At 36.1% G+C, this 250530-nt stretch overlaps 2 protein-coding genes across 2 annotated transcripts; one reads left to right on the top strand and one right to left on the bottom strand.

Annotated features, from left to right (window-relative positions):
• Positions 1 to 25642: 25642 nt before the first annotated feature.
• On the bottom strand, positions 25643 to 140004 carry LOC145680335 (fatty acid synthase-like). The gene is made up of 33 exons (XM_081750722.1): positions 139718 to 140004; positions 130075 to 130227; positions 127568 to 127744; positions 124125 to 124325; positions 121886 to 122124; positions 114498 to 114728; positions 113531 to 113722; positions 111038 to 111166; positions 107805 to 108038; positions 107215 to 107404; positions 103589 to 103818; positions 100689 to 100993; positions 95387 to 95531; positions 92735 to 92851; positions 88926 to 89034; positions 86466 to 86723; positions 82861 to 83037; positions 75813 to 76153; positions 72369 to 72674; positions 69433 to 69632; positions 63156 to 63404; positions 61340 to 61454; positions 57946 to 58122; positions 55565 to 55744; positions 52672 to 52870; positions 49555 to 49735; positions 46423 to 46568; positions 45487 to 45731; positions 44204 to 44687; positions 37546 to 38018; positions 34611 to 34877; positions 29716 to 29955; positions 25643 to 26034 (listed from the first exon to the last, which is right to left on the bottom strand). Exons 1-33 carry the CDS (start codon positions 139944 to 139946, stop codon positions 25921 to 25923), a joined length of 7233 nt encoding a protein of 2410 aa, XP_081606848.1. The 5' UTR covers positions 139947 to 140004; the 3' UTR covers positions 25643 to 25920.
• A 98398-nt stretch (positions 140005 to 238402) lies between these two features.
• On the top strand, positions 238403 to 239257 carry LOC145681759 (uncharacterized). Its single transcript, XM_081753372.1, has one exon. The coding sequence runs from the start codon at positions 238403 to 238405 to the stop codon at positions 239255 to 239257; it is 855 nt and encodes a 284-aa protein (XP_081609498.1).
• The last annotated feature ends 11273 nt before the right edge of the window (positions 239258 to 250530 follow it).

Raw genomic sequence — 250530 nt, 5'->3', positions numbered from 1 at the left:
GTAGTACCATTAATGATCTCAGCGACTTTGAAATATATTGATTTGACTCTAATCTCGGTCATTTTGGATCATTTTTACATTTCTCTCCCTCCCACTCCCGCCGTTAGAGACGCTAGTGGCGTTAAATAAAAACAAGACTCCGTTCAAGACTTACAGATGAACATCTGTAATCATTGTTCTTGAAAAACGCAAGGAGATGCGAAGGCTCCTTCAAGCATAATTCAGTGATTTTACTTTCATTTTCCAGTTTTGTTTTTGAATTTCTTTTTTCGCTAGGTAGGTATATAATTCTCAATTTACTTTTGTTAATTTGTAGTAAATGTTTCAGGTATACTTTTTATTAACGGTTTTAAAAATAGATGAAAAATAAGTTAATGTTATGATGAACATAGCTTTAAAAGGACAGAAGTATGAAAAATAACATAAGCCCCAAACTTAACTCAAATCTTCAGTTATAATTAGGCTGTTAACAAATGTAGCCGAAGAATTTAAACAACTGGTGTGATTTTTGTAATCTCAGTTAAAGTGTGCAGATTTATATAGGCCTAATATACGAGGCGTGTTTTTTAAGTAAGGCCGTTTGAACATAAGTACACAACGAAAGGTTATTTCAAAAAAGTAAATGTATTTTCAGAAAGTATCTACTTTACTCTATTTTTCGACATAGTTGCCAAGTTTGTTCAAACACTTATTATAACTCTCAACCAATTTCAAAATACCCTCTTAATAAAAACTTGCCGCCTGCTCCGATAACCAAGAGTTCAGTGCCGTTTTCACATCGTCGTCATCATTGCAACGGTTGCCACTGAGGTGTTGTTTGAGGTGGAGGAACAAATGGTAATCGCTCGGCGCAAGATCAGGACTGTAGGGTGGGTGGTCTAAAACTTCCCAGCCAAAACTGTCCAACAAATCGCGGGTCTGACCTGTAGTGTGAGGTCTTGCATTGTCATGGAAAAGAACAATACCTTTTGTCAACATGCCGCGTCGTTTGTTTTGAATCGCTCTGCGTAGCTTTCACAGGGTTTGGCAGTATGCTTCTGCATTGGTAGTGGTTCCTCGTTGCATGTAGTCGACCAACAAAACATAGCCTATCCCAAAACACCGACGCCAAGATTTTGCGCTGGGACAGAGTCTGTTTGGCCTTCACCTTTACAGGCGAGTGTATGTGTCTCCATTCCATGCTCTGTTGCTTCGATTCGGGCGTGATATGCGAAACCCATGTTTCGTCTCCAGTTACGGTCTGACTCAAGAAGCTGTCACCTTCTTCGTGATAACGAGTCAAGAACTTCATGGCACACGCAAATCTTTGGTTTTGTGGTCCTCTTTAGGAGTTTCGGGACCCAACGGGAGCACAGTTTCCTAAACTTTAGGTGTTTAGTAAAAATTTTGTAAAGCACTGATCTCGACAAGTCAGGAAATTCGTTTGAGAGACCTGTTATTGTCCAGCGCTTGTTCTCACGAACCCTCGCTTCAACTGAAGCCACCAAATCGTCTGTAATCGAAGAAGGGCGATCGGAGCGGTCCTCATCATGGACGTTGTCACGGCCATTTTTGAATTCTCGTACCTACTTACGCACTTTGCTTGCACTCATAACAGTATCACCGTACACTTCGCAAATCTGTCGATGAATTTCCGCAGCAAACAGGTTACTTACTGACAAAAACCGTATCACTGAGCGAACCTCACACACGTCGGGAGACTTGATAGTCTTAAACATTATGAAAGCACAGAACACAACCGTATAGGTCAGCTACAGAGTTGAAACTGAGCACAGTTGTTCCCGAGGCATGCCGGTACACGACGCACACGCTAGTTACGGTATGCGCGCGAACTACTAGGGTCTACAACAAAACGGGCTTTACTTAAAAAACACGCCTCGTATTTAGCACTCAAAGTCTCTTTGTTTATTTATGAAAATATTGAATTTGTATAATTCTATCGTGATTAACTGCAATAGCTACTTAATCTTTTGTTGTTTTTTGTGTACTAATTTTCCGGGGAAGCCCCCCGGCACTTTCTTTTATTAGGAGGGGTATTCCATACAAGCGAAAGCCTCAGATGGACGGCGCCCTCCCAGAGTATGTGACCGCGCTCTTTTTACATAGCCAGTCCACCCCTGACTATACGGGTACTGTACGTGCATTGTGCTGTCTGGGAATGAATAGTTGTGGACTTAAAATTTAATTTTTAGCGCCGAGGCTATATGACATGTCGACTATAGTTTAACTGACATCCGAACAGTGACGTCGATTTCTATATAACGTTTGGGGGAGGCATTCAGGGTTGTCAGATATCATGCAACAAGACATCAATAAGGATTTTAATACAAATATCTAGGCCAAAGCAAATTTAAATGGGGTTCAGACTCTCAAAGATGGGTGCCCATCGCCCATGTCTCCAAACCCCATGAGCTCCAACCGGGGCCGGTGCATGTTCTAACCATATAGCCAGAAGGAAACTTATTGAATATCATACACATAAAAAGCGAACAGTAACAACTGATACTAAGAATTTGCCGGCAAAAATAATGCACCAGTGTATAAGGCTCACTCCATTTGGTGTATTCAATTTTGAGGGAAAATATTTTTACTGTATATTTTTTAGAATTTCTACACGGTTATGGTTCACTTACACGCATTTGATGTGACAGATACGGGTTCGATTCCCGGTGGGAGCTCATGTGGTTTGGATGCCACTTTAAGCTGTAGGTTCACGTCTCATATGAGCCGTTGGATGGCTAAGTGGCCTAACTCTTTTTTTTTTTTTTTGAAACAATAAGATTAAGTCATTTCCGTGAACCTGAAACCATAACCTGTTAGTTGGCAAAGTTGCGTATCTCAAGGTTAAAGAACCAGACCATAGGCCAAAAAATGACAGCACAAAGAACCGATTTTGTCCGATTTTTCTATATCTATTCTAATTAAAGTTTCAATATTTCAAAATGTCTCAAAATTGACTTACCCCACTTTGCCATCTAACGTCTTATACAAGCACGCTGATGAACGGGATGTAGAATCCCAAAATAAGAGATTAGTTTTGTGAAATCCCTTTTAATCTTTTTTTTTGTTTGTTTGTTTATTGCATCATATTTGGTTTCGTATCAAAATAATCTAACCCCAGTCATTAGAGGGTTACGCCTTCTCTTTGGCAAAAGTTTCAAAAAAATATTTTTTTTAAAAAAAATACATAAAGTTATATTTTCAGTTTTTGTGTCACGCTAATCCTAATAATAAATAATATAGATAATAGATGACTCTACCTGCACTATCACTTCCATGCCTGACGCTATGAGGTGTTGCCAAGGGCGCCCATGTTGTGGTTTCCAAGAGGGAGGGCAAGTATAAGCGACGTTTCAAATATAATTTCAAATTTTCCTGTAACTAATGTAAAAATATCTATTGTGTTTTCGATATTCCCAAGTACAATTTCCTCTAGGAGGGGGCGAGCGCCCCACCTTACCCCCCCTGATGGGTACCCTTGGGTGTTGCTACCTGCGCTGTCGGATGTTAAACTGTGCAGACAAGCAATTTTCCAATTTAAAATAACTATAGCTTCTATAGCGAATACGTGTCCAAAAACTAATTAAAATTAAAACAATTCAATTCTCTGGATCGGCGTATTCATTTTTGAACTTAATTTCAAACAAAAAAAAAAAAAAAAACTTCGTTTTATACAACGACAAATAAGGTAGTTCGGATCATCATCAAAGCATAGCAAAGAAATAGAAAAAGTAAGTACGCCTTAAACTGTTCTCATTTGGGTTTTCATTATTCTAAACATACATTATTTGCAAGATGACTTCCTTTGGGAGTATGTTGAAAACATTGTTTGCATTTCTCTTTTGCCAAGTACATTCTACGGGCTAAGAGACCTGATTATTGTAGCGTTAACAGATCGAGAGGGAAAACGTGCTAGAATAAGGTAAAAGCAGGGAAAAACTAAAAATGTGTCCTTCAACTACTTTTGACTACTGCTCTTTTATAAACATAGTCCATATATACACCACACACATAGGGTAAAGTGGGATAATTTCGTGATACAGGAAATTTCGTGATATACTTTCGTTGCTATAGCATGACATTACCTACTGCACTCACATCTTCATTTTTCTCACATTGTCACCAAGAAGTTCTTCAATATGAGTCCAGTATATTCTGCATAGTCTGAGGTCGTCGACAGAAGAAAGAAAAGCTAGGTTGGCGGCATTTTGTTACTAATAGTTTCGTTTAAACAATAAATATTATCGCATTATCTCATCACTAACCAGAGATAGGCTTGCTTGCACTTTTTTGTGGTAAGAAGGTATGTAGCACAAGGCATACTACTTAATTATACAGAAGGTCGATCCGCGTATATGTGTCCAATTTTACACCCGTACCCCTGACCACAGAAGCGACCGAACCAAGTGGTTAAACGCGTGTGTTATACCTGGAGGTCCATTCTATCGTCTGCCAAGCAAAACTGTGTATCGTGTGCATCATGGCTCCAAAGGCAGGGGCGCCGGAACCGGGGGGGCAAGGGGGGCAGTTGCCCCTCCTGAAATTTTCAAAGGGGGCAAGATACTAGTTTTGCCCCCTCACTTTCAGACTGTAAAAACATCACACAACACTGATTATATGAACTAAGTTTTGCTTTTTATAGTAATGTGAAAAAAAATCTCTATTCCAGATTTATCTTTCTCTTTGAAACAAGGGACCGGACGCTTTCTCTGCCCCCATGTTAGACAAAAAGAATTAGGAAAAAGAATTGAAAATTTTCATTATTTCCATTGGTGTACATTCTCAAAACACTGTAAATTCTTTTAAAATTGTTGTTTAAGTAACCGTAAGTCTGCAATATGAAAGGAGTCATCGAGCGGGATTTCAAAGTTTGAAAAATATAACAGTTTAAATGACTAACAGGACATTTAGGGCCTAAATACATTTTCCATAAAGTTAAATTAATGTTCTTACAAACAATATACAGAGTGCAGTAAGTTTTATAGTGAGGAGGAAAAATGTATAAGGTAGGATTAATAATTCAGAGCATGTGAAAATGCGAACTCTATTGTCGTTCCGTTCGTTTAATCCTTTCACTACCATTTTTTTTCGGAGTGAGAAACATTAATATATGGCTATTTTAAATTGTTTTTAAACGTATGAATATATACAAAAAACATTTTCCACCGTTTCGTTCTTTGATGTGGGAAGGGTGGGACAATATGTATCCCTCTGATATTTTTACGTTGGACCTATATGTTCCAGTGGTATTGACATGAATGATCATCTTGTATTTTCAATTATGAAACGTATATTGTCAGAAAAACAATTGGGTCGTATTTATGATTACAAATATTTTACATTTCGGCATCATTTTCCAAATTACAGTACATACAACCACTGCTTTATCACTAGTACATTGTTCCTCACTTTCATCTGTTCCATTATCACTTTCATTGTTCACGTTCACTTCCACTACTGTCTATTGGATAATATTAGTAATAAGAATTCTGTGAACCATTAGCGGGCTTCTCTTTACCAGTGGAACATCGATTCATAGCAATAACATGTGGTAAATTACAGGGGTTCTCTGAGAATGTATCGTGGGACACATATATCCCAGTGGTAGTGAAAGGGTTAAGATATGAGTGCAGAAACAGAACCTATATTTCAGCTCTCCTTTCAGACCAAGTTCTTAAACAAGAATAAGAAAGACAGTCACTGCTTATAATAACTAGTAGTGTTAGATATTTAGCTCGCAGTGGTCAAGCAATCAGTGGACATTTGCATAGTACGGGTAATTTGATGTCGCTCCTGGATGAAAGAAAAATGGATATGCCTGTTTTCAACCAATGGATTAATCGACAGGATAACTGGCTTAGTGCTGATTGAAAGAATGAAATTTTAAAGATTATGGGACATACATTATAGAGAGACTTGGTAGCAGAAGTTAAAGAGTCTCCATTTTATGCAATCATAGCCGACTCCACGACCGATATTTCAAAGAAAGAACAGTTGTCTCTGTGTGCGCTGCATTGACTCTGATTCATCAAACCCAACAAAATATTTATGGGTGTATGGAAATGATCACCCCAGTGGTACAAAATCGGAAACAGAATTCACGATATAAGACATTCTAACGAAACCTAACCTGAATGCAGAAAATATACAGTGTCATGATGGTGCAGCTATCATGTCAGGACGGGTGAATGGTGTGCAGAAGATAACTTCGACTCAACATCCGAAAGCTGTATACATTCATTGCAATAATCATGCATTAGATCTTCCATTGCAGGAAGTAGCACGAAAATGCGAATCTTTGTGTGACGTGCGGGCCATAGTGAAAGACGTTTGAAATATAAACTTGGATTCTGCAACGCACGCCGACATTGTTCTTGAACCCTGTAAAACTATCAACGAAAGTAATCCTAAACATTTGCTGCCTGTTTGTCCTACTCGCTGGTGTGTTAGGCGAAAATCTAAACAAATTTCAATCTACTGCGAACGAATTCAAATCACGTTGGAAAAGAATCATCAGTACTACAAGTGGTCCAAATGATGATCAAAAAGTAATTCTAAAAGGGTATTTGAAAAGAATAAACAAATTCGGAATGTTATTTCTTCTGATAGTCAGTATACGTGCTTTTGTACCTTGCGGACAACTAACGAAAGTGCTTCAAAATTCTGAAGCTTTTGCTTCTGGAGCTAAAAGAGCAGCAGCAATTCTATCTAGAAGACACTCTGAGAAACCTACGAACGGACAGTGCATTTGAAAACATTTATAAGGAAACAAAGGAAAATGCAGACAGACTACACTTAAAATTGTCCACTTCATCAAGATCAAAGACAACACCAATTAGGTTGGAGAAGACTGATAATCCTTTATAGCAGCTACTCTAGAACCTGTATCATATCTTCCAAAAATGAACTTTGAAATCATTGACTATTTGTTGAATGAAGTGCAGCGTCGTTTCAATCAGCCAGACCTCAAACAACTCATAAAACTCTAGAAGATACTTTCTGAGGAGCTATATGGGCTGGTGGTCCTCTCTCAAGAGAATATTTGAAGCAGGAATTGGGAGTTCACTCGTCGGATTTTAACCTGGATAGATTATGAGCTCAGCCCAGGCTGTTTCCACCTACTCTGATGACGACTGAGTCGCTGACGACCATCAGAATATTAAAAACTATTAGTGCTGAAACCCCAACTATTCGCAGCCTTCTCGACCAAGTTGTTCGTCTAAGGACTTTCGTTCTCACTATGCCAGCTTCTTGAGCATTTGCGAAAGATCATGCGTATTATAACCAACTAGCAGCGTTCACCCCGCTTCGCTGCGGTCACCCCGGAACGCAATAAACTTTGTTACTTAGATAATTTTTACTTTTTCGCTTTCAAGTGATATGATAAAAACCATAGAAGATTGCAGTAAATCTTAACATTATATCGCCTGTCATTTATGTTAACCCGCCCCGCTTCGCTGCGGTCATCCCGGTGCTGGCATATTGTAAAAGTGTCTGTAAAAATAAGCAAATCAATTAAAAAATTTTAAACAGAAGATTCAAGCTATTTTCCGCTGTATATCGCCTGTCATTTATGTTAACCCGCCGAGTGACACGGTCATGCGGGTTGCATATAAATACGTTTATTTTTACCTATGATGAACTAATAACAAAGGATTTGTACGTTATGGACACTTGAATGGTCAATTATCTCAAGACACTGGTAATTAAAAATTAAAGTGATATGATAAAAACCATCTAGGGTCCAAATCCTAATAACCCCCCAAAAATGAAAGAAATTGGTTCAGCCGTATTAGCGTGATGAGCGGACAAAGGATTTTGTACGTTCTCTTTTATATATATAGATTATTTAAATCACAAAATAGCACTTAAAATTCAATATAAACTTGAATTATTTCTTACTAATTGTGTCGTACTTTATTAGTGTGAAGTGAAGTGAATATAATGAGATTAGGAAGAGAGGTGAATGTAATAACAAACAGGATATACTGAAGTAAGTGTAGTAAAAAATACAAATAACTCTGGATAATTAGTGTAATTGAATTTTCTATATAAATTTTATGAAGTCTTTAGTGAAAATTCCATTTTTTTATTTCTGGTACGAAGACAAGTAGGTAGAAAAAAAAATATATTCTTATTTTTTAATTGATTATGTAGCCTATTTTATAATGTCCAAGTTACTTTCTACTACAAGGTGCTACAAAGTTTGTAGTTCTAAATAGCAATTTCTAATATTACAGTGGACTGCAACATCAGAATTGGATTTTTAAAAATATAATTTTAATTTCTACATTTCCAAGTGATTTAAGTAGCTTTAAGATTCTTTAATAGTGTCCGTGTGACCACGTCCAATACAGTTAAAAATATGTACTAGTATATAAAATGGTAAAATTTGTACTTACAAACAGTCGTTATGAGCAGCACCAATTTTACAATTTTATATGTTTTTAATTCTGATTTCAGTGGTTGAAAATTTCTGCACCAGACCAAAATCCGGCACAAAACTGACACGGGATTAATTAATCCAAAAATGTAAACTAAGATGCCTCTAATAGATGGAAATTTCACTCTCATGAAACTGTTTACAACTTCATTATATTATTATTATTATTATTATTATTATTATTATTATTATTATTATTATTATTATTATTATTATCATTATTATTATTATTATTATTATTAACCAATCAAGTCAAATTATTGTTACATTACAAAGATATATTCGTATTATCTTACCTATGTTACATTCCCGTGTCTATTTTCAAGACAGCAGTTTGCCCCCCCCCCCAGCTGAAAAATACTTCCGACGCCACTGTCCAAAGGTGAACCGTTTTTGGAAGGGCTACGTAATTGGACTTTTCCACGCCAAATATTCGGTTTCTAAAATTCAAAAGCAGTGCAAAGAAAATGGTTGTGCATTGGGTTCGACGACTACCAAGAACATAATCAAGCAGTATAAAAACGAAGACATACCAGGTAAGCATTCACCTACTAATGGGTCGAGGAAGCGAGCGTGTACCACAGTGACTCCACAAGTAGCTCAGAAGTTGCGGCGAATGGCCTTACAAGAAAATCCCCCTCCGCAACGTGTGATGGCAGCTCGACTCCACATACCACAGTCAACTGTTAACCGCGCCCTGAGTGCGAAATTAAACCTCCGGAGTGTCTTTAAAAGTCATGGACATTACCTAAGTGCGGCTCATCGCCGTGAGAGAAAGACCAACAGCAGGCGCCTCTATGAACGCCATCTATCTGGGGAAAAGTGGAAGTTTGTGGCCACACTAGATGAAACATGGGTGTATCTATCAGATTGTGGCAAAGTTCGCTCGATAACTTACACTTCGCGAGATGCAAAAAGGCGTTGTGCGTTCATCCGTCATTGCAAAGCAACTTTCTCGAAAGATTTATGGTTGTCGCCGGTTACTCTTATCAGGGCAAGTTAACAATTCGTCAGGTCCCTAAAAAGTGTAAAATCAACTCTGCATTCTTTCAGCAACATATACTGACCCCAATTTGAACAGAAGATCTGCCTCGTTTGTATGGGCATGCCATAAAGCAAGTGTCTGTGCATATGGATAAGGCCTCCTCACATACATCTCGTTCTACCCAAAACTCTCTGAAGCAGATGGAGACAGACACCAGTATTCGTGCTATTCCACTTCATGATATACCAGTGAAATCACCAGACGCCAGTCCCATGGATTTCTGCAGGTTTGGTCTACTGAAAAGGGCACTTTCCTCTCGTCGTGTCACTACTCTCGGAGGCCTGTGGAAAGCCTGCCTGGAGGAATGGGAGAAGATTCCACTTCCTGTACTTCGTCGTAGTTTTCTACAGTGGAAGTTACGGTGCAGGGCTATTGCCAGAACACATGGCCATCACATTGAGGCCAACCGATGGTGGTCCCATGGATTTCCATAAGGTTAGTGCTATTTCAAAATTGGACACATATACGCGGATTGACCTTCTGTATTTAAAACAATGCACTAGTGTAAGTTTTACAAAAATCACTAACAGAAATCATTCTCCAAGGCTTATTCTAGGGGTCTATGTTAGTAACGTTCGAAATTAAGGTCTCATGAAATAACCTTATCTTATCACGAATTTATCTGACTATGTCACGAATTTACCTTACTATGTCACGAATTTATATTACCATTATTATGCTAATGCTTCAGTATTTTTAAAACAGTTGCCTCTCCCATAACCTGGCTCCAGGAACTGTCCATTTCAAGACATGTGACGAAGTTCGATTGAAGACGTCATTGTCAGTTCAAATTACAAAACAACAGTGTTGCAAACTATATCCATATTTTCATAAATTCTTTGAAACTTTTTCGAATCTTAGAGAAAAAAATCGGTCTTAAATATGTAAAATATGTTAATCTCTTCCGAATTGATGGACTCTAACAATGGAGCTAGACATATGAAGAAATGTATAGATAGTAATAGTCTTTTTCCTAGCCATCCTCGAACTTTTTAGTAGGTAATTATTTCTAGCTGTAGGCCAGCTTACTACTTCTACTTTTAAATGTGTTGTAAACTAACGGTACTATTGTTATTATGAGACTAATTTCTTGTGCCTATATTTATTCTTGTTGAAGCAAGAATAAGAAAAGAACAGCTAAAATATCGGAAGTATGGTTCACTACAGCTTATTGCAGCTGTAACAAGGTGCACGAATAAAACATGTCTGTTTACAACAGAACCCTGCATGGAATGTGCCCGACCCAGCCCTGCCCGTTTCAAGTAATATCAAACTGGACTGGGCCCTCACCGGGCCGAACCGGGCACATGTATTTCCGGGCCGGACCGGCTCGGACCGGACACTCTGAAAGTCGGATCGGAAACTAATGTTGTCAGCCTATGTTAATCGTATTCAAGACTGACTATTCAAGACTGCAAAGTACTGTAATACTACTACTATTACTACTTCTACTACTACTACTACTACTACTGCCGTGTCGTGACAAAACGCTGTAACTTTGGCGGAGAAGTTTTGCGAAAATGAGCCGTAAAGTTTTCATTCGAAAATGTGATCTGTATCGTGTAGAACCAGAGTATCTTGACTTTGGAAACACGTGGTTACATGTAATGTTACGTAAATGCATGTTGTGTGATTAAATTTGGTGAAAATTGATTGGTTGACCATTATTGCCTTGTTACACTGGTTCTACACGATACAGATCACATTTTCGAATGAAAACTTTACGGCTCATTTTCGCAAAACTTCTCCGCCAAAGTTACAGCGTTTTGTCACGACACGGCAGACTACTAGCGTCTACTACTACTTCTACTATTACTACTACGATCACTGCTAATACTACTACAACTGCTACGACTTCGCGTCAGAGTTGACATGCCTGGTGGTACCGAATTTACCTTCTAAGTACAGAAGAAAACGGAGAAATTCTAGTTATTATGGCCGGTCTGCGTAGAATGTGTTCCGATGCTTAATCTACGATGGATAGTGGTGGCTCAGTAGGTAAAGCATTCACATCTGGTACTAGAGGTCGTCGGGTCAATCCCTGCTTGTGCTATGTGAGCTTTGTGGTGGACAAACACCGTGTGCGTGGGAATTTCCGGAGTGGTCCCGTTTCCTCCCACTGTTTTCATTCCACCAATTCATCCCATCACCATCCATACGGTCTGAGACGTAGTTACCTAAAGAACGTGTGATAAAGTCAAGTACTTGACCTACTAAGTAGAATTTCGTACGCTACCATTAGACCACGGAGGCCAAACCCGTGAACTGGCGTGTTCATATGATCAGTGCAATTTGTAGTAATGTTCAATTAGCAAGGCAAATACCAAATGGTGTTACATGTTCCTGTATTGTTTATAGTATGATACTACAAATATAACAAAATATAGGGTCTAATAATCAAATAAATCACCAAGACGTCAGGGTCGATTAGGTGTTCCTGGAACGGTTGCTCAGTGGTTGAGCGTTCACTTCTAGTGCATGGGGTCCCTAGTTCGATCCCAGCTCTCGCCAAGTGAACTTTGTGGTGGACAAACACCGTGTGGGGGTTTTCTCGCTGTTCTCCCGTTTCTTCCCACTTTATTCATTCCACCATTTCATTTATTTCTCATCATCACCGTCTCCTTTAGCCTAGCCGGCATAACTGTGGGACGTAAAACTCAAAGATTTCGTTTTCACTGTTTTGTTTTGGTATTTATTACTATTAATAGCAGTAGTGGTATTCGCTGTCGTATTAGTATAGTAATGAGTAGTAGTAGTGGTAGTAGTAATAGTAGTAGCAGTGGCAGCAATAGTGGAATTAGCACTAGCCTTCGTAATCGTAATAGTAATAGTAGCATTAGTAGTTGTAGTATTAGTATTACATACGGTGTAGCAGTTTTGCATATCTTCTCTGTTACTCGTAATGCATTAATGTGTGTAGTATAAACTTTTACGCCCATGAGCTGTATCATTGCATAATAAACATGGCTTGACAGAGCAACCACAGATAACAAATAGACAGGCAGAATAGGGATATAGAAAACAAACCTTGGGTAACTTTTCACTCGATTTTCCCATTCGAGAAGGACAAATAGACATTGCAATATTATGACGACACATTTCTCATTTTCCATTGCATATTCAAGGATTGACTTGACTTATCAGACTTGGTTGTTCCCAGGCCGGTTACGCCCGGCCCGTTTAGAGCCCGGTTCGTTTGTGCCCGGCCAATTTAGGGTCCGGCCCATTTGTGCCCGGCTCGGTTAGAGCCCGGCTCGAGATTCGGGCCGGGTCGGGTCAAACCGGCCACAGAATACAGATCCATCCGGGCCGGGCCAGGCCGTATTCGAGCTTGGGTTTGCAGGGATCTGCTTTACAAAGCCTCCTAACAAACCGGTGTGCCATGGAGTGTGTGAAACGATTACGTATAGAGACATTTAGATTATGGGCCTAATCTGATAAGACCATTTGCTTTCTCAGCAGCATTTCAAGTAAAATTGTACAATTACTTCATAGAAATACAGGAATTGGGATCTAGGCTCACTGTTTCCGCGATACGGAAAATTGGACATCAGCTAGCTGTAACTGAAAGTAAGGATAAATTAATGGACCAGGAAAATAATAGTGCTAGCAAATGATTATGAGTTAATTTTCTAAAAAGTTAGGGCTGTCCACATATTACGTAACGCTATTTTGACCAATTTTTACCCACTCCCTTCCCCTTGTCACACTTCGTAACGCAAGGCCGAATTCTTCCCCCTTTTGTTACGTAATACTTTTTGATTTGTGGTTTCTCACCGATTTAGCTTATGATGAGGGTTATTACAATAAAAAAAAAATGTAATGGGTGGTCGCCCCGCGTAGCGTAGTCACTAACGCTCTCGCCTTCGGTTCGAGCGGTCCCGGGTTCGATTCCCGGTTGGGGAACTCGGTCGAAAAAGTGTAAAACGCTTTTTCAGGCAAACCACCCTGAATGAGGTTTTCCTGAGTTTTCCTCATTCACACCAGGCAAATGCCGGGGTGGTACCTAAGTTATAGGTCCCAGGCCGCTTCCTTCCTTCCCCAATCCTTTCTTCCTTCCCTTTCGCCGGATTGTGTGCTCGCCGAGGGACCAAAACGTGACGGGCTAAATGACCTTAGATGCCGAAAGCCCAGAAATGTAAATCCTAAATTCCCCCCTAATTTTTAATGGTAAAACTTTTTTATTACAAAGTGCTTGTATTCTAAATACATTTCTAGTGTTTTTTTTTTTTTCATAAAATTGTTTAATTAACCAATCTTAGGGCCTAAATCTTCGAAATTCGCATACTGTTGTTTACTTTGCTGAACAAAGCAACATTTTTTTTTAAATAATAACTATATGATAGTTTCGCCAATTGACTGAACACATTGGCTTCATAGTGTCTGATGCAGCAAATATGTTTATTTAGTTGGCGAAAGTGCACACAGTCATTGATTTGCTCAGGAATTTTTATTTATAGTTTGTTATTTAAGATAGTAAAGCTTTCGAACCAGTTATTATTGGACCCCGTCCTTGGCAAGCAGGAAATATTGCCGGAAGATGCAGATGAAACAGCATCTAAAAACTGATATCGACCTCTTTTTCCGGGATCCAGGATGCTTCGTGTACTTGAAGTGAGCCAGTGGTCGACGATGCATAGTTCTCTTTCTCGTCGACAGCAGATTCCAAATGGCTGCATACCTGAAGAAGAAGGGACATCTCGTTTGTGAACAAGCTTTCGAGCATCTTCTTTGGACTTCAGTTTACCCATTTTCAAATTCTTCTTGTCCTAAATCTGCGTCAGAATGCTAATAAACTCGATTTCTCCAGAAATATTCAAATCCAAAAATAAAAAAAAATCAGCACGAGATGAATATTCGACAAATTACGATTTAAATGTTTTATTTTGCTCTACAAGTTGTGAATCGTTCTGTCGTGAAAAATATTGTTTTACGAAAAAGAGTTCCTTCTGTTTCACATAGGAAACTCCTTAGAAGAATAGAGTGGGTAAAGATTCAACTTTAAAGTTTTAAATAATATTCCCAGAAATAGCGATACGCGAGGGCATTTTTAAGCGGCGGTTACGATCACTAACAACTAACTCCAGAAAAGCGTGTGCTGTAAATGCAATGCTGCAATAGCCACTAAACGGATTCGTCAACGGTCATGCTGGTGTCTAGTAGCGTCTTCTAATCTCTTCTACATGGTTCAATTTATATAGGCCAATGTTTGCTGTATCCCAAAACAGTGTATTTATAAAAAAGAAGTGAATTGAATAAAATTATTTGTTTGAAAGATTGCATATAAACCTGAGAATAAAAATAAAAATTACAGCAAAAAAAATCATGCGTTATGTAACGAAGACGTAAACCCCCTACTCCCACTTGTCACACTTCGTAACGCAAGGCCAAACCCCTCCCCCCTTTTGCCGCGTTACGTAATATGTGAACGAACCCTTACCTTGAGGATCCCAGAAAATCTTTCGGCGTACAGGGTATCTATGGCATACGCTGAAATGATAAACGATGCAAAAATTAAAACATTGAGGATCAAAAACTTGCCAGATCCTTCTCCACAACATCTGTGGAACTGTGAGGAATAAGGAGTGTCTGATATTTGAAACTTGAGAAAATTGTTACTATGTAGGGAAAAAGTATGTTTATAACAGGGCATATATAGAAAAGGAGAAAACACACACACACTATTGGGCTGCATTTATACAAATGGTGCGTGGACTCCGCCAATGACCATATTCAAGAGTGTGCGCTGGGATGACATGTTGCAAAGGGATTCCCTTTTAAGTTGATGAAAATGTATCCAAAGGGTTGGATAAATGCAGAGTTTATTTCTTGGAATGGTTTTCCTTTATCATCAAAGTTATTCTTCTAGCTCACCCTATTGTTCTTTTCATGGATTCACATGCTTCTCACTTAATATAAGTCCTCAAGTTATTTTCATGGCGAAAGAAAACAGTATTTACCTAGTTAACTTTCCTGTAGATATTTCATATATTCTTCAGCCATTGGATGTGGTATTTACAAACCTCTTAGATCAAACTGGTACCATGGCATCGGTGATTAAGTAATACAAATTTCCACTGAAAAGCCCAACCGTGCCAACTTCCACACCTTTTGTAATCAATGTTTCGAGAATCATCGAGAATATCGAGAATGCTTTCAAAAAGTATGGGATTCATTCACTCAACAAGGAAGCATTTCGGTTATCAAAACTTACAGAAAATAATTTATTTATTTATTTATTTCATAAGGGCAACACAACAGGTTTAATGCCCAGTTATAATGTCGTATACAGAATCATTTAACATACACTATTATACATACACAAATATACGTTATCTAATTATACATAAGTTATTGCATGATAATTCTCTGACTCTTCTTCTCAAATTCAATCTGATGTATCGACTGCTGGTGAGCACAAAACCCGTTGTTTTTTAGGAAAACTGAAACCAGTTTTTCGCTAAAACCGGTTTTTATCGAAATCGTCTTCGGTTTTATCCAAAAACCGGTTCGGTTTTCACCGAAACAGATTATCAGTTTTCTCCAAAACAGGTTCGGTTTTTCACCGAATCCGGTTTCGATTTTCTTCAAGATCGGTTCCAGTTTTCTCCAAATACCGGTTCGATATTTTACCGAAAGCGATTTCGGTTTTCTCCAAATCCGGTTCAGTTTCTCATCGATAAAGGTTTCAGTTTTTCCAAAACTGGTTCTATTTCTGACCAGAATAGTGTTTCGTTGTTCTACAGCATTGTAACATGCGTAGAGAACAGATATGATTTCGGTTTTTTCCGGATTTCTACCTTTTCCGGTTTTTTAGAAACCATTTTCCGGTTTTGTCCATCCCTAGTATCAACACATTCAGTACAACAAATCCTTTTCGTACCACAATCATCAGGAAAACCAACAAAGCATATGAGAACATTCCGAGATGCCCACTAAGAAATGTTCTTGTCAGATTGATGGCATCGACGAACCATCCACGTTTACAGCAAAACAAACACCAACCAGCGAAGTAAGTGAAAATTAAAGCGTGAGGATAATGACTAGGAGTGTAGTTCCTGTAAATATTAAAATTCAAATGATATATGGCAGAAAAATGGTGCCCAGTGTGTTTTCAAGATTCGTTCTGTCTGATGCCAAATTGTCAGATCTCTGATAACGGGGAAAGTATATTTAGATGTGATTAGTTTTGTGTTGCTGAAATGGGAAGTGACTACAGATATTTCAATTGAAGCATCCATCAACGCAAAATGTGTTCAGATTCACATATACCTCGTTAAGTAGTGCTAAAAACAAACAATATGAATAAAGTGAAATTGTGTTTGCAAATTTTGGAATTTGTAAGTAGGTGTGTGCCATTGCAAATTTTGGAATTTTTAAGTAGGTGTGTGCCATTCACGAACTGACTCCCCACTAACACGAACTTAAATATTATGTATCAAGAAATTACTTATTACATCTTGACAAAAATACAAAAGAGAAGAATGAAAAATAAATGCAATAGTGTACCAGAAATTCTTGATTAACATACATATTCTTACTCTAAAATATAGTGTTGCAAAATGATTATGTTAGGAAGTATTTCGGAAAAAGTTTTTTTTTTTTAAATCACAAAATTACCTTGATTTATTTTATTAGTTGTCAGCAGAGGAAGGAAAAACATTAAGTTGTTTAGAGTTTAATAACATTAAGCATCTGCTGTTTAATGTATTTTTATTTGGAGATAAAACATATTTGCAGATTCAAAACCTTTTTCCCATGCCCACAAAGACTAGTGGAACATACTTCGTGTTTACTCGGATAACTCTGTAATGTGACAAAATTCAACAATTCTTCTGAAGAATAACCTAAAACTTTTCTTCGGCAAAACTATCTTATTTCTGGCTCACGGAAGTAGATCGTCCGTTATTTTTTTTTTTTTTTTTTTTTTTTTTAGCGTTGTTGCTCCAAGTTTTTAATGGTAACCATCGCAGAGAAGTAGATACAAAACAATTTTCTCTGTAAATCAACGATGTTCTCTGGCTGAAGAAATTGGATTGCTTTGGAATTTGCACTTGCGTCGTTTGTATCCAGAGAAAGCACAAATTGTTTGATTTTGTCAAAAATAGTGCCGGATCTAGCCCGTGGCCGGTGGGCCTAGCCCCTCCTCCAGTTTGTTCAGTGACAAAAATAATTTAAACTATGGTTTATATGTTCTTGACAGTTTATAGTAAAATCACGATATACCTATCATAGTCTGGGTTCTAGTTCCTCCTTCTCAAGATTTTACCTTCTGTGGTCAAAAAGTTCGTATACTGAATTCATGATGGCCGGAAATTCGGAATAAAACTTAAAAAGAAGAAGTGAAAGAAGACGAAAGAGAGAAAAGAGGACTTGGGACAGCTTAAGGTAATAAAGGGATAAAATGTCAGGACAAGAGAAAAATGGTGCTGGAAAACTATTCTCATTTAGAAACAACATTTGATACATTGGTTATTTTTGGAGAGGTCGTTTTTGCTCTTAAAAGGAAAAGCGTGCACCTAAAAATCCTAGCCCTTGTCATGAATCACTTCCACTTGTGCTAGTTTTGTCTTAGTACTCGTGTGTAAAATCAGATCCGCAACTGTAGCTGGCCCTCAGGCACTTTTTACTATGAGTGTTGATGTGACGCTTCAGGGTGATCGTTTCATTTCGTACAGGGTATCCAAGAAGTCCACATACTCCTAGTTTGGAGTTTCACGGAGAATATCAGTCAAATTTTATTTATGGTATTGGTAATACGGCTTTCATGACACAGACATTACTGTCTAGTATCCCAGCGATCAAGGACACGCGTTGAGAAAAGGTTAGTGGCATGTGTGTGGATACAGGAACGACCATACACAACGTAAACAATGGCACAGCTAGTGACTGCATTTAGAGATCAAATACCCATCTTGTAAAGGAACGCTGCTTGATTGGGAGAAACGTGCGTTTACTTCAGGCCACACAGTGGACGTAAGAATACGCGTGTGGGTGAGAAAACATATGCAGGCGTTGCTCTGTCAATGCGGTGTCTCCAACTAAATTGCTTTGCCAAAGAGCAACTAAACTAAACTGGATTTGGTGGCTTTTGATACTAGACGCCTCATTTGTGGAAAACGTAAGCTGGATCATAAAGAGTGAATGACCAAGCAATTCATATCAAAAGGGTAAGAAACATTCGATATTATAGACCAACGAATGTCAGGCAACCACACAAACTAAGTCATCCAGCAGTTTTCATTTAGCATATGCATAGGATATTGTAAGTTCTATAGCAAAGTTCTTTACAAGGAATGTGCACGTTTCAACTGGGCTACTACCTGAATGTCTCCTATGTGTCGAAAGCTGAAATATGAAACATGTACACTCCGCATAAAAAAATTGCTACAGCTAACGTCGTGCAGCTACTCTCTGTCCCACCCTAGGAAGATTATAAAACGGAAATGACGTTCAACTAGCGCGATGTTGCCACTTATCATGAGTAGGAGGAAGCCGATTTGAGAAAATAAAAAAGAACATAAACCAAACTGCGCAGCGGTAAGTGACTCAATAATAATAATAATAATAATAATAATAATAATAATAATAATAATAATAATAATAATAATAATAATAATAATAATAATAATAATAATAATAATAATAGAAGAGGAATTGTAATTACTTACCTCACGTAATCTATTCCTGGAGGCAAGAAGCACCCAAATGTTTACTCCACACAAGTTCAGTGGGAGGGAGTTCGCAATGATAAGGGGGAGACGAAGAACTTAATGCCTTCTATTCTGTAGGAGACTTCTGTGTTAGAAGCAACTTTATTTAACATTTGTATTACTTCAAATTTGTTGCAGCTTGAATCACATTCAACACTTTTCTTTTTAACCACTCTACAATTTCTTTTTTGGAACATGATTTCGTAAGGATTTTTTCGTCTTTTATTGAGTATGTGCGGTCATTATCTATAACAATCACGGAATTTGGTGGTACATTCGGAAAGAGTATTTCTTGGAAATATTCATATTCTGCTGCTCAAATTCTTTGTGATAATCAGCTGTTTTTGTGCCGCGAAAAACGAGGTCAGCTCCAGGAATTTACCCACTCTCAGTCATGGTATGAATCACACTATTACTCCCCCCCTTTTTTTTTCAGAGATGCCTTGACGCCTAAGGACAAACCCTCTCTCCAGCTTCACTGCCTGGTTTCGAAAATATGAATAAACGTTTAATAACATGATTTTTTCACCAGTAGAAAGAGGTTTCCCTTCTTTCTTTGCTTCTTATAACAATGTGGGAATTTTTAGCCACTGTCTCCAAAAATACCACTATAGCAGTTAAACACAAAATTAACTACTAACAGCACTAATAATAACACAGATAACACGGAATAACTATAACAAGAAAATAACAAAACAAAACAAAACAGAAGATATTTGCACAACAAAATTCACTGAACTATCACAGAACACAATGAATCAAAACTGTCATCCCGCTTCCGCCGACGTGGCAACAACTGAGCTCATGTTGCCAAACTTACCTTATCGTAAGAAGTTTAACTGATAAAGAATGAGTTTGCATACCTCTATTATTATTCTAACACAGTGTTGCCAGATCTACTGATTTTGCAGGAGATCTCCTGTTTTTTCTCCGTTCTACTGATCTACTGCGAAAGAAAATAAAAAGTGAACAATCTCCTGCTTTTTTCTTACTTCGAGAAGTTGAAGAAATATATTATTATTATTATTGAATTTTCAATGTTTCCTCACATAAAAAGACGAAATTTCTCTGTTACAATACACAAAGCTCTGTAGAGCATATAGTTATAGAGTTTTACTGTATATAATATGAATCCAAAGAATACAACTGTACGTCATCTTCTATATGCATTATGGTTAGCGTTATTATGACTTTCTGTAAGATTCACAAGTAAGTGTTGTTTAGATTGGGACTTGGGTTGGAAGAGTGGCTTAGATCATTTCTCCACGATCGTCAGCAAGAAATCGTCTTACGCCACGATCACGTGTGACTCTACCATGTAGTTACTTTATCGCTACGTGCATGAAAAGAGCTCCTCCATGGCTAAGCGGTTAGCGTACGCGCCTTTGGCGTGGGAGACCCGGGTTCGATTCCCGGCGGGAGCTCATGTGGTTCGGATTCCACGTTAATCAGTAGGTCCACGTCTCATATAGCCTCGCTGCTGAAAGGGACGTTAAACTCAACTCAACTCAACGTGCATGAAAAGACATTTTCCCACTCCACTTTGCTCTTTCACTACGTTTTACTTCACACACGTGTGTATCAAATAACATTAATATAAATCGGAACTTTTCCCTTTCATTTGCTCAACGTAGTTCATCGGAAATGAATCCTGGACTACTTGTTTTGACTACTTCTCCCTTAATAATGTCAAATTTTATTACCTCCCCCCGGGTTGACATTCAAACGCCACCATTGTATGTGTCTACTGCTTTCTCCTGTTTTTTATCTTCGAATCTCCTGCTTTTCTAACTGACTGGTCTGGCAACACTGTTCTAACAGTCAGTCTTACTTTCTTCGTGTATCTACTGCAAAAGTAGCTCCATTTTAAAAAAGTTTTTCGATACACTAATATTTGAGTGAGAGTAAATCTGACAATCTTACTTGTGTCATGCTTCTGCTGTTGTTGTCGGCTACCGTTATGGGGCGTTTACACTTAGTCGATTTAGTCGCACGACTAAATCGACTCGCTGCATTTGCCACTAAATCGAAGCAACTAGGCCGAATCAGATTGATGGATATGTTCAATTATTTCAACCACAGAAAATAGAACGTCTTTTAATTCAGTTGCCAGTCGATTAGTCGCCTTCGATCAACAAGCGATTAGGTTGAAGTCCCATTTGCACGGTCGATTAAGTTGAAAGTGACGTCAATTCAACTGAATCGAACGCAAATCGACTAAGTGTAAACGCCCCATTAGGGTTGCAAGCACTTATATTAATATGCTAGATGAACTTACCAGCTACGCTGGACACACGAACAATTATAAACTGCCGCGCAAGTCAACTCTGAAGTTTAATTTGTTTTTACCACAATCTTCAAAAACATTTTAAATTCTGTCACTAACCGAATTCACCAAAACTGTTTTTGGTCTTAAACCGGCTCGTTTTTCTACTAAAAAACGGTTCGGTTTTCTATTAAAATCGGCATCAGTTACAAACGCAACAGTTTTTAAATTCGAAAGAATTTTCTCTGAAAATCGGAATTTTCATAATCTTCCCAGTTTTTGAAAAAATCTGTCGGTTCTTTTAAAAACCGTTATTTCTTTACGCACCAGTAGTATGGAATACCACACAGGATAGTGGGTGGTCCGGAACCCTCCCCCGCAAAAGTTGTTTTAGGCTTCATTTTTTACAAATTTATATTCCCCCACCGCTTCAATGACTTGTTCAAGCGAATTTAGTTTTGCTTAAATACTTTCAATAGAGAAAGGGCAAGCGCATTTAAACAGGTTCTACATCGTAAATAACAATAAAATACATAAAAAATACAGTGTACTGAAAATAAGAATAGCATAGGCTATTAACTTTGACAGTTTTAAAATTGGCTACCTATAACTTTGACAAAAATAATAATGCAGGAATAAAAAAAAAACTTTTAGGGGTGTATAGCCCCGGATCGTCCTCCCTGGCCACACTACTGCTACAAAAGTTAACATAGTTTAAATTTTTGTTACCTTTCGTAAACCTTTCGTGATGAGGAGGGAATCTCATAATTTGTGGATGAAATTAAGAAAACTCAGGGCATAAATAAATTTACAAAACAATCCGAATAAATTTTGAGATAAGACGAGAACTAATCCTTCGATAATTGACACGAGAAGTAAGTCTTCCATGATCGAGACGAGACGAGAAAACCTAATTTCTCGTCTCGTGAGCAACACTATTTGCACAAATTGGAGATTGTCACTATTCATCTAGCGACCACGAAAACTATGAGTTCTACACTAATCTTAATGAGTTTGGACATTTTAATTTTCATCCCCACCATGTGGATGGGGCTAAGCTTAGACTTGAACAGCTTCGGGAGAGTTACTATTTATCTCAGTGACCCCTAAACTATGAATTCGACACTAATATCAATCGTTTCCGATTATTTTTACATATCAACCCACTACCAACTCGTAATATACTAAAAGCGCGACCTCCCACTAAAAAGGGAGTCAATACGTACGCCAGGAACTTTTTCTTACAGGGATGTTCAAAATAAAAGGGGGTGTATTCACAAAGCAATATATTCTGTAACTCAACTATTAGTGATAACTGGTTTAATGGTCTCTTCCCTTTCAACCTTCATTTATACGTATCAATTTTCCTTTAAAAAAAAAAAAAAAAAAAAAAAAAAAAAAAGAAGCTTAATTATTTCTCGGAAGGAACTGCGGCGCCCAAAAGAGAAGGATTAAGCTCTATTTTGTTGATTGTCTTGATCGAAACTCCGAAACAATGAAATCATGTGCTTTACAAAACCAGACATGAGCATGTGTTTACTTCATATTTTGAAAGGAAAGAAATTAGCAAACCTTTTTCTTTAATTGATGCAATAAACATACAACACTGATTGATGGAATTGGATTTGAAGAAAGAATTGGATTCCTTTTCTATCCAGGGGGGTGTGTAAAAAAAATGAATGTTAGAAGGGTTTAGAATCTGAAGGGAATTCTCAAAAACGCTAAAATTCCTGGGCTGTCTGCTTATTTTTAAAAAATGTCAAATTTCAGCTTTCTAAGTTGAGCGGCTAGTGAGATACTTAATTTTTTTTTTTGCAAAAATTCGGACTCCTCCCCACTCCTCCTTGGTATGCTATTATAATTAATGTGATATGATAACATCTTAATTGGGATTGGGGTCTAATATAAACCGAAAATCTTTTCATTCTGCTTTGCCGTTTGGCCATACATAAAATTGGATTACACACGCTATTAAGTTATTTTAAGTAAAGATATAAATAACTACATAAAGTGACTTGTGTTGTTCACTTCCCACTTGTTCTACGAATAGAGGCAACCGTAAGATCTGTAACCTTGTTGTATGAGACTATATGCACATGTATAAAGGGACAATAGTCTTTCATCCTTTCTGACAGAAAAGTGCACTTTTTGCTACTGGCTACACTGGTTTGACGCGTTTAACGTATTTCCGTTTTATATTCTTCCTAGGGTGAAACAAAGATTAGGCATCCAATATACACCTTCTTATCCCATAATTGTGTCTAGTAATTGTGTGTCTCTCTCTCTCTCTCTCTCTCTCTCTCCAGGCCCGTAACCAGCCAGCCACATAGGTTTAGTGGTTGGTTAAGTCATTAAAAATTCTCTTATAAATCAGCGGCGGCCCGTGGGGGAAGGCTGTAGGACTGCAGCCCCCCCCCCCCCAACGTAATTTCATATTTCCAATTCGACACTTAATAATCAATCTTTATATTTATGCCTTTTTTATGCGCGTTTTGTTTTTCAATTTTTCACCTCCTTGAAGCAAATTTGTTGTTCCACTTCACGCCTGGGACTGTCAGTATACGATGCTGTGATTCCATTTCCTCCTCTTTTTAGCATGTCTTTACTGGTAACACGTGGAGTGCTTTACATGCAGTCCTTCGGACGGTTGACAGTTTGCGCAAGCGCACTCCAATTAAATTTTGTAATGGAAAAAGCCTCCAGACAAAACACTAAAGGCAGAATATTCTTTTCTAATCTTTCTGCTATCCCGGTTTTTTCTCGCTCTCATAACAAAACAGCAGTTTTAGATTCCTGTTTTGCAAAGCGGATACCCAGTGGTGGTCCAACTAGATGAAATTTTAAATCTAAGACTTAATGTGATATATGGAAAGCAGGAAGAAATAAAAAAAAAAAAAAAAAAAACTTCCAAATTTTGTCAGAATCCGAGACCTCAAGCACTACAACAGTGAATGAAGCGTCTGCCTTGTAGTGAGAGAGATACACCGTAAAGCTTATTGAGTGAAGAATTTTGTTTCTGGCTATTTTTTCCACTTAGTTACGCCACATCTAAATATTCTATATAACCAACTTACATAGTCATCTATAGATGCAGCAAAAGTTCAGTCATATTTATCTGCCTTCACCACTGAAATTAATAAAATCAGGGAATCAATAGAACTAGTTGATACCGAAACGTAAAATCAAACCCAAAAGAGAATTGTTTCAAATACACAGTCAAGAGCACACGCAGGCAAAGAAGTGTGACGTTATTTTAAACCAAGTAATCCTGAGCTTCCATTTTACAGACCTCTTATCTATATCTTTACTTCTGCAGAACTCTAATTTTGATCAATTTTGAGCTTCCTTTCCCGAATAAAGCTTCAGTAAATGTACAGAGCTCTCCTGTTTTTGATAAAGATGAACTTCACACTGAAATTAGTGTAGTTTGTGCAAGGGAAGAGATCAGGAAATTTGGTGCTGCTGTGAAATTCCTCCAGTATGCTATAAGCAATAGTCTTGCTTCCACTTTTTCTGAAGTGCTAAAACTTTCGAAAATATTCATAACGTTGCCGCTAACTACAAGTGAACCTGAACGATGCTATTCTATTCTTAAAAGAGTGAGAACTTTTCTAAGAAATACAATGGGACAAGAATGGTTAACGATACTTGCCATGTTATCAATAGAAAAGGAAAAGGTTGAAAAGATCCCTAACTTCAATGATAGAGTTATCGAAAAATTCAGTACAAGGAAGGACCATCGTATGGAATTAATTTCTAAATAAGGTGTTTTATTTTATGCAGCCCTCCTAAGTATAAGTAACACGAGCCGCTACTGTTACAAATATCTAAATTATGTTTTTTTTTTGTTTTTTTTTTTGTATTAATGATGGCATTTGTATTGAGGTCTGGGGGGCAACGAAAACTTTAGGGGGCCAGTTCCCTCTAGTCCCCTCTAGTTGCAGGCGTGCCTCACTCCCTACTAAAATCAGCAAACAACATGAGCACAATTCTAATTTCAAATCGATAAAATGAAAGAATAAAACCGAGACGAAACAAGATTCATAACTTGATGTACGAAGAAACTTAAACACTCACACACTGAAAACTTGAAACCAACGGATGTCTATTAAACAGAGGTATAGAGGTAAAAAAGAAAAGGAAGCACAGATTACTTCAATTTTTTTATTATGTGCAACCATATTCATAATACATTATTTTATAATGTAAGGATAATTGAGTTCTTAATATTCGTTAATTTTTTCAAATATAATATATATAGATAGATAGATATACTTTCAATGTAAATACCAATTTTATAATTATATATAAAACAACTACTTTCTTTGGTTTCGATTTTATGTACTAGAATGATTAATATTTGGTAAGAATTTTTCTCTTTTTTTAATTTTTTTTTAATTTTCAAAGTGAATGGCAACACATCCTTGACACATCATGGTGAGAATTGTTTACGTTATTTGCAGAATTCCTTGTTCAATACATAGGCAATTGTTCCCGAAGATTCGCCTGTTAAGATCCCTCTGTGGTCTCCTTGTAACGTCTGGATTCTTGGTTTTCGTGAACAAATCTGGAAAATAATAATAATAATAATAATATTTATAAAAAATAATCGTTTCAGTATGTCACGCTAATTTTTGATAATAAAAATTCATGCTATAGATGTCACTATCTGCACTATCGTTTACCTGTACGATGCTAATAAATGTTTCTATCGTGCAGGGAATTTGCCGAGTAGATAGATATTTAGCCTACTTATGGACATTTTTTTGTGCTAATGAGTAGACCAATTCCAATTTACAGTAGAATATGGTAACGCTGAGAAGTAAATGAATTGATATATGAATGGCAATAGCCATGAAACAGGTCCGTAGCCAGCCCGAAAATGTAGGGGGCGGTGGAAGTTACGGGGGGGCCCGATCCAAAAATATTAATTCATCCCATATTATAGTTCATTTCCAAGCATACCGTGAAAATTTTAGAGGGGGGCCAGTAAAAATTTAGGGGAGCCCGGCCCCCTAGACCCCCCTGGATATGAGCCTGCCATGAAATTAACTTATTTGTTTGTGGATACAGCTACGCATAAGAAAAATAAATAAATTTTGAAAAGAATATTTAGTTTTTGATTAAAATAGCGATGAATTAAATCATGCAATTGAATTTGGAATAATATCCAGTTGACGTTGATGAAATGAATCGGTGGTGTATGGAAAATATAATTACTTTACCGTTATGAAAACATGAGAATTTTCTGCGAAAATTGTAATTGTATTTCGATCTTTCTAGAAAATCCGTTTGCGTATGTAATATCACATATAAGAAAACTTCTAGAAAAGGGCTTATACAGTATATATGAATGTTGTAGACATGGCGCCCACGGACAACAGAGCGCCATTATTCAGATCAAAATAAAGGGAAAACGCTTTATAATGGAATACCCTCCAGGGCCTCCTTCAGCCGCTATGCGGGAATCAAAATTTCACTATATGGCAACGTCGCAGATTAACTTGGAACTACTCCTCGAATCTACCAAGTAGCTACATCGATTATAACGCTAAGTGGCGCTAGCGTTAACGTCTATGGACTTTTACTGCCATCTGCAAAGAATCGATGTAACTATTTGATGGATTTGGTAGATCTTCTCTGAAGTTGTTTATCTACAACGTTGCCACATAGTTCAATTCGCGTCTCCAGACGAGGACCCAAAAGGTATATACTTTTCTCTTTATTTTGACTTGTAGAATAATGCTCTGTAGTCCGTGGGCGCCATATATATATATATATATATATATATATATATATATATATATATATATATATATATATATATATATATATATATATATATATATATATATATAGATAGATAGATAGATAGATAGATAGATAGATAGATAGTGATCAGAAAAATTGAAACACCTGTAGTTGGCAACACGTCGCCGGTTGGCAGTGGTGCCGGATCGCTGGTGGTGGTGTGTTAGGTCGGTCTCCATACTACGTCAGGTGCAGTGGAACAGCAGTGTCCAGTGGCTGCAGCAGACGGAGGTAGTGTAAAATGGGAGACACCTCAGATTTTCAAAGAGGGCAAATTGTTGGTGCGCGGTTATGTGGAGTGAGTGTGACGGCAGTGGCTACTGTGTTAGGTGTGTCGCGTGGGACAGTGTCGAAGGTGATGACGGCCTACACAACACAGGGAAAACCACATCGGGGAAGCGGAACAGTGGGCGGAAGAAAATCATGAGTGACAGGTCACGCTGGGTATTAAAGCGCATTGTCACGTAGAACCGTCGTGCCACTGCGGAGCAAGTGACGGAGGAACTCAATCAGCATCTCCCCCACCCTGTTTCGACAATCACAGTCCGCCGCGAATTACATGACATCAACTTACGGGGTCGTGTTGCACGGACCAAACCGCTCATCAGGGACCATAACGCTTTCGCACGCCGCAAATGGTACCGCGACCATGCAACTTGGACCGTTGAGGACTGGAAACGTGTGATATGGTCGGATGAGTCATCCTTCACCCTATTCCCAACCACGGGCCGTTTTTATGTGTGGAGAACGCCCAAAGAAGCTTATGATCTGCAGTGTCTCCGCCCAACTGTGAAACATGGCGGCGGCTCGGTGATGCTGTGTGCCGCCATATCATGGTTTTCATTGGATCCTGTGGTCACACTTAACGGACGAATCACTACCAACGATTATGTCGCAATTTTAGGAGACCACTTGCATCCTATGATCCGGATGTTGTTCCCGGACAATAACGCCATCTTCCAGGATGATAATGCACCCATTCACACAGCTGGTGTTGTTGCAGCGTGGTTTGAGGAACATCGGTATGAAGTTCAATACCTCCCCTGGCCAGCCCAATCCCCAGATCTCAACATAATTGAACATCTGTGGTCCGTCTTGGAAACACGACTCCGGCGACGATTTCCACCTCCATCCTCTCTCACAGAACTGGCCGATGCCCTGCATCAGGAATGGTGTAAAATTCCACTTGCTATAATTCACGACCTCTATGCCTCCATCCCACGTCACATCAAGGCTGCTCTGAGGGCGAAATGTGGCCCGACACCATATTAATCTGGTAAGTTGCAATTTCGTTCAGGTGTTTCCATTTTTCTGATCACCATCTGTATATACCCTTATCTTAATTAATATAGAGACTTTTCTAGAAACATTCTTTAATGAACCAATTAATAGCCTATTTTTTGAATATTTATTTAATAAAAGAATCAGCAAGGAAGAGAGAATCCTTCTGGAGATTTCATTTATTGTAATTTATTGTAACAAAAACAAATAACTTACTGAATACGAAAACCCATATCTTTTATATATATATATATCGTCTATCTTGGTAGACAGCTGACCGTCCGCAAGAAAATTTGAAAAGCGGAAGACTTACATGGCTCTTCACTGATGCAAAAATGGTTTTAATATGTGTAAATGACCAGGAAATTGGATTGGTAGAACAGAAAAAGGGAAGGAGTGTAGGAAAAGTGGTGCGATATTGATATGTGGAGTTGACTACGACCACTGACTACATAATAATCTGTTGTAGTAAAAGGATTTTTTTTCTCTCATCGAAAGAAACTGATGTACTTGAACAGACGAAAACAATATACAAGAGAACTTGACGTGTGTATTAGGGAATCTACTGAATTAGTCATAGTGTGCTGTCACTTTTACCTTCATATTGTCTTATTTATATAACACCATAAAGGGTTGATTTTTTTCTCTTTAAAAGAAGCAAATAGGTAGTAAGAGTTTGTCTCTGTGTGTATGTGAATGTGTTTACGACCTTCAGACGTGTCGTGGGGCACAAGGGATTTTAAGCTGATTCGTTTTTAAGCTGATTACTACAAACTTTTCTTTTTTAAGCATTGGATATTACGTGTGAGGATAAATAGTTAGAACGGTTTATTTAAATTAAATTCTTTACTGACCATTTTGTGAGTTCATGTACAGTTAAATTATGATGGAATATTACCGATGAACCGATCAACGCATATTTTCTAAGAAAATTAAGGTCAATTCGACAACTTATGCCAGAGACCACGGTCTTTTCTCCTGAATGACCCTCGTATATTTTCTCCAATATTATTACTTTCTTTCCAATATATTCTCAATGATTTTCTGTTCATCTAGTTAATTTACTCCATTCTTTTCCACGACCACATTTCAAATGTTTCTAGTTGTTTTAATACTTTCTTTAAGGTTTAACCACAAGTTGAAAACATGTACTTACCTCGCTGAGGCCGTAATCTTCTAAATGTTCGAAATAGTTATCTTCTGAACGGAACAACATAACGGGTCCGTTAAATTTTCCTGTCTGTTTATACAAATATAATGCCAGTAGTTTCTTGTAAAAGCTTGTGGCAGCTGCAATCAGGTCATCATCCCTGTAGTTTGTACATGCTTTGACCATCTCTACTGTTTTGGCAATTCTGGAGTTTAAGTTTGGCAGACTTTCCAGCTCTCTAGGAAGCTGCAATGAAGAAAATTTTCTGTTAGTCTATTAGAAGGATCATTTTAATTTGTAGTAAAAGTGTGTTAATTCATTTGCTGTCTTACGTTGCAAAATAGGCGCGAAATATATTACATATTTGCAACATGCATAACATATTTTGAAATACATAATGTATATTTATATTTACTGATCGTATACGCAGTATCCAGTGGCGTATTTAGGGGGGTGGCTTCCGGGCTTAAGCCCCCCCGAAATCTTAAAGTAAATGAAATATCTTGCAGAATTTTCACATTTCCAGGCAAAGCCCCCCCCCCCCCGAAAGTTAGCAAAGCCCCTCCCGAAACAAAATCGTAAATACGCCACTGGCAGTATCTATATTATGGAGCCGCGCTGGCTCAGTGGTAGAGCGTTCACCTCCGGTGTTTGGGGTTCCTGGTACGATCCCAGCTCGCGCCGTGTAGACTTCGTGGTGGACAAACACCCTGCTCGTGGGTTTTCTCGGGGTTCTCCTGTTTCCTCCCACTTTCTTCATTTCACTTATCTCTCATCATCACCGTATCCTTTAGCCTAACCGTAACCGTGGGACGTAAAGATATTATTTTCATTTTTTGCAGTATCTATCAGTAAGGTTAAGAAATTCTCACGTTACTGATGTACAGCTTAGTCAGGATCGCCTCTACTATAAATGCAACACGTCCACTTGCACGGAGTGGCAAGTTTCAAAGGGCCGTAAAATCTGTCATAACTATATTATGTAAAATAAATGTTTCTTCTTGGAAACAGACTACATGATGATGGTAGTTAAATTTACTAACAAGGAAAGAACATTAATTTGTCATCTGGACATCCGAATCGAACCTAGTCCATTCGATAAACATAACAAACATATGTTCATGCACAAAAAAATTAGGTGCCATGGACAACGGAGTAAGTCCCTGGGGCCCATTAATCCTGTTAGTATAAAGAAAATCGTAGACTCGCAGTGAAATAGCTATTGCATCAACACTGTTCATTGCAAAGTCATGGTTTATAGTTCATTCTCTTCAGCATAAAATAAGCTTTCCAGAGGTTCTAGGTATTGGAGCCCATAATGTACCTGAACAGGGAAAATTGGGAGAATGTCGGGAAAATTCCCTCCAGAAATCCCTTCCATAAACTTTCGACACCACTGGAGTGGCCTCGGGTAAAAGCACACAACCCAAATGTGTCTAGAAGAATACTATACAGAATAAGAAATGTGTGTACCAAGTTTTGCATTGATAGACGGAATAGATATCGGGTAAAAGCTTGTATACCAATACACGCTTTCCCCTAATACCTATTCTGTCTATTAATACAAAACTTGGTACACACATTTCTAATTTTTTTTGTGCAAGAACATATCTTTGTTATGTTTATCGAATGGACTAGATTTGATTCGGATGTCCGGATGACATGTTTATGTCCGTTTCTTCTAAGCTGAGCTTCTATTTGAATACTATATTTATAGATCGTGTTCAGATCACATTAGTTTAAGGTCAGGTGGACAGTGCTAAAGTAAATGGTCAAACAAATTCCTGCACGAAGTGCTTGATTGTTGTCAAATACAAGAACTCAATTCTCGAACAGTAGCGAACACCTGTTCCATTTAGTTAGTTTTGGCATAAAAACTAGACTTGTCTTTGTCACAAATAAGTTCCTTATCGTTGTAGGTGGGGATAAGTTTTTTTTAAAAAAATAACATGCAGAAGGAAAATAAAAAATAGAGATTTAAAAGATCTAGTTGCACTGGAATTGCAAACTGATATATTAAGAAACTGATATAAAAAGGATCACCATCTTGCCTCTGCAGATATGTTAACTTTATCTTTCACTAACATATCATTATTTAAAAAAAAAAAAAAGCAGACCCAACGAGATTGTGCTTGTAGTGTTTAGGCCTTTTTGAGTGCGAGTGCTTTTTCCCTCCTCTTCGTTGTTCATGACGGGGCAGCATATTTACAATCATTGCTGGGTTCGCAGAAATATACAGCAAAGACATTTCTTCAGTGCCTTTGTGAGAAATGAGATCTCTGAAATGACTGCAATAAGTAAACTAGTTTCTCTTCTTGAAAAGTCAGATCCTTTCACCCAGTCACATCCTTTCAGGCACCGTTACGGGTCAGAGTAGAACAAAGAGAGCTTGAAAACAAAATGAAATTTTTAAGTTTTACGTCACACAATTATGTCGACTAGGCTAAAGGATGATGAGAAATGAAGAAAGTGGTAGAATGAAGAAAGTAGGACTAAACGGGAGAACTCAGAGAAAACCCCGCACTCGGTAAAAGAGAACTTCAGAGCTCATGACGTCAAGTATCTGGGAAGTATTTTGACGTGAGATACTTATTGTAACAAAGAGATCAGATCAAAAATTGCCATAGCCAAAGAAGCATTCAACAAGAAAAGATCACTCTTAAATAGCAGATTTAACATTGGATTAAGGAAAAAAGTTAGTCAAGTGCTATATATGGAGTATTGGATTGTAGGGTTCAGAGACTTGGACTTCAAGGAAGTTAGAGAAGAAATATTAAGAAAGCTTCGAAATGTGGTGTTGGAAGATGGAAAAGATAAAAATGGACAGAGAGAGTAACCAATGAAGATGTTTTGAAACGGATAGGAGAGAAGAGGACGCTTCTAGCCAGTATCCTCCGTAGGAAAGCCAATAGGATTGGACACATCTTGCGAAGAAACTGTCTTCTTCATACCGCCATAGAAGGAAAGATGGAAGGAAAGAGAGGAATAGGAAGAAGAAGAACACAACTGATCGATGATTTGAAAAATAGAAGAAAATATTGGGAGTTGAAATAGGAAGCTGAAGATCAAAAAACGTGTAAGGAACATTTCCAGAACCAAACCTAAAATTAAAAAAAAAAGAATGAAAAAAGAAAAACACCTCATTAATCCCAGAACCTGCCAAAAGGAAAAATGCTTAATAATAATAATAATAATAATAATAATAATAATAATAATAATAATAATAATAATAATAATAATAATAATAATAATAATAATAATAATAATAATAATAATGTCAAAGAATATACTATAGAAGGGAAATTGGGAATTAGGAGCTGCAGCAGAGTAAAAGCAAGAAAATTCAGATTAGCAATGCTATGCATACAAAAACCGCGTAATTATTGCTTCATTATATAGACAGAAATTTGCACAATCCAATTAATGTTCGTCTGATATGAGGAACTTTGTCTTCCTAAAGCGTCAGGGAACCAAAGCCATCACAGAGGAACCGAAACTATTTGAAACACGTAAATGGAGACGTCAAGATGGGAAGAGCAGAAGACTTGTATAGGATTTCACGGAGAATGCGTACCGGTAATACATATTGAAACCCCATAATATTTACATATATGTCTTGAAAGGAACATACAACATTTTTTTTCATCTTGCAAGGAGTCAAACCATTCCCAGTGCAACTTTCTGGGTCGTCTTGCTTGCTACTTGCTATCGCCCTCCCGCTGACATAAAGAAAAAAACAGTTTCGCCGCTTCCGAAACAACAGATTATTTTGAACAGGGAGGGGAAGCGCACCAAATTACACGTTTGTAATGAGCAGGTTCACTATTTTTCCACTAGAGTGCAGTGGTGCGCTTTCTTGCTTTCATAATGTTGTAATGTATAAACAGTATATAGAAAGATCTGTTTGCAAGATGTTTTAATGACAGCTACAAGATTCATGTAAAGTGACAACGTACCTTAAGTCTCGGTTGGTCTTGATGGTAAAAAGATCTTTGAACAATCCAAGAAGATACCAGAAACAGATAGGGCAAGAATTGAGAGAGTAGGCCTAGGTATAATGGCAATCCTTACTGCATTGCATTGGTGCAAGATAGGATATATAATGGTGTTCTTTTGTTTCCCCGATGTTGAATATACTGGTCAATTGGTTGAATATACTGGTAGGGTAAGTTAGCAGGAAATGTTTAGAGTTTCATTAACACTTTCAATCCTACTGTAGTTCCGGAACGACAGACTGTAAACTTACGTTAAATCCGAGTGTCGTTCAGGAACGATACGCCCATTTAAAATTTAAAATACCAACCAGAAATGAATTTTGTATGCTCTTTGATTTGAGAAAGTAATTTTGAGTGCTTTTTAAATTATCTATTGGCGAATCTGATCCAAGAATGCCTTTTAGTCATTGTAGAAAGAGAACTAAAGAAGGTATATCATTATCATTCATAAACTTTACTATTATTACTTTGCAATAAACAAAGTTATTGTTTGCAATGATTTTTCAAATAGCTCTTGTTCAGAAACTGGTATCTTCTAATAGATTGGTACTTTTTCTTTTATTTCTGAAAGTTTCAACCGTTTAGAGTAAAAACTTAAGAAGATATGATTTTTAAAAATAATCCTTATTTTCTTCAGGACACAGGACATTCTTAATTTAAATAACCCTATGATTGAAAGTGTTAAGCAGTCGGATCCGTGTCATGTAGCCCTGGTGCTGAGGATTAAATCCCAATCAATCAATTAGCAACAAAAAATCAATCTGTGGTGAACCCCCACTGCAAAGTCATTCTGCTGAATAATCATACAACATTAAATTTCATAACCTCCGATCCAGATTTTTGGTTCCGTATCATTTAATTAATTAGGTGCGGACATAGGTTCTAGTTTCAACTAAAATTATTTACCTTGTCGTAGTCCACGTCCCTGAAGAAAGTAACAAAGAACGACAAAGCTGCTGCTTGTTCTTGAGGTTCTCGTTCTCTTGATGGATCAATCTTAATCACGTATTTCTTGATGATTGATTTTATAAGGTCTGGTGATCCGTCGATCAACACAAGATTCGATTTTTCACCTTCTTTCTCCAGTTGAAGACACATTTCAAACGCTATAGCTGCACCATATGAATATCCAGCTATGTTATAGGGACCAGTTTTCAACACCTTTTTGACATGCTGAAATCAAAAAAGAAATTGCATTAAAGATGTTATGCAACTAAATTTTATATTCTTTTTGGTTCATAAATATGATTAAGATGTTATCTTTACATTCTAAAGGAGAAAAGATCTTTACTCAAAGTATTCAGAAGTTAGTGCAATAGATAAGTTTTCTCCCCTTAGTTTGTAGCTTACTACATTAGGTAAATTTTCTTCCCTTAGTTTGTAGATTAGTACATTAGAAAGTTTTCTTCCCTTAGTTTGTAGCTTAGTACATTAGATAAGTTTTCTTCCCTTAGTTTGTAGACTAGTACATTAGATAAGTTTTCTTCCCTTAGTTTGTATCTTAGTACATTAGATAAGTTTTCTTCCCTTAGTTTGTAGCTTAGTACATTAGATAAGTTTTCTTCCCTTAGTTTGTAGCTTAGTACATTAGGTAAGTTTTCTTCCCTTAGTTTGTAGCTTAGTACATTAGGTAAGTTTTCTTCCCTTAGTTTGTAGACTAGTACATTAGACAAGTTTTCTTCCCTTAGTTTGTAGACTAGTACATTAGACAAGTTTTCTTCCCTTAGTTTGTAGACTAGTACATTAGACAAGTTTTCTTCCCTTAGTTTGTAGCTTAGTACATTAGGTAAGTTTTCTTCCCTTAGTTTGTAGCTTAGTACATTAGATAAGTTTTCTTCCCTTAGTTTGTAGCTTAGTACATTAGATAAGTTTTCTTCCCTTAGTTTGTAGCTTAGTACATTAGTAAGTTTTCTTCCCTTAGTTTGTAGCTTAGTACATTAGGTAAGTTTTCTTCCCTTAGTTTGTAGCTTAGTACATTAGATAAGTTTTCTTCCCTTAGTTTGTAGCTTAGTACATTAGATAAGTTTTCTTCCCTTAGTTTGTAGCTTAGTACATTAGATAAGTTTTCTTCCCTTAGTTTGTAGCAAGAAAATTTTAATTGTTACCAATGTAGCTTCCTTCACTGGCTTTTCCGTTCTCTGCTCTTTCCTTTCCTTTCATAAGTTCTTGAAGGCTTAAAACTTAAATGTTAATACTTAGTGCTAAAGCTTGTTTAAGTAATTAACTTAATAGACTTAAGTGTTTCTAATTAATACTTTGAGTGCTAATTTCGTATTTTTACGGAGTAGCTGATCTTTTGTAGACTGCAGATTCCGTATTTATGTGTAATTTGATTCAAAATGTATTTCAATGATTTTGCTCCTTTATTACACGGAGTCAGCAGTTTTGAAATATCCCTTACCATCGTAGTTCAAAATTTCGCCAATAGATGGCGTGAGTGTCCTAATTAATACCTTTTTACCGCCATGGTTCAAAAACCATATGCTTATTGTTTGACAGTCAAAATGGTGAGAAAGAGCTTGTTAGACGATTCAATATGCTTCAGTTTAGAAGCGGAAGTGAGCGACAGTAATGATGATTTGTTTGAAGGAGAGTTATTGGACGATTGTGGGAATAATCCAGACTATGTAGCAACAGAAACATCAGATATGTCAGGTAAGTAATCTTGAGATATTCTCATATTCGTATTCATTTTCCTTGCACTACGTGTAAACGTTATTTGTGATTTGTAATCGTTTTGTGGTTAGAATACAGAATATTATATATAAGAATAAAGACCTCTAAGCATTCAAACGGTGCATGTTGTATTATTTTAGCTTTTCTAGATTTTGAGATATAATTTTTTAAAAGGTTGCAAAAAAGCCCAGCATTCTTGGAAAAGCCTACACTTCAGAGCCCAGCACTCAAAGTGTTAATGATTATGTGTTCTACACAATCATGGAAGCATCTTTCTTTGATAAATATTGGTATCAATTTCTTTTTAGCATACATCTTTTCTGTACATGTAATTGGACTCCAATGTTAGATATCTTTCACAGTAGCAGTAATTTAATATACATAATCTCCTACTCTTGCTAATCAAAGAAATTTAATTACCAATGTTATAATTTGGCACGTTTTAAAGGGAAAGTGAGCACACATTTGATTATTTAAGCAAAACTTGCAATTGTAAAGTATTCATGAATATAGAAGCTGATGTGAGAAGATATTTTTTTGTATTTCATACGTATTTTATTTGATTTCAAATAAATTATTCTGACGTTCCCAAATATGCTTACTTTTATAGAGATTATTTATAACTAGACTATACTCTTAAAATTATATATACGTGGATCATTCAATATATAAGTGTCCCTAAGATGTAAAAGAAAATTTTACATGTTTAATATATGTGAATGTGTAAAAGAAGTTTTTAATATTTAATATTACTAAATCTAAAAACAAACGCTAACCAAAAGTAGATATTGTGACACGGGTTCGAAGTGTAAATTGTATTATGAGATAAATAGCTACAAACAGTTAATAATAAATTATTAACCTAAATTTTGGTTTTAAATTTGTCTTCCTATAATTTACAACATTAAATTCTACTCATGATATTTTTTAAAATAAATAAATAAATAAATAAAAATAAAAATAATGCATTTAAGGGTTAATCAAGTGAAGATTTCGTATAAACAAAGACCGATGCTTACAAAGTTGTATTTTTACTTTTTTCTGCTGCACATTTTATATAGTAAATAAACTACGTATGTACTTTCCATTTGAACTATCCAAATACACTCAGAGATTTTTTCAATTGCTGATTGTCTAAAAATGCTACATAATTAAGTGCACTTACCTGAAGATAGTACCTGGCGAGGTCAGATATAGATTGAAGGTTTGACTGGGCAGTACATTGTAGACCGTAGACTGGGCATTTTAATTGAGCACACAACGGTTTCAGGGCTTTTATAATACCTTCAATAGGATGAACAATAAATAGTGGGGTTGACTTATCGTTTTCGGCTGCTTTGGACGGGATTCGTACGAGAACTTCGGATGGCATGAGACGTTCTGAGTCGAACTGTGCCAAGTCATTTTTATAGTTGTGGGATGCTTGTATTTCTTCCACACTATGTTCTTCTGCCGCTGTGTCATCTGATTTTGCCATTTCTTGTAGTTTGGAGAAGGTGAGGTTTCTGATTTCCTGAGGAGATAACACGGTGTCGTAGTTTCGTTCAAGTGTTTGCTTGATTTCAGCGCCCATTAGTGAATCCATTCCCAAGTCAATCAGCTTAGTTGACACGTTGACTGTTTTCATGCTTTTAATACCTAGAGAAAATAAATGAAGCAATGTTTTAATCAACCAAAAGAACTATTAACATATTGTTATTATAGCATAGTGAGGATTATATCTCTACTAGCGCATTGTCTTCCATCGGTCGTACCTCAGGCAAACTCAGCAGAATACTTGCCAGACATGGTATAAGAGTTATTCATAAACCTCCGGTCAACATCAGATCATTACTCAAACCAGTGAAAAGACGACCTTCACCTGCCCACTCCTGCTGTATACCGTATACCATGTTAATGTGGCAGAGCATACATAAGATATACAGAAGGTCGATCCGCGTATATGTGTCCAATTTTACACCTGTACCCCTGACTACAGAAGCGACCGAACCAAGTGGTTAAACGCGTGTGCTATACCTGGAGGTCCATTCTATCGTCTGCCAAGCGAAACTGTGTATCGTGTGCATCATGGCTGCAAAGGTGAACCGTTTTTGGAAGGGCTACGTAATTGGACTTTTCCACGCCAAATATTCGGTTTCTAAGATTCAAAAGCAGTGCAAAGAAAATGGTTGTGCATTGGGTTCGACGACTATCAAGAACATAACCAAGCAGTATAAAAAAGAGGACATGCCAGGTAAGCATTCACTCACTAAGGGGTCGAGGAAGCGAGCGTGTACCACAGTGACCTTACAAGTAGCTCAGAAGTTGCGGCGAATGGCCTTACAAGAAAATCCCCCTCCGCAATGTGTGATGGCAGCTCGACTCCACATACAACAATCAACTGTTAACCGCGCCCTGAGTGGGAAATTAAACCTCCGGAGTGTCTTTAAAAGTCATGGACATTACCTAAGTGCGGCCCATCGCCGTGAGAGAAAGACCAACAGCAGGCGCCTCTATGAACGCCATCTATCTGGGGAAAAGTGGAAGTTTGTGGCCACACTAGATGAAGCATGGGCGTATCTATCAGATTGTGGCAAAATTCGCTCGATAACTTACACTTCGCGAGATGCAAAAAGCCGTCCTGCGTTCATCCGTCATTGCAAAGCAACTTCCTCGAAAGGATTTATGGTTGTCGCCGGTTACTCTTATCAGGGCAAGTTAACAATTCGTGAGGTCCCTAAAAACTGTAAAATCAACTCTGCATTCTTTCAGCAACATATACTGACCCCAATTTATAAAGAAGATCTGCCTCGTTTGTATGGGCATGCCATAAAGCAAGTGTCTGTGCATATGGAAAAGGCCTCCTCACATACATCTCGTTCTACCCAGAACTTTCTGAAGCAGATGGAGACAGACACCAGTATTCGTGCTATTCCATTTCATGATATACCAGTGAAATCACCAGATGCCAGTCCCATGGATTTCTGCGGGTTTGGTCTACTGAAAAGCACTTTCTTCTCATCGTGTCACTACTCTCGGGGGCCTGTGGAAAGCCTGCCGGGAGGAATGGGAGAAGATTCCACTTCCTGTACTTAGTCGTAGTCTTCTACAGTGGAAGTTACGGTGCAGGGCTATTGCCAGAACACATGGCCATCACATTGAGGCCAACCGATGGTGGTCCCATGCATTTTCATAAGGTTAGTGCTATTTCAAAATTGGACACATATACGCGGATCGACCTTCTGTACTGGACATATAATAGAGCAATTATGCAAAGAACACAACTGCCATATAAGACTTCAGCAACCCGAAAAGTCAGGACTAGCATAACAGCCTAGAGCTTGGATACAGAATTGATATTACAAATACCACCATAGTAGCCAATTCCAGCAATTTTTGCGACAGAATGATAAAGAAAGCCATAGCTATCTCATGAGAAAGGAACAGTCTCAATAGAGATAATGAGTTCCAACTCAACTCTATTTGGTCGGCCCTTTTCAGGAACAAAAACAGACATTCAACAAAGGCATTTTTGGTAACCACAACAACAGCCAATCAGGAGCCAGCATTCCTCAGCCAATCAGAAGCCAGCATTTCCCTCAGCCAATCACAAGGCCCCATTCATAGGTCTGCCCCTAACTAATCACTATATACACATGCTCACGTCTCCTTCTTTTCTTTACAGTCCCTGAAGATGAATGCGAATGTTTGCATTCGAAATATCGAATGTCAATACCTTCACCTGGCTGATAGCCTGAGAAGACGTAATAAAATATTTGCATATTATTAAGAGTTCATGCAGTAAAAGTAATACTTGCGAAGTGACTCGATCATACGTTTTAGAAAATGGAGTAGGCATACAGTACTACGATGTTAGATGCTGTCTTGTAAGAGATTCAGAGTTATTATGGTTAGTGTTGAAAATGATAGAGGGAAAACTTAATATTAGATACTGCTCATAAAGGATTCAGAGTTGTTATGGTTAGTCTCTGAAAATAACAGAGAAAAGACTGATTATCTGGCATCTTTCGCTAATATACATCATTTTCATCAGTTTTTACAAATTGATATTTAAAATTTCTATATAACAAAAGAATTGTTTACAACAAGACTCAGTGATATAGGTAACTGGGATCTAGGTCTGTACCTGAAGATTCAAGTAAGAAGACTCAGTTGAGATTAGTTGAGAAATATAGAAGGCGTATAAAGCTGTTTGATCATTGAATATTAGAAAGAACAGAAAATTACGCAAATTGTATCGGGTTGTCGAATGAGTGATTTTTTTAAATATTCTACGCATTCTTTGTAGTTTCTTAATTGGTTGGCCTATTGTAATTTAATAAGGAAGATCATAATATTCGTAACAATCATGTACTCGTAATAATCTAAGTAAGTAAAGGAGTAAGGTAAGGATGTGAACTTTCACTTCTCCTGTTCAAAGCCTATCTAGAACAGGCTATGAAAGAATTCTTTGATATAAGCGAGAAAGGTGTAAAAGTAAATGGTCAGATTTTCAGCTGAATAAGGTTTGCTCAGGACACAATATTGATAGCGGGGAACGAAAAGAACTTGCAGGAAGCACTTTTAAACTTGAACGACCAACTGGAAAAAGAAAATGCAAAATGAAGATAAATAAGAAGAAAACTAAAGTGACAAAGTGCACAAGAATAGGACAGGAAGGGGCAAACGTTTTGCTAGAGAGAGAGAAAGTTGAAGACGTTAAGACATACCCCTATTTAGGAAGTCTAATATCCTCGGACGGAAGAAGTGAAGAAGAAGTTAGTTCAAGAATACCACAGGCTAAACAAACATGCAATAGGAAAAGAGGACTGCTAACATCAAGAAATGAGTCGTTGGACGTTCGAAACCGATTTATGAAGACTTTGGTATGGAGCGTGGCGCTTTACAGATCAGAGACGTGGACATTGAGAAAAGCTAAAATATCCAAGCTGAATGCATTTGAAATGTGGTATTGACGCAGAATGCTGCGTTGTCATGAACCGAAAGGAAAAGGAATGAAGAGGTACTAAAGGAAACTAATGAAGGACGACAGATCATGAAGATAATAGGAAGAAGAAACAGCATGCTGAGCCATCTTATTCGGCACTCCGATTGGATCACTGTGTTGATAGAGGGAAAGACAGAAGGAAAACCAGAAAGATGAAGACAATGCATAGAATATCTAGATGTAGTCACGAAAAAGAGACATTAGAAAAGTATAAAACAGTTCTTCTAAGGGAGGAGCTTTAAAATTTCCACGTTGCCCACCAACCTATGATTGAAGTGAGAAAGAAGAGGAAGATAATAATAATAATAATATGTACTCCAAAATTCCATTCACTGCTCTGAGTGCTTTTCCAAATTTCATGCTATCAAGTGATTCTTCTCTTAAAGGACTGGACTGAATGTAAATCTACTGGGTGGTAAGGATGGTTTTCTGGTGCTGCCATAGGTAACTTCTCTTGAATATAGTGATAAAAGAACTATAAGAATAAAAGCAGAAATGATATATGTAGAAGACATGGAATTTGTTAAACCTTTGTATATTCAAAAGTCTTCTGCTGGGTGACATCAATCTTCGATTTTTCCACTAAGTCCCCGCTTTATTTACTAACATGTTTATGTGATGATTCCATTTTATTCCCTCTGTCATTTTTTGAGGTCATATATTGTGTCAATTTTATTCACCTTGCTTATCTTAAAGTTATTTATTTACATATTTAAAAGTCTGACTGTCACGGTTTGTTTACCCAATTATTGTCCATCATAGGTATGCCATTTTTAAAGCTTATTTTTAATCTGTTTGTACAATCTAGAAAAACTGTATTATTCTTTGCAGTATATTCTATCAATTTGATATTGATGTTTCTTTTTGTATCCCTAGTATATGATTCTTTTTATTACATGTAACTTCTTACATCCACTATTTGTGTAACTTTAGTCTAAAAATTTTATTCATATTTTATATTGTATTATGGGGGCGCGGTGGCTCAGTGGTAGAGCGTTCACCTCTGGTGCTTGGGGTTCCGAGTTCAATCCCAGCCCACGCCAAGTGAACTTTGTGGTGGACGAACACCGTGCTCGTGGGTTTTTTCGGGGTTCTCCCGTTTCCTCCTACTTTCTTCATTCCACCATTTCACTCATCTCTCATCATCACCGTCTCCTTTAGCCTAACCGGCATAACCGTGGGACGTAAAACTCAAAGATTTCATTTCATTTCATTTTTATATTGTATTATATATTTCAATTTTATCTATTTTTTTATTATTATTTTGCAGTAATTACAGAAAATAATTTGTCTATCAAGTAGTTACACATACACGCGAAGAAGTTGCACGGAAAATACAAAAAAATACATCTCCCTTATCATAAAGAGCATAATCATAGGACGTTAAACTGAAACGTTTCATTTCATTTTCCTTCTTCGAAAATACAAAATGAAACATCATAAATGGAAGGAACGTATCAAGGAGGCAAACACTGAATATCGTTTCTCTGGATTTCCCAAATATTTTAGTATAATATCCATAACATTAAAGAAGTAAAAGCTAAGACATAGAACAAAAAATTATTTGTGAAGACAGACCAATAAAGTATGATACATTAGAATTAAAAAAAAAAAAAAATCAACTAAATTTTGATCCAGATCAGTTGAACAAACGATGGGAAATTAACAAAAGATTGGTTACTTAACAACATATGCTCCCGTGGGAAAACTAAATATTCTCCAGACGTATCTAAACAACAAACTAGTTCCATCTTTAGGGGTAAGGATAACATAGTTAAAAACGGATAAAAGAAATATGGTATGGAAACAGGAATACATACCACCAAATAACCGTGACGTAAAAAAAATATACTAAAAAAAACGAGCAGATCATAGTGGAAGAAAGAGTTGAGTTTAAAAGAAGCGTGGTGACTGTGCTAAGTCACTGTTGCCAGAACCAAAGTATATACATACATAAAAGGTAGGTAGCCAGATTTTATCAATATTACCAGGATTCAGATTTATGATCAGCTTACATTTATGAGTAAAGAATGATCATTTGATCTCTCGTTGTTTTTTGTTTTTTTCTGAAACTATTATATTAACCTGTTTTATATTATATGTATGTTGCTTTACGTGAAGTTACAATCCCGACATACGCTCTTTTTCTGACTTTTTCGATTGTCTAACGTGTTCTTTAATCCTGGTGTTAATATTGCACTTGATTTAGCAACATACAAGTAATATAAAACAGATTAATATAATAGGTTCAGGAAAAACTAAAAAAAAAATTATAAAATAAAATAAAATAAAAAAACAATGATAGATCAAGGAATCATTCATTATTCATAAATATAAACCAGCTTCAAATTTGGACTCTGGTAATATTGATAAAACGTGGCTATCTATTTTTGATGTACACTTTAGTTCTGACAACAGAGACTTAGCATAGATACCACGCTTCTTTAAAGCTCAACTATGTCTTCTCAATCTTGCCAGCTCAACTTTGTCTTCCCAACTGTAAAGCTCAACTAGCACCTGCTTGTTCTTTTCAATACACTTTTTTTTTTTTTTTTAACGTTACGTTCATTTGGTGACATGTATTCCTGTTTTCATACCCACATTTCTTTTATCCGTTTTTTTCCCTTGTTACCTTACCACTGAAGACAAAAGTATTACCATTATAGTGACTACTGACATCACAGAGCTATTAATTATTTTGGAACCCAAGTTACTTTCATGTGAATGGACACTGCTTTTTAAAAACCAAATTATATTAATCTGATTTATGATGGGAACATATTTCAATCTCAAGAGCGAGAATTTAATCAAAATTGTTAGCATACCATCAACTTACCCAAAATATGAGCCACTGCATCAACCACATTGACTTGTGTTTTCTCCGTCTGTCCACCACGTTTATCTGCTAACACTATACTGGACAGAACTGGATGAGGTTGTTGTAAGAAAGTATCCAATGCAGATAGACATGATGATATTCTCTGCGGCAGGGTACCTCCAATGATTGTATCATTATTCCCTAACATTTCAGCCACTAGACCTACATCCCCAATTGCTCCCCACTGAATAGCCAAACCAGGAAGTCCTTCCTTTTGTCGCTTCTCGCAAATTCTCTCCATCACAGAGTTCGCAAAGCCGTAATTAGATTGTCCATCGTTACCACGACCACAACTAATACTGGAAAATACCACAAAATAATTCAACTCAGGGCAAAGTTTTCGAGATGCAATATCCAAATTTTTCGTTCCGTCAACTTTTGGCTTACAAGCAGCATAGAAGCTATCTTTGGTCTGATTCTCCATAAAAGCATCCATCAATACCTATAAAGAGTATGAAAAAATCTCCACTGAAAAATAGCATAATTATTATACATTTATTACTATCTATTTATATTAAAAATTACTTCCAGTGAAAGTAATCACCCGACATTATAGACTAACAGACTGTTTGATATTGTCTATCTTTCTATATTTCATACTTTACTAGCAGAATACACGTTCTTCACACGTGAAGAATAAAGTTTATGAAAAATATTTGACAGGTATATTTTGGAAACTGAAATATTCAAGTTCCTTTTATTGGAAACTGAAAAAAAAAAAAATTTTTTTTGAAGTATGACTTATCGATTGTACATCGGGGCTTGAACCTTGGTGCGGATTTAGTTGTTAAGGTTTTATCTAAATTTTACACTATACAGAGTGTTTCAAAACAACAGCAACAACGTTTGGGAGGTGATTCCTGACACCAAGATAAGACAAAAAGTATAAACCAACCTCGGTGCAGAAATCCGTCATTTCGGAGTTGTGGGCTATGAACTTTAAAAGATCCATAGCTCCAATACTATGGGTGTTACCTTAGTCGGGTCAAGACTTCACCTAGAAACTACTATGTGCCCTATCCAAAATTATACGTTTCAGAATCCTAAAGTACTCACACAACGATGTTTATAGAGGGAGTTTGGCTATGGGCATTTAATTTGAAGTATTCACAACTACCCTATAAAAATTGTTGCTGAAGTACCATAGGAGTCTGAAACCTCCTTACGGATTCATAGTCGTATGTATATAAACTGAGTAACCACTAAAAATAGTTTATAGGTAAATGTAAATATAAACTTACGACAGCTAGGTTGAATATTCCTGCTACGGGGCCTAATTTTGAAGCTTGTTGAAGTAACTGAGTTGCTCCATCTAGAGTTGTAGCTTCACCTCCTATTGCAATTTGGACCCCATTTTCTTTCCAACGTCTAACGTTTAGTGATTGGTAGCCGTTACGAATTCCACTTCGAGAGGAGAACACCAGTTTTCTAGCTCCTCGAGACACTAACCAATTGGCAAGCTCCAGACCAAAGCCTCCTAAACCGCCTGTCAATCGAAAAAAAAAAAAAAAAAAAAAAAAAAAAAAAGAGTAAGTACTTAATCGAAAGTAAACACATGTATGAGATAAATTATATACCACACTAAACCAAATAAAAACGTATGTCCGTTACTGCTTAATTTATCAATTTATGAGCGATACGAGGGAGAGTCCAAAAATAAGTTTCCCCAGGCGACTGTGGATAGGGATGGAGATGCAAGACCGAAAAAAGCATCCATGAAGGCACTGTTTTCAATTCTGGGTCAAATGACTGTCAGTTTTTTCTGGAGAATCCAAATGTATAATAACAAATGGGGATTCTTATTTAAAATTTTAAAGTTATCCCCCTTACCCGGAAGAGGGTGGGAATAGGGAGTTGCGTTTGGTATCATTGAATAGCTTTTACGAAACTATTTAACACGTGTATTTGTTTATTTTGATGATTTGTATATTTCGCCAGACATTAGACCATCCCAGGACTTTTTATGCACCCTGTATATGTTACAATAATATTTCTTTGGGTATTGGTCCTCCATAAGAGTTTATTCGTCCGTCAATCGGTTATCTGCCTATTATACATACTTTGATATTATTATTTCGCCAACTCAATAACAATTTGTCAATGGATAACTCGCAACTAAAATTTCGAATTGTTAAGGATTGTGCACAGTATAAGGATTAGAATATAATAATACTTACCCACTAATACATATACCTTCTCAGGATTCATATATGTTCTTGGGAGAGCCGAGATTTGTTTACGAGGTGGTGTAGCGTTCTTTTGTTTCTCTTCGTCCCTTAGCTTGATCAGAACTTTGCCAATATGTTTACCTGATGCAAGGAACCTTAACAAGAAAGGAAAAGAAACAAGAAAGGTCACTTTTATGCTTTGTTTATCCATTAATACACATTCAAGTCAGCTTAAGCTAGTCATCCTTGATTCAATTTTTACAAAAAATCGAAAAAAAACTACAAAATAAATACAGTTTGAAACTAAGAAAGGAATATTAAAATACAGTAATGTATTCCTAATATAATATTTTTCTAGTATCAATTTTCGAATCGTTTGCATTTTATTAAAGAATTGAATGAGAGAGTCCGATATCCCACAAACAAGTAAATGTGCATTAACATTTTCTTATACTGTATATTAACATACATGTAATCTATTTAGAAAAAAAATCAAGAAGATTTAACCTGCCAATATGTGTCCCATGCCGTAAGTGTCGGTGAATTACTGATAGACAACTAGCAACATTTCGCCAGAAATTGGAGGCCCTGGAGCGACGACCCGCGATGGTTCCACTTTCGTTTTGAAAATTATATTATCAGCGGCCCACCAGTGGCATCCACGCGACGTAACACCAATCAACCCCAAAACTGCTCCTCACCAAAATATGTTAAATAGCCTATATGCGTGATTTGTTTACATTAAGGTGACTCTAAAATTTTTTTTAAAAAAAGTACAAGGAATCAATACTTGTAAAGGAATACAGAAAAAATCAATATGTGTAAATCAATGCAAAAGTAATCAATACCTATAAATCAATACAGAAGGAATCAAATACTTTGTAAAGGAATACAGAAGAAATCAATATTTGTAAATTAATACAAAAGGGATCAATACAGAAGGAATTAATATTTGTATATCAATATATAAGGAATAAATACTTGTAGACCAATATAGAAGGAATCAATATTCATAAATCGATATAGAAGGATGAATACTTGTAAATCAATACAGAAGGAATCAATACTTGCAAAAGAACACAGAAGGAATCAATACTTGTCAATCAATACAGAAGAAATAAATAACTGTAAATCAATGCAGAAGAAATCAATACTTGTAAATCAATATAGAAGAAATCAATATTTTTAAATTCATACAGAAGGAGTCAATACTTGTAAATCAATACAGAAGAAATAAATAACTGTAAACCAATGCAGAATAAATCAATACCTGTAAATCAATACAGAAGAAATCAATATTTTTAAATCCATACAGGAGGAGTCAATACTTGTAAATCAATACAGAAGAAAGCAATACTTGTAAATCAATACAAAAAGTATCGATACTTGTAAATCAATATAGAAGAAATAAAAAAAAACGAAGATATGCTTGAAATAAAATGTACTATCCTCCGATCTGAAGAAAAGGATAAGTTATTTAACCTGTAACAAGATGAAGGAGGAACATTTGATCTAAAAATCACCTTTTTCTCTCGAAGATCCGCAGAAAGAAGAGCGCTAAGCATTTGGTCTTAAGTCTTCATCCCGGCGAAATTAAAATACCGCTAATTTTACAGTAATTATGTGATATCTTCAAATAGATCAAAGATAATCGAAATGTGGAACAAGAGCGCCCTAGACAATATTATTTTACATGTGAAACCGTTATCACGGCTCACTTATCTGCTTTCGATTTCGAGCCATTTTGAAAATCGGCATTTATTTTCGCGTTTCTAAACGGCTGAAAACGGAAAGCCACTAGGTGACTTGTGGTAACGGTACCTCATGCAAAATAATATTGTCTAGAGCGCTCTTGTTCCATATTTCAATTATCTTTTATCTATTTGAAGATATCACATAATTACTGTAAAATTAGCGGTATTTTAATTTCGCCGGTATGAAGACTCTTAAGAAAACTAAGGCAGAACTCTACTGAAGAAAAAGTAGGGCTGAAGATGAAAAATCTCTACACGAAGAAAGTTTACTAGGGAAAAAGTGATTGGAAGAAAATAATGTATTGGATTATAAATGTTAATAGACTTGTAGTAATTGATCAAGAAGAAAAGATTAAATAAAAATAAAACATGTAATTAGCATAAGCATAAGTTTATCATTTGCAGATGCAGAAATTTTAGAGTTCGAAAAATACTACTGAGCTCCTATTTAGTCGAATTGTTAGCCCACGATTTCGGTGTCCGTGAATCCGGTTTCTATTGCATGTGAGATCACTTTTTTTTTTTTAATTGCCTCAGCGTTATGAAGCAATTAACAATATGCTTAAACTAAAATGTAACGAATTTCAGTCTAGAAAATTTGAAATAATGGTACCTAGAAGCCAATGAGCTAAGTACGCACCAGCCAGTTGAACGTGTGATATCTACCCGGCCATAGTCCTTCATGGGAGTTTTTTAAGCGATAGAGTTTAATTTAGTATTTCTTTCTGTCTATTTTCATCAGTATTTCAATTACATGTAACTAAAGAAAACTGAAAATAATATGACTTCTTTATTATGTCTCTCTTGCAATTCAATTCGCATTTGTGTATACTGAAATAAAAGTAAAACTTCGAGCCACAAGAGCCAATGGACTCTGGTAGGACATATGGTCACATTTCAGCCGGTGAAGTGAGGTTAGTCTATATTTCTGACTTTCTACAATGGCGGCTGTACAAGGCAAAAGCTGGCGGCAGCCAGAAGCCATACTATGCTAGGTATATCATTGAGTTTACTATAAACTTTCAAAATATATAAATAACAGTTTAAATTATTTTTGTCACTCAGAAAATTCGGGGGGAAGGGGGCTTAGGCCACCGCTAGATCCGTCACTGGAATATGGGTGTGAACACGCTTGCTTCTTCTCAACATGAAAATTATTATCACCTTCTTGACTTATTTCTGGCTATGACACTGCAATCTAGGAACCTAAAACTACTCACCCGTTCGTCTTTCTTTCCTCAAATCTCCATATTTGTCCCAGCTTCGTTACAATCAACCACCAATTTTAACCTTTTAACGCTTTTCATCTCACATTCTTTCACAACTTTTATCGAAAAATGTTCTTACATTCTGTAACTACCACTCAAAAACATTCTGTTTCCCCTACCTGAATGCATGTTCCACTTCATTTTCTTTATATACTGTGGTGGGCAGAGGTTTCACAGCCCCTGACTTAATACCCTCGTCTAGAAGGCGAGCAACTTCTCTAGTCTCTTCAATGTCTCTCTCAAAAAGGGCATCCAGCAATATACCATGGAAAGATATATTTCTCAAGAAAATCCTCATGCCTGCGTAAAGATTAAACAAAACTCAATAATGTTTTCTATGCCTTGAAAGTTATTAAAAATTTGGATATAAATAGCTGTAGAAGCATTTATTTTGGTTCAATCTTTGTTAATGTACTGCATTATCTTCTGTGGAAATGATTCAAAAAGTAAATTAATCTTCCATATTAAAAAAAAAAAAAAAAAAAAAAAAGTTGTTAGAGTCAGCGGAGCAAATCTGTCTTTAACATTGGGGGGAGACAAGTAAGACTGTTCCCCCCTTTTTTTGTTAAGCGATGCTCAAAATATTTGTGAAGTTGAAAAACAATCCTGTGGAGGATCAGGGAGCAGAATTGTCTTTAACATTGTGAGGCGGGCAGATTTGAAGCTTATTCTGGTGGGGGGCATCAATTTCATCTCACTTTCCTTTGTGGCAATCGGACACAAATCATCACATTAAAAAAAAAAAAAACACATTTCAAATTGGATTATTGAGGGGGACAGTCCACCCACTTCCAAGATTGGAGAGGACATGTCTCGCTCATCCCCCAGCGATTTGCGCCAGTGGTTAGAGTATTAACCAATGTGAGATTAAACGAACCATGTAAAAAAAAAAAAAAAAAAAAAAAAAAAAAAAAACTTTTTATAAGACTACAAATATTACCATTGCCATGTCTTTATGTATTACAGTTATTAATTTTCACGTGCTAGGAATCTTAATACACTCTTTGTTAATAAAGGAAATTTTCGCTGTCATAATACTAGATATGAGGAAAATCTCCACATTCAAAATCACCATACAGCATTGTTTCAAAACAGTCCCATATACTTAGGTCCAACATTATATAATAACCTCCCTAAAGATATTTATAACATTGAGTCAATGAATCTTTTTAAATCAGTTACAAAAATATATCAATTTACAATTGTTTTTATTCAGTGAATCAATACCTGTCTGCCAAATATGACTTGTAGATTGTATAGTGTAATTTTGTCTCACATAACACCATAGCGTTTTTTTTTTTTAAATATGTAATAAGTATTTTTTTATATTTCATTTATTGACGTGTCCAATTCATACGCTTGTCTTCTTCGAGCTTCATGTATGATTTATGAATCAATGAATGAATGCCGAATGATATAAGCGTTTACACTTTTCGAATTGAAATACTAAAACATAATTCTTTACTTCACTGTGGATAGTAAGCCTGAGACAGCGTGAGCATCATTGAGATTAATGAGCTTGAGCTTTATTCAGGATAGTGAGCCTTAGATAAAGTGAGCGTCATTGAGATTAATTAGCTTGAGTTTTATTCAGGATAGTGAGCCTTAAATAAAGTTAGCTTCATTGAGATTAATGAGCTTGAGCTTTATTCAGGATAATGAGCCTTAGATAAAGTGAGCTTCATTGAGATTAATGAGCTTGAGCTTTATTCAGGATAGTGAGCCTTAGATAAAGTGAGCTTCATTGAGATTAATGAGCTTGAGCTTTATTCAGGATAGTGAGCCTTAGATAAAGTGAGCTTCATTGAGATTAATGAGCTTGAGCTTTATTCAGGATAGTGAGCCTTAGATAAAGTGAGCTTCATTGAGATTAATAAGCTTGAGCTTTATTCAGGATAGTGAGCCTTAGATAAAGTGAGCTTCATTGAGATTAATGAGCTTGAGCTTTATTCAGGATAGTGAGCCTTAGATAAAGTGAGCTTCATTGAGATTAATGAGCCTGAGCTTCACTGAGGATAGTGAGCCTGAGATAACGTGAGCATCATTAAGATTAGTGAGCTTGAGCAATATTGGGGATAGTGAGCCTCAGATAGCGGGAACATAATCGAGATTAATTAGCTTGAGTTCATTGAGGACAGTGAGCCTAAGAAAAAATGAGCCTCATTGAAATTAATGAGCTTGAGCTAAACTGAGAATAATGGGCCCTAAATAAGATGAGTTTTATCGAGATTGGTGAGCTTAAGCTTCATGAAGTGAGCCTGAGGGTAAGTAAGCCTTGATTCCAAACTTGCCATTTCTGGTCTCTACTAAAATGTCAATCAGTCTTTTTAAATTTTCATATTTCCAGTACACGAAGACTAAACTACAATTTCTATATGATACTCTCCATCGGCGATGTAAAACAGAACTCCGATTGTTTCATTTTTTCATTAGTTAAATTTGAGAAATTATATTTACTATTTCAATATTCGTAAGTGCACTGGCATCTCTGGCATGTAAAATTTGGGAGCACATCAATTAAAGTGATTTATATGCTAGTATCTAACCCAACCTGTTTATTATCTTCGATTCAATTTGTTACCTTTCTTCTTGCCTTCACGGGCCTCCTGAGATATATCAAGAACTATTTTATAATCGTTTCACCACCTGAATATTATATTCTAAATAAAGATAATAATTATTATTTATATATTATTCTGTCGTTAGTAAATAAATTAAATTAGAATAAAATATTGAATATTTTGTACTCAAAATGTTGTGAAGGATGCGTCCCCTCTGCCAGAGACGCCCGTGCGTAATTCTAATTTTAATACATAATAATCGAATAAACAAGTTCTGCATATAATAATAATAAACACAAAATGTGTCGAAGAATAATGAGAGAAACATTTCTTGAATTTAATGAATTTCAAAGAGCGAAAAATATTTGAATAGCTGAGTACCGAAAGAAAGACATCAAGAATAAAAGCGTTCGACAGATGGGGAAACGGACTGGATATCGTGACAGTTAACACACCGGGACGATAAGACCCGAGTTTGCATCTACGTCCAGTCAAATATTTTTTAATCTTTGCATTTCATTAAATTTTCATCTATACAGAACAAACTATTAATAACAATAATTAACATCGGTTTTATTTCCTTCGTTTACCATATAATTTCTTGGATTCACTCTTCTGCTTTTAAAACTGTTTACAGTTCTTTAAAATAAATGGAAATTTCTTTTTAAAGCTTACCAAGTGCAGTATCGTTTTCAAGATCAAATTTTCCAATCTCTAGAAATCGTCCATCTTGCCCAAGACATCGTACAGATGCTTGTAGCTTATCATCAGCTAATGAATTGAGAACAATATCAACGCCTTTGCCCTTGGTTTCCTGCATGATATGCTGTTCGAAACTTGTATCTCTTGAATTTGCAAAATTCCTATCTGTTAGCTGAAAAATAAAACGTTGAAATAAAAGATTAAGTTTCAAAATTACAGAAAAGAAAAGAAATAAATAAATTAAAAGTTAAAATAATATAAAATAAAAAACACATAAAATAAATTAGCCACATTTTCTTCGGGGTCAAGTTTTCTAAAACTTAACAAATTTGAGTAGCGAATAATTTTCCGTACGTTTTTGCTATAACACTCCCAAAATACTTAACAAAATAACGAGATTGGCATCGGAGTTAAATGAGAATCAGTGTTCAAAGCAGCGTACTATAGCAATTGTTTCTGTTACGTTTTTACTGTAATAGCTTTAATCTTAACGATTTTACTATGGAAAATAACGGAGTTACTGAGAAAAATCAAGCAAAGCATCAAATTGTCTTCAAGGTTACGTTTTCAAACATTAGCCATCTTACTGTGTTCTTCAGCTACCCACATGAAATCTTATTAGATTGCTAGTTTGAAAGCACAAGCTCATTAATCTATTTGAAAAAAAAAAAAAAAAAAAAAAAAAAAGTTGTAAGTTGTTTATTTTAAAATTGATTTATGTTCGTGTTCATGTCTATGAAACAAACTGTATTTAAAAAAAAAAATCTACGCTAATCCAATGTGTTTTAGATTAGCTTATGTAGCGTAAGGCTAAAGATACTATTTCTTCTGGTGTGTGCTTTACGAACTTGGTTTTCTGTAACCATTATGTACAACACGGCTAACTAACTAAACAGAAATAGCTCAAATATAAACTGAAATAACTCTTACTCTGCACTTGGGGATTAAAAATTCTATCAAACAGTTTCGGTGTGTGTTGACACCTTGCCTTTGTCAATGAATTCTATTGCCTGCTAAACTGGAGGCATATGGATAGATTCTTGCCTTTCTCTGAAACTTGTTTGAGAGACAAAAAATAAATGAAATCCTCCCTGCTCAATCTGTAATGAATTTGACTTCCTGAGAAAAATGCGTTACAAAGTTGGTAGGCTTTTCTCTATTGGAAGGTTGATACGTATTTTTCTGGTTCATAAAAGAAAGTTGATACGATTTAAATAGTAGTTGGCAGAATAAACGACGAAACTGTGAAACTCAAGAAACTGTGAAAAATCATAGTGTTGACATGCGCGTTTCATTCCAGTTTTTTCATACATATTCATGTCTACTTTACCCTACTAATATTACCATCTTAGGCTGTAAGCAGAAGAGATCTACCTTTCTTTTGTGACACCGGTGCCATAAGGTTTATTTAATTTTCCTGAATTTGTACTTAAATGTTTGTACATGTTAAAAGTACCAAGGTTTATTTAATATTCCTGAATCTGTACTGAAATGTTTGTGCGTGTTAAAAGTATTAAGGTTAATTTAATTTTCCTGAATTTGTACTGAAATGTTTGTGCATGTTAAAAATACCAAGGTTAAAATACGAGTTTACGAAAGAAGCCTATGAGGAACGTACGATATGAATCTATCAATGCAATTCGAAATATTAACATTTCCGCCTGTGTTCTGCCTGAGTGTCGCTCCAGCATTCGTGAAACAACAAGGGGTATGGCCGTACCAGCGTACTTCTCCAACCTCTGGTACCGCCATTGCCATTCATACTATTGTTACATTGTAGACATATTTGTAAACATGAAGAACACAGAAATTTGTATTAATTTTACGCATTGCGTTTAAATTCATTATTTTCAATGTGTTTAAATTTATGATTTACTCTACAACAGCAAGACAAATCTTATCAAGATAACTGTACCATTTTTTCTTTCTTTCTATTTTATGAACCAGAAGAATACATACTAAGTTCAAAAAGAGAGAAATCTACGAATTTGTTTTAACGTACATTGTCAAGAAATATGGTTTATCCTAGTTTAAGAAAGGAGAATTACAGTTTATCAGCTGATAAAATTCATTGACAAAGGTATCAGTGCACACCGAGACCATTTGATATAAATTTTAATTCCCTGAATACAAGATAAGGTCTTTTGAAGGACCTATCCAGTTTGCCATAAAGACCACGTGATCTGTGTCACGTGATCAGATCCAAAGTTACGTTGCGTGCTAAATCGAGTCCGGAGATTCCAAACCCAGATGTGAGATATTTCAAGCATGTAACCTCCGCGTGTGGCGCACTGGGTAATTCGTAGAAGATGCATATACAGTACTTTATCATTATTATTGATTTTGCGCAAACAAGTAGACTTTTGACAATGATCCATCCATATTTACCTTACGTGCTATACATCGTTTCTAAGCTCTTCATTATGTCTTTGCAATCAGCTTTTGATTAGCCATCTATGGACGAATTCATTTTTCCATTGATTTTCCTTTAACTTTAATATTCATTTTTTTGACTATGTTCCATACATTTTTTTTCAATGTAGAATCTACATAGTCTTTCTATATTTAAACTGAATTTCAGCCATCTCCCTCTTTTGGTTTTTGAGATAAGTGGAGAAATTATTTGATTCCTATTGATTTTCTATTGACATTAACGTTATTGTTTCGTGCTTTTTAACAATATTCCATCCATTTTTGGACAATTTGCTTTTCGAATATAGGGCCTTCTACATTTTAGCTGAAGATCAGTCATCTCCCCTAAAGTCTATTCACATCATTGCAACCAGATAGGACCTTTAAGTTATCCAACATGTATGCTATGGCAACTGTTATCCTGAATTAACCTGAAATAGACCTTTTTTCTTACCTGTGGGAATCGTTTCATCAAGAATTCCTTCTTTTCCTTGGTGCTGACAGTTGTATATACAGTGCATCCCATGTGAAGCGCTATGGTAATTGCAGAAATACCAATTCCTCCACTGCCGGCATGGATTAATATTTTTTCCCCTGGTTTAATTTTGCCTCGCATGACCAAAGCGTAGTATACCTATTAAGAAAAGAAAATAATAATTAATCAAGAAATCGATAATATCTAATTAGTCACACGAATTGGATCAAATGAAAACAAAGGATGTTAACGTGGAATTTACGTATAATATCCATAAATATAGAGGAATCGCTGTTTCTTCCTTTCTTCTTCACTTCGCACGCTGATATAACTAGAATATTTTATTAATAACTCTGACATTAAGCAGTAGTAAAAATCGGCACATTATTATTAAAAAGAACTTTACCTAATTTATACAAAGAGGTTAAAAATAAATATTTAGAGCTTTTGTTCCGAAATTGGAAGGCTCTGAGCTCGAATTTCACAGTCTACCATCTTTACTGAAATTCAATCTCAGTCGGCTTACGACAGTGTGCAAATTAAAATATTTTTACGGAGATGAAAAATGTATTTCAGTAGAAAATGTCAACATATGTAGCATATATATATATATATATATATATATATATATATATATATATATATATATATATATATATATTCCAGTAATAAACTCATTTGGTTATAGAGAGGAATATAAATTCGCTGTGGAATATTATATATGACTTCTACCTACGAATGGAACTTTCTAGACTCGAACATTGGGGAAAAGATTTATGCTCCGGTTATTTATTGTACTGAGGAAGGTCCAAATGCTGCTCAGGGGTTCATTTAAGCTCAGTCAAGTGGATGGCTAGGAACATCTGTGATAAAAGCTGTCTAAACCTGGTGAACCTACCACATTCACTGTATCGAATTCATAGAGACGTGGAGCCTTACTTCCATATCGTAAGCTACATTTGCCTAATGGAGGCTTACTTTCGGAGGGAGTATACTATGGGACTTACCTTTATCCTTACAGAAAGAGTGTGCTAGGTGGCTTATCTTTATTTTTAAAGAGAAAATACGCTATGTGGCACCTTCAATATTTTAAAAGGGAAATACTGTATGAGACTTATCTTTACCTTTACAGGGAAAATATGCTATTAATTTTCGCTTTCCATAACAGCAAGAATAGAATATGTAGATCACTTTTACAGAGAGAATGAGACTACAAGGCTACGGACATGTAATGTTACGGAATAATGGCACATGTCTATATATTGAATATATGTTGCTATGCTAGACTCTGTGCAAACAAATCAAGTTGGATTACAAAAAAAAACTGAGTTTTACGTCCCACGGTTGTGCCAGTTAGGCTAAAAGAGACGGTGTGGGAGGAAACGGGAGAACCCCGAGAAAACCCACGTACACGGTGTTTGTCCACCACAAAGTTCATTTGGCGCTGTTGGATTGCAATCGGATCGAGGTAGATTAAGTCTCAAAAAATCTCTTATGTTCTCTCATGTAGTGCAAACTCTTTCTCTCATTATGTTAATATGATTCTATGAGGATTAGTTGAAGCACAATTAGTAACAGATACTCTATTGTGGGATTCGGAAGTAAAAAGTAATAAATATCTCTTGAGTAAATAGTGTATTTATGTTTGGTTTTGTACAGATGCTTAAGCCTAACTCAGAACTTAGGAACGTACCCTTATGAACATTGAAGTACTAAGTTGTGAATATAAGTTAAGAACAATTATGGTACAGTTATAGTTTACACGTTCCTCCACTCTCTCATGCTGTTAGTACATAGATATTCTAATATTGGTGCAAATTGAATTTATTATAAATTTTACAGATTTCTAATCCCTACCCTAGTAACAGAGACAACTTGCAAACCGCTTGCTTTAAGTTTGCATTGGAAGTCGGCAAGCTTGCATCCGGCTTGATCGGAAAGCGAGGAAGCATGCCGCAAGTTGGATTCCAGTAACAAAGTTACATGGGGGCAACCTTGCATTCAACGTTTCATTCAAGCTTGACGCACACGTTTTATACTGGAGGCAAGTCAATAGCCAGTGAATGGCCAGTGATGCTATGACGTTCTGCGAAGGGTCTAAAGCATCGCTTGCAAGTACAACAAAAGGCAAATTGTTTGAAAGCACGTGTTAAAAGGACAAGCGCAGAAAGCCAAAAGCCTAGCACGCACCAACTGACCGTAAGCTTTCTTGGGTAGAAATTGTCTGATGACAGCACTCAAGTTGTCATCTTTAGCTATGTTACAGATTTCCGACAAGCTATATTTTGTCTCCAATGTTCAGAATTTATTTGGCTTTAAGCTAAACTAGACAGACATTTGTAGTACAGCTTGATACCTACCGTTGCGTAGACACAAGGAACCGTGGCAGCCTCTTCTAACGACCAATTATCTGGAACATCCCATGTAAAGTATCGATGTATCTCGACTGTTGTCGCCAATCCTTTCGTGCCTTTCATTCCCATAATTCGTTTCCCATTTATGTCTCGACCAGAGTATTCAAGACCCAGAACACAATCCTAGAGTGAGACAAGAGAAAAAAAATCAAATTACTTATATCAATCAAAGCGCCCATTTGTGTGATCTATAAAAGAACCCAAAAGTTGTTCGGGTCTATTTTTCAAAATTTAGATGATAACCTCAAAAAACTGCCAAGTTATTTTGTCAAATATTCAGAAGCACCCCAAGGCTGTTTTACAATTAGGAGTAAGAAAATTTAATGTTCTAAAACCCAAAATGATGTACACTAAGTTATCTCTCTATATATATAGTGTTATTTAGCTCTGAGAACTGAAGTAATAATAATAGTAATAGTAATAATAATAATGATAATTGTTTATTTTACTTTACATAGTTAATAAGACATCACCTGCCTTCGATTGGAAATCAGAGCATTCAGAGTACGGCTTATATTTCTTGGAGGCTCGTCACAATAGCTAGCAAAGACCTATTGCTTTAGTAACTTTCAAGTGTAAACAAGCCTTGCTCCGAGGAATACATATTCAAGAACACGACAGTTAAACTTACAGAATGTGTAAAAGCAAACCAATTCAACACGAAAACAACAATAATGAATTTCAATGAAGGAAAACTTAACTCTCTAAATATGCATCAAATACGTATAGAAGGGGACTCATGCAAGTATCTGACTCTTGTAAAGTTTTAGGATTAAAAATAGATAAATACCGCCTTATGCAGATTTGTTTTGACATATGATTAGTGTCATACTAAAGAGCTGACTACTGCAGAAAACATATGTTAGTCTAACTCTTTAGTATGTCACTAATCACACGTCAAAACGACTCTGCATAAGGTCCATAGACTCTTGTTAACCTGAGGTGAACATGTGAATGATTTGTTGAGGAAACTAAGCGTGAGTTAAAAATATACAAAAAGGGTCTTATGCAGAGTCGTTCTGACGCACGATTGGTGCCATACTAAAGGGTTCGACTAACATATGTTTCTTGCAGTAGTCCGTCATTTAGTATGACACTAATCATACATCAAAACGACTGTGCATAAGGCGGATAGACTCTAAGTTAACCTGAGGTGAACGTGTGAATGATTTGTTGAGGAAACTAAGCGTGAAAGTCTATATTATACGTAAACTTAGTAAGATCCTAACTACGGAAACACTGAAAACAATTTATTTCGGCTTGATTCAGTCAATTCTATCTTACGGAATCATTTTCTGAGGTAATACTAGTCATGCTATAAAGGTATTTACAATTGAAGAAGAAAGTGTTACGAATAATGCTATCAGTTCCGTTTCACACACCAAGTAGACCACTGTTTCAGAAACTTAAAATATTGCCATTGCCGTGTATATACATTCTCGAAACAATATCACTCATACATATAAATAAAAGAAACTTCCAACTCAATTCGGACCTACGCTAATACAACCAATCATATTCATATACAAAATTTCCGTCTAACAAAAACTCAAAATTCGTTACACCACATAGGAATAAAACTTTATAATGAATTGCCAGATTCTGTCAAACAAGTGCCAAACTTACAGTTTAAAAGACACCTCAAGTTGCTGTTACATAAACATCTTTTCTATAGTTTAGATGAATGTCTTCAGTGTGATCTTTCTCTATAATATAAAGATTTGCTTGAATGTTGAAATATATAAAACAGGGTACAACTTATATTTAAAAAAAAACTTTTAGTTTAGTTTCATTGTTACGTATATATTTTATATTATTATTATTATTATTATTATTATTATTATTATTATTATTATTATTATTATTATTATTATTATTATTATTATTATTATTATTATTATTATTGCATTAGCGTTATCATATCTTAGATTTGTTAGATATTCCAGTTTAAACTGGTGTTGAGCTGTATCTGGAATTATGTTCATAAATAAATAAATAAATAAATAAATAAATAAATAAATAAATAAATAAATAAAAATAACTAGAATGTATCTCTTGACGAGGCCATGAACGCAGAGTTCTTGCGGCGGAAAATGAAATAAATACATAAATAAATAAACCAACACGTGTTCATCAGATTATGATAATTTAGGATTTCTTGAACTGCTCTGTGCTTCGTGTGTGGGTGCCTGAGATATATTCAAATTCGTTGAAACTCGAAAATATCTTTTACAGTCTTTGATACTTGAAGCAACATTAGCAGGAACTAAATTCAATTACTTTCTCAGTAAGAATAACAGGTGTTTCTCATGGCTTATCTTAAGCGAACACAATTTTTAATTTTTTGTGTTTAAGAAAAATTAGAGGGAGAAAACAAGTTTGAGGGTCAAAACATATATATGCCCATAGGTTACACATGTTCAGTGCTACTCAGAAACAATTCACTAAGAAAATATTAGTTTGTTTTCATTTACATTAATTAAGCTTAAGGAAACTAGTTCTCCACCAATAATATATCAATAATCTCCCATTAAATTCTAACTCTTGGCACATTTGACTAAAAATTCAATAACTACGAAAGCAATAACATTCTTACTCCATCTTGTAGTTTTGCATAGTCAGCGGCAGATGTGCACCCAGAAATTTTTGTTGAGAGAGGTCCATGCTTTTGGGGGGAGGGGCGAGGTCCAATACTATAAGCCACTACGTCAATGTAATATTGAATGGGGATTATTCTGCACTCAAAAAGATGATAAGCAATTGTAAAATGCTTCCGTCTATATTTTCAGAAACAAATTAATAGAACTAGATAGTTTTTATAAGAGAAAAAGTACAAGTAAAGTGTAAGATCAAATTTTCATGCTACGTCAATCATTTCCCTGTTAAACAGGTATAGTTTTATTAAGAAAGTGTCACAAATATATGTTGAGTTAGGAAGTTGGGGGAGAAAGCATGAACCTGGTGTACCCTTCCCGTAGGAGCGCCTCTGGTCAGCGGCATACACATACTTTGCAGAAATATGATGGTGTCAAACTGAAAATTTCTAGCCAAGAAAAAGGAATCCGCATCACGGTAGTCAATCTCCGTAAGTGGCAAATCACCGATTCTTTATTTCTCCTTGTAAATTGATTTTCCAGCTAATGGTGGCTTTTAGAAGTTACCATTAAAATATAGTTAACCAATCACTGCAGTTCCTCTGAATCTTTTGCAATCATATAATGCAAAGAGGGGGGCGGGGGCATGTGCTAAAATCGTGATTCAAATTAAATTTTGGTTGACCGCGATTTGTTCAAGAGTACACGAAGTCTAGAATCTTGATTAAAGTTTGTAGTCAACTTACTTGTCCTGGGTCTCCTGGTATTGAATCTATTGCAAGTTTTCCAGTTGCTAACATCACATCACGGAAGTTCAAAGCGGAATAATACACGTGGCATAAATCAGTAGGATTCTTTGGCCTAAGAGAAAGGGAAAAATAGTTAAATTTTACCTCAGTAATTACAGTAACAACCCACAGTACAAAATTATTCATTTTGTTACAAAAATGAAGTGAAAAGTAATTACATTCAATACTTCCAAGCTATGGTAAGTATGGAAAATTTCATGGAACAAGTCTGTTAGCCAATAGGTATCGTAGTAAAAACGGTGAGATATAGTGAGAAATTGTTTCCTGATGAACTTTCTGAGACTAGATTTCACCTGTGCTCTTATCTCTATCATTTTTGGATTTCCGTAGTATTCAAGTGTATCACAGTTTCACAAATTAAAGCGGATTCCACTTTTTTATATTGGCGTACGTGAGATAACATAACGCAAAATTAATAGATCCCTCACTTCAACATGCATCACGCTAAATCTATAGCAAATAATGAGAGTAAAGCAAACACTATCGATGCAATAAAGTTTATTATTATTATTATTATTATTATTATTGAAACCAGTGCTTAAAATGAACCAAACGCGCTGAAACTACAAGTTCTGGAGAACCAGTTTCTGTAGGAGCTGATTTGCTGGACTGCTAAAGCATGATACTATGTAATCACTATTACAGAGAATATTGTTAGCATTAACATTATTTATCCTAAAATAATATTTACTACCAACAGAATACAATGTAAGTTAGCTTATTTTCATCAAATAGGTGTTCATTCCTTACCACGATTACCATGTACCTCACAGTATTTCCTATATTCCATAAATTTTAATGTATTTTTTTTTACTGAAAAGGAGAATAGCGCAAGCTTTACTTTGAATAACTGAAGAAATCCAAAGGTTCATTGTTTCAGAAACAAAACTATGTATTAACAAGTATTAAGATATTTTTCTTCTTTTCTTATGAAGTTTTAAGTCGCACGTTTTTAAACATCTATTCCAGTTCTTTGTTTTGTTTTTAGAGCGTAATGTCTTTTTACAACATCAAAGCTAAATAAAAGAAGGATCTACAGTTTAAATGGCATTTGGTACAAAACAAAATCACAGTTGGGGATGGAATTCGGATTTCCCACACAAAAGACGAGAATTTTTAATCATTTACGGTAACTGCGAGGGATAATTAGTCTAGCTATTACAGTGCCGATATGACTTCCAGATTTGTATTTTCAGGAACCAGACTTCACAAAAAAGATCTTAGAATTTCCATATATGAAAGATCTCAGAATTCCTGTATATGAGAGATTTCGTACCGATATGTGAATGGTTTCGTATCTATACGAAAAGTTTCGCATCTTTATATGAAGGATTTCACACCTATATGAAGGGATTCTTACTTATATACGAAAGGTTTCATACCTACATATTAAAGATTTCGTACCTTTATATGAGAAATTTCATGCCTATACTTGAAATTTCGTCCCTACGTATGAAAGGTTTCGTACCTATGTATGAAATATTTTGTTTATATATTAAAGGTTTCGTACATATACATTAAAGGTTTCGTTACCTATATATGAAAGGTTTCGCACCTAAATATGAAAAGTTTTATATCTATATGTGTAAGATTTCGTAACTTTATATGAGAAATTTCGTACCTATGTATGAAATATTTTGTTTATATATTAAAGGTTTCGTACATATACATTAAAGGTTTCGTGCCTATATATGAAATATTTCGCACCTACATATATAAAAGGTTTCATATCTACACATAAAAGATTTCGCACCTGAGGCAGCTTAGAGGACTTTCAATCCAGCGAATGCTAGAAAGGTCTCCTCTTATCAGCGTGTTAGCGTAAGCGTGTTCCACTTTCAGAGAAGCCACATTAGAAATTTCTTCCAGTCGTAGATGACGGAAGCTCCCCCATCGATCGTCCTGGTACACATTCATAACCAAATCCTTGTTCAGTTGTTCAACATAAAATGAATTCTTCAAACAAAATTCTGGTGCATTTCTACTTCGGATAAACATACACCTACAGAAAAAAAAGAAAGTAAAACAATTCAGGTATTAATGCTACTGTAAACTAACTAGGCAGGCAACATTATGTTTCCATTAAACTATGTAAATTACAAAATAAACACATGTACGAAGTATAATAAAACAAAATCTAATAAATGAAGTTTTCGGAATTCTCCCTTTCTCTTTAAAATAATAAAGTGACAGGAAAGTACATTTACAGCGCATATTATTAAAATAAGGAAGTTTAACTTAAGCTTGTTATAAAATTTATCCAAGCTTAACTTAAGCCCATATAAAATTATCCTTGCATAACTTAAGCTTTATATAAAACTTATCTGAACTTCACTTAAGCTTCATTTAAAAGTTATTAAAGGATAACGTTAGGTTCATATAAAAATTACTCAAGCTTCTGCTTCATATAAAAATTACCCGGGCACAACTCAAGCTTCATATAAAATTATCTGAACTTAACTTAAGCTTCATATAAAAATTGCCCGAGTATAACTTAAGCTTCATATAAAGTTATATTAGCATAACTTAAGCTTTATATAAAAAATACCTGAACTTCACTTAAGCTTCATTTAAAAATCATTCGAGCATAACATATGCTTCATATAAAAATTATTCGAGTATAATATAAGCTTCATATAAAAATATTCAAGCTTAAGCTTCATATAAAAATTACCCGAACATAAGTTAAGCTTTATATAAAATTATCCGAACTTAAATTAAGCTTCATATAAAAATTGCCCAGGCATAACTTAAACTTCATATAAAATTATTCGAGCATAACAAAACTTCATATAAAAATTATTCGAGTATAATATAAGCTTCATATAAAAATATTCAAGCTTAAACTTCAAATAAAAATTACCCGGCCATAACTTAAGCTTCATATAAAATTATCCGAACTTAAGCTTCATATAAAAATTACCCGAGCATAACTTAAGCTTTATATAAAATTATCCTAGCACAACTTAAGCTTCATATAAAAGTTACCTGAACTTCACTTAAGCTTCATTTAAAAATTATTCGAGCATAATATAAACTTAATATAAAAATTATTCGAGCATAACATAAGCTTCATATAAAAATTATTCCAGGTTAAGCTTCATACAAAAATTACCCGGGCATAACTTAAGCTTAATATAAAATTATCCGAACTTAAGCTTTATGTAAAACGTATCCAAACTTTTATATCCTGCCGGTGCTAAGTTAAAACCTAAGTAAGATATTAGGTGATGCTTAGAAATACAGTAGAACGGTCACATTTCTCAATGCGAAACAGAATATTTCTAATAAACTAGTGGCCAGTACAGAATCAACATATTAAATTCTACATGGTGAATTCTTTGTCTGCTTGTGACTCTTTTTAGTATTGTCTCAGATGAAGAATGTAGCACGTTACATTCGGAAATTAGTCAGCTCATTTTATGTACTAGATCCTTATTTGTAAGTGAAATTTCGTTTTTAATTTAACATTAATCGAAAAGACAAGATGAAATATGAGGGATTTATACACTATTTTCTCCTTTTTAAGAAGTAACTTTCATTCTGGTCGTGGCCGACGATTTTGCTACATCTTATAAAATAATTAAGCATGTAACACACATATATAATTAAATATTGTGGTCCCAGTTTGATTAAAATTACTTTGATAACCACCAAAACTTATCACGATAGTTATTTCAATAAATTAAACTATTTTTGTTAGGTTTAATCTTCGTATTTTTTTAGACCTACAATGCACAATTTCTTTGTTTTCTGTGAAAAAATAGTTTTGCAATTAAAAACAAAATTGGGTAACGGAAGTACCGGTACGCTTAATAGTATCATCCATGAGGGAACTGTGGTGGAACTTGGAACGTTTCCAATCTAGTTCAACAAGCATTAGCAAATACATACCGTTATGTAGGAAAGCACAGATTATTTACCACTATGACCTATATCTGTCCCACTATTCATTGTTGGGTTAATACTTATTCATTTTGCAGAAATTAAAAATACACTTCAATCACTTATGGCTTCCTCACTTATTATATCTTTAACAGCATGGATAAAACAAGTTTAAACAAGTCTGGCCACAAGATTTGTTATCATAAGGTACCGGACTATTGTCCTTGTTGTCCCATAACTTAATATACATAAAAATTATCGTTGCAAGCATACTAAATGTTGCCAGTACTATATTGGGGAACTATATGTATGCTTCAACTTCCAGAAGTTTCTCTATAGGAGATGAAAATTCGTTATGAATATTTTTGTATTAAATTTAATTATAAGTTTCCACAATACATTTCCTGTACTTTCTTTGTTTTCTCACTCTATTTGTAAACACAAATTATTATTTAACTCATCTTTTATGAACACAAATTATTATTTAATGCTATTTTTATGAGCACAAATTACTATTCTACTTTTATGAACACAATATTATTATTTAATTCTACTTTTATGAACACAAACTATTATTTGATTCTACTTTTATGATCATATTTTTTATTTAATTCTACTTTTATGATCGTAGTTTTTTATTTAATTCTACCTTTACGATCATAAATTACTATTTAATTCTACTTTTATGATCATAAATTATTATTTAATTCTACTTTTATGATCATAAATTATTATTTAATTTTACTTTTATGATCATAAATTATTATTTAGTTCTACTTTTATGATCATAAATTATTACTTAATTCTACTTTTACGGTCATAAATTATTATTTAATTCTACTTTTATGATCATAAATTATTATTTAATTCTACTTTTATGATCATAAATTATTATTTAATTCTACTTTTATGATCATAAATTATTATTTAATTCTACTTTTATGATCATAAATTATTACTTAATTCTACTTTTACGGTCATAAATTATTATTTAATTCTACTTTTATGATCATAAATTATTATTTAATTCTACTTTTATTATCATAAATTATTATTTAATTCTATTTTTATGAGCATAAATTATTATTTAATTCTACTTTTATGATCATAAATTATTATTTAATTCTACTTTTATGATCATAAATTTTTATTTAATTCTACTTTTATGATCATAAATTATTATTTAATTCTACTTTTATTATCATAAATTATTATTTAATTCTACTTTTATGGTCATAAATTATTATTTAATTCTCTTTTATTATCATAAATTATTATTTAATTCTATTTTTATGATCATAAATTATTATTTAATTCTACTTTTATGATCATAAATTATTATTTAATTCTACTTTTATGATCATAAATTTTTATTTAATTCTTCTTTTATGAACACAAATTATTATTTAATTCTACTTTTATGAACACAAAATTATACGCACATTTTTTAAAATTTTTTGTAGAATGTTTATCTGTTCAATAAAACTTACATATATCATACTATAATCAAACGTTCACTTCCAGCAAAACGATCTCTAGAGGAGTGATAACAGAATGGAAGTGTAAAAGTTAATATGAAAGTATACGTTAGAGCTAGAAGAGATGCTGCATGCGCAAGTGAAGGAGGCGGATTGATTCCTTGTATTAGAAAGCTAAGTGATGTGTTCACAAAGGGAGTTCGCACACTCCATTCACACAATGAAAATAGAGTTTATCAGAATTAAATACAGCGTGTCTTAAAAGTCCCCTGACATAGGGTAACTCTGTTATTATCAGAATTACAACAAAATGTAAGAGTTAAAACCGTCTCCAAATATGATTTTTTTTAATCTAAAGTGAAGAAATTTTTTAAATCGGACGAGCAGTTTGGGCTGTACACTCTTTACGCACCTTTTATGTTAAATGAAAATCCAACGTTGCCATTTATCTGGACCCACAACATAAAGTGAATGGGGGCATATTTGAAATGGGGGCTGGCCATCGACACGTTAGCATAAAAGACAGTAAGTTCATTCACTTATGTTATGGGTCCAGATAAATGGCAACGTTGCATTTTCATTTAACATTGGGCGCGTAAAGAGTGTACAGCCCAAACGGCTCGTCCGATTAAAAAAAAAATTCTTTCAATTTTAGATTGAAAACATCATATTTGGAGACGGTTTCCCTCTTACATTTTCTTGTAGCTCTAATAATAATAGAGTTATCCTTTATCGTGTGTAAAGTACAAAAAAATAAGTGCTCAAATATTTAAAAATGATGTGTAAGGCTATATATATATATATATATATATATATATGTGTGTGTGTGTGTGTGTGTTTATCATTCATCTTGCATTGTCTTGCGATGTTTGTCTTTCAGCCATGTGCACCAACGAAGTTTAAACGAGCGTTCATTCAAACGCGTTCAACATTAAAACTTTCAAGGTTAAACGTGGTTCCAGGACTTCCGCTGCACCATTAAAATGTCGAAGTTCAGTACATCGCACTTAAGTAAACTTCGGTCAATTTGTAAAATCCACTCTGATTGGTTGTCGTTTTTGTCTCTAATCTTCGTTTAACAAAGTAACAAATGAAGAAAGCATACCGCGTGCCGGTCTTTTCGACTTTCGAGATTGTGTGTATAGAGTTGTGAGTAGTCTAATTTCAGCGATCGTAATTGTGATGGAAAAAATAAAGAAACCACGAGCAAAAAGTGTTTCCGAACACGAGAAATGTATTGTAATTTTATTAGTGGAAAAATACAAAGACATTATTGAATGTAAACAGACTGACTTGGATCAACGAAGTTTAAACCCCCAAATTCGACCATTCAAGCTAAAACCAAGTTTATCCACCATTTGGCTTAACCTTGAACGTTGTTGATGGAACAGACATTTTCACAGAGCTTGGTTGTGACCCACGTTCAACAGTTGAACTTCGTTGGTGCACACGGCCATTTATCGTTCATCGTTAAAATTAGATATGCATTTTGCAAGAGCCTGTGGCGATTGCAACTCTTCTAATCGGCATTACTACGAACTGAAAAGAAAAGGTAATCATGTATGATTTAGTAGTACTACTCGTTATTTTGTTTGTAAACAAATAAACAAACCTCTTCTACATAACTCTTATTAATTCAGTTCTATTAGGTTTGCAATCATGCTGGAAATTACTATCAATGGCATGATATTACTTCTTTCTTCCTCCCTAAGTATAGGCAAATTTCACCTACTCTATATGAGAGAAAGCATTAAAAAGCATTTGCGAAAAAATTCATTACCACTAAACTTACAATAAAATTTTGTACAAGAATTACTAGTCTTTAATAATATGAGAGCTGTACAGAAAGTACTAGACGTTTTGGTCTATCAGGTATTGGGTGGGGCTAGAGTAACCATCTTGGTGTCACAACGTTGCCACACTCAGTACGCATCCAGTTGTGGTAAGGTGATGACTGTGACGCTCTTACTATGCTTTCTGTGACATGTTATAATGTGCTCTGCAATAGAAAATCCCGCCCCCTGTGAGGTACGTTCTGTGATTAACTTTTTGTTGGTGAACAACCGCAAGTCAATTGAAATCCATCAAACAAGCGCCGGGGAAAACTTAGCGCGAACGTGTTGTTTTTTCACGACAACGCACGTTCCACGCACGGCCAAGCGTACCCGAGAGCTCTTGAATGGTTTTGGATGGCAGGTGTTCAATCACTCACCATACAGCCCGAGTTTGGCTCCAAGCGACTGCCAACTCTTCCCAGCGATGAAGACAGCTTGCTACGCAACGCTTTGATATTGACGTCGAACTCCATGCTGGTGTAAGCCAGTAGTTGACATCGCAGGCGACAGATTTCTACCGCGACAGTATTGAAAAACTTATGCCACGGCATGATAAGTGCCTCAATTTGAATGGTGATTTTGTGGTAAAATAGCTTAAGAGTGTACCTTTTAAATATATATATATATAGTACAAATTGGTTTGTTCATTCTGTTACATTTTTTTATTTCAGAATATCTGCTACTTTCTGGACAGCCCTTGTATATAAAATATTCTATTATATGTTTCTAAGTGTTAAATATTTCACCTAAAAATTACTTTCGCTTACCATTTGTTGCCTTATTCGCTATTTCTCCTTAATTTCTTAAGCTCATATTTTCTTTATCAACTCACCTGATATTTTCGCCACCAGGTTCTCTTCGAAGGCAATTTATCATCCCAATAATACCACTTGTCTCCCAGCCTTGTGCTACAACAATTAGTTTCTTCTTTTCACTTTCGCTTTTGATTATTGTTGCCTTCAAGTCCTCCACCCACGAATAATCTTTCTCACTTATCTTTACTACATAGGGTTCACTACCATTTTGCACAACCTTCAAAGAAATATCAAAAGAATCAGTATTCTCGATACTTTATTTTTAATATATTTTACAAGCATTTTGCGAAAAAGAATTTTCTTATAACGGAATGTCAAAAATTATTCAAGAGTAGAGAGTAGAGTAGGATATTATGTAGGTGCGTCAACGGCGCGGTTTTTTTTTTTTTTTCACCCATGCAGAGACATAACAAACACAAGAATAAATTATGGCAAAAACAACAATAATAAAACTAGAAATAAGTTAATTAAAATACGAGAGGAAAAACCCAACCAGACACGAGTTAAAATTAAATTGCATGCAAAACGTCAAGCTCTCTTAAGAGCAGCAGCAATCCAGGGAGCAAACGAGTGTCGTCACCTGGGAGCAAGTTCAGGTCTTCAGGAAGCTTGTATCGTTGTCGATGTCGAGCCAGAGCGAGGCTATCGACAAGAAGATGACGAACTGATAAAAGATCCCCACAAAAACTACATTCTGGAACTGCATCTCCACGAAAAAGATATGCATGCGTCAAGTGACTGTGTCTGTTTTTTTCGCAACGAGACTATCGGAAACTAGAGATCCAGACGCCTAAACGTGGTTTAACGGCATGCAATTTGTTGGCACGTGCGTGATCCCATTCCGACTGCCATTGATGTAAAAGAGTGGGGAGTAGAAAGGATCGAACGGTCCAAACATAAGCAATTTGTACAATGTGCACATCTTACAACAACAAACAATGACAACGAGCTTTCCGACAAATTTGTTCCTGCGAATGTTACATTCGCGAAGAAACTAATCTCGGCTGGATGTACAGGATAGTGCAGCCCCTGGACGTGCACTTTTTCGGTCCTTATAAGAACTTTGTCATGTTCGCCACTTACACAATCGTACTTTCCCAAGGGAACGAACATCTGGCACCGTGATAAGTTCTTGAATCTCCAATTGTTTACATTGTATCAGTTCTTTGCTCTTCGTTCCGCAAAAAGGTTCGATTTGTCTTCTACAAAACAGGATACCTGGATATCGAACCGGAAGCATTCCAGACACCCATTCAATACTGCTTCGACACCTTTACCACTGAATTGTGTTATCACTCCTAGTCGATGGCCATTGTAAATGTGCACATACTGCACAAACTGTTTTTGTTTGGATCATTCGATCTTTTCTATTCTCCACATCAACTGTGTGGCTTGAACATGTCATTTGAATCGTTATCTACTTTCCCAAATGCATAGCAGAGACGGAATAAAACGCTTTCTTTCTTGTGCTTGCCATAGGCCCCAATTTACTTTTGAAGTCCCATAACTTTTTCCCTATTGGCGAACTACAGCTAGTAACTTGGTAATTAACTAACTATTTGATGCTCTTAAGGATCTTAGAAGTTTGAAGATATCGACAAGTGGTCGATAGAAGTTTGAAGTAGATATTAGGGAAAACAAAGAAGAACGAAAAATGAAATAAAGTAATTAAGGCAGTGGGAGAGTAGAATGGCATGAGCATATAGAAAGATTGGAACAGAAAAAAATCTGAAGAAAAGCATTGTAGAAAGAAATTAAAGGCAGAGATCGAAAGAGAGTCGAAGGAAAGTGTAAGGTGATACAGTGATGTAGAGAAAAGAGGAACATGTAGAGAAAAGAGGAATAGGTAAGATGAAAGTGATAGCAGAAAAATGGTGGGAAGAAAGGAAAAAGTAGAGGAGCTTAGGGGATTAGATAGGAAAACAAGTTCAAAAATACTTAAGACGTGTTCGATTGTAAGAAATTCGATGTATACAAAAAAGACATTGAAGTAGCAATGAGCTTTACATATTTCAAAAACGAAAGGAGAATGGATGGACCTAGGAGTCAAGAAACAACTTAGAAAACGGCTTCATACAAAGTGCTTTGACGAAGTCAAGGAACACTGCGGTGTAGCCTGAGAAAGAATTGGCCAAGGTTTGTGTTGTGGAAAAGAATTGAAGAGATCTTCATCTGGCAATGAATTGTCAATTGTTAACTATGAGGCGATGATGATGTGACATATACAGGGTGTTTCGAAACAAGACCGACAAAGTTTGGAAGATGATTCTTGACACCAAGATAAGACACAAAGTATAGACCAATCTAGGTGCAGAAATCCGTCATTTTGTAGTTATAGGCTGCCGAAAACATAAAAAAAAAAGAACTTGAAAGGTCCAAAGCTCCAATACTATGAAATCTACCGTAGTCGGGTCAAAACTTCATTTAGGAACTAGTATGGATCCTATCCAAATATTCATGTTTCAGAATCCTACGGTACTTCCGCAACAATTCTTACAGAGGGAGTTTGGCTACGGGCATATAATGTGAAGTACTCACCAACTACCTCTATAAAAATTGTTGCGGAAGTACGCAGGATTCTGAAACTTGAATATTTGGATACGATACAAACTAGTTCCTAAGTGAAGTTTGACCCGACTATGGTAGGTCCCATAGTATTGGAGTTATGAGCCTTTAAAGATCATTTTTTTCATGTTTTCGGCAGCCTAAAACTCCGAAAGGACGGATTTCTGCACCCTGGTTGGTCGATACTTTTTATTTTATCTTGGTGTCAGGAATCACCTCCCAAACGTTGTCATGTTGTTTTGAAATACCCTATGTATAAAATAGTAAAGACTTTCCTGACTTTAAAATAATTAAAAGACCGCTCTAATTCTACAAGATATGTTCTAACATAGATTAAAGACTACAAAATAAAATAGACTTACAAAAAGTGTGTATGAAAATATTTTACCTTTCTCAGCAGGTAGAACGCTTGTCCATCAGCCAAAAGTTTGCTCGCGATTTCTAATCCCATCTTCTTAATTGTACCATCATGTGTGGTTTCCACTTCATGTAGGAGTAAAAATCCTTCTTTCAAAGAAGATATCACTTTCTGCAACAAATCGATTTGTTTCATCATATTTGATCCTATCACTAAATTGCTGTTCAGCTCCAAAGGACCATTATTCAATTTTTTCTCCACCAATTTTATCTTCAGCTTCCGAAGTGTATCTGAATTATGAGCCTTGTAAGAGTTAGTGATAACAGTGACATCCGCCTGGGAAGAGACATACAATTTCAATATTCATACAAAATTAAATAGAAAAAGTGATATTTGTATTAAGATAACGGAGGGGACAAAAAGAAAAAGGGAACTAACCATCTCATATCATAAAAAACTGAAGATGAACTAAGCACAATAAGTTTCTTGACGAGTTGTTAGAACATTCAAACTTCTTAGATTCCATGTGATTTAAAACAAACAGGTAAACAAAGAATAAACTAAAAGAATTCGTTCCAAAATTACATTTAACGGACTGTTGCTAATCATTACACTAAAACAACCATTTAAACCAGTTAAAGAACAACTCTTAACAGTATTTGCTCCAAGTGTTCAATGTGAGCACCATTCGTCACACATCTATTCGGTAGGCGAGGAAGGTCCATAAACTTCCCCCGGGATATGGCACAAAACACATTCAATTTAGGGGAGTCTTGTTGCAACTGTATCATCTCGTGGGGACATGAGTGTTCACATCGCCACTCATAACCGGCTTTAGAGCTTGTAGCAACTGCAAACGATAAGGACGTAATTGTAAGCGTCTCCTTAAAATTCTCTACACAGCTGGTTGCAATGTAAGTATACAGATGCAGTCTTTGCAAAATGTAAAACACAAAAATCTTTCTGCTCACTAGTAGCCATCTTTGCTACTAGCGCATTGTAACGGCAGACAGAAGAAACAGTGCATTCGTATACGTGCGTACAAAACTGTTTGAGTCTCTCTTTCATTTGGTGTATTGCTTATAATTTTAAGTTAATTGTAATAAATACTACAAAGCCCAAAAACCTCGATATTCATTTCGAAACACACTGTGTACTGTGACAAAATTTTAACTGCTTTTCAAATATGATTCTCAGGTCCTTTATAGCGTCTATTTTTCTCTATTTCGACACCATTGACCTCATATTTAATTTTATATATATATATATATATATATATATATATATATATATATATATATATGCTTTCGTATTCGTCATAAGTTTTGCTTTCTTAGTATTGATTTTTGCCCCATGTATTCATCGTATTCAAGCCTTGCTGTAGGAAGTAATTGTCTTATTCGTTATTAACTACTCTAAACAATAATAATAATAATATCTTGTACTAGCACTTCTACGGGACTAACATATCTTTGGAAATGTTAGTAGCATAACTATCTGTCTTCAGGGATAAATAACACTGGTATACAAATTTTGATCAAGGTCGTGCTTATGTTGGTTTTTCGTAGGTTTCTTAATAATTTGCACCCGCTGAACACGAGTATGGCAGTTATTTTCCCGTAATGTCAAAATTTGTGATAATATAAGCATATCAGATTTTATTAAAACAGTAACATATTATACAATTGTATCTTACGAGAACATTGAACTACAAGCATAACACAAACATTGTAGTCGTGCTTCTGTTAATTTTTCATTGGTTTCTTAATGATTTGCACCCGCTGAACACGAGTATGACAGTTACTTTCCCGTAATGTCAAAATGTGTAATGATATAAGCATATTAGATTTTACTCAAACAGTAATATATTATACAATTGTGTCTTATAGGAACATTGAATTACAAGCATAACACAAACATTGTAGTCGTGCTTCTGTTGATTTTTCATTGGTTTCTTAATGATTTGCACCCGCTGAACACGAGTATGACAGTTATTTTCCCCTAATGTCAAAATTTGTAATGATATAAGCATATTAGATTTTACTCAAACAGTAATATATTATACAACTGTGTCTTATAGGAACATTGAATTACAAACATAACACACATTTTGGACATCAACTTTCTGGGTAACAAAAATCTACATAACAATACATAAATACTAAAATATATGAATATTACATTTCTTATAAAAAATATATACAAAAGTACTTGAGATTGGAGGAAAGTGTTCATCAAGTACTGGAATTCCGTAGTCAAAAGTGAAAGTTAGTCGTTCTTTTTCTTTTGTGGGAAACGTTCACTTCGTCATGGACCAACCCCCAAATATAAACACCCATCGTTGCATAGTCCTACCTTTCTTGGTATCTGCTTTCCATTACCTCAATATCCTTATGGAAACGTTCCCCTGCTCTTCGCTAACATCTCCTTAATTCTCCCTAAAGAAATCCAAGTATGAATTAGCATATGTAATTTTAAAGACATTCTACATCCCAATGCTCGATATTGATCAATGAGTGTCTTAACTTGGTGTTCAAACGCTTTACTTCGGTTATGCACAAGAAATCCCGTCACCAATTTATGAAAGGCCTCCCAAGCGTTTCTTTCCAACTCCGTCATTTTTTGTTTAAGTGGAGCACTATTAAGCATGACATGAATCTGAGGCCCTGTGAAAATGCCAGCCAGAACTTTTGCCTCTGATAAAGCTGGAAACATTTGTTTGATACATTGTAGGGCAGGTGAATTGCGACCCAGAGCTTTCACAAATTGTTTTGCCAATCCCAGCTTAATATGTAATGTTGGCATGAGAATCTTCTCCCTGGGCACTAATGCTTGATTTATCATATTATGTGTCCTGGAATAAGCTCCGTTGTTTCAGGCCACACGGTTTGATCATAATGTTGGTTAGTTGTCCGACTGTCCCACAGACATAGAAAGCAGGAATATTTAGTATAACCACTTTGCAACCCAAGAAAAAAACCAATAATTTTGAAATCCCCACACACGTCCCATTGATGTTCCTTATATTTTGTTTTCTCCAAAATCAGCTTCACACTTGAATAACTCTGATTAATCAATTTACAATTTTGCTATGTATCATTAGAATCTATATTCTCTGTTTCGTATTCCGAACAATTATCTTTAATAACAAATGCGCTACCACCTAGCGAGTATCGAAGTAAAAGGACGCAAATTACTCTGCATAAATCAGTATAGGAGAAAAATAAAACATGTTTATATCATTGAAAATATTGACACTACATAAAAATAGGTGCCAGATTCGTGTTCAGAGGGTCAAAATACATAAAAATTCATCAAGAAATAATAATAAGCAAAATTTTGTATACCAGTGTAATAAGCAAAAGGAACACGACAAAAATAAAAAATATGCTTCATTTGCTAAATGTAAATATTTGTATTAATAATAGTAATATTTGTAAGCTTATTATATATTTGAAATTAATATCTACTTACATGAACCATTGGCTCTAGGTTAGCAATTTCTGCAACAACTGGCGCCAACAGCTCTTTACTGTTGAATGCAGTTTCTACGATTTTCAGTTTCTGTCCAGAAATGTTTTCTGCAACAATCTGCAAGATAACTTCGAGTGCTACAGAAATGGCGGAGCTTGTGCTTGTGCTGTTGAATTGTGACATAGAAGTGTTGCTGATGTACGGAATGAACTGGTAGCTTTCTAGTTTCGGTGGTGGTTGCACATTCTGTCGTCGAGGTGCCAAACTGGATTTCATTCCTCGCAGTTCAATGCCTCCTGATTTGATGACAGCGATGTCATCATACATATACACTGGGACGCCTGAAACACAAACGCTAATATGAAGTTTTTTTGGGTCGAAGTCAATCATAAATAAGATTCTACTCACAGCATAAATAGATGAACTCTCTTGGCAATATTATGGCCTACCTATGGCAATTTTCATCTACCAAACTTCAGTTTAACTAGTTCGAACTGTACGATAGTACCTTTTAGGCTTAGAAGAAGAAAAACTCGAGCCCCAGCTTACCTTACGAGCTGCATTCAAAGTATAACACCTCCAATATATTTTCTCAGGACTGGTAACAAATAGAAACGTGCTGTTTGTTTAAAATACGCGAGTACTTGTTGTCAATGCGTGACAAAGATGGCAACATTGCACAGAACTCTAGCGGCAGCCAATGAGAGTGATGACTGTTTATGATACTTACGATACTCATCCTTTTCTCCATTTGCTTGGTATGACACCGCTTGAAATTCATCGCCAGTTGACTAAGATATGGGATTATGGTGTCATGAATGTGTCTAATGCGCGTTCGTGGGTTCGACAGTTCAAAGAAGACAGAACCTCATGTGACAACAAAGGAAGATAATCTCGGCCTCGCACAAGCCGGTCTGAAAACATGATCGAACGAGTGGAGAAAGTTTTTTGGACGATCGCCGAATGATTGTGGAACATGTCGTCTCCAAATTTTTAACAGTTCCGTGGGATCTGTACATATTGTGGTCAGACCGGCTTGTGCGAGCGCGAGGTCGAGATTGTTTTGGCTTGTTGTCACACGAGTTCTGCCTTCTTTGAACTACTGCACCCACAAACGCACATTAGACACATTCATGACACCATCATCACATGTCTCACTCAACTGGTGATGAATTTCAAGCGGTCACACCACACAAATGTAGAAAACGTTGTTCTTGTAATGGAAACGTAGCTATTTTACGAGTACCGTAAGTATCGTAAGTATCATCACTCTCACTGCTGCCACTAGAGTTCTGTGTGGCGTACGGTGTTGCCATCTCTGTCACACATTGACAACAAGTGCTCGCGTATTTTGAAACAAATAGCATGTTTATATCTGTTACCAGTTCTGAGAAAAAAAAAATTGGAGATGTTATAACTTGAATGTACCTCATACTGCAAAGGATCATTATAAATAATATAATAGTCCACAACATAGAAGGTACTACGTTTACATAGTGGTGCAAAAAGAGAAAGAGGAATTAATACATGGCATTTCTTTTATAACTTTTAGAAATTTTGTCGTCGTCTGTATCTAAAAATGACGACAGAATGCCGCTTTTGCCACAAAAAATGAAAGAACTTTACAGAAGTAAATTACATACCCAACTCATAAGTATATTATCTCTTCAAACGATAGACTATAGTTTTGGCTCCTACATGCTACGATCCATCTCCTGAGCCAAATACTAGGTTGTGAAGTGAAAATTTAAGTTAATTAAAGGTAGAAAACTCAACGTGATATCTGTTTTTTTTTTAATTAGTTACAGTTGATTAACACATTTATATTTATTTATTTATTTATTTATTTATTTATTTATTTATTTATTTATTTGCCTGTTTTGCATACAAATGAGAGTATTCTCGAGCACGCATACAGTTGTCAAAATTACAAAATAATTACATATATGGTATAGAAAAAACTTAGATAAAATAATACATGCATAACTATGACTTTTATAAGCTTATACAATCATAATATAATTAACAAAGAAAAAAAAAACTTTTATACATTATCTTCAAAAAACTCATTTACCGAGTAGTAACATTTATCTACTAAGAACTCGTGAAGATCCGATTTAAACATAGAATATGATTTGTTTTGTTTTAGAAAGTCAGGTAACTTATTGAAAATTTTTGTACAGTTAATATATACACTTTTTTGAAAAAACGAGAAATTTTGGGGGATAACATGCAAATTATTAACGAATCGAGTATTGTATTTATGGACGTTACTGTTTTCAATAAATAAGTGTTTGTTACTTACGGTAAACAAGATAACTTTATATAGATACGCACAAGGTAATGGTAATATTTTTTGTCCTCGAAAGATGGGCTTGCAAGAAGATTTTGGTGACAGTCCAAACACAACCCTTAGTGCTTTCTTTTGTAAGCGAAACGTGCTAATACATTCAGTAGAATAACCCCAAAAAATAATACCGTAAGTTATTAAAGAATGGAATTTTGCATAGTACACCGAAACTAAGGCCTCTGTTGTGACATTACCTCTTAATCTACGGAGGCCGAAACAAATACTACTTAATTTTTTGTTGAGCTGAGAAATATGCTCATTCCAAGTTAGTTTCGAACTTATGGTGACACCAAGAAATTTAGTTGAAATAGAAAAGTCGACTTTTTTGTTATTTACCATTACGTAAGGAATAAATTTATTTTGAAGAGGATAATAAAAATTTAGCAAGGAAGTTTTATCATTGTTTAGAACTAACTTATTGTTACTTAACCAGTTACTTAATCGTGAAAAAGCAGTGTTTAGATTATATTCAATATCATGTCGTGAGTTACCTGTAATAATAACATTGGTGTCATCAGCAAATAAAACACATTTATTAGGCAACATTTCATATGTCAAATCATTGATGTAAATAAGAAAGAGCAATGGACCAAGCACTGATCCTTGAGGTACACCAGTTAGTATTGTACCTTTATAACTACTAAACTTACGCATTTCGCCACTATTTTCGTTCGTAATTTGAACTATCTGATACCTATCCTTCAAGTAAGACTCGATCCATTTATTGGCAGTTCCTCTTATACCATAAAAGCTTAATTTTTTGAGTAAGAGATCATGATTTACAGTGTCAAATGCTTTAGTAAGATCAACAAAGAGTCCAATTGCCCATTTTTTATTATTTATTGCATGCATAACAGTACTAAGAAAATCGAAAATCGCAGAATCAGTAGATTTGCCAGTTAAAAACCCATGTTGAGATAATGATATTAGATTATTGGAACGTAAGTAATTCCTTATCCTATTTGACATTACCGTCTCAAAAATTTTTGAAAATACAGATAAAACTGAGATAGGGCGATAATTCTTAATATCGTAACGACTGCCTTTTTTGAACAAGAGAATTACTTTAGCCACTTTTAACCGTTGTGGGAAAATGCCTGATTGAAGGGAAAAATTTATTACATGAGTCAGGTGAGGAGCAATTATCGAAGCAGATTGTTTTATAATAGTGGACGGTACTTCATCAAGACCTGCAGAACTGCTATTTCTCATCTTTCCTATAATTGCTAATATTTCATCAATAGTTACCGGGGTAACAAAAATACATTTTGGATAAGAAGGCATATTTGAAGAACCACTTGTACCAGCTTGGTGGGATAGAGCACCAAGAGCTACCTGAGGAGAAGTTATAAAATAATTATTAAATTTATTTGCGATTTCAGCAGGGTTTGTAATTCTTTTATTGTCAAAAATAACGTGATTCAAATTAGCAATATTACCCTTCTTTGTATGTAGTCCTACCGACTGGTGAATAATATTCCACATAGTTTTAATTTTATTTCTGGAGTTATTAATCATTTTCGAATTATGCATTTGCTTTGCTGTCTTAATAACTTTCTTATATGTTATCTTATATTTTTTAACGTAATTTCTGAATACATCAGAAACATTTGTATCATTAAGCAGTTTAGCATACTTAATTAAATTTCGTTTGGAATTACGAATACCAGTTGTAATCCAACTCTTCTTAATTTTATTACATTTACTAATTGGCATGAGAGGAAAAGCTACATTAAAACAGTGCAAGTATACATCTAAGAAGGAGTTAAATTTTTCGTCCATAGTGGAAGCTGAATAGATTCCATCCCATGTCTCAAGAGCCAACAAATAACAAAAGTAACTAATGTTACTCGGTGAAAATAACCTTTTTTCAATTCTGGTAGTATTTTGCAACACTGGTAAGTTAGTTGATGGAAGCGATAAGCTAACTAATTGCGCATCATGATCTGAATAACCTGGGTTGAATATTTCAAGTTTGTGGTTATGACACTCTCTGCTTACTATTACTTGATCAAGTGCTGATTTTCCAAATCTGGTAGGCGTATTAACAATAGCTTTGAGATTAAATGAAGTTAATAGGTTTTGTAAATCAGTTTTAACTTTAGTGTTAACCATCCAATTTATATTTATGTCACCACACAAAATGATAATACTGTATCTTTTGCACAGATGGTCAAGAAGAAGTTCAAGATTTCTAAAAAATACCCGTAAGTTACCCGAATTAGATCTATAAATACTACATATACACACTTTATGAGCGAGACTTATTGCAACTACTTCAAAGTGAAGTTCCAGATTGAACATCGATACATCAACTTCATCAGCATTTAACTTATTATGAACGAATATACAAACTCCTCCATGAATCAAGTTAACTCTTGAATAATGACTTACCAAATCAAAACCTTTTAATTTTACAGATTTAATATCAGTACAGCTTAACCAATGCTCCGTGATGCAAATAACATGTGCAGTTGACAACACTGTCTCAACTAACACATCCATAAAGTCCAGCTTATTGCCAAGACCCTGCACATTGTGATGAAATACTTTAAGCTGATTTACTTTACAGTGTTTTACTGTATTGATATCTGTACCGGGTTTTAGGTTTCCAATGTTATTCCTGTGTTCAATGATAAAAAATTGTCGTCTCCTACCTTAGTTTCCTTGGTATGTACCAATCTATCCCAATACAACGGTATTGCAATGTTATCTTTACTACACCCCATCTCACACACAAACTTTATTATTTCAGCACAAACATATTTCTTGCCAAACCTATTTAGGTGTAGTCCGTGAGAAGTGTGTAATTTCCTATCAAGCATACCTATGTCCACAACACAAACGTTCTTGAAGTGTTTTGCTAGCTTATATACTTCTTTGTTTACACGCTCCACTTCTTTATTCACATATGACCACCTGGCCAAATCATATCTATGTGGCACTGTAAACACTAAAACATTTGTATGTAATAAGGCCTTTAGTCGCTGTTTTAGGCATAGTAAAAATTCACTTCCTTGATTTTTCGAGATGTCATTAGTACCCGCTAAAAACACTACAACATCATTATGGCCCATTTCTACCGATTCCGAAATAATTCCTTCACTAACCTTATCAAAAGTTGCACCAGGTTTTACAGTACTTATGACTTCGCAGTTTCTGGAGTTGTTGAGATGTACCGCTACACTTCTTCCATGACTGTCCGCATACAAACGTATTTTTCTTGTCTGTTTCCTTTTACTGTACGTCTGAAGCTGACCCTTTTCCTTTATACAATTACTATATACTTTATACTTCTTGATAAACGATTTATTTGCTATGTACCATTGCCAGATCGTTTTAAATAATAATTTTCTCCAATAGCATTACTAATTAATAACATCTAAAAGTTGTAAAATTAATAATATATACAGAGTGAAAAAGTGAATGACTGGATCGGGACGCGAACCCGAAATCTCCAACGTACTGTGCCAATGCATTGACCACTATGCAACCCAGTCCACTTCCCCGAACAACCACACAATCTCTCACTCCTGAAGTCGGTGCACTCTGAAGCGGATTGTGTTGCACAGTATACTGGATATTCCGGGTTCGAGTCTCGGTACAGTCACTCACTTTTTCGCTGTTTATATGTTATTGATTCGCACTTGCAGAGGATTTGATGTGAACGCACTACTTAAAACTGTTCTTGTCTTGTAGAATACACTGAAAGCTTGTTGTGCAGAGTTAGAATTGTGCAGCTAGGCTAGGCCACTAATTCAGTAAACCAATAGGACTAATCTTTGAGTTCTAGAGAATGCATGGGAAACTAAGTTTGGAGGCTGGAGTGAAGGCATAGATTAGAATTAGGAATATCACGTATCCAAAGGCAGAGTAATTATGGTTTCATTACTTATTTATTTGCATACGTTAATTATTATTTCTTCGTTATAACATACTGTTAAAGAGTCTGACATACTAAATATAATACAAAATTTACCATTTTTTTCTTTTGCTTGTTTATTTATAAGCAAAAGGAGATAATGAAATGAAACTTACCACGATCATAGATAATGTTATTCTACAACAGAAAATATGAACCTGAAGAATTTTCAGTGTTGACATCCATAGAGATTACAGTGTTGCCAGAATAACATTGGCCCCAAAATTTAAGTGAAGGAAGCGACCAAAGGAACGAATTCAACTGCATTTTATTACATATCATGTTGTCTTGGGATTCTGTGAACTGTGAACTGAAGTAGTTCATAGGATTCCATAAAAACGTGATACGTATCAAATGCAGTTGAGTTCGTTCCTCTAGTCGCTACCGTAACTTAAATTTTGGGGGAAATGTTATTCTGGCAACACTATAATTTCTATAAATGGCAACACTGAAAATTCTTCAGATTCATATTTTCTGTTGTAGAATAACATTATCTTTGATTGTGTTGAGTTGCATTTCATTATCTCCTTCCACTTATGAAATACAAGCAAAAGAATAATGGTAAATTTTGTATTACTTTTGTATGTCAGGCTCTTAACTTTCTATAGTAATAAGCAGCAGGATCGTTTACAGAGATTACTTAAAGTTGTACTTTACTTAAAATATAGAAAAAAAAGTATAATTACATATTAAGGAGCTATGTTTCAAAGTTTCTAACTTATCTTCAGCTGTCAATAAATAAATTATAGAGAAGAGGTAAATATACTACAACTCACCGTCGCTATGTTCAATCATATCCACAAAGGCTTTGTGCTTCTTTGGACTAATAATTGCCTTCTGTAAACCTGTTGGTAGATACAAATTGCGGGAACTCTTGCTCAAAATGGAGAATTGTAGCATTGTGTCCATGAATGTTATCCAATTGGACGCCCATTCCAGTTTTCCGACTGTACCTAGTTATTGATACAAAAGTAATGTGTGTATATATATATTAAAAACCGTGTTACAGGCAAAAAGTGATCCAACTAAGATAAATTGCATTTTGTTAAAATGTTTCTATAGTTTGACAAAAAATAAAATTCAAGAGGTAATGACAAAATGTTATGTTATATCCCATTAACAATAATGTATACTGTTTTCTTGCTAATGTCATACGCTAAGGTAAAAGTGTTCAGTGCCATGTCGTGGGGGAAGGGGCGAGTGGGACGACGACTCCGGGCGCCGAAGTAAGGGGGCGAAAAATTCGGGAGGAAAAAGAAAAGAAAAAAGAGAGAGGAAAATTACTTGGAATATTGCTAATATGTACTTAAATCCTCTTTCTGCTTTAGGAAGTAGTCCTATAATATTACTCATGTTAGGAAAATGCATGTGCACATATATAAAATGGAAGGAAAAAAGTAATAGAAAAGTGCTCAAAATCAGGGAAAAGCAGGGTTTGTTTTTGAAAATTTTCTTACGTTTCGCGGCTGGTCAGGGAACCTCACTCATATGTACTGGGGCGCCGTCATATACTCTCGACCCGGGCGCTGATTTTTGTAGGTAGTCCAAATTGATTACTCAGGTAACCTTACTTTTTTTTTTTTTTTTCTAGTTGTAGAAAAGTCCAGAACGTTGCTTTTGTTAAATGAAGTTGCACGACAAGTAAAAGTTTCTTTGTAACTACACACTGTTTGTGTTATTGTAGCTGTGTTTAAAACATAAACTAATAAAAATAGTAAATAATTTTCACATTATAAAAGCTTGATGGGGAATATATTTGTATCAGTTTCATCTTAATGGGTGACATGGTTCTCGAGTAACACCAACTTCCATGTTAAGAAGAAAGTTCATTTTGTCGATGATCTCAAAAGCTAAGCATCAGAATTTGCCCGCAACATGTCATTTTGTTTAATTTGATGAAATTTATCAATTGATGAATTGACAATCTTTTTCCATTAACTGCTGCTTATAATATTGTAGTGTTCCTTGAATATACAAACTAAAATAAGGAACACACATTTAAAAATTATATGATTTTTTTTTAAAAATTCAAAGTTTATGTATTCACCTCTCTTCCAAGACGAAATTTAGTTCGTCCAGTATATTCGTTATCTCAAATTCTTCTGGCAGCGAAGTGGAGAAGTAAATTTGAGTTTCTAAAAACTCTCTGTGAGCAAGTTCGCTATATTGACAGTTTTTGGAAATATAGAGTAATACAGGGTGTTTCAAAACTACACCGACAACGTTTGGGAGGTGATTCCTGACACCAAGATAAGACAAAAAAGTATAGACCAACCTGGGTGCACAAATGATTCCTTTCGGAGTTATAGACTGCCGAAAGCATGAAAAAATGAATTTTAAAGATCCATAGCTCCAAAACCGTGGGACCTACCGTAGTCGACTCAGGATTTTACTTAGGAACTAGTATGTGCCCTATCCAAATATCCATGTTTCAGAATCCTGCGATACTTCCGCAACAATTTTTATAGAGATAGTTAGTGAGTACTTCCAATTTAAATGCCCGTAGCCAAACTCCCTCTATAAAAATAGTTGCGTAAGTAACTTAAGATTCTGAAACATGGATTTTTGGATAAGGAATAGACTCCTACTAGTTCCTAAGTGAAGTCTTGACCCGACTACCGTAGGTCCCATAGTTTTGGAGCTATGGTATTTTGAAACACCTTGTATATTTGTATACTTAATTTGTTTCAAGAACAACACAGAATGTATCTAAAGTTTCCACAGTTATTTGCTTACTTGATGCAATATCTGCTCATGTACCTTTCAGAAGCTTAAAACATAAAACTCTATTTTACCCCGTGCCTTTAAGATTAACTTGCAAAAGCACTTTCATAGTTAGAATGAAGGACCGTTACAATGAAACCAGTACTCATCTTAACATTGATATAGGAGGATAGTCACTATAGTAAAAATTATAATCCCATTGCCATAATATTAAAGTAAGGTTTCTTCCTTAGCTTGTAGAAATAAAATTTTAATTTTTACCATAAAAAAATTACTTTTCTGAAGCACTGTTACTGCCGTATTCTTTGTGTACGAAATAGATTGTTTTGTATTGCTGTTTGTTATACACTATATAAATTATATTTATATTTTTCTACTATTTTGTTGCATCTAGATTCTTGGAGATAGAACTCCGATTCAGACGAAGTTATAGTGTGTATATATATATATATATATATATATATATATATATATATATATATATATATATATATATATATAAAGAAAAATTAAAATAAAACATGCAGTATCCAACCAATTTTCTCCTGACAGATGATGTTATGAATTGAATGATTGACACTCTTCTTTTTCTTCTTCTTTTCTTCTTCTTTGTCCCGAAGCGACGGTGAAAATTGTCAGCAAGGTGGAACTAGTTCTTGTTAGGAGGTAGGCTCAAATTTAATTTAATTTTCTTTAATCTAATAAAAATGGATTTTAACTTGGATTTTAATATTAAAAAGTTTTTTTTTTGATAATTTTGTTTTCTCCACTGCATGTAAAATTTTACTATCAACAGCAAAATTCACTAAGACTCTATACCCTGTATTTGTCTGTGAATGATGAAACTTCTACATAAAATGTCCTTTAATGTAATGATACAAAAAAGTTAATTTAAGATGTTGATTGATATTTAAGCAAGGAATTTACATTATATGATACGGTAATATACACTTCGAAATAAATAATGTGTATATTACTATGTTGCAGGCTACAATATATTTTATACATTTCTTTTAAGATAATCTCGTACATACACTTACTGGAACTTGAGGAACGGATGCAAATTTGTAATGTACGTAGTGTACTAACTTCCAGAACAGAACATGGTAGTGCACTCTGTGTTGTGCTACGTCCCATTGGATTTGTTTATCATAGCTTCCAGTTAGAAAGCGAACACGACCTGCTCACACTCACTGAAGCAATTTACTACACAATACTCTGTTGGAATAAAGTTCATGTACATGGCTTATTGATCAGTCATGCAATATGTTCTTCCATTCAAACTTCGCGTAACTAGAAAGTGTAATTTTTTTTAATAAATACTGGACTTGTCTCTTGGTGGGCATTGTAGTGTATTTCTGCTTTTAATTTAGTTCTATTTCCGAATCTATTAAGAGGATTCCACATAGACTGTGAGCAAAAGTATCGTAAATTAACTTTTATTCCTTTCAATCTAACATGAGACAGATCGTACTTCGTCTCTTTATACTCATACACCTAGGTTTCAGTTATTGATAGGCTTGAGAAACGCTAATAAAAATTCAATGCTAGATCCTATGCCTTATTTAATATTGTTCTACTTGTCTAAATTTTTTGTCCTAACCAATACTCGCTTCTAAGATGAAATTGGTAGTCAAAATAGCAACAGAGTACTGACCTCTGCTATCTGTTTCGACAATTCCTTGGAAGAGTCCGTCATATTCGTATCCTCTTAGTCGCAGTTCTTTGTAAATGTCGCTTGATTTCAATGGCAGATACTCTTTGACTGGTAACTGAGTGGGTGGCGGTAAATCGAGCATTTCCTTGTCGGCATCCTCTGGCATATAGATTCTTCCTGTCACAGCTACTGAGCCACTTTCACTGATCTCAAATGCTCCAGTCGAATCCAGTATGCTGATTTGGAACTGAACAACAGCTGCAATTGATATGATATTTAAACAAATTAAACTGATTTGAAATTGAATGATAGCTACAATTGATTACAATTGATATTTCAATAAATTAAATTGATTTGAAACTAAATGACAGCTGCAATTGAAATTTTTATAAATTAAATTGATTTGGAACTGGTCGACAGAACCGAAGCAAATTTTGGTAATAATAACAAGTACACAAAATTTTATACAAAATCATGGTATGCCAACATTCAGAGTTAGTGTCGATTCATAATGACGATTGATTGTTGATTTACAGTAAATTACACACTCCCTCTCTCAATATTTGTATTTTTTTATTATTAAACTAAGTGGTTTAAAAATGTTTTGAGAAATACTTTATTACTTATACAGAGTGGTTGTAAATTCCATACCTACTTTTAACTTAGATTATCCTAGAAACTAGTATCAGTATTAGTTGGCGTGTAACACTATTTACTAATGCGAGGTTTACTATTTGTGATTTCAGAAGTTGATTCAGTGAAAACTACAAAATGGTTGGTGTACAGCGTAGAAGACAGAGCTAAGATTGTCGCCATATATGAAATTCGAAGGTCGGTATTGCAAGTGCAAAGATGGTGGAGGCAAGAGCGAGGTAGGAATGCAACACTTAACCCCAAGACAATAAAAAGACTGTCATAAGAAATTAATGACAACTGGTAGCTTCGCCCCACTGCATCTCATATAGCCTCGCTGCTGAACGGGACGATGAACTCAAAAATCTAATAAAAAAAAGTCCCACTACGCAATTCCAGGGAAAGCATAGCTTGATGATAATTTCCCTGACAGATGAATTGGCTGCTAGGGACTAACAAAGTGGACTGCATGCAGCCCCCTATTTAACCCTATGCGACTTATTCCTTTAGGACAAGGCTAAAGAACAAGTGAGCAAGTTAAAACCAAGGGATAATAACAGTCTTGAACAAAATATCCGTGACGCGTTTGCAAATGTTCCAGTTGAGATGCTAAGAAGAGAAGTGGATTCTGTTCCTAAAAGATTCCAGAAGTGAGTGGAAAATGCGGGTGCATACGTTGAAATATAGCTTCATAACCAAATGGTAAACCCTAATAATGTATTTAATGGAAATAAAATCGTAATCAGTTGTTTAAGTTTCGAAATAATTAATATTACAAAAGGTACTGACTTTACAACCATCCTGTAGAAGACATACAAAAGATGTAACGGTTTCCTGTTTCAGTTTTACATCCAAAGAAGCTGAGGGCCCAATGGAAGTTAAGTCTTATCAACTGAAATATTGTCTAGAATATGAATAGAATGCATTTTATAATCAGATAATTGTAACATTTTTCAGATTATGACAATTGTTACATTTTTCCGCTCAAATACTACACACAAAGTAAGAAAAAAAATGTTTAGTACAAAATATTGCATTTGTTGCTGTATGTGCACTTTTCCCGAGCGGAAAAAATTTTTGAAATATTAATACTGGTAATAGGAGGTCTTTGTGATGGATTATTATCATTAGGGCCCGGAAGTTGAGGAAAAATCCTCTTTTTTTACGAGTGTCCGAAGACAAGGCTTAACATAATATATGTTCATTTTGGGTCATTGTAGGCCAGAAAATGGTGGATTTTATTTGTTCTTTTTTTTTTGCCTTTTTCGGTGTTTTCTTGTTTATTGGTCTTTTTAAAAGATTTTTATAGATCTTAACTTTTTTTTTTTTCAATTCATCTTTCGACATTAACTCGAATCACCCACCACCTCTTAAACATCTTTTCTTTAGTAAAGAAAATTCAAAAGATAAGACATCCTTCAACGACTGGACTGGTAAGACCAGATCTGCAACAATCACAAGTCAGATAAGGAGGTGTAACAATGTTCTCCAGCAAAGAGAGGGGAGGGGGAGGTTGAGGAAGATTTCTTATTTTAGTTTGTACTCTAGTTTGTGGAAGGACAGACCATTAACCTACCAGAAGCTTGTATTTCTTGAGCATTATATTCATTAAATAATAATAATAATTAAATTGGGTTTTATTTTTACGTCTTTTTTTCTATTTTTTTTAAAGCTATCTTTAGGTCCTTTTATAGGTCCTGTTTTTAAGTCTTCAACTTCCGAGCCCTAATCATCATATGTCACTTTACATCAGAAAACAAATGTGCCACACAACATTATTGGGGTACAAGCGGAGCGCAAATGTGGTTAAATTTAAACAATAATCACCTTCTTTATTCATGATAGTTGCTCTGCTAAACTTGACATTTTCGAATACCACATCAATTTCATCAAAGCTTGTTCGATTCAATCTTGCAAACGCTTTCCAAGCAAGTAGCTGTAATAAAAGAAAAAAAAAAAATGAAAAGTTATTTTTGTTTCAAAAGTAGCAGTATTGGGACAAGTACGAGCCTGTCCCTCTATAAAAATACTTATCTTTGTATAGGCAAGATTCTACACGTACTGCATATTTTTCTAATACCTTAATAGATAGTATATAGTAGTAATAGATAGTAGATAAGTCCAGGTGAAGTATCTAAAGTATTTACTAGGTACTTTCCAGGTCTTCGTATGAAAATTGAAACGCAAATCAAACATTTACAGGGTGACCAATATACATTGCAACCCGGAGTTTGGGATAGTAGAACTTTTGAACCGGAAGCGATGCACAAATAATAGTTATACCACATGAAGCCTTTTTCATGCATATATATTTTTAAACTAGGAAGCAACGATTAAAGTGCACTAGAAACCACACAGTGTTGACAGATGTAACCAAAGGTGTTATTTTCTTATTTTAACGAAACACGTAGTAATTGACTTATAACTCATAGGTGCGGGTGTTCTCTCGTTAATTTTCAGTTTGTTTAGTTGAAGTAGGTTGGAAACTATGGAGGCGGAAAAAAAAAATAATTTTTCATTTCCACCGATAACCAATCGGATCAGGCCTCTGTAAGGGGTAATTAGGGAAATCGTTGTTTTCATAAATTAACACTCTGAATTGACACTGCTGATGTTTCAATGCATCAAAAGATGTGTGAAGGATCCATCTACATTATGCAATTCCTGAAAACAACGATTCATTGTTTTGTTCAAAGTCTCTTTTTCATCGTTTTCAGGAATTACATAATGTAGATGGATTCTTCACACATCTTTTGATGCATTGAAACATCAGCAGTGTTGCCAATTCAGAGTGTTAATTTATGAAAACAACGATTTCCCTAATTACCCCTTACAGAGGCCTGATCCGATTGGTTCTCGGTGGAAATGAAAAATTCTTTTTTTTCATAGTTTTCAAGCTACTCTAACTAAACAAATTGAAAATTAACGACAGAATATCCATACCTATGAGTTATGAGTCAATTGATACGTATTTTGTTAAAAAAAAAAAAAAAAAACTTCGGTCACATCTGACAACCCTGTGTGATTCGTAGTGCACTTAAAAATATATGCATGAAGAAGGCTTCATTTGGAATAACAATTATTTGTATATCGCTTCCGGTTCAAAAGTTCTGCTATCCACAACTCCGGGTTGCATTGTATTGGACATCCTATATTTAAAATATATATATATATAATACATACAGTATATTTTCTATAGTACATAATAAATCAATAAATTCTTATCATTATGGTTGAATTAAGCGTGACTTTTCAGTACGGAAGTTGTGTAAGACGTGGGCATAGAGGATAACTTGAAATCCGAACCACACGAGCTTCCATCGGCAATTGAACTCGGTTTTCCCGCGCCAAAGGCGCATACGGTAACCTAACAGTACTATTATCAATACTCTTAATTTTAGCTTGCTTACTTCCGTCTAATTCTTTTACAACATACGGCAAACGACACTGGTTTAAATTTTAACAATTGACTGTATAGTCAGCGACAAAATTTCTTTCCGTTTGATGAAATTAGTTTCGTAAATAACTTCAGAATGGAAGGGCAATTTGAGTAGAGTTTCCAGTAAATTAAAAAGAATATAATATTCTGTACCTTCCAGCCATAAAACCGTTATTCCCAAAATAAATTTTACCAAACGGAAAGAACTTTTGTCACTGACTGTACATAAGAAAGTGAAATAAACTAATAAAATCCAAGTTAATTCTGTTGTTTACTTTTATCGTTATTTGACTTTCATACCAATTATAACAAATCATATTTATATTATAGTTTATGTTTAAAAACGTACCTAAAACACCTACAATATACAGTAGAAAATACAATATTGAAGGAATTTTAATCACACTTCTTGTGTAAACTATGAATTAACAATCCTGCAACAACATTGCAGTTCACAAAGCACATAGCTATATATCATCATCTCGGTACGCTTGTAGAGTCTTTTGCACAACAGAACATAACGCAGGCTAGTGCTGGTTGATACGTGTTTGAGTGAAATTTTAAAATATGTTTTAATTAACATTTTATAGACTTACACTTCGTTTACTCGTATATCGCTGATTGGAATTTAATCAACAGAAATGTCTTTCATTGTGACTAAAGGCGTTTCTTCTGTAAACTTCACAAAATCGTGCTCAGACAGTTGACTTCAGGGCCAAATGTTGTTCATCATCATAATACTTCTTTATTTATATCTCTGTTATGAGGTATGTCATATGGGGCAGGATAAATTATCTGTTTCACTGGTTACACTTAAAATTTATTCTAATTTTGATTTGTACACTGAACATGTATAATTGTCGTTACAACGAATTATTTTATTTTTTTGTGTGTTTGATATAAAGTTCATTATTCTAATCATAATCATCCATCATAGGTATTCTGCCATTATTGGTATTCTGCCATTATTGGCAGGTCCCTTGCCACAACTGAGAATCTTCCATGCTCTACGATCTTCCGCTAAGCTCTTCGTCTTCATGTACAATTTTTCTGTTTTGATATCGTCCATTAATTGCAGTTTCTTTCGCCCCCTCCCTCTCTTTCCTGCCACCATATCTTCTATAAAATTTCTCATGATACAGTTCCTTCTTAACCATTGTTCCAACCCGTTTTCTTTTTTCAATAATATCTGAAATTATTTTCTCTCCCACCATTTCTAACACCCTCTTATTCGTTTTCTGCTTGACCCAGTTAATTCTTTCTATTCTTCCCCATACCCACATTTCGAAAGCTTCTGCCTTTACTGATTCCGAGCGTGCTAGCTGTGTGTTTTGATTTGAAGAATCCAAGTCTGCGATAACTATGCAATGTAATTTGTTTACAAAGTATGGTAAAGTTCCTGATAAAGGCCTACTATTTTTCAGTTACGTAAGTGTTTTATTGAAGCGGGATGTTCGGTAAGACACAACAAATCTTCAGGTCGTCTCCGTACGTCTGAAGAAATTGTAGAGCACGTGAGACAAAGCTTTGTGAGCTTTATAGAGGTAGTTAGTGAGTACTTCAGATTATATGCCCGTAACCAAAACTGCCTGTACAAAAATTGTTGCGTGAGTACCTTAGGATTCTGAAACATGAATTTTTAGATAGAGCACATATTAGTTCATAAATAAAGTTTTGACCCGACTACGGTAGGTCCCATAGTTTTGGAGCAATGACCTTTAAAGTTCATTTTTTCATGTTTTCGGCAGCCTATAACTCCGAAAGGAAGCATTTGTGCACCCAGGTTGGTCTATACTTTTTGTCTTATTTTGGTGTCAGGAATCACTTCCCAAACATTGTCGGTGTTGTTTTGAAACACTCTGTATATAATGCTAATATAGGAATATGTATAACCAAAAGAGGTGAGCTCTACTAGGACCCACTCTGCGCTTTACGAAGGCACCTGAGAAAGAGGTCATATTCGATCTTGTCTCAGTAATTCTACGTGTTTGTAATTACGCTTTTTGTTATTATTACTGATTTTCTTCTTATATAATGGTTATATTTCTTGTAGTATTATATATTAATTAGTTACTTACATATTGGAGAAATCATAGTCATAATCTTTTGGTTTTAAAATTATATAATGTATTTGTAATGATTCAGAAATCATGAACGAATCATACTCACACACGCTAACTTTCATTCCTATACTTACCAAATAACCAGTAGCTGGGAACAAAATTCTGCCATCAATAGTGTGACCAATAAGGTATTCATCCTGTTCAGATCCAAGATTTATTTTGACAACAGAGTCTCCGCCAGTAGTATGAGCCTAGAGTGATAAAACAAATCAATATTTACTATTTATTTCTTTTCATTGCCAAAGAGAATCACGCCATTTATAGGTGGTATATATACACATAGGTTACCTACATCTACGAAAGACAATATGAATTCTGAAATGAGTCATGATCGAAATCCTGTCATTATATCCATTAGAAAAAGAAACTGTAATCAAAGTAAATTGATATAGTAGGATAAATTTGTATACTGTGCATAGTATCAATGGTACTGCCATCTAGCGGTTTGAGTCGTTTGACTGTAAATTAGTCGTGTGATTGGACACAGCAATATCATTGTAAAGTAAAACAATAAATTTTATTGGCTTAATTTAACAAAGGAATCCATTCATCTTCAAGCGTTTCATTTAGGAGAGAAGAATATATATATATATGCAGGATGTTATAAAAATTTGTCACAATATTTTGAGAACAAATTCCTCACATCAAAATAAGAAAAAAGTTCATACGGACCTGTGGTCGGAAGTGCATAGTTTTGTAGTTAGAGGGTACCGAAAACGAGAAAAAATGAACTTTAAAGGTCTATAGTTTCACTACTATAGGACCAATCGTAGTCGGGTCAAGACATCACTGAGGAGCTAGTATGCGAACTGTCCGAATCTTTCAGAACCTCCGGTAATTGCACAATCATTTTTAGAGAGGGTGCTTAGGAGTACTTGATTATTCTCCACCTACCTCTCTAAAAATTGGTGTGCAAGTACTGGAGCATTCTTAAACATGGATGTTTGGATAGTTCACATACCAGTTCCTCAGTGATGTCTTGACCTGACTACGATAGGTCCCATAGTAGTGAAGCTATATGAACTTTTAAAGTTCACTTGTTTGATGTTTTAGGCACCCTATAATTCCGGAACTATTTACTTTTGAGCATAGATCCACATGAACTTTTTTTCTTATTTTGATGTGAGCAATGTGGCCCCAAAATATTGTGACACATTTTTTGTAACACCCTGTATTTGAAGAGACAATAAAATTTATTTATGTTCTTATTAAGATTAGCCGTTTGCACTATACAGGCAATAACTTAGCTTGATCCAGTGACTAAGGAGATGAAGATTGAAGATGTATCTTATACCCCATTATTAATCTGGCGAATATAGTGAATGGTAGAGTACTTCACATTCTCACCACGCGAGAAGATTCTTCACATACGCCGTTAATGTGGCGTCATGATCCTGCCATCTAGCGGATTCTCTGAAAGAGTACTTGGAAGAGACTCCAGATGTCTTCTGATCTTTATATATAATTATTATTGTATATGTGTGCTTTGTACTGTTGTAACACCTCACTATTTTATTTGTTAGAATAGATTAATTACTTATGTAGACTGTTGTACTATTATCAGATTCTATCTGTTGTTGCCAGGGCTGGCGATAGACAATTTGCCGCCCCACTCAATGGCAACATTTCCCGCAATCTTTTCTTCAGAAAGAACAAATCTTAAAAGCCATGATTTTCAGTACGCTACTTCATCATGAACGACGAAGGGAAGGGAGAGAGTCTTGCACTCAGAAAGGCCTAAACACTACAAATACAATCTCGTTGTGTTTGTTTCTTTTTCTTTAAATCATAACCTATTATGTTAGTGAAAGATCAAGCAAACACATCTGTAGAGGAAAGATGGTGATCCTTTTTACAGAATTCAATATCGAGTTTCAATCCCAATATATCAGTTTGCAATTCCAGTGCAACTAGCTCTTTTATTTTTATTTTTTTATTTTTTCTACATCTGTTATTTTTTTTTAAAAAAAAACTTGTTTCCACCTTTAGTGATAAGTAACTTAGTTGTGACATAGACAAGACTGTTTTTTATATCAAAACTGTGATAACTAACTAAATAGAACAGATGTTTGCTACTGTTTGAGAATTGAGTTCTTGCATTCGACAACAATCAAGCAATTGATGCTGGAATTTCTTTGATCATTTGTTTTAGCACTGTTCATGTGACCTTAAACTAATGTTACCTAAACATGATTTATGAATGTAGTATTCAAATAAAAGGTCAGCTTAGTAAATTTAACTATACCATCATCATGAAGACTGTTTTCAACAAGAAATGTTTATTTTAAATAATATAGTTATGACAGATTTTGCCGCCCCTCGGAACTTACCACCCCGTGCAACTTCACGTGTTGCAGGTATGGTAGAGCCGGCCCCGGTTGTTGCTTATTTTTTTTCTAACAGTGAAACGTGTACTCTTAATATTGACGTCCATAATCCTAACAGTAACACACATACTACTTGAACCTGAACTTGTGAACAACAAAAGTTGTGTAGATTTTGAGGGGCAAATGAAAAAATAAATAAATAAATAAATAAATAAACTCCTCACTTGACATTTCATATCCTTAACATAACGCAAAATAGAAACTATGTAATTGAAGAAAAAAAGTTGAAAATTCTCCTCAACTTAAAAAGTCGATCAAATAAATATCATGCTGAATGTAATTACATGATACAAATTGTAATCAAATGCACTGAAAAATAAATTTGTGCCACTAACTTACCTTTCCTACAAAACATGGAACACTCCACTGTGTAGAATGATCCCATCGAATTAATGGAGAGATCATTCGAGTGCCTCTGCTAACTGGGAAGTTGACTTTCGGATAGAAATTTGAAATTTGTGGTTGAAGTCCTGCATTGTACATTCTGTAAAAGTAAAGTTAGGAACATGATGACAAAAGTTTAAAAAAAAAAAAAAAAAAAAAAAAAAAAAAAAAAAAGAATATGTGTATATAACATACGTGTCTCAAAAGTTCCCTGACATAGGGTAACTCTGTTGTTATTAGAGTTACAACAAAATGTAAGAGGGGAAACCGTCTCTAAATATGATGTTTTCAATCTAAAGTGAAGGAATTTCTTTAAATCGGACGAGCCGTCTGGGCTGTATACTCTTCATGCGCCCAATGTAAAATGAAAATTCAACGTTGCTATTTATCTGGAGCCACAGCGTAAGTGAATGAAGTTACTGTCATTTACGCTAACGTGTCGATGACCAGCCCTCATTTGAAACATGCCTCCATTCACCATACTATTACAAAGTTTATCCACCTCCCGGTAAATGGCAATGTTACATTTTCATTTAACATTAGGGACGTAAAGAGTGTATAGCCCAAACAGCTCGTCCAATTAAAAAAAAAAATCATTCACTTTAGATTGGAAACATTACATTTAGAGACAGTTTTCCCTCTTACATTTTTGTTGTAACTCTGATAAAAACAGAGTTACCCTTGTCAGTGGACTTTTGAGACACCCTGCATATATATATATATATATATATATATATATATATATATATATATATATACGATATTTCTCTTATGCTAATATTATATATATATTATATATGTGATACAGATTACTTTTCACTGTTTTTCAACAATATATTTATTATCTATTTTATAACCTACTTGCCGAATGCCCGTTCTTCATTCAGGGAAAATAGGTTTGTGGGAAATATTTGAAATATGTATATGCAACTCCAACCCCATCCCAGGATGCGTATATCAATCGAAATGAAATAGTAACAGTCTAGCTCAACTCAAATGATAAACGAAAATGTCACTCATTTCCTCGCTGTCTAACCGCTTCCGTGTGCTTTCCTCTTCTTTTGCTGCTCAAAGTCTGTCGGTGGACACAGCATCTCTGGATTTCCTCCTTAAATTTTGTTCATGAAATTTTCGGAATTTTCTACGGAGTTCTATTCGTTCTAATCAACTAAACTTAGGTTTAAATGTTATAGAAACTACAGGTTCTACAGCCATAGTTGTAAGGTATTTTTCCAAGATATGACAATGTCACCCATTAAACATTTCGCTTCTGATCTAATCTTGTAATATTTACAAAACCTGAAAGGAAGCGCTTACTTGAATTTAATATCTTGAGCCTCGTTAATTTCAGCCGCAAGCAATAGAATAACCTCAATACTAAGCAATGGAGATGATAGAAAAATAAAAAAGACAGAAAAATACACCATATTTTAAACAAAATAATAATAATAATAATAATAATAATAATAATAATAATAATAATAATAATAATAATAATAAAACCGCTATATTATGAACATTTCAAAATGTTACACCACGTTGTATCAAATTCGAAGTTTCGGATTCCTGGTGGAGCATCGGACATATTACAGAGGTTGAAATCCCACTTTAAACTTTAGGTCTGGTCCTTAACGCAAATATCTGTATATCTAATAACTTTTAGGTAGGGTTCACATATGCTTTATGAGATTCTTCCGTATTACGAGGCTGTGTCCCGACATTTCGACAAAATTCTTCAAAACGCAGAATTGTCTCGTAATTATTAGATTTGTTTTTAACAATTTCATTTTTACATTTAAACATATTGTGCGACCAATCAATAGTTTATTGTTATGCACATTAAATGAATATTAGTAAGTTACTCAAAACAATAACAATTTATTTTGTATTGCTACTTAAAGAGTACTAATGGACTGTATAGATTTAAGTAATTACGTATTAAAATGAAGAAAACTCAACACACAAACACCGAAAGGTTCTGCACATGAGGCTTCTGCAAGAAAGCACAACTCAATGCGGAAGGTGCCTAACGATTTTTGAAAAGAAAGACAAGAGACCGCCAAAGTAAGAGGATACAGACAGGGCAGAATGACCCAAACAATATAATTACCAAGAAATTGATGGCTCTCATTTTAAAAATATCACACAAATGGGCTTGGCAGAATTGTTACATTACGAGAATAGGGTAACGCGGTATAGCGAACGCGGTAATAACTGCTTAATTGATATCACATGATTTTTTTTTATTATTATATTTCATGTGGCTTCAAAATGGCGAAGGGAAAGTATGTTCTCATAGAAAAATTAAGAACTAAATCTCATTTTAATATACCACGTGTCCCGTACTATTCAAACCCCAAAGTGTATTTTCTTTTAGTTGAACCCTCCAGCAATTTTGTTTATCCTTATAGAAAATAAATTTATTGTTTGAGCTCAAAATCTGTGGAGAATTGTGGAGTAAAAGTGGTTAAGATCCACTTAAATTAAAAGTTTATTAATATACGTAATATGGTAAGAAATTAACTTTGGTTAAAAAAAAAGGAAAGAAACTCGAATTTAATTCGTTACGGTGTATATTTTCTTCAAGATTTTCCAATCATCTCTATTGTTAAAATTCGAAACTGGCTAAGGACCAATTGGAATTGTTATGTCCTGATACTGGCCCTAACATTTTGTCCTTATTTATTAATTGTAATTTATTAGTGTTCAAAGATGTAGTTGATGATTTAATCTGTTCATGTTAAGCAATTTTATAATGTTTATTGTTTGTTTCATTTGTCTAAAGTTGGAACTTTAGATTTAATTTTAATAAGTTCTCATATTATATATCTGTACCGAGCAACTAAGAATTATGATAAAAATATTGATTTTAATCGTCAGAAGAATTAGAAGATTTTAGATTTTGAAAATATAATAAAAAAAAGAAGTGAAAGTTTCTGATTAAATCTTCTGATCATTTAGGATAATTCACAACTCGTGCTTCTTTCTCGTCATCATCATCATCATCCTTCATAACATTTTATACTATTTTTTTCTGATTCAGCATCTGGTAACCTGGATTAAACTCGCCCATGTTTAGCAACTGCTCGATTCAGTTGTTCGAAACCAGAAAACTATGATTCGCTACAAGCGTTGATCGAAACTGACGTTTGAAGCTGCGCTTGCGCACGAATTATTAAGACTGTGGCCGAGATTTCGACCTGAACAAGCGGTAATGATGGCCCTGTTATTCTATGTACGAACTACTACTATATTTCAATCACATTTTTAAAAATCTGCTAGAAGTTTTGCCTCACCAATTTCATTCTCGCAGATACACTTGCTAAATTAATCAAATTCTGTTCGTTAAATTTGATTCGAGGACTGTTATATTGTACATAATAGAAGGTAAAATATTGAAAGAAAGAAAGCTAGAATTGATAGTTTATATTAAAAAAACTCACTTTTATGCTAAAACGAAGAGATTACGAGAAGAGAGTTTTGTATGGAAGCTTGTTATTAGCTACAACTGACCTGGCAGTAATGACAGAATACTTACAATGACAACAATGATTGGCATTTACTTCCCAATACTCGAGAGTGATGACAGCATACTTACAATGACAACAATGATTGACACTTATTTTCCAATACTAGAGAGTAATAACAGAATACTTACAATGACAATAATGATTGACGTTTACTTTGCAATACTTGAAAGTAATGACCGAATACTTACAATAACAACAACGATTGACGCTTCGAGAGTAATGACAGAATACTTTTAATGACAATAACGATTGACACTTACTTTCCAACACTCGAAAGTAATGGCCGAATACTTACAATAACAACAACGATTTACGTTTACTTCTCAATACGCAAGAGTAACGATAGAATACTTTTAATGACAATAATGATTGACACTTTTCTAATACTCGAAAGTAATGGCCGAATACTTACAATAACAACAACGATTTACGTTTACTTCTCAATACGCAAGAGTAACGATAGAATACTTTTAATGACAATAATGATTGACACTTTTCTAATACTCGAAAGTAATGACCGAATACTTACAATAACAACAACGATTTACGTTTACTTCTCAATACGCAAGAGTAACGATAGAATACTTTTAATGACAATAATGATTGACACTTTTCTAATACTCGAAAGTAATGACCGAATACTTACAATAACAACAACGATTTACGTTTACTTCTCAATACGCAAGAGTAACGATAGAATACTTTTAATGACAATAATGATTGACACTTTTCTAATACTCGAAAGTAATGACCGAATACTTACAATAACAACAACGATTTACGTTTACTTCTCAATACGCAAGAGTAACGATAGAATACTTTTAATGACAATAATGATTGACACTTTTCTAATACTCGAAAGTAATGACCGAATACTTACAATAACAACAACGATTTACGTTTACTTCTCAATACGCAAGAGTAACGATAGAATACTTTTAATGACAATAATGATTGACACTTTTCTAATACTCGAAAGTAATGGCCGAATACTTACAATAACAACAACGATTTACGTTTACTTCTCAATACGCAAGAGTAACGATAGAATACTTTTAATGACAATAATGATTGACACTTTTCTAATACTCGAAAGTAATGACCGAATACTTACAATAACAACAACGATTTACGTTTACTTCTCAATACGCAAGAGTAACGATAGAATACTTTTAATGACAATAATGATTGACACTTTTCTAATACTCGAAAGTAATGACCGAATACTTACAATAACAACAACGATTTACGTTTACTTCTCAATACGCAAGAGTAACGATAGAATACTTTTAATGACAATAATGATTGACACTTTTCTAATACTCGAAAGTAATGACCGAATACTTACAATAACAACAACGATTTACGTTTACTTCTCAATACGCAAGAGTAACGATAGAATACTTTTAATGACAATAATGATTGACACTTTTCTAATACTCGAAAGTAATGACCGAATACTTACAATAACAACAACGATTTACGTTTACTTCTCAATACGCAAGAGTAACGATAGAATACTTTTAATGACAATAATGATTGACACTTTTCTAATACTTGAAAGTAATGACCGAATACTTACAATAACAACAACGATTGACGCTTACTTTTCAATACTCGAGAGTAATGATAGAATACTATTAATGACAACAACGATTGACATTTACTTTCCAACACTCGAAAGTAATGACCGAATACTTACAGTAATAATAACGATTGACACTTACTTTCCAACACTCGAAAGGAAAAACGCCGTGTTATTTGGATGTCCACGCTTCATTAAGGATATATTGATGCAAGTTTTCGGTAGCGACCGTTTCAAAATAGCTTGTAGGAGTCCATGAGGAGCAATCTCAACGACTACTGCATTTTCAGGAACATGTTTCAAAGCCTCGTGGAACAGAACTGGTGATAAGAAGTTGTTTGCATGGTATGCAGGCGATGACATTTGTCCCAGAGAAGAATTCCAGGCGGACTCAGGAACTGAAGTACTAATCCAGCGTCGGGAGCGTGGTTTAGGCTTCGGAATAATCTGAAACATAATAATAATAATAAAATCCAAATGGTAGTCAAGCATGTCAAAAGTTAAGAAAATTCAAAGACCCTGTCATGTCATATGAGTTTATGATGAACAACATCGTGCTCATGGCTATTCTCGACGTTCTTCTGTTTCCTCCTACGTTCTAATTTTACTAACTTTTTCATAATTATTCACTTTCATTAGTCATACGTCCTTTAGCTTACAAAGACATTAAATTATAGATTCCACTTTTTCAGAGCTTATAACAAATCATATTGGAATAGCTCTGAGCGGATTTGGTTAAAAATTGAAGTAATTTCAGAAAGAAATCAATACTAATACCTATGCTGTATTTAGTTAGATTTATTTAAGTAATTACAAACGACAAAATACGAGGGGTGTCCGAAAATAAGTTTCCCCAGGCGACTGTGGACAAAGGTGGGAATGTAAGACCAAACGTAGCATGTGATATTAAAGATCAGATGTACCTTTATTTTCGCATAAGTTCCACGTACATTGAGACATTTGTCCTAACGGTCTATAAGCTTCAAAAACCCTATCAGGAAATATTCAGGGTTCTGCATATGGAAGAAGCGTCGAACAGCATCTGTGACTTCAGCATTGCTTCCAGAGCGCCTGCCGCCGAGAGTCTTCTTCAAAGCCGGAAACAGATGGAAGTTACTGGAAGCGAGATCAGGACTGTATGGCGGATGGACAAGGCACTTGCTGCCGTTACTCACTGAATTGGCGACACCATCTCCGCACCATTTGTTTCGAAATTACACATCAGGCCCATAGGCTTCCACCAGGTGGTTATGGATTTCTACTCTCGATACGCCACGTGACCATTCATACCAGATAACCGCTCGCACTTCCTCCTTTGACCATGACGTCAAAACATACCTTCTCTCCATAGCTACCAGCTCAGACTGAGAGACTCGTCTCCGCTTTGCGCAGGCGCTGCGGCGGCGCCATCTGCAGGATTGCGGGCGAACGATACCCACTTGTGTCTGGGTGTGTTACGTGTGCTTTCTTATTTCCCTCATTGCTGTTCGCTTTTCTAAGGAAAACGAGAAAGGAAACTTATTTTCGGACTCTTTCTCGTATTTCTGTCTTTTCCTGTCATCGTCTTATCCTTAGCTCCTCCTCTCAGTTAACGATCCTACGCTTTAGTATCTTTAGCCATATAAAAGTTAGTAGTGGTTCTGCTTATATGAATGATTTTGCAACAGAATGTGGTAAATTATTCAATCAATAGATTAGCTAGTTAACCTATTATTGCCATCAAATTAAAACATTCTGAGAACTAATTAATGACGTGATAGGATGCATATCAATTAATCAGAAAAAATACATACCATAGTTACGCAGATATCAATTCAGTGCTTAGGATTCAATGACGAATTGTCGTCATTCTCAGTACGTGCTTTCGAGAACACCATACTGCTTGCAGAGCTATATACCGATTTATTACAAACGTTTGACCCGATTCTATAAATTGACAAAACTTTGCAGACGTATTGAAAAACTCAAAAGTTTTTTGCGTTGTAGATTCACTTGTGAATTTTTGCCACGAGAGCGCAGCAGTGAGGATTTATTGAAGACGACGACAGGCGCAGAGAAAGCTTAATTTGTGCTCAAGTTTCATTCACGTCAGTCTGTCCTAACAGTGCAACGACACGTCCGAACAAAGTTCAACAAAGATCCACCAACTGCCACGTACATATGGCGATGGAATCCACAGTTTACAACTTGAGGATGCTTCTGTAAGGAGAAATCAACTGGTCGGCCTACAGATTGAAAAACCGGTCCTGGTGGAGATAATGATCAGCAATTCTTGTCATGACCTCTACACTCTCCGGATCTAACACCATGCGATTTATTGGGAGGTGTTATGTGAACGATACAGTGTTTACGACTCATCAATTACCAAACCTAAATAAACTGAGACCTGGGACCTTGCATCAACAATGCTTTCCAACGGATTGATACGGACATGCTGCACCGAATGTGGGAAGAACTTGATTATCGACCTGATATTTGCAGAACTGCTAGGAGGGCACATATACAGCACTTGTAATATGTTACTAAAAAATCTTTTTGAGTTTCTCAATATGTCTGCAAAGTTTTGTGGGAATATGTCTAATAATAAAGCTACAGTGAATTTATGAAATCGGATCAATAATTTGTATTCATTACAGAAATAGTGTTAATAGATCTTGAAAATTACTACAAATATTTTGAATTTCTGCCCTTAGGCATCATTTTATCGGACAATGAAATCTCAACGCAGTAATTCAAGACCCATTAACACTTTTTCTATAATGAAGAAAACTAATCTGAATATGTAGTTCTACAAACAGTGTGATTATTTTAAGAAACGTGCACTGAGGATGACGACAATTGGTCGTTGAAACGTAAGCATTGAATTGTTATATGGGTGCTGTGGGTAGTACTTTTTCTGATTACATTCTGAAAACATTAATTGCATAATACTGGTAGTAATATAAAACTAAATAAAATTAAAGCAGTAACATAGTATCCAAGTAGAAGAAACTTTGCGATAAATATCACTAGAAACTCGGATTAGAAAACTAGAAATCTTACGTTTTCCAAACTTTTTCTGAAAACTGGTCCAGCATCTGCAATGTATTTACTGTGGAAAGCGAAGCCACAACTATTGACCTCTTTGGCAAAAATTCCTTCCTTTTGTAACTGAGCCACAAATTGACTAACTTTGTCTGATGGTCCCGAAATAGTGACGCTATCTGCAGAGTTATGGCAGGCAGGAACGACGTCCTCTGGAATACGTTTTTTTACTTCCTCCCAGGATAAACCTATAAATTAAATAAGAAATAATTTAGTAGAGAACTTGGAGAATTATTTGTAAGAAAATAAAGAATTAAAAATATTTTATTTAATAAATTCATATTTAACTATCAACAATAATATATATATATATATATATATATATATATATATATATATATATATATATATATATATATATATATATATATTCATATCGAAAGTAGGTAGTATATCTGAATTCTAGTTTGTAATCTCATATAACGCTTTTGATTACTATTTAAGTAACAATAATTATAATTAAGTATGACATCTTCTTGAAACATTACTTTTATTAGATCAATGTATCCTTCATCCGAGCTTGACCTTATCCGACTTTGTGGACATGTCCAAGGTCTGTAGCAAAAGAAATAGTTAGATTAACCCTTGCACTAGCAACAGAGGGAAAGGGGTACTTTGTACCATCACAGTATGTTTCTTGTAGTTACTTTTCTAATTGTTTCCTTAAAATTGTTAAAAAAATGTTATTGCACAACATGTTTAGCTAAAGAATATATCTTACGGTGGTGCAAATTCAATGTTAGTGTGTCTCATAAATTTGCTATTTTAAGTTGGTGGGCACAAAGTACCGCCCCGCCCCCCGTTGGTAGGAGATGTGACTGACATTTAGAAGTGTCACCCCTAGATGACAGCATAATAAATAGCCGTTAGTCCTATTTCGTGTACTGTTCACTTTAATCACTGTAGATTTTTGTAAGAGTTTCTATTTTTTTTTTTAAGAGATATATTAAATCTTAACAGGTGGGTACAAAATGACTCACCTTTGGTAGTCCACGTTACAAAAAAAAAAAAAAAAAAAAAAAAAAAAAAAAAAAAAAAAAAAAAAAAACTTAGATAGGACGATGATCAAGATAGAACATAATTGCTATTTTTAAAGAAAAGTTTGTGTATATATTTAAGAAATTAGTATGTATTTTTTAGTTTATCATCCCACTTCAGAATGTATTAGACATACTAACAAATGTACAAGTGTAATTGATTAAAATTGTTATCTTAAACCATGCAAAAACTACCGTAAGTGTTGTATGAATGAATTATATCGAAATTTTAATCTTCACTAATACATATGCTAAGTTAAGTCTATTCCATCCTGTTCTTTAACAGCAAATAATACTTGTTGTTCTGAAACCAAGCATTTTATTATTATTATTACTATTATTATTCCGCTATGAAAAAAAGGGATGTTTAAATGTTTGGAAACGATGATCAGAAATATGATTCTACATTCTGGTGCAAAAATAACGAGTATATAAATTGATATAATTTCTATAATGAGTTTCATCTTTTCCTCGGTTACATCTTTCCCTAAATTATTCTTCTTTTAATTAATTTAACGACGCAAATAGATCTGATAATGATAGGACCTTTCTATTTTAAGTATGCCCTCGGAAAATATATGAAACATACTTCGGCCCCACTCCCGTCGCCCTCTTAAGAAGGAAACTTTCTCTTTGCTTTGGGGAAGGAAGTGAATGAATGACCTCGGTTGTGTTGTCAGTTTGTCATTCGGTCGTCTGGTCTTTGAGAGTGAAAATCGTAGGCTACTTAGATTGGCTAACAAGACAGTGCACAGCGAAGCTCCTGAAATAATTCAATGTGGCAACCTTGTCCGCATCCGACTATTGAAGGATCTCTCCTACAACAACTTGTCCCTTCTGTTGCGACACAGGTATGGGAAAACCCATATCGGCAGCAGCGCTAGCAGGAGCACACTTGAAACAGAAAGTCTTTAGGATAAATTAATCGGAAATGAGCGGAAAAATTTTAGAAGTAATATTAGCCTGTTTATAAATGTAATTTATGTCAAAAAATGCTTTAAAAATATCTAGAAGTCAGGAAAGCTAACGCCTACTCCAAAATATTCCAAAGTTTAAGGAGAGTTAACGAGTTTCCTCTTCGAAAAACAATTACTCCTTCTTCTTCTTCTTTTTTTTCTTAACACACGATTATTCTATACTTTTTACATTTATTAACTCAATATCACTACTAATACAACCCTTGTATCTCATTGTATCTTTACATATGTAGATAACTTACTATATATTTGTTTCCTTTCTTAGCACATGCAAACTATTTTTTAATATCATGATACGAAACTGCTGTTGATTTTACAGACTTATTCAAATGACATATGAATGTGTGCAGTATCCTACAGTGATACATGTTACTGATATATTGTAAATTAAGAAAAGCAATCATATCTACAATCAATTGGACTGTTTGAATCATTCTTAAAATCAGATTATTTTAAGTTTCACACAATTTATTAATTTAGTTTCACAAAACTTTTAATCGTGTGTGTACATTCTCAGGGAAAGCATTTGTAAGTCAGCATATTCACCTTATCACTGAAATTGGCCAATAAATGAAAGACTAATGTTCCTTTCTTTCCACATGACATTCTTTTCTGCATTGGAAGGGTTTCTTAGTTGAATGAACCCTAGCTTCATTGCCCTCTTCCAACAAAACTATTGCAGACAAGTTTTAAGTGGTAGTCTTGGTGGATCTTACGTGTGAGTGACAAAGAACAAACAGTTGGAGAAGATTCAACTTCAGGCACTCGAAACTAAAGGTACCAAGGTTCAACGCCGCAGAAACAATTCATGAAGAGTGTCCAAGTCACCAACCAATGATTGACAACTAACTACTTCACAGTTCCATTCATCGCCCCCTGATTTGATGGGATTTCTGTCCAGACATCAATTCCATTTGGTCCCTTCAGTTTCCAGCCAGAAAGTGGGAAAAGGCAGAGAGGAGTCCATTTTTATCATTCCTCACGACGTCGAACTCAATGAGGACCAGGAATATCTGAGGCTAGTATTCATTCCTATTCTTTTAGTTAATCTCTTCTTTCCACCCTCTTTTACCTTCTACCCAAGCAAGTCTTTATTTTATCAATTTGAAATAACTGAGTCTTATTTATGCTAAAAGTATTTCTTTTATCACATAAACATTCCGTGTGACTCATCAGCTCTCATCCCTTCTTACATCCGTTTGTTTAAAATTTTACAGTAATTGAGTAATGAGTTACAGTCTAACATCTGAGCTATAGAACTGATGGCCGCACTAGCACAAATGAATTTTCATAATTTGTGCATTACTTGAGTTTAATTGGTCTCCAGTATTACCTCAGTCTACAGTCATTTATAGTTTGTTTTTTTTAATGAGTTTTTGACACTTACTGAAGTAGTAAGAACAAGATTATGGAAGAATAGGCTCTAAGATTAATTTTACGTGCTGAATAAATTTAAATAAATACAGCCACAATTTTTACGATAACCATAGAACTTTACTTTTAAATTGAACAACTTTCTCATTAATTATCAGTCTACTTGTAATTTTCTTTTAATTACCAGTCTACTGACCTACTGCTGCCATGGACCCTGGAGGCAATTTCGTATCAAGCACTGCGCGACCTCTGAGATAAGCAGCCATTACTGTTTGTTCCAGTGTGAAGCTTTCATCAGCATAAGCACAAGCTACCTCACCCGTCGAGTGACCAATAATACCATCTGGACGTATGCCAATTGAACGCAAAAGATCTATCAGCGATATCTAAAATTAAATAAATACACAATAGTAAATATTTGTTAATTTTTAGACCTTGTCGAATTAAAGCTTAGTATTGTGTATATTGAACATATTTATGATATTCTAGTTTTGATATGTAAGTTAAAGAAGGCTAGAAAAATTGGTTGCCATTAAAACAATAAAATGGAAAGAAATTAATTAATTAGGGATTAAAAAGATAAGAAGTTTTTCTATGATATAAAGAAAGCACATGAATACAACAGTAAAATTTCTATCCATTATTCATTCTATTAATTTTTCGAAGTTGTAACGATATGACTTCCCTCACGAACCACCTCTGCTAATGAGATATTGTTTTGTTTACTGGGGAAAATGAATGTGCGTTTTATGATAACTTAAATGTTAGTTTGATAATAAGCTTTACCTGAATAGAGGTCATGCAGACAAATGCATTCAGAATATTATCGAAAATATCATCTCCTTGATTAAACATGAGATCAAATAAATCAATTCCTTGCTTCTTCAGGACATCAGCACACTTTCTCATAGAACTGTCAAACACTTGGAATTGCATCATTTTCTTCCCCATGCCTGCCCACTGTGACCCCATGCCTGTCAGGATGTACCAAACAGGGGATTTTTCATCAGTGTTTGCTTTCTGAAACAGATGAAAACAAAATTAAAAATTGTTTGTGGAAAATTGATCTTTATTAAATAACGTCTGTGAAATAACCACTTTTGCACATTTCTTAAAATAGTTTAACTTTTTTAAAATTTTTTTTATACGTAGGATAGACTATGGGAGTAAAGGTTCAAAAGAGACTTTACAATTACAAAACAAGAAAAAAAGTTTTGAAATTTGTGGAAGAACTCAGGGAACAAATCATATTGATCATTCTACTTAGTGCACATATAAATTCCTTTTTGTCTTACTGTAACCACATTTTTAAATGCTGGTTGCAATTATCTACTGAGTAAATAGAAATAAGTTGTAAAATTTTGAACTGGCAATTTCAGCAGAAGAATATCACCATCGATGCCTCTTTTGTATCTTGATATTTTGGTTATAACACTTGCTTTTCTCAGAGACAGTGTGTTCGTTCTATTATAAGATTACATTATATTACATTATAAATTCTGATGGTGACCAAATTCATGTCTGCTATACCTAACGCAGGATTCGATAAGGCTTCTTATGAAACATAAGTAGTAACAAAGCAATATTGTATAAACACGGTTGTTCAGCGGTAAATTAAATATAAACACCAATAAATTTAAACTTCTTTTTGCTTCACAGAGTAACGTGGAAATATTTAAAAAAAAAATTATGCCATACACACACACACACACACACATCCTCACTAAAAAAATTTCTTACTTATAACTTGACGATGCTCTCAGCTGTTAGTGAAAATTTGACATTGAATATGATTTTCTTTGAACAATCTATGACACTATTTTAGAAGAGCAAGGTGAATATCTTTCGAGTTTACTGATAGTTTAATGAAGAAGTTGAGTAGGAACAGCTCGGGTTCAGGAGAGGTAAGGGCACAAGAGATGCAATTAGATTATTAAGGGTGGCCGGTGAAAGCTTTATAGAAAAAGAGAAAGAGGTGTATGTGGTATTTATTGATCTAGAAAAGGTTTTTGACCGTGTGAATTGAGAATTGTTTTTAGAAGTTCTAAAGAAGATTGGATTGGAATGGAATGATCAAAGACTCATAAGAAACTTATATATGAACCAACAAGTAAGTGTTAGAATTGGGGAGAAAATTAGAGAGAAGAGTGCAATTGGAAGGGGAATTTGAGAGCGATGCTTTTCTCTAGTCCACATTATTTAATATCTATCTAGAAGAAATAGTGAAAAAGAGTTTACAAAATCAAGACGGCATTTCAGTAGGAGTTAGAGTGATTAGGTGTATACGGTTTGCAGATGAAATGGCGCTTGTTGCAGAATCTGAAGAGATAATCAATAAGATGTTAAGAAACTTGAGGAGGGGTTGTGAAGAAAATGGGATAAAAATAAATATTAGAAAGACAAAAGCCATGGTGATTGGAATGAAGGAGTCAGTGTCAAATATAGAAATAGGAGAGAAGAAAATAGAAAAGATGACTAGTTTGCGATACCTGGACAGTATTGTTAGTGATGTAAAAAGTGTGAACGTGAAATAAAAGCAAGGATAGGGAATGGCGAAAAGAAACCTTTAAGAGGAAGAAAATATTTTGTGAGACCTTGAATAAAGAGTTGAGAAAAAGATTTATAAAATGCTTCGTGTGGAGTATTGTGATGTATGGGACAGAAACATAGACATTACGCAAACATGATGAAAAACGACTGGAAGCTTTCGAAATGTGAGTGTGGAGAAGAATGCCGCGAACTGGCTGGCTCGAACGGAAAACGAACGAGTGAGTGTTTGAAATGGTGGGGGATTAGAGAAGAATTTTAGATATTATTAAGAAGAGGAAGAGAAACTTGTTGGGACATTGGCTAAGAAAGAACTGTGTTATGAGGGAGGTGCTAGAGAGTATGGTGGCGGGAAAGAGAAGGAGGGGGCGAAGGAGACTATAATTAATGGACGATATCAAACAGAGAAATCGTACGTGAAGATGAAGAGGTTAGCAGAAGACGTGGAACATGGAAGCTTCTCAGCAAGTGACCTGTTGATAATGGCAGAATACCTATGATGATGATGATGATAGATAAAAATAAATTTCACATACACTTCAAATACTACACTTTTTATATGAAGTACTACAGATTCTGTTAATTTAGTCGATGTTTGAAACTACGAGAAACTGACAAAGAAAGTAATGACTTCAATATATTATACATGTAAGTCCAGCGGTCGAATTGACTTTTAGCATTTTAAAGGGGGCCGACTACTAAAAATGATACAAAATCTAACCATTTTTCTTTTACCCGTTTTTCGTAAGTGGAAAGAGATAATGAAATGTAACTTACTACAATAATAGATAATGTTATTCTACACCAGAAAATACTGAATCAAAAGAATTTTCAGTGTTGCCATCCATAGAAATTACAGTTTGGCCAGAATATGAATTACCCAAAAAAATCTAGGTTAAGACAGCGACTAGGAAAATGAACTCAACGTTAATTGATGACTTATCATATTATCTTGGTTCCTTGTTAACTACTTTTTAAATAGTATTCGTATTTATTTTGTGCTGTTTATTACAAAATTATTTATTTTGTACGGTTTATTACAAAGTATTCGTACGGTTTATTACAAAAATATTTATTTTGTACGGTTTATCACAAAATAAATAAAAATATTATTTGAAAAGTAGTTAACAAGGAACCAAGATAATATGATAAGTCATCAATTAACGTTGAGTTCATTTTTCTAGTCGCTGTCTTAACCTAGATTTTTAGGTAATTCATATTCTAGCCACACTGTAATTTCTATGGATGGCAAATTCAGTATTTTCAGATGTTGAATAACATTATTTATTATTGTAGTAAGTTACATTTCATTATCTCTTTCCACTTACGAAATACGAGCGAAAGAAAAATGGTTAGCTTTCGTATCATTTTTAGCAGTCTGCCCCCTTAATTTACTGCCTGTATGCCATAACGACCCATACTGTTCAAATTCGATTACAAATTCTATATCACTACCGGTCTCTCATACTTACAGATACTTCATTTATCCGCTCGTTAGCTTCTAAAATGGTATATCCTCTGAATGGATGACCATAAATATTTTGTGAATGAATCTCATGAAGTAGTCCGATGAAATCGTCATCTCTTGGTCTTTCTTCCACCTGTAATGAAAAGAGTCAATGGATCAGCAGGACGTACAAATGCACAGAAGATTCCAAATTTCTATTTTTGGATTAAAGAATCCATTATATTTCAGTCAAAAATTTTCTTGTAGGTCTTATATCTGGAGAACTACATATAGTGTAGCCAAACCCAAACTATCACTTAACTCATTATGATGTGCTTATTCGAAAAAAAAAAAAAAAAAAAAAAAAAAAAAAACTCGATTTAGAGGCCGTTTAAAAATTTTGTGGCTCCTGATCTAAAACTAATTACTGGTCAAGATCGCAATCTTTTGATGCATATTTTTTTGGGATCATTCCTAAAATTCTTACCCAAGATTGCAATCTTTTGATCCCTTTTTTTTGGATCACTCCTGGAATTCTTGTTGGTATATAAAAATAAACCTTACGGCGGGCAAGTACACTACAATCGCTTTCGCTAAACTTCTTATCAGTAAGGGAAAGGAAAACAAAAATAGGAGAAAAAAAGACAGAAATTAAATAGTATAAAAGTAAACTTTAAGCGTAGATTATGGTGCCTATCTGAACGCTTAACAGATACTTCTATGTTCTTTAATTCGATTCTTTTCTTTGTCTTTTCCGTTCCTCTTTTATCTAGTGAAATATTTAGCGAAAGTTCTCATAGTGTACTTTGTATCAGATTAGGGCGACCATACGTCCCGTTTTGACCGAGACAATCCAGTTTTCTGGGTGTGTCCCGGCCGTCCCGTCAGTATATGAAAAAAAAAGTAGTATTTGTCCCGTTTATGCAAGTGAAAGAAGTAAACATCAAACCCAAACCTTACGGGCATGGCAAGAGATGCTGGTAGCTTAAAACCTGGCAGCCGAGGGTATTGGGTGGTGTTGGCAACACTGGAAAAGTTAGTAAAACGCGAGGAGGTTTCGTTGTCTACAGAAGGGATTTTTTCTTCTGAGGATCGTGTGCGTCCCTAGCAGTCTGTTGTACAATTTAAGTGCGGAAACAGGAATTGTGTATTTGTTTCCAGACGTGTGGACGAAGGACTATACACAAATATTTTAAAATTAATGATCCTTAGCTATGGCTACACTTGGAATTTATTGAATCATTCCCCTCTATAATGAGCACCTTGATGAGATGGCAACACTAGACCTCCCAAGTTAGTAAACTTAACTTAGTGAATGCAATAGGAACTTCCAGTAAGTACGATTGGAGTAATTTATGTGTTCACTTAGTTATCCGTCTTAGGAACTCTTGAGTTCATATGTTCATCATGCGACACAAAACATTTCAATAACTACCGTTTGTACGTAATGTATATTTGCTCGACACAGAAAGTAAATTTTAATTTTTGGTTTATGAAAAAAAAAAATGTCTGATTAAACTATGCTACAAAATATGCTACAAAATAGATGACTATGTTACAATAATTTAAAATGAGTTTTAAAGTTCAAATTTGGTATTTGTTTCACAGATTTTGCTAGTTTATTATATATTTTTATTTCTATGTGGTGTTACGAGTGTTGAGCTTTTGTTAGCCGGTTATCTTGCATACGAATATGATTTATGGTTTTACTGTTGGGTTCGTTTACTATATCAAATATGAATACATAGAGACGGAAAAAGAGAGGAAATTCCCCTCCAAAATTCTGTACAAATGGAATATTTACGAAAACATAAGACTTAAATTGATCCAAGGAAAATACCATAAGTTTTCGAAATTAAAATTTAGCTGTACAAATATTATATGGACTAAATGCCATGTAAATAAATATATGCATTTAGGAGAATTACTGTTAAATGCTCATGAGGTACGTGGCTGGGTAATCAAAATATAAGTGGCTGCACTGAGACACTATTTTGGTATTTATAATGCATGTTCAACAGAATGTTGAATTTTTTTTGTGAATGCGGGCTTTTAACACGGTTGGTCGACTAGTACGGATAAAGGACATGGCTCGTATAATAGTGACATGCAATCGTAGATTAATTTATCTTAGCTCCGGAAGGCGGTTGGTCAACTCCGGCAAAGTCTCCTCAGAAGCAGGCCTGTATTCACAGGGGACTAAGGGGGGCTGGGTCCCTCCTAAATTTTTACTGGTTCCCCTAAACTTTTCACGGTAGACTTGCAAATGAACTATAATATGGTTGGATCGGGCCCCCTAACGTCTACTGTCCCCCTACATTTTTGGGGGGCTGGCTATGGACCTTCCCAGAAGTATGTCTGGGGGAAACACTGCCCAAAGTCCCTTCTGAATACACTACTGACAATACAAAACAAGAATATGAGATGCAACCAAGTACACAAATAAATATAGGTAAATTCAGAAACACAAGTAAGCATACAGCACATACACAAGCAAATAGATGAACAATATGCTAACCTTTTTCAAGAAAAATTCCACAGCTTCTTCCGTTCTTCCCGAGACAGCCACAAGACGTGGGAGTCCATCTTGTACTGATGGAGATTTTGGTTTTGGATTACATCTGAAAACGGCGTGTGCGTTTGCACCTCCGAAACCAAAACTATTCATAGCGATAGTTCCCCCTTTAAGGGGAGTTTTCTTGGTCGCAACCTATATTACAAAATAAATACTGTAAGTTACTTTTATAATGTTATTAACCATTTACTACTTTTTTAACTTATAAAGTAATAAGTAACATATCTTATAGGGAAAATGAAGATTATACAAAGACGAGGAAGTTAGGAAGGTGGCCATCTTGTAAAGTAATAAGTAATTCATGTCTTATGGGAAAATGCAAATTATACAAAGATGAAATGGTTAGGAAGGTGGCCAACTTATATGGTAATAAGTAATTTATGTCTTACAGGAAAATGCAAGTCATACAAAGATGAGAGAGTTACTAAGATGGCCAACTTATAAAGTAATAACTAATTTACGTCTTATGGGAAAGTGCAGATTACACAAAGAAGAAGCAGTTAGGAAGGTGACCAACTTATAAAGTAATAAGTAACTTATGTTTCATGGGAAAATGAAAGTTACACAAAGACGAAACAGTTAGTAAGGTGGCCAACTTATAAAGTAATAAGTAACTTATGACTTATGAGAAAATGCAGATTATACAAAGACGAGGCAGTTAGGAAGGTGGCTAAATTATAAAGTAATAAGTAACTTATGTCTTATGAGAAAATGCAGGTTAAACAAAGACGAGACAGTTTGGAAGCTGGTCAACTTATAAAGTAAAGAAGTAATTCATGCCTCAAGGGAAAATTTAGGTTTTACAAAGACAAGACAAAGTTAAGAAGATGGTCAACTTAGAGAAGTGACCAAGTTAACAGATAACTTTTACTGCAATTGTAAATTTTATGTAACATCAGAAACATTTTACCTGCAGTCGTCCATCTTGTAATGCTTTGATATTTGGATTTGGCTTCTTAAAATGTAAAGTTGGTGGAACGAATCCAGTATTCATGATCAACACACATTTTGCCAGTGCGCACATACCAGAAGCGGGTTCGGAATGACCCATATTTGATTTTACGCTTCCAACTATCAACGGAGAGTTTCGTTTCTTCAAAAATACTTCTGTTATTGCTCCTGCTTCCTGTGGATCCCCAACCTGTAAATAAAAAAATAAAAATAAAAAGTATTAAATTAGATACATAAATCATCAATTCATAATAATAATAATAATAATAATAATAATAATAATAATAATAATAATAATAATAATAATAATAATAATAATAATAATAATAGAAAGCAAATATTTTTCATGCATTTTGTGAAGTATTATACAGTACAAGTTGTAAACTTCAATCCATACCGTCTATACGATTCGCATATATTTTAATCACGCTCGATTCTAGCCATAGGAGCTAAATACACGGTTCTGATTGGTTGAAGTTATCCGTTTCTCGCCACGTAGCATACGTATAGCACAAATCGAACGCCAGTTGCTGTCAATTCTCGTGCCCAAGCATGCTAGCTCATGGGCTAGCAATAAAAATTGCTTTTGCGTGGGTTCAAACCCAGCAACACAAGTATTTTTTATTTATTTTTTAATCTTCGTAACACTTCTATCATTAAAATAAGATAAAAATAATATTCATTTGCCCTCGTACGTAATAAATAATGAATAAAAAGTGATTTACTTATGTTACAAAACAGCTGAGCGAGCGTCAGCGAGTGAAGAGGGTTAGAAGCCCCGCAAGGCTCGTTTTGTTCTAACTTTACCTCCATGATAATACTACGTGATATTATGTCACACTCGGGTAGTGCAACTTTGATGTAAATCTAACCTCACGCGCTTCCTTGTGACCAACTTAAAACAGTTAACTAGGGTAGCGCGTGAAAAAAAATATGCATATGATTCATAATTTGTAAAAAAAAAAGAAAAAAAGGAAAGAAAAGAAAAAGAAAAAAGCAAACATCATAACATATAATACAGTTGTTAGTGTTGATCAAGGATCTTATAAAATATAGGATCTGCCCTTACAACAAAATCTTGAAGCCATACGTCACCCCTACTCTGCCCACTCTGCCCAATAGGATCGCAATGCTTTGAGCCAACAATCATGGCGGAAACGAAAGTAGCCAATCAGACGATGCAAGAAACGAGAGTAGCCAATCAGACTTGGCGATGCTCAGTTGTTTTTTGGCTTCATTGGTTTAATAGGATGAAGATACATATGGGCAGATCCTCTATTTTATAACATCCTTGGTGTTGATAGCAAACTTTTCCCAATGATTGCATTCAGGGCCGGATCCAGGATTTTCTGAGGGGGGGTGCACCCAAAAACTGCCAGTACATTAGAATTAAATTTGAGTTTTTTAAATACCTTTAGGCATTTGTAACGTGAATGAGGAAATGCTGCTGTGGAAATGCTAAGTGTCTGCTCTCGGTCCTTCAACCTTCAGAAAATTGACTGAAACTATTGATTTTGCAAAACTCACTGCTAGCTTCTCACTTTAGGTAGTGTATATTTACAACGAAGGGGAGGGGGGTGCACGTGCAACTTTGCACGCCCCTAAATCCGGCCGTGATTGCATTATATTTTAACAGTTTTTTACGGGCAAACTTTAATATCAATACAGAAAATAGTTGGATTAAATTTATAACTGTTAGACTATGTTTTGTGAATATGTGGAAAATCATAAATACGACACGTACCTAGGTAGTATGCAAAAATTTAAAAATGAAATATTTCAGTTTTACGTGCCAAAATTATGCCCCACAGACTGAAATGGCCAGATGATTAAGAAAATTGAATGATTATGAAAGCAATAGTGGAATCAGAATGTGGGAGAAGACGAAAGAACCCTAAGAAAATTTACGGACACGATATTGTCCACTAAAAACTAGCTATCGTGACCTGAGAGTGAGATCAAATCTGGAATCATTCACATCAAAGGCGAGTTCTCAACTACTCGTTTGCAATTTTTAGTTATCAGCAGTGGCGTATTAAGGGGGGAGGGCTTCCGGGCTTAAGCCTCTCCGAAATCTTACTTAATATAGTAAAGTATATGAAACATCTTGCAGAATTTTCACAATTTCATGCAAAGCCCCCTCGAAAGTTAGCCAAGCCCCCCTGAAACAAAATCGTAAATACGCCACTGGTTATAGTTTTAATATTAGAAGTTTATATGAAAGAAGATATGGGAACACGTTATACAAGGAGAAGTGCTCATTCTTTATACAAGAATATGAGTATGATATTATTAGTACACACATACACACACACACACACACACACACATATATATATATATATATATATATATATATATATATATATATATATATATATATATATATATATATATACTAGCAGCGTTCACCCCGCTTCGCTGCGGTCACCCCGGAACGCAATAAACTTTGTTACTTAGATAATTTTTACTTTTTCGCTTTCAAGTGATATGATAAAAACCATAGAAGATTGCAGTAAATCTTAACATTATATCGCCTGTCATTTATGTTAACCCGCCCCGCTTCGCTGCGGTCATCCCGGTGCTGGCATATTGTAAAAGTGTCTGTAAAAATAAGCAAATCAATTAAAAAATTTTAAACAGAAGATTCAAGCTATTTTCCGCTGTATATCGCCTGTCATTTATGTTAACCCGCCGAGTGACACGGTCATGCGGGTTGCATATAAATACGTTTATTTTTACCTATGATGAACTAATAACAAAGGATTTGTACGTTATGGACACTTGAATGGTCAATTATCTCAAGACACTGGTAATTAAAAATTAAAGTGATATGATAAAAACCATCTAGGGTCCAAATCCTAATAACCCCCCAAAAATGAAAGAAATTGGTTCAGCCGTATTAGCGTGATGAGCGGACAAAGAATTGTACGTTCTCTTTTATATATATAGATATATCCAGAGAGAGATAGTTTTCTAGCGGTACGGCGTACCGACAACTTTTAAATATGAACGTAATATTTCCTCTTCTAAACTGAAATTGAACTTAACTAAACTAAAAGCCAGCACAAAAATTCTTTGTAATTTTTCGCAGAAAAGCCTTTAGGGGAAGTGGGGGCATAATGGACACCTTAATGAAACTGAAATAGCAACGCTGCTATGAATGGAAAGTCGATGATTTTGCAGTACAATATTCTTTCTTCTTTCTTCTACATGTATAAATAGGTGAAAGGCGTGAAAGGTTTACCAAACAAGTTGTAAGTACAAATAAATTGACCTATTGTGAATGACCGTTTTACCCCAACCCCCTGGGTAAAATGGCCTTATCCTTGGAACATATACATATTAACCAAAATTGTGTTCTGTTTCGATAAGAAAATGTTAGTTTCCTTATTAATTGAAGATGTTGATGAAACAATTAATTGTAGAACTATAAAACAATAAACAACGAAAATAATACTAAAATAAAACTAAATGAAAAAGAAAATACGAAGTGGAACAGAGGGGCTATCAAAAAATTTCGAGACTAGTTCTCTAACATGCCAACAGATGACAAAACAAGGACACACGCTCGATCACAGGGAGCACTGACTTCATACTATTCATAGAGTAATATATTACCCTGTTCAATTCGACACGGGATATTTTATTCCCCTGTACAATGTAAAGGGACCATTTTGCCTCAATCTCGAAATAACTTTCAAAAACCCTTCATCTGCTATCCATCATCTTCCACAACGAAATTATGCATGATTGTTTGATGGTCAAATCTTTCTCACTATGTATGTGTGCACCATGTTTTATTCAAGTAATTCTTTTTTTCAGTAACAAATAGAATATTCACTATATGTCTTATATTGACATACCATCAAAATGGTTTTCTCCGCTTATTTCACACGCTATTGAAGGTAGCGACATCTCTTTTTCTAAACACTTCCTGGCACACTAACTACGGCTTGTGCAGTAGTACCAACTCTCTGTCACCAGAGGAACACCGCTATATACCGGGATGACCATCTTGCCCCGGAGGGTCATTATGTTCCTACTTCCCCTACTCATTAATTGTTTTTATTCGTTATTAGAAAGAGTATTAAATGAAAACATCACCTAGACTTTTTTCGCAAAGATTATCCATTAGTTTAGCAGAGGTTTATAGAACATTTTGCTACCATGACTATCTCAAAATTAATTCTTTGAGATAAGTAATTAATTTTATTTATTTATTTATTGAACAAATTCGTAGACATTGAACAGTGTAATTTGCCGTTTTACCCAGGGAAATATTAACAAATATTACGACCATTAGGAGGACCTAGGCGCAGATGGGCGGACAATGGGAGGCGCAAATGGGAGATGGATCTCGCAGAAATAGGAATACAAAGTAGAAACTGAATCCAGCTGGCTAAGGATAGAAGTCAGTGGAGAGTTTTTGTGAACACGGCATTGAACCTCTGGGTTCCATAGGCCACAGAGTTACTTAGTTAGTTTTAATATTAACAACAGGAAAAAAGTAAAATAAAATAAAATAAAGTAAAAAAAAAAAAAAACAAAGTATCAACAGCAATAAGAACAGCAGTGTTGACAAAGAGTGCAAAAGTAATATTATGTGGCCAACACTCGTTTAATTACTGTCAAACACCGAATAGCTCGAAAAAAAAAATAATGTCCACATTAGTTGTTAGATGATTACAATAGTTCGGTATTCTCTGAAAGAAAGACCTCAAAGTAATGGTAATACTGTATAATTGCCAACCGGGATGGGCAAGATGGAATAGATGAGTATTCCGGGATTTGCGGGAAGGGACACGTAAGGATAGTTCCTGAAATAAACTTTCCATTTTTAAGTTCCCAATAACTACGAAGAAATTTCAGGTCAGTTATTTTTGTGTGCTCCCGGGGCCTGGATATTAAGATATCGTAAGAGTTCCTCCTTGGGTAATATTCGAAGTTTGGGAATACGAAAGTGTACTGTAGAAATAAAGAAATTGAGAATAGAATCCAGTCTAGAGAGATGTGTAGGTTCATCCATGACCCATATGGGAGTGCAGTATTCGATCTTAGACAATATTAGCGTTTTATAGTATGTTGCTAGTAATACTACAGTGCGTAGTTCACTAAAACGGGAATGAAGCCCCAACATACACGAATTAATTTCTTAACTATTGAGGAGATATGGTCAGAGAACGTGAGTTTCGAATCAAAGACGATACCAAGATCATTATATTATGACTAGCAGAATGTGTTATGGGAGAACCGTTAATATGATATTTAGAGGGAATATGAGACTTTTTCAGAATAATGGTAATACTGTTATGCTGTTAAGTTTCAATTGCCACGTTTCACAACAGGCTATAAAGTAGTCTTCCTGTAGGACCATCGCGTCGTGGAAACACGATATTTCTCTGCATAACTTACCATCATCAGCAAAAAATATAGGGCCACTGGGATTCGCTGATATATGTGAGCAGAGGTCGTCCATATACAGGACAAATAGCAAGGGTACAAGTACACTCCCCTGAGGCACACCGCAATTTACAGGTTGGAGTTAGAAGTCGTTTCTGAATGAACAACTTTCTTTTTACTGCCCTTCAAGTAGCTGGTGATTAAAGAGAGAAAATTACCATGTGCATGCTATAGGAAAGCTTGTGGAGAAGATGAATGTGACTGAGAATCAAAGGCCTTGGAGAGATCAAAATACTAGATAATACATAATTGAGCATTGTTATTCATACATTTAACTGCACAGGAAGAAAAAAATAATTAAATTTGTGAGACTTGGGCTTTACGGTAGAAAGCGATGCTGAGAAGTGTGGATGTAAGGTGACATGAATTTAAGTAACCTAAAATAAATTTGTTTAAAAGCATAAAATATGAAAAGATGAGTACGACACTCACTACTTGGCTGTCCACCATCTTATCAGGATCTTCGAGCATATATATTTTTCACGCGCTACTCTAGCCAGCTGTTTTTAAGTTGGTCACAAGAAAGCGGGTGAGGTTATATTTACATCGAAGTTGCACCACCCGACTGTGACGTAATGTCACGTTTTATTATATGGGGGCAAAGGTGGAACAAAACGAGCTCTACGGAGATTCTAACCCCTTCGCTCGCTGACCGTAGGTCAGGTATGTTTCGTAGCGTGAGTAAATAATTTTTTATCCATAAAATTTGTGTGCAAAGTGGACTAATTTACCACATGACATTATGTCACGACCGCATGGTGCAACTTCAATGTAAATTTAACTACACCCCAAGGGGAGGCAAAGAAGCGTATGCCTACCTTTCCCCTTCCCGGTGACTCCGACACCTCCCCCTTCTAACTCCCCACTACCCATATAACCCGTCGCTTCTTACTCTCCTGTTGCTTTATAACGACATTGTTTATAAGGACTATCAGAAATTTCTAGATAAAAATCACACTTTATGCATTATATATTACGTACAAGGGGCAAATGTGTATTATTTTTTATCTTATTTTAATGGTGTTATGAAAATTAAAAAAAAAACACTTTCCATTAGCCGGGTTTGAACCCACACCAAAGGCGATTTCTATTATTAACCCACTCACTAGCATGCTTGGCTTCGAGGACTGATAGCAGCTGGCGTTTGATTTGCGCTATATATATGCTACGTGGCGAGAAACGGATAACTCCAACCAATCAGAACCATATATTTAGTTCCTATTGCTAGAGTCGAGCGTGATTAAAATATATGCGATTTTCGAGTGAATATCTCAAACAATTGAAAATTTGAAAACTCATATATTTTCTTACTCTTTCTTTCAGAATTGTTCGAACAGTAGTGATAGCGAGATAGACGAAAAAGCGTGTTGACATTGCAAATTATCAAAATATCGAACAATTATGAAATGACAATTAACAATGTTATTAGTAAACATAAATAAATATCTTACTGGGCGCAGTTTTATTATACGCATCCACAGATTGTAAAATTTGCGGAGAAATTTGGGGAAGTCTTTAATTTGCCCATTTTATGTCGAGAACAGAACCCAACAAAACTTGGCGGTGCTTCTAACCCGTTCCTACTACTACTACTGCTTCTACTATGGATCCGTCTAGTAAAACTGCACGTCTTACTGTAACGTGGATACAGTAACGGGGAGTTACAACTTCACACTTCATTCATTTGTCGAGTCTAACTTTATGAAAAATCTTTTATGAATTGAAAGTTCTTTTATGTATGATAATTCACTCCACCGCCTCCACCTTTGTGAGTCCTCCTGTCTTTCAGTTCTATCTGTAAAGGGGCATGTACAGCTATAGTAAGAAAGTAGGAAGGGAATTCAGGCAACACAGATTCAGCTAATATTAATTTACGTATCTTACCTTAGTCCCTGTTCCATGTGCTTCGAAATATCCCACTTCACTGGGATCAACTCCTGCTTCAGCATATGTTTGTTCGAGGAGGATCTGTTGAGTCTTTCCTGAAGGAAAAGTTATTCCTTCCACGGTATAGCCATCAGTGTTCGTTTTTACGTGAACAATATTTCCATAAATGCGTCTTGCTGCAGTGGCTTTTTGCAGGAAAATAGCAGAGATAGTTTCAGCACGAACATAACCATCGCCTGTATCAAACAATTATATATAAATAACGCGTACGTGAAACAAAGTTTATAGGCACATGCCTGAAAACGCCTGAAAACTGAGGAAAATATAAAAACTTTAGTGAGTTAGGCTGAAACCCAAGAACTCTTTGTACTACAGCCGAAGAAATCGATGGTGAGATATTTTTAACATTTGAGAAAGAAGGTAAATAAAGTATGTATATGTCATGCAGTTAATTTTGCTCACTTCTATTTTAATATGATCTTTACACTACACGTTTTGAAACAACGTACCATTAACATCGCCTTGCAGAACAAACATGAACAAACCGTACATTTTGATTTTGAACATCAATTATAATTGTAGGATTGAATTCAACCAAATACAAATCATTACAGACGTCAATTGAAACAATTACTTCAATATTCTAATGGTATGATAAATTTAACTGAAAATTTTGTGTGTTAATCGCAAGGAAAGAAAAGTTTTTTTAAAAAAATTTAAAGCAAAAGTCAGAAAATTACAGTTTTCGTTATCACTTACACACTGAGTTATAATATTTGTATATTCTTGTATATTCTATGCTATTACTATATTGATGTATATCAAGTGCAAAATAAACAAGAATATCACTCGATTTCAATAATTCAAAACCTTGTTTTCATTAACTTTTTATGTTTTAATTACAAAAGCCATTCACTTTAAAAAAAATCGACATAATACTAACTTCTTTTACCTTACGTTATGATCTTACATTCCATTTTTAAAACTATGAGTATAGAATAAACTCTGATTGTTTTTCATAATACACTGGGGGCGAGGGCGCCTGGGAATTCTCGCCCCGGGCGCTTACAACCCACGCGACGGCCCTGTTTAGATCATTTTAAGAGGGAGTAATGACAAGAGTACTACTTTTGGAACATTAGTGGTTGCCTGGACACTGTTAGTGGTTGGACGTGCATTGCATCTGCTCTGATCAAACAATGGACTTCACATTACATTAACACTTCAAAAGGGCTAAGGACCCTTTATGAGAAATAAGTAATCGTTAAAAAGTCGTTTCGTGGCGAATACCTTGTTCGAAGCACACGATGTCAGCGGGACTGACAAATATGAGGCCAAAACTAAAAGTTTTGCATAATAAGTGTAAATATAACATTAATCATTTTACTTGTTAACAACCACGCAGGTATGTAGTATGTTAGCTAACCAATAAATAGGTCAAGAAGTTGTATTGTATCTGATTTAGTGCATTTTCCAGTAAATGATTGTTTATTTAAAATTTATGTGCGTGGTAGTTAAAGAGTTGTTGTACATGCTGGGGAAGAACAGCGTGATTGGCATTACCTTTTCGACGTAGCAATCATTAGACCAACTTGCAATTGCTTAGTCTCGAACTCGGGCGTTCCAGTGTTTGATTCCTTCCATGAGTCATTATTTAGAGAAGGACCCGCTCCGTTTAATCAGCTTCACCGTACCTGCTTTTTAGTTCGGTTTTTAATCGATTACAATGAAGGTGGTGTACTGAGCTGAACTTAGCTGGTGTTCCCGGAATTGCTTACCCCTTTTCGGGGAGGAGTGAACACAATGCTGTAACCATCTTGGTGGTCGTTAAGTGATGATCGATCAATCACAAAGTAAAAAAGGTATAAACCTTTTATGATCTGAGATCTGCTGCCGTCAAATATCTGTGCGACTATAAATCACATGTCTTTGTGAGATTGTATCACAAATTTTGATTACATGAATTTTATTTATATCAGCAAGAAGAATCAACAAATAGCCGGGAACGAAAACTGGTTTGGAATCCTTTTCAATGTAAGGGAATTACCTACTTACTGTAAATAACTTCAGAGGGATGATTGTAAGTGAAATTGTATTTGAAACTTAAAATTTTTGTAAAAAAGTTTTGCATTTGCCATTAGGACTGGTCACTCATTCCCAATTTCCAAAATCGCAGAGTGCTTACTGGTTTCCTTACAAAACAATATTTGTAAGTGAAATTGTAAATGAAACTTACCACTTTCATCGAATGTTTTACATCTACCATCAGGACTGGTCATACCCAACCTCCAGAACTGCAGAGTGCCAACTGGTTTCATGAGGAGATTGACTCCAGCGACGATTGCCGCATCACATTGTCCTGTTCTCATGGCCATGTATGCTTGTTGTAACGCCATGGTGGAGGATGAACATGCAGTGTCAACAGTATAGCTTGGACCTAGAACAAATATATATACAGCGTAAGGGCATAATACATGTTAGAGTATAATAAACTTCAATGATGGTTACATGTTATTTTGAGTCCTTTACGTGGCGTCTTTAACAGAAAATTTAAATGAAATGAAAAAAATGAAATTTTGAGTTTTACGTCCTACGATTATGCCGGCTAGGCTAAAGGAGGCGGTGATGATGAGAAATGAATGAAATGATGGAATGAAGAAAGTGGGATGAAACGGGAGAACCCCGAAGAAACACCCACACACAGTGTTTGTCCACCACAAAGTTCACTTAGCGGGAGCAGGGTTTGAACCCGGGACCCCAAGCACCAGAGGTGAACGCTCTACCACTGATTTTATGTACTTTGGGTGCAAAATATGGATTGGTTATATATATATGATGTAGTATATATAGGGAATGCATCGAATTATCAGTCACCCTGTATATATATAGGGTGACTGGTAATTCGATGCATTCCTTGCAAAGGAATATTCTACAAGAACATTTTTACCTATATGAACAGGGGGTCGCAAATCAATAGTTTCTGACTAATTTGCATATGTGTGATTGTTTGAAATTTGTCTTCTTACGAGAGGTGCGAGAGAAAATTTTACTCTGACCCACTTCCCCATATTGTAGAGCTACGAAATTTTACATGCGTAATCCTGCGTACCTATGTAGGTCATGTCGTAATGTACAGCTCGTAACTCTGCACCGTTGCTGTGTTATAGGTCCGAACGTGAAGTAAGGTGTAGTGGTATAAAATCCATTACTGTACCTCAGGTAGCAGCGTGGCAACATTGCAGAAGTGCTTGTACCTAGGAAATGACTGCATAGTTGGGAAGAGGGGGAACGAAGATAGTGTGTAGTTAAGAGAAAACGGAACTATGACGAATTTCATGCCAAGGGTCGTGCACCTGTCTGGCCAGCATTCGAGCGGTGAACGGGTGCATTGTTTTCCCAGAGGCGGACAAATTTTTTCATCATCCCACGCTCTGGGATTTCAGAGAATCCCGCAACGCACACAGCAGCGAGGCATAGTGTATACTGGTAATTGTCGTACCCTTTGCCTGAAAAGCAAGTAATAATACTCCATGCTGATTTCAAATAAACGTGATCACCCCTTTGGTCGCTCAGAGTTGAACACGGACTTCCTTTGGTTGTGGTATGTCGAAAGGCTGTCATTGGCTTTGATTAATGTTTATTTATTTATTTGTGCAAGGAAGTGACTCAAGGAAGGGTTCAGATCTCCAATTATGGGGTCACATTGGTCTTTTATCTGGGTCTAGAATTTCGAAGGAACTGGCCCTAGCCTTCTGGAAGATATCATCCCGGCCTTCCTCTGGTGGAAGTGAATAAAAAGCAGGGGATACCTAATCAAACCAATGATAGTGTGCCGAAGTACCACCACCAAAGGAAGTCCATGTTCAACTCTGAGTGACCAAAGTGTTGATCACGTTTATTTGGGATCAGCATGGGGTGTTACTACTTGCTTTCTAGGCAAAGGGTACAGTACCACAATTACCAGGACACACTATGTCTCACTGTTGCGTGTGTTGCGGGATTCTGTGAATTCCCAGAACGTGGGATGCTGAAAGGGGTGTCCGTCTTCGAGAAAACAACGCACCTGCTCACTGCTCGAATGCTGGCCAGACAAATGCACTACTTTGAGCATGAAATCCGTCATAGTTCCGTTTTCTCTTGACTGCACACTATCTTCATTCCACCTCTTCCCAACCTTTCAGTCATTTGCTAAGGGCAAGCACTTCTGCGATGTTGCCACGCTGCTTTCTGAGGGGCAATAATGGATTTTAGACCACTACACCTTACTTCACGTTCGGACCTATAACACAGCAACGCTGCGAAGTTACAAGCTGTACATTACGACATGACCTATATAAGTATGCAGGATTACACGCGTGAAATTTCATCGTTCTACGATATGAGAAAGTGGCTAAGTTTAAAAATTTCTCTCGCACCTCTCGTAAGAAGACAAATTTGAAACAAATCACACGTCCAAATTACTCAGAAACTATTTGGACCTCCGGTTCATTATATATATATATATATATATATTATAATATAGATTCCTAATGACAATAAAAAGTTTAGTCCGTAACTTTAAGAAGAGCCTTCAATACAGTTTGCAACATTGTTGCAAATGGCGTATTTATGAAAAATATTTAAAATGATTGTTGTTCTCTTTCTCTTTTATAGCATTATAGCAATAGCTTTTAGTAGTTGTAATTACAAGTTCTCGCAATTATATGATTTAAGCAGTGTTGCAAACTTGAGCAATATTTAACACATCTCCGGAACGGTTTGATATATCGAAGTGCTATAAATGACAAAATAATATATAAATCCATTACAAACTAGACAGGTAACTAGATATGATACTTATCTAAGCATTTTGTTTCGAAATGAAGCATTTCAAAAAAAATCACATTTTCAAGCGCTGGTAAGTTCGTTCCTATTCATTCAAGAAAAGTCATACCACGACCATTGTATCCAACGCTAAGGTACTTTCGATATACGTTATCCTGTTTATCTCCGTTATGATGTGTGTGGTAGAGGCTTCCAAACTTTGGATATTTGTGATACTATAACATCCTTAGTTTCCATCACTGAGTAATAAATATAGTATTTTGCGTTTTCCATTTGACATGCTGATTTGAAGTATGTAATAACCTGACGTAGTGCCATTTGAAAAAAAAAAAAAAACATAACTTTATATTGGAAATCTTGAAGTTTTACGTCCCACGGATATGCCGGTTAGACTAAAGGAGACGGTGATGATGAGAGATGAGTGAAATGATGGAATGAAGAAAGTGAGAGGAAACGGGAGAACCCTGAGAAAACCCACGAGCACGGTGTTTGTCCACCACAAAGTCCACACGACGCAAGCTGGGATCGAAGAAGGGACCCCAATCACCGGAGGTGAACGCTCTATCACTGAGCCACCGCACCCACCATAACTTTATATTCGGTTGGCAACACTCTTTGCTGGCTGTTTCCGTTTAGTGGATGCAAAAATGTCCCCGTCCTTATAGTTGCTCCGTGCAAAGTTTCGCTTTTCTCTCTCTTTTGGTTTCTCTGTTATATAATTGCGGATGATCAAGATAAATTTTCCACCCTGCATATGTAAGGAGAAAAAAAAAAAAAAAGACACAAATTCTCTCTGTGATCTTACTTTTTATTCATAGCCTATTTCAATGTCTGAGTTCGTGGTCGTATACATACCTTTAAAGTCTAAGGAGTAAGAAATTCTGTTCGCCAACATAGCCCGTGCGCAGCCTGTTACTCCGTACCCGCTGATCGTGTCTGGGTCCACCAAATTAAAGATTTCTAAAGCTTCAGCATCACTGACACCAACGAACACCCCTGTGTTGCTGCCTCGAATTGAAGTTGGATTAATCCCTGGGAAAATGGAAAAAGAAAAAAAGCTTGTTATTAAAGTACGAAGAGAAGTCAAAAAGTTCCCGGAATTTTATTTTAGCTTTTTACTACAATATAAGCACAGACTTACTTAATCGCCTTGAAAGGAGGTACACTCATGTACAAAATTATTTTCGCATATCTATAACTGTCTTCTTGTAAGAATATAATTTGATAATGAGTTCGCAGGATACTTTTAATACTGATACTATGTGTATAATCGGGAAATGTATATTTGTGGTAAATTTCATAGGAATAGAATTATAAATACGAAAATTAGAATGAGTAAAACAAAATGTTGCTAAATGGCCAAGAAAGTTTTATTTTCGTTTTATTGTTCTTATTTGCTGCTCTTTTGACATGACATTTGTCACATACATTTCGTTGCCGATTATACACAAATTAACATTATAAAAAAATACCGGGCGAATTCGCTATCAAATTATATTCCTACAACAACATATTTATAGACATGCGACAATAATTTTGGACATGATTGTACATTCAGAACACACACACACACACACACACACATGTTTCAGCGATCCTGCGATGGCTTGAAACACCGGCGAAAGTTTTCTTTTGATATCTGCCGAAGTTCAGGCGTCGTGTTTGTTTTCAACTCTTCTACTGTGGCTAAAAGGAAAAGCCCCATTTTTAGCTTTGGGAAGAGCCAAACGTCCAATGGCGTTAAACTGTTTTTAAGGCTTTGAAAGTCTCTGAATCAGATTTTCCCCAACAGATTTTCTCTGAATCAGATTTCCCCCAACAGATTTTCCCTGAATCAGATTTCCCCCAACAGATTTTCTCTGAATCAGATTTCCCCCAACAGATTTTCTCTGAATCAGATTTCCCCCAACAGATTTTCTCTAAATCAGATTTCCCCCAACAGATTTTCTCTGAATCAGATTTCCCCCAACAGATTTTCCCTGAATCAGATTTGCATATGAACTTGTTTGCGCGTTGCTTGATCTGTAAAATTGTAACAACTGATCACTTCACACTCCTCTCGTTCAGTTACACTACGGTCTGTTATGAGGTGTTCACAACTTGTCAAATTCATAATTAGGCATCCTAAGGACTGTATTGCACAAGATTCATTGCAGTTGCATCACAAATGCCAAAACTATTAATAACATTTCAGGAACTTTCTGGCTGACCCTCGTATGCTATACATATAACGCTGCTCAGGTAAGTTGGCGTCTGGCAGTTCGACTGAACACTTGGAGGATTGCAGGTGCTGTTGCCAGAAGTTCTGTAGCAATAGGATCAGGAGCTCTGGCGACTAACTTAGAGCGCCTTAAGAGCCACAATTCTGTAATCTTGATAATATGACATGATTATTTATAACGTATGGTTTTCAAAGAACAAAAGCAATAGTGGTTGCGATATTTGGTCCAAAAAAATCAACATTCAGCTATCGGTAAGATAAGATCAAAAAAGTGTTACAAAGTTCTGAAGGGTCATTAGGCAGAACAGAAAGACACCTCTGGAAACAGCTTTAAGGATTACTGTGCTAATTGTCGAATAACCAGCCCTTCGTGTTGTGTAAAGCATACGCGATGAGAGAATGAAAATGATAAAAATTGGTCAGGAATGGTGTTTTGATGTGAATTCAGATCCTCAAGAATTAGTTACGTCTCTGTCTCCTTATATATATATATATATATATATATATATATATATATATATATATATATATATATATATATATATATATATATATATATGTGTGTGTGTGTGTGTGTGTGTGTGTGTGTGTGTATATTACAAGTTGGAAGTCTTATATGTACGAGGGCTGATTCATACGAAGACACATACATAATTTCGACTTATAAGTTTTTTTAGTGTCTCCTCTAAAATGGTTCTAGGCCTATATCACTCCAAATTAATCCATGAGAAAAAATTAGCTCAATTGAATAATATTAAATAGAGCCATAAGCAACCTCAAGTTTTGAATGCATTTTCGATATATTATATGAGACGATGATGCCTTGTGAGTCTGGAAAGACAACTGTAAGTTAATAAACAGATATTATGATGGTAATAACTATAAATATTAGACCCCCACAGAAAACAACGGAATGACTCGATCCGAATAACAAAATTGAATATCGAGCACGTTAAATAGAAGGAAAATTGTGAGAGTTGCTATCACACACCAATAATACGAGATCAACCTACATGGAAGACATACGCCTTTCACCGAAGCTTTGTCACAAACCAAAAGGTCAAGGTATACTTACTCGTTACTCATCTAATTAGACTATAAGCTTTACCTAAAGCGAATCTTTACCAGTTCGTCAACTTACCTGCGTCTATGATCGCTTCGTATGCAACTTCCAGAAGTAACCTTTGCTGTGGATCCATTACTTCTGCCTGTCTAGGATGTACATTAAAGAACGATGCATCAAACCTCGATATATCTTTCAATTTCCCAGCCCTTGTACACATTCCGAAGATTCCTTGAAGTAAAAAAACAATAGAATCAGAAAAAAAGTAGTAAATCATGCAAATGTCAGCGGGGTAAGAGAACAAAGAAGAAGAATGCAACAGGATAGGCTATTTATGCGCTAATAGTCAAAAAGATACTTGGCTACATCCTAAATAGTGTTATTCAATCTTTCACAGTTTTTGGCGCACTAAACTAAGCGCATAATTTAAAATCTTATGGCACACCTTAATTTTTTTCAAATATAGTTTCATGTTACTTTGTATTTTGATCCAGCCTGACTCGCAAATAACGAAAAATAGTTGTTATCGTTTTGAAAGATATAAATAATATTTTTACTTCCTTCACACAGTTGGCAAATGGCTTCCCTACAATGTAAAGCAATATATCAGTTCCAATGATCCACAGCAATTTGCCCAATGCAAAAGAAATTCATCAGGAAGAAGACACACTTCCGAGTACAATAATGCAAAGTACAGATAACGATAAAATTATAGTGCGAGGTTGCTATTTCTCGCATGACATTATGTCATTGGTTGTTGCTTATAACACATTAGCGATAGAATTCCGTAACATTATGAGCAGGCTCCCAGACTACTCATAGCTGGAAAAGTGCCGAGTTTGCCTGCATATAATCTGTTTTCGCACGAATTTTCGAGAGTCCAAACATCCCAGTTTCCCTCGAAAACATAACTTAATATCAAGCGTGAATACTTCATATTAACTTGTTTTTTTATTATTCATTGGTACTCAACTGATAGGAATAACCTACTCTGTCACTCATTTTTGGTGTTCTCCTATTATTGAATTAATTCTGATATTTAAACAAGAAGCTTGATTTATTACTGAATTAATTCTGCTTTTTAAAAGAGGAAGCTTGATCTATTATTGAATTAATTCTGATATTTCAACAACGAGCTTGACCTAATATTCAATTAATTCTCATATTTCAACAAGAAGCTTGACCTATTATTCAATTCATTCTCATATTTCAACAAGAAGCGTGATCAATTACTGAAATAATTCTCATATTTCAACAAAAAGCTTGACCTTTTATTGAATTAATTCTCATATTTAAACCAAAAAGCTTGATCTACCATTGAGTTAATTCCGATATTTAAACAAGAAGCTTCATCTATTATTGAATTAATTCTGGTATTTCAACAACAAGCTGGGGTTAATATTGAACTAATTCTCATATCTCAACAACAAGCTGGAGTTAATATTGAATTAATTCTCATATTTCAACAAGAAGCTTGATCTATCATTGAATTAATTCTCATATTTCACCAAGAAGCTTGACATATTACTGAATTAATTCTGATATTTAAACAAAAAGCTTGACCTATTACTGAATTAATTCCGATATTTGAACAAGAAGCTTAATCTATTATTGAATTCATTCTGATATTTAAAGAAGAAACTTGACCTATTACTGAATTCATTCTGATATTTAAAGAGGAAACTTGACCTATTATTGAATTCAGTCTGATATTTCAAAAACAAGCTTGAGCTAATAATGAATTAATTTTCTTATTTCAACAAGAAGCCGACCTATCATTCGATTAATTCTTATATTTCAACAAAAAGCTTGACCTATTACTGAATTAATTCTGATATATAAATAAGAAACTTGACCTAAAATTCAATTAATTCTTATATTTCAACAAGAAGCTTGAACTATTATTCGATTAATTCTGATATTTCACCAAGCTTGACCTATTACTGAATTAATTCTCAAAATGAATTAATTCTCATATTTACACCAAAAAGCTTGATCTATCATTGAGTTAATTCCCATATTTAAACAAGAAGCTTAATCTATTATTGAATTAATTCTGATATTTAAAGAAGAAACTCGACCTATTACTGAATTAATTCTGATATTTAAAGAGAAAACTTGACCTATTATTGAATTAAGTCTGATTTTTCAAAAACAAACTTGAGCTAACAATGAATTAATTTTCATATTTCAACAAGAAGCCGACCTAACATTCAATTAATTCTGATATTTTAACAAAAAGCTTGATCTATTACTGAATCAATTCTGATATTTAAACAAAAAGCTTGAACTATTACTGAATTAATTCTGATATTTAAAGAGGAAACTTGACCTATTACTGAATTAATTCTAATATTTAAAGAAGAAACCTATTATTGAATTAATTCTGATATTTCAACAAGAAGTTTGACCTAACATTCAATTAATTCTCACATTTCAACAAGAAGCTTGATTTATTGCTGAATTAATTCTGATATTTAAAGAAGAAACTTGACCTATTATTGAATTAATTCTGATATATAAATAAGAAACTTGACCTATTACTGAATTAATTCTGATATATAAATAAGAAACTTGACCTATTACTGAATTAATTCTGATATTTAAAGAAGAAATTTGACCTATTATTGAATTAATTCCGATATTTCAACAAGAAGTTTGACTAACATTCAATTAATTCTCATATTTTAACAAGAAGCTTGATTTATTATTCAATTAATACTGGTATTTCAACAAAAAGTTTGACCAAACATTCAATTAATTCTCATATTTTAACAAGAAGCTTGATTTATTATTCAATTAATTCTGATATTTCAACAAAAAACTTGAACTATTACTGAATTAATTCTGATATTTAAATAAGAATTTTGACCTATTACTGAATTAATTCTGATATATAAATAAGAAACTTGACCTATTACTGAATTAATTTTGATATTTAAAGAAGAAGCTTGACCTATTACTGAATTAATTCTGATATATAAATAAGAAACTTGACCTATTACTGAATTAATTCTGATATTTAAAGAAGAATCTTGACCTATTACTGAATTAATTCTGATATATAAATAAGAAACTTGACCTATTACTGAATTAATTCTGATATTTAAAGAAGAAGCTTGACCTATTACTGAATTAATTCTGATATATAAATAAGAAACTTGACCTATTACTGAATTAATCCTGATATTTAAAGAAGAAACTTGACCTATTATTGAATTAATTCTGATATTTCAACAAGAAGTTTGACCTAACATTCAATTATTTCTCATATTTTAATAAGAAGCTTGATTTATTATTCAATTAATTCTGGTATTTCAACAAAAAGTTTGACCAAACATTCAATTAATTCTCATATTTTAACAAGAAGCTTGATTTATTGCTGAATTAATTCTGATATTTAAAGGAGAAACTTGACCTATTATTGTATTAATTCTGATATTACAAAAAGAAGTTTGACCTATTGTTGAGTTAATTCTGATATTTCAACAAGAAGCTTGACATATTATAGAGTTATTTCTGATATTTCAACAAGAAGCTTGACCTAATATTCAATTAACTCTTACATTTCAACAAGAAGCTTGGCCTATTATTCAATTAATTCTGATATTTCAAAAAGCTTGACCTATTACAGAATTAATTCTCATATTGAATTAATTCTCATATTTAAACAAAATGCTTGATCTATCATTAATTCCGATATTTAAAGAAGAAGCTTGATCTATTATTGAACTAATTCTGATATTTCAACAACAAGCTGGAGTTAATATTGAACTAATTCTCGTATTTCAGCAACAAGCTGGAGTTAATATTGAACTAATTCTGATATTTCAACAACAAGCTGGAGTTAATATTGAACTAATTCTCGTATTTCAGCAACAAGCTGGAGTTAATATTGAATTAATTCTCATATTTCAACAAGAAGTTTGATCTATCATTGAGTTAATTCTCATATTTCAACAAGAAGCTGACCTATTACTGTATTCTGATATTTAAAGAAGAAAGTTGACCTATTATTGAATTAATTCTGATATTTCAACAAGAAGTTTGGCCCGTTATTGAGTTAATTCTGATATTTCAACAAGAAGCTTGACCTATTATTGAGTTAATTCTGATATTTAAACAAGAAGCTTGACCTATTATTGAGTTAATTCTGATATTTAAACAAGAAGCTTGACCTATTATTGAGTTATTTCTGATATTTCAACAAGAAGCTTGACCTATTATTGAATTATTTCTGATATTTAAACAAGAAGCTTGATCTACTATTGGATTAATTCTGATGTTTAAAAGGCAGCAAGTGCGTATCTATCAATATACTGTAAATTTTCATAAAGTTTTCTTGCTTTTTAGTTTAGAAATATGGAGTCTTATTTTCTGATGCAGTTTCTCAAAATGTAGAAAGGGTGTATTGAACTACCTCTTAAATTTGGGAATAGTCAGAAAACAGAATTTGATAAATGTCCTCTAGAACTCGAATATGAGCTTTGTAAATTTGAGTAGTCCTGCTTATTTCCTTTTATGAGTAAACAATTTCCCAAAATATCGTATTTGTCACGTGCTCACCACGTGGTCAAATGTTAGTCTAACTCATCTTCAATGATGAGACTTTATTTCTTCACATATTTATATGGTTGAATACAAGGGTTAATTCTCTTACGCAAGAAATGATTACTTTGTTGTGCCCTTTTCAAATTTTTGGAGGTGTATTGGATCAACTTAAGTTAGTGAATTTTCAGAAAGTAACTGCTCTTGAGTGTTCTCTAGATCGAGGATATACACTCTAGTAAATTTGAATGGTTCACATCGATCCCTTGCATGAGTAAAAGTTGCCAAAAAATCAAATTTGTGAGGGTTTTGACGTCATCTAGGATGAGAGACTTTAATGTATGATCATATGGAAGAGTTATCTTTGGTAATATTTGGTTGGTTAATCCTTGTATCGAACTCCAAATTTTGGTCTTGAAACCTGATAAGTAGTTATTGCAAACTAATGATATACATAAACAGTTTCATACTTTGAACCTTAGGATTGTAGTTACGACTCATGGTAAAATTACGAGTAAAATTAAGACTCGGAACGTGATATGTAATTATTAAAACTGATTAATATTCAAGAATAACTATTTCATACCTTGAACTTTAGTTGTAAGTTATAATCTAAGTTCATTAGCGGGAAACTATTCTTGGTGCATCGGTGGAAAGTTATTCTTCGTGCAATCTGATTGTCTGATTACTTTCGAATCTTTGTTTGTTTGTAAAGATTGAAAATTTTTTAAAATTTTATTTTGAGAAGTTTTTCAACCACTGTTGTAAAATTTGTTTGAAAAATTACTGAACGGCAGTACTGTAACTACGAACAGCCCTATTGATGGAAAATTTAGGACTTGAAATATGATATGTAACTATTAAAACAAATTAATATGTAACAATAACAAATTCACACTTAGCACTCATAGTCTAAGGTTATTAACGGAAAAACTTTCCTTAGTACAATCTGTTTGGCTGATCACCTTTAAATTTTATTTTTTTTAAACTTTTGTGATTTTCTTTGTCCACTGCTTTAGAATTTATTTTGAAATGTTCAATCTTACGATTGTAGTTACAACTCATAGTCTAAGATCATTGATGGAAAAAATTAGAACTATAAATCTGATAGACAATTACACTAGCTAACAGTGAAAATGCAACTGGAATGAAATAAATGTTTGTTAACTATATTGACCACGCTGATAACGAAAACTACAATGAAAAACTCGAATTAGCTCTCGATTCCAAGTTAAAGGGGGGTACATTTAATTACAAGAATTATATTCTATTAGCACTCATTGTCAATCCTTTCCAGAAATCTCGCTGATGGTAGACAGAATGATTAAGTTTTTTACAGACAACAATAGCTGTGTGTATTTTGTCGCTATTTTTAGCCCGGACTCATAGCAACTACCGGGAGGGGAAGGGGAAGAAGGCAAGAGCGGAGCATGTTTCATTTAAGCGTAGTTTCAGACTGTCACAAATTTTGCTACAGTTGCGGACAGGCTACATTGAAATCGCAATGGATATCAATAAAGCCATAGTATATTAGGGAGTAGTACAGACCGTACTTTGGCTGTGAAATCGGGCAACACGACAAGCCCTGGGTTCCTCACGTATGTTGCAATTTTGTATCCCGAGTCTTCATTCGTGGTTGTATTGTAAAAGATCATCCATACAATACCCATGATCTGGCGAGAACCATCAAACCATGTGGATGATTGTTACTTTTGTATAACAACTCCATTAACACATGGTATTTCCAAGAAGGAAAAGTCTTCCTTGACATAGGGGCCGCGGTGGCTCAGTGGTAGAGCGTTCACCTCTGGTGCTTGGGGTACCGGGTTCGATCCCAGCCCCCGCCAAGTGAACTTTGTGGTGGACAAAAACCGTGTGCGTGGGTTTTCTCGGGGTTCTCCCGTTTCCTCCCACTTTCTTCATTCCACCATTTCATTCATTACTCATCATCACCGTCTCCTTTAGCCTAACCGGCATAACCGTGGGACGTAAAACTCAAAGATTTCATTTCATTTCATTTCTTCCTTGACATATCCTAACGTGCTGTCGGCCAGTGACCAGTGCCTCGCGCAGACGGACTGTCTGTTCCTGTTCCACCTGCCTTTGTTCAAGCGTCAACAAACTTTCTAGGAAATAAGAGGGCAGAAAAATGTAAGGAACTTGGGGCAAATCCTCTGCACTGCTACGATAGATTGGGATGCAACATATCCTTAAAGTCACATTTCTTAGATTCCCACTTGGACTTTTTTCCTGACAACTATGGTGCTGTAAGCGACGAGCACGAGGAACGCTTCTACCAGCAAATTTCGGACATGGAAATGAGATATCAAGGAAAGTGAAGTGCATCAATGTTAGCCGATTACTGCTGGACACTAATCAGGGACGCCAGCAGAAAACTACAAACGCCAGGCAAAGCGATTGCGCCTTCAGTGACCTTTCTCCGAGGGATAACAACAAGATAAATACATGCATAAGCTTATATAGGCAATAACGTAAAGTCATCATAACTTCAAAACGTGAGCTAATCTTGCATTTTCATTGACACTTTCGTTATCAGCACACCCGAAAACATAAAGATTAGCTGTTTTCATGCCAGTTACAGAAAAAAGGTAAAATTTTGTTGGATAGTGATTAAAACCCTAAAACCATATATTAAAGTATCTCATCTTAGATGAGGTCAAAATCCTCACAAATTTGAATTTTAGGCAATTTTTACCCATGCAAGGGATCAACGTGAACCATTCAAATTTACAAGTATATATATACCCTAGATCTACAGAACATTTATAAATTTTGTTTTTTTGAGAATTCTCAGATTTAAGAGATGTACCCTCCCAAAATTTAAGAAGAATGTCTCAAGGTACTCACGTCTAGTGAATCAACAATGGGACGCAGTATTTATTCAATACTCATATATTATAATAAAACCACGTCTTATGAATAAATTAGCTCACAAACCTTCCGATTTTCAATTTTTGGCAACTTCTAACACATAGAATTAAACAACATAGACCATCCAAATTTCAGAGGTCCTAGAGACCATTTACTAATTCTCAGATTTGACAATTTCAAAAATTAAAGAGAGGTCCCCTCCCAAAATTCCAAATTAGTGTCTTCTCTTCTAAAGTCTCTTCTCTCAAAATAACCTATGTCTTATGTAAGAGAATTAACTCATGTAGTCAGCCATATAACAATGTCATGAGTGCAAAGGCTCATGAAAGAAGGTAAATAAGATCAATAACCCACAACGTGGTGTGCACATAACAAATACGTATATTTTTCGCAATTTTTACCCATAAAAAGGGGATTAACAGAACTACTCAAAATTACAAAGTTACATATTCGAGTTCTAAAGAACATTTATCAATTTTTTTTTACAATTCCCAAATTTAAGGAGTGAGGAGGGGATCGTGAATGTATCCATTTTCTATGGAACAGAATAGACGCCTATACTCAATCATATAACGTGATAAAGCCTCATGAAGAAAGATAAATTAAGTCAATAACTAATCAGGCGGTAAGTACATGTCAATACGAGTATTTCGACTTTTTTTTTTTTTTTTTTTTTTAAGCTACTCATTATTCAAAGTTGAACCTTGAATCTTGGGTTAACCTATATATATTTCTTGGAAGGCTTTCTCAAGCAAGTTCTAAGACAGGTTTCAATTCCTTGGCTGGAAGTGGCCCCACTCCTTCAGGGTTGGAAATATGTAGAACAACTTGACCTATATGTCATATATATCAAAGTGCTTCGCATAACTATTATATTAAGAATATAATATGCACTACCCAATTATATCCTGTATCAAAGCAAAGAAACAAAAAAAAAATGATTATTTCACTATATATATATATATATATATATATCCTATATTAGTTAACCTCACTAATTACGCCATAGAGTGATCGTGAGGCAGAGTGAGTTACGTGGCCCTCACACCTTTAGAAGCAAAAGGCAACTCCTGACAGTACCATCTTGCCAGAACCGTGACGTGTGAGTTGCATGACACTCACACATAGCCAAAAACCAAAAACCGAGCTCCGACAAAGAACATCCAGCCGGAGCCGCCTTCTCTCTCATTACCCGGCTCTTGTCATGGCTTAAACCCTGGACGGTGACCAATCGGGTTTATATAGCTAAAAGGAAAGAGCTGGTCGGAGCGAGTAAATGAACCCAAATTACCAACCACGACTAGTTTTCACCAAAATCTATTGAACGTTTCTATACCTGTATGATCTATCAAACAACTCGCCTAAATGAGCAATTGACGAATATATAATGAACATATTGATCTGACAACGTATATAGGTGAAATCAATGAAAATATAAAAAACTGAAATACGTACACCGGATGTGTCACACCTAACCATCGTGGTGTGGGTGGAGCCACTTTCGGGAAAGGAAACCTGTTTTGGAACTTGCTTGATCACGCTTTTTCAGGAAATATATAAGTTATTCCCAGATTCAAGGTTCAACTTTGGACTCATCCCTAGCTAGTTGTAAATTTAAGAGGCCTAATCATTGCGAAATTAAAATACCGCTAATTTTACAGTAGTTGTGTGATATCTTTAAATAGATAAAAGATAATCGAAAACTGCAACAAAAGCTCACTAGACAATATTATTTTACATGAGATACCGTTATCACGACTCTTCTTATCTGCTTTCTATTTCCAGCCATTTAGAAAATCGGCGTTTATTTTCGCGTTTCTCAATGGCTGGAAGCGGAAAGCTACTAGGTGACTCGTGATGACGATGCCTCATAGGAAATAATATTGTCTAGTGCGCTCTTGTTCCACATTTCAATTATCTTTTATCTATTTGAAGATGTCACATAGTTACTGTAAAATAAGCGGTATTTTAATTTCGCTGTGATGTGTGAAGAAGCGAAAATTCATACCAGTTGTAAAAATTTAAAATAAGCAGGCACTATATTGAAGTAATGCCCATTTGATACTGTATTAAGCGAATTAAGAAAAAAGAGGTTTAAATGAACAGTATTTACGCGAACTATTAAATTAATTTTTCTCATTTATTATTATTATTATTATTATTATTTTATTTTTATTTTGACGTCTTTAGAACACAGGTAGTAATTTGTTTCCAATTTGACTCGTGAAAAAAAAATACGCTTCAAATCAGTTAATAATTTAATTTAACTAATCATATTTACCTGTAGGATACCTTCGGTCATCGTCTGTTACCATATCCATTCCACTGAAAAGGTTTTCAGCAAATTCATCCATGTCTTCGCTTTCTGGGAAGCGCCCAGATATTCCCGAGATTACGATCTCATCGTCACTGATCATGGTCTTCAGGGTTTCGGCAACGTGTTGTGCTGTGAAAGGATTTCGAGGGGTTTCTGGAACGTGGATGTCCAATTCCGGGAAAGTGGCCGGCATTGTGGTGGTAGTTGTGGGTGTTGCAGTGGTAGCGTCCGACTTTTTTATGCTTGCCTTGTTGGTTCTTATACTTTTAAAAAAAAACTGAAAAGAAGAATATAAGTAATGAATGTAAAACAAAAGTCAGGTCAAGTTTTAATATGGAAGTAGTATTGCTTTAAATTAACTATAGTAACCGCAAAGACATGTGAAGTTTGGGCTCTACACGAAACCGTTTTGCAACACTTGTAATACATTGCAAGATTTCAGCACGATTCGTGAAGCTGCTTTCCGAACACACACTTGAGAAAACTTCAGACACCACAAGTACACCAACAATGCTGCCAAACTTCGAAGATATGGTGAACAAGCGACAAAAAAAAAAAAAAAAAAAAAAAAAAAAAAAAAAAAGAGAGAGCTATAACACGAACGATGGCAATTATTTGAATCAAACAGTAGTACTAATAGTAGCGAAAATATAACACAATAACAACAAAATTTAACAAATCAAAACTTAGCGCCAATCTGACAACACTGATTCTCAGGAGATGTTCTCCATAAAGTGCGAGAGACGAGTTGCAAAAATTTCATGGATGAAAGTTGACGATCGGAACACATTCTCGCATTCTATTGGGTGATGAAATCGGTATAGTTACGTCAAATCTTCACGACTCATTGCGATCACTTATAGTCATACAATTCATTGTGGAAGCGAGCAACAGTTTTATTTATTTATTTGATTTTATACTGTCAAATTTTCATCCCTCGTCCATCAGTAGTTTCATTCGCAAGTAATACTATTAACTCTTAAGTTTCTAAGAAACCATACCTTGTTTTATGAAAATCTTTCTCTCTCTCTCTCTCTCTCTCTCTCTAATTTACCCTGAGATATAATCTTAAGTGTGGCATAAAGTTGTTCCCTTGGTCTTAAGTGATGTCAACTAAAAGTAATGAACCTCAAGACTGAAAGAATGCATATACAATGTTTCACAAATTTTAAGAAAGCCCATAGCCAGGCAATACACATTGGAGAATGGAGCGGTTAGAGTAAAAACATTGCACGTAAGTTAGGAAATCTAAAGAGAAAAACAATGATTGAACGCAGATATAGTGAGGAGCAACGAAGTAATATGCAGGTAACAAGATTTCTGATCAAATGAAAATAGAACAGAAAATGGGATCGGGAAACAGAGTCATACGAGTAAGATTTAAATGCATCAGAAGATAGGCTGACGAGTAGAAAGTTATAAGATTGTCAACACAATCATAGTAGTAAAACTCCCTTTGAAACGACAAGATATAATGAATTGCTCGAAAAGTCATGAAAAACGTAAAAAGAGAAGAAAATATTGTGATAAGAGATTGGGATACATTCGAGAGAAGGCACTTCAGGAAAAACAACAGGAAGAAACAGAATAGGAAAGTTCAACGAGAGAGAAGAAAAACTGATCGCGTTTTGCACGAATAATACACTATGTAAGCTAGTGATAGCAAAATAATTTGTTAAAGAAACATAGTTCAGGATTTATATATGGAAAATGCTTGCAAGCAAACAGAGATACCAAACAGATTACATACTCGCCAAGGAAAAAAGTTCATAAATCAATTAAGAATGTGAAAGTTAGTCAGGAGCAGATGTAGGCAGTAATAAAAATTTAGTAGTAATGAACAGTGAATTGAAATTTAAAAAATTTGGGGAAAACGAAGAAATATGGAAGAAAAGACATATTGAAGTTGAGAATCAAAGAAATTCGTGAAAGTTTTGAAAATATGATAGCGGACAAGATAGCACAGGAGCCAACGAGAGAACAGATCAACAACTAATGATCTTACAATATAAACTGATCTACTTACTACTGCGATGAAAGTAGTAGGTTAAGAAGAGAAAGTAGTAAGGAAAGAACGAATCACCAAAGAAATCCTGAAATTAATAGACGAAAGAAGAAAACTGAAAAATAACAACAAGGTTTAGTAACAGTATAAAAATATAGGGAATCGGATTATTGTAAAATCTAAACTTTGTAAAGGAGGAGTGAATAAGACAAAACTGTGAAGAAATTAGGAAAGATATTAACACTGGAAGAGTAGGTGTGGCTTACAAGAAGATTAAGAGAAACTTTAAACTTCGAAAACCAATGAGGAATATGCTAAAAGATTAAGGAAGAGAACACGACTGGAGCTGAAGATTAAGAGAAAATATGGAAGAAATATTTAGAAAAGCTCGATGGAACCGACGAGCGATTAGAGGAATTGGAAAACATGGAGGGAGTTGAAGAGGCAAGAAGAAACTTAATATTCAGATCTGAGTTTCATAAAGCATTACAAGCTCTGTAACATGGAAAAGACTCAGGAGTACACGAGATATCAGCAAACATCATACAAAGTGTGAGACGAAGCTCAGGACAGGCTGTACAAATTATTTTTTTAAAAGATATACGAAGTAGGGCTCCTACAGACTTCCAGAAGAGCAAGATAATGGTAATACCAAAAAAGCAGGTCCTGAGAAATGTAAGAATCAGAGGACGATAAAAATCTTGACAAAAGTAATCTATAGATGACTGGAAGACAAGATAGAGAAAGTATCAGCAGATGACCAGTTTCGTTTAACAAGAAGTACTGGAAAGAGGAAAGAACATTTATGCAAGAAGATTAATAAGAGGAACAATTTGAGTAGCAAATGCAACTTATGTAGCATTTGTGGGCTTGGGAAAAGCGTTTGATAATGAAAAATGGAACAAATTGTTGAAGATTCTGAAAAAATCAGGAATAAAATGAAGGAGCGAAGAATAATGTATAACATAGATAAAAAAAGCAGAAGGCAACAGTCGAAGTAGAACGAAAGGGAGTAGAAGAAATAATTCAGAAAGGAGGTTATTTAAGAATGTCCATTGTCATCAATTCTATTTAATCCCTACATTGAAGAAACAAGAAAATAATCAAGGAGACTCCTCACAGTTTAGGGATAATCTATTCATGGACAGAAAATACACATGATTAGATCTACAGATGATATAGCGCTGTTGGTAGACAGTGAGAAAAAAATAGCAGATGTAGATGGAATGCAACAGGTCCCTCGATTAGGACTGAAATGGACACATGACCATCATTATTAGACCGCCGAGCAATGGCACAATGTTCCATGGTCCAATGAATCACGATCCTGGTTTATCAAATCGACGGCCTGGGTTAGAATTTGTCGTCAGAGAAACAGCTGCTCGAGACTTGCACAGTTGGACGATAACAGACTCTGGTAAGCCCATTATGTTTTGGAAAAGCTTTCCATTGTCATCCATCCGTGAGTCTAGCAGTACGTGTGGAGTGCATTATGATATCTCCTAGCTATCGGCAGGTCATTGCAGGTAATGTATACTTATTCATGGGGCCACGTTTCCAACTGGCACATTATCTTTCAGCAAGACAACGCTTCTTGTCACAAGGCCAACATTGTGCTGCAGTAGTTCGAAAAGGATAGTGATAAATTTCAAATGTTGCAATGGCCTCCAAGGTTACTAGATCTTAACTCAATTAAACATCCTTAAGATGTTATTTGAATGTCAGACTGGAGCTCATTGCGGATTTAACAGGAATTAAGTGATTTGTGTGTACAAATGTGATACGCCATACTTCCAGCTACCTATCAAGCTCTCATTGTTTCCAGCCAAACCACATTGCTGCTGTATTGTGAGCCAAAGGTGAACATGCGAGATATTGCGTAGGTGGCTAGTCAGTAGTTTTTCTTTAAATTGGTTGGTAGGGAACTAAATTTACTTTCTCGTGCTGTTATTAACCTAGTTTCAAATAAAAATCAGAAGGAGGTTTAAATTCACATGTAGTGCATGCCTGATTTCAACATCAGGCAATCGGGATCCTATAGCACGGCCAACAAGAGATGGTCTCTGACGTTTCTTACCACAGGCGGTGGAACATTGCAGCCCCTACTTTGATACCAGTGTTACCAACCACGATCACTCTGTCTTATACCATTAATTAAATTGCCACTACAGTTGCACCGAAAAAAAACTTGACACGCGAGTAGTGGCAATGTCACTGCGAGCTGTCAGAGACGTTCTCTTCCTGGACGCACTATAGGAAAAACTCAGTTGGGTATCGAATAGTTACGAAGGAGTTGATGCAGTGAGAATGCTGAAGGAAACGAAAGGACCTCGAAAAAACCCATGGATATTATTCACCACAAACTCACTTGGTGTGGGATCGAACCAATGGCTCCTCGCACCAAAGATGAGTGCTCTACCACTGAGCTACGCGCCCGCTTGATTTCAACTATAGTGCTGCCAAAATGTCTTGATCCGTGGCAAAAATGCGAACTAAAGCTCACACCCTCAATACACCCACGTGTTGAGCCAATAAGAGTTCAGCTGTTGCTAAGCGAGAGGTCGGATAACGAAAAAGAGTGGAATTCCTTCAGCCGATCGCAGCGCTTGGAACGGAAGACAAAGTGTCAAGTCAATGTGGTATATCTATAGTGTTCAAAGAGGAAACAATAGAAACATAAAAAGGAAAGAGATATCTACCTTGTGTCAGGGTAATGTACTTAGTTAAAAAAAATAACATATAATATATATAATAACGCTACACAAAAAAGTTTATGGATAACGGATGTCCCACTCAAAGGTAGCCCCGATAATATTTATTTGCTGTTGTAAATGTTCCAAAGGATTTCGTTTACATTTCCGGGAGTTTGTGAATCTGTTAGATCAGTGATGATTAAATGGGACCAGCACGCAGAATCCGGTCCACGAATATAAATGAAAAATGTATATTTATTTCTTCTCTTTTTTTCTTTTATAATTCTTTTGTGTAACAGGAAATATGTACTAAACCATTATAATATACTTGAATCGAGACCAGTGGCGGATCTACCCCGGAGCTGGAGGCCTGTTGTTTGAGCGACAAAGATAATTGAAGCTATTATTTATATATTTTTGAAAGCTTATAGCAAACTCATAATGTACCGATCATAGTCTGGGTTTTGGCTCCTCTCCTCTAATTTTTAACTTCTCGATCCGCCAGTGATCGAAACTTGATTTTTGACACTGTGATAATGTTTTCATACCAAGCTGATTCTACAAGGTAGACCTCTTGGTACCGAGTCGTTATTTAGAGGGGGGATATTAATTTCATATAATTACTTTCCAGTGTTCATAAATGAGCTTCTATGGCCTACACACATGAAACAAGAACGCAGGATACGGAAAATGCAACAAAGATTCAGAAAATGTTTGACTTACACATGTTCAGAGGACCGTAACCTGAGATGAAGGGAAGGAAAGTCGAAGAACGGTAGTCTTAAGTTTGGCTCTTATTTTGGTTCTGGCCGGTGCGGCGGTGCGTTAGAAATTGCCCGAGATCGATGTTGCTAAGTGCTTCGTACTTTGTGAGAGTGAGTTCCGTCTCATATAGCCTCAGCAGGAACGTACGCAAGGGGTGGGTCCTGGGGGTTCGACCCCCCCCGAAATTTCGACTTTTGTGTACATTTAACCTAAGTTTAGGGGCAATTTTAGGAATTTTAATATAAAATACCCACATATTGAGTTTGGATCCCTCCCGAAATAAATTCCCGCGTACGCTACTGAGCCTCGGTGTGTGAAAAGACACGTTAACTATAACAAAACAAGCGGAGTAGCCTTTCTTTATTTGCTGTAAGGAGATGAAATGAAATCTTTCAGTTTAATATCCCATGGTTATGTCCTGTAGGCTAAGAGAGAGAGATGATTAAATCATGTGATTGATGAATGAATAATTGGGGAATGAGAAAGTGGGAGGAAACGGGAGTTCACCGAGAAAACTCACTGATATGACGTTGTCCATCACAAACTAACTTGGTCGCGAACCGAACCAGGAATCCCACATAACAGACATAGTGCTCTACCACTGAGCCACAGTGCCCCTTCTACTGTAAGGCTAACCGCATATTGAACAGAGTACAGAATAGCCAATACGAGACGTAGTAGAGGCAAGAAAGTGTAAACAATGGAACAAAGTAACGTAGCGCATATTTAACTAGGAACCTGCTAGGCAAACGTTTCTCCAATGTTGTGATTGAGACACACGGTCAATGCACTGAGGCCTCTGTATTAGCATCCTCTCCTTTGCCGCCCTCAGCCTCGGCTTGGCTCTTTGATCACTGTGCAGGTAGCCTAAATGTTCAAGCCTAAGTGTAGCGGCTAGCGTAAGTGTAATATTTACTGATATTCTGTCAGCCGTTTTCGCATGTTAAACTCTAAATTACTTACGCAAACCTATCTACTTTACTATAGGTACTCTGAATGTACAGCGTTTCGTGATAGCGTTCTAATCGTTTCCAAACGTTAATCATCAATCAATTAAGGACACAGGCCTCTCTGTGGCTACAGCAAGTGTGAAACAATTGATTACTTTGTCTAATCGACACAGCTTCTTTTAAAAAGTTAAAACTCCAATTCATCATGCGAACTACCTTCTGTATAATTATCGTAATTGTGAAAGAAATACAGTTCAGCTTTCCTACAGTTAAATAATTAATCTTGCGAACTACTTTCTTTGTGGCTACCTCCCTGTGAATATATCCTAATAGTAAGAAAGCTTTCGGCCAATGAGCGTATGCTTGGCTTTTGGCTTTCCACGCTTGCACTTTCAATGCGTGCTTTCCTATAATCCGCCTTTTGTTGCACTTGCAAGCGATCCTTTAAACCCTTTGCGGAGCGTCATAGCATCACTGGCTGTTCATTGGATATTGACTTGACGTGACTTGATAAAACGCTTGATTCAAGCTAGAATGGAACACTGGATGCAAGGTTGCCTCTATGTAACTTCGTTACTGAAATCCAGCTTGCGGCATACTTGCACGTTCTGCAATCAAGCTGAATGCAAGCTTGGTCGATTTTCAATTCAAGCTTACAGCAAGCGGTTTGCAAGTTGTTTCTGCTACTAGGTCACAAACTTGTTGAGAAAAAATGATAACCCATATCTCTGAAATCTCCTGTATTCTAACTAACAGATCGAATTAAAGCAATTTTATTTGACCAATTGAGGTCTTCTTTACTTCGAACCGAGGTATTTTAGGAGGCACGGTGGCTCAGTGGTTGAACGATTACCTCTGGGGCGCGCAGTCCCTGGTTCGACCCACGGCTAAATAAGTTTGTGGTGGACAACATCATGCCCGTGAGTTTTCTCGGGGCACTTCCGTTTTCCCTCACTTTTCTCATTCCACCAAATCTATCATCATTCACTTGCTTTAATTATTGTCTCCCTTAGAATAAAGGGCATAATCGTAGGACGTTGAACTCGAAATATTTCCTTTCATTTCATTTCCAAAGTATTAGAATTTCCTATGTATATGAATGTTAGAATATGTTTTTTTAAAAGCAACAGTGCCTAACAATAAATGTTTTAACGGTTTGAAGTTGATTTGAACACTTATTATTATTATTATTATTATTATTATTATTATTATTATTATTATTATTATTATTATTATTATTATTATTATTATTATTATTATTATTATTTTACAAACTTTCATTTGAATATTGTTTACTATGCCCAAAATGTCCTGAAATGTTCAATCAGCAAACAAAACAATGTCCAGAATACAACTCAACAGTGGTTTGTACGAACTGCCCTAAAAATGTACAAAATGTACCTGAACTTCTGATGTATGCAATGAGTATACGGGCACAGAAGCGACTATTAAACAGAGTTGGGACACTTTACAAATTACCATCTACATTTATGTATATAGTCGTCTCTTCCCTTACACTCATTGAACACATCACAAGTTCCGGCCCATTTTGAACACTCTTGGGGCAGTTTCTGTTAACCGCTGTTAGGATGCATTCTAAAAATTTTTGTTCACTGATTTCAGGACTTGTTTGAACATGTTAAATAATGAAGAAAAATCGTTTCTAAAAATGTTCAAATACTGGTTTAGTTTTTGCAATAAAGTTGTGATTTTTCTTCTTTTGAAAACAAAAGCTTTTCATTTGGTGATAGACGGTTCAACCGTTTCCAAACGTTAAATTCCGATCAATTAAAGTGCTGGTTTCTGCAATAAAGTTCTTTTTTGAAACAAGAAAGTTTTCGTTTGATGATAGTCTGTTCAATCGTTTCTAAACGTTAAAATCTAATCAATTGAGAGTGTTCCTTTAGCAATAAAGTTTGTTTTGAATCAATAAAGTTTTCATTTGATGATAGTAGGTTCAATCGTTTCCAAACGTCAAACTCCAATCAATTAAACGTGCTGGTTTTTGCAATAAAGTTAGGTTTTCTTAAACACGACACAAAAATTTTGTTTTGGTGATAGTCGGTTCAACCGTTTCCAAACGTTAAACTCCGATCTATTAAGCTGCTGGTTTTTGCAATGAAGATTTTTTTCTTGAAAGAAGAGAGTTTTCATTTGTTGATAGTCGGTTCAACCGCTTCCAAATGTTAAACTTCAATCAATTAAGCGCTGGTTTTCGCAACAAAGTTAGTTTAAAAAAAAAAAAAAGGAAAAGAAACAGGAAAGTTTTCATTTGGTAATAGCCGGTTCAACCGTTTCCAAACGTTAAAGTTCAGTCAATTAAGCGTGCTGAATTGCGACTGCGGTAAGAGTTTTAAAAAAAACTGATTACCTAATTAATGTAGATTCATCCAAAATATTACTCCAAATAAACTGTGAATTGTTCCCTGTAGGATCACTGTGAGTATGAATAAAAGAAATACGATCAGTTTCTTCTACAGTTAAACTATAGAAGTACAGTCTGATTTATTGCTGTAAATGTGCCAAATTTGGAGATAATTGGTTCGGATATTTTCATACGATAAACTGTTAATCAATTAAGCAGACTGTTCTCTGTGTCTGTTGTGAGTGAGTAAAATTTCCTAATAATCAGTGTTCGTACTAGTTTGAGGGAAATTTCGTATCTAAATTTAGCAAAAAAAAAAAAAAAAAAAAAAAAAAAAAAAAGAAAGGAGAAAGTGAATTTTTGATAAAACGTGAAAAATCCAGGGAATTTCTCCCGCTGACTAATTGAGCAATATACCTATAAATACTTAAAAAATTTTCTTTGTACTGCAGAAATAAACCAATGCAATAGCAATAGTTTTTGTGTGTTCAAAGTAGCATAATTTAGACACATTGTTTGCTCAGTCAGGCACGTAGCCAAGGGAAGGGGGTCCGGGGGGATAAGTTGCCCCCCTTCGAGACCAGAAATGAAAAAAATTAAGAAAGGAAGAAACAAAATGAAATGAGAAAAAGAAGGATCGCGTTAAAAATAAAAAGAAAGATCAGGAGGCTTTTGCTTATACTTTTTAATGAGGAGATTTCTATTACTTGCATTACATGGTGGTGAGGTAAGTGAGATATCCTGGAAAAGTCAGGGAATTTGAAATTTCTAGAAAAATTACGGAATTCTCAGAATTTCTAGAAAAGTTACGGAATCCTCAGAATTTCTGCTACCAGTCAGGGAGATTTCAAGCTTCCGAAATTATAGTACCGTTGTGTAACAGCGTGGACATTTTTTATCATAATTTTTCGTTATCGCATCCTTACTGTATCAAACATGTTATTTCAAAAACAATTTTCTACTGCTCCTTTAATCTGTCATTTAGAACAGACGGTAGTTGACGGAATAATAAAAACAAAAATTTATATGGAAAGAAAGTTCTGTTAACATTTGATTCCACAGAGAAAGGAACGCAGATATTGTAAAATATGTTACAAGACATTATTGAGTATGTACTTTTTATAATAGTGAATATGTACCTTTTATAATAGTTGAGGTCATAATGAAAGGAAAATTGTTATATTTGAATACACAGAGGAAGGACGTAAATATTGTGAAATCTTTTTCAACACTTTTTATTATTATTATTATTTTACTCAAGATTTCTTCATAGTTTGTTATTAAAATACTTACCATCATATCTTCATTTTATCGTCCTAACAAACCAATATATGTTGATAGTAAAGTAGTTTAGATTGATCGAGCTCCTGGGCATTCAGAATTTCATGTCCTCCTCCCGCGTTACGAAATCTTGGCTAAACGAAAAAATATAATTTCCAGTAAAATAGTTTAGAATGATCGAGCCCCTGGTGTGATGACCACAATATTTCATGTCACGGACCCTCCCCCTCCCCCTTCACGAAATCCTGGCTACGTGTCTGGCTGAATGTACTATTTTTGATTGAAAAAAAAAAAACTTGGTTCGCATTTCTTTTAATATAGCTAAATTAATCTTATTATATAACTCATAGGTATTTGACACTCAACGAACTTGGGAAAATTGGAGAAGAAAAGGGAGAATTTTTAGTCAGTTGAGGGATATTTTCTTAAGGAAAGCTACAAACACTGCTAAAAATGATAATCGATTCACAAGTTTCTTCACGTTGGTCGATTCAAAGAAAGAAAGAAAGAAAGAAAGAAAGAAAAGAAGTGGAGAAAACAAACACCAAAATAAACGCATAACAACTTCTCTTATGACCGAATTAGACTTAAATAAATGTTTTGTGAACTATGTTGTCGGTACTTACGATCTTTTCTCGTATTATTCCTTCTTTTTTTTTCGCGAATTTTTACAGCTAACTTTTCAGCCCAAAACAATTGAAACTAGTTACTTCCAGAAATTAGAGGTTACATACTATAACAGCTATAGTTTTGGTAACACCATATTGTTTGTGATTGCCTTATTCTTTATTACAAGATAAATCGAATCACCTCACTTGAACAATAACACTTCTTCACTGATTGATCTAACAATGCACTTTTGTTTTTCCTAGCGTGAGTAACTTTAAAATAAAATGATTGTGAACAAATTCGTTTTGTTGTAGAAAATCCGTATGTTAGTTTTCACACTATCAGAAAAAAAAAAAAAAGACCTAAATCTATCAGTAATCTCATTTCACCTACTAAAAGTGTAAACCCAAGACGTAAACAAAAGATTGTGTTTAAAAAAGTAATTATAATATACTTAAAGCAATTATGATTTCTATATTATCAACTATTGGTTGATATTCGGTTATGTTTGCTCTACTATTGCTGTGGTTTCCTGGTGATTAAATAAACGAGTACCTGCTAATTATATTGAGATAAATTCGTATATTATTTGCAAAGAAACAAGAAAACACGTAGAATATAAAAAGATTAGAAAACGAGTTTCTTTCCTTCTTAAGTCCTTTCTTTGTCTTTGCATTATTGTATACATTACGTAAATGTCTGTGATTTGTTTACAAGAATACAGGTTCAATAACCGTATATATTGACTATGTGGTTGCCGCGTGTGTTCATGTGAAGGGGCACCCACAAAGGGTTCATTACGCAACGTGCACCATTAAAATGTTCGTCAAGTAAATTCGCAGTGTGCTGTTGATATACTCTTCAAATATATTTTGCAAAGTGAAATGTTGGTTAATATACGAGGGTATGTCAAACTATGCGCAATGTTTCTATAACTTTTGTCACAATGCTTATGGTGACCTCTGTCCTCGTTTATTTTTATTGTTACGCTGTTGTGGTCATGTTATAAAAGTTTAATTCCTCCATTTGTCTTTCTTTTGTTGCAGATAGATCATGGCCGGTCTATTAGAGGTTTACACAAAAGAGGAACAAGGAGCAGTGACCCGGGTTTTTGTGGTTGAAAGGTGTATCAGTGGCCGCAATCCGTCAAAGACTTTCGGCAGAATACGAGAACAGTGTCTAGCTGCAATCAAGTGTCTACGAATGGATTGAAAAATTTAAAAATGGTCGCATAAGTGTTACGCACAAGGAAGGACCCAGACGACCATCTATGAGCACAAATTATGACAACATTGAGTGTGCACGTGACATGGTTCTGTTAGACAGACGAGTGACTATGGATGAAGTGGTATATTGTCTGGCCCCTGATGCACCTTCCGACTACAAAAACCGGATCACTGCCCGTTGTTCCTCTTTGTTGCAAACTTCTATGTAACAAAAGGAAGACAAATGAAGCAATTAGAAACAAACTTTCGTAGAATGGCCACAACAGCATAACACTAAAATAAGCGAGGGCAGAAGTCAGTATGAACATTGTAACAGAAGTTACAGCTACATTGCGGATAATTTTTGACTTACCTTCGTATATTTGAAAGCAGTGGCGGCGGTTGGACGTTAAAAGTGGGGGGGGGGCAAGACATGATCTCAATATTTGTATATCAATGTTAGTTTTCCTGGTTTCTTCTAACATCTTGTTTGACGAAAGGCTGTATAACTAGTAGGATACTCTCTTTTCCAGTTAAAATACCGTATATCGTGTTTCATATTTTTTAAAGTAAATTGGCAAGAGTAACGCAAGTAGATACTAGCCCTTTTTACTCTTAACGTAGGTGTAAGAAGAGATTTGATTCCTTGCTGAAGAACATTTTAAAATTCTGTCTGGAAAATTGTGTGATCAGATTAGGGGCCTATTTAATAACAAATTTGCAAAACAAATAAACAGAAAAAAATAATATTAATCGAATAGTAATGAAAACTGAGGCTTCTTTTGCAAAAGTTACATTGAAACCGGGGATTAATGAACAACTTATATTTTTAATTCCACACATGCTATTAAACGTATGTTATTACTCTTAGAAAGATAGTAAATACTAGAAGCATATGCTGCGACATTTAAAGAAGTACTTTTGCAGCTTCCCGAAGCATGTTCGTTGCATGTACAGTTTTCACTTTCTTGGAATACGTACATCAAAAGTCCACAATACTTAGAATCACTCCAGTTATACAAAATAATCCTAAAACATAGAACTATGTTGAATTCACTAAATTTAATTGTATATACAAAATATGTATATGTACACCCCTAAACTCGTATATTACACTGCAAACATTGCCGCGCCTTTGACGTGGGAAACCCGGGTTCGATTCCTGGCGGGAGCTCATGTGGTTCGTATTCCACGTTAATTAGTAGATCCTCGTCTCATATAGCCTCACTGCTGAACAGGATGTTAAACTTAAAAAAAATCAAATCAAAATATTCCTTAGTATTAGAAAGATGAAAAGACATTTTAGGAACTTTCGATTCTTGTGCAATTAAAGAATAACTTTGATCCACAAGTTGTGAAGGACTTCTTTTTTGTACGAAATGTTATGTCAATTTGTACCAAAGCGGCTGACTAACATATTGAGCCCTTGTAAGAAGAATGAAAATACACTCGAATTAAGGCGCTCCAATACGTTAAATTTTGGGCCATTTTTCGTGGCAATTAAAACGCAATTCCTGTAGCTTTTTAACTGAACCGGAAGACAACCAATATGTAATCACGGGACGGCAAATATTTTATGGCACAATTGTTATTCTATGAACCATTAATACATACAAAAACTTAATATTTCCAAATGAAACTATATACATTAATGGGTCATTTCAAAAAAGTGGAGGGACAACTGCCCCCTTTGCCCCCTAATCGCCGCCCATGTTTGAAAGTAATTCATTGAAATGCTCTTTAATTATATTCGCAAAGTGCGTCATTGAAATATTTGTGAAGAAGGCTATATTGGCAAAGTGCATCGTTGAAATTCGCCCCGAAAGCCGCAGTAGTTCTGTGGAAGATTCTCTCCTCTGGAGCATAAGGTCCCTGGTTCGATCCTAGCTCCCTCCGAATGGGATTTATGATGGGTAAACATTGTAAGTGTTTGACTTCTCGGAGTTTTCCCATTTCCTCCCACTTTCATCACTCCACCATTATCCACCATTGCTACCGTTCAATTCGAATCATTTTTAGTGTTTGTTTTATAGTTCTTTCCTCATCAGGATCCTGCCGTCTACAGTCGGACAATTTGTCCATGCCTACCAGACGCCGCGGTCGGATTGCCGGCGCCGGACACCGGCGTCTTACCGCGCGATTTTCGACTGCGACGAATAGTTGCCTTGCAGAGTAGTCGGCAAACAGCCGGAAATGAGCATAAAATGCGTCGGCGCCGCCGTCGAAAAGAGGCCGGCATAAGGAGTCGACAGGGGGTCGGAAAGAGGCCTTTCCGACTGTTTTGCCGACTCTGACGATCGGCAACAGTCGGCAAAGAGTCGGCAAAGGGTATTTTATTTTTACGATTTTCGACCGCTTGCCGCCTCGGCAAAAGGTCGGCAACTTTGAAGAAGCAGATTGTGCCACCGCGGATGGGTGCCGGCTGCCCCCGCCGGCCTGCCACCGTCGACGGCAGGAGTCCCTCTTTCCGACCGCGACTTCCTGATGGGGTTGAGTGAAGTTTATTTATCGCTTGTTCGCCATGTATTCTGTTTGCCAACATTGTTAGTGCACTTTGTTGTTTCACGTTTTCTCAAGATGGCACTTGAAAGGCAGCTCCACGAATTGTACCGAATTCTTCCCATGCATCCCACGTGAGGCAGAGTTGTTCTATGATTGGTGTAGAACTCGGGCTTCACGCGTCGTCGCACTCACTATAGCAGCACTGATCGTAGACCCAACATTGGGAAATGGTAGGCTAGCTAATTGCCAACGTTGGGCCGAAGATTTACCAACGTAACTCCTGCGCAAGAAGTAAAATTGCGAGAACTAATCTGTTGGATAAATGACGGCAAATTGTTGCTTGGCCAACGTACGCATTGAAACTACTTTAGGATAACATAACGTGCATGTTTAGCGTTAGTTTTGGAATTAATTATGCCAACCATTAGCCTACGTAGAGAATACCAAGTGCAGTACCAAGAATCGTATTTAATTTTCTTTTGGATGATTTGACATCTTTGAACTTTATTTTCAAACATTAAACTTCCTTTTTCTCACAATTTCTTAATTAAAAAAATAAAATAAGCATAAAAAATCGCAATTACAATTTTTTCTTCTTTTTAATGGTCAGAGTATGAACCATACGAATACACAATGGTGCAACGTGACCTTCAGCGGGAAACAAAATGGACACTAACTTTCTTTGATGAGAAAGTTATGAAGTTAAATCACACATTAAACATTAAATGGATAATAACAGAGAAAAGTTTTTTCTTTGTTCACTTTCGAAACAAGTTACTTTTAAGTAGTGATTTATTTAGTTTCTTGGATTACGGAGGAGGTTTAAAGCTCTAAGAGGAATACGATATTCATCATTTACATGTAAGGCTATTATTAGGGCCCGGAAGTTGAGGAAAAATCCTCTTTTTTACGAATGACCAAAGACGAGGCTTAACATATCACTGGGTAACAAATTTTGACCAACTTTATGTTTATCTGATTTCCTTTTTTTTTTTTAAAAAAAATATCGTTGGGTGGTACTAATAACGTGCATAACATTAGTTTTCCTGAAATGTCAAAAATTGCCTTAAAGTTCGTCTTTAACCCTTATAAATCGGGTAATTTGTCGAATTTTTCCTCCATTTTTCGTTAAAGCGTAACAACTAAGAAACTATTTGCCCTAACACAACCGGTTATGCCTTGCTTTTTTAAGCAAAAGAACAAGCTTTTAAAATGTGTAAGTTTATTTGCAATATTACATGCGAAAGAAAATTTATTCAACAAATTTTGAGAAAATTCTTAATTTTTTCCTCAAAATTCAGTATTTTTTATTTCTGGAGTTGGCAACACTGTTTGCACAGTTAGTCAAATTACATGTTTATTTATTTATTTATTTATTTTTGATCAGAAATTGATTTTGTAAGTTTTAAATTGGTACGGTATTCACGAGACGACACAAAATGTTGGGGACAAAATTAGAAGTTTAGTTATGAAATCAACTGGAACTTGACAAAGAAAAATGAAAAAAAGTCATTTTTCATTTCCGTGTAATAGTTCCTAATCTCTATTTTCAACTAAAATATATTACATTTCTAACACTTGTCGTACGCAGAAGTGAATATTGAATGGCTAGTCTATATAAGCCGCAGTTTTGGCCCGGTTTTGATTTTTATCGAGAAATTTAGAGCTAATTGCTATCTTACAATATGCTTCACTGAAGAAATTATGCAGAATTAACTTAGTCACTATGGAGTACGAACACAGCGTATAAAATTAAAAAAAAAAAAAAAAAAACTTAGCAAAAATATATCCACTTTCAGTACAAGCACTTAATGCAGAACATTTTAAAAATGAGCGCGCTTGCTTTTTTCCCTTGTGCGAAGCTGATTTGTCATCAGAAATCAATGTCCAAATGTAATCTCCCATCAACGCGGTGTCCCAGCGGCCTTAGTATCTTCTTTCCATTTGTTCAATGTCTTGATGAAAGCGTTCACCATGTTCTTCACTCACATCTGCTAAATTTGTACGGAAAAAGTCAAGATGGGAAAACAAGGAATGCAATTTCAACGACATTCTACAACCCAAATTGCGATATAGGTCAATCAAAGAATCTATTAACTCCCTATAATTTTCACTCCTATTTTTTACCAAGAAAACCTTACACTACCGCCCTTAAAACTTCCCAAGCACTTCTTTCCTCTCGAGTCATTCTATTCTGAAGTTCTTCAGGCTGAAGCATCACACAAGCCAGTAAATAAGCAAGCTGTGATTTTAGCGTTAGTTAACTGTGGAAACATTTGTCTTGTGTAAGAAAGAGCTACAGAATGTGGATCTAATGTTCTAACAAATTGTTTTACAAGTCCTAATTTTATGTGGAGTGGTGGCGGTTAAGATTTTTTCTCTTTTAACTAAAGGTTCATGTATGTGAGTGCCAGAAAGTAAATGTTTCCTTCCTGCCACACTTTGAGTGTATAATGACGCTCAGTAGCTCTGCTTCCCAAAGGCAAAGAAAACACGAATATTTAGTATTGCCACTCTGCAAACCTAGAAGAAAACCGATCATCTTAAAATCTCCACAAATATCCCATTTATATTTTTGGTACTCAATCTTTTCCAACAATAATTTCACGTTTTCGTAGTCTTCCTTCATGCGGACTGAGTGTGTAACTGGTACAGAAGGATTCACATTTCCATTGTCCAGAAGAACTGCCTTCAAACTTCTAGATGAACTGTCTATGAAAAGACGCCACTCCTCTGGTTGATGTGGGAAACCGATAGCTTCAAATAGGCCACTAACGTCATGACAATAACACAAACTTCCTTCCATTTTGAAGAATTGTGAAAAAGTCTTATGCCTTTTCCTATATTTTGATATTTTACATGTCGGAAGGAGAAAATTTCACTCATTTACACGTGAAGCAAGAAGTTCTGTCTTTGATTTGCAAAGATATAAATCTCTTATCAAGTCATCAAGCTCTTGCTGATTAAGCAAATGTGGTTCCTTTTTCTTGGTTTCATGTGAAAACCTAACATCAAGATCGGAAGATTCCTCTGGCTCTCCTTCCGATGACAATATCTCTGGTGGTTTGGGTACAGGAAATTTGTCACTGCGTGGAACTGGACCAATGGATGAAGGTAAACTGGGGTATTCTATTTTTCTCCTATTCTTTCTGTTTTTATAGTGTGTCACGTCAACTGAACAGAAGTAGCAGTCATTATGGTGTTTAGTAGGCTCTCTCCAAATTCGAGGAATAGCAAATGGCACACACTTTCTGGTTCCCCGTAACCAACCTTCTAATGTAGAGCGGCAACTACCGCAACACACATGCGGAGCCCAATGTTTGTCTTGATCACCTACGGGGCACTCGAAAGTAAGCTTCATATGCAACACAGAACTTTGTTCCAAGCACAATGTTATGTTTAAGTTGTTTGGGGCTTATGTAATATCCACAAACATAACAAAATGAGTCTGCTGATATTTTACAACGCCTATTTGCAGATATCTTATCTTCCACACAGCACCTAGTGAAATTAAATCAAATGCCACTGATATAATATAGTTACCACTACAGTTACTCAATACTGTATGGAGCTTTTTTTTTTTTTTTTTTTTTTTTTTGTTAAGGACGAAGAGATGGTAAGGTTTCTCTTATATGATTGTGGTCTTTAGTAAATAGATTTTGTCCTCCTGCCTCTCAGAGGGTTACGCCCTCTCTTTGGCATGTGATTCTTTTATACAAAATAGTTGCAAGAAATGGTAAGAGATGGGTTAAGAGATATTCTTTATTAACAGCTGGAGTGCAAGAGACCATGAAAAGGGTTGTGGAATCATCATCATTTAATTTTATGTCATCATACTACATTTATTTTTATTTTGTTGATAAATATATAGTGCTACAATAACTCTAAGATTGCCTAATTACATTTTGCAAAGAGAGAAAAGGTGAAAGAAGTGCGAAAAAAATCAGACATATTACTAATCATCAGTGCAAGATAATCAAAGGTGTGGAATAGGTGCAGAATGTGGCCAGTGATATTGTGAAAAAGTGAGGATGATAAATGAGATAAAGTGCCAGCACTTCACAAACATAAATGTGTTAATCAGACAGATGCAAGGTTATATCTTCTGTCCCGGGGCGACTCGGGACTAATTAACAGGGAGAAGCTCTTATTAATGGTGAGGATCTCTGTGCAATTATAAAAAAAGATGAGGAATGTGATCAGCAATGAAATAAATTTTGTAGATTTCTCGTTCGTCCGGTGTCAGGTGTGTGTTGTTGATATATAGAGGTATACATATATTTAATGGTGAAAGTTTGTACCGAAAGGTGGAGTCGATGAGAGCGTCGGAGTGAAGAATGTCTAAAAAGAGGGGATGACCTGTGCGTATGCGAGAGTTGACATATCTAATACGGAGCTCTGCAAGATGTTCCGTAATTTTCGGAAAGGAGATGCATTCATAGGTGTGCCATGTGGGATATGGTAGTTTAAGGCGATAAGCTAGACGAATAACGTGTCTCTCCAGTATGCAGAGTTTTCGTAATAAGAAGCAGAAGCATTACACCCTGGCAGTACGTCCATAAGTGAGGATTGGGCGGAGGAACGCCTTATAGGTGTGAAGTAAGACATCCGCTTTTAAGCCCCAAGTTATTCCAGTGAATCGGCATAAGAGATCCAATCGATTTTTAGCCTTATCTGTTAGCCTTTTCAGGTGGGCGTTCCAGGTGAGCTTAGAATCGAAGACCACGCCTAAGGAGGTGACAGTGGGTATAGAATGTATAAGATATCCATCTATAGTGACTCGTAAAATAGTTGGGTTCCTGTGAACTCTGGAACGTCTTTTAGGTGGTAAGAACACTACTGCTTGTGTTTTTTCTTCGTTGATTGTTAGATGACATTTCTTGCACCAGGTGATGAAATTATTGACTGTGGTTTGAAGAGCAGTATTAAGTTGATGTACAGTTCTACCAAGAGTGAGGAAAGCCGTATCGTCTGCATATTGAAAAGTGAACACATTGTGCGGAGTTGGAGGTATGTCGGAAGCATAAAGTATATATAGTAAGGGGCTAAGTGCTGATCCCTGAGGAACGCCAGTAAACGGAAATACAGGCCAAGAGAAACATTACCAACAATGACGTAAGCGAGCCTCAAATAGCACATGGGAATGTTGAGCGACTGAAGTTTTTGAATGAGTCCATAATGCCAAACCTTATCAAATACCTTTTCTAAATCCATGAATATAAAACATGATGGGAATGCTTTGTTGTACTGGTTTGTGATGATAGTACTAAGGCAAAGCAATTGGTCACTTATTGAGAAACGTGGTCTGAAGCCTGCTTGATAAATAGGTAGTATGTTACGTGCTTCCAAATATGAATGAAGGCGGCACACAAGAATTTTTTCTAGTAGCTTACTGAACATTGAGATAAGTTGGATTGGTCTATAAGAGCTTACAGAATGTATAGGCTTGTTTGGTTTATGAAACATGCAAACTTTCGATACTTTCCATTTCAGTGGATAGAAACCAGTATGTAGGATGAAATTGTAGATTGCTACAAGGAGAACCAGCAGTAATTGTGGAGCTTCTTGGATATGACGGTAAGAGACGTTATCACTTCCTGGTGCTGTGTTCTTTTTCCGCTTGAGTGCGATTTGAAGTTCAGCATTGGTAATGGGTGCTGTAATTGGATGGTCCGGATCCTCAATGACATGTTCTGTGGAAGGCTGCAGAGCAAAGATGCTAGATATATTTATCCGTTCTGAACGTGTGGAGGCGGCTGATGGAGTAAATACTGTCTGTAACTGAGTAGCAAAGGCGTTCGCTTTATCTTGATCCGAAAAGAAAGGTGTGCCATGGTCAATAAGAGAATAGGTAGTTTTGGTGTTCTTTCTAGCAAGTTGATTGAAACGCTTCCAATATCGAGAAGGATGTGCATCCTCAGATAAGTTGTTACATGTTTTAATCCAATTTCTACGTTTACAAGCATCCATATAGTTCTTAACTGTTCGTTGCCATTGACGGTGGTGCTGAAGAGATTCACGATTCCTTGTTCGATAATAATCGCGAAGATGTTGTCGCGCTTTCTGTGCAAGTGCAAGGTAGGTTGGAGGTTATTTCGGTTTATAAGGATGTATTTGGTCTATTGGAATGTGATGTTGAGAGATGCGTTGTATTGCAGTAGTGATAGTATTGAGACAAGAAGCGAGGTCTGTGTCATTGGTAGGTGGCGTTACACTATGAAGAGTATCCTCAATTTCTTGTCGGAATTCAAGCCAATGAGCCTTATCGTATCTCAAGACGGAGCGAGGCGCAATAACAGGACGAGTTGGAAGTCCATGTGTTAACGTTAGTTTCACTGGATGATGGTCACTACCAATAGAATCGAGTACCTGAAGCTGGCACTTATTAATGAGATTCAGAGATGTAATGACAATATCTGGCGTCGTTTGGCTTATAGGCCTGGTGTGCTTAGGAAGAACATGAATATAAAGATGAAGATGGTCAGTTATATACTGTTGAAATTCATATTTTTCTCGAGTACTCCGACTATGGATATTAATATCTGCCATTATAATGATATTGGAAAACGCATTAGCTACGTATCTGAAATATTCTAAAGGTGAAGGTTGGCGTGGTCTAATATAGATTGTGCTGAAATTTATGGTTATTGATGAGAAGTAAATGGAACAAAGTAGGTACTCCCGGATATTATCGAGAGCTTGTGGGCTAATTCGATATTTTAGAGAATGTCGTATTGCGACTCCACCTTGGCCACGAGCAATGTGATCGTGATAATCATGACGTAATAGCAGATATCCAAGAATGCAAACTAACATATTCGGTTTCAATGCAGTTTCATTGAGTGTAAATGCATTGATATGTCCCTCGAGTAACAGAACTTCTAATAAGAGTCTGTTTTGAAAAAAAGATCGTATATGAACAAAGAGAAAAGTAATTGCATAATGAAAAGTATATATATATGAGTTTAGACTGCAGTTTCCAGAGATCCAACATGGAAATGAACATAACTGTTGGAATAGGTGTCATGAAGATTTATGTGAAAAATTGATTTTGCGGCAGAAATGATATGTTGGGTAATATGGGCTCTATGGAATAAAAAGATGTTTTGAAGTACTAAACTGGTGAAACGGAGAAAATTTTCTACTGTGAGTGGAGGTAATATGGATTGATTAGGTTGAACTGTAGTGTCTGTCGTTTTTTAAAGGTACAGTTAATTCCGGTCGTTCAGGTGTTAGGACTGGTTTAGCTTTGCAACGGTAGCTGTATGTAGGATGAAGTCCACTACTACATGTGTTGCATTTAGCTGTCCCTTTGAGATTAGGACAAGTTTTGGTGTCATGGAGCCCCAAAAATATATCCACATTTCGGTTGATTAGGACAGTTGGTGTAGTGTGGTCATTATATATCTGACACTTATCACAGCGAATCGGTAATGGTCCGTTAGTCTAAGACGGTTCAACACGATGTATTCGCTTATAGATAGGTGCACCAAAACGAAGAAGGTAATCAATTGTGTCTTGTCGCTGTGACAGAACGCGGATAGATATGTCGGGCCATTATTATTTCTAATGCGAATGCATTTGTCAACTGAAATGCCTTCTTGTTTAAGTTCCTCCTGAATTTCTGCATCTGTTAAATCGGGTGAAACACCTTTGATCAGAACCGATAGAAAAGGTGGTTTTTTAGGTGGCGGAGGCTGCTTCTGTCGTTTGTCCGTTAGTTTCGACAGTTTACATTCTTACCAAAGATTTCGTAAGAAGCTTTATTCCGTATAGTTATTCCAAAATTTGGATCCTTCGATTTAAGAATTAAGCCACTTTTGGTTTTTAACTATTTGAGCTAGGGTGTCCCGTACCCGAGGAACATACTTCATTATTTGGAGAAAGATTATTTTTGCATTTGTGTATTTAGCGTCGTAGTCAGTGAGAAGGAAGTGATAAAGAAGTTAAATATTAGCTTGTGTTGAAATTAGATTTGAAGACACCGTAGCAGGCTTATGCTGTGGATTGACCTCGATATCCATTGAAGCTAGAGGTGAACGGGACCGTATACGTTTAGCAGACTGTGTAGACTCGTTAGATGGATGACGATCTTTAGATGTACTCGGCAAAGGCTCGTTTCCCCATGAGAAATGCCGGGTGCGAGTAGATGGTCCTCGGCATGCCGGCTGTGTTAGAGAAGTGCTTGGATTAGACTGAAGAGTTTGTGGTAAGCCAGTATGTCGACCGAGATTCAATTGTCCATGTGAGTTGCCAGAGTCCGCCATCGTGATGAAGTATCCTAGGGCCGAAACCCAAATGAAAGTGAAAGTGAAAGAAGAGATGATGAATGAGGTTCAAAAAGCAAGTTTGCCCTCCGAAAGTGAGAACTTCCGTCAACCCTCTAAGTGTTGTATGTGTGCTGTGCTCACAAATGCGTTTGCTACACTTGGTCCTGGCTAGCACATTAACATACACAAGAGAGGTTAGGCTCCTTGGTTCAGTATGTGCAGCTGGCTATCCAAGTGGAGTCATATAGAAAATGAAATTAAATCTTTGAGTTTTACGTTTTAGTTATATAGAAATTTACTGACTTTACGTAAGTAAAAGTCAATATTTTTTGTAAAAGTAAGGGAAAAAATAAGAAATTATATTTTTCTAGACAGTTATTTTCATTCAAAATAAATGCTGTATTCAAAATTTGTAATCATAGAACGCATATGTTACGAAACGGAACTTGCTAATTAATCCACAAGAGTTTGTTCTATGTTGCGTTCTATGGACAGCCGAAGTAAAGGCTAAAATTTTTCCTCTAAAATGGCGTTGATTTTGTAAAATTCCTTTCATCGATATTTGAGGAAAACGAATAACAGATTCGTAATTAGCACGTCAAAATCATCCGGTAAATGCAAAACATTAACATCAACAATTTCTTGTTGAGCAGTGTAATATAGGCCTACCGTATGTTCATTTTGGGTCATTGTAGACCAGAAAATGGTGAATTTTATTTCATTTTTTAAACCTTTTTCGGCGTTGTTTTGTTTATTGGTCTTTTTTTAAAAGCTTTTTATAGGTCTGAACGTCTTTTTTTAACTTCTTTCTGCAATACATTTACTGGCCATTAACTCGAATCACCACCACCTATTAAACATTTTTCCTGTAGTAAAGAAAATTCAAAAGATAAGACATTCTTCAATGACTGGTCTGATAAGACTAGATCTGTAACAATCACAAATCAGATAAGGAAGCGTAACAATGTCCTCCAGCAGTTAGGTAAGGGTGGGGAAGTTTTCGCATTTTAGTTTGGACTTCAGTTTGTGCAAGAAGGACAGATTGTTAACATGTCTAAAGTTAATCCTGAAAAAAAAACTTCCTTTTTGCGTCAGTTTGTGTCTGAATTTGGAGCAGAAGTTTTTTTTTTCTACGAACAGAAATATTCTTTTCTGCAAATATTGCGAAGTGAAGAAAGTGAGTACAGAAAAAAAAAAAAAACGATTCCATGTCCAATAGCACGTTGGACGTGAGAAACATGTGAAAGCAGCTTCCCGGGTCGCAGAGAAAAAAGAAAAGCAACTTCTATTAGGACAAAGCACTAATGGGTATTCTAAGTCGTCTCCTTTTTAGAAAGATCTTTGCAATGCCTTACTTGAAGTAAATATCCCGTTGGCAAAGATAAACAATGAAACTTTCAAAATGTTTTTGAGCAATATACAAATCGCAAGATTCCCAAAGAGTCGACTCTCCGAAAGGAGTATGTGCACCTCTGCACCGTTTCTTACAACTGTATATTGTATAGTACCAAAAGCTTGTATTTCTTGAACATCATATTCATTAAATATGTAATTCTAATTACATTGGGTCTCATTTTTAGTCCTTTTTACCAGTTTTTAGGTCTTTTTTAAAAAGATATTTTTAGGTCTCTTTATAGGTCCTTTTTGGACAATTTTTAAGTCTTCAACTTCCGAGACCTAATTATCATTATGTATTAAAGATTCTGCCTTTTAGCAGATCCTGGAGCTAATGAGGGTTTTTTTCTTTTCTTGATTTTCAGTTTGAACCTGGAAATGCTTCTTCCACGTTCCTCGATTTTCAGCTTCCTCTTTTAACTCCCAATACAGTAAAACCTGTCTTCAACGGACCCTTTTTTAAACGGAAAACTGTCTTAAACGGAAATATTTCACGGTCCCATGAATTTTGGAGAACAAAACGTGTAAAAAGTCCCTTCATTAAGCGGAAACTGTGTTACGCGGACAACGGAAAGAAAAATAAACATTTAACGGAAAATTCTGAGTTCCGGACTACAGCGTTTAGAAGATGTTTAGACATTTTGTGAGACATATACATTACACTGTCTGCGATAAAATGTTAGTTCTTTTGTTAAATATTTCTGGACAGTGTTTACCTTCCACAACCACTACTCATATTCACCCCCACAAATTGTCCTTAATCCCCGCAACTTAATCAAAAATCATACGGAATGTCGGAAAGAAGAAAACGAGATAGAGAAAGAAGAGGAATACGATACCGAGTTCGAAGAAGAGTGTAGAATAAATACATATCAAGATGCTCTCAGAAGTTTAAAGGAACTGAAAAATTTGTCTTACGGAAAAGTGATTCTGATTCACTTAGTATAATTTCTCAGGCTAAAGTGTATGCGGAAAGTCAAGCAGCCAAGCAACAATGTACACAGAAAACCCTGCTTGGCTATTAGAAAAATAAAGAAAACGTGTGCATAGTATATTTTGTATTCATTTTAATTTTTCTGTGATTTATTCGTAGAAGAAAGAAGTACTGTAATCGAACAATGTACGTACAGCAATATATTTTCTCAGTATGCCTCTTTATAAGCATGTATTTTCTTTTTTTAAAAAAAGGAAAGGTCTACCCCCACTAGGCGGAAACCTGATTTTAACGGAAATTTTTGCAAGTCCTGCTCGATTCCGCTAAAGACAGATTTCACTGTATTTTTTTTTCTATTTTTCAAAATCATCGATTACTTGTGTTCTTCTTCCTATTCCTGGCTTTCCTTCTATCTTTGCTTCTATGGCGGTATGAAGAAGACAATTTCTTCGCAAGATGTGTCAAATCCAATTGGCCTTTCTACGAAGGATGGTGGCTAGAACTGGTCCCCTCCTCTAAGTCCGTTTTAAAACATCTTCATTTGTTGCTCTCTCTGTCCATTTTATCTTCTCCGTCTTACTCCAGCAGCACATTTCGAAGCTCTCTAAATATTTCATTTCTAAGTTCCGTATTGTCCAAGTCTTATATATACAGTCCACTTATATATAGCATTTGGCCAATTTCTTCCTTTGACCAATATTAAGGCTGCTGTACTACGAAATGTGTAACGTCGTTGGCTTCCCGCGAAAAGTTATAGTGACGTTTACGCGCAGTTGCCAGCTTGGTTACTCGTGACTCGCTAAGCGGAGTAGACGGTTGGTGGTGATTGGCTATCCTCTTACTACACCCTCACTAACGAGCACGTCCAAGCGCGGAAAGCCAACGACGTTATATCTTCTGGACTATAGTTAAGAGCGACTTTTTCTTGATGAATGCTTCTCCGGCTATGGCAATTCTCGACCTTTCTTTCAGTACGCGTCTTTCGTCAAAATACTTCCCAGAAGTGATCGACCTCTTCAAGTTCTTTTTCTTCTATTCTGACCCGTAAGGGTGCGTTTCCACGAGATATTCTGATGACTTTCGATTTTTCGATGTTGATTTCCATTCCATATAATTTCCCAGTGTCAACCATTTTGTCAATCTTCTCCTGTAGTCCTTCTTCGGTTCTAGCTATAATAACCGTACCATCTCTATACTTGATCTTGTTAATGATATGCACTCCAATGTTGAAATTTCCATATCCATCCCTTAAAAAAATTGGGGATTCCACAACTTTGAAGAGAGGAATTGCCCCTAACATGCCTGGATAAAATAGCTCTTTCAACCATAAATTGATCAAGTATAAGGAAGATTTGAAAGAGGGATGCCAGATATTACAATTTCCCTTACGGTTTACGTTTTACTATGAGAATCCATATGTCATGGTGTGTGGTGAAATTTTAATTTTGGTAAGCAATCCTATGAAGTTTGTTAGTCTATTTTGTGTAAACTGCAAAAACATTTAACATTTAAATGAAAAGCACTACGACAAATAATATCAGAGACACTGGCTACTGTTGTTGCACTACTTTTAATCAAGCCCGTATCCACCGGGGGGCAAGGGAGGCCGGTCCCCTCCAAAACTTTGGCTAGCCCCGTTAAAATTTCACGGTAGGCTTGCAAATGAACTATAATATGGTGATGAAGTATAATATGATTGGGTCCGGACCCCCCTAACTTCTACCGGCCCCCCCTAACTTTTTGGGCTGGCTACGGGTCTGCTTCTAATATTACTCTATTATTATTATTATTATTAATAATAATAATAATAATAATAATAATAATAATAATAATATAATATAATATAATATAATCTATATATATAAAAGAGAACGCACAAATCCTTTGTTACCTCATCACGCTAATACGGCTGAACCAATTTCTTTTATTTTTGGGGGGTTATTAGGATTTGGACCCTAGATGGTTTTTATCATATCACTTTAATTTTTAATTACCAGTGTCTTGAGATAATTGACCATTCAAGTGTCCATAACGTACAAATCCTTTGTTAGCTCATCATAGCTAAATCTAACCGTATTTATATGCAACCCACATGACCGTGTCACTCGGCGGGTTAACATAAATGACAGGCGATATAATGTTAACATTCTTCTATGGTTTTTATCATATCACTTGAAAGCGAAAAAGTAAAAATTATCTAAGTAACAAAGTTTATTGCGTTCCAGGGTGACCGCAGCGAAGCGGGGTGAACGCTGCTAGTATAATATAATATAATATAATATAATATAATATAATATAATATAATATAATATAATATAATATAATATAATAATTTTTAAAAAGTTGCCTGTGAGTCGCAATACTTTCGGCTTTCTTGACAAAAACGTTAATGACCTAGTCATAGAAGTTCGATTGTTTCTATTGCTCCGAAGGTAGATCCTTTTCCATAAAGATTAGTGCTGAACTTTTAAGCCTGTCTTGGCCTCGTGGATTGCGAGCATTATTTTTATATTTGTTTTCACGCGAAAAAATCTTTTTATTGGTGTATTTGTAGTGGGAATGGATAAAATAAACACAGTTTCACTTCCCTTCCTTATGATTCCTGCAGATAATTTAATTAGAAAGTATTTCACTTACACTTCCATAAATCATCAGAAACATATGTCGTCATTAGCTGCAGCCGAAGAACAAGAAAGTCAAACACATTGCGATAGGACTGTTTAAGGGATTCCAAATCTATAAATTTAACCAAGAAAGTTCTTTCGCTTTTTTTTGAAGGTCTGTGTTCCATTGGCCCTCACACCGTGAGCTGAATGCAAATGGAGATAAGGCGAAGGTCAGTTGTTGGCGTGGGTATATCCAACATACTACCTGGTTGTAGAAATTCAGTTATACCGTGAACTTGCGTAAGGACAGAGTGATCATGGGACCTCCTCAGAGCGTCGTAAGGGTGTATGCTGTACGAGTTCAAACTGAGGCCAAACGCCGCTGCAGCGGGGCGGAAGATATGCCAAGCCTTTCGTGAGGATGTCGTGACTACGCAGACAGTGCAGCGGTGGTTTAACAAGTTGAAGGACGGTGACGAAACTCTCGAAGACCCAACACGTGCCGGAAAACCAACCCATGTACAAAATGAAGATCTTCAGGCAGCAATTGAGATGAACAGTGGCCAGACATGTCAGAAACTGCGACTACAATTCAGTGTGAGTGGAGAAACCATTCGGCAGTATCTCCATCAAATTGAGAAGCACTAAAGTTGGGTCGATGGGTCCCATATGATTTGACTTCGGGCCAGAAGGCAACGCGAGCAGACACCTGTGTTTCTTTGCTGTCTCGTCTGAGGAAGAAGACATTTCTGAACAGTGTGTTGACATGTGCTGAGAGATGAGTCCTGTACGGAGCTCCATGGCGCGTCATCATTGCTTAGCATCTCACGAACCGATTTCAAAACAGCCGTAACAAGCACTGCATCAGAAGAAGGTTCTCCTGTGGGTTTGGTGGACTGCTAGCGGCATCGTGCATCAGGAACTCCTACCAGATGGTCAGAACGTCAATGCAACTGTGTACTGTCAGCAATTGAGCCGTGTTCAAGAAAAACTCAAAACTCTGGAGCCAGCACTTCTAAATCTCAAAGGGGTCCTCCTGTTACAGGACGACAATAAGCCCCACGTGGCTATGATGACCCGGGATACCATTCCACGCCTTGGATGGGAAATACTATTGCATCCACCATATTCCCCGGACATTGCACCGTCCGATTATTACCTGTTCCATTCCTTGGACAATCATCTTAAAGGACGCTAGTTCAAATCCCTAGTAGGGGTGCAAAATGGATTTGATACCTTCGCTTCACGGCCCACCAAGTTCTACTGCGATGGCTTTCTAGAACGTTGGCAGAAGGTCGTCGATGCTGATGAGGACTATTTTTGACCTCCCAGGTAGGTACGTCTTAGGTGAATTACGGATGTTCGAAGGTGGTGGGTGAAAAAGCGACAGAAGTTCCTTGGTTACGTTTATATTTCAGGGAACATTCCTTTGTTTTAATCTCAATTAACTGAATAGATGTGTTCTATAAACCGTAGAGAATCCGATCTATTGATAACCTTTTAAAAGATTGTATCAATAATTTCACAAAAGATATGATTATGAGACATCATAATGTCAATATCATCATGTCTTAACCTCTTTCTCTCTGGCTCATAAAAGTATTTTGGTTCTTGTACTATCTTCTCCCAATATGTTTCAAATTGTTCACGTTTTTATTAAGTTCAGCTTTCAGTTCTCTTATTTTACTAACACAATAACCAATGTCATAGAATTTCTTTTGCAAGATGGAAAACACACCAATCAGAAAAAAAACGCGGGTAATATGAAACAGTTGACTTTCAGCGGGAAAGTGACCTTCATACCATGATGAAACGTGACTTTCAGCGGGAAACAAAATGCACATTATCTCATGTTTGTGAGAAATTTTTAATGTATAATCACACATTAGTTTGCAATATAAATACCAATAAGTATTATAAGCCTTAATAGCTTGTAATTGCTTGAAAAAATTCTGATGTATCTTTATAATTGTAGTTAAATAAATCCTTTTATAAGTGGACGGAAACACTCAATATGAAAGCTTTGTAACTTTCGTCTATAGCAAGATAAACATACCACATTCAATGTAATTCTTTGATAAATTATGTCAGCACACGTGGTAGGCCCTTTCTATTTCAAATGTGCCCTCGGAAAATATGTGAAACATTCTTCGGCCCCATCCTTGCCACTCTCTTCCGGAGGAAATCCTGCCTTTGCTTAGGGGAAAGAAATGAATGAACTCGGCTCTGTTGCCAATTTGTCATCCAGTCGTTTGGTCTTGAACGAGTGAAGATCGCGAACTACTTAGAATGGCTAATAAGACAAGAGAACAGCGAAGTTCGTGAAATAATTCATTGTGGCAATGCTTCCACATCCAACCATTGAAAGATTTCGGCCGCAACAACTTATCCCTCCTCTTTCAAGGGAGGTAGGGAAAACACATCAACAGCAGCGCCAGCAAGGGCACATTTCAAAGAGAAAGATTCTAAAGCTATACCACTATGACTTGACACCTAGTCTTCCGTTTCAGGCGCTGCTATCGGTTGAAGGAATTCCACTTCGTTTGGCTAAAGCTCTCTCTCCCTTAGGAACAGCTGAACTCTTATTGGCTCAACGCATGAGTGTTTCGAGGGTGTGAGCTTTAGTTCACATTTTTGCCACGGCTCAAGACATTTTGGCAGCACTATAGATTGATCGATTGGCATAGTTGGAAATGGTAGAAATGAAGTTGAAGAATACTTTGGCTTAATGTAGTTTAAAGTCTATATTGACTAATAAATATTGATTTATTTTTCCAGCAATTTCGTTCAAACACATTTCAAATATAAATTTTTACATCTGTCGTAGGTGTTACGTTTTCATTGAATTGGTTGATAATATTGCTGTTAATATTATTCGAAGAATTGTAAAAATCACGAATTTTATTCGAATATTCCCAGAATCAATAATTATACGATATATTTCAATAATGAATTACTCGAATTTTAACAGTACTAATGTCAATATAGGGACAACGTTGGCAATCGATTGCCCCACTGTTGGGTCTACAGTCAGTGCCGATAGGGTGGATGTGAAATCTTAATTTAACCTTCGCAGACAATACACAATTAAGTGAACATTCTATCGCACACAATTAAATCTAATTATTGGGATACTTCCTCATTAACACCGTGGCTTTATCTCTTTACCTAGACAGGAAACTGAAGTTATATTGATTATGCTGAAAATTAACTCAACAAACCCAACTAACCACAATTTTTCGCACGCATATTATTCGAATATGTCTAGTAGGTTAGGTTGGGATTCCAAAGTACAATAACAGGATTTTTTCTCGTAACAGAAACGGAAATAAACTGAAACTAAAGGTTATATGAGATGTGGACCTACACTTGAACGTGGAATCTGAATCACACGAGCTCCCGTCCGGTGTCGAACCCAGATCTTCCATGCCAAAGATTAGGACTCGAACTACAACAAACAAAATTTTTTATGATAACTGGAATTGAAGAAAACTGGATTGAAGGTTTGGACTCTGAACTACAATAACAGGGCTTACTGAAAAAAAACTGGATTAAAGGTTTGCATTCTGAACTACAATAACAGGCTTTTCCTGATAACAGGAACTGAAGAAAACTGGACTAAAGGTTAGCACTTCGAACTATAATAACAGGACTTTTTCTGATAACAGGAACTGAAGGAAACTTAACTAAAAGTTAGAACTCCGAACTACAATAACAGGGCTTACTGACGAAACCTAGACTAAAGGTTACAACTCTGAACTACAATAACAGGGCTTACTGAAGAAAACTGGATTAAAGGTTAGCATTCTCAACTACAATAACAGACTTTTCCTGATAACAGGAACTGAAGAAAACTGATCTAAATGTTAACACTCCGAACTATAATAACAAGACTTTTTCTGATAACAGGGACTGAAGAAAACTTAACTAAAAGTTACAACTACAATAACAGGCCTAACTCACGTAACCTGGACTACAGGTTACGAGTCTGAACTACCATAATAAGGCTTTTTCTGATAACAGGAACTGATGAAAACTGGACTAAAGGTTAGGACCCCGAACTACAATAACAGGGCTCACTGAAGAAAACTTGACTAACTCTAAAGGCTAGGACTCCGAACTACAATAACCGGATTTATTGTAGAAAACTAGACTAAAGGTTAATACTCCAAACTACAATAACAGTTTATTTTTCTGATAACAGGAACTGAAGAAAACTGGACTAAAGGTTAGGATTCCCATCTACAATAGCAGGGCTCACTGAAGAAAACTGGACTAGCGCTAAAGGTTAGGACTCCAAACTACAATAACAAGATTTTTTCTAATAACAAGAACTGAAGTAAACAAAACTAAAAGTTAGGAATTTGAATTAGAATAATAGGACTTCTTCTGATAACAGTAACTAAAGAATACTGAACTAACTAAGACAAGATAGTCGTGGTGCACGAATACACAATTCACAAATATTACATACTGCAGTATGAACGATTCCATTACTTTGATAACTATATATACCCATTCATCCTTAGAGGAAAGTAAGTAGCCACTCTGTCCTTCTGGCTAAATAAATGAACAAGAATATACTGATATTCAATCTTTTCATATCGGCGGCACGTACTAAGATTTACTAAGTGTTCTGCGTGCCACAACTACCTAATTTGATTTAATTTTAAGTTCTACCAAACAGTAGAAAGCCTATATTTGAGCATAGTAGCTATCATGTTATAAAGGCATCAAGCATAATGTACTTCTGACATCATTTACTTCCGGTGGTTTCCAAAGAGATGTGATACAGTAGTTAATTTTTGCACTGACATGTAAACACTAAATTCCTGTAACCTGTAATAACAGAGAGCAGTGCTATTTCTTTTGTTTAGTTTGGAAACAATTTACTTTAAAGGAGTGATTTATACAGTTTCCTCGATTTCGGGGCTTTGGAGGGGAGGATTTAAAACTCTAGAGGGGAGATGAGTAGGAGAGTATTCATCATCTACATGAAAAAAATAAAGAGAATACAGTCTGGATAAACCAGAGCTTTAAGAGTCCCTATCACTGCGAAAGTAAAATACCCCTAATTTTACAGAAATTATGTGATATCTTCAAATAGATAAAAGATAATTGAAAAGTGGATCAAGATTTCCCTAGACGACGTTATTTTGCATGAGGTAGCGTTATCACGATTCACCCAGTAGCTTTGCGTTTGCAGTTATTTAGAAAAGCGAAAATAAATGCCGATTTTCTAAATGGCTGGAAATCGAAAGCAGATACGTGAGTCTTGATAACGGTATCTCACGCAAAATCATATTGTCTAGGGAGGTCTTGTTCCACTTTTCGATTATCTTTTTTCTATTTGAAGATATCATATAATTACTGTAAAATTAGCGCTATTTTAATTTCGCAGTGATGAGGCCTCTTAAAGAACAAATTGATCAAATACAAGGAAGGTTTGAAAGTAAGTCAGTGGCAGGTCTAGCTCGGGGCCGGGGTCCTAGGGCCTCTAGTTTTTTGAGTAACAAAAGTAAGTGAAGCCATTGTTTATATATATTTTTGAAAGTCTATACCAAACTCAAGATATACGTATCATAGTCTGTGTTCAGGCTGCCCACCAAGTTTTTACCTTCTAGATCGCCCCTGAAGAAGGATACCAAATCTTACAGCATTCCCTTACGACCTATGTTTTTTTTTTCCTGGCACGTTTTACTACGAGAAACCATATCATATATCGGTAAAAAAAAAAAAATCCACTTATCTCTAAAAAAGTCTGGCAACCTTATTTTGGAAACGTACTTGGATGAAAACAAACGCAAAGCATGTACCGGACTATGATTTCTTTATCAAGCAGTTATATTGTTTAGATTCTTCAGTGTAGCTTTCCACACCGGAAGTGACCTAAAATGACTTTATTATCCATCGCTAAACATAATGTGTCACTTTGTTTTATTCATCGATTTTCATGTCAATCTAAGGCTGCTCAGATGTGTGATGTGAAGTTCAATATAGGCTAATTTAAACTTAGTATAATTCTCTCGGGCCACACTTGACCCACAGACTGCTGGTTAAGCACTGAGGCGTTCCTCTCAAAGTCAGTAGTCTTTAACCGGTCAGACAGTGGCTTCCATATCAACAATTTTATGCCTTGTGGCTCACTAAACTATGCTGCGGTTTTTAGAACTGTTTTTAACCGGAATTTCCTATTAAGTCTTAATTTTTGAAAAGCCGCCGGGCGAAGGCAACGAGCTCTATGGACCACCTATGGCTTACGGGTTATAGGTTTAAGATCCCTGCTCTAAATTAAGTTATTAAGAATAATTAGAGGGGAAAATATCAATAGCAGCGGTCACAGCCCCGCAGACTCCAGATTGCAAGAGATCTCCGAACTCTAGGAGCTACTTTAAGTTACGAAACTCGATTCGTTTCAGTCTACGGCTACTCGATGCGTTCGCATCGCGTTTTTATGGCTCATTCTTACTCTTGGAATACGCTGACCATGTATTTAAATGTGGATGGTTAATTACAATGCGCTGTAAATGCGCGAAAGCAATAAAAACGTGCAGAATACGTCGGTTCGAGTATATTTAGTGCGTTTCGGAACAACAGACCGCTTCCTGTTTCGGAGTCAGTAAAATATGTCTAAAGGAAGAATAAAAAAAGGGAAAGACGTGTTGCCAGTGAAATTCGCCGTGCAGTAGTTATTGTCTATTAATGGGATGCACTTTAAATCGGCGTCTTTTTTTTCTTTACATAAGAAGAAACTGCACCTAAGAGCAATACTTCTTCGATAACCTTAATGTCTTCTCACAAGAAACCAATTGAAGCAGGTCATTCTGTTTCTATCCTTCCGGTGCGGGACATAATAATAATAATAATAATAATAATAATAATAATAATAATAATAATAATAATAATAATAATAATAATAAAAGACCTGGAAACCCTGACTAGCTCACAGTATGATTTATAACTCTGGCGAGTGTAAAATTACCAAGTAGCCACCTAGGTCGCGCAGCGGGGGGTAACGTACCGGAAATGCATCCTAGTATAGCCATAGCCTAAGTATTGATTTTTGGTTCTGCATTGCGGAAGAGGGGGGGATGGGATGCAAAGTCGGTTTCGCCACCACTGGGCGAAGTTAAGTAATTGCATACGATTAATAATCACCATGCAACTAAATATTTATTTTTCTCTCCACTGTGTGGACTTATATATATATAAAAATTCTATCAGTGAGTGCAGTTATTGTACACACTGAACACTACATATATCTTTTTATAACTGCCTAGTAGGTATATGTGTGACTGTGTTGAAATATTCAATATTAGTAGCATGAAATAACATCGTACATCCTGGATACATACAAATAAAACAGCAGCTTGTTTGGGAATTTGTTTTGCAAGCGGAAGGAACGTCCTTTAACAGGATTACACATGGACATACACATTCTTTTGTTATATGTTCGTTTAGATATTCGTGCTATTTAAATATAATATAAAGGACTCCGTTGCATATGACCATACAATGTCCAGTGAAAGACAGGAGGGGAAAAAAAGTTGATTTCATTCGTGATAATGGTTTAAAAAAGATTTTAAAAAAAAGAAAAAAGAAAAATCTTTGTCATTTAAATGTAGGAGGAGTAACGAAACTGAAGGACACTGTGCTTCACTTTCAGAGCTCTAAAAGTTTACATTTCTTGTTTGATAAAAGTTGTGAAGTTTCAGCTTCAACACAAGGAAATTTAATATTAAAACGGATGGAATATGCAATTGTTTAAATAATAATAATAATAGTAGTAGTAATAATAACACGGAATCATGTACGTAGCGATAAACCGATCTCGATATTTACTTCAAGTTGGAACATTCAACGCCTCCTTTCTGCTACATTTCCAAAACTATGATGTGCATAAGAGGAGTAGTAATTTCAGATTTCTCCCGGGAAGAAGGGATTAAAATGAGTAAAAGTAACACTGGAAAAATACTAATAAAAATGAAATGAAATCTATAGGTTTTACGTCCCACTGCTATGCTGACCAGGCTGAAGGAGACGGTGATGATGAGAAATGAATCAAACGGTGGAATGAAAAAAGTGGGAGGAAACGGGAGAACCCCGAGAAAACCCACGCATACGGTGTTTGTCCACTACAAAGCTCACTTGGCGTGAGCTAAAACAAAATACTAGTAATTCACGTGGAGCACGATCGAAACCAGAAGTGGATTTACAAGGTAAAAACTACGGGGACCAGCCATAACGCAGATTATGATAGGTATATTATAAATTTACTATAAATTTTCAAAAATATATAAATAATAACTTCAATTATTTTTGTCACTCAAAAAGCTGAGGGGCTAGACAGGCCCTTAGCCAGCCCAAAAATGTAGGGGAGCCAGTAGAAATTAGAGAGGCCCGACCCAACCATATTATAGTTCGTCACTATATTATAGTTCATTTGCAAGCCAACCGTGAAAATTTTAGGGAGCCAGTGAAAATTTAGGGAGGGGCTATCCCCCGTGGATACGGGTCTGGGGCTAGATCCGCCTCTGATCGCAGCAGGAACGTCAATTGGGGAGAACAGGAGGCAATTGTTCCCCCTGAATTTGAAAAATACACGGTATTACATAGAACTAAAGCCTGTGACAAACATCTTGACATTTCAGCCAAACGAATAAAACGCAAGCTCTGGCGCGACGTTGCCAAGTGGTAAAGGGGTGTGGCTATGGCTAAGCTGACAAACTACAGCACGATCAGGTGACAGAGGATAGACGTGGATGTGTAAAAAATAAACGTGGCAATACCGCTGGCCTCTCATTTGCTATCAGCATTTAAAGGGAACTTGGAGCGCCGCCTTCAAATGCCAAGATGTTTGTCACGCCGTTTAATACCGAAACAGGGTATGAACAATGTAGCCTGAACTGTATCAACGTAGGTATAATAAAAAGTAAACTTAACTTGTCCAGAATGCAGACCCAAAGTAATAACACACAATCAGGATAAACAACAAAATGTGTGATTACTTCCAACCCGCTTCAGAACTGTCGCCGAGCTGTAAGCTAACGGTAGTGTTGGCAATACCCGACGAGCTACTAAGTGGCTAAAAATGGCTTTAAAAAAAAAAAAAAGAGCTCGAAAATTATCCAAACGAATATTTGCAGTTTTGAAGGCCCTAGAAGTAAAAAGATCTTTGCATAACTGTGGCAAATGATCATTAGTAACTAGTGTTGCATGTGCTGCAATAAAGAGTGAACATTTCGCTTTTGCTTGATCATTATGCGAGATTAAAGGACTAGGCTCAAAACTAAGCTTAATTTGTCGTCTACTGATAAACGGCTTTTGCTACTGAAATGTATTTATTTATTTGTTTATATACATGCTTCTCTCCTTTTTTTTTTTTTTTTTTTAAGTAAAAGCTTTTATCTTTCGTTTCTGATTCATGAAATTTGCAAAATAAGTTTTGCATTGTCTGTTGGAACAGGCTGAATCCAATCTTGAAATTCCTTCATATTCTCCCATTCAGTTCTATAACTTCGAGTGGAACTTTTTAAATTTGTTTCTCACACTAATTACTGTTAGTCACATAACCTAACATAGCAATAATTTGAAAAAAAAAAAGATAAATAACCAATAAAAAAATACTTCCGATGAGTATTCTAGTTCATTCTACTTCGCCCTACTTTACTTCTGCACACAAAAATTTGCGCAAATATAATCTAGCAAAAAGAAAAACTCAGGATGTGGATAGAAATGACAAAAAAAAAAAAAAAAAAAAAAAAAAAAAACAGTATACGGCTTTTTCGAACACCGGTGGCTAACCACGTTCTCAAACTGACCAAATCTAGAAACAAAATGGTTAAATTGACAACCCTTGACCGAAACTGGTCTATCTCGCCAGTTAAGTGGTTTACGAGTATAGTCCAAAAACAATTAGGTCGAGCTCAACCCTGCTTCCTATAAGGGTACTCATGGGCTTGGTAATAATAATAATAATAATAATAATAATAATAATAATAATAATAATAATAATAATAATAATAATAATAATAATAATAATAATAACCATCTCCTGTCGTTAATTTCTAAGGATTATTCACTCTGTCTTGCAGTGTATTTGTTCGTCCAGGGGACACAAAAGAAAAAAAAAAACTCAAGAACTGCTTTTCATGGGTCATCCGGCTTGGTGACTGATTTTGTTCAGATGTAGAGTCTCAAAAGTTAGGGTTGTGTTGTTCTCGTGTCTCTATTACTTGTTTTCAACATAATAACGACTTGTATCGGTGAAATCTAATATAGAACTTTTTTTTTTTTTTTTTAAATAAATACCCTTAAAGGTTGTTCGCAAATGCATTTGATAATGTCATTAGTGTTGATAAGAGACTCTACATATGAAGAAAGAAAACTACTCTTGTCATCATCATCATAGGTATTCTGCTATTATTGGCAGATCACATGCTCCACGGTCTTCTGCCAACCTCTTTGTCTTCACTTATGCTTTTTCTGTTTTCATATCGTCCATCAATTGTACTCTCCTTCGCCCCCATACCCTCTTTCCTACCACCATGCCCTCTAGGACATCCCTCATAATACAGTTTCTTTTTAGCCAATGTCCCAAACAGTTTCTCCTCCTCTTCTTAATAATATCTAAAAGTGTTTTTTTCTTTCTTTTCCAACATTTCTAATACCATCTCATTCGTTTTTCATTAGACCGAGCTAATTCTCTCCATTCTTTTTCATACTCACATTTCGAAAGCTTCCAATCGTTTTTCACCATTTTTGCGTAATATTCATGTTTCTGACCCATACAGTACAATACTCCACACAAAGCATATTATGGGTCTTTCAATGTCTAACAAAATAGTATTTTCTTTCTCCTAAAGGTTTCTTTCACCATTCCTATTCTTGCTTTTATTTCACGTTTAACTTCCTATCATCACCAATAATACTACCGAGGTATCGAAAACTAGTCATGTGATCTATTTTCTCTCCTTCTGCTTCTACATTTGGCACCGATCCCCATTTTTTAAATTTAGAAAAACAAGTTTTTGTGGGAAAATGTGAAGTTTCGGCGTTTTATTATATTTTTTTTTTTTTAAAAAAAATAATTTCCTAATTTGTTTACAAATCTAACTTTATTGTATTTGCTTCTATAATACTTACAAGGGACATCACCCAATTGTCCGGCTCCGATTTCAATGAAATTTTTATTGCTGATAGAGGACATGTATTCGTTACTTGTGATGACAGAAATTTTTGCCATGGTGCATGTTTTCTATTTTTTAATAATTTTTAAAGGTTGCGATGTGGTTAATAGAGATTACTGCAGAAGTCCCTTACTACCCTTTGTAAACGAAGTGTTAATGAAAGAACAACCATGTAGATACGTATAGGGCCTAGCGGAAAGTCGTATGGTACGTATGACCTTGACGGCAGCCATCTTGAAATCCGCCATTTTGAATTAAGGTCAAGTTTTTTCAATGGGAATAGGGTAATATGATACATAATTTCGGGCTAGAATTTAATCAGAAAGACAATGGTGAAGTTAGTTTTGAGATACACCCATTTGGGGAAAAGTTACAGGCATATTAATTGTTTATACTTACTATGTGCGTAAGTCCCTTCTAACCCGCGTATTAATGATAATAAGTGGATAAAGGTTTCGGTAATACATATTATGGCTTGAGGGAAGTGATACGATAAGGGTATTATTGACGGCAGCCATCTTGAAATCCGCCATTTTGAATTAAAGTGAAGTTTTAAAAAATGAAAACCATAGCATGTGGCAACTAATTTTAATAGTAAATTTTCCCTAAAAGCCAATGGCATGCTTATTTTTGTTCTATAGTTAACTACTATGAATTTATTACTTTTCTAATGTGCACGAAACGTCCATTATTCGATCTGTCAAATTGGCAACACTCCTAATTTTCACTGCATGTTTTAAGATTCCAACTGGCACTTTGCAATTGTTGCCATGGCTCATCTTTTATAAATTTATTACATTTTTTTAAGAGTTGCGATTTGTCAGTTCATGAATAGTGTTGGGATAAGCATCCAGCAATCTTTCTGAATTTTGAAGACTTGCCATGCAATTATTAATTTCCTAGGCAGTAATCATTTATTTTAACCCAGAGTACATGAGGAACCTATGGACCTACGTGACGTAAAGAAATACAAATAAAATTATAATAAATCGGTGTTACACGAACTCAAAATTTTCATGAAATGTAGCCTACATGTTGCGCAAACGACAAGTAGTATTTTTTAAATAAATACAACTTTACAACTTTAAAGGAACACCAGCAATGATAGAAAATATCAAAGAGACATAATATGACTGTTCCCAACACACTGTACCATGAACAAAATATGAAAACAGGTAACTTGTTTATAAAGAGGTGTAACTTAATCGAGTTCCCGATCAATACGGATTATAAATCTTACAAAAATTAACCATCGACAACAATCGCTAAAAAACGAATGACTTTTTTGTCTGACTAGCTAAAATATTGCCATAGAAAATAAATAAATATACAATAAACAAATAAATATAAAACAAAACAAAAGACCATTGATTTACACAAAAATCATATTTCGTTTTCTTTTTTGAAGTGAATTTTCATTTGATTTCTCGTCTCATCTACTATCCATTACAAGCTACGACTTCGGTATTACCTGAATGCAAAGTTGGAGTTCTTTTGTTGTGTGATGATTCATGTCAGTAAACGAGTTTTTGAAGGGCAGGTATAGGAAATAAATAATTACATTGCTTAGGAAATTAATAATTACATGGCTTCAAAATTCAGAAAGATTGCTGGATGCTTATCCCAACACTATTCATGAACTGACAAATCGCAACTCTTAAAAAATGTAATCAATTTAGAAAACATGCACCATGGCAAAAATTTTTGTCATCACAAGTAATGAATACATGTCCTCTATCAGCAATAAAAATTTCATTGAAATCGGAGCCGGACAATTGGGTGATGTCCCTTGTTACCTAAGGTTCTCTACAATATATTGAGTCGTGGGTTTGATCTGGGCTGGCTTTATTTGATTGATTTTTCCAACAGACATGTTTTTATTTGCCTGCAAGAGTAAGTTATGCAACCTAGCTTGTGTTTTAGGCTATTGATGTTGATTGACTTACCTAAGCTCTTTATCAGTGTTTGATAGAGGCATAAAAGCACGAGAGCCACATTTGCTTCGACATGAAAAGGCATTATCACACTCTGAATCCGAGAAACATCTTTCTACAAGTTTATTATATTCTATTGAAGACCCTAATGTTAGTTGTCTTTTTCAAAAATTAAAAGAAACGAACTGCCGTTGAAATTAAATGAAATAAAAATTTTCACTTGACGTTCTACGATTATCTTCTGACAAGGAGAAGGCAGACTTTGGTAAGTGAACTTCGGGGCCATTTTCTGCGAGGTGGTGGTGCACATTTAAAGAGTTAATATTACAAACTGGGAGAGCGCAATGGCCATAAATAACCGAGAAAAACCGTCTTAAAGTTTTCTACTCGCCGCATGTATCGTAAGACGTGCAAACTTATCAAGTGACGGCGTGGCAGAGTGAGAAGAACCTGAGACTCAAGTGCAAAGGGTCCCGGGTTTGATTCCCATTCGAGTCAAGCAAGTAGGCATTTATAAAAAAATAAGTAAAATATTAATTCTCAATATGTTTATAATGTATTAAAACAATAGAAATTTTCAATCCCTTGTAAAATCTTTCAATGTTCCATGTTAACTAGGAACAAAATTTAATTTCTTCCGTAAATATTATTGTTACCTCAGTCGTTGGGTAAAAATGTTCTTGAAGCTTCGTGTCTACATCTGTTGACAGTGTGTGAATTACACGGGGAATGAGGGGGAAATCTTCTTTCGTTATAGCAACATCCAGTATTAGCAAAGGGGATTTCCCCCTCAACTCCTTTGTAATTCGCACGCTCTTAACAGATGTAGACACGAAGCGTCAAGAACATTTATTACACAACGACTGTCGTAACCATAATATAACTCGTGATATCAGTATATTTACGGAATAGATTAAATTTTCTTGCTAGTTAACATGGAGCATTGAAAGATTTTACAAGTGATTGAAAATTTCTATTGTTTTAATACATTACAAACATATGGTGAATTAATATTTTACTTACAGTTACAAATGCTGCTTTATTTGTTGAAGCAAAAAACGAAAATAAAAGTTGGACTCGAATGGGAATCGAACCCAGGACCCTTTGCACTTGAGTCACAGGTTCTTCCCACTCTGCTACGCCGTTACTTGATAAGTTTGCGCGTCTTACGACATATGCGGCGAGTAGAAAACTTTAAGATGGTTTTTCTCGGTTATTTATGGCCATTGCGCTCTCCCAGTTTGTAATATTAACTCTGTAAATGTGCACTAGCACATCGCAAAAAATGGCCCCTACTGATTTGTACATCTTTTGAAATAGGAGCAAGCAGAAAATGAAATGACAATGTATCAACTCCAGATGGGACACGTCGCTAAATCAAAGAAAGCAAAGTGGTGATGCCTTTATCGATGTATTGTGGAATTCAAAAGAAGGGTTGGATCACAAGAAATAGTCATAATACAGCACTTTGATCCTGCAGTGTCTCACTACCTTTCATTTATGTGTGACTAGTGATTCTTGGTGCTTTGTTTATTTTATGATTTATGCAAACTTTTGTACAATTTCTATCACTTCATTTTATGTTTTATTTTCAGTAAAACATTTTGTAACTTCGTGTAACATTATCACAGTTCGATGTCAAGTGTACATATACTATCTATTCATATACCGTAATTATGCTTAAGTTTTCTGTAGTAATTCTCTAACTTCATCTAACATTTTCATATTTCGATGTCAAACATATAATATCAGTCATATACTGTCATAGTCTAGTCATATACTGTAATTGTACTTATGTGCTTTTTAAATGTACATTTTTTAAATTTATATATTAATTTTTAAGTCATTTCTTGACAGTTCTACCAACATAATTTCCATTAGGCAAATCTTAAAAGACGAATCTTGAATTCAAGATTCGCCTGCACTTTCCCTTGAGTTAACATCTGTAAATTCCATCACCTGGGATTATTAGGTGAAAGTTGAAGTAACCGTTTTCTCCCAGATTCTCATTCTACCAATTCCCCCACATTTAATTGCGGGACGCTAAACTGAAAGATTTCTTTTTGAGGGCCACTTGTGCTCCGCGGACCTCAGTTTGAGAAATACGCTACGTTAGGGGAGGTATAACATTAAAATAATTTCTCTCTCCTCAAATTCTTATGATCTGTATAAATGTTGTATCAATACTTTGTGGAATCATTTTATACTATCATATAAAATGTAATTTAAGCTCTTGTAAAACATGTATCTTTACTAAACGTTTTGATTTTCATATTTAAATTCTAATTTGACATTCCTGAAGCAAGGTCTACCAGCATGTTTTTTTTTCAGTAACAGTTTTTTACAAGCACTATTAATAAGTCTATAATTAAATTATCTTTTTTTTTTTTTTGGTCATTTAACTTTATCTAGCAAATTTTAGAAACCAAGAAGCTTTAGTCTGGTGGTTGACACAAGTACCTTTGGTGAACGAGCTCCCGGCTTCGATTCCGGGTAGGAAAGAATCGAATGCACATACAATGTTTCACAACCCACTGCAAACTGTAGGATTTGTTTTATATGCAAAAATGAAATGAAGAATTTCAGTTTAACGTCCCACGATTATGCTTGGTGGGCTAAGGAAGACGTATGGTTAAGAGGCCTCATCCCTGCAAAATTAAAATACCGCTAATTTTACAGTAATTATGTGATATCTTCAAATAGATAAAAGATAATTGAAATGTGGAACAAGACCGCCCTAGACAATATTATTTTGAGTGAGGTACCGTTATCACAAGTCACCTAGTGGCATTCTGTTATCAGCCGTTTAGAAACGCGATAATAAATGCCGATTTTCAAAATGGCTCGAAATCGAAAGCAGGTAAGTGAGTCATGATAACGGTTTCTCATGTAAAATGGTATTGTCTAGGGCGCTCTTGTTCCACATTTCGATTATCTTTTAGCTATTTGAAGATATCACATAATTACTGTAAAATTAGCGGTATTTTAATTTTGCCGGGATGAAGCCTCTTAAGGCAAGTGAACGATGATGGAAGAATTGATGGAATGAGAAAGTGGGAGGAAACGGGAATATCCCGAGAAAATGCACGGACACGACGTTATCTACCACAAGCTTACTTTGCCGGGAATCGAACCGAGAACCTCACGTACTATTGAGGTATGCGATCTAACACTGATACATCGTGCCCCCTTGTTTTATATGGCTTCACTGCTGACAAGGGACGTAAAAATACGTACAAATTAATCAGTCCATAAAAAAAAAAAAAAAAAAAAACATTCGTTGGGATTGGAGATCCTCTGACTGAACTGATTTGACTCTAGTTTTCTATGGAAGAAGTATTTTTTGAAAAAAATATATATATTTTTGAAAATTTTCCTTTGTGCTTCAGAATATAATAATTATATTTCTTTCGTGCTATATTGTAAAGAAAAGGATAGAAGTATACAATTATTTCTTAATTTAAATTGAGATATTGAAAAAAATAAAAGCTCACAAGGCAAAGGTTATTTACAAGATGAGACATAATTTTCGTGATGAGACGGAACTCTTTCAATAGAATCAAATACACTTTCCGTTACAAGACATCACTTCCACGAAACCTTCTCGAGACGAGACAATCTCGACTCATTTTACGCGGACAACTCTATTCCTGGGCCAAAAAAAAAAAAAAAAAAAAAAGTCTGTGAAACGAAAAAATCAAAAACATTTTTCTTTCTAAATCCTTGTTTCTCTAGGTGAGGCACATACATTATACATAAACGAAAATTCACTTATGAAGATAACGTGATAATAAATGGTAGAAGCGTTATCGTTGTGGCACACCAGAGCGACGATGATGATGCTGATGATATGGAGTGTTATGCAACACAGGTATGGTGAATTTCGTTACACCACGACACCGACATGACTTACCTTGTTAACACTGAACACAACACAACACTGAAGCCGATTACAGTTCTTCGCTGCCCTTTATTATGCAGCATCCATAGTTGCGTAACTTAACTAATTAACCAATCAACCTCGCCTCCCCTTTCTTTCTCCCCCCGCCATATCTTTTTCAGAAGAAAATTATAAACACTGCTTCTTTTCTTCGTTCTTCCTCACTGTATGCTGACGTACAAGCTTTTCCCATATTTAACGCAAGATGCAATAAAAAAAAGAATAAAAAGCAAAAAAAAAAAAAAAGTTGAGGGTGGTAATAAAAAATATGACGTTTAAGAATCCCTATGACGACGAAATTACAATACTGCTAATTTTTACAGTAATTATGTGATATCTTCAGATAGATAAAAGATAATCGAAATGTGGAACAAGAGCATGCTAGACAATATTATTTTACATGAGATACCGCTATCACGACTCACTTATCTGCTTTCGATTACCAGCTATTTAGAAAGTCGTCATTTATTTTCGCGCTTCTAAATGGCTGCAAACGGAAAGCTCCTAGATGACTCGCGATAACGGTATCTCATGTAAAATAATATTGTCTAAGGCGCTCTTGTTCCACTTTTAGATTATCTTTTATCTATTTGAAGATATCACATAATTAATGTAAAATTAGCGGTATTTTAATTTCGCAGTGATAAGACCTCTTAAAAATCTTATAAATTACATTCTATATTTTTATAAGATACGGTAGTATTTTCATTATTCGATTATAAAATACTAATAAAGCTTCTTACTTCATTTTTTTTTAAGCGTGGAGGTATTGTAGAACATGTTACGTATGGTTTCACGCCTTTCTATGTCGAGGCATAATATAGGGTGTGATGACGTCGTAACTTAAAACAAACGAATATTTTGTTAGACTTATTTTTTTTTTATTTTTGGCGGGTTTACTTTTGCACCGAGGAGATTGAAATTTTGCACACACATTCAGTGTACCCCTTAGTATTTTTCAGATTTTTGTTTTAGATTTCTGCGTTAACATAGTGGGGATCCAGAGACAAGGGCGCCCATCGGGGGAAGAAGGTAGGGTGACCGCCCCCTATAGGAAATTGTACTTCAGAATATCGAAAATCCAATAGAATTTTTACATTAGTTACAGCAAAATTTGAAACTATTTTTGAAACGTCGCTTATACTTATCCCCCCTTGGAAACCACAACATGGGCGCCCTTGTCCAGAGAGTCAAAATGTTAAAAAAAAGGATATTTTTAACAAAAATCCCTTTTTCGCGATTTTCCCGCCTCAGATACATGATGGAAACATGCGAATGGTACCGTTTGAAAGGCTATTCTATTCTAAAGAGAATGCGATACGAACCATGATCTTGGATAAATAGGGATGTCTTAGGAAATTTTTACTGAAATCCTGTTTTATACGGGAATTTGTGGTATTGTGGATATATTATTATTTGGCAGAATTACTTTTGCACCTAGAAGATTGAAATTTTGCACACACATTCAGTGCACGCCTTAGTATTTTTCAGATTTGTTTTAGATTTCTGCGTTAACACAAGGGGATCCAGAGGGGCAAAAAGGTTAAAAAGGGGATATTTTAAACAAAATATCCCTATTTTCGCGATTTTCCTCCTCAGATACACAATGGAGTCATGTGAATGGTACCGTTTGAAAGGCTGTTCTGTTCTAAAGAGAATGAGGTACGAACCATAATCCTAGGATAAATAGGGATGACTCAGGAAATTTCCCGCATTGTACGGGAAGATGGGGTATTATTGGATATTCTTAGCATATTAGTTAATATTTTTTACGTTACTTTTCTAGATAGAAGCCTGAAATTTTGTACATATATTCAGTATACCTCTTGGTATTTGTCAGTTGATTTTCAGATTTGTGCGTTAACATAGTGGGATTCAGAAGATCCAAACTTAGAAAAAATAATTTTTTTAACAAAAAGTCTCTTTTTCGCGATTTTCCTAGACTCAGATACATGATGGAGACATGTGAATAATACCGTTTGAAAGGCTGTTCTATTCTGCAGATAATGAAATACAAAACATGATCCTAGGATGCCCTTTGCTCATTGGTAAATATTTTTTTTTCCGTCCTTACTATTCAAAATAGAAGCTTGAAATTTTGTACACACATTTTCTATACACTTAGTATTTTTCAGTTGATTTTGAGATCTATGTGTTCACACAAGGGCGTTCGGAGGGGCCGAAACTTAAAAAAAAAAGTGATTTTTCACCAAAAGTTCCTATTTTCTATCAAAGTTTCCCACCTCAGGAAGATTATAGGGAAATGTGAATGATGCCGTTTGAAAGGCTGCTCTATTCTGAAGAGAATGAGATGCAAACCATGATATTAGAATAAATAGGGATATTGCTGTAGCTGCTTGACTGAAAGTCTATGATTTACCTTTTTAAAAAAATGATAGTTTAAAGAAAACATCGTACGAACTGGCTCAATGAGCCTCAAACTAAGTAATTGAAGCTGAAATGTCCAAATCGTGAGCCAGCTTCTTGGGGTTAATCAGCCTAAAGTTCAATAACTGAGCCACAGATATTCAAATCCTGAGTGCACTCTCGTGCTCAATAGGAATCGAGCTCAACCATTGATCCAATGATGTCTTAAGTTCAGCTCTCGGCTTCAATCGATCTCAAGTTAAATAACTGAGTCAGTGATGACCTAAACGTGAGTCCACCTCTCGGGTTATTTTAGCCAGAGATCTTCAACCGTTTGAGTCTAGCTCTTTGGTTCAATCGATCTCAAGCTAAATAACTCAGTCATAGATGACCAAATCGTGAGCTCAGCTCTCGAGCTCAATCGAGTTAGAGCTCAAAATTGTTTGGGTTTAATCAACTTCGAATTCAATAATTGAGCTGTTCAATCAAGATCGAAAACTCAAAATTGAGCAGAGGGATCTAAATCGTAAGCCCACCTCTCGAATTCCATCAATCTGAAGCTGAATAATTGAGCTTAAGATATCCAAATTGTGAGCCCACCTCTTAGGTTTAATTGAGATTGAGCTAAATAATTCAGCCTGTGCTGTCTAAACTTGCGTATTTAGCTCTCGGGCTCAAACGGACTCAAGCTCAATAATTGAGCCACCTCGAGCTTAATCATGAACCCGCCCTCAATAACTGAGTGCAAACTTCGAGCTAGAGCCTAAGTGCAACTGAGTGCGAGTATCATTGAGCATAACGAACCCAAGATGGAGCAAGTGCGAATTTAAGATAGTATGAGATTAATTCAAATTAATGTGAGGACTCTTATTGAGGAAATGAACCTGAACACATGGGAGCTCAAGAGAGGTCCGATTTGAAACTGGAAAACTTTGATATGAGTACAGACGCTTAAAGTGGATAGAGAGCTGGATCCTGAATCCAAGTTCGAGCTCGAACCCCATTGATGTTAGTAGACTAAACGTGAAAACGCACGAATGAGAGCAATGTTGAGGAGAGCGAGGAAGAGCAATTTTGAGGTAAATGGATGGAAAATCGGGCTAGCATGAACTTCAGTAAGAAACGCTATTCTGAGCTCAAGGAGGCATGAATCTGAGCTAGCGTGACTCTCATTGGAACTAGTGAGTGTGAAGTTGAACTCATTTAAAGATATACCAAGTTGAATTGACACTTAGTCTTTCGTTAAAAGCGCTGCTATTGGCCGAAGACATTTCAATCGCTTTCGTCATCCGCTCTCTCGCTTAGCAACAGTTGAACCCTCATTGGCTAAACGCGTGGGCGTGTGAGTTTTAGTCCTCATTTTTGCCACGGCTCAAGACACTTTGGGAGCACTATAGTTTCTACCACTTCTAGTTTCGATAGAGGTATAAGATGTAAAAAAAAAAATTAAATTTAATCAATCAGTTTAACATCCCGCGATTGTGCTCTTTAGGCTAATTGAGACGAATGGTTAAGGCAAGTGAATGATGATGGAAGAATTGATGGTAGGAGAAAGGGGGAGGAAATGGGAGTACTCCGAGAAAAATCGCGGATACGATGTTGTCCACCACAAACTTACTAGGCATGGGATCGAAGCAGAGATCTAACACACCAGAGGTACGCGCTCGGCCATCGTGCCTCCCCAGTATAAAGTGGAGATGAAAGAATTCTAAATTTATATATATATATATAAAAAAAAAAAACACTTCTTGTTAACTCTCACTGTTTTTAATCTATGATAGGGGCACCCGCCTGAGTTTGGTCAATTGTATACTATAAGGTAACCAAGAAGGTTCTGTTGCTTTTTCACAAACTACCTTCGAACATCGATATGTCACCTAAGACGTACCTGGAAGATCAAAAATAGTCTCCATGGGGCTTAGCATTGTCCTGTAACAGGAGGACCCTTTGCGATTCAGAATTGTTGGCTCCACAGTTTTGAGCTTTTCTTGAACACGACACAACTGCTGACATTACACAGTTACATTGATGTTCTGACCAGCTGGTAGGAGTTCCCGATGCACGATGCCGCAAGCAATCCACCAAACTCATAGGAGGACCTTCTTCTAGTGCAGTGCTGGTTTCGGCTGTTTCGGAACCGGTTCATGGGATGTAACCAATGATGGCGGCACCGTGGAGCTTCGTACAAGACCCACTTCTCATCACATGTCAACGCCCTGTCTAGAAATGGCTTCTTCCTCAGACGAGACAGCAAAGAAACACAGGTGTCTACTCGCTTTGACTTCAGGTCCGGAATCAAATTATGTGGGACCCATCGACCCAACTTGTAGTGCTTTTCAAGTTAATGGAAGTGCTGCCGAATGGTTTCTATACTCACACTAAATTGTAGTCTCAGTTCCTCATATGTCTGGCCACTGTTCCCCTCAATTGCTGCCTGAAAATCTTCATTTTGTACATGTGTTGGTCTTCCGGCACGTGGTGGGTCTTCGAGTGTTTCGTCATCTTTCTTCAACTTGTTAAACCACCGCTGCACAGTCTGCGTAGTCACGACATCCTCACAAAAGACCTGGCATATCTCCCCCCCCCCCCGCTGCAGCGGCGTTTGGCCCCAGTTTGAACTCGTACAGCATACACCCTTATGATGCTCTGTGGAGATCCTATTCACTCTGTCCTTAAGCACGTTCACCGTGTAACTGAACTGCCACAACCAGGCAGTATGTTGGATATATTCACACCAACAACTGATCTTCGCCTTATCTTCGTTCGCATTCAGCGTCGTAACTTAGACTTTTTTCTTGGGTGGGGGTGGGTGGGGGGCAAGTATTAATACGCGTATTTGGGCCCCTTGAAAAAGTTGTTTTTCTAATTCTTGGGCCCTCTTTCCGTCTTTCTCTTACTCTTTATGGGCCCTCCAGAGCCTGTGGATCCTCCCGTACAGCAAGGACTGCGGGGCCGTTAGTTACGCTCCTGGGTCCGTTCCATACATGACAAATTAATTAAGGGGACAATATTGACAAATCTCAAAGCTATACGAATAAATATTATTTATAGGGCCCCTAATAGTAGACATTTTTTATTGAAATGGGCCCCGACTCGTCTTTATTTTATTTACCTTTTGTGTGCTGTTTTGTTTATGTAATATAGTGAACCTGTTTGATGCTTCATTTATAATTTCATGTTCGTATCGTATATGGAGTAAGAAAATTTTTTCTTAAAATGAGTCCCCCTTGAACGTCAGAGAGCTTTATTGGAGGGGCAGTTGCCCCCTACTCCTCACAACTTACGGCCCTGTTCGCATTCAACTCACGGTGTGAGGGCCAATTGAAGACAAGACCTCTATGAAAAGCTACAGAACTTTCTTGGTACCTTTATAATATAGTAATGAAAAACGTGATACTCTTATGTCGGTGAAGTATCGCCCCCTTCCTTGTTGGGAAAGTGGAAACAGCAGGAGTAAACTTTATACAACTTCCCGGTTTAAGTAAAGAGGTAGAAATGAAAACGTGAAGTCCATACCTAAAAATATCTTTCCTCTAAGTGTTACTATTTTTAATTTATGAATCGGAAGTGGCAGGTTTGTACTAGTTCCGGTTTGGGTATAGGGATTTCATCGTCATCATAGGTATTGTGCCAATATTGGCAGGTTACGTGCAGCAGCTAAGAAGCTTCCATGATCCACGATTTTCCGCTAACCTCTTCGTCTTCATGTACGATTTCTCTGTTTTGGCCAGTGGTGGACACAAAACCGGTTTTTCGGTTTTCTTCAGAACCGGTTCGGTTTTCACACCGAAACCAGTTATCGGTTTTCTCCAAAACCGGTTCGGTCTTTCACCGGATTCGGTTTCTTCAAAACCGGTTCGGTTTTTCACCGGATTCGGTTTTCTTCAAAACCGGTTCTGGTTTTTTCCAAAATTTGTTCTATTTCTGACCAAATTAGTGTTTCATTGTTCTCCGGAAATCGAAAAATGAAATGAAATCTTTAAGTTTTACGTCCCACGGTTATGAATGTGAGGCTAAAGGAGACGGTGATGATGAGAGAAATGAAGGAAGTGGGAGGAAACGGGAGAACCCCGAGAAAACCCACGAGCACGGTGTTTGTCCACCACAAAGTTCACTTGGCAGGGGCTGGGATCGAACCCGGGACCCCAAGCACCAGAGGTGAACGCTCTACCACTGAGCCACCGCGCCTCCTTGATTCCCCTTATAGACGTTGGCACGAGAGGTTGCAGGTCTTCGAAGTGTAAGAGTATAGTTCGCTATCTATTACTATTTTTGCTTTACGGCGATCAACGTTGAAGCCGGAAATGGTTGATTGGTACACTTCCGGTTTGAATAGAGTATTAACCAAAGGGAATTGAAAATATTCTTAATATGCTTATTGGATACCAAGAAATTCTTTTCTTCTGTTATCAGTGGACGATAAATAACGTTTTGTAAGTTCTATTACGCTACATATGAAGAGTACAGATTTGAGAACGAGTACCTCTGAACTTTGTGCCACGAGTTTGAAGGGATCCAGAGCCATTGCGTGCTCAAGGTCATGTAAAGTCCATGCATTATAGATACGCGTGTCTCTGGCTGGCATACTTCTCTTCTTAGGGTACGGTTATACCGAAATTTTCGCAGTTCATCCTTCCTTTTTCAATGGTACTTAGAAAACAAAACAAATGCATTGTTTTAAATTGAACCTTTCTATATCGCTTTATATCTCCTTTTCTTTTTTCAAAAAAACAAACCTGTTTGTCTTTTTTGCAGTGGACGATCAACTGGATAGAGCGCTGATCGGCTACTCCCTCTCACACACACAGCTGTTCTGCTTCCTCAGTTAAGTTTAAAACAGGGTTGCAGGTGTTCTCTTTAGTGAGGATCGTTTTTTATGCAAGCCCTGATTTGCCTCTCTGCCATGTGCTACAGCGAAGCGAAAATCAGAGTCCATATTTGAACTTTCTAACTTGCACATAGTTCAAGGGATTTTGTTGCACCATTGAATATCTAAGTTCAGTACATTTTGTTCAGTACTGTACACAATACAAGATTGATTTCATGGTCAACAAGCTAACGCAATTTAACTCCAGTCTATCGTTTTTTGCGGAGCCACACGAAGAGTCTAATTTACGGAACGCCAGTCATCTACTTGCAACGCCGGAAGCTTTCCAACCAAGATGGTATTCTGTAATGAAGTAATAAAACCACGTGCCTTTCCAGTGATTACTAATCTATGTGTATAAAAATGAAAGCCATTATGTTGGGGACTTCGTAACTCTTGCACCATCTGACTGATCTCGATAAAATTTTCAATGCACACTCATGTCCAAAATTATTGTCGCATGTCTATAAATATGTTGTTATAGGAATGTAATTTGATAACGAATTCGCCCGGTATTTCTTATAATTAGAGACCGGATGTTTAGGCACTAAAAACCTGGAAAATAGGCAGGCGAATAGGCACTAAAATTTAAAAAATAGGCAGTAAAATAGGCATCAAAATGTAACTCGAAATAATGAAGATAAATACTCAATACCATTAAAAATAGATTCGTCATAGATAATCTTCAAAGAATATAGAAAATACTTGTTTGTTAATATCTTCTTTTATTGTATATATAAAAACGAAGCTTGTTATGCATTTCATATATACTGGCTGAACCTGAAAGATGTGCACATACTTCGGGAGGTGATTCGTGACATTCAAGAGGATTTTTTGGTCTTCTTTTCATGTTACGAATCACTTCTCGAAGTATGTGCACATCTTTTGGTTCCGTTCCAATTGTCTGTATTCGATTTTCGATTCTAAATTGGTACCTGTCACTCGTACACGACGCGGAATTCGACAACATGCAACAGGACCTTTTGTCTTCTTTCCATGTCACGAATCACCTCTCAACGTATGTGAACATCTTTTTGTTCCGTTCCAATTGTCAAGATTCGATTTTCGATTCCAAGTTGGCACCACTGTATTTGTACTCGACACGGAATTCGACAAAATACAAGAGGACTTTTTGTCTTCTTTTCATATCACTAATCACCTCCCGAAGTATGTGCACATCTTTGAAGTTCACTCTGTACATACATTGTAAGGTACCACGTGCTTGTGTTTACAAACACCTAATATACGTATAATACTGTATGTGTGTATTATTTATGTTATATAAATTATATATTTCCCTAATGAAGGCTTATATTGAAGAAAATGCATAGAATAGGCAATATTAGGCACTAAAGCAATTATTTAGGCAGTAAAGGGCGAAATAGGCAAAAAGGCAAAATAAAATTGGCTTAAATCCAAACTATAACCCCTATATAAACTTCAAAACGTTATTTTTGATCATATCTTTAATATTAAAGAATAGGCATTTGTATGTGTGTAATGTTAGTATGTGTATAATCGGAAAAGACATGTATGTCGAAAATTTCATGTCAAAAGAGCAGTAAATAAGAAGAATAAAACGAAAACAAGACTTTCTTGTCCATTTAGCACCGTTTTGTTTTACTCATTCTAATTTTCGTATTTATAATTCTTTTCCTTGTGAAACTTACCACAAATACAGTATACATTTCCCGATTATACATGTACGTAGTATCAGTATTAAAAGTACCCTGCAAAATCATTATCAAATTATATTCTTGCAACAAGACTGTTATAGATATGCGACAATCATTTTGGACATGGGTGTACATGAAGTTCGAGCCTGGAATTGGCTTCCATCATTTCCCTTTGATGATGCAACTTAATGGAGGAGGAGGGGGAGATATAAAAGTTATCGAAAATGACCAATATTAGAAGAGAAAACATGAAATGCGTAGTTGGTCCCAAGAGGAAAATTCTGATTTTGACCCTTGGCGCTTAAAGTGCTAAGCAGCATCGGAAGTGTCACTGTTCATCTCAGCGATCCGAAAACTATGGATTCAACATTAAATTTTACCGCTAATTTTTCTTATTTTATTCCACCGAAGACTGTAATTGGCGCTAGTAAAAAATAATTATGAACATTTATTCTTTCATAGGAATGACAAAACCGAACAAGTTTTAATTATTTTAATATGGAGTCTGCAACCCGGACTGATGTCCATACGAGTTAGTCTGTCTCACAGAGTGGTTCTTTAGCGTAAATGGCTGACGCGGAAAAGCGAATTCGACCAATAATCCGCAAAAAAGGCTGAAAAATAACTGAAATGAACATGCAAATGCTTCTGAACATTTTTTTTTTTAAATTTAGACTCTACAGTAGGGAACTCACACACCAATTATAAGTCGTTTTGTGTGCTTAAAAAATCCTTCGTTTACTTTTTCACACACAAAAAGGTTAACTGTTTTTGTCGTTTCGTGTTGATACCTCTTCTGTATGTGTGACTTTGTTTATTTTTTTTGTTAACATTTTGTCACAAAGTTTTTTTTTTTTTTTAACATTTTGTTTTAATACCGTAATTAAAAGTTGCAGAAAATAGAAGAAAGAAAAAGGAAAGGAAGGCCGCGGATAATGGAGTGTTTCCTGTGTTTATTTTTTTCTTTAGAAAGTTACAAGAAACTATGGAAATTATTAAACAGTTTGCGTCATTTGAGTCGTCTTCTTCTTTAACCCTTTGGGGATCCCATGGTACAGTTTGTACCATACGGGGTGTTTCATGGTACATTGCGTTATAACTCTCCTATTTGAGCTTTTTCGTGCGTTTTTTTTTTTTTTTGTTTTGTTTTTCAAGTCCTGAGGCATTGTAGAATACCCTACTTATGGTTTCACACCTTCCTGCGTCGTGACATAGGAGGTGATGACGTCATAATTCTAAAATATATATTTTCGTGTAATATTTTTTCGGGGGGTTTATGTAAAGTATTTTTGGCGGGCTTATTTTTGCACGTAGAAGATTGAAATTCTGCACAAACATTCAGTCCTCCGAGTAGTATTTACCAGATTTTTTCAGATTTAAAACAGGGGGGGGGGTATCCAGAGGGGCAAAAAGCTGAAAAAAGGGATATTTTTACCAAAAAATCCCTTTCTTCGTCATTTTCCCGCCTTAGATACATGATGGAGACAAATGAATGGTACCGCCTGAAAGGCAGTTATATTCTGAAGAGAAAAAAATGAAATGAAATGAAATCTTTGAGTTTTACGTCCCATGGTTATGCCGGTTAGGCTAAAGGAGACGGTGATGATGAGTAATGAATGAAATGGTGGAATGAAGAAAGTGGGAGGAAACGGGAGAACCCCGAGAAAACCCACGCACACGGTGTTTGTCCACCACAAAGTTCACTTGGCGGGGACTGGGATCGAACGCGGGACCCCCAGCACCAGAGGTGAACGCTCTACCACTGAGCCACCGCGGCCCCTCTGAAGAGAATGATGTGCGAACATGGCCCTAGGGTAATTAGGGAAGTGTCAGGGATTTTTTATCAAAATATACTTCTGTATAGGGGAATTTTGGACATTTTCGGTATTTTTTTTTTTTTTTTGCGGGCTTATTTTTGCACGTAGAAGATTGAAATTGTGCACAAACATTCAGTCCACCGAGTAGTATTTACCAGATTTTTCATATTTCTGCGTTAAAACAGGGGGGTACAGAGGGGCTAAACCTTGAAAAAGGGAAATTTTTACCAAAAAATCCCTTTCACGGGCTTTTTCGCTTTACGTACATGATGGGTACAAGTGAATGGTACCGCCTGAAAGGCAGGTCTATTCTGAAGAGAATGATGGGCGAAACATGACCCTAGGGTAATTAGGGATTTCTCAGGGAATGTTTAAAAATTTCCCTCTGTATACGGGAATATGGGACATTGTCGGTATATTTTTTTGGCGGGCTTACTTTTGCACCTGGAATATTGGAGTTGTGCATAAACATTCATCCCACCGAGTAGTATTTACCAGATTTTTTCAGATCTCTGCGTTAAAACAGGGGGGTCCAGGGGGGCTAAAAGTTGAAGAAAAGGATATTTAGACCCAAAAATCCCTTTTTTCGGGATTTTCCCGCCTTAGATACATGATGGAGACACGTGAGTCATACTGCTTGAAAGGCAGTTCTATTCTGAAGAGAATGATGGGCGAAACATGGCCCTAGGGTAATTAGGGATGTCTCAGGAAATTTTTTACCTGAGATCATGGTGTTTTACGGTAATTTGGGGCATGGTGGGAATTCCTGATAAAATTTCTCCCGCCCTTAGTATTCAACATAGAAACTTGAAATTTGGCACACGCATTCAGTATACCAAGTACTATTTATCAGATTTTTTAGATGGCTACGTTCACACGGGGCCGCTCCAGAGGGGCACAAACTACGAAAAAATTTCCCACCGAAATTTTCCCTTTGACATCATTTTTCCCGCTCCTGGTATATGGTATGAGCATGCAAGTGGTACCATTTGAAAGCCAGCTCCATTCTGAAGAGAATGAGATATGAACCATGATCCTAGGATAAATAGTGACGATGCAGTAGCTGCTTGACTGCAAGTCTAAAAAATAGCCCAAAAAGCCGGGTACCGGAAAGGGTTAAACCTTTTTCTTATTTAAATAATTTATTTAAATCTGTCTGTCTGTCTAATTTCTTGACGGATCGCTGTCTGCCACCTGCTTCTATCTTGTTCATATCTATATGCAGTGTTAGTAGGTTTCCTTAAGAAAATTTCCCTCAAATGACATAAAATTTTCCCTTCTCTTATCAAAATTTCCCTAGTTCTTTGAGTGTCCAATTCCTATGACAGAAGTTAGGTGATAAGATTAATTTCGCTATATTAAAGGAGGTGCCAGCCAACCATTTGTTTTATTCATTTGTTTTTCGCTTCTATTTAAAAAAAAATTCTTCACATTAAAAAAATGCAAATAATGGGTGCAGTCAACAATGAGTGAAAATTATGCTACTTTGAACATACACACACACATACACACAGACAGAAATTATTGCTATCGTATTTGTTTATTTCTGGAGAACAAAGAAAATTTTAAGCATTTACATTGGTCTATCTGTCCGCGAGAATTTCACTGGAATTTCAAGTTTTATCAGAAAATTCCCTTTTTCCCTTTTTGCTAAATTTTTCTACGAAATTCACCTAAATTAGGGAAATTTACCTCAAACTACGAACACTGTTTATATGGTGACACCATACTGACAACGGTGACCAGGCCCGACGAGAAAGTGGGGGAGCCGGGGCTTTTCTCCCGGGGCCCGGCGAATACAGAAAGTGTTATAACCCTCGTGCTAAAGAGATGAACCATCGCCGACTAAAAGTATATTATTTGTCGCCTGAGATACCGAATGAATGTATTAAGTGTTGTGCAGATCATGTACTTCAAGTTATTTTGAAAGACTAGACAGACAAGCTGCCAAATATTACTCTATAATTGTTGATTCAGACCCTGATTTCCACATGTTAAACAGACAGTTTTCATTTTACGGGTTTTGAGTTTGGTGATTAATGAACAACATAAATATACATTCCAAAAACGTTTCCTAGCCTTTGTGGATCGTCACCAGAAAACTAGAGATGCAACAGCAGACCTTATTTGCGTTACCGTAGGAAAGAATAACATTCTGCTTAGTGACTGCAGAGGTCAAAGCTATGATAATGGAAGTAATATAAGTGGACAGTACAAGGGTGCGCTAAGTGGGATACTCAACAAAAATCCTCTAGCCTCATTCTTGTGCGTGACATACCTTAAATCTTTGTAATGTTGAGGCAGCTGAAAGTTGTCCTGAAGCTATTAAATTTTTTGGTATACTTCAAAAGTTATGTAATCAGTTATAGTTCTCAGAGATGGGATTTAATTAAGAAAGGTATTGGATGCTTTCTTCAAAGTATGTCAGATACATGTTGGTCTGTAAGACTGGCGCGTGAAGCCATTTGCGACTCTTCTTCCAGGGGTAAAAGAGTGTATCAGGGATATGAAAAGAGTTCAAACTGAGCACTGAAACTCTGTATGACATAAATGACATTGAAAGTTACCCAAACACGTTTGAGTGTATACTTATGCCATCAATATGGTTTAAAATACTGACAGCCATCAACTACTGGAACGTTGTCTTGCAAGCAAGAGAAGTTACTTTTGGACTTTGGATGTTGAAGTTTGACAAGACAATCACAAGTTTGATAGAAAATCTAATACTACTACGCAGTAAATGGGAAAACATTTTACAAGAATGTAAACTTCCTAGCAGAAATCTACAAACAACCTCATATTTTCCAGCAAAGCGTATAATCAAGAAACGTTTAGTGGACGGAACTGTTGAAGAACAAGAAAGAACCTCGGAGAAATTTTCAGTCAGCGTTTTTTCCTTTTTTGTTATTCTAGATTGTGTTACAGTCAACCTTAAATGTCGCTATAAGGCAATACATGAATAAATACGAAATTCGATTTCTTGTTGAACTATCCAACGTTGAGCAATGATAAACTTGATGGAAAAGTAAGAACGTAGTTAGAACTATACAGCAATGATGTATCAGATGATATCATTAATGAAATGGTTCGTCTACAAGTGATTTAATCTGCCAGCGTTAGCTGCTCTGACGCTATTTCAGTTGTTCAGCACAGTTCTTGACCAAAAACTAGTCAATCTTATTCCCGAATGTTAGTACTGCTCTTCGTATTTTTTGTACTCTACCAGAGACTGAAAGATCGTTTAGTGTACTTGCAAGTGTAAAGAATGTCCTTCGGTCTTAGATGACTCGACAAAGATTATCCGACTTGGGGACTCTTATAATGAAGTCTACTTTAGCTCATCAGCTAAATTTTAGTAATATCATAGATACATTTGCTTGCAGGAAAGCAAGAAAGGCTATTTTGTAAATTCCCAAGTGTAACTCTAGTAATGTAATTAGTATATGTATTTAATGTAATTAGTATAATGTAACTAGTAAATATATGAGATATAGTTTGTCAGTTTTTGTACTGGGCGCGATGATAACTCAACTCCGGGGCTCGAGTTGGCTCTCGACGGGCCTGACGGTGACATATGTTCTTTACATAATCTGCTCATTGTGTTTCTTTAGTTTGCCTCGCACTTGTTTCTAATTGAATTCTATAGCATTCGCTTAATGAGCTACGCATTGCTAAGGTCTCCTATCCAAACAATTGAAGTCTACTTTCTTGCAGTTTTTCTACTCCTAATCTCACCTTTACTGTTCTCCGGATCACTTCATTATTAATTTTGTTCTTCCGCGTCACTCCATACATCACCGCAGCACCTTCATCCCCGTAACATACAACTTTTGTTCTTCTGTCTTCTCCGTTGTCCAACTTTTCGCTCCTAGAATATGGTAAGTTTCACTGCAGTTTTGTAAAAAAAAAAAAAAAAAAAAAAAAAAAAAAATTCCTTTTAATGCGTATTGGTATCCCACGGTAACAAAATACTCCAGCCGCTCTTCTTCATTTTGTCCAACCACTGTTGATTCTGCTGTTTACATCTTCTATTCTTGCATTTTCCTATATAGTACTGATCCCGAGTACTAGAATTTCTTCGTCAATACCACCTTCTCTTTGTCCAGACGTATTCTCGTATTTTCGATTCTAATTTTGCTAAATGGACAACGTAAATATTCACTCTTGGTTTTACTATTTCTACGCCCTTTGTTCTCCAATGCTCTTCTCCTGGTATCTAATGTATCTTACAGAACTTGATGGTCTCACTCACCATCACGACGCCGTCTGCAAATAGCATATCCTAAGGTGCTAACTCTTCCATATTCTTTGTGCTAGACTCGATTTCTGGTGAGATCCCACTTTAACTGTGAACTCTTCTGTTATTCCACACGCATTCTTCTCTCCTCTCCTACATTTTTATCTCTCCCAGAATTTCATTGCGTGACTCGTAAGTTTTACTCCCATGCATAGGTAGTTGCCAGATTCTTGAACATCTCTTTTTGTTTTTAAAAACTGGTACCGCGTAGCTGGTTTTCTATTCTTTTGGTATATTTCCCGTTTCCAATATCTTATAAGAAAGTCGAGTAAGCCGCTGCACTCCTCCTTTACCTAAATTATACCATGCTTAGATAGGGATATTATTGGGCCCTGGGGCTTTACCACATTTCATCTTTTTTTTTTTTTCAAATTTTCATGGCATTTTCCACCTCTACGATAGTCACAGGTCGAACAAGTTCCTGATTAATAGTTAATTTTCTCAAGTTTTCATCGGGTTTTTCTTTATTGAGAAGTTTCTGGAAATACTCCTTCCACTCCTTCTTTATCATCTTCTCACTTATGATAATCTTACTTGCTTCTCTCTTACTTTCGACACCTTATAAACCACCTTTTCTTCCTCTTTTCTTCCGTACAACTCATCATAAGTCTTGTCTTTTCGTGCACTAACTGCCTTCTTGACGTTCTTCTTCGCTTGTAACGTCCTGGGCGAGATAACACCATCTATAAATGTAACGTATATTGGGAACCACCATTTAAAATGTAATGATTAATTTATATCATACATATATTTTACGTTACATTTCAGCCCACAGTCCGTATAAATTTTTAAAAAATGTCAAAATGATCAGGCACAACAAATTATATCACTATTATCTTCATTCTCCAAAACTTCATTAATTATACTTTTCTTTTTCGTTTGTCCTAGCAACGTTTTTAAACAAGTAACTATCTACTATTATGATAACTATAAATGCAGATTACACCTATAAAACCAACATATACTTTAACTACTGAGATTAAATCTTATCTCTTTCTATTTAGAATCAACAACATATTATCTCTTTTTTCTTCTTCTTCTACACGACAGATTGTGTACTTTTATGCACCGTTGCCCAAAATCAAGATATAAAAATAGAAAAAATTACAAAATAGATATACAGTATCATTGTACACTTTCTTGTAATCCTTCAGGTTTTGTTAATTGTCAGTGTTCTGTCATTTTGTATCATTCTTTTTCTTTGTCACAAGAGCTAGTTTTGTACAGGCTGTCTTTTTGAATATGTAAGTCCGGAAATAGTGTCCTAGTTGGCCGGAATGGAAAGAATGCTAGTTTAAGTTAGAAATTTTCCTTGGATAGGTTGCTAGAAATGACGTGAAACTTCTTTATAATACAGATTCTCAGACTTTCAGTCAGGATTTAACTGGGTGTCTTTAAGGATTAGAAATAGAATTTGAGTAAACTTTTACACGGGACAGGAGTGATTTCCAGCTCTTCCCATGATAATTCGAAAATGATTATATTTTTATGAATCTAGTTATGATTGGGTTTGATTCCCTTTAAATTTTTAAGTTTTGTTACGTCCCACGGTTATGGCAGTTAGGCTAAAGGAGACGGTGAAGATGAGAAATGAATGAAATGGTGGAATGAAGAAAGTGGGAGGAAACAAGAGAAACCCGAGGAAACCCACGCACACGGTGTTTGTCCATCACAAAGTTTGCACGGCGCCAGCTGGCATCGAATCAGGGACCCTAAGCACTGTAGGTGAACGCTCTACCACTGAGCCACCGCGCCTCCTTGATTCCCCTTATAGATGTTGGCACGAGAGGTTGCAGGTCTTCGAAGTGTAAGAGTATAGTTTGATGTTTTCTTCTGATACCTTTTGCTGTGAGTTCTATTGTAAGCCAGGAGAGAAGGCATTTACCAAAATCCTAGAAACTACCTTACCCTAGTAAGCAACAGCTGGAATTCTTATAATGGAATTCTCTGAGCACAGAAGCACAAAATCTCTCCGCCCAGTTCTATTCCGGACTGATCCCTAGGCCAAAGGAACCGTCTTTGAAAATAAGAAATACGAAGATAGGGTACAGAGAGTCCTTGTTTTCGTAGAGAAACAAGTTTAAGACAGATTGCAGGACAACTTCATCTGCTTTCTCTCTCCATGAGAAATTGATGAAGGTGAGGAATTCATATTTCTGAAACAACTAAGGTTCTACAGACTTCCTAATACAAAGTTAAATCCTTGGAAATTTAGAGATATTTATTTGTAAATAAAGTGATTAATTCTGCCGTAATATCCATTATTTTACTTTATTTTGGAAAAAGAAAAAATGAACCTGTAGAGCAAAAAGTTTATCTTGAGGGCTATAAATTTTAACAGTCAGATGATTATATTCTAGCCCAGAGCATATATTCTTAATATTTATTTTATTCAATTTTCAATTTTATTAGTCATCTTTATGTTTCCTTGAAAATTAAAAATTATCCATTGGGTCATTATAGCAGTATGAGGTAAAGAAATGTTAAACAATAAAAACATTACACAAGTTACGAGTTGTGCGTTATGATTGATATAATGGTTATATAATTCTGGTATTAAGGAAGATACGACGCGGAGCATTATTGTAACTTTTATAAAGGAGAAAAAGAATCCGAAATAGTTACTAACTGGAAAGAATTAAGGAAATTTATGTAATAAAACTTTGTAAGTAATTTGTTAACACCAACACAATTTCGGGTATGTCAAAACTGCTAGTATCGCCGACGCGGTCATTTTGGAGATTCTCGTCGCTGATCAACTATGAGGAAACTGACAAGTTTCCTGGAGCAGAGAACAACGAACCTTTGACGTAAGGATGATGATGCAAAATCCTGGAAGGGGGAAGCAGAACAAAACCAGGGAGTCGGCGATCTCGAGAGAGAATGGAAGAAACGGAGCGAAGCCGAGAGAAAGGAATCCGATAGAGGAGAGGAGGTCGAAGCATCAGAAGTGATAAATAAAAGTTCTTCGAGGAGTTTTACGAGTCGAAGGAGTCGTGAATAGTTACTTCTTCTCCAAGAATCTTGAGATACTTGAGGTTTACAAATGGTAGCATAAGAGGTATCCGTAGAGGAAACATCTTTGCTCTCAGGCCTATTTATTGCCATCTTCTTCAAGAGGTCACCACTGCAGGTCCGGACCATCATTCAGACGTTGGCGGACGACTAGGATCCATCAGTTATGTGTTCCTTCTCTGGTTTAGTTATCAGTGGTATAATGTCCAGCAGGATTGACTCACCCGCAACTAGACACACACTCTACACTTTAAAATACAGTTGCTAATACGAAATATAGGAGCATACCCATCATTAATTCTGACTTGTCATTTCAAGTCCTTTACCCCTTACTTATGACTTGTTTAAGTTTTTTTCTGTTTTCCTGTTCATCCTGGAAGGCGAACGGAAGGTGACTGTCCCGTGTTGTATCCATTCCCGAAACATTCCCGAAACTCAGACACTAACGCGGGATAAGTCCACAATATTTAATATTGGGTAGAAGAATATATATATGCAAGTCCATCTTTTGCGAATTTGAGTTGTTATTCAAAGTTTTATACAACGAATACTTGTATTACATATAGTAAACTGTATATTTCGAAAACGTGACCTAACTCCCTGGAATTTAGCTTTGGAAGGATCGCGTACTTTGGAGAAACGATCAAATTCCACAGGTCTATCGGAAAAACGATCGAAGTCCTCAGTTCCATAGTCCCACTGATTCAATGCAAAGACGAGTTGAGTTCGTGTCTATGTACCGTACATTTCGTTGTGTGTTTTCATGTTTGTGCGCATAACACAATATCAACACATAACATTGGCATTTGTCAGTTGACTCCTATTCTGCTAGCATTATAATATCGAGTGCTGTGCTTTGCAATGGACAACTCCAGTTCAGATAAACAGTCTGCACTGAAAGCTGGGCCCAGTGGGAAGAAAAGAAAGGCATTTGGGCGAATTTCGGATGCACCAAAACGGATTCGAGTCATGAGAAACATCACTGGAGATGATTGCATCAAGTTTGATGATGAAATTCGGATGAAGTTTGCTCCATCTTGTGGCATTACTGCACGAAAGTTGTATAAAACCAAAGATCTTATAAAATAGAGAATCTGCCCTTACAACAAAATCTTGAAGCCATACGTCACAGTTTCGCCACCTCTACTCTGCCCACTCCGCCCAATAGGATCGAAATATTTTGAGCCAACAATCATGGCCGAAACGAAAGTAGCCAATCATCCTATGGTGAAATCGAGAGTAGCCAATCAGACGTGCCGATACTTGGTTGTTTCTTGGCTTCATCGATTTAATAGGATGACGATACATATAGGCAAATCCTTGAATCAAACACTGTTAGTGACTTGCATGTATTCTGTGATTCCTTCCCAGGGAATAGTACGAACTACACAGTATTCCGATTTTTTTTCACTTTCTGGCCCACACAACGGAATGGTTTCAGAGCATTCAGATTACATTTCCAGTAAAGGACCATTCATATTTAGAATGTGAAAAAAACTTGGACATAGCAAATACTCGATCCAAATGTGAATCACTTAATGACTGGCGTGAGGTCATTGAGCACGCACAAAAACAAAGAAAAAATAAACAGAATCTTTCATTCTGCAGATAGACTATAAGCCGGAATTTTTCCGGCAATAAACATTTCTTGGCTAGAGATACAAGAAAAAAATGCCCTCTCGCATAAAGATAATCTATTATTCCTTGTGAAGAAGATGGATACACTGGTTCACCTTCGGAAGTCATAATTTGGTTCATATGAAACATACAAAATCATAGAAACCTCTCAACTTCGAGAACTGAAAGCAGATCCATCGCATCCAATAAATCAGGAACAACTGATTGGAATTTTCCGTACAAAATTTGAAGACTTGCAATTCTTGAAGCAATTCTGTGGGTTAAAAGCGCAACATTACTTCAGTTCATTGACAATACCCGAAAATGAGGTGGACGGAGACTGCGAGTAGGTTTCAGTAAAGACACCCCCCTCCTTCTAAATAAGATACAAGATGAAATATTATCTGTATGCATGTACTGTTTATTCGAGAAAGGTTCTGTAGTTCTGTTCTGTGACTGTGCTTTTTTTATTTGTAACAGTTAATCATTGTAATCTAAACGACTGTAGAATTCAACACAGACAATAATTGTCGAGAACGAAACTGAAAATGGACACTTTTAAATCGCTTTTTCTCAAAAAGTTTAAAAATCGACTTCGATCGTCAATCCCGTGTACCCTTCATATATATATATATATATATATATATATATATATATATATATATATATATATATATAGAGAGAGAGAGAGAGAGAGAGAGGAACAGGTACAGGAATAGGGGCACTAATATGGAATACTATAATATCTCGTAAGGTAACGTGAGTACTCTAGCGAACAAACTGTGAAACAATTTCTCCTTCCTTCCTTTGTTAACAAAAGTAGTAATTGTTGAGTTTAAAGCCGAAAGATACGCGTCGGTTTCTTTTGATTGTTTTCCCGGTGAAGTGAATTTTTTGTAGGTAAGGAGCATTTCGTCGTATATTTCTAATACACGTGCCTATTCAAATACATTTCTGTTCGTTTGGAAAGAGGACATTTGTAGCGACATTACCACATATCTAGTTTTTTTCCATTCTTTGAACTGTGAGTGTTTTGACGTTTTGTTTCGCAAGACAGTAGTGGCTCGAATATGGAATACCTGGTATTCCATATTTAGACCCTTATTCTAGAACTGTGTTTCAACTGTAGATATTGCGACAACATCGAAAAATAGAAAATTGTCACCTGCTAGAAAAGTGTGGGATGGGGTTGCTATGCAGGAGGCAATAAAATCGGTGCGACAGAAAAAGATGGGCTATTTGAAGACAGCCAAGACATTTAATGTTCCACGCGCAACTTTCTTCCGACTGGCTAAATCAGACGTGACAGTGAATGAAGCCACCAAAACCAAGCTTGGGAGGAAGACAGTTTTCCGCAAGAAATTGAAGAACAACTACTTCAATATGCTCTAACAATGTAAAGCAAATTTTTTGGACTGGCCAGACGAGACTTAAAAACAATGGCCTTTCAGATAGCCAAAAGAAACGGGATTCCAAATCAATTTCTGGGAGACAGAGCTGGTAGAGGATGGCTCCGCCTCTTCTTGAAAAAGAATAAGGATAGATGCTCGTTTCGAAAGCCAACAGCAACTTCTTTCCAACGGGCCACCGGCTTCACAAAGGAAAATGTCAACAAATTTTTCGACCTCCTAACTGAAGAAATAGAGAAGAAAAAATACCCAGCAGACAGGATATTTAACGTTGACGAAACTGGATTGAGTGTGGTGCAGAGCAAAACAAAGTACCACGAGTTCTTGCAGTGAAGAGTAAGCGGCAGGTGGCAGCACTAAGTTCTGCTGAGAGAGGTTCTCTGGTGACAGTCGTAACTTGCATGAGTGCTAGTGGAATATTCGTTCCACCCATGTTCATTTCCCCCCGCAAGAACATGAACAATCAGCTGATGAGAGGTGCCCCGCCTGGGTCTGTCGCTGCTTGTCATCCCTCAGGGTGGATTCAGAATGATCTCTTTACCCAATGGTTCCTCCACTTCATCGACAAAGTGAAACCGTCACCTGAGTCACCTGTTCTCTTGGTTTTGGATGGTCATTATAGCCACTCCAGAAATTTAGATGTTATTAACTTGGGTCGAGAGAATAATGTCTGCATTTTGTGCCTCCCTCCTCATGCTACTCACAAAATGCAGCCACTGGACAGAACGTTCATGAGTCCACTGAAGTCTTACTATAACGAGGAAGTGCAGATGTGCCTAAGGCTTCATGATAGGCCTCTGACTAACATGGACATTGCTGAACTCTTTGGTAAGGCCTATCTCAAATGCCAGACTGGTGAAATCGCCGTGAATGGCTTTCGAATTACAGGGCTCTACCCAGTAAATCGGAATGTTTTCACAGATGCAGATTTCATTGCATCTAGTGGAACAACGGACAGTGTCAGTGAAGCTGAGCAGGAAGGAATTGGGCCAAGCAGTGGGAGTGTTTCTTGTGCCGATGAAGCAGGAGCATCTACCAGCGGTACAGTGATTACTCCATGGGACATATCGCCTGTGCCCAACGTAGGGAAGAAAAGGGGAAGCAGGGGAAGAAAATCAGGAATTGTCAATATTCTGACTTCACCACCATATAAAGCGTCCATTGAAATGTCTCTAGGAGCAAGGAAGCAATGTGCCAAACGAAACAAGAGGCAACGAAGACCAGCAAGATGTGAAACGTCCGACACTGAGAGTGATAGTGATAGTTCATTTAGTGTGAGAGACGACTCTTCTGATACTGATATTGGTGAAGGTGGAACACCCTATAGCGAGGACGCTGAATGCATCTTCTGCTCGGGCAAATTTTCATGTAATAAGGAAGGGAAAGAATGGGTTATGTGCCAGATGTGCACTGAGTGGGCTCACACTGCTTGTGCAGGTTATGAACATGGTTATTACGTTTGTGACTTATGTAAGAGAACTGTACAATGACGTAATATGTCAGTGGTGTTCGTTTCTACTTTGTTCCTATAACTTTGTTTAATTTTAAACTTTTTTAGCTCACTAATTTTGCTTGTTGAAAGTGTTTGCTCGAAAATGTTCAAGGTATTCCATATTTCTACCTCGTTTTCTAAAGTAAAAATTTTGCAACTTTATTGGAAATTGATGTTTATAAATATTTCCCATTCCTTTACGCAGCACAAAATTTGGATATTTTTAAGGATATGTTACACAGTCTTCATAAAGTTTTTTGTGTTAATTTATTCAAATATATTGATTTCGTCAAACAAAAAGTAAGTGGTATTCCATGTTTGTACCTCTTCCTCTCTCTCTCTCTCTCTCTCTCTCTCTATGTATATATATATATATATATATATATATATATATATATATATATATATATATATATATAAGAAATTTTAAAATGCATTGTGGGCCCCAGAATCTTGGCTTTCAGACGGTTCTGTGCTGACTCATACTGGTCACATCACTGCCCGTGATTATGCCACCATACGCATCCTATGACCCAGATGTAGTTTTCTGGCAATATCACATATTCCAGGATGATATTGGAACATGTTTTGAGAAACATTCAGATGAAGTTGAACACCTCTCTTGATATATCCAATCCCTGGATCTGAACATAATTTAACATTTGGGGTCTGTTTTGGGAACAGGAATCTAGGCCACGGGTCTCTTAGTCTATCCAGTCACTGGGTCTAACTGGGCCACGGGCTCTGTCTGGGTCTCTAGTATATCTGCGTCACTGGGTCTATCTGGGCCATGATGTCTGTCTGAGCCAATCGGGTCAGAGAAGCGAAACCTAGACCCCAACAATCTGGACAAAGGTCGTGACTTAAGTGACCCGGTGGCCCATGACCTATTCCATCACAGCTGGGTTCAAATCTTTCATATTATTCTACCTATATGTTATCATAATACACATACATAACACAACACAACATAACTAGATATGTTGTGAGTCAATGAAAACTTGACCCACTACCCACCATGACCTACTTTGACCCACCACCACCTCCAGCCACTCTTGACGGACGATTTACGCACGCACTTCTCATCATTTTCATTACATCAAATTTTGCATCTGAAGGAAAGGAGAAAAGAATTATATAAAGTTCGTTTATCAGAATGTAAACTTCTATGACCAATTGTTCAAACACCCTTCCATTGTATTACTAGTGGATCTAATCTTTTAAGATATAAACATTATGAAAGTGTTCGCCCTGGTTCACATTACGATGAATTGTAATATAATGTAAAGTACGCGAAGAAAATGTGATAAACGAAAATTCAGGTTCAAGTTATACATTCTTAACAGTAGATTTCCTCACTCATTAAGTAATAAAAAAAATGTTTAGCTTGTTTGTCTGCAATTTTATCCTGTTTTTTTCTAATTTCTTTTATCTCCATTTTCATTCTCGATAAACATTGTTATATAACGTATAAAAATAACAATTTTGGTCTACTGTAAGGAGAAAACTTGAATTTGAAGCTTACAGTGCGTCAATGTTTAAATGTGTTTCGCTCGCCTTTCATTAGATCAATATTTGGTAAGTCTATTTCCAGTAAATCAATTGTATGGAGATGATAGCCATTGAACTGAGAAGGAACCTTATCGTACTAGTGCTTAAAACGGTAAAAGCCAATGTTCACTTATGAAATATCAAAGAAATAAACCATGTTAGTGAGATCGCGGGAGCTCAGGGGTAAATAGTGATGAGAGCAAGACTCTTGGTCTTGCAATTTTTGCAAGAGTCTTGCATGCAAGTCCAAGACGAAGACCAAGACCAAGACTAAGACCATACCTGAAAGACCAAGACCAAGACCAAGACTCTTGCGCAAGAGTCTTACATAAGTACCGGCTCAGTGGTAGGACGTTCACCTTTGGTGCTGGGGACCCTGCTTCGATCCCAGCTTGCACCATGTGAGCTCTTTAGGTGGATAGAGACTGTGTGCTTACGTTTACTCGAGGTTTTTCCGTTTCGCCTACTTTCTTCATTCCACCATTTCAGTCATTTCTCATCGTCACCATCTCTCTTAGCCTCGGTGCATAATCGTGGCGGTAAAGCTAGATACTAAATCATTTCAAAACATATTAGTGGTGTTCTTTTTCTATAACTTTTTTTAAACAGAAATGTAGTATTGAACATCGGTAATTCCGTACACCATAGGTGCCGAGTACAGCCAGCCACAAAAGTAATCCCCCCTAAGCGCTGTAATTCCATTACTTGGGGTCCAGGTATTTTGCAGTTGTGAGAACGCCTAAACATATGCAACCCGACTTACACGTAACTTTTCTCGGCACTGACAGCAGTTGGTAGCAGTGAGTCAAGTCTTTATGCAAGTAAAATTGTGAGTAGATGACGCACGAAACATTTCCCCATTCTGAGATCAATCGCTCTGGTTCAGAGCATGTGGTCCAATGAACATCATATGTTAATCTCAATATTGCTGTGTATGTAATGTATTTTTTCATTATATACTGTATAATCAAAGAAATAAAAACACTGATCACATATGAATCAAAAAATGCTCGAAAGTACCTGAAAATATCAAATCTAGAACAACTACTGGAAATAACTTTGTAAATGATGGCCTCCATTGAGAGATCTTCCCCAATTCTCCTCATTCCAACATCTTTTTCTTTCTAGGGAAGAGAAGATCGTGCTTATCACACTGAGTATGCATTGAAATTGAAATTGAAACAGGAACAATTGAAAAAGTTTCAGCCTCGCCAGGATTCGAACCCGGGTCTACCGAACAGAAGGTCATTGTGCTAACCACTCACCTACCGCGCTACTTAACCTTCCACCCAAACTAATACCTTTCAGCAGCTAGGCTATATGAAAATAGAACTACCCCATGCCGTAAACGTCGCCAACACCTAGTGGCCCACTTGCGGGTAAACGTCGATCGTCAATATAGAGACGAGTCGAAGGATTGCTGCTAGTGTCCCACTGCCAACAAGATTTCGTCGAGTCGAATGATATCTCGCGTCGGGGCGTTGAAGTTACCAACGCGTCGCAGCGAGGACTTTGTTTTGGTCCGCGCTTGTTCGATTCGTCGCGGAGAATCGCGAAGGGACCAACACAAACTATCGCCAGTCATGTGCATGCGGTTATTATTATATATTATTTTTGCCTGACGAATTGTTCCTAAAGTGAGCTCCGGGGTTTATGAATGACTTCTGCCTCAACATCATGAAGTGAAAAATCTTGACTGCGATAATTGTATGAATATAGATGCCAACTGTCGTCGATCATTAGAAAGTGAGCATGGGAGAACTATGAAATAAAGTAAATAGACACGCGTCATTTTGTTATAAAATTACATGGCGAACGCATTTTATCTTATTCCAAATAATTATTATCTCATATATACGGTTAAAAGAACACTCTGATTGACCAAATTAAAACGATCTCAACGATTTATCCCTTTACAAGCGACGTCTCCTTCATCGCCTCCGTGGCGAAGTCGGAAGAACACCCGCCAAGTAATCATAAGGTTGGTGGTTCGAGCTTCCTCCGGGGTACTTATCTGGTACTTTCTTTTAGTGTTTTTTAGACTCACCTTAATGTAATCAAATCACATATATAGGCGATTTAACATATTTAGGGGGATAATATTGTGGTTCATTGGCGTTTTGTCGCGTCAGAAGATGCTGTCTACAATGCAGTGAAGAGAGAGATGGTCGGTGGGTCAGAGTGCGTCATAGTGAGTGGTGGGTCACGGTGGGTGGTGCGTCGCAGTGGGTCACGGTGAATGATGGGTCGTAGTGGATCACATGCTGTTGACCCACGACCCACTGACCCACTCCAACTCTGAATTTGACACCACATAGAAAATGGAAAACCAAAAATTGCATGTTCACCATATTTTATCGTTTTATTTCAGGCAAGGGAAGAACGCGCGAATAGTGTTTGTGATTTTTACAGTCCTTCATGTTTCTGTGTTTGTTCCTCTTTTTTCAAGAGTTAGTGGAAAAACTACAAAAGTGAGTAAAACGCGTAAAAATAGGAAACAAGGTACTGAGGAAGGTTCGCTAAATTAATTAACTTAAAAAAAATAATCCAGTGCCCTGAAACACCAGATTCCAATCAATATAAGTATCTGTCCAATGCCGTGCCATGAAAAATCAGGGCCCGAAGCGAGAGCATATGGCAGCGCCTCCGTACATATGAGTTGTCAATTTTAAGTTGACTTCTCTGTACTATTCTTTCTGCATAATACTTTACTATTTTATCATGACTCAAATCAGAAAGTTTCAGCATTATTACACTGGAATCGTAAAAGTGTGTAATTACTGAATTCACTAGAGCTCTATTCTTTCCTTCTTCCAGAACAGTGATGTCTTAGAGTAGTGGCTTAGCGTTAGTTTCGTAATGTTGGGACGCGAGTTCGATTCCGGGTGTGGCAATTCAGGAAATTTTTATAATCTACAAAACTAATACTTCTGATGTATAGTAACATGAGAAACATTCAATTTATCTGGGTCTAAGAGTTGGAACGACCTCCTTCACATGTGAAATGCCAACAACATAAAATTACATTATCCATATCAACTTCATTCACGTCTGGCAAGTAACGTGTTTGGACATGAATTGATGAATACATAAGGGCTAAACAGGTCCTTACTGTTGTAGTATGAGCCAAAAATGAGTTCCAAAAATTGTTCGTAGCTATGTACAAATTGTGATCGAACTTAACACGCTAGTCACGGAAATGATCCTACTTAAGATGTCACGTCACCTTTCTACCTAGAGAAAGGGTGAAACAAAATGCATTACTGTTATCAGCTAACAAATCTTTATATTCCATTTCTTGTCATAAAATGATAATTCTATCTGTAAATTCATAAACGTAATAATATTATTGCGTTCATGTGTAAACTTAAGAAACATCTGACATACTCTATATCTTTTCTGTTCCTATGAATACCTTCGACTATGTTACTTTTTCTTTTCTTCTGCGGTAATAATAATAATAATAATAATAATAATAATAATAGTAATAATAATAATAATAATAAAGGAATGCAATAATTACAACACCAATTACATAAACATTATCTTTCCATTCAGAAGGGATTTGAACCCAGGTAGTTGCAATGGGAATTTCCTGCTTTCATAATTTCTTTTAAACAAATCGCCCCAACCGGAGTATTGTTCGCCACTTGCACCTCATGTCCTTTTGACGTATTCCAAACACTACAGGAACACGAACACAGAAATACTGACGACAGTTAAAATTCCGACCTTGCTCTTCAGAGGAATTCGAACCCCAAGTGGACTGCGCCTCATGATCAGCAGCCTTATGATCATGTGGCCTCAATTTGCCACAAATTCTTCATATGAACGTAACAAAATAAATTAGTAGTTATGGAACATAGACATAGAACTGTCTATTTCTACACGTGTTGATGCAATTTAAAGAATGTGAAAATAATTTCTGTCGTCTTTTCTTCTTTGGAAATTAGAAGTTATGTAAAAGACAAAATGTAATGTATTTTGGGTCAATCCCTGCAACAGATGACCAGCGCCGTAATTTGTGAGGGGGGGGGGCAAACATTAATAAGCTTATTTGGGCCCCTAGAAAAAGTTGTTCTTCTGATTCATGGGTCCCCTTTTTCCAACTTTGTCTTAATCTTTATGGGCCTCCCGGAGCCTGTGGGTCCTCCCGCACGGCAAGGTCCGCGGTTCCGTTAGTTACTCCCTGGGTCCATTCCATGAAATGAAATTAAATATTTGAGTTTTACGTTCCACGGTTATGCCGGTTAGGCTAAAGGAGACGGTGATGATGAGAGATGAATGAAATGGTGGAATGAAGAAAGTGGGAGGAAACGGGAGAATCCCGAGAAAACCCACGCACACGGTGTTTGTCCGCCACAAAGTTAACTTGGCGGGAGCAGGGTTTGAACCCGGGACCCCAAGCACCAGAGGTGAACGCTTTACCACTGAGCCACCGCGCTGGGCCCATTCCATACATGACATAATTATTAAGGGGATATTGATAAATCTCAAAGCCATACGAATAAACATTATTTCTAGAGCCCCTAATAGTAGACACTTTTTACTGAAATGGGTCCAAGACTCATTTTTGTTCTATTTACCTTTTGTGTGCTGTTTTGTTTATGTATTGTAGCTACCCTATTTGATGCTTCATTTCTAATTTCATATTCCTATCGTATATGGAGTAAGAAAATTTTGTCTGAAAATGGACACCCTCGAACGGTGGGGAGTTTCTCTTGGGAGGCAGATGCCTCCTGTCCCCACAAGTTATGGCTCTGCCAATGGCGTAGCCTTAACTTGAAGAACATTTCGTGATAGTTTCCTAATTGAGGTACGTCTATATGTCTTGTTTTTGAGTTAAACAAGGAAATCTGGAGTAAGTCATTAAGACACTCACATAAGTAGCTTATATTTTTTTTAAATTTATATTTTTATTTATATTTTGTTTATATTTGTTTGTTTTTTTATATTTGAATATCTTGTTTATATTTTTCCATGAAACGGTTTTAACTAGGTATTAGTTTGGGTAGAAGGTTAAATGGCGCGGTAGGTGAGTGGTTAGCACATTGAACTTCTATGTGGTGGACCCAGGTTCGAGTTCGAGGCTGAAGCTTTTTCTTGTTTCAATTTCAATGTATACTCAGTGTGATAAGCAAGATCTTCTCTCCTCCAGAAAGAAGAAGATGTTGGAATGAGGAGAATTGGGGAAGGTCTTTCGATGGAGGCCATCATTTACAAAGTTATTTCCGGTAGTTGTTCTAGATTTGATATTTTCAGGTACTTTCAAGCATTTTTTGATTCATATGTGATCAGTGTTTTTATTTCCTTGAATATACAGTATATAAGGAAAAAATACATTACATACACAGCAATATTGAGATTAACATATGATGTTCATTGAACAACACGCTCTGAACCAGAGAGATTCATCTGAGAATGGAGAAATATTTCGTGCGTCATCTACTCACAATTTTACTTGCATAAAGACTTGACTCACTGCTACCAACTGCTGTCAGTGCCAAGAAAAATTACGTGTAAGTCGGGTTGCATATGTCTAGGCGTATTCACAACTGCAAAATACCTGGACCCCAAGTAATGGAATTACAGCGCTTAGGGGGGATTACTTTTGTGGCTGGCTGTACAAGAGTATGGCCTTGGCTCCAAGGATCAAGCATCCGTTAGAAATTTTTAATGTGTGCTCAAAAAATTAATATCGAAATAACATTTTCATGACATTGACAAAAACTTGTGTGTGTGACCGCTAGTGTGATTCCATGGGCGGGTGCTTATACGTTGACCTGACACGTAGTATTATTTCCAGACAGTGAGACGTCCTTTACATGCTCTTGTCCAGTCAATTTACGTCATGAAATGTCCTAACGTCCTTTGAGAAATCCCTTGTCCTGTCATTGCACAGATCTGAAAAATACAAATTTGAATAGAGCATGTTAGGATCCTTTGACGATACCATGCCGCATTACGTTTACGCTCAGTAGTTGGTGCAATATTTAACTCTAAAGTTTGTTTTCCCACGCTTTCGGCAGCCTATAACACGTAAACGACTTGGTTTTCGCCCTATGTTTATGGACCTTTTTTTTTTTGTTTGTTTTACTCTCAGGAATCACTCCTCTTCTTTTGTACAACGAATTTAGCGCCATACTATATATATATATATATATATATATATATATATATATATATATATATGTGTGTGTGTGTGTGTGTGTGTGTGTATCCTAGGACATGTATAATTTTTCACGATATCCTTTTTATACGTACCTGACACTAGAGCCTCGATTAAACAAGAAAAGTTTTACACTAAAATAATTCGGGAGAATTTTTCGTGACAAATGTGTATATAGTTATTCAAAAGTCTGATTTATTTTGAAGACAAAGGTGTACGAACCTCACAATTAGAGTACAAATCGCAAGTAAAGGTCTACAATGACATTTAAGTTAAAAGGACGAAGTTTTTGAACAATTTAATTTCACAATTTTTCTTTCAGTAACTTGAGGTCTTCTTGCTAGACTTTTGCTCTCTTCACATGGCCAACCACAATTACAAGTTCAAGGATAGTGCTGATGGTTTAATGGAATAAAATTCACAAATACAAAGTTTTTCTTCAAAAATATATGCAAACGAAGTGTTAGTATTACATCCTTCGGTTACATAATCAAACAATTTGTTTCGTGTATGTATACGTACTTTCGTAATTCAAGCTGAAATAAGATATACGTCGTGCAAGCAACAAACCAAACCACAACGAGGTTAAAGCAAGGTCAGTTTTGTGTAGGTATTAAAAGAAAGCACTCACGTGATTTGTTTAAAGATATGTAAAATTTACTAAATTCGCATAAAATGAAATAATATGGAACATGCAATGGATGGTCAATCATGAAGTACTTCAGCCAATACTTCCATCATTTTTCTTCGGTGGGTTCCAAAGAAACGTACACATATGGCACATTCAATGCACAGTGGTGCAAAGGTGGTCTTCAGGTGTGAAGGACGGGGTCACGTGGCGATAACCAATGTCTGGTACGCTTGTTCACCTGTGAGCAAGCAAAGTGGATGTGTTCAGTAACAAACAGGCTGTTACTCGTTGTTCCTTTTTGGCTGCCAACTATATGTGGGGTACCCACTTGCTTAACTTGTATGACTTCCCTATCCCATGCATGTGCAGTCTGACTGTTTCAGCGGAAACATGAAACCTTTCTGCTAGTTTATCATATGTTAGACCACTATACTTCTCGATGACTGCTTTCAGGGCCTCTTCATCCAACACATATGGTCGTCCACTGCGAGGTTCATCCGAAATTCTCGCAGCTCCCGAACGGAATTTCTGAAACAAGGACTGTTGTTGCGTTCATTCACGTCATTCTCCCCAAATGCATGGGATATGCAGCGACTTGATGCTGTAGCAGATAGGCCTATTTTAAAGTCATACATCAAATACACAAGCTACTTCTGTACCTCCATTTATCTTCGACACTGGACGAGCTATGATTTCTGTGTATGTGTGTGCAACGTGCATGCGTTACTGAAGGTCGATCGATGGTCAGACTAATCGCTTCGCAGGCATGTGCGTCATTTCGTTTCCTCTCTATGAGTGCACGACGTCAAAAACGGCAAGAACTTTTCAGGTTACCTTGGTGCAGGGCCGTGCCGTGGCGGGGGGCGAGCGAGACGACGGCCCCGGGCGCCGAAGTAAGGGGGCGAAAAATTCGTGAGAAAAAAGGGAAAAAGATAGGAAAAATTGCTTGGAATATATGCATGGGGGCGCCGTCGTATACTCTCGCCCCGGGCGCTGATTTTCCACGGCACGGCCCTGCCTTGTTGAAATGGTTGATCTCTACTACTCGCGCTTTGAATAGAGGGTTAACGCTGCAGATGAAACATTCTTGGGAACCTGAATACCCGTTCTCGGTACTACCGTTTCTGTTCTTCTACCTGTTATATACGTACATACATACAGACGGACGTACATTACTGTTCCATAAGACTTCCGATACTTATGATTAACATAGTTTGGAAGAAAGAAAATGAGGGGGAAAAAAAACACTGAAAGCAGGAACATAGATCAAGAGGGAATAAGCGAACATGTACAGGCATGCACAGAAGGAATTTACTTCGGGAAAATTCCAAAGCTTTTGGTTGGATCGAAATCCAATACGAGGATAAATTATAACAAAATATGTAAAATCACCCGTAAAATTGGACCAGAAAACCCAAGATATCCTGGGACGGGTTAGGGCCCATCCCCTGCGCATGCGCATTAATATTTCACTAACAAATGATGAAGAAATTGTGTTAACTTATATTAGGCAAAGATCTATTTATGATGTAGAGTACAAGAGCGTAAAGGAAATATATCCTTAAAAGAGTTAGTTCTAGGAACTGTGATGGAGTCATTCTATTGCTGGCAATTCATTGACCTTTGAAGCCAACTTTAACGTGACAGGACGTTCTCAGTTACTAATTATGTGGTTGTGGTAAAGAAATACGAACTCTAGAATAGCTTATTTTCTGTTGAAATCTTATGTTGTATGATGTAAGGCTTCTCAAAGGAATAGACTACTGCAATAAGCACTTCATCAAATAGTAGGTAATCTACGGTTACGCAACTTAGTGTACAATCAAGAAAAAAATTTTAAAAAATAGAAGTAGTAACATCTAGAGTGAAAAAAAGTAGTAGTAGAACTAAATTTGCTGACGAAATAAGATATTTCTCATCTCGTCTCGCAAACGAAAAAAAAAAAAAAAAACAAAAAACAAAAAACAAATGAAATCTTGGAGTTTTACCTCCCACGGGCAGTGTCTCTTCCAGACATGTTTCTGGGGGACACTGCTCCCCCGGAGCTCTGAGAGTGGCCCCCAGAAAAGACCAAAATAATACGTCTATAATATAATAATAAATACTAAGTGTGCCCCCCCCGGAATTTTTTTTCTGAAAGAACGACTGCCCACAGGTATGCCGGTTAGGGCAAAGGAGACGGTGATGATGAAATAATGAATGAAATGGTAGAATGAAGAAAGTGGAAGGAAATGCGAAAACCCCGAGAAAGTCCACGCACACGGTGTTTGTCCACCACAAAGTTCACTTGGCGGGAGATGGGATCGAACCTTAGATCCCAAGCACCAGAGGTGAACGCTCTACCACTGAGCCACCGCGGCCTGCCGTCTCGCAAACGAGTCGAGACAAGAAGTATATTTGTAAATTCGAGTCGAGTCGGGAAATTTCGTGGGGAACACTATTTCACTTTTAAGTCTCAGATCTCGAACACTGCATTAGTATTACATGATTCATGTTATAAAAACTATACGAGGTGTGTTCGAAAAGTATGTAACCTATGGTAGGCAAAAATATAATTTTTTATTTAGAAATCCGAAATACTAATCTCCTTCAAAGAGTCTCCTTGATCATGCACACACATTTCTCCTAGCGCTCCTACCATTCTTTGAAACACTTCTGGAACGCAGCTTTTGGAATGGTGAGCAACCATGTCGTCGCATTCCGCATGATATCTTCTCTTGACTCAAATAGGGTACCTTTTAATGGCATTTTCAGCCTGGGGGAAATAACCTAAAAGTCACACTTAGCCATGTCGCGTAAGTAGGGAGCCTGACGACACACAGGAGTGTTGTGATTGGCGATGAAAGCCTGAATCAAATTTCGCGGGCATTCTCTTCATAGTGATGGGCAGTGGGAATATTCCCGGTGAGAAGGAATTTAAAAATGGGAATATTCCCGGGTTTTTTCCCCTGACCTATAAATTCCCGGGAAGGAATTTATTTCCAACTTTTTACTTTATCTTCCAAATTATAAGAACCATATGACTAATTACTTTATTTTAATATATTATTATTTACTTCTAGGTTTTAAAGAATTTGGAGGTTAAAAATTTTAAATTATTTGACTGTACTTTATATAACTAATAATATGATTTTTAAGTTCCATTTGAATTTGCACTAAAAAGTAAGCTAATTGTTTATATTGGGGGGCCAAAACTAGCAAAAATAGGATGATTTATGGAAGAAATGAGTTGATAGTGATGTTCAAGTAGTCTTGAAAGTATCGAACACTATTTTTTAGGGCAGTAAGGGATTTGTACAAACAGTAAATATAAGTGATTTATGTGAGAAAAGAAAGTGAATTGTTGATAACGAAGATATAAAACAACGCGCCATGCGGGGCTCTAACTCGCCTTCACTCGCTAACGCTCGCTCTGCAATGCTGTCTGAATTTAATGTTGGTAACGTAATTTAATGTATGAAACCATAAAACAACCGCATCGGAATAGAATATCGCAAAAAAGTAGGTGCAAAAGCTGGCCCCCAATGCTAAACAACAGCCAAAATTAGCAAAGTACTAATTTACAAATGATGAAAAGGAACCATTTTGTAAAGTAATTTAGAATTAAGTAAACTTATGTAGAAATAATAATGAAGTACTATTAATAAACCCTGAACCACCGTTAGTAATAGTCGTCGGCCTGTCTCCTTTCTCTGACTCGAATTTCTGAAGAGGTACTGGACTTCTCTTACATGTGAATTAACGCACGAAATTTCGAGAAATGGGCAGGAGGAAATGTCATGTGTGGCAATGTAACATACAAAGTTATAAAGATAAGAAAGTATCTTGCAAATATTGTGAACATACATATTTATGCGCAAATGTTGACAAAATTGTTTATAACATTCAAAAATTTAATATGTTTATAATATTAGTAGTAGAGTCAAGTTTAGAAAAGCCACCTACATGTAAATTTAAACTGTTTAGTGGTTTAAAAGTATGTGGACTTACTATACCATTTTTGAAATATATTTACTTTCATAGAACCCTATTGTAAATAAATATCCATTTATGCGTACTCTCTAAATATAATAGAATATTAATAAAATAACATAACATCGTTCAGAATATACATTTTAAAGACTCCTCTGGGGACAACAGTAATAACATACTGTGATATAAAAACGAACTTATCTTTGAAATCATAATATAATAATAGAATGCAATTTTCTTTGATTGTATACACGACTCCAAAAGTGCATTACCACCTGCTATTCTCCTTTTCCTGCAATAGCAGGCAACCCAAAAAGCTCGGCGGTTTGGTTGGTTGTGAATTCGAAAGGCGTTGGACCAAATCTCAATTTTGTAACAAATATATCAGTGTGGCAAACTGCAAATAAAAGAATAAAACAAATTGTTAAGAATGACAATTTTATTATCGTGACGGAATTAAATGACATCAAAAGTTACAAAATTATCTTACTTAAGCAGTTCAAACAAGATGAATGGCAAGAAAGAGATACCAGAGGAAAGCATTTCTCTACTCCCCCCAAACAAGAATCTCATAAAAAAGAAAAAGTTACATAATGTAAACGTTCAATATAAAAGCCCCACCCAAAATTTATAAAGTTGATACCCGAAAGGCAAGAACAACTGAACCGAAGTAAATGAAATTCTGCACAGATGTTGCAGACGTAAAATGAGGAAATACGGTTTCGTATTTTCCTAAAAAAAAACAGTCCGAGGGTCACAGACCCCTCCAAACATCTGATTACGAAATATCAAAATTGCTAGTAACAGTATGTCAGGTGTATGTAAAGGACATGAAGAATTGCAACATAACTTTACGTATGGACAATACACAAAAATTAACAAATACGTTTTTTAAAACTTTCTGCGGAAAAACGGTTTTAGGGGGCAAAACCTCCCACCCAAAATTTTGAAACTTAACGCCCGAGAGGCAAAAAGAAATGAACCGATGGGTATGAAATTTTGCACAGATATTTTAGAGGGAATACCTGTTTCGTAATTTCCTGGAAAAAACGGCTGGGTGAGGCACGGACCCCTCCAAACCTTTGATCATGAAATATCAAAAGTGCTAGTAACAGTATGTCAGATGTATGTAAATGACATCAAGAATTGCAATATAACTTTGTGTATGGACAATACGAAAAAAATAAACGAATACGGGTTTTTTATGTTCTGCAGAAAAAGGGTTTTATGGGGCAAAAGGCCCCTACCCAATATTTTGAATGTAGTTGATTGAAAGGCAAGAAGAAGTGAACCGAAGTGAATGAAATTGTGCATAGATATTGTAGATGTAAAATGAGGGAATACGGGTTTCGTATTTTCCTGGAAAAAAACGTCTGGGTGGGACACGGACCCTTCCAAACTTTTCGTCATGAAATAGCAAAAGTGCTAGTAACAATGTGTCAGATGTGTGTAAAAGACACGAAGAATTGCGACATATCTTGGTGTACGGACAATACGCAAAAAATAAAGGAATTCTCTTTTTCTATTTTCTGCGGAAAAACGGTTTTAGGGAGCAATAGAACCCACACAAAATTTTCGAAGTTCGCGCCCGAAAGGTAAGAAGATGTGAACCGAAGTGAATGAAATTTTGCACAGATATTGTAAACATAAAATGACGGAATACAGGGTTCGTATTTCCCGGAAAAAAGGGTTGGGTGGGGCACGGACCTCACCAAACCTTTGATCACGAAATATCAAAAATGCTAGTAAGAGTATGTCAGATGTGTCTAGAGGACATGAAAGATTGCAACGAAACTTTGTCTATAAATAGTAGTATTAAAATATAAAAATAAACGAATATGTTTTTTAATTTTCGGGGGAAAATGTTTTTTGTGGGCAAGAGCCCCCGTCCAAAATTTTGGAATTTGACCCAAAAGGCAAGAAGAAGTGGACCGAAGTGAATGAAATGTGCACAAATATTATAGAGGTAAGACGATAGAATATGTGTTTCGTATTTTCTTGAAAGAATAAAAAACTGTTGAATGGACCATGGCGTTGAGTAGCGAGAGGAGTGGACCGAAGGGAACAAAGTTGTATGTAGATATTAGATATGTAATATATGGCTTTCGTGTTTCACAAGTGTCTTGTCTCCATCCGATTTTTTTCAATTCGGCAGATCGAGTACAAGCAAAAACACTATAGCGTATTTTATAGTATTTCAGGAAGCAGCTTTAACGCTTACAAAGTTTTTGCTCATAAACAAGAACACGTATTGATTTATGTTCAGTTTGCTGTTGATAAGCCAAATTTGAAGCAAAACAGATAGAGGCACCTGAGAAACACGAAATGCCCTATTTTACATAGGGACTATATAATATCTACACACAATTTCCCTTGCTTCAGTCCAGTCCTGCGCTATTACGGTAATATTTACTTTTTTCGGATGGGGAATAGGCCCCAACATTGTTTCTCCGCAAATATTAAGACACGTTTAACTTATTGGTTTGCAAATTGTCCCTATACGAAGCTTCGTTGCTATTCTCCATATTCTTTACGAACTTCTGACGTATGCTTATTTGCACTTTTGATATTTCGCAATCAACGGTTCATAAGGTTCGTGACTCACTCAACGGTTTTTAATAGGAAAATACGAAACCTAATCGTCTCATTTTACGTCTACAATATCTGTGCTCAATTTCATTCACTTCTGTTCACTTCTTCTTGCCTTTTGGGCCCCAAATTTCAAAAATTTTTGGAGGGGGCTTTTGTCCCCTAAAACCGCTTTTCCGCACAAAATAAAAAAAACATATTCGTTTATTTTTTGCGTATTGTCCCTACAAAATACATCGTTCAAATTCTTCATGTCCTTCAAGTACTCTGACATACTGTTATTAGCACTTTTGATATTTCACGATCTAAGTTTTGGAGGGGTCTGGGTCCCACCTATGCGTTTTTTCTTCTTCAGGAAAATAAGAAACTCGTATTCCCTCCTTTTATGTCTACAATATCTGTGCACAATTTCATTCACTTCGGATTACTTCCTCTGGCTTTTCGGGCCTCAACTTCCAAAATTTTGGGTGGTTGCGTTTGCCCCCTAAAACCGTACTTCCGCAGAAAATAAAAAAAACTTGTTTCGCCATATTTGTAGGCTCACTTTGATCCACTTGCGGTGACGCACAAAAAGTGAGAATAGGCGTACAAAATGGCACAAAACTATGCAGAAAACCATCCCGAAATTCGTTGGTTGCGGAATAAGTTAATGACACCTTTGCTCACGGCATTTGACGCTGTCTCGTTATAAAAATCTATAGTCGTTTCGCTATCGAGACGAGACGAGATGCACTAAAAGTACCCCTCGAGATGCACTAAAAGTACTAGACAAAATGCAACCCTGTCATGAGCACCACTAAAAGTATTCCACATTACTGTTTACATTTTTCATGGTTGCTCTTTCCAGTATAATCAGATCATGATTTCGAAACGAGTTAAAACGAGCTCAACGAGGGAGCTATTTGTCAAACTCGGCTCGACACGAAACTCGACATGAATTTATGGAGCTAAAAATAAACAGAACGTGTCCTTGCATTTTTTAAAATCTCTTTTATGGAATTAAGGACTTTCTACATATGGGAAATTGGTAGTGGGTTGATTTGTAAAAAATAATCGAAAACGATCGATGTTGGTTGAGAAACAAATTGAGAAACAAAATACAGTGCTTCGCATTATATATCCACTGCTTTCTATTATAATAATTGCTGAAGCTCTTGTTTAGCGTTCAGAGCACAAGGAAATTAAATTGTGGGAAAAATAGATATACAATTTGTACAGTAAGCTTAATTACATGGAAATTTTAAGTTTCTGTACCCTTAATTATATGAAAAATTTTATATTTTTTTCATTTACGTTGGTCTCCTTTACCTTGATTTTGGATTTCAAATGTTAATCCTTTTTCCACTGAAAAGTATCTATAATTCAACAAGGTAATAATTATCAATGATAATTATAATAATTATCTATGTAATTGAATTCATTGTAATTTGGTCCATGAGAAACACTTTACCATTTCGTACTAGCTGTTATGCCCGTTCTTCGCACTGATCAGATAAAGTATCAATGTAAACAAACTGAACAACGGAAGAACAATTAAGAAACATTTCTAAAATTGGATATATTTTGTGTGAATATATACCCAACAACGTACATGTGTTTTTATTGGGAAGGCCGATGGGGCTGAATTTGAACGTAAACACTATCGGGGATGTCACTATACATCTGAGAAATCCCGATAAATATGGATTCGACACAAATATTGGCCATTTTCTACTACTTTTACATGTCCCGGTAAACGCCCCCTGAGAACCCCTTGATTCCAATTATGAAAAAATCCCCTCTGGCCTCCAGCCGATACCGCGAAAACTATGAATGTGACACTAACATCTGCCATTTTCTACTACTTTTACATATCCCGGTAAAAGCCCCTATGATCCTTTGGTTCCAATTTTGAAAAAACAACGCCTTTGGCCCGCAGCCGATGGCGGATGTATTTGAAAGTCAACGCCTGTGGGAGTATCACCATTCATCTCAGCGAGAGTGGAAACTATGGATTTGACACTAATATCGGTCATTTTCCATAATTTTGCATGTCTCGCAATTCACCCCCGGCGACTCCCGGCCCGCATACAATGGTGGCTGAATTAGAAAATAATCGCTAATGACAGTATCGCCATTTATCTCAGCGACCGCGAAAACTATGAATGTGACACTAACATCTGCCATTTTCTACTACTTTTACATATCCCGGTAAAAGCCCCTATGATCCTCTGGTTCCAAAATTGAAAAAACAATGCCTCTGGCCCGCAGCCGATGGCGGCTGTATTTGGAAGTCAACGCCTGTGGGAGTATCGCCATTTATCTCAGCGACCGCGAAAACTATGGATTTTACACTAATATCGGTCATTTTAGATTACTTTTACGTTTCGGTATCCCTTCCCCTCAGTTGACCACCGGCCCGCAGCCGAATAGGGTGAATTTGGAAGTTAATGCGATCGGAGTTTCACCATTGATCTCAGCGACCGCGAAAACTATGAAATCGACACTCATTTTGGTCATTTTCTACTACTTTTACTTGTCCCGGTAAACGCCCCCTGAGATCCCCTGCTTCGAATTTAGTCAAAAACGCTTCGCCTTGCTCTGGGTCCTGAACCAAGGTATTCGTGGCCAAAATTTGGTTACTCTCGGCCAACTTGTCTGGTCCCCAGGCCGGTCCCGGTTGAAAAAAAAACACTCTTCGTCTTGATCTGGGGCCTAGACCAAGCTACCCGTGACCAAATTTATAAAACTTTCGTCCATTCGTCTGGTTCACAGGCCGCACACAGATAGACAGACAGACACTCAAACAAACTCTATTTTATTTATATTAGAAAGGTCAGGTCCACCGTTATTGTAATAGAGCGGTGCTTGAGTGATTAATCGTAGAAATTCAAACTCCAATGAGTGATAATTTCATAGCGTTGTTTTATTAGAAGCTTAAACTCTTAGTCAGTAGAGAAGAGGGCATGAATTATGGGTCAGAGTTAATGATAATGGGTTTCTACAGGTCTGTGGGTCACAGTGGGTGAGAGTGGTTCATGGTGGGTGGTGGGTCAGAGTGGGTCACGGCGGGTCGTGGGTCACGATGGGTGGTAGGTCAACTGGTCGTAGCTAAAGTTTTCATTGCCCCACACCCTCTCTGAACTACAGTGTTGAAAATTAATCAGTGAAAATCAATTGCAATTGATCAATCAATTGAAAGTAATTGCTGTGGAAATCAATTGCAATTGAATTAATTGCCAATTAATTTCAATTGCAATTGAATGACTGAATTCAATTGCAATTACTTTCCACTGCAATTACTTTCAATCGATTGATTAATTGCAATTGATTCTCCTTTATTAATGGCCAAATGCAATTAACAATTAACCATTATTTACTTCAGTTGTTAATTGCAATTAACAATTAAATTTACAGATTAATTGTTAATTGTTAATTCAATTGAAATTTGCCTAACACTGTGAATCTTCTCTTCCCCTACCCCGATCCGGCCCTTCAAACTCTTTTTTTTTTCTTTCTTTCTATCGAAGCCAGTACTGCCTATTTGGGAAAAGTTTCATTGTAGAGGATTGCTAGTGGTAAAAGCGATGCATCCGCCGTTTTGTTGGAAAGGGGGGAGGGGCTGGTGGAAAGTGCCGTAAAATTTTACCTTGCCCCCATAGGAAAAAAATTAGATTCGACACTACTAATATATATAAATTTCAGCGACCGCGAAAACTATGGATTTTACACTAATATCGAAAACTATGGATTTTACACTAATTTCAATATATATAAAATTGAAAAACACTATGTTTTGACTCTAAATCTCCAGAACCGCATAACAGATCTTGATCAAATTTGTAACATGGAGGAGTTTCACGGCTGGGCTGGTTAGGCTATTCACTTTGATGGTAGAACTGAGAGGGAGGAATGTAAAAATAAATAAAACTTAATAACTCCTGAACCACTCGACCGATCTTGATCAAATTTTCCACATAGATGAGCCTCAGACCTGGGATCGTTTTTGTAATTTAAGTTTGACGGAGCAACGTGGGGGCGGAGAAGGAGGGGAGATATATAAATACCAATTTATATAAGACTGAAAGTGACTATTTTTGTAACTTAATAACTATTAAACTATCTGACCGATCGCAATCAAATTTTCAAGATATATGAGGTTCGGATCTGGAAACGTTTTCCTAATTTCACTTTAACGGTACATCCTAGGAGGAAGGGAGGGGGACGTATAAATAAAAACTAGTAAAACCTAATAACTTTTGAACCACTCAACCAATCTCGATCTAATTTTTTATATACATGAAGGTCGGGCCTTGAGTGTTTTTTTTACCGTTTTACTTTGACGAACCAACGTAGGGGAGGGGGAATGGGAGGGGGAAATATATGTAAAAAAAATAAAATATAAATGACAGCCTTTGTGACTTCAATCTTGAACCACCTGACCGATCTAAATCAAATTTTCAGCATACATGAGTTTAGGGGCAGGGATTACTTTAGGCTATTCACTTTGACGAAGCAACGTAGGGGAGGAGGACGGAGAGAAATTTAAAAATGATCAAAAATGACCGATATTATTGTTGAATCTCCATAGTTTTCGGGGTCAATGAGACAAACAGTGACACTTCTGATGCTGTTTCAATCTACGTTCAGCCCTAATAATTGGGGAGGGGGAGGGTGCAATGGAGGAGAGAGGATAAACATTTAAAAATGATCGAAAGTGACTAATATTAGTGTCGAATCAATAGTTTTAAGAGTAGCAGAGATTAACAGTGAATATTCTGATGCCGTGTGCCGCAGCACGGGAGTAGGGGAGCTATATATAATAATAATCGAAAATGATCAATATTAGTGTCTAATTTATAGTTTTCGGGATCATTCTGATGAACTGTGACATTTTCGATCCGGTTTAAATGCAAGATCAGCTCCGCCACTTGCGGGAAGGCGAGAAAGTGATATATATAAAATGATCGATAGTGGCCGCTATCAGTGTGGAATTTATAGTTTTCTGGGTCGCTTAGATGAACAGTGGTACTTTCTATTTCGTTTAAATTCAAATTCAACCCCATAATTTGGGGGAGAGGGAGAAGGAGATATTTAAAAATGATGGAAAATGACCGAGTGCTGAATCCACATTTGTGGCGGGTCGCTGAGATAAACAGTGACATTTTCGATGCCATGGCCCGCAAAATGGGGGAGGAGGAAATATACATATAAATGACAGAAAATGACCATTATTGGTGTCGAATTCATGATTTTTGGGGTCGCTGAGATGATCAATGATCTTTCCGATCGAAAATACCACAGTTCATCAGAATGATCCCGAAAACTGTGGATTAGACACTAATATTGGTCATTTTCGATTATTATTATTATGATTATTATTATTATTATTATATAGCTCCCCTACCCCTCCTCCGTGCTGCGGCACAGGGCATCAGAATTGTCACTGTTAATCTCTGTTACTCTTAAAACTATTGATTCGACACTAATATTAGTCATTTTCGATCATTTTTAAATGTTTATCCTCTCTCCTCCATTGCACCCTCCCCCTCCCCAACTATTAGGACTGAACTTGCATTGAAACAACAGCAGAAGTGTCACTGTTTCTCTCATCGACCCCGAAAACTATGGATTCAACTCTAATATCGGTCATGTTTGATCATTTTCAAATTTTTCTCCCCCTCCCCCTCCCTACTTTGCATCGTCAAAGTGAATAACCTAAAGCAATCCCTGCCCCTAAACTCATGTATGTTGGAAATTTGATTGAGATCGGTCACGTGGTTCAAGAGTGATGAAGTCACAAAAGTAGTCATTTTTATTTTTACTTTTTACATATATTTTTCCCTCCACATCTATGTTGGCTCGTCAAAATGAAACGATTAAAAACACCCAAAGCCCGACCCTCATATATGTTGAAAATTTGATCTAGATTGATTGAGTGGTTCAAAAATATTAGGTTTTATTAGTTTTTACTTATTCGTCCACCTCCCCCTCCCCTAGGATGTACCGTTAAAGTGAAATTAGAAAAATGTTTCCAGATCCAAACCTCATATATCTTGAAAATTTGATTGAGATTGGTCAGATAGTTCAATAGGTATTAAGTTACAAAATAGTCGCTTTCAGTCTTATATAAATTGATTTTATATGTCTCCCACTCCTCCTCCCTTACGGTGCTGCGTCAAATTTAAATCATAAAAGTGATCCCAGGCTTGAACCTCATCTATGTTGAAAATTTGATCGAGATCGGTCGAGTGGTTCAGGAGTTATTGAGTTTTATTTATTTTTTACACCTCCTCCTCCACCCCTCACTTCTAACATCAAAGTGAATAGCCTAAAACCAGCCCAGCCTTGAAGCTAATCCATGTTACGAATTTGATCGATATCTGTTGGGCGGTTCAGGAGATTTACTCACAAACAGTTATTTTCAATTTTATATATATAGATTGGTAGTGTAGAATCTAGATATTTTCCCATTGGGCAACGTAGAATTTTGCGGGACTTTCCCCACCCCGCCACCCTTTCCAACAGAACGGCGGATGCATCGCTTTTATAACTAGCAATCGTCAACATTGAGACTTTTCCCAAATAGGCAGTCCTGGCTTCGATAGAAGAAAAAATGTTTGAAGGGACGGATCAGGGCAGTGGAGAAGAGTCATCTTTTATTAGCTACACAACACGACTAGCCGACGTGACGGCCACCATGGCCTCGCATCATATAGTCCATTTTTTTAAATGTTCAATGGAGACCTGCCTACGTATTTTGAATTGCAGAGGAAGGTACGTTGTATGCATTAACATTACAAATATATGAGCATACTGGTATTGAAATTTGAAAGACGTTTAGGGCAAATTGAATTCAATAGGTGATTGTATTTCCTTTGTAGGAGCTTTTACTTTTTACTTTTTCAGCTTGTCGTCCCCTAAATTGCCGCTCGGAGCGTTTGTCCCCTTTCCCCAGATCTGGCACTGATTATTAGAGATGACTGTGATCTGCAGAGGTCATGGCTTAGTTATAAACAATAATATAGTAAGAAACTAAAACGTGAATATAGTGAGAATAATAACAACTCGCTGATTGTGCGAGCTGTTTTTCTCTTTTTTTTTCCTCAACTGATCTAATAGTGACTGTGCCGCACTCAGAACACGTACAGGAGAATTGACAACACCACACGCGAGCCCGCCTGAAACAAATTCGAGCTGAAATTTCTGAATGATTCTTCCAACCTACATTCAAGGTTTCTTTATAATGTCAAAAATTATATTGTATATTTTATGTTGAACTTCGCTTACAAAAGTTTGTTCTTCTCTCCAACGTTTTAAGTTCAATCCCCTTCTTTCTCTTCGTTGATAAAACCTAATGACCTTTTTACTTATTCGTGGCATGATTTTTTTCCACACAAGTATTAAACTTCGAATTTAGCGCTTGAGAGTAGCAGAAACATACGAGCTTGATATTCCTCCGCGAGACCAATATCCACTCATCACTGAGTTCTGTTGCTTGCCACTAGATGACAATATAAGATGCAGTTACGAATAAGGAGCAATTAATGATTTGAATCAACACAATCATAACCTTGAAATTCAGTCTCGTTTCGGCTCAAAAAGTGGAATAGTTTCCCGTATGAATCAATGGGGATCATTTTAAAAATTCCGTATTCAGTCCTCTTAAATGGAAATTGTCGCCGATCAATAGAAAGTTAATATGGGAGAACTATGAAATTAAACAGACACGCGTCATTTTGTAATAAAATTATATGGCGAGTACATTTTATCTGATTCAAAGCTGTTATCGTCAAATATACACAATTAAAGGTGCCCTGATTGGCCAAATTAAAAAAAAAAAACTCAGCAAATTATCTCTCTACAGGCGAATTTTTTTCGTCACCACCGGTGAGAATACGGGTTTCTTATTATCCAGAAAAAAAAAAAAAAAAAACGTTTAGGTGGGACCAAGACCGCTCCAAAACTATGATCGTGAAATATCAAAAGCGCTAATAATAGTATGCCAGAAGTGCTTGAAGGACATGAAGAATTGAAATGACACATTGTGTAGGGACAATACGCAAAAAAATAAACGAAATACGGTTTTTTCTTTTCTGTGGAGAAACGGTTTTAGGGGGCAAAACACCCACCCAAAATTTTGAAATTTGAGGTCCAAAAGGCAAGAAGGAATGCACCGAATTGAATGATATTGTGGGCAGATAGTGTAGACATAAAATGAGATAATTCGGTTTCGTATTTTCCTGAAAACAAAGGTTGAGTGAGGAACGGACCTTGCAACCCGTTGATTACGAAATATCGAAAGTGCAAATAAGCATACGTCAGAACCTTGTAAAGACTGGAAAATTGCAACGAAACTTCGTATAGGGATAATTTGCAAAACAATAAATGAAACGTGTTTTAATATTTGAGGAAGAACAGTGCTTTGGCCTAGGCCCCTCCGACAAAAAAGTAAATATTACCGTAATAGCACAGGAAGGAGTGGACTGAAGCAAATGAAATTGTGTGTATATATTGTATAGACCCAATGTAAAATAAGGCCTTTCGTCTTTCTCAAGTGTCCCAATTCGTTTTGCTTTAAATTTGGCAGATCAACAGCTAACTGGAAATAAATTGACACGTTTTTGTATGCGTAAAAACAGTGTAAGGGTTAAACATTCCTCCTGAAATACTATAAAATACGTTATACTGTTTGTGCTTGTAGTTGATATGCCAAATTTGAAAAAAAAAAATCGGATGAATACACAACACTTGTAAAACACGAAAGGCCTTATTTTACATATCCAATATCTATATACAATTTCATTCGCTTCGGTTCACTCCTCCCGAAACTCAACAAATCGTTCCACTCAACAGTTTTTTTTTTCTTTCAGGAAAATACGAAACACGTATTCCCTCATCTTACCTCTACAATATTTGTGCACATTTCATTCACTTCGGTTTACTTCTTCTTGCCTTTTTGAGTCAAATTCCAAAAAGTTTGACGGGGGCTCTTGCCCCCAAAACCTGTTTTCCCCTCAAAAATAAAAAACGTATTCGTTTATTTTTTTGCCTATTGTTCATTCATTTTGCCTATTGCAATTCTTCATCTCTTTTACACACATCTGACATACTGTTACTGGCACTTTAATATTTCGTGATCAAAGGTTTGAAGGGGTGCGTGCCCCACCTAACCGTCTTTTCCAAGCAAATATGAAACCCGTATTCCCTCATTTTGTGTCTACAATGTCTGCACAAAATTTCATTCATTTTGGTTCTCGTCTTACCTTACGGGCGTCAACTTTCAAAATTTTGGGGTCTATTTTTTGCCTCTGAAATCCATTTTCCGCAGAAAATAAAACAAACCTTATTCCTTTATTTTTTCGTATTGTCCATACACAAAGTTTCTTTGCAATTCTTCATGTCTTACACACTTCTGAAATACTGTTATTACCACTTTTGATATTTCGTGATCAATGTTCGGGGGGTCGGTGCCCCACCTAACCCTTTTTTCAAGGAAAATACGAAACCCGTATTCCCTCATTTTATGTCTACAATGTCTGCCTACAATTTCATTCACTTCGGCTCACTTCCTTATGCCTTTCGATCGTCAACTTTCAAAATTTAGGTGGGGGCTTTTGCCCCCTAAAACCGTTTCTTCGCAGAAAATGAAGTGTAGCTGCTGAGACATGTTTACGACTGATCATTATCAGAACACCTCCACTTGCCTCGTGAAAACCACTACGTCACACGATACAGCTACATGTCTGCAGTGTTGCCACACAGTTTCATCAAAAAAGCCTTTAACCGAAAATATTTACGAAGGAGTGCAACTAACTTTCTGACTGACCCACGTATATTGTTTAAGTTGTTTTGTATGTATGTATATTTGTACAGGATGAGTGGGGAGTTCATTTATACAGTAAATTACATATAAAACCACTGACGCAGATGGAATCTCGATGATGTCAGAAAGTGTGTCACTGGTCACACAGTGATCTTGTTCAAGTGCATCTGCCCCAAGTTGCATATTTCTTTCATCGGTCGATGATTTCGGCCTTCCTGGTCTTGCATAATCCTTTACGCTCACACGACCACTATGGAAACGAGTAACCCAACGAGAAACTTTAGTACGGTCCACTGTTGTCTCACCACATTTTGTATTTCGTGTGGATTATTGTATTCTACGGTAAGAAAACACAGAAACTAGGTAAAAGCAATGAAAGATAACTAGAAGGTTTGGGAAAAAATGAAGAAAATTATCAGGACGTATGAATAACATGGTAAACAGCAGTATTATTTTCAGATTTCGCCAAGGGGGAAGATTGTCCACCGACAGTGTTCCACTGTTTTTATTAGTATACATTTTATTAAAAAGGATAAGTTTTTTAAAGTCAGAGGTTGCAAATGCCCTCCCCAAATGATGCCTCTGAAGGTAAATCAATACAAGAAAACAGTTTCTTACTATATCTTGTGTTTTTGCACAGATACTTATCGATGACAGACGGACATAATCATCGTAAAGAATTTCCATTGTAGTAGCTACTTTCGCATAGCCCTATTTGCTTTCTGTAAATTTATTTTATTTATTTTTTTATACGAGTTTCGAGTTGAAAAAAGTTTTTTGCTGACTACATGCCATTAAACTGCAGAGGCAAGCTTAAAGTATTGACAAAAAATCAGACACCATTGCACTGAGCATTTGAGGGTGAGTGTACTTTTGCCATACGACAAGACGACCTCTTGTGTTCACGTGAAAGAACTAGTAGCGAGGCGTGAAACTGTATATCTGTAGGTTATAGGTGAAGGTCTCATTTCAGGTGACGTGACAGTGTTTCTTGTCTGACAGGGAAGGCTGTACTACAATGCATGGATGGTTGCTTTGTCTTATCTATAGAACAAGTGTTCGATGAATGGAATTATTGGTAGATCAGGATTTTTTATCGTGAAAATTTATTTATTAACTATCTTTCAATAATAGAAGATATAGGGAAGGAAAAGAACATGGAAATAAAAAGTTTGGCTCAGGATAGGAAATAGTGGAAAGCTGTCAAACCAGTACCGGTAATACAAGTTGTAGGGAAGAAAAAATACATTTAAATGAAAAGTCTGGAACAGGATCGGGAAGAGTTGAAAGCTATTTTCCAGCTATTGCAATTTTGGAAACGAAAACAGTCAAACATGAAAAGTAACTTTTGGAAAGAGAGTGAACCAAGTTTTGTATGTTTAACGATACCATTTCAATACTTTTCCGGTGGTGATACACTGAGAAGCAGGATTTTTAAAAAAAATCTTTTTTCGTTGATTTTAGAAAAAACTTTATTATTAGTCGGGTAAAAATAAGTCAAATTTTGACCGAACCACAAACAAATTGCAACAGAAAATCTGACGGTTGTTTCTTATTGAAAAAAGTGTAATAAAAACTATGGAATAAAGTTTACCAATGCCACTGTTGTCATAAGGCCGCCATATTGGAAAATGGCCGCCACAGTGGAATTTAGCGGTTTTCTGGAAGTTTGTGCATTTTCTTAGCATCACCTGACATGTGAAGGTGTTTTTCTTCATAGCTCTTGTTAAGATAATCAAATTGTATGTACTGTATATAATTTATACAATTGCAGCCAATTGTAAGGTAACTGAGATCTATGTAGGGTAATCATAGGCCGGAAAACACACCATTGTTATATCGCCTTATGAGCTATGGTTCCTGGAATGAATTTTGTAATTAAAATGGAAAACTATTTTTAAATATAATATTCAAAAATTATTTTAATAGCTTCTGAATTTGAAATTCAGCAATATTAGGCCTACTTAATTTTTGGTCGTTTAATCTCTGTCAGGCTTTTGTTGCGATTTGTTTATGGGGGTAAAATGCCTTTGAATATTTTGTCAAAAGTAAACTGCAGAAGTGTTTATTTCAGGTGAAATTTGAAATTGAAATTGTTTCTTGTTTACCAGTATAATATATATTTTTTACATTCCTTATGGATTACCCTCGAGACATAAATGACATTGGAATTAATGACTTCTGTCAGAATGGATATGAAAAAGTACAAACCTGTTTATAAAAAAATATTCAATTCCATGAAAACAAAACCTCTGCCCAGATCGCATGATCATTATTACTTGAATCTTCGTTTTCAGCATATGAATACACATTTAGCATACATAAAACTTGGCTACACAATAGAATATGATAACAGTGATAATCAGAATTCACAGAGAGAACAATGAGATGAAGACACACTTTCGCAGTTATAGTAAAATTGGAAAGAAAATAATAGTACAGGATGCATAAATGAAATATTAAAAGTTAAAATTGTCTATTAATTCGAATTGAAAAATTTTAGTGCACTATATTAGCACTATTTCATAATCAGAATCATTATCACTTACTACCATATGGAAATAGTCAGAGTTTAAACAACTGTCACCGTGACAGTTCGTGCAAACTGTAGTGCAATACAGTCCCTGATTCTTGCAACTACACTGCAAAGTTACACGTTGAGTAGTTGAACAGCTGCATTTAATAAGTCGAAGAAGGGAACGAGGCGCTGGAAGTTGAGATGTTTTTTACTGAAACCAGCAGTTACTCTTTTATTTGCCATCTCCAGTGCAGTGGGTCTAGAATATTTCCTAGCCAAGTCTGGACCTGATGATACACTCTTTCACAATGAAAGGCACATGAACGATGAATTGGCGGTAAAGACTCTGGTTTCAATTGAGTTAATATTTTTTTTCTACTTTCTGAGTAAAAAATCGAAACCGAACATCGTTCAAAATTTCTTGCTTTCTTTTCCATATATCATGGCTGTTGCTTACTGTGATTACTTCTTCTGAACTAGTGGAATTCAAAAATACAGAAACAAGTTTCCTGAAGTATTCATCTTTTACCAATGTAATCACTTCACCTTTACCAACTGAAATCAGCCATGACGTTGTGTCACAGCCAAGCAGTGAACGGGTAAACGATAGGTTTGTTATGTTTTTTTTTTTTTTTTTTTTTTTTTTTTTTTTTTTATCCAATTGTTCTCTAATGCATTTTACGTCGTAGACAAAAGTTTCCTTTGAGTTCCTCTTAGAATCTGAACACAAAAATTTTGTAAAGTATGTTCACAGCATAATGAATAAGTAGAACAAGCAAATCAGCACAATCACAAATTACAACTGTAGTCATCTTCTCTGCTGAAGCAATTGCTGTTTTTTTGAATTTTCGTATCAGCATCTCCCTGTGCTTCAATGATATCACACCCGATACACCTTTATCTTTCTGCAAGGTACTGAAAAAAATTGTGTTTATTCTAAATATTAGCTATGAACACATTTTTTAGCTACAACCTTTGTTTCTGGTGGGAATGCTACAGGAGGTTCAACTACAGCTCTTTGTCGACGTTGATGGGTTTGGGACTTCAGTTCCTTTGGGTTCAGTTCCTCATGATTTGTATTCTTGTATTTCTTCTCAATGTACACGTCATAACTACTAATCACATTGCTGAAAAATGCCTCTCGTGTCCAGTGCATGCAATGTAAAAGTGAACCACCGTGAAGAACGTAATACATTTTGTCATCAGAGAGAGATTCACAATATGAATATTTCCGTAAGGGATGCGCCAGTTGGGATTTGGGTGTCTCACGTATAAGGCCTTCCTTGTCAAAAAGTGATGCTGAAAAAGTGCACAATTCATATGTGACAGTTCATCTTATTCAAATTAACAACTATCTCTTCTCCTTGTTCAGAATTGACACACACCACTAACAATATTTCTCAAAGGTTTTTCTTTGTCAAATACATTCAAGGAAGACAAGAAATGCACTACTTTCTCAACATCTGCTAGATCCTTCTCTTGCTTGTTTGCATCTTCTATCACCTGAAACTCACTGATATTACGATTCGTGTTTGTGATCTCTTTCATAGATTCATTCATTTGAGCGAAGAGAGGTCTTAACAAAACCCACAGAGCTCTCTGTTGCTCTATCATACCTCGTCCATGAGTCAAGCCTCCTCGTCCCTTCATACTTTTCATCAGCACCTGTTTAATTACTAAGTCAAATGGCAGTCCACCCCAGAAACAATCAATTCTTCGGACAACATGATACCCTTCACAGAACTTTCTGTACAGGTCAGGAGATGAATGTTTTAACTCCAACATATTCTGTAGACACAATCTACAACTTGTAGTGTATGCTCTATATTCACTTGCTGCCAAGAATGGATGTAAGTCCTTCACAACTGATAAATGCATTAACCAGTTCCCAATATGTTCAGCCTCTAATGGATTCTCGAACATAATCTCCCATTTTCATATACTGAACCAATAATGAGGCTGTCCTGTATTATTTTTAAAAAATGAAAAAAAATGAAACCTTCTCTTTTAAGCTTTCCATTGCCTTTGTTGCATTTAAAAGCCCCTTTAATTCTAACATAACTGAAAGCACCGATTTTTCAACAGTGACAGCTGGATCATTTTCACAGTCAATAGCTTTTCTGAAAAGCATTGCGAACAAAGATTGGAATATTATGATGTTCACTTATCGCCCTTGCCACTGCTTTTCCAGAAAGTATATGCTTCACAACACTGCTGTCATAGATAAATTCTAAAATCTCTTTAAGTCCAGACTCCTCCATGATATAGCCGATGGATCCCATTAAGCTCATCAACAGGTGAAGTTCTCCCAGACGTATAACCATTTTCTTCAATGGACGTCTTCCTTTTCATTTGCTATAATCCCATGTGCTTTGTGAAAGAGGGGCTTATCGAATGTCAGTATTGGAATGGCATTATTCTTTCGAGCGTAATCATACACGAACCCAAGGTAGAGTATATGCAAGACTCGTTTGATGTTTCCAAGTCTATCACAGGAAGGAAAGTTAGAGATGACTTCTCAGGATGATCTCCTTTCAGAAGGATTTGGCATGTACCAAACCATATGGGAACAGGACGCTCTAAAGCATGAGACATACTCCACATCCAGTCAATGTTCTCAGTTGTGTCTGTAAATGTTTTTCTTTTATTGGAAGATATAACAGATGTCGGAATTTACTTGCCAGTGCTGGGTAATCTTTGATATTAATTCGAGCTACTTGCTGGATATCTTTGATTGATATATCGTGACGGGGCATTGTGGTTCTAATCTGAACTTCTGGAGTGGTCATCGCATTTGTGCACGACTCCGTGAAATGTCCCATACCCATCTATAATTTGGATGTTGTCCACATTGTCTGTTGCATACTGAATGAAACTTCCTTGGTCCAAATCATGGTCAACAGATCTGTTGTCTCTGCTGCACGCAGTTGATAACGTTGTATGTCGGAATAAGAACAGGAAAATCCCATTTCATGGAAAAAGTCAACTAGAAATCTTGAACCACAAGAAGGAAACAATAAGAGGAGTTAAAACATACTATTTTCCTCGTTGTGAACTTAACATTGGCTGCAATTAATAATACATGATATCAGGAGCAGCCCAAGGTAACATTTTCACCTGAGGAAAGTGAATTTTTGGCATCTTCCCCGTATGGCGACGCCCTGGCCAATCACCCGGGGTGACCAGCTCTTAGTCCATCTTTGTATGACTTCTATTATCTTTACAATCATTATGACGTAAAATTTCTCATTTGAATCACATGCGATGATCAGAAAATGCATATACTTTATGAAAACCGTTAAATTACAGTATGGCGACCATTTTCTAATATGACGGCCTTATGACAACAGTAGCGTTGGTAAACTTTATTTCATTGTTTTTATCGCTTATTTTTCAGTAAGAAACAACTGTCAGACTTTCTGTTGCAACTTGTTTGTGGTTCAACCTTATTTTTACCCGACTATATAGATACACCGTTAATTTATTTACTTAACAAGTAGCTAGTTTCTTCCATGTTCTCGATTATCCCCTAAAACATATTCTTAAATAGTAAGTTTTATTTTTGGCTAAAATTTCACCACATCCAAACCGGAACTCGGGAACCAAAGGTGTATTTAGAACTACGTATATTTCACATACGTATTAAGCAACTCAAGGCCTACTTCCATGCCTAATATGGTTAAAATTAGATGTATTAAATGAAAAAGGAAGAAGAATAGGATGGAAGGAAGAGAAAAGTAATGATTCCAAGAAGAAGGTAGTAGTTATTGGAGGAGCTGAGATTACGAAAGAAGAAGAGGAATTTTTAAAATCTTTGAGTTTTACGTCCCACGGTTATGCCGGTTAGGCTAAAGGAGACGGTGATTATGAGAAATGAATGAAATGGTGGAATGAAGAAAGTGGGAGGAAACGGGAGAACCCCGAGAAAACCCACGCACACGGTGTTTGTCCACCACAAAGTTCACTTGGCGGGAGCAGGGATTGAACCCGGGACCCCATGCACCAGAGCTGAACGCTCTACCACTGAGCCACCGCGGCCCCGAGGAATTTTTAAGTCTAGGATACAAGTTTAAGGTAGTCAAATATAATACAGACATACAAGAATTGGTTTATGGCGCGGAAGAAACTTTACAAGAGATAGAAGATAAAGAAAAGGTTAAAGAAGTAAGAAGAAAAATAGTGAAATTAGTGAAAAATGTTTCAAAAAAGAAGAAATGGAATCAAATGAAAATGAATTACAAGGTTTAAAGAGAATTAAGAACAGGAAAGACATAATAGTGGAACAAGCGGATAAAGGGGGTGCAATAGTGGTTATGGAGAAAGGATGGTATGAAGAGAAGCTTAAGCACTTGAATAACATTACATATGAGGAAGTAGCAGAAGCAGGGAAAGAAGAGGAGAAGAAGATAAGAAGACAGGTAACAGAAGAAGGTATAAGAAAAGGATTCTCAAAGTTTCTTGATGAAGAAGGAAGGATACCGAAGATGAAAGGTTTTCCTAAAATACATAAGAAGGAAATAAAACTAAGACCTGTGTTAGACTGTAGGAGTAATTTCATGGAAGCATTGGAGAAAAAGATAAAGAAGATTGCAGAAGCTCTCAGAGGAATTCAGGATAGCAAGAGGGCAGTTAATTCAGCAGAAGTGAAAGAATTGAAAAAAGGTTTAGAAACCAGAAAAGAAAGAACTATTATGTTTAGTGTGGACGTAAAAAGTATGTTCCCCAGCAGCAAGAGAGAAGAAGTTGTAAGAGTAGTGGACAAGGTAATGAAGAACAGAGAAATTGAAAATTGGAAAAAGGGGAAAATGAAAAAAGCTTTAAGATTTGTGTGGGACAATAGTTTCTGTAAGATAAGTGATAAGATAGTAAAAATGAAAGAAGGGTTGAGTATTGGATCATGTGTAAGCCCAGTAATAGCAGATCTGGTAATGAATGAATGGGAGAAAACAGTGATAGAAAAAGGTGGTGATAAATTACTATTGTTTTGTAGATATGTGGATGATTGTTTTGGAGTTTGGAAAGGAACTAGAAGGCAATTAGAACAATTTATTGGAGAATTGAAAAAATGAAATGAAATCTTTAAGTTTTACGTTCCACGATTATGCCGGTTAGGCTAAAGGAGACGGTGATTATGAGAGATGAGTGTATTGGAGAATTGAATGACGAAAGAAAAGGTATCATGTTAGAGGAGGAAATAGAAAAAGAAGGTGTAATAAATTTCTTAGATATCAAAGTAATGAGAACAAAGGATGGAAATTTTATAACATCGTGGTTCCAAAAAGAATGTGCAGCAGGAATTTACTGCAACAAAAGAAGTGATGTTGATGAATGAACAAAACTGAATTTAATTAGGAATATGGAAGAGAGGATCAGAATGATAAATATGAAGGAAGATCAAAAGGAAAAAGATTTAGAAAGACTATGGGAACAGCTGAAAGAGAATGGTTACAGTAAAAAGGACAAGTAAAAGAGCAGGAAGAGAAGGAAAGAAATGAGAAAGAAAAAGAAAAGAACAAGAAGAAAGGTTGGCATGGTATTGAAAGTGCAGGGTTGATATCAGAGAAGATAAGAAGAATTCTTAAGAGAGAAGGTATTAAGACGTACAGGAAAGGAGGAATGAAGATAATAGATATCATAAAGAAAAAGAAGATGAGAACAGCAGCGGAATTATGTAAAAAAAAGGAGTGATATATGAAGTACCGTGTGGGGTGTGTAATAAGGTGTATATAGGGGAAACCAAGCACGTAGAGGAAACAGGTCACGAAGTAAACTGGGAAGGAGCGAATATATTGAAATATGAAGGGAGACAACTGGTTAGGAAGTGGAAAGAAGCGAAAAGGATAAAAAAAAAAAGCTTACTATAAAGCTATGAACTTGAATAGTGGTCTGAATATTAATGAAGAGTGGGAAGACATATTAAAAAGAGAAGAAAGAAGAAAGGTAGAATATAAGGACAATATAGGGTTAAATTTATTTATGCGTTTTTACAATATTCAGGTAATAAATTAGTTTTCAATATTCAGGTAGAAAATTTCAATATTTAGGTAGTTAATTAGTGTTTATTTTAGTTAATATATTTTAAAAGAAATATAAAGAATTCTTAATATATTATGTATGTTAAGAATTTAAATGTTACGACAATGGATATATATATATATATATATATATATATATATATATATATATATATATATATATATATATATATATATTGAATTGTAAAGAAAAGTGATTCCTGATTGGTAGAGATAACAATTGATGTAATATTATTTAAGATTTCAGTTGGATTAGTAGTCTGAAAAAAGAAGTGATATACTTCCGAAACTGTAACATTTCTAATTAATTTATAATAAACATTATAGACAGCCTTGTAAGAAAGTTGTATTTAGTTTGTGTTTAAGATGGACACAAGGCCTTTTTATCATAATACTGTAATATACTGTAATATGCCTATCCCCCTCCCCTACGTTGTACCATAAAAGTGAAATGATAAAAGTCATTGGGTGGTTCAAAAGGTATGAAGTCACAGACATAATCATTTTCATTTATATGTATTTCTCCCACATCATGACGTCTTCACCTTGGAAGGCTTATTACGAGACAAGAGTTGGAGTTACCTTGTCTCGGAAAGTATCAGCTCCATTGGAGGAGCTATGCCTCGTCTTATATCTTTCCCTTCATTCTGTCTATCTTTCTGTTTAACGCCGATTTAAGCGGAAATACGTGTTCCGATGTCCTATTTAATAAAATGACTGACGTAGAACGATACCTCACCAACAGAAGATTGTTTCCTTGTAGTGCAACTTATTACTCCAAGAACAATTCACTGACGTCAAAGCTACGAACTTGCGGTCAGGGAATGCAACAGCATTTCACCATCATATGTATATGTGAGAAGAAAGGCAGTGGCGTAACATTGTGATGTTCATTTCCAATGACGAAGCGTACTATAAGGCTCTGAGGCCGGGCATACCCTGTTTTCTACCGTATATTTTCTTTATCTTCGATTTCTTATAAAATAAAGTCAATATTTCAACATTTCAATTTTTCGGTAAAAAAAGGTAGTAGGTTGGAAACACTTGGAGTCCCTTCCGTCTGAGCCTCACCAGCTCGCTAGACACGCTTACGGGCTATGCTGCTCAGGGCGCGAATCTATTATTGCTGGCGTTGGGAAGGTGCGAAGGCTCGCCTCTAGGAGTTTGGTTTTAGCGTTGAAGGCATCTTTCAATGCTAATATGTTATAAAATGATTTCCTTAACACGGAGTAAAAAAGTTTCTGTGTAGAATTATGTACAGTAGAGCGTCGATTATCCGAAGTAATTGGGGGGCATGGGTGTTCGGAAAACTGGTTTGTTCGGATAATCGAACTGAAGGTTACTGTTTGCACCGTGAGAAGCTCTTCTTGGGGGCGCGCAATCCTTCAAACTGCGCGGAGCGACACGCCTCAACTCTAAGCTGGCGCAGCTGTTGCTGTGAACAGCTTTGATACTGCCGCTACTTCTACAGCCAGTGCCAAACCGACAGAAGTGTGCTGATTGTTGAAACACAACGACTGGCGGCTTGGCCGGTCAGCAGCGCCTTATGAAGGCCCCATTAGAAGCAATGTTCCGCCAGCGGTGGCTCAGTGCGGCGACTACTGTGTGAAACTTGGTTTGGGAGTGAGGGGGATGATGGACGGTAGGGTGGGAGAGTAACAGGTGCGAGCGAGTACACAGTTCGGTTAACCGGTCGTTCGGTTGACCGACGTTCGGATAATCGACGCTCTACTGTATTTCTATTAGTGGTGACTTTTTAAATTTAGGTATATACTCTCAGGAGTTATTCAGGCTAGTTGTTTATTTTTTCCTACATGGGGCCTGGTCCATAATAGCTTGTAAAGTGTAATGAAATGAAATCTTTAAGTTTTACGTCCCACGGTTATGCCGGTTAGGCTAAAGGAGACGGTGATTATGAGAAATGAATGAAATGGTGGAATGAAAAAAGTGGTAGGAAACGGGAGAACCCCGAGGAAACCCACGCACACGGTGTTTGTCCACCACAAAGTTCACTTGGCGGGGGCTGGGATCGAACCCGGGACCCCAAGCACCAAAGGTGAACGCTCTACCACTGAGCCACCACGGCCCCTTGTAAAATGTAAATCTGATACTTTAAACATATGTAGAAATTTACCAAATGCTACCGTATGGAATAAAATAAGAATATTTGTGTGTAATTTTAGTAGTTTTTCATTTCATAGAATCAGTGGTGTATTTACTATTATGTTTCGGGGGACTTTGCTTGTTTCGGGAGGGATAACTTTATTCCTGGAAATGTGAAAATTCTGCTATATACATAAAACAATAAAAAAAATAGATAAAATTTCGGTGAGTACTTAAGCCCTAAAGCCACTCCCTTAAATATGCCATTGCATAGAATACAGTATGGAATACCTTGCGTTGATTCAAATGAAGTTTCTTCTGAGCATTAACATTTCTAGTAAAGCCACTATCACGTGATTCATACTTACTTTAAAGTGGGAGATGCAAGTAACAAACGCTTATCCAAGAAATTTGACAGCTAACAGTAAGAATGTACTTTCTTTTCCTCTCCCTCTATTTTCAAATATGCAGGAAATGAAAACAGCATCTGAGGAGGAAATTTCCCTCATCCCACCTGCATATCCCAGACAGAAGAAAATATGAACTGCACTTGAAAATATTTGTAGTGGACTTAAATGGGGATATTTGTTTATAGGGCCTACCCTACTTGTGGGATTACGCTTCGCCACTGTTTATTTCTGCAGAAATATTTTGTTTTCTCTAACCAACACGGCAGCCTCTGGGGCGAAGGATCCCTGGATTAATATTAGGCTACATAAATTTGTGGTGGACAGAATCGTGCCTGTGGCTTTCCTCACGGTTCTTCTGCTTCCTCCCACCTTTTCATTCCACCACTTCCTTCATAGTTATTCAGTTTCAAAAATCTTAAAGTAAATTTTGCCGGGTAAACTTCCCGTGTAACAAACATGTTCTGTTCGCGTTCAGTCCGGTGCCAAACACCATTCCCGAACTGCAAACGCACCCCATGCTAAACATGCTACTGCAGTTCTGCACCTAACACTCCACCATATTTGCTCTGAAGTCAGTCCCCACTTTTGTTATAGTAGTAAAAATTTATTATAGTAAAATTTTCACGGTAGGCTTGCAAATGTATTATAATGTGGTGATGAACTATAATATGGTTGGATCATCCCCCTGAATTCTACCGCCCCCCGTACAATTTTGGGCTGGCTACCGGTCTGCCATTTTACATATCGAAAGTGATAATGTGTACCAAGTTTGGTTGAAATTGCTCCAGGTGTTTCATAGTTATGATAGAACACGCACGCACACACACACACACACACACACACACACACACACACACACACACACACACACACACACATTTATATATATATGTATGGAGTATGTTCAGTAAAATGGGTCCAGATGCATGAATGATGCAAGTACTTAGAAGTAACAGAACATAACTAAATCTAACTTAACCCAACCTAAAGTAACCTAAACTAACCTGAACTAACCTAAACTAACCTAATATTAGTAGGAATAAGCGAAATTCTATCATTTTTTGGAAAATTATGCTGGACCCATACACTAATATAACATAAACTAACCTAACCTAAACTTACCTAAACTAACCTAATGTGAACAGGAATTAACAAAATTGTAAAATTTTTTTAGAGAAAAGAGCTGGACCCCTTCTGCTAAACGTAGACCATATATATACATAGATAGATAGATAGATAGATAGATAGATAGATTAGATATAAATATAGATATAGATATAGATATAGATATAATTTTTTATATTCGATAAATAGATGGTGCGTGTTTCGTTGCAGATAACAGACTTACTCCTATAGTTTGGGTTGAAATTAGGGGCAGATTTGCCAACCATACGATAATTTATGGTGATATATGATAATTTAAACCTTAATGCTATATATACGGTAATGCCCTTGCGATAATAATTGAATATAAGAATATTTTTAAAATGCACATTTTTTTTTTCAGATTTCAATTTGTAAATAAGTTGTAGATATACATTCAATAATTATGAAATACACACACACACACACTGAAGTTTGAGGTTTTTAACAATCATTCTTGCTAAGATAAATCAATAATGATTTAAGAATTGACAAATGGCAACCCTGTATCCATTCTTTAAATTCAATTACATTTGCAAGAGAGTGGAAATATTGTTGTTGTTCAGAGCAGTGTTAATAAGCATTTTTTTTTAAATAGTGAGAACAGTGATGACGATTTGGAATTCGAAACTGAAGATTACTAGATAAATTTATTATATACGAGGCGCATCCAAAAATAAGTTTCCCACGCGTCCCATAGCTAGGAAACCGTATGTTGCGCGAAGCGACTGCGTGTACGTGAGAGAGTAAGGTCCTAATATGGCGCATGTGCCAGCAGAACTTCCCTAATTCTCTTAGTAGCGTCGTGGCAGTGATTGAAGATTGGCGTTCCTATTCCAGTTCCCGCCGCATGTGAAGTGCGGGCAGTGATAAAGTTTTTGAATGCACAGGGCATAGCACCGATTGAAATCCATCGTCAGCTGTATCGTTGCAAAAATGTCAATGCTGACCCTGTACGCCTTGCTTTGTGCTCTAGGGTCAGTTGCTTCAACACAAAACTTCTTGATCAACAGGCACTCCGTGACAGTGGTGTGCAATAAGGAGCGGAAAATCTGGAGGAACTGCTTGCTCATGCCGTTAGGCTCATGGACCTGGCACAGCTAACGATGGATTTCGATTGGTGCTATGCCCTGTGCATTCAAAAACTTTATCACTCTCCGCACTTCATACGCGGCGGGAGCTGGAATAGGAACGTCCATCTTCAACAACTGCCACGACGATACTAGGGAAGTTCCGCTAGTGTATGTGCCAGTTAGGACCTTACTCTCTCACGTACACGTAGTCGCTTAGCGCAACATACCCTTTCCTAGCTATGGGACGCGTGGGAAACTTACTTTCTGGTTGCGCCTCGTATTATTGCTATTATTAGTAGTATTATACCTGTTTCTATAATTATTACGTGACTAACGAATATACGATAATTTTCAAGACTAAAATCGATAATTTTATTTTCTTAGGCTGGCAACTATGATTAGGGAGAACGAAGGAGGAGGAGAATCGCTCGATTCTATACTGCACAGTATCACTACTAAATCATTTAAATATTCTACTTACAAAGATGAGCCAACTTCTTCGTCAGCAAATGGTACACTGATACACTATTTATATCTTTTTGATGTATAAGCTACTTTTTTTTTTGCCATTTTGTGACTCTAAGCGTTAAGTTCACAGCAAATGTTACTACTGGTCTAAAAGCGAAAAGGATGTTCAGAACGGAACCAAACTGTCCGTGACGTAACAATTTATTTTTAATCACATGAAACGATCATGCACTTGCATTGTGCTAGATATATGAGGGGAAAAAACATACAATGGATATATATAAAAAGGGGCAAACGGAAAAGGTAACAATGCAATTGATAACAATACTATTTTACTAATATTCAATGCCACTTCCTATGAATGCCTACAAGTATTCCTACACGTAACACTGCAGGCTGAACAATTTCAAATCTGAACGTAATAACGTTTAACTTCATCTTATTATGAGCAGAGGTAAAAGTGCGGGGGAACGCGGGGGGACGCCCTCTCTCTAGTTCATAAAAATATGTACGCCGTCTCCCTAGTTCATAAAAAAATACAATGGACAAAGATTGGCAGGGCGACGGCGTGACGTCATACCGCCATCTACCTTCCCCCCCACCTTTTCAAATCCACTTTTACCCCTGATTATGAGTGAACTGGGTTTTGAATATACTGTGTAATCCTTTTTCTCTATAATAACAATTTTGCAATGGGACACAGAAACCATAGAATCTTCAGGTATACACCTTATTATCCAGATATGAGACTACTTATTGACGTAACTAGGATATTTTCCTAAGGGAACAGGGATCTCTTATTACAGAGAATTACAAGAACCTTTCAAAAGAAATGTTTATTTTCTTTCCATGTTACATACTCCGGCTACCATAATCTCTTCGTCATTGTCGTTGAATTATGCTTAGAGACTTACTAGCAGTCGAATCTTCCCAATAATTTATTTCTCATCTTTACAAGTTTTTTCTCTGTCTTCTCTGGTAGTATATGGTCTGTCACTTGCAGAATAAGACAGGAATTCCTTGAGGATTCGACTGTGTATTGATTCATTTTATTTCTATTGTTTTTTACTTATTTTTTTCTTAATTCTTTTTATAAGGACCTCCGTGAAGTTGGCCCCCCATACGAAATTTTTGTCCACGAGATTTCACGTCGAAAATGGCCTGAAGCAAGGAGATGCGTTGTCGCCATTATTATTTAACTTTGTTCTGGAATACACTATAAGGAAAATCAAAGATAGCAACCAGGGCCTAGAGTTGAACGGTATTCACCAGGTTATGGCATATGCTGATGATGTAAATTTAATAGGGAATGACAGGAGAACAATAGAAAGAAATGCAGGGGATCTTATTAAACGCTTGCAGGGACATGGGTTTAGAAGTAAATGCAGAGAAAACTAAATACATGGAAGTGAGTCGGGACAGTATTATAGCAAATTATGGATGCGTGAAAATATTAAAGAGTACTTTTGATCAAGTGGATAGTTTCAGATATCTAGGATCAATACTAACATACGAAAATCATATTCACAAAGAAATTAAATGTCGACTAAAAGCAGGGAATTCGTGTTACTATTCGGTTCAAAATCTCTTGTCGTCGCGGATTCTGTCGAGGAATTTGAAGCTTAAAATATACAAAACAATAATCATGCCTGTTGTTCTGTGTGGTTTCGGAATATGGTCGCTTAGTCTGAGGGAAGAACATAGACTGAAAGTATTTGAGAACAAGATCCTGCGACGAATATTCGGACCCAAGAGGAACGGGAATGGGGAATGGCGGAAACTTCATAACGAGGAACTACATAATTTATATGGTTTACCCAACATTGTCAGGGTCGTCAAGTCTAGGAGGCTTAGATGGGCAGGTCATGTAGCTAGAATGGAAGAAAGTAGAATCGCTTTCAAAGTCTTGACTAGAAGACCAATCGGAAAACGACCATTAGGAAGACCTAGGCGCAGATGGGAGGACAATATTAAGATGGATCTCGCAGAGATTGGAATAGAAAGTAGAAACTGGATGCAGTTAGCTAAGGATAGAAGTCAGTGGAGAGCTTTTGTGAACACGGCATTGAACCTCCGGGTTCCATAGGCCATAGAGTTAGTTAGTTAGCGGCTACTCATAAGCCACACATTACGCAGGTAAATGCCAAACGACGCCTCGCTTGGTGTAAGGAGCGTAAACATTGGACGATTGAACAGTGGAAAAACGTTGTGTGGAGTGACGAATCACAGTACACAATGTGGCGATCCGATGGCAGGGTGTGGGTATGGTGAATGCCCGGTGAACGTCATCTGTCAGCGTATGTAGTGCCAACAATAAAATTCGGAGGTAGTGGTGTTATGGTGTGGTCGTGTTTTTCTTGGAGGGGGCTTGCACCCCTTGTTGTTTTGCGCCACTCTCATAGCGCAGGCCTACATTGATGTTTTAAGCACCTTCTTGCTTCCCACTGTTGAAGAGCAATTCGGGGATGGCAATTGCATCTTTCAACACGATCGAGCACCTGTTCATACTACACGGCCTGTCACGGAGCGGTTACACGACCATAACATCCCTATAATGGACTCGCCTTCACAGAGCCCTGACTTGAATCCTATAGGACACCTTTGGGATGTTTTGGAACGCCGACTTCGTGCCAGGCCTCACCGACCTCATCGATACGTCTCCTCAGTTCGGCACTCCGTGAAGAATCGGCTGCCATTCCCCAAGAAACCTTCCAGCACCTGATTGAAAGTATGCCTGCGAGAATGGAAGCTGTCATCAAAGCTAAGGGTGGGCCAACACCATATTAAATTCCAGCAGTACCGATGGAGGGCGCCACGAACTTGTAAGAAATTTTCAGCCTGGTATCCGGATACTTTTGATCATATAGTGTGTATATATATTTAACATTGGGAGGGGAGAGCAGGTTTGAAGCTTATTCTGGGGGGACATCAATTTCACTCAGTTTCCTTTGTGGCAATCGGACACAAATAATTACATTTCTTTCCAAAAACACATTTCAAATCGGATTATTGGGGGGACAGCCCCCTCAGTTCCAAGATTGGGGGACATGACCCCCTCACCCCCCGGGATATGCGCCAGTGCTCCTGTTGATTGGTAACTGAAATTTTACAATTACGACAATATTGTAATTACAGCTGCCAAATACTCAGTGATGCTATTCAAACGGTTCCCATCAGTTCGCTAGAATCGGTTGTTAAAATGTTTCGAGTTCGCAGATCCGTTTGTTATTATACTCAGATCTTAACATACACCCAGACATACATACACATGACCTAGCCAAAAATGAAAGAAAGAAGGCAGACTTGTGAAAAGACCTTTGTAGGCTACTTTTCCCGTTTCCTTGCATTGTTGTGAAAACAAAAAAAAACTTTAAATTGTTTCAATTCAATGGGCAAACAGAAATTTGAATATGAATTCTGGGATTTGTGACTGTAACGAATGGGATACTTTCTAATGTCTATTACGCGTATTACCTACCTGTTTTTGAATATCTCCGATATCTTCATTAGTTCTGGAGACATGTGACTTCCAAGAAGTGTACGAAATAGATCTCATTGATCAATTGCTTATCATAGCCCATACTACAATTCTTTAAAATATGGCCCATTCCTGGTGGGACACCCTATATATACAGGGTGGTAGCTAACTCCACCGACAAACTTTGGGAAGTGATTCCTTATATGAAATGAAAGAAAAAAGTTTTAATAAACATGAGACGAAAAACGTCTTCTTTGAAAGTTATGAACCGCCGAAAATTCGAAAATTCACGTTTCGAAATACCCTGCCTTAGAAACTACAGGACCGATCTCAAGCGGTTTAAGGAATTGCAAAGGAACTAGTATGAGAATTATCTAAATATCCATGTTTCACCATCCTCCGTTATCGGCGAAACGAACGCGTTATTAGTACTTAAAGGAGTATCCCTATACCTCAATTTCCTTTTTGCAGTTCGTTTCACCGATAACGGAGGATGGTGAAACATGGATATTTAGATAGTTCGCATACTAGTTCCTGTGTAATTCCTTAAACAGCTTGTTATATGTCCTATAGTTTCTAAGGCAGGGCGTTTCGAAACGTGATTTTTCGAATTTTCGGTGGTTCATAACTCTGAAATGAGACGTTTGTAATGCCTCGCGTTTCGCGAAGACATTACAAGCTTTAAAAAAGATTTAGTTTCTGAATTTATTTGTTTATAATTGGTAGATAGTTATTGATTTATTGTAGATTGTTCTTATAACTACCAGTTACATTTGTTTCGTTGTTAATTTTGTGAGTTGTTAATAATTTACTACTATTTTGTATAGATTATTAACAAATTGATATATTGACGAACAGGGTCTATTTCTGCACCATAAAATTTCAACATATAAAAGGAGAAAGTAAATAAAATTAGAATATATAAATTATTCTGTTGTTGAAAAAAAAGTGACATAATTTGTTAAACCATTAGTTAAAGTACTAGTTGTAACAAATAATAAATTGTGGAACTGGAAAAGTTTGGAGGATTGTTTCAAATATACTGCGAGGTGAAGTGAAGCGTAAAATTACCTCTAATTATACCTAAAGTTTATTTATAATATTATTTAAGCAAGATGGAAATTGAAGGCATGAGATGCTAATAGTTGAACCCACTCCGGGTTCTCACTAATAAAATCAGATGTCTTCCGATATGAATTGAATCTTATTTTAACTCCGTCAAAATTTCAAGTGAATGATGACCCGTTATCTGATCACAAGTTAGTAAATATCACTCAAATATTATAATCATAACTTCCCACTGAAGATAAGGCGTATCCATGTTAATGAGGTAAATGGTTAGAATGAAGATTCTCGAAGTTCTAATATATGCTACATTTGTGGATTTCCTTATACTATCGTTTTATGACTGGATATTTTCACAGGATTGTGCTCGTACAGCTGATAGGTAATTATTTGGTAATGGTCGTAAGATACTGTAATTTAATCTTATTGATTTAAAAGCCCAGCTTCGATGAGAATTAATGAAATAAAATATATTCTATGCATATTATTAATGATTATAGTACACAATTAAATGAGTCTATTGTACGGATATATATGTATGATTAATGAGAATGAAACTATGAAGCA

Source organism: Thermobia domestica, chromosome 3 (assembly GCF_964235325.1).
Source record: "Thermobia domestica chromosome 3, izTheDome1.hap1.1, whole genome shotgun sequence".
In the NCBI taxonomy this organism is placed as follows: Eukaryota; Metazoa; Arthropoda; class Insecta; order Zygentoma; family Lepismatidae; genus Thermobia; species Thermobia domestica.
This window is presented reverse-complemented; position numbering and strand designations above follow the sequence as displayed.

What these genes read in the sequence shown, in the direction of transcription:
- LOC145680335 (XM_081750722.1), bottom strand. Translation starts at nt 139,946, where the DNA reads ATGCCGGCCACTTTCCCGGAATTGGACATCCACGTTCCAGAAACCCCT. An exon ending in TTCCATGTTTTGTAGGAAAG is followed by an intron (nt 92,852 to 95,386) that starts GTAAGTTAGTGG and finishes TTATCACTCTAG; the next exon opens with GCTCATACTACTGGCGGAGA. An exon ending in TGAAAACGATACTGCACTTG is followed by an intron (nt 49,736 to 52,671) that starts GTAAGCTTTAAA and finishes ATCTTTACGCAG; the next exon opens with GCATGAGGATTTTCTTGAGA.
- LOC145681759 (XM_081753372.1), top strand. Translation starts at nt 238,403, where the DNA reads ATGGAATCAAATGAAAATGAATTACAAGGTTTAAAGAGAATTAAGAAC.